The 288,358-nt window shown below is 40.8% G+C and overlaps 2 protein-coding genes and 1 non-coding gene across 5 annotated transcripts; 1 reads left to right on the top strand and 2 right to left on the bottom strand.

Moving 5' to 3' along the window:
* Positions 1-147,156: 147,156 nt before the first annotated feature.
* Positions 147,157-147,263, top strand: LOC114236322 (U6 spliceosomal RNA). The gene has a single exon (XR_003622294.1). It is a non-coding gene; the product is annotated as a U6 spliceosomal RNA (small nuclear RNA).
* Positions 147,264-163,271: 16,008 nt separating this feature from the next.
* Positions 163,272-193,260, bottom strand: IL20RB (interleukin 20 receptor subunit beta). Its single transcript, XM_007170352.2, has 7 exons — positions 193,059-193,260; positions 181,119-181,245; positions 179,337-179,527; positions 175,324-175,448; positions 173,075-173,225; positions 169,745-169,887; positions 163,272-164,169 (listed from the first exon to the last, which is right to left on the bottom strand). The coding sequence occupies exons 1-7, from the start codon at positions 193,129-193,131 to the stop codon at positions 164,062-164,064; spliced, it is 918 nt and encodes a 305-aa protein (XP_007170414.2). The 5' UTR covers positions 193,132-193,260; the 3' UTR covers positions 163,272-164,061.
* Positions 193,261-203,191: 9,931 nt separating this feature from the next.
* NCK1 (NCK adaptor protein 1) lies at positions 203,192-287,003 on the bottom strand. 3 transcript variants are annotated; one of them, XM_007170353.3, is made up of 4 exons: positions 286,894-287,003; positions 223,621-223,864; positions 205,933-206,645; positions 203,192-203,891 (listed from the first exon to the last, which is right to left on the bottom strand). In XM_007170353.3, the coding sequence occupies exons 2-4, from the start codon at positions 223,844-223,846 to the stop codon at positions 203,697-203,699; spliced, it is 1,134 nt and encodes a 377-aa protein (XP_007170415.2). In that variant the 5' UTR covers positions 223,847-223,864; positions 286,894-287,003; the 3' UTR covers positions 203,192-203,696. The 3 variants fall into 3 exon arrangements, with proteins under 3 accessions (XP_007170415.2, XP_007170416.2, XP_057401409.1); XM_007170354.3 differs by having other exon boundaries at positions 286,859-286,962; XM_057545426.1 differs by lacking the exon at positions 286,894-287,003 and adding an exon at positions 286,461-286,482.
* Positions 287,004-288,358: the final 1,355 nt, after the last annotated feature.

Below are 288,358 nucleotides of genomic sequence, written 5' to 3'. Positions count from 1 at the left end.
AATTTTTAAAAATAAATAATTCAGGAAAGCAGAAACTGCAGTACAAGGACAGGCAGTGAGCAGCAAATTCATTTGATTACAAATGTAAGACTAAACCATGATAATTATGGAATTATAGAATTATAAATGTAGAATATAAATGCTTTATACTCCAACATTTTTTTAAAATAATGTTGCTAAAAAACTCATAAGATGAGGGGAGTGGGAAATGAGGTGAGAGGAAGATTAAAAGTTTTAATTTCCTTATCTTTCATAGCAGAGAGTCAATCAATATTTCTAAAATTAAACATGGACCTTTTTTTAAAAAAACTAGCTTTCTTAATTTTTTTTATAATCTTTCTTTATAACCTTAGGGAGCACTTTTAGGATCTAATATCTCTGTGGTTAAAAAAAAAAACATTATCTGAAGTTCCATAATTCCTTTGGTTTTTCTTTGGTTTCTTTTTCATCTGTTAAATTCAAGAAAAATTCAATTTAATGCGTTTTTATTTTTCTGAAAATGCATAGTAAGACTCAATTTTTACAAAATTATTCTGCATTTTCATTCCATTTACACACTTAAAGAGCTACCTGGAATGATATCCACCTGAAGTTATTAGGTTACTTCTTGACAGAATTTGAGGCAATATTTTTGTTCTCCTCTTTTATTTTTTGCTTATTTTATAGTCAACATATATCACCTACATAAGAACAATAAAGTCACTGGTCTTCAGTACATACATACCAGATTGCAAAAACTGATCACAAAATCCTCCCATCTCTGTATGCATGCTCTTTTGCAGTATGACTTTGCAGCTGCACCATCAAAGGCTGGATTCAGTTTCCCCATCCCTTGAATCTGAACTGGCCTATGACTTGACTTCTTCTATCCAATAGAATGTGGCAGAAATAACACATGGCTTCTGAACATAGGCTTTAAAATGCTTTGCAGCAGCTTCTCTCACCTTATTGAAATATTTCCCTGAAACTGCCATGTGATAAAACCCTGGCTGACTTTCTGAAGGAGGCGAGGCCACATAGCAGAGTTGAGCAGTCAAAGCCCCACAGACTCACCATCTGACAACCAGCACCAACTACCACATGTGTGAATGAGGATGCCTTAGACCATGTAGCTTCAGTAGAGCTGCCAGATGACCAAGGCCACTAAGTGACCCCAGATGATACTAGCAGAAAAGCTGCCCAGCTGAGCCCAACTCAAATTGCTGCCTCACCAAATTGTGAGCAAATAAAACAGCCATTGTTTCAAGCTGCTAATTTTGAGGTGGCTTGTTACATGGCGATAGATATCAGATACATATTAACATAGGCTCCGTGTGTTAAAACATAATCAGGCATTTAATTTAAATGGAAGACTGAGCACATGTATTTGTCTCCCCAAGTCCATTGAGTTGACATTACAGAAATACAAAGGGAATAAAGTCATAAGAACAAATTCCAAAGGCCAAAACTGAGTCATATGTTCATGTCTAAACCACTCCCTGGCAGAGAATGAGACCACAGTGCCCGCTTCACCCCCTGGGTCTGGAAAGAGTCAAATTCCCTAAGCACAGGGCCTAGCAGATGCTAGGGGGTCTCCCAGAAGGGAAAAATGAGGGTCACTCGCATCTACCGATGAATATTATAAAAAACATATTCCAGCAAACCTTTTTGTAAAAAATAGATCAACCCCCTCAGTGAGATAAATACCTCACATAGAATCAAATATCAAATCGATATGTATAGGAGAAAGAAGTAGAAATGGAGCCAAGATAGGAGACAGATATGGAATAATCCTGGAAACAGAAGATACTAGCAGTGTATTCATTCCACCACAAATATTTATTGAGTGTCTACTATGTGCTGTACAGTATACTTACACCAGAAACCAAAGGAAAGCACTACAAGAAAGGGGGCAGGGAGTGTCAAATGCTGTAAAGAAGTCAAAGGGAATGAGTCTGACAAAGGGCCAGTGGCTGCAATGAAGGAAGGGAGTCCTTGACTGCCCTGGAGAGTGCAATTTTCGTAAAGAGCTAGAGGTAGATGCAGATAGTGAAATTTATAGATGGAGCAATGGGGAGAAAGTGAGTACAGAGGTTAGAAGACCACTTATTTAGAAAGTTTGGGGGTCATAAGTCAGAAAGGAATAGGACAGCACTCACAGGGAGCAGCTGAATCAAGTAAAGGCTTTATTAAGGTAGCAGGTTTGTTGAAGAGAGAGAACTTGAGTTTGAATAGCAGGAAGACAAGAAGATGTATATAAAGATTTTGATATCCTGAGGTGAAATGGAGAGAAAACAGGGCCATCCCATCAGATGGTCCAGATCTCTCTCAGCAAAGGAGGAATGAGCTTATTTCAGAAAATGAATTCCTCTATGTGACCAGTTCAGAGAATTTAAAGCCTAGAGGGTAGCTCTAGGATAGTATTCAACCTTCCTCATCCAAGGAGATGGAAATTCTGGCCCAGGCTAACAAGGGTGTGGCCACCTATGTGTTGTGTACTCAGAAGTACCACTTACCCCACAATCCCAGAGTAGGAGACAACATCTAAATTGTTTCAGTGATCTCCACCTCCTGGTATGCATGTCCTTGCCTAATGTCCTCCTCTTGAGTGCAGTCTGCAAACCTACAGACTCACTTCTTATGAATGAAATATGACAAAAGTGATGAGTTGTCACTTCCAAGATTAGATTACAAAAAGATTTTGGCTTCCTGTTAAGTTTGTCCTCTTGCTTGCTCTGATGAAGCCAGATGCCATATTGTGACCTGCCCTACGGGGACGTCCACATGGCAAGAAACTAAGGGAAGTTTCCAGTCAACAGCAAGCAAGGAACTGGGGTCCCTCAGTCCAACAACCCATGAGGAACTTAATCCTCCCAAAAGCCTCATGTGTGAGTTTAGAAAGTGAATCCTTCCCCAGTAGAGCCTTGAGATTACTACAGTCCTAGTCAGTGCTTTAATTGCAGCCTTGTAAGAGACACTGAAACTAGGAAAACTACACCTACATGACCCACATAAACTGTGAGAAAATAAATGTTTGTTGTTTTAAGTTGCTACGCTTTGGGGTCATTTGTAACATAGCTGTAGACAGCAATTACACCTGGAATCACAGTTCTGACAGGATCTAGCAAAGCACCTGGACAAAGGGTTTCACTGTACTCCCTGATGACAGCCTCTACTACTAGAGATAATCTCCAGAATACCATTTGTTCCCTCTTAAGAACACGTAATAGAGATACTTACCAAGAATAGAAATATATTTTGTTTTGGCTCTGTCTCTGTCATTCCCTATGCTTCTGAAATCTCAGAACTATCTTTTCTTATCCTCCAAAGATGAGCTCCTTCCACAGGGAAACTGCCTCTCATATGAGGACTCCTCCTTTTCCCGTGTCCATGGTCCTGCCCCACTGGAATACTGATCACCCTAGTCCCCAAAGCCCCCTTTTATCTTTAGTATTTTTCAGTATTAGTCACCTATTGCTGTGTAACAAACCATCCCAGAACTTAATGGCTAAAAACATCATGAGTGTATTATTTTTCATAATTTTGGGGGTTGGCTGAGCAGTTCTTTGCTGTTCTCACGTGGACTAATTCAGGGGTCTGCAGGGAAAGTTGACGTAAGCCGGGACAGTGAGGACAGCTAGGATTTCTGGACCTCTCTCTTCATGTATTCTTTCATCCTCAAGGGGACCATACCAAGCTGGGCTTGCACACAAGATGGAAGCTGCATTCTAAGAGGGCAAACCCTAATGCATGAGCACTTATCAAACTTCTGCTTGCTTTATGGATGTTGATGTCCCATTGGCCAAAGCAAGTCACATGACCAAACCCAGCATGAATGTGGGTGGGAACTACACAAGAGTGTGGGTAGTGGGAGGCTGATTCACTAGGAGTGAATCAGGAGGAGCAATCTACCACACCTCCTCATTCAGTCCTAACCATTATTCCTAGATTAATCTTCCCCAAATACCTGTTCCGTTATCCCAGATCTTTGCTCACTCATCTCTTGGATTCACTGAGATACAGTGAGGCATTTGACAATTTCTCTCATGTCCACGTTGTGGATGAAATGTGGGATAAATATTACATTTAGGGAGGAAGCAGTCCTGCTATGCTACATGCTACTGATTGATCACATCTGGGAATTACAACCAACCAGGCAAACAGAGAACAGTTAGCACAGGGAGGGATCTTGAAACCATCTCTCTTGTCTGAGTGCACAAACTGTGTCTTTCATCCTTTTAACCCTACAAAGTGTCTTTATCCCTTTATCCCAGTTTACAATGTTTTTAGTCTATAAATATTTGATGGATGAATGAATGGATGGATGAATGAGTGAGTGAATTAAAATGGGAGAGTTGAATGAACAAAGAATTCTTAGCCTTGAGCAGTGGTTCTCAAATTTGAGCCTTCATCAGAATCATCTGGAGGACTGTTGAACCTCAGATTACTGGGACCCATGCCCTACGTGGGGGAAGAGGAGCTGAGCATTTGCATTTCTAACAAGTTCTCCAGTGATGCTGATGCTCCAGATTGAGGACCACATTTTAAGAACCCCTGGCCCAAAGAAGAGAAGATCAAGGGAAGAAATGCTATCATTCAAATAGCTAAAGAACTGAAGTAGCTAGAGAAAGCTGATTTGTTCTGCATGGCTCCAGAGTACAGGATTTGGAAAGTTACCTGGTGATAGACTTTGATTCAACATTAAAACACATTTTCTAATAACTAGAGGTGTGTAACAATGGAATAGGCTGGTCCTCCCCCACCTTCTCCTGCCTCTTTTCCTGCCTTTCTTTAACTTCCCTCCTACCCCCATGCTCCTGTTCCAATAACAAGTTTACAGCCCTGGCTGAGAGTATAGATGTTGCATTTCCACAATCAGAAATGTCCCCCTCCTAGGAACCAAATGTCAGCAATTTTCTGAATACAGTCTTGGAAGAGAAAGAATCAGGCTCTCAAATGTCCATTTGTCTCATTCTGTGCTGTAATATTATGATGACTTTTGGCTCAGGTAAGCAAAGCAATCTACATTTGGTCTTTTCTGTATGTTTATCCCAGACCACTAATTTCTAATAAAAAATCAAATCCCATTTTAACGTGACACCACCTTGTTTCCCTGTGGAATTATACGAACATTTGTAACAATTTTGCTTTTGAACGTGGTGCCACACAGGAAATGCTGATAACACAATTTCTTAACATACACCAAGTACACAGGTTACACAAAAGCAGATTCTATTTTAGCTTTTTTGAGAGGCTATTTAAAAGTTAAGTTCCCCTTAATGAAACAGCAAGAAAAAGGGCTTTGCTTTTCTTCTCTCAGCATCCCAGCTTTCCCCTCTTTGTGGGCTTATGATGTTTTCCTTTTTCCTTGTGTTATCTGCATTTCCTGCTCATCTCAACTTGATGGCATGTTGCTGAGACAACTAAGACGCTAACCTTCTTAACTTGGATTTTGTTGTGTGCTCGCGTGTGTTTAGGCGGGATATTTTTATTTCTCTTAGAATGCTCTGTGTCTGCTCTGGGGAGGGCTATTAGACCTGAAGGTGGAGAACAAGGGAGTCTTTTTAAGTGCTTGCCATTCAAATCGCTTTTTTACTTCCTTTAAGCCCATTGTTTGTAATGTGGGAGGGAGCTGCTGGAAGCTTCCCCTGTCGCCTATGGTCAGGATTAATTTACTCAGTGATGTCGTGGGTGTTCCAGCCCAGACTCCTCTAGGGGAAGGGAAGGTCCAAGCAAAGAAGCACACAAATTGCCCATCACCCCCGTTCCTTTATTTTCTCTTTCATCCCCTTGCCAAAAGTGGGGAGCCAGCTTGACTACAAAATAATTACTCTGTGCAATCCTTTTATCTGTTTGGTTATCCAATAAAATAAGATTCAAACATAAAACCCACATTGGCCTCGCTCCACACTGAGCTGTCCAGGTACTGAAACAATCCTTTGTCTGTCTGCCTGTGCTCCTCCCTCCCCGCCACCCTGTGTTGAGCTCCCCTTGGGCTCTAGCCTCTGTCCTTCTATCTTTGCCCACCTCACAGAGTGACAGCAACAGAGTTCCTCCTGCTGCAGGAGTAATGGATATGAACGCAGATCCTAGAAAGTCGCTTCTTAAGACACAATTAATTAAAAGTAGCTTCCAAAGATAAACTTTACTCTGTCGATAGATACAAACTCACCTAACTAAATCTAAATTGAGATGGAGAAAGGATATTAAATTTAGAAGCAATTTTTAACCCATCTTTGGGTTACACGGCTAAATTTTTAATATCTTTCATGTCTAAATTTTCCACTTTTCAAGGAGATCGTTACTTTGGTTATTCATTTTACAATTATAACTCAGGTGTCATCTCCATAGGTGTCCCCAGATTTCCAACCTTCTGGGGTTGCTTTTCCCAAATCAGAAGGATGTCCTGCAGTGTCATCTAGATTCCCAGTAATTCCTAAAGACCTTGTTCTCATGGCCACCTCTGACTCCAGTTTCCTCCCCCGGCCTACTATCAATGTCTCCCTCTCTCATCTCCTGTGGTGTATCTCTTATCTAAGCTTCCAGTTGATTTAAAGGTGGAACACAGACCCTTTATCATTACCTCCCCAAGTCAAGCACTAACCAAGACTGACATATACAAGAGACTTATGGAAGTTTGGGCTTGGGGTCTGTTAGGTCACAACATGTACAACAAATACTTTTCACTCCTTTGCTTCCCAGGAACAAATACCTGCCCCACAATTGAGCACTGAGGCAGTTCCAGCCCTCTGTGGACACCCAGGGAAGGGCTGAAGAGAGAGACAGTTTGTCTTTTGAGCAACTAAAGAAGATCTTGAAGTTCCTAGAAAGAGCTGAACTTTCTGAGAAGGAAAAAGAATTGTGATTTCCGAGATCCAGAACCTAGAGTGCTTGAACACTATTTGTGAAATAAATTCACGTGGGGTAGAATGCAATCATCACATAAGCATTTTCCTGCCTGACAATAAGATTTTTTTTTTAATAAAAATTAAAACCTTCCTGGTCCTGGAGAAAAGAGCCTAGAGAAAGAAGGAACCCAGAAAGAAAAAAGAACCAGTGCCTCACTTTCCAGAGCAGAGCTTGGGAGAGAATGCCAGACTCAGAGAGAGGTCCTGAATCTTAAAGGCCGTTGCACGACCAGGGGAGCCAAGTTAGAAGGTGGAAACATGGCCACAGTGACCCCCTTAAAAGGGGGAGTTCAATATATATATATATATATATATATATATATATATATATATATATATATATATATATATATTTGATCCTCCTATGGTCCCAGAGAAATTGTGATCTTGGAGACTGGGCATGAAAACACTAAGAGTAATTTTTACTTATCAATACCCACTTGCTCTACTGAAACCTAATGTACTTTTCAAACATCCCTCTCCAAATATCCAGGATGATAAAGCTTTAGCTTCTCCAATGTCAACATCACACCAGAATACACATCTCTGGCCTGACTAGTCAACCACTCTTCTATTCACTATATTAGTCAGCTTTGCTATATAGTGCTGTGGTAACAAACATCCCCTAAATGCAGCAGTTCCCAACAACAAAGTTTTCTTTCAACATGTAAGACATTTCAGTTAATGGTGGTGATAAATGGAACTTAATCAGAAAATATGTGAAAAATGTACTACTATCTACCTGGTCCCTTTATTCTTCCATGTAGGTGAATCTAGATTTCAATACTAGATTTTAAGTTCTTTGAAGGCAGGGAATCAAATGTACCTAATACTCATGTTTCTCTCACTTCACCTGGTGTGTGATTAATTAAATATTTGTTGAATGAACCACTGAATAAATGCATCTATTGAAGAACTGTGAACAGGTATGTGAGTTAATGGCATGAGACTTTACATTAAGCTTTCTTGTTAAATAGCAATTAAATGCATTGACATTCATTATAGGCTGAATATATTGAGAATCTAATTGCTTACACGTTGCTCATGCAATCTCCAGTTATTTCAGTGACAACTTGATGTCTTTCTGACATACTTATTGTACCTGGATCAATGGCTATTTAACTGCTAATTGATCTTTTATTAACATATAATAACTCATTAAATCTAAATTATAGTCTTAATTGAGACACTTTATCTGCAGTGTTTCAACATACAATCCTCATAACATAATGGATAATCGACAGAAAAGCTGGTAACATATTATCTGTCACCTTTCTCATTGACCTGAGAACAGATTTTCAGCTGCAAGATTTTTTTCTCTTCATTAAGAAACCTGAGCATCAACTACACTCAGAAATGCATTAGCACAATTCAGTTTCTCTGTTTTCACACAGAAAACTAGTTCCCCAGCCTCTGCTTTCTTCCTCACACCTCAACTGGGGCCACATGACCACCAACAGCAATCGATGAGCACTATTACTTTAAACACAAATGTGGCAGCACAGCTACCAAAGAGGCTGTAGTAAGTAGTAACTACACCCTCCCCTGACCCCAGCGATTCTGTCTTGGCTCCCTGTCCTCTAGCACTTAACTTCCCTTTCCTTCATCCCAACCAACCCCTCCTCACCTGGCCTGCTCTTCTTACTGTGTGACTCTGCCCCCGTCAAGGGGATAGTCCTGCCCTGCCTTGCTCTGCCATTTGGGCAACAGCTCCCCTTGCTGGATCAGCCCAATTTCCTCCTCTTATTTCCTTTTTTCTAATCCATGCACTGATGTTCCCAAACTCTACTGGCCCACTCATGCCAGTCCTGTCCTCAGCCAACAGTTCACACTTGTGCTGAGCTGGAACCAACCTTGAGTCCCAGTTCTCCTATCTGGGTTTCTCGCTGATCACCCTGTCCATGGACCATAGTTTAGTATCTTGCCTCATTCCTGTTCCCTCAATAATGCCAGTCCTTATCTAGTGTCATCTGGTGCCTAGGACTTTACTAACTGCTCTCAATCTTCCCCGATGCTCACAACATATCCAAATTTCTGAGGGTCACCTCTTTCTGGATTCCCCATTGTTGTGGATACCAGATAACCTATGCTGCATCCATTCCCCGCCTCATCCCCCACAAAATACCCTCTCCCACAGAGGCCACCTTCCTCAGGGGAAGCTGACAGCTACCCGAACTCCAATAATAGGCCCAATGAATCCAAAGGAAATCTCTTCTTCTTCCTTGCTTGGTTTGAGAATGAGCCAATGAGGATTATAGGGGCTTCCGGAAGGGACACTCTCACACTCTTCTTCTGGACATGATCATATCCACACACAGTGCATGGGAATGGCTAGTTGCCCCATCACCCATCTCAAGATGATGCAGGAGAAACAAAATGAAAAAAAAATACAGAAATTCAGTCAAACCCATTGGATAAAATCAACCCTGAAGCCAGTCCTGCCTCTAGAGTTCCAGTTATATGACCAAATGAATTTCCTTTTTGTTTACAGCTATTGTGTTGGTGTTTTCTACTACTACAGCTGGAAGCATCCTGGCTGATACACATGCGTCTCAGAACTCGGAATCCTTTAGGTGGTTACGTCACTTAACCCTCCACTGCTTGACACTGGCCGTATTCTAATCAAGCTAGCATCCCACCACATCTGATATTCTCTGCTGTTCTCTTAACCAGTGCAGGTGGGTCTACACTCAGCATATGCTCTCCCTCGGGAGGCAGGTCTCACTCTAAGTTCCAGCCCTTCCCAGTTCTCTGAGCCTGGTACAGAACGTTCACATTTCAAGACTGAAGAAAACTCATGTAAAAGTACATATTCCAACTGCTGGAAATTCCAAATAAATATGAGGAACTGGGCAAATACTTTTAGAACATATGGAGTTACAAAAGGTGGCAATTTCTTAAAAACCAAAGTCTTACAAATATAATACTTAAAGTGAGAATAGTAAGCATAACATCAAAACATAAATGAGCAAATCTCTCTAACAAGTATGTCATTAAATACATATCTGATGAGATGGCCTCAGATATTACCAAAGAAAAAGTCTTCCTTGAAAGCAGCTATCAGAACATAATATCATTGAGATTGTGTATATTTGTTTGGTCCTTTTGTAAGTATTTTTTTTAATAATATTCATTGACCATTTTTCTCAGAATGATCAAAATGCATCTTATGTTTTGAAACACTATCTATGTTGAAAAAGCTACTTTTATTGACATTTTCCAGTTTTCATAAATGGGGTTAAGGGTCTCAAAGAACACTTAACCAGTGAGCAAATGTTTGTGACTCATTGGCTGAGGGCTCTGGCAGAAGCTCTTCCCACTCCCCCTGCCTTTCAGTCTACAGAGGTGTCCAGCTCTGATGAGTACGCATGGATCATCCTTGCCCAGGTCAGCCATGAACTACTTCCAGAAGTGGAATGGGTTTTCACAGCAAAATGAAGTTTGTTTTACAAATTAAAAATAAGCAGTACAATTTTCTGAGGGAAAATTTTTTTATTGTATCCAAAATTCAGGTGATTATAGAGATAAGCTCTATAATTATCTTACTTTGAACACAACTAGCTCACAAGCTCTTTGATGTGAAATAGTGATTTTAAAAAACCTAGTCTTTGAAATGACTTGGTTTCAAATCCTGACTCCTTATTTACCAGCTGAATGATCCCAGCTCAATGACTTAAGCTCCTAATCTCAGCATCACTGTAACCATGGGTGGTACTTTCTCTATGCCAAGCAATCTCCCACCTACTTTGAACAAGTTCTAGTTCACAAGCTCTTTGACAAATCTTTCCCCAGTTGAACCACCCTAGGCTGTGTTGGGTGGCTCGCTCTGGCTCCCACAGTGCCCTGTGTTTACCTATGTCACAACCCCTACCACACTAGGTTGTTATTTTCATTTTCAAGTCCATCTCTTCTCACTCAACTATGAGCTCCTCAAGAACAGGGGCCGTTGGTTGCTTGTTCTGTATGCCCAGAGCCCACCACAGTATCTAGCATGTAATAGCTCTTAATAAATCTGTGTTGAATGAACAGATAGGTAGTTGGACTTCTAGAGAGAAGTAGAATGGTTGGAGTGAAAGCACACATTTCCTAATTTACTAATTACTATCTTTGTTTGGCAAATATGACCCAGATATAGAAAAAAAGATTTTTGTTTATCATTACATCATTTGTGGTTGAGGTATAATTTGCACAAATTGTAATGCACAGATTTTAAGTTAACAGCCAATGGATATTGACAAATAAATCAATTGAATAGAATACAACATCCTTGTATAGGCCTTGTATATATGGTCAATTAATTTTTGATGAAGATGCCAAAGTAATTCAACAGGAAAAGAAAATCTTTTCAACAAATGATACTGGAAAAATTGAAGGTATAGGGGGGAAAAAACAATTCCTACGTCACACCAAACATAAAAATTATAGCAGAGACCTTCAAGATGGCTGAGGAGTAAGACATGGAGATCACCTTCTTTCCCACAAATACATCAGAAATACATCTACATGTGGAACAACTCCTACAGAACACCTACTGAACACTGGCAGAAGACCTCAGACTTCCCAAAAGGCAAGAAACTCCCCACATACCTGGGTAGGGCAAAAGAAAAAAGAAAAAACAGAGACAAAAGAATAGGGATGGGACCTGCCTCTCTGGGAGGGAGCTGTGAAGGAGGAAAAGTTTCCACACACTAGGAAGCCCCTTCACTGGCAGAGACAGTGGGTGGGCAGGGGGGAAACTTCGGAGCCACAGAGGAGAGTGCAGCAACAGGGGTGCAGAGGGCAAAGCAGAGAGATTCCTTCACAGAGGATCGGTGCCAACCAACACTCACCAGCCCAAGAGGCTTGTCTGCTCACCCGCCGACTGGGATGGGTAGGGGCTGGGACCTGAGGCTCAGGCTTCTTTGGAGGTCAGATCTCAGGGAGAGGACTGGGGTTGGCTGTGTGAACACAGCCTGAAGGGTGCTAGTGCTCCACAGCTAGTTGGGAGGGCATCCGGGCAAAAGTCTGGACCTGCCTAAGAGGCAAGAGACCATTGTTTTGGGGTGCGTGAGGAGAGGGGATTCCTTCCCCATGTGCCCACAGGAGGCAGAGCACCATCTAAATAGCTCCAGAGGCGGGCACGAGCCGTGGCTATCAATGTGGACACCAGAGACAGGCATGAAATGCTAAGGTTGATGCTGCAGCCACCAAGAAGCCTGTGTGCAAGCACAGATCACTATCCACACCTCCCTTCCTGGGAGCCTGTGCAGCCCGCCACTGCCAGGGTCCCTTGATCCATGGACAACTTCCCCGGGAGAACACACTGCACGCCTCAGGCTGTTGCAACATCATGCCGGCCTCTGCACCACAGGCTCGCCCCACATTCCAATTATAACTACCGTACCCCTCCCTCCCAGCCCCCCCACCCCCTGGCATGAATAAGCCAGAGTTCCCTAACCAGCCACTGCTTTAACCCCATCCTGTCTGGGCAGGAACAGAAGGCTGAGGGAACCTACCTGCACAGGTGAGGTCAAAAACCAAAGCTGAACCCCAGGAGCTGTTCAAACAAAGGAGAGAAAGGGAAATTTTTCTGTGCAGCCTCAGGAACAGCGGATTAAATCCCCACAATCAACTTGAGGTACCCTGCATCTGTGGAATACCTGAATAGACAACGAATCATCCCAAAATTGAGGCGGTGGACTTTGGGAGCAACTGTAGACTTGGAGTTTGCTGTCTGCTACTGACTTGTTTCTGATTTTTATGTTTATCTTAGTATACTTTTAGTACTTGTTATCATTGGTGGATTTGTTTATTGGTTTGGTTGCTCTTTTCTATTTTTTAATTACTTTTTAATTTTTTATATTTCAATAATTTTTTTTATATTTTAATTTTAATTTTTTTTTCTTTCTTTTTTTCCTCCCTTTTCTTCTGAGATGTGTGACTGACAGGGTCTTGGTGCTCCAGCCTGGTGTCAGGCCTTAGCCTCTGAGGTGGGAGAGCTGAGTTCAGAACATTGGACCACCAGAGACCTCCGAGCCCCATGTAATATCAATTGGCAAGAGCTCGTCCAGAGATCGCCGATTCAATGCTAAGACCCATCTCCACCCAACGGCCAGCAAGCTCCAGTGCTGGACACCCAATGCCAAACAACTAGCAAGACAGGAATGCAACCCCACCCATTAGCAGAGAGGCTGCCTAAAATCATACTAAGGTCACAGACACCCCAAAACACACCACCGGACATGGCCCTGCCCACCTGAAAGACAAGATCCTGCCCCACCCACCAGAACACAGGCACCAGTCCCCTCCACCAGGAAGCCTACACAAGCCATTGAACCAACCTTATCCACTGGGGACAGACAACAAAAAAAAAATGGGAACTACGAACGTGCAGACTGCAAAAAGGAGACCCCAAACACAGTAAGTTAAGTAAAATGGGAACACAGAGAGACACACAGCAGACGAAGGAGCAAGGTAAAAACCCACCACAGCAAACAAATGAAGAGGAAATAGGCAGTCTACCTGAAAAAGAATTCAGAATAATGATAGTAAAGATGATCCAAAATCTTGGAAATAGAATGGAGAAAATAAAAGAAACATTTAACAAGGACCTAGAAGAACTAATGAGCAAACAAACAATGATGAACAACACAATAAATGAAATTAAAATTTCTCTAGAAGGAATCAATAGCAGAATAACTGAGGCAGAAGAACGGATAAGTGACCTGGAAGATAAAATAGTGGAAATAACTACCACAGAGCAGAATAAAGAAAAAAGAATGAAAAGAATTGAGGACAGTCTCAGAGACCTCTGGGACAACATTAAATGTACCAACATTCGAATTATAGGGGTCCCAGAAGAAGAAGAGCAAAAGGGAAAAGGAAACACACTGAGAAAATATTTGGAGAGATTATAGTTGAAAACTTCCCTAACATGGGAAAGGAAATAGTCAATCAAGTCTAGGACCTGCAGAGAGTCCAATACAGGATAAATCCAAGGAGAAACACACAAAGACACATATTAATCGAACTATAAAAAATTAAATACAAAGAAAAAATATTAAAGACAGCCAGGGAAAAGCAACAAATAACATACAAGGGAATCCCCATAAGGTTAATAGCTGATCTTTCAGCAGAAACTGCAAGCCAGAAGGGACTGGCAGGACATATTTAAAGTGATTAAAGAGAAAAACCTACAACCAAGATTACTCTATCCAGCAAGGATCTCATTTAGATTCGACAGAGAAATTAAAACCTTTACAGACAAGCAAAAGCTAAGAGAATTCAGCACCAGCAAACCAGCTTTACAACAAATGATAAAGGAATTTCTCTAGGCAGGAAACACAAGAGAAGGAAAAGACCTACAAAAACAAACCCAAAACATTTAAGAAAATGGTAATAGGAACATACATTGATAATTACCTTAAATGTAAATGGATTAACTGTTCCAACCATAAGACATAGACTGGCTAAGTGGATACAAAAACAAGACCCGTATATATTCTGTTTGCAAGAGACCCACTTCAGACTTAAGGACACATACAGACTGGAAGGGAGGGGATGGAAAAACATTCTATGCAAATGGGAAGAAAAAGAAAGCTGGAGTAGCAATTCTCATATCTGACAAAATAGACTTTAAAATAAAGACTATTACAAGAGACAAAGAAGGACACTACATAATGATCAAGGGATCAATCCAAGAAGAAGATATAACAATTGTAAATAGTTTTGCACCCAACATAGGATCACCTCAATGCATAAGGCAAATGGTAACAGCCATAAAGGGGGAAATCAACAGTAATACAATCATACTAGGGGTAACACCCCACTTTCACCAATGGACAGATCATCCAAAATGAAAATAGACAAGGAAACACAAGCTTTAAATGGTACATTAAACAAGATGGACTTAATTGATATTTATAGGACATTCCATCCAAAAACAACAGAATACACTTTCTTCTCAAGTGTTCATGGAACATTCTCCAGGATAGATCATATCTTGGGTCACAAAACAAGCCTTGGTAAATTTCTGAAAATTGAAATCATATCAAATATTTTTTCCAACCACAACGCTATGAGACTAGATATCAATTACAGGAAAAAAACTGTAACAAGAAACAAATACATGGAGGCTGAACTATATGCCACTAAATAACCAAGAGATCACTGAATAAATCAAAGAGGAAATCAAAAAATACCTAGAAACAAATGACAATGAAAACATAACAACCCAAAACCAATGGGATGCAGCAAAAACAGTTCTAAGAGGGAAGTTTATAGCAATACAATCCTACCTCAAGAAACAAGAAAAATCTCAAATAAACAACCTAACCTTCACCTAAAGCAATTAGAGAAAGAAGAACAAAAAAATCCCCAAAATTAGCAGAAGGAAAGAAATCATAAAGATCAGACCAGAAATAAATGAAAAACAAATGAAGGAAACAATAGCAAAGATCAACAAAACTAAAAGCTGGTTCTTTGAGAAGATAAACACAACTGGTAAATCATTAACCACACTCATCAAGAAAAAAACGGAGAAGACTGAAATCCACAGAATTAAAAATGAAAAAGGAGAAGTAACAACTGATGTTGCAGAAATACAAAGGATCATGAGAGATTACTAAAAGCAACTATATGCCAATAAAATGAACAACCTGGAAGAAATAGACAAATTCTTAGAAAAGCACAACCTTCTGAGACTGAACCAGGAAGAAATAGAAAATATAAACAGACCCATCACAAACACTGAAATTGAAACTGTGATTAAAAGTCTTCCAAGAAACAAAAGCCCGGGACCAGATGGCTTCACAGGCAAATTCTATCAAACATTTAGAGAAGAGCTAACACCTATCCTTCTCAAACTCTTCCAAAATATAGCAGAGGGAGGAACACTCCCAAACTCATTCTACGAAGCCACCATCACCCTGATACCAAAACCAGACAAAGATGTCACAAAAAAAGAAAACTACACACCAATATCACTGATGAACAGAGGTGCAAAAATCCTCAACAAAGTACTAGCAAACAGAATCCAACAGCACATTAAAAGGATCATACACCATGACCTAGTGGGGTTTATCCTAGGAATGCAAGGATTCTTCAATACATGCAAATCAATCAATGTGATAAACCATACTAACAAACTGAAGGATAAAAACCATATGATCACCTAAATAGTTGCAGAAAAAGCTTTTGACAAAATTCAACACCAATTTATGATAAAACCTCTCCAGAAAGTAGGCATGGAGGGAACTTACCTCAACATAATAAAAGACATATATGACAAACCCACAGCCAACATCATTCTCAATGGTGAAAAACTGAAACCATTTCTTCTAAAATCAGGAACAAGACAAAGATGCCCACTCTCACCACTGTATTTCAACATAGTTTTGGAAGTTTTAGCCACAGCAATCAGAGAAGAAAAAGAAATTAAAGGAATCCAAATTAGAAAAGAAGAAGTACAAGTGTCACTGTTTGCAGATGACATGATACTATATATAGAGAATCCTAAAGATGCTACCAGAAAAGTCCTAGAGCTAATCAATGAATTTGGTACAGTAGCAGGATACAAAATTAATGCACAGAAATCTCTTGCATTCCTATACGCTAATGATGAAAAATCTGGAAGAGAAATTAAGGAAACACTCTCATTTACCACTGCAACAAAAACAATAAAATACCTAGGAATAAACCCACATAAGGAGACAAAAGACCTGTATGCAGAAAACTATAAGACACTGATGAAAGAAATTAAAGATGATAAAAACAGAGAGAGAGATATACCATGTTCTTGGGTTGGAAGAATCAACATTGTGAAAATGACTCTACTACCCAAAGCAATCTACAGATTCAATGCAATCCCTATCAAACTACCAACGGCATTTTTCACAGAACTAGAAAAAAAAATTCACAATTTGTATGGAAACACAAAAGGTCCTGAATAACCAAAGCAATCTTGAGACAGAAAAACGGAGCTGGAGGAATCAGGCTCCCTGACTTCAGACTATACTACAAAGCTACAGTAATCAAGACAGTATGCTACTGGCACAAAAACAGAAATACAGGTCAGTGAAACAGGATGGAAAGCCCAGAGATAAACCCACGCACATATGGTCACCTTATCTTTGATAAAGGAGGCAAGAATATACAATGGAGAAAAGACAGCCTCTTCAATAAGTGGTGCTGGGAAAACTGGACAGCTACAGGTAAAAGAATGAAATTAGAACACTTCCTAACACCATACACAAAAATAAACTAAAAATGGATTAAAGACCTAAATGTAAGGCCAGACACTATAAAACTCTTAGAGGAAAACATAGGCAGAACACTCCATGACATAAATCACAGCAAGATCCTTTTTGACCCACCTCTTAGAGAAATGGAAATAAAAACAAAAATAAACAAGTGGGACCTAATGAAACTTAAAAGCTTTTGCACCTTAAAGGAAACTATAAACAAGACGAAAAGACAACCCTCAGAATGGGAGAAAATATTTGCAAATGAAGCAACAGACAAAGGATTAATCTCCAAAATATACAAGCAGCTCAATATCAAAAAAACAAACCCAATCCAAAAATGGGCAGAAGACCTAAATAGACATTTCTCCAAGGAAGTTATACAAATGGGCAACAAACACATGAAAGGATGCTCAACATCACTAATCATTAGAGAAATGCAAATCAAAACTACAATGAGGTATCACCTCACACCAGTCAGAATGGCCATCATCAAAAATGTAGAATCAATAAATGCTGGAGAGGGTGTGGAGAAAAGGGAACCCTCTTGCACTGTTGGTGGGAATGTAAATTGATACAGCCACTATGGAGAACAGTATGGAGGTTCCTTAAGAAACTAAAAATAGAACTACCATATGACCCAGCAATCCCACTACTGGGCATATACCCTGAGAAAACCATAATTCAAAAAGAGTCATGTACCACAATATTCATTGGAGCACGATTTACAATAGCCAGGACATGGAAGCAACCTAAGTGTCCATCGACAGATGATTGGATAAAGAAGATGTGGCACATATATACAATGGAATATTACTCAGCCATAAAAAGAAACAAAATTGAGTTATTTGTAGTGAGGTGGATGGACCTAGAGACTGTCATACAGAGTGAAGTAAGTCAGAAAGAGAAAAACAAATACCGTATGCTAACACATATATATGGAATCTAAAAAAAAGAAAAGAAAAAATGGTTCTGATGAACCTAGGGCCAGGACAGGGATAAAGATGCAGATGTAGAAAATTGACTTGAGGACACGGGGAGGGAGAAGGGTAATCTGGGACAAAGTGAGAGAGTAGCACTGACATATATACACTACCAAATGTAAAATAGATAGCTAGTGGGAAGCAGCTGCATAGCACAGGAAGAGCAGCTCAGTGCTTTGTGAACACCTAGAGGGTGGGAGGGAGACGCAAGAGGGAGGGGGTATGGGGATATATGTATACGTATAGCTGATTCACTTTGTTATAGAGCAGAAACTAACACACCATTATAAAGCAATTATACTCCAATAAAGATGTTAAAAAATAATTTAGAGATGGATAACAGCTCTAAAAGTAAAAGTTTAAACTATAGAAGTTTTAAAAGAAAATGTAGGAAAAAATCTTCACAACCTTGGACAAGATACAAAAAACCTTAATCATAAAAGCAAAAAATTTATAAATTACACCTCCTCAAAACTTTTTAATTTACTAATCAAATACACTATTAAGAAAATCAAAAGGAGAGATTATTTTTAAAACTTGAAGAATGAAGTTTATTTCACAGATACTTTTCCTCAGTGAATTTCAGCTTTCACTCTCAGACCCAATAATTTTCACTCTAATTCCCTCTGCAAATAAGAAATCCAAGCCCCATGTCTTATGGGCTCACTCAAGACCCTTTTGGCTAAAGAACAACCATTTTGTTCCCTTATTTTGACTTCGGAGAGTTGAAATGAGAGCAGAGCAAAAAGATAATCTCTGCCATTCTCTCTGACTTCTTAAAACCTGTGTTTGTCTCTGTTCCAACCAAGTAACACTTGGCAACTATATTTTCATACTACTGCTTCCTCTAACTCATTTGACTGGTTCACATCCTTTGAAGATTCTGTATGAAAACAAAATGTATGAAAACATAAACAGCTCAAAATCATTTTTAATTAACTGTGCTCCACAAAATCTCTACATCTTAAGGAATGTGCATACTTCCTTTTGAATACTTAGGTAAAAACATTTTGAGCAGGCTTCCCTGGTGGCACAGTGGTTAAGAGTCCTCCTGTCAATGCAGGAGACGCGGGTTCGAGCCCTGGCCCAGGAGGATCCCACATGCCGTGGAGCAACTAAGCCCATGCACCACAACTACTGACCCTGCCCTCTAGAGCCCACGAGCCACAACTACTGAAGCCCTCGTGCCCAGAGCCTGTGCTCCACAACAAGAGAAGCCAGGACTATGAGAAGCCCACGCACTGCAGCGAAGAGTAGACCCCGCTCGCCACAACTAGAGAAAACCCGCACACAGCAACGAAGACCCAACGCAGCCATAAATGAATAAATAAATAAACATTTTGAGCATGAAAAAATTGTTTTTACAACCAGAATTTTCCCACACATATCTTTAAATTGATTTAAAGATATGGATGAAATTGAGTATTTTTATTTTAAAAGTTGTGAGGATCAAAATAGATATCGTATGGGAAAATTCATTGTAAACTGCAATGCATGAGAGATACATAAGGTTTTTCAGTTTTCAACTTCCAGAAATATGGCAGAATAGATATTCAGATGGGCTCTCATTCTAAAATACAAGTCGATCCTGGATAAACTTTAGCAAATACAATTTTAGTTAGTTGCTAGACTCTGCAGAAACTTAGGAAAATCTCAAAGAGTAGGGGGGAAAAAAAGACAGCAAGTTGAATCTAGTGTTGGGAACTTGGGCAATAAGTAAATACAAAAGATTTTCCCTGATCAAAAATGAAAACATTACTAACATCAAATCTGCTACTAGAAAACTGATCCTTGGTCCTCATTAAAGTGTTGAACCTGAAATTTCAGAATTATTCCAGGACATTCGAAGGGAGTTAAAGTGTTGCCAGTTCAGTAATTCTCCCTGGCTCCAAGCAAATACAAAGAAAATTTCTCTATGGGAAAACACTTTCCATACATTGGGCCCTCAGAAATCCCACAAACTAAAGACAATATTTGAGCTCAGACACAAAGAATTACAAGATCCACACAAGGAAACAAGTAAGTCTGAATAAGAATCAGCATAAACACAAAAACCTAGTTAACACACAAGCATCTTAAATATTCTCAAAAGCAGAATTTAAAATAGCTAATATGAATTGTTTAAAGAAAAAAAAAGATAGAATTTTAACAGTGAACAAGCAACTAGAAGGTATTAAACATGACCTAATAGGTTTTTTAAAGGGCCAAAAGAGCTTATAGAAATAGAAATATAAGAGTTGAAATTAAAATTTAATGGATGGGTTGAACAGCAGGTTAGTCACAGCTGAAAAAACAACTATGAACTGAAACATGGAGGTGAAGAAATTATCTCAGTTACAGCACAGAAACATGAAAAGACCAGAACATAAAAGGTTAAGAGATGTGGGCAAGAGAGTAACATGCATCCAATCAGAATACCAGAGGAAAGAACAGAGAGAATGGAGGACACATTATGGTGAAATGTGGACCACCAAAGACAATAAGAAGATCTTAAAGTCATTCAAAGAACAGAAAAACAGATCACTCACAAAGGAACAGCAAATAAACAAAGCTGATTTTCCAACAGCAACCATGGAACCTTGAAGTTAGTGAAAGGATATCTTCAAAGTACTGAGAGAAAATGACTGTCAACCTGGAAATGTACTGAGCAAAATTTCTCTCTCATCTAAACAAAATTTGACAGTGTTCCACCAGGAGGACTTCAGTAAAGAACTTTTAAAAAATGAACTTCAGATCTCAAATGGTCTTTTTTTTTTTTTTTTTTTTTTTTTTTTTTTGCTGCGTTGGGTCTTCATTGCTTTACACGGGCTTTCTCTAGCTGCAGCTGGCAGGGGCTACTCGTCGTTGCAGTGTGCGGTCTTCTCATTGCGGTGGCTTCTCTTGTTGAGGAGCACAGGCTCTAGGCACACAGGCTTCAGTAGTTGTGGCATGTGGGCTCAGTAGTTGTGGCTCGCGGGCTCTAGAGGGCAGGCTCAGTAGTTGTGGCACACAGGCTTAGCTGCTCAGCGGCATGTGGGATCTTCCCAGTCCAGGGCTCGAACCTGTGTCCCCTGCATTGGCAGGCAGATTCTTAACCACTGCGCCACCAGAAGCCACTCAAATGGTCTTTTATCTGAGACATGCATCCTTAGTGAGATGACATTTCCCCCTAAGGAGAGAAAGTTCATTCTTCATAGGCAAAAAGCAAAAAACAAAAACCTTACTATTTTTGTGTATCTTTTTAAGAAAGCTCCAAATCTTAACATTGTCAATTATCTCCAAAATGATCTATGAATTCACTGAAAATTCTAATCAGGATTTTCAAAGGAACCTGGCCAGCCAATTCCAAAATTTATATGTAAAAGCAAAGTGACCCAAGATACTCCTAAACACTGAATTTAAGGAAATTGTCCTAAGGAAATCGTGACATTTCATAAACTATAGTACTGAAGACAAAGTAGTATTGGCACAGGGATCAACAAACCAATTGATGGAATAGAGTAGAGAGCTCAGAAACAGCCCTTGCATATGTGTGGGTAGAGAATGCTCTGCCCCAGCATTGCCAGCAAGCGTGCCATTGCTTCTCTTCAGTTCTCCTGAACCAGTCACTGGCCTGCAGTATTTGGGGATATGATGGCTTAAGTATCATGGCACCACCCCTAGAGCCAGAAAAGAGACAGCCCTTATTAAACCACAAGGACAGACAATGGGGAAGGAGCGATACCCCCAAAGGAAACAGAGGCACCAAAAAACAAAAAAGAGAAATGGATGCCAAGAGGGAAAAAAAATATCCACCGCATGTGCTATAGGAGAGTTCTCATAAAAGTGATGTCTTTAGTGATGAGAGGAATGTGGATGTTGGTACAAAGTATTCACAAACATGGCCATGCAGGCACACAGTCACACATATGAGTAAGGGGGCTGTTCACGTCACTCTTGCCCTTACTTGATCACCATGTCTTCTGTTTTCAGGTGAGTTCTTTAGTCCCATTCTGGGTCCCTCAGTCAGCATTTTTGAAAGCATCTATTTCCTTCAACCCAGGCTTCTGTCTCATTGTCTCCGAACATTTTTCTCAAAACATGTTTTCTTCATACTGTTCTACTGAAACATTTCCCAAAGTACATTCTACAGAATCCAAATGCTTGGGATGTTGCTGGATAATTATATATTTTTTTAATCCATTATGAAATAAGTCAGAACAGTTCACTTAAGCACCATGTCTTATGCGCCATACTACTTGACCCTGGAGCCTTTAACATGACGATGGGCATTAGGAATCTTCCAGAATGGGATCCAATGCCTGAACTGCTGCTACTCATACTCCTTACACCCGTGACCCAGGGCACCCTCTCTTCTCCAGGTAGTGACAACCATCAAAAACAGACCTTTAAAGACTCTGGGGAGCAGTTTCCCCTCAGACTGCTCCCTTACGCTGGAGGCACTCCCAAACGTGGGCGCGTGGGAACGTAGTCAGCAACAGGTCACAGATTCTGTCCCATCCCATTTTCTGCCCATCTTGCTATCGCTCAAGCCTTGTCTCGCCCACCTAGAGCAACAGACCTGCTGAAGTACAACCAAAGGGCTAGCTTTTCTTCTTCTACTTCTTAATTTTCTCTGATGAGGTTGTATTAGTTTTATGATAAAATTTTTTAAGCAATTTTTAAACTTAATCTTAACTTAGTATTGAGTTAAGGGCTGTTACCCAAGTAGACCTCCATGTAAAATTTCACTAGTAGACCCCTCAAGGAGTGTTAGTTTAGAATAGAAAGAACACAGGATTAAATTGAAGGATCTGGGTTTCGGTCCTGGCTTCTCCACTCCTATCAGTGTGAGCTTGAGAAGGTTCATTAATTGCCAAACCTCAGTTTTCTCAGCTATAAATGGGGATAGTGTGATGTGCCTCAGACACGGTTGTAATTATGTTATCTGTATAAACACAGTCAATCCTCACGCCAACGCTAGGAAGTTGATACCATCTCCAGGTAATTATTATGACCTTTTTATGGAAGAGGCGCCTGAGGCACAGAGAGGGTACGTAACTTGCCCAAGGACACATACCTAAGTAGGTGACCCAGCCTGGATTTGAACATAGCTATTTGGAGCCTACACTCTTGACCACCATGCTGTGCTGCTTGCTAACTGGGATTGTACACTAATTAAATAAGACAACGTATGTCAAGGGTTTGCATTTCCCTGCCCAACTCTCAGACTATAGGTGTCAGGTAGAAAGGGACTCTACGTCACCATCCTGTGTCCTCTTCACTGGGCTTGGTCTCTGACAATACCCAGTTAAAATACGACGCTTCTGAAATACTTCCACATGGTTGGTAACAAGCCACTGCCTCAAGCCTCTTCCCCCAAATTTCCCCTGATCTCCTCATATCCAGCAACTGAAGAGTTAACCCCTGGCACAACAGGGTACCCTCCAGGGACACTGTAAGCAACAGTAAACATTTGGTGAGTGAGTAAGCACTCAGGAAACAAACCCAAAGGCATGTCCTTGGTAAATAGTAGAAATGGAATTTGGACCCAGGTCTGCCTGACTCCAAAGCCCATGGTCTGTGCTCCAGAGGACAGAGCACACACAAGCATCAGTGTCTGCGGCACTTAAGGCCTGAAATTCAGAACAGAGCTAACTGTTTACCACAGACTCTAGAACCTAGATGAAAATCTCTACTGCTTACCTGGTTTGCAAGGTCCCCCCCGTCATCCTGTCTCCCTGACCTCATGGCTACCTCTCTCCCACACTCCAGCTGCAATGGCTTCTATCTGCTCCTTGGCTGTACTTGGTTTCTATGGCTTGGAAAACTCTTCCAGCAGATTTGCACCTTCTGGCTCCTCATCATTCAGGTCACATCTGAAATGTCCCCCCCACCCTCAGAGAAGACTTCACAGACCACTAGACCTAAGGCCGCTGTTCTCCCAAACACCACACACTTGTCACAATCATCTAAAGTATTGTCTTTTGCTTTATGTTCTTTGTTTTTGCTTCACTCTCACTAGCATGTAAGTACCATGAAGGCAGTCTCTCTGTTTCACTCCTGTATCCACAGCTCTTAGCGCATTTCTGAATAAAAGAATGAGGAGCAAGTATACATATTCAGGAAGTGATACCCAAGCAGGCCAAGGCCTGACAGCATGAAATACAGCCGAAAACACCCAAGGAAGCCCGATTCTGGCAGAGATTCATTCTCCTGCCAACAATAAGTGAGCATCTTCTCTATGCCAGGCACCATCCTAGGTACTGGGGGTATACAGGAGAACATACAAAAATCCCTGCCTTCATGAGGTTTTTCTAGTAGGAGAATTCAGGCAATGCATATATACATGAGTAAAACATATCACATGGCAGATGGTGATAGTGCTAAGGACAAAAATGAAATATGAAGCAGTGTTAGGAGGTATAGGGGAGGGGGGAGTGTGCAGGTCTAAGGAGTCATTTAAAGACCTGGAGGCTGGGAGGCAGGGAGCCACATAGAAGGACCTGGAAACACAAAGGCCCTCGTGCAAACAGGCCTAGGAAAAGGCATCTTTCTAGGAAAAGCAAGGAGGCTCCAGTGGGAGTGTAGTAGAAGATAAGGATACAAGGGACCCCTGAGCAAGATGGGAGCCGCTGGAGGGATTTCAGGAGAGGACAGACATGCTCTGCTATTTGAGCACAGGCTGGAGGGTGCAGACGAGGGGAAGAAGACAGAGAGCAGCTCAGAGGCTGTCACATGGCAATCATACGAGCAAGAGATACTGGTGGCATGGACCAAAGTGACAAGGGTGGAGAATGAGAGAAGCAGTAGAATGCTGCGCGTCTGAAGTCAGATTCTGAAGTCAGAACAACAGATGTGGAGAGAAAGAGAGAAGGAATAAACAATTGGCAGAGACACCTTGGACCGTTGTGCCAATGATGATGCAGCCTGGGGGCAAGGAGAGGTGGGGGAAGGGAGCAGGTAAGCAGGAAGCTGACCTGGAGTTTGGGGCAGGAATGGCAGAGTTCAGGGGGAGACATGGCATCACCAGACAAGAGAAGAAAAGAAAAAGGAGGCGTGGAGAAAGTCTTTCCAGCTGCGGCTGCCTCTGCCTCAGAGAAGCTGTGTCCCTAAAGAAAGCAAACTTTCGAGAAGACAAACCCCCTGACAGTCAAAGCCGGCTTCACGGGCAGGTCGGTGATCTGTGCCGTCGCTCAGAAGGGGTCCTGCACTTGGTTTAATTCTCTGCTGTCACTGTCTTAAAACCCCAGTTTTAACAAGGGTCCCCACGCTTCCATTTTGCACTGGGCCCTACATATCATGAAACCAATGCTGCTGACAGTGATCTCCGCTCACCTGCTACCACATTTATAAAGAAAGTCTCCAGGTGGGACGTTTTGTGGGGAAGGCTGAGCTGATGACATTGGAAGAGCCCTTGGACTCTCCTGGGGAAGGAGATGCCATGGTTATCTGTGCTCTGAGCAGCACAGTGGTGACTCTGGGAACATTTAGCACACAGCCCTGCAGCAAAGGGACTCGTTGTCCTCTTTTATTTTAGTCGTTGGCCTCTTTAAAAGAGAAAAGGACAAGAACAACACAAACAATGTCTCTGGTGGAAAAATACAGCATTCCATCTTTCCATAGTTTATCTCTGCCCTCGAAAAACAAATGCATCAAGGAATGGTCCCGGCAACCAAGGTTGTCATTTTGATTGGTGCCAAAAATTGGGACCCAGCCACAGTCTTATGATTGATTCTGAGGCCCAGAATGGAAAACATTAATATTGATTTATCTGTTCATTCTCTTTATTCACTGTTCATCCATTTACCCAGACTAGGCGTAGCAACTAGACACTAGAAAATTAAATTTAAAACAACTCCTCTGTCCTAGGTAGACTCATTCTCCTTCTCCCGCTCCTAGGGCTGTGGTTCCAGCAAGCTAAAGCATCCATTATTTTATTTTTCAAATATCATGCAATTCGCTGAGGGGGGAAGGGGAGAGCTCACAAAAATAATGTTGCAATAATGTAAAGCAAAAACTGCCAGATTGACAGAATTTGTTCCTTTATGACTGTTTTGGTGCCATTGTGGAGCATCTCTGAAAATCAGAAAAGGGGGCAATAGCAGCTTATTAAGCAGGTACTCACATGTATATAGCATCAGAATAATAAGCATCCTTTCATCCTCACACAGCATCCTTCAGTGCAGCCCGGACACTCCACAGCACAAAAACATGAGCAGAACCTCTGCCAGCGACCTATAGTATGATACAGAACACTAGAGTGCTTACATTTCTATTGGGGCATCTTTAATATGGAGTCACTCAACTAATAACCAAATACATCTTGATCATCTACTAGGTACAAGCACTATAATCATATTATTGAAAAAGGAAGATTAGGGCTTGCTCTCAAAGGGCTGAATTGAATTTTGTAGAATTGTTCTGGTTTTACAGCTTCCATGATGGACAAGCCATAGCATGGTCCTCAGCAAACACTGTCTTGCTTAGCTCAGTGCCCCAGCCACCCAGGTCCAAAGCTCCAAATATGAGATCCTTCATCACATCACATCTCTAAACCTTACCATAAAATAATGCTATGACCTCCTCTCTCTCCATCCCTCCCTCTCTCTCTCGCTCTCTCTCTCTCTCTCACACACACACACACACACACACAATTGAAAAGTAGAAAAGTGAAAAAAAAAAAAAGCCAGACATTGAAAAGAGACTTAAGTAACTGGCAGATTATCAAGACTACTGAGTACTAAACAGTCATCCCTAATGGAAAGGATGCAGAATTATGTGCCTACAACAGAACATGAAAGCACATGGACACAGACTCCACCAACATGAGCTGGAAAAGCTAACCTTGTCCAAAGGGGGACACGGGAAGCTCTTGCAATGAACTGCAAATATCTCCTTGCTCTCCTTCACTCTGCATGAGATTTATAGTTACCTCTGAATGAGTCCGTCAGGATGGAAATAGCCATTTATCTGAACAGAAGGACATACATATCATTCTGGAAAAAAAGTGCTTTGGTTTGAGGCCACTTAGGCCTACCTAATATACACTAATGTAGTTCCCCCACTAGATTAGCCTCATGTCCTGGGAATCCATTTTGGGGTTTGGACAAAGCCCAGCTAATAGCAAAGTGTCATTTTTCCTGCTTTGCTGCTGTGCTGAGAATCTCACACAAGGTCAGATTCTTCCATTACTCCTGAAATAAGAGCCAAGAAACACAATCACATCATTTTAAGATTTTTTTAAAAAGACTGAGAATTAATTTATTTGCTTGTAAGAATTAGTTCTCCATGGGTTAAAATGACAAACTAAGAAAACTCCAGCTTTAGTTGGCAATTAACTAATGGGACTTAAAAAGGTGCCTTTCCTCCAGCAGGTGTTTTTGGCATACTGAATTAACAACAGGAGATAAAGTTTGTGTTTTTCTGACCCAATTTTCAGGGCATACCCTTGTTTTGAGATAAGACAATAGATATACTCAAAAAGACTTTCCTTCAGTCAGATCTATACCTATGTTTTTAAAATAAGAGGTTATATTAAAGGAAATTTATTTCCCATTGCCACTCCTTTATAATAAATACATTAAGTACTTTGAAAGTCATTACTTGTTTCTCTTCAAAAGAGAATTGAATTTAAGAAGGAAGCTTATCTAAGTTCTTTAAGATTTGGAAAGTAATTCCCTAGATAGGCCTGTATTCATTTCAAGTGAAAATTTTACTTAGAGGAAGCCACATGATTAAAAATGAAGGTTCTTTGAAATGTTTTAAATTTTACTTTGAAAAAAAAAAGATGATCTCAGAAAAATGTGGCTTCTCCTGAGATTATTTCCAAAAGCAACCCTCTTCCCAATACTGCCTTACATAATTGCAGCTCTGAGATCAACTCTGTTTGCAGGACAACAGAGTAATCTTCTCCCAAGATTACAAAGGACATTGGAGAGTGTTCCATTTTTCTTACCTTACAAGCTGTGAAACTATAGTTATCCAGATCATATACAGTGTTACTTTTTAAAATAATGCACATTTAAGTTAGAGAGCAAACCTAGCATCATTTGGGGTCTATTGTAAGTCATTGATATTATTAGTATCTTTTTCCCTCCCTTTTTTTACAGTAATACCAATTTTTTAGCATACTTGAAAAAGAAGGTGTATATGACAACCTCCAGGACTGCCCGGGGAAGAGCATCTTCCCTTTGGTACCTGAATACAGACCTGTTTCTAGTTAGTTTACTCAACTCAGATGGTAAACCAACTTCGGTAAATCACAAAGCAATCCTTTCAGAGTCTTGCCAGAAACTGGAAACGTGAAATGGAATCAGGGGTCAAATTTTTGGCCTACCAGAGCCATCAGAATCCTTTTTTTTTTTTTTTTTTTTTTCTGGAGCATCAAGTTTATTAACTAGAATTGGAAGAACCAAGGAGTTCTTGGAACAAGAACTATCCCCCTCCCCCACCAACACGGAAGACAGAAGAGTAAGGGAGGGGAGACGTGCCCCAGGAATGACAGTCCAGTCTCTCAAGTTTCACCCAGGTGGGGGTTGAGGGGCAGACCTGCAGCCACGGTGGCCTCGCTTTCGGTCGCCCGGGCTGCTCCGGACCGTCCTCTGAGCTGGCCAGGGTCTTGGATACGATGCTTCTGAAGGCCGCGCAGAGAACACACTCCTCTTCCCCTGCACCGGGCCCCAGGGAGCGCGGCGGCCTGACCTTCCTGCCTCGGTCATCCATGGGGTTCACATGGGCTCACTTTATTATGACGCCTCATGCTGGGCAGCTTGCAACAAAGATGTTTCAAAATAAAGTTCCAGATTCTCCCAGCCACCCCTTGCTTTTTCTGGCTCTGGCCAGAGACAGTGGATGAGGACACACTCTCAGGCTGCCCAGTGTGGGAGGACCTTCCAGTGTTGGACACACCCAGGGGGCAGCTGCTTCCCTCTGGGGCTCCAATCCTGCTGCTGCTGCTGGAGGTGGATGTCCCAGTGCCACACTGGGGGGCTGGGCTGGGGGTGGCAGTCCTCGCCTCCAGGCTGGGTGGGGGACAGGCAGACTCACCGGTCTTCTGCCCTGCCTGCTGGTCTTCCTGCAGCTGCACATTTTTTCTGTGGTAGAGCCACCTGGTTTGCAGGGAGGACACCACAGGGCTTGGAGAAGGCTCAAGTTCACTGCCACAGAGGTCCCCACAAGAGAAGGACTTCAGAGTTATGATGGAGACCTCCACCTTGGGTTTCTTGGAGCTCACACTGCCTGTCCCAGCGTCCTGGATCTGGTCGCAAGTCAAGCCTGGAGTCCTCACCATTGTCACCTCCAGGTCCTCTTCACAGGGTGGCTGGAGTGGCTCCTTCTGGCCCATGTTGACCCATGGATGCCTCATGAGGTCAGGTAAGGTGCCTCTGTCACTGGGGTTGAGGGCAATCATTTTTTGTAACAGATCCCTTATCTTCAAAGACAGATAAGGTGGGATGGAGTATTGCCCTTGTAGGATTTGCTTCCGCAGCTCCTGGAAGTCTTTTCCCACAAAGGGCTGGGACCCAGTTACCATGGTGTACAGCACTACTCCCAAGCTCCACACGTCCACCGCAGGGCCGCTGTAGCTCTGCCCCAGGAAGAGTTCCGGGGCAGCATAAGGGCGTGTGCCGCAGATCGTGTCCAGTTGGACAATGTCATCACACTTGTTGCTGAGGCCAAAGTCTGTAAGTTTGATATTCATGTTGGAATCAAAGAGGAGGCTCAGTGGCTTCAGGTCCCGGTGCACGATGCCCCTCCGGTGGCAGTGCTGCAGGGCGGAGACCAGCTGCTGGAACGGGCCTCGGGCCTCCGCCTCTGTCATACGGCCATGGGTCTTCAAATAGCGGTACATGTCCCCCCCACTGAGGTACTCCATCACCACGAAAAATGTCTCCTCTGTGTCAATCACCCCCAGCAGTTTTACAATATTGGGGTGATTCAGAGCCTTCAGACTGCACACTTCCCGGAAAAGTGCCTGGACACTTGAGAAGCTCTGACGCCTTTTCTTTATGACCTTCACAGCCACCTGTGTCCCGGTCAGAATGTGCCGGGCCAACTTCACTTTACCGAAGGTGCCTTCACCAATGGTGTGGAGGATCTTGAAGTCATCAATATGAGCCTCCTTGCCAGCAGATTTGGCTGTGAGGCCCTGCATCATGGTGATCTGCTAACTACACTGACTGACAGCACTACCTAGCAACGCTAACTACGCTAACTAACAACGCTAACTGTACTAACAGGGCTAAGTATGCTGTCTCTACTAACAACGCTAACTACGCTAACTGTACCAACAGCGCTAACTAGTACTAACTACACTAACTACGCTAATCAAGTATTAACTATACCAACAATACTCACTATGCTAACTGTAGAAAGAACAATGAGACAAATAAAAAAGAGTAGAGAAAAGAGAAACGAAAATCAACAAAATGGCAGATACAAGGAAAACACAAGCTAACTGTAAGTCCAAGGCCGTCAGGTCACCAAAAGCAGCTTCCTGGGCTCTAAGGACCAAAAACCTGGGCCCACCTTTCTCTTTCATAGGGCTTTGTGAAGTACATCACAATGGTGCACTCTGAGGTCAGAGCAAGAAATGGACCCATCACCGCTGGGGATACACCACAGTGGTTTTCTCACTTTTTGAGTTCAAGGCGCCTTTACACTTAGGAAAAAGGATCCCAAAGAAATTTTTCTTTACGTGTGTTATTAGATATTGGTATTCACTTTGTTATAAATAAAAATCTGCAGGATACTTCAGTGGCCTTTTTATTTCTAGTTTGAAAATGTGTAATAATTTTAGAGACCTCATAATGTCTACACTTGAAATGTTCAAATCCTTTTCCTTAAATTCTGGTCTCAAAATAACGTTACAACTTAACTGACTTCACGATACTATACAAAATGTTCTGTTGCATAAGACATGATACGGTACATTATGAAAGTCTATGAAGCTGAGAGAAGGTTTACCAGGAAGGTCATTGAGCAGATTTCTCATCAGGAGCCTCGGAGGCCAGATGGCATGACTCAATGTACTTGAAGTGTTGAAGGAAAGAAACCGTCAACCAAGAATCCTATATCTAGCAAAACTTTCCTTCGAAAATGAGGGAGAAATCAAGACATTCCCAGTTAATCAAGAGTTGAGAGAGTTCTTAACCACCAGACCCACCTGCCACCGGGAGTTCTTCAGGTTGGAGTCAAGGACCCTGGACAGTAGCTTAAAGCCTTATGAAGAAATAAAGACCTCTGGTAAAAGTAGACAGACGGGCGACGAGAAAAGCTAGTACTGTTGTAACTTTGGTTTGTAGCTCCACTTTTTGTCTTCTATTTGATTTAAGAGACTAATATATAATAAAACACACACATACAAATAAAAAAAAAAAAAGATCACCTCTTCACCTAGAAAAGTTACTTCACCCCCACTTTAGCCTAACTTTGGGAATTCCCATCAACAACATTCTTCTTTCCACTGTAGGAAGCAACGCTGCCAGAAGCTATGGCAAGCAGAGCCTCTTCTAAAATGCCTTTGATGACTGCAGCAACATGGATGCAACTAGAGATTATTAAGTGAAGTAAGTCAGAAAGAGAAAGACAAATACCATGTGATACCACTTACATGTGGAATCTAAAGTATGGCACAAATGAACCTATCTATGAAACAGCAACAGACTCACAGACATAGAGAACAGACTTGTGGTTGCCAAGGAGGAGGGGGGTGGGAGAGGGAAGGGCTGGGAGTGTGGCATTAGCAGATGTAAACTATTATATATAGGAGGGATAAACAACAAGGTCCTACTCTACAGCACAGGGAACTAGAGTCAATATCCTGTGATAAACTGTAATGGAAAAGAATATAAAAAAAGAATGTCTATATGTGTATAACTGAGTCACTTTGCCATACAGCAGATTGGCACAAGATTGTAAATCAACTATACGTCAATAAAAACAATAAAATAAAATTAAAAATGCCTCTGATGATGTACACAGCCCCTGCTCCTGCTGACTACCTCTCTGCAGCACCCAACACTGTGAAACCCCGCCCCCAGCTGAGGTCACTCCAGTCCTGTGTCTCCTTCCTTTGTCCTCTGTCTCCCACCAGTGTTTCTCTAACAGAAACACAAAGAACTGCTGTGTTTTCACTCAGTCTCACTGTTCACGTTCCCACGCTTGATTTGGGCATCAGACCTGCAAGAGTTCAAAACTTACTGGGTGGTAGAACTGCCATTTCTCTGCCTGTCTCTCATTATAAAGAACTTCTCTGAAATTCTGAATTCACTGGTCTGGTCATCCATTCACCAGCAAGTATCTAGGTACTGGGGTTAAGAGCTAGGAATGAGATAGAGTTGTTAGTAAAGAAACAACAAACCCCAAATGGAGTCACTTGTGCTAAGTCCCACGTCAGCAAATCAAGACTTAATAGCTAACCTAATTGCAGTTTCAGCCTCTCTCAGGAATGGGACCTTTCACCAATAGATCTGGAATTACCTGGTCAGCACTAGAGGGGTGACCCCCCACCTTCCCCCAAAAGGAAGGTGACCCTGCCTGAAACAATCCACTCTTAGCTAGAAACTTCCCTTTTCTGCCCCCTCCTGCCTGTAAAGTTCTTGCATTTTTTACAGCTCCGCAGAGCTCCTTTCTACTTGCTCAATGGGATGCTGCCCGATTCATAAATCATTGAATAAAGCCAATTCAACCTTCAAATTTACTCAGTTAGAATTTTATGTTTTTAATACAGTGATGAGCAAAACAAATAAAAAGAGAGGCATCAAACTCTTCGGAGAGTGTATCCCATTATCCCTCACACTCTTGGAAGCCTGGGTCAGCAGAAATGGAGGAGAGCCAGTGACAAGAAAAAGCCTCTTGAAAACCAAATCAGAGGTCCTGAAATACTACAGACTTACTTGTACAAGTGGGTGGGAACAAGCAGAGAGTAGCAGTTGTTTATTACTGTACACTGTAATCGAGGGAAACATTTGGAGTTCAAGAATAGAGATTTAAAGATGAGATGCTAGGGGCTTCCCTGGTGGCGCAGTGGTTGAGAGTCTGCCTGCTAATGCAGGGGACACGGGTTCGAGCCCTGGTCTGGGAGGATCCCACATGCCGCGGAGCGGCTGGGCCCGTGAGCCACAGCTGCTGAGCCTGCGCGTCTGGAGCCTGTGCCCCGCAACGGGAGGGGCCGCGATAGTGAAAGGCCCGCGCACCGCGATGAAGAGCGGTCCCCGCAACGCGATGAAGAGTGGCCCCCACTTGCCGCAGCTAGAGAAAGCCCTCGCACGAACCGAGGACCCAACACAGCCAAAAATAAATAAATAAATAAATAAAGTAGCTATACAATTAAAAAAAAAAAAAATTTAAAAAAAAAAAAAAAAAGATGAGATGCTAAAATTCATAACAACTTGTCCAAAACAGGCCAGAAAACCTTAAGTTTTAGCCTTGTTTAAAAGAAGTCCTAAGTAAAGGGAAAACCAAATATTATGAAAAATTTTGGAGACATCTCACACACCAACCTTCCCTTTATTTGAATTACTTCATTATCATTACTTTAGAGTTATGTACACTCATAAAAGTTCATTTATTCTGAGTTGAGAAGTCCATTTTATCATCATGTGTATTGTGCTTACATTTTAAAATCAGAAACAACTTCCCCAAGATAAAACTGATTCTTCATCTCTTTTGGTTTTACTATTCCAAAATAGATGAGGTGACTTGGGGTATTATTTTTACCCTATGTTGATTTGCCTACCTTGTAAAGGAGCAAGGAACTTTTCCTTCAACCCTTATTTTCCTAGTTATTTGTTTAAAATGAAAGGTAAATATGCGTTTGTGGGCATATAAGTGTGTGTGTGTACAATCATTTTTATATAGAGATTTATTATCTCTCAATTTATTTTGTACAAGAGGTTTGTCTCAGAAAATCAGTGTCTTCTTTTTTTTTTTTTCACGATTCATATCTTTAATACTCTCTGAGAGGCAAGTGAAAAGCAACAATGGATTTTTAAAAGGACCATGTCTGACACATGTCTGACAACACTGAGAGTGGGGGAGGAGGGAAGTTAACCAGCTAGCACAGTGCCTTGCATGTAGTAAGCACTGCAACATTTGTTAAATTGCAATGACTTGAAGTTGAAGATCATGATATATTTTTTTTTTAGATTTTTAGAAATTTCATGTAATGTCTGAAACATTTATATTAACATATTTCCATACAAATAACCCAATGAAAGTTTAGTATTAGTTGTTTTGTTTGTTTGTTTGTTTATACTGCAGGTTCTTATTAGGCATCAATTTTATACACATCAGTGTATACATGTCAATCCCAATCGCCCAATTCAGCACACCACCATCCCCACCCCACCACAGTTTTCCCCCCTTGGTGTCCATATGTCCATTCTCTACATATGTGTCTCAACTTCTGCCCTGCAAACTGGCTCATCTGTACCATTTTTCTAGGTTCCACATACGTGCATTAATATACGATATTTGTTTTTCTCTTTCTGACTTACTTCACTCTGTATGACAGTCTCTAGATCCATCCACTTCTAAACAAATGACTCAATTTCGTTCCTTTTTATGGCTGAGTAATATTCCATTGTATATATGTACCACATCTTCTTTATCCATTCGTCTGTTGATGGGCATTTAGGTTGCTTCCATGACCTGGCTATTGTAAATAGTGCTGCAATGAACATTCGGGTGCATGTGTCTTTTTGAGTTACGGTTTTCTCTGGGTGTATGCCCAGTAGTGGGATTGCAGGGTCATATGGTAATTCTATTTTTAGTTTTTTAAGGAACCTCCATATTGTTCTCCAGAGTGGCTGTATCAATTTACATTCCCACCAACAGTGCAAGAGGGTTCCCTTTTCTCCACACCCTCTCCAGCATTTGTTGTTTGTAGATTTTCTGATGATGCCCATTCTAACAGGAGTGAGGTGATACCTCATTGTAGTTTTGATTTGCATTTCTCTAATAATTAGTGATGTTGAGCATCTTTTCATGTGCTTCGTGGCCGTCTGTATGTCTTCTTTGGAGAAATGTCTATTTAGGTCTTCTGCCCATTTTTGGATTGGGGTGTTTGTTTCTTTAATATTGAGCTGAATGAGCTGTTTATATATTTTGGAGATTAATCCTTGTCCGTTGATTCATTTGCAAATATTTTCTCCCATTCTGAGGGTTGTCTTTTCGTCTTGTTTATGGTTTCCTTTGCTGTGCAAAAGCTTTGAAGTTTCATTAGGTCCCATTTGTTTATTTTTGTTTTTATTTCCATTACTCTAGGAGGTGGATCAAAAAAGATCTTGCTGTGATTTATGTCAAAGAGTGTTCTTCCTATGTTTTCCTCTAAGAGTTTTATAGTGTCCAGTTTTATATTTAGGTTTTGAATCCATTTTGAGTTTATTTTTGTGTATGGTGTTAGGGAGTATTCTAATTTCATTCTTTTACATGTAGCTGTCCAGTTTTCCCAGCACCACTTATTGAAGAGACTGTCTTTTCTCCATTGTATATCTTTGCCTCCTTTGTCATAGATTAGTTGACCATAGGTGCGTGGGTTAATCTCTGGGCTTTCTATCTTGTTCCATTGATCTATGTTTCTGTTTTGGTGCCAGTACCATATTGTCTTGATTGCTGTAGCTTTGTAGCATAGTCTGAAGTCAGGGAGTCTGATTCCTCCAGCTCCATTTTTTTGCCTCAAGACTGCTTTGGCTATTCGGGGTCTTTTGTGTCTCCATACAAATTTTAAGATGATTTGTTCTAGCTCTGTAAAAAATGCCATTGGTAATTTGATAGGGATTGCATTGAATCTGTAGATTGCTATGGGTAGCATACTCATTTTCACAATGTTGATTCTTCCAATCCAAGAACATGGTATATCTCTCCATCTGTTGGTATCATCTTTAATTTCTTTCATCAGTGTCTTATAGTTTTCTGCATACAGGTCTTTTGTCTCCCTAGGTAGGTTTATTCCTAGGTATTTTATTCTTTTTGTTGCAATGGTAAATGGGAGTGTTTCCATAATTTCTCTTTCAGATTTTTCATCATTAGTGTATAGGAATGCAAGAGATTTCTGTGCATTAATTTTGTATCCTGCAACGTTACCATATTCATTAATTAGCTCTAGCAGTTTTCTGGTGGCAGTTTTAGGATTCTCTACGTATAGTATCATGTCATCCGCAAACAGTGACAGTTTTACTACTTCTTTTCCAATTTGTATTCCTTTTATTTCTTTTTCTTCTCTGATTGCCGTGGCTAGGACTTCCAGAACTATGTTGAATAATAGTGGTGAGAGTGGACATCCTTGTCTCGTTCCTGATCTTAGAGGAAATGCTTTGTTTTTCACCATTGAGAATGATGTTTGCTGTGGGTTTGTCATATATGGCCTTTATTATGTTGAGGTAGGTTCCCTCTATGCCCACTTTCTGGAGAGTTTTTATCAGAAATGGGTGTTGAATTTTGTCAAAAGCTTTTTCTGCATCTATTGAGATGATCATGTGGTTTTTATTCTTCAATTTGTTAATATGGTGTATCACATAGATTGATTTGCGTATATTGAAGAATCCTTGCATCCCTGGGATAAATCCCACTTGACCATCATGTATGATCCTTTTAATGTGTTGTTGGATTCTGTTTGCTAGTATTTTGTTGAGGATTTTTGCACCTATATTCATCAGTGATATTGGTCTGTCATTTTCTTTTTTTGTGGTGTCTTTGTCTGGTTTTCGTATCAGGGTGATGGTGGCCTCATAGAATGAGTTTGGGAGTGTTCCTTCCTCTGCAATTTTTTGGAAGAGTTTGAGAAGGATAGGTGTTAGCTCTTCTCTAAATGTTTGATAGAATTCACCTGTGAAGCCATCTGGTCCTGGACTTTTGTTTGTTGGAAGATTTTTAATCACAGTTTCAATTTCATTACTTGTGATTGGTCTGTTCATATTTTCTGTTTCTTTCTGGTTCCGTCTTGGAAGGTTATACCTTTCTAAGAATTTGTCCATTTCTTCCAGGTTGTCCATTTTATTGGCATAAAGTTGCTTGTAGTAGTCTCTTAGGATGCTTTGTATTTCTGCGGTGTCTGTTGTAACTTCTCCTTTTTCATTTCTGATTTTATTGATTTGAGTCCTCTCCCTCTTTTTCTTGACGAGTCTGGCTAATGGCTTATCAATTTTGTTTATCTTCTCAAAGAACCAACTTTTAGTTTTATTGATCTTTGCTATTGTTTTCTTTGTTTCTATTTCATTTATTTCTGCTCTGATCTTTATGATTTCTTTCCTTCTGCTAACTTTGGGTTTTGTTTGTTCTTCTTTCTCTAGTTTCTATAGGTGTAAGGTTAGGTTGTTTATTTGAGATTTTTCTTGTTTCTTTAGGTAGGCTTGTATAGCTATAAACTTCCCTCTTAGAACTGCTTTCGCTGCATCCCATAGGTTTTGGGTTGTCGTGTTTTCATTGTCATTTGTCTCTAGGTATTTTTTTATTTCCTCTTTGACTTCTTCAGTGATCTCTTGGTTATTTAGTAACGTATTGTTTAGCCTCCATGTGTTTGTCTTTTTTACGTTTTTTTCCCTGTAATTCATTTCTAATCTCATAGCGTTGTGGTCAGAAAAGATGCTTGATATGATTTCAATTTTCTTAAATTTCCTGAGGCTTGATTTGTGACCCAAGATGTGATCTATCCTGGAGAATGTTCCATGCGCACTTGAGAAGAACGTGTAATCTGCTGTTTTTGGGTGGAATGTCCTATAAATATCAATTAAGTCCATCTTGTTTAATGTATCATTTAAAGCTTGTGTTTCCTTATTTATTTTCATTTTAGATGATCTGTCCATTGGTGTAAGTGAGGTGTTAAAGTCCCCCACTATGACTGTGTTACTGTCAATTTCCTCTTTTATAGCTGTTAGCAGTTGCCTTATGTATTGAGGTGCTCCTATGTTGAGAGCATATATATTTATAATTGTTATATATTCTTATATTGATCCCTTGGTCATTATGTAGTGTGCTTCTTTGTCTCTTGTAACATTCTTTATTTTAAAGTCTATTTTATCTGATATGATTATTGCTACTCCAGCTTTCTTTTGATTTCCATTTGCATGGAATATCTTTTTCTATCCCCTCACTTTCAGTCTGTATGTGTCCCTAGATCTGAAGTGGGTCTCTTATAGACAGCATATAGATGGGTCTTGTTTTTGTATCCATTCAGCAAGCCTGTGTCTTTTGGTTGGAGCATTTAATCCATTCACGTTGAAGGTAATTATCGATATACATGTTCCTATGTCCATTTTCTTAATTGTTTTGGGTTTGTTTTTGTAGGACCTTTTCTTTCTTGTGTTTCCCACTTAGAGAAGTTCCTTTAGCATTTGTTGTAGAGCTGGTTTGATGGTGCTGAATTCTCTTAGCTTTTGCTTGTCTGTAAAGCTTTTGATTTCTCCATCAAATCTGAATGAGATCCTTGCCGGGTAGAGTAATCTTGGTTGTAGGTTCTTCCCTTTCATCACTTTAAGTATATCATGCCACTCCCTTCTGGCTTGTAGAATTTCTACTGAGAAATCAGCTGTTAACCTTATGGGAGTTCCCTTGTATGTTATTTGTCATTTTTCCCTTGCTCCTTTCAATAATTTTTCTTGGTATTTAAATTTTGCCAATTTGATTACTATGTGTCTTGGTGTGTTTCTTCTTGGGTTTATCCTGTGTGGGACTTGCTGTGCTTCCTGGACTTGGGTGGCTATTTCCTTTCCCATGTTAGGGAAGTTTTCTACTATAATCACTTCAAATATTTTCTCTGGTCCTTTCTCTCTCTCTTCTCCCTCTGGCACCCCTATAATGTGCATGTTGTTGCGTTTACTGTTGTCCCAGAGGTCTCTTAGGCTGTCTTCATTTCTTTTCATTCTTTTTTCTTTAGTCTGTTCCGCAGCAGTGAATTCCACCCTTCTGTCTTCCAGGTCACTTATCCGTTCTTCTGCCTCAGTTATTCTGCTATTGATTCCTTCTAGTGTAGTTTTCATTTCAGTTATTTTATTGGTCATCTCTGTTTGTTTGTTCTTTAATTCTTCTAGGTCTTTGTTAATCATTTCTTGCATTTTCTCAATCTTTGCCTCCATTCTTATTCTGAGGTCCTGGATCATCTTCACTATCATTATTCTGAATTCTTTTTCTGGAAGGTTGCCTATCTCCACTTCATTTAGTTGTTTTCCTGGGGGTTTTTCTTGTTCCTTCATCTGGTACATAGCCCTCTGCCTTTTCATCTTGTCTATCTTTCTGTAACTGTGGTTTTTGGTCCACAGGCTGCAGGATTGTAGTTTTTCTTGCTTCTGCTGTCTGCCCTCTGGCGGTTGAGGCTATCTAAGAGGCTTGATGGGAGGCTCTGGTGGTGGGTAGAGCTGACTGTTGCTGTGGCGGTCAGAGCTCAGTAAAACTTTAATCCACTTGACTGTTGATGGGTGGGGCTGGGTTCCCTCCCTGTTGGTTGTTTTGCCTGAGGCAACCCAACACTGGAGCCTACCTGGGCACTTTGTGGGGTTAATGGCAGACTCTGGGAGGGCTCACGCCAAGGAGCACTTCCCAGAACCTCCGCTGCCAGAGTCCTTGTCCCCACAGTGAAACAGAGCCACCCCCTGCCTCTGCAGGAAACCCCCCAACACCAGCAGGTAGGTCTGGTTCAGTCTCCCCCAGGGTCACTGCTCCTTCCCCTGGGTCCCGATGCGCACACTACTTTGTGTGTGCCCTCCAAGAGTGGGGTCTCTGTTTCCCCCAGTCCTGTCGAAGTCCTGCAATCAATTCCCACTAGGCTTCAAAGTCTGATTCTCTAGGAATTCCTCCTCCTGTTGCCGGACCCCCACGTTGGGAAGCCTGACGTGGGGCTCAGAACCTTCACTCCAGTGGGTGGACTTCTGTGGTATAAGTGTTCGCCAGTCTGTGAGTCACCCACCCAGCAGTTATGGGATTAGATTTTACTCTGATTGTGCCCCTCCTACCGTCTCACTGTGGCTTCTCCTCTGTCCTTGGACGTGGGGTATCCTCCTTGGTGAAGTCCAGGGTCTTCCTGTCAATGATTGTCCAGCAGCCAGTTGTGATTCTGGTGCTCTCGCAAGAGGGAGCGAGAGCACGTCCTTCTACTCCGCCATCTTGGTTAATCCCCCTCAGAATCCATTTTGTATTATAAATTATTTTTAACAAAACATCAAGGAAGGAATACGCTTCATCCTACAGAAACTATTTCAAGGAGGAAAGAAAGGAAAGCCACCAACTAATTTTACTAAGTTAGTAACAAATTTAATAACAAAACTAGAGAAGTACAGAGATAGACAATTATAGACCGATCTTAATTATTAACACATGGAAGAGTCCTAAAATATTAACAAATCAAGCCCAGTAGTATATTTTTTAAACTACATCATAATCTTTTGCGGTTCAGTCTGAGATGCAAAGAAAATTCAACATCAGGATATATTAAAGTATAATTCATGTTAATGAAATAAAGAGGGAAAACCTCAGTAGGTGCTGAAAAGTCATTTGTTAAAATTAAACACTCATGTGTGGCTTTTAAAAATGCTTTTAGTGAGCTATGAGTAGGAGGGAATTTTCTTAATATGATAAAAAAAAAAACTATTCATCAAAAACCTACAACAAGGGCTTCCCTGGTGGCGCAGTGGTTGGGAATCTGCCTGCCAATGCAGGGGACACGGGTTCATGCTCTGGTCCGGGAAGATCCCACATGCCGCGGAGCGGCTAGGCCCGTGAGCCACAACTACTGAGCCTGCGCGTCTGGAGCCTGTGCTCTGCAACGGGAGAGGCCGCAGCGGTGAGAGGCCCGCGCACTGTGACGAAGAGTGACCCCTGCTCGCCGCAACTGGAGAAAGCTCTCACACAGAAACGAAGACCCAACACAGCCATAAATAAATAAATAAATAAATTTATTTAAAAAAAGAAAAAACCTACAGCAAACATAACACATAATGATGAAAATTTAGAAACATCACCATTAAAGTCAGAAATAAAGAGAGCTGCTCTCCCTGCATGAACATTGTTGTAGAAGTGTTAGACAACAGTAAGAAAAGGGGGAGAAAAGCAAGAAGTCTGCAAAGAAATACATTAAATTGTTACTATTTGCAATTATTATTTTCCACTTATAAATGCAAGATAATCTACAGACCAACTATTTGAAGCAACAAAAGAGTTTTTGCTAGTTACAAAATCAACATACTAAAATCAGTAACATTCCTGTACACTAGCAATAACTATTTTAAAATGCATTAGCGTATGTATGCACATGTAATTCACAGTAGCAGCAAAACTTTTTTAAAAAACTAGAAATAAATCTAACAAAAAGTTTTAAGAGAGAATTCTAAAATATTATGAAAGGACATAAAAGAAGTTTTGGGAAAATAAGATATACCTTGTTCATGGATGGGAAACTGAATAAAGATATAATTTTTTTCCAGTAAGATCAATGTGATTCTAATCTCAGTTGACAAAATGGATTTTAGCAAATTGATTCTGCAGTTCATACGAAAGAGTACAGTTCCAAGAAGAGTCAACATAATTCTGAAAAAGAACAAGGGATAGTAGCTTTGGTAGGTATTAAGATGTTATAAACTTTATAGTAATTAAAACAGTATGGTATTAGTGAAAAGATAAAAAGATTAATGAAACAGAATAGAAAGGCTGGAAATATGACATATGATAGAGATTGGCTTACATGGTAGAAGGGAAAGGATAAAGTATTGAGTTAATAATGTTGGAAAATTTGGCTTTCTACCTAGAAAATAAACAATAAGCTTATACTACATATAAAAATACATTCCAAATGAATTAAAGGTATAAGTGTGAAAATCAAAACTTTAAACTATGGGGAAAAATAAAGCAAAATTGGCTTCCATTTAAAGATAGAAATTCAAATGCACGTGTTAGTCTTCACTTTCTCTTTAAGTCCCAATAAAATAACAATCAATGGATTTCTAAGACGTTAAAATCACAGAAACAAAAGGAATGGAAAAACAAACAGCAGCAGCAAAATTTGCAATCTGACAGGCAGATGGATGAGCAGTAACTTAGTTAGCAGACCCCAGAAAGCCAAATTCTAAATTGGCAGTGAAAAAATCAAGCAGCAACCTGAGGCACTTCCCTGGGGGTCCACTGGTAAAAAATCCGTCTTCCAATGCAGGGGACGCGGGTTGGATCCCTGGTCAGGGAACTAAGATCCCACATGCCACGGGGCAACTAAACCCGCGCGCCACAACTACTGAGCCCACGTGCCGCAAACTACAGAGCCCATGTGCTCTGGAGCCCTTGCGCCACAACTAGAGAGAGAAAACCCACATGCCACAACTAGAGAGAAGCCTGCGCACCGCAAGGAAGAGCCCGCGCCACAACAAGAGATTCCCGCGTGCCGCAACTAAGACCTGACTCAACCAAAAAAAAAAAAAAAACCTGATATACAGAACAGAATCACCAAAAGATTTATCAATTGGCTTTACCAGTACCACTGGACATGAGGGTAAAGGTGAGTTATAAAGAAAATTGGTTAAAATATATTTAATAAGTGTTTAGACCCCCAAATCCCCATCCTCACTTTGCCCACTAGGGAAGCTACCCCTCCCTGACCCCGTAGTTTATTCTCTGTAGAGGGTAAAATAGAAGGTCTGTGGGTTGGGGGACACCAGCCTAGTTGAGGGCAAGGGTACCTTAGGGAAATAGGAAGATTAAAGTAAAAGGTTTAATTCTGGTTGACACTCCCATCTTGTTCTCTCCATTTGGTTCCCAAATTTCTGACAGACAGGCTTATGTATATTCCAATCAAGAGCATAAAAAGCCTTTTCTGGGGAAAAATCCCAAGAAAAAGATCTAAAGAAAATTACATGGGGAGTTTCTAAACCAAATGGCACAGCCAGATCTGCCTACATGAAGCCTCCAGTTAGCTTCATGTCCCAACTGGGTTTAGTTAACTTCATGTCCCAATTGGGTTTAGTGCCCTGCTCAAATACAACCGGACAACCAAGGATCCCCAGGCATTTGAAGAAGTCCTCTGCTTGAAAGATAGGAGCTATCAAGGCAACTTGAAGGAAAAGACTCCATGTGAGATGAATGAAAACTTTAAAAATATTAGTAGTATCATTACAGACATAAGAGAAGATATTATATTTCCATGAACTAATAACAAGAGACCATTTTAAAAAGAAGGAAAGGAAGATTTTTTTAAGACACTTAGAAGTTAAAAAGATAGCAAAAATGAAAAACTTCATTTTGAGGGTTAAAAGATAAAGTTGAAAGACTATCCCTTAAAGAAGGACAAAAAGCTAAAGAAACAGAAAACTTTTAAAAGAGGAACAATAAAAGTTGAGGATGAAATTATTAGAGAAATAATTCAAGAAATTTCCCAGAACTGAATAGCATGTGCTTTCAGACTGAATGGGTCCAGTTACTGCCCAGAACATGGGGGGCAATCAACCCCCCTCAGGACATGTCATCTTGAAATTTCAGAACACCAGAAGACCCTTTAAACTTCCAAAGAGGAAAAACAATAGCCAGAGGTGTCAAATAAAGAACAATTACAAGAATAACCTTCCAGCCCTAAATAATACTGTTCTGATGGTAGAAGACAGTGGAGAAATGCCTCTAAAATTTTTCTGAGGGACAATTATTTTCAACCTAAAATTACACATCCAATGGAAGTATTATAAGTGTGTGGGCAAAATAAGGCATTTTTAGACATTCAAGTTCTCAAAAAGTGTATCTCCTACACATTAGTTTTCAGGAGACTACTGTAACATGTCTTTGCCAAAACAAAGGAGTAAATCAAGAAAGAGGAAGATAGGGAATAGAGGAGAGAGGCAATCCAATACTCGAAATGCAAAAGGAAAAGTCTTAGGATAACAGGTGCACTGCCAGTGTAAGAGGCAACAGTTCTTACTGAGGAAGGATAGAGGGTCCCAGGGGACATTTCTTCAAGAGGATGACTGACAGCATATCGGACGTGTTTGACCATATCAAGAGGAAAGTTTTATATATTCATTCAATTAAATACTATACAGAAATTTAATGAGTCAACATACACACACACACACATCTCTCAACATCAAAAGATTTGGAAGATAAAATATTGAGTGAAAAAGCAATGAGAGTACTATGAACATTACAATACCATTAGAATTTGTTAAATTAATGGTACTAGCAATACTGTAGGCTTTTCATGGGGAGTTGGGGCAACTACGGTCATAAAGTTCCCTTTTCTGAGGAAAGAGGAACATGAATGGTACTGGGGAGGGGAAATCAAGGGGACTTCAATTTTATCTGTAAAGTTTCTTTTAAATGATTTTTAAAAACCTGAAGTAAAAATGACTAAGTGTAAATATTAGTTAATTCTGGGTGAGTATACAAGTATTAATCTTTCACTGATCTTTCTATTTTTCTGTATTTTTCTTTTCCAGGAAGGAAAGAAGGAAGGGAGAAAAAAGAAAGACAAAGGCAGCAATCACAGGCTTTCCCAGGGCCTGGGCAGCAGAGCCAGGAAAGCAGGGGCCAGGACAAGGGGGGTCCACTCCAGCTGCCCCCCTCCTGAACTAAGGCTTCTCTCCATCTTGTTCAGTCCATTGCTCACAATAAAACACATTCTGCAAGGTGCATGTTTCATTTTTCAAATAAAATCCCTTTTGAAATCTCAGTTTTTTGCTTTCTCAACACAGTCCACAGAATTTGTGCTTCAAGAGTCCGAAGTCTCAGAAAACTGAGACTCTGAAATGATGGTTTGGGAGAGGGCTTAGTAATTAAAATATTGTTAACCATTTGTATTATTGCTTAGTATAGCTATTACTTTAATAGAAAACATATAAGTAACAATTGACTCTCTCTCACTCACTCTCATTTACATCTGGCAAATCGTCGCCAAGCCTAAAGACCTCACCTGGTGACAGCTACCCCAAAGGCAGGTGAGTGCCTAGGATGAAGTCAACAGGACTTGGGGCTGCTCTGTCAATATCACCTAAGAAGTGATAGTAAACCTCATAATGATGGAAGGACTTGGAAGTAGATGATGCTGAGAAGGCATTTGTTCTGTTTAACATAGAGATTTGCCCTTGGCCATCAAAGGGCCTGCTAAATACTCAGCTTCAAGTGCATGGTCACAGCTTCTACAGAAAAGCCAAAAAGCTGAGCCTACAGATACCAATGCATATGGTCTCAGATAGACTCGAAATAGTTCATCATCAGACTCTTTCATTTGATTTGGAACTGGAAGAATTGCAAAGAAGACAAAATGAAAGGTACTGGACAGTTATCCTTTCTCTATTAAAAAAAAAAAAAACTCTGCAGTTTGGTGAGAATGTTGTGTGCTTGGGTTCAGGTCGGTGCTTATATTCTCTGACGCTTGATGGATTTCTGGCTTCAAATGTTTTATCAAGACAATCCACCTTGTAGCTATCTCCAAAGAAGACTGTGTGGCTCTATTAAGTCCACAATTTGCTTTTTAAAAGTGACTAAATATGCTTTTTCACAAAAACGACAAGTCATCTCCCTCCTGGAGCCAACAGAGTTTGTCACCCAGCTTCCCCGGCTTTTCAAAGCCAGCCATCAAAAAGCAAAGGAAATGTCATGACTTTGGAGCGGTCAGAAAGCTCTTAAGTCGCAGTGCAGGCTATTTCTCCTTTTGTGGCACAGAAAAGAGTGGACAGACAATGAATAAATAATCCCATTGTACTTACAAATGCGTAACAATCCTTCAAAATGAGGTGAGGAACAAAGATAGGAGATAGCAAAGCAGCCCCGGTCTTAACAGAAAAGCTTGCAATTCCAGGGCCTAAACTGCTTTTGCAAAGAAACACACACGCAGCGACCCTGAGAAAATAAAAATTAAAAATGGCATCCGATTCAGAATGCCAAGGGGCTCAGCCTAAATGGCTTTCTGCATAATTCACTTTGGACACCTTCAGCCTCTGTGGCTAAAAGGCAGCAGGTCTGGGCCAAGGTTAACACCTTAAACCATTCAAAATGACTGACTTTGAAATAATCATCAGGGTCACCAGTTGTTGCTAAAAGCACCTCTTCATCATTTTTACTTCGCCACGGCCCTTCCTTTCCCTTTAAAAAAGCTCATGGTTTTATGTTCTAGCGTTTGTCCAAGGCTTCCGTTTTTCATCTCCGGTGCCTGCAGCCGCCCCTTCCCCACCTTGAACTGCAGAATCCAGGGGCAAACAGTAAACGTCTGATCCCTGGAAGGCCCAGCGGAGGTCTGATGCTGGACGAAGCAACGGGGGCCCAAGACACGGATTTGTAAAGCTCAAGCTAGAGATTCAAGGGTTCACAGAAACACAGAGAACTCCAGGAACTCAGAACTTCAAATGGCCTTAGAGAATTAACAACTAAAAACTTTTAGTTATATTTTTAAAGAAAGTGGGTGAGGGGATACTGCTTGGCATATCAAAAAAAAAAAAAGCCTCTTCATCAAGATAGAGAGTAGATTTTGCACATATAAAAAAGAGTTTTACTTTCTCTTTACAAGACCAGTGTTTTCTTACTCTGTAGGCAAAGGAAAAGTAGAATTTGAAAACTGGAATTGTTAGGTGTGGGACCATGATTGCAAGTATTCGTCTCCATGACAGAAGGGGACATTGGACGGCCTCATTCCCTCCCTGCACAGCTTAGCGTTCTTCTTCTTTTTTTATTTATTCTTTATTTTTTAGCGTTCTTCTTAAACCATACCTGGGTACCAGATTTGATACCCACATCGATGTAAATGAGTATCTGTCCTAAGAAAACATAACACTGCGCTTAACACTTTTCTTCAATAAAGGAAGATCAAAAAATTGTATTTTGTACTGGATATGATATATTTTTCTTTCTTCCATTGATTATTTTATTGATTTTTAGATCAATAAATAAGTCCAGGCACTGTGTTGGGCATAATATAAAATAATACTTAATTTTTGGTGTCATATATTATTGTGAAGAAGACATGGTCTTTGCTTTCTCAGAGTTTACATCTCAGACTGCAGTAAGAGAGAGAGAGAATGTTGCATGTGACAATGTTAAAACCTTAGCAGCCAGTCAGGATAAGAGGCCTCTCAAAATTAGATACACAAATGGCTATTTGTCCCAGTGAAACTCTCTCACTGAGTCCAGGGTTCCTCCTTGGACTATTTTTGGCCTCTTCTTTGTCCAGTTTCATGAAGTTTTCATCCTGAGCTGCTGCCAGAGTCCTAATCACCTCAGGGAAAACAGAGAGCCTGAGCTTCAATAAGTCAATAGAGAAGATCATAAATACATCCTATAGTTGTGTTTCCCAAACTGTGTGCTGGGGCACCCCAGGGTGCTACAGTAAACACACATGGATATTTTAAATTTTCAAGGGAAACACAGGGACATATGTCAGACACTGTGAAAACTACTATTACTACAGTGTGTGTATAAACAGAGAGAACTTTTTTTCTATACCCATACAGTTGTGTGTTAACATTTTTCTTCTGAGCTACATTATCATTACAGTTATTATTACACAGTTATTTGAAGCAACATAAATATATTACACATTTTGATATATAATCATTAAACATACTGTATTTCTCTGAATATAATACATTATTGATTATAATACATATTCTTTTACTTACCTAGAGGGGGAAAATGTCCTGCCAATTAAACCATGATGCCAGACTTCCTTATCACATTAGGTTTTTTTAGATTTCTTAGAAGATCTTTTTTAGACTTTAGACATAGATTGTAATTATACACCATGCTTGAGCATTCATAAAAAGGCTAATATAAGTGAAATAAATTGGCTATGGTACTCCTACATCTTCACATTTTGAGTCCAGCTCTTCTGAATCACTTTTCAACTGAGACATTAATGACCACAGTTTTCTACCCAATATCATCCTCTGTGCCATCAAGAACATTGGAGAATCAACATTTCTTATGATGTTCCACTATTGTCTCTGGGATTTCCTTCCAAGCCGTGGATACCATCCTGTAAGTCTTCATTCTGGAGCTTTCTTACTTGAAATTATCAGGCAATAAAACCACTTCATGACTGAGACCTAACTGAAGGAATTATAAGATGCCATTGACTATGAGACACACCTTGACTTCAGACACCATTAATGCTCTCACAGACACAATAATTATGTTTTTAATGCTACCCTGGTGAAAAGGGAGGCACAAGTCAGGGACAAGGGACACACATCAATTCTGATGAAAGTGAAGAGTCAGAAACCAACCAAGTAACGAGAGGATTTTAAACCGCATCATCAGAGCCAGTCACTTTCTCAAGGCTGTGCCTTTTGTTTGTTGCCCCTGGGCGTTTATCTATCATGAGGCAAAGGACCACAGTCAGGAGGGAGGGATCAGAAGGGAGGTATGCCGGTGTCTTCTAAAGTGAGAGCGGGAGCGGAGATGAGAAAGGAGAATGTGCAGACCTCAGGCACGTTCCCAGGCAGACAAATATTAGGAAAGAAGACATGTGGAGCGTGAGCATCTAAACTAGCCACGTGCCCTCGTGCCACGTGGGAGGTCTCTGGGCATCCCCAGGGCTATGCATTCACCAGGCTGAAGACTACAACACCAGACTAACTTGACGTTGCACATACAGGGCAGTGAAATATTGTAGAGGTCTGGTCTTAAGAGAGGCCTCAATCCCCATAGACACCATGATCTGCCAAGCTGGATTGATGCCAGCTTCTTCCTCCATCCCATGGGCCAGGCAACCAAAACTGAGACAAGAGAAGAACTCCTCCTGGTTGTTTAGCAAGACAAATGTTGATGTTTTTCCCCCATGTACAGCCCCCTTGCTTCTGTCACAGGTTCTGTTCCAAAGACCCGTCACATAAACATCTAGCCAGAGAGCGTGCCTAGATGCTTATGAAAATGCATGATGTTTTAAAAATGTTCTTCTGTGCTTTAATCCCCCTTTAAAATTAATGTTCCTAATTCCTGGGGCTGCTGCGATAGGATCTCAGCCATCTGCCCCTGCTAATTCCTACCACATCTTCTGATTAAACAAAGGGAGGCGGCTGAAGGCACAGGGGTTTTCTTTCAGAGGGGCCCATATATTCTTTATAGGTCTTAATTAGGAATATGATTTTCTTCTCAAATTGATTTTTTTTTTAACTAAATGAACAAATTGTCTTCCTCATCTCTTCTTAATTAGAGAATGGGGAAAGAGTTCTGTTATTTCCCATCCTCACATTTCAGCCTCTACTTCTCCCCAGCAACGCCCTGCCGCTATCAAAATGGTACTTCTGTGTTTGCACAATCCTCTGTCTACTTCCTCGTCATTTTTCTGATACATTCTATACACACAGTGCTGACCCTGACCTTTCCACTTCTCTGAGAATTGAAACAATGGCACTGAAAACATGAAATAAATAAGAGCATCCTGTTGAATTCAGAAAGTGAATACTCTATTCCACGGACACCTCTGATCTAACTACTTTAACAGATTCAATTTTTCACAAGCCACAAGGTTTACCAAAAGAAATGTAACTTCTTTTTCTATATCTCCACTCAGTCTGAGCCCTCATTTCCATTTGACACAGCAGCAAATAATTTAGGCACATTACTGATCACTCAGACATTTTAAGTTTAGCTCAGTCAAATGGTGTGTGTCCCTCGTCCTCCACCCCACCCCCCATTCTATATCCCCTTTTCATTCAGGGTAGCAGCTGGGCTCCAGAGATAGCACCAGAGTCCAGGATGTGGGAGTGGGCATGGAGGGGGCCTCTGGGCCATAGTCATCCTCACCCCATGAGCTCTTCTCCCTTTATCAGCAATTTATGTACTTCTAGGGACATGGGGACTTTCTGACGCTCTCCCAATGGAAAGCTATTCCCATGCCTTTGTGGCCTGGGGAATATTGGCAAAGGTTCCACTTCCAAAGTCCCAGAGGATAGCAGGTTACAATTCATTACTATTCTTGGAAACCTACAATACATTTAAAGAGGTTTCTGGGTACTCCCTGGACCCACCTCAAGACAGTGCATGGGGAAGAACCCCACTCCCATTTCTAATCCTCTTGCTTCTTCCCCAGCTCAATCTCCATAACGCTGGATCTTTCACTTAGGACACTAGTTCTCAACAGGAGTGACACTGCCCCCATGGCAATTCTGAAAATGTATGAGGGCAGCTCCCCCAAAACATCTTCTCTTCAAAATTTTCAAATCTCTGGAAGAGTTGCAAGAATAGAACAACAATTTTCCAGATGAGCAAGAAATTTAGCATTAATACTATTATCTATTATACAATCTGTTAGTCAAATGTCCCTAAGTATCCCAATAATGGTCTTCACAGCTGGTTTTTAGTTCCATCCAGGATTCAATTAAGGATCATACATTGAATTTTCTTTTTTTTCATTTTATTGAAGTATAGTTGATTTACAGTGTTGTGTTAATTTCTGCTGCACAGCAAATTGACTCAATTATACATGTATATATTCTTTTTTGTATTCTTTTCCATTATGGTTTGTCACAGGATATTGAATAATATAGTTCCCTGTGCTACACAGTAGGACCTTGTTGTTTATCCATCCTGTATATAATAGTTTGCCTCTGCTAATCCCAGAATTGAGTTGCCTTTAATCTCCTTTAATCTAAATAGTTGTGGCACTTAGAGGGCAGGAGGCAAGAATAATAGTCATCTCGCAATGCATGGGATGGTCCCACCAATAAAGAATTGTTCTATGTCTCATGTGACTCTTGAATATTTCTCTAGACATCCATATCAGTTTAAAAAATTGTTTATATGATAGGAAGAAGCTTTTGGGGGTGGTAGATAGGTTTATGGCATAAATTTTGGTGATGGTTTTAGGGGTATCTACTTATCTCCAAACTCATCAGTTGTAGACATTAAATATGTTCAACTTTTCATATGTCAATCATACCTCAATAATGTTTTTTTAAAGCAAATAATAATAATATATACATTTAAAATTTTTAATAAATAAAATGAAAAATAGTCTATCTGCACAGAGAGCCTAACTCCATTTTACAACTAAAGTAATTTTTGCACACTTTGAATATACACTGAATTTTCAGGAACAGCAACAATGCTGTAAATTAAGGGACAGCTGTACCCTGCTTTGTCAGAAGTTTTTTCGAGGGTTTATTTCAAAAAGTATGTCACTAATGGCAATGCCATTTACAGTGATTGTCAACACATGACACCTCAATATCAGTCTGTGTTCAAAGCTGTCGCTTTCACAGTGATTCAAGTTCAAGCATAGACCTACTTCATTATATCCTCTAGTGCAGGGGTCCCCAGCCCCCAGGCCCACGGACCACTACCAGTCCACAGCCTGCAGCAGGAGGTGAGCGGCGGGCGAGCAAGCGAAGCTTCATCTGCTGCTCCCCATCGCTCCCCATGGCTCGCATTACTGCCTGAACCATCCCCCCAAACCTCCCAATCCCCCAACCCAGGTCCGTGGATAAACTGTCTTCCATGAAACCGGTCCCTGGTGCCAAAAATGTTGGGGACCGCTGCCCTAGTGTAGTAGTGTCCCAAGTACTTAAACGTTGAAATATATGTTTTATTTTAAGTTCCTTTCATTTTATTTCTCCTTTATATTCAGAGAAAGCATTATATTGGGGAGTTTTCTGTTGGTTTTTGTTTTTATGTAGGTTGGTTGTATGTATCTTTTTTTAAATAAATCTTTATTGGAGTATAATTGCTTCACAATACTGTGTTAATTTCTGTTATACAACAAAGTGAATCAGCCATATGCATACCTATATCCCCATATCCCCTCCTTCTTGAGCCTCCCTCCCATCCTCCCTATCCCACCCCTCTAGGTCATCGCAAAGCATCGAGCTGATCTCCCTGTGCTGTGCTGCTGCTTCCCACTAGCTATCTATTTTACATTCGGTAATATAATATGTCGATGCTACTCTCACTGGGCCCCAGCTTCGCCCTCCCCGTGTCCTCAAGTCCATTCTCTACGTCTGCGTCTTTATTTCTGTCCTGCCACTAGGTTCATCAGTACCATTTTTTTTTAGATTCCATATATATATGCGTTAGCATATGGTATTTGTTTTTCTCTGACTTACTTCACTCTGTATGACAGATTCTAGGTCCATCCACCTCACTACAAATAACTCAATTTCGTTTCTTTTTATGGCTGAGTAATATTCCATTGCATATATGTGCCACATCTTCTGTATCTTCTTTAATTTCAGGATAATAAGGGGGACTTTGCAAAGTAGCAGTTATAAAGAGCGGTTTCAAACAAATTGTTAGAAATGTATAAGTTAATCAGGGAAATGTGAACACAGTGATGAGGGAATTATCATTAATAACCTTTAGATGTAATATCGTATTGGCGTTATGTTTTCTAACAAGAGTCTTTTATTTTAAAAGATTGCATACAGAAGTATTTGCAGATAAAATGCTATGATTTGCTTTGAAATGATCAGGGTAGTGGAGTGAGTCAGGTAGAGATGAAACAAGATACACCATGGATCAATAATTGTTGAGGTTGAGTGATGGGTACATCAGGCTTATTTTAGTATTCTCTCAACTGCTGTAAATGTTTGAAATTTTTGGTAATAGAAAGGTTGAGTTAAAGGAAAAGGGAGCCTACTGGGTCCGATAAGATTGAACACCACTGGTTTATAGTGAATTGTATATTCAGTTTTCTTTAGGGCTTAGCCTTTCGAAGTTTAAAAAAAAAATTGATTCTTTTGTCTATGTTCTTTTGTATCTTCCTTCAATGAAAGTGGCAAACTGTGCAGGAAGGGGGAGAAAGGTCACTTGGAGAAGGGTGGGGACAGTGGGAATAGGGGAGACTGGGGAGAGCTTTGGGGGTGGGGAAGGAAACCTTGAAAAATATCCACTGTCCCACTATACCACCTCTCAGCATCTTAAATGCCCTCTCCTGTTGACTGAAGCAACCTCACTGAGTATGAAGTATTTCAGACCAACAGCTCTGTGGACAGGTGCAGAGGATCGGCCTCTGCCCCACTCCCAGCCAGACCTCCTTCTGGCCCCCAGATTTCTCTTCCTCTCCACTTGTTTCTAATTCTGATTCTCAAAGATGGAACCTACTCTGGGTGTGGGATTCATTAAGGAGCATGTCCTAGGTTCTAGGCTGCAAGCTGGAGGGGACAGGGAACAAGCCAGATGACACCTGCGAACCCCAGTCTGGTAGAGGCCATGTGTGTGCTAAGGAGCTGCTCATGATGGTACACAAAACAGAAACACTGTCTCCTCAGGTTCTGAGGCTCTGTAAAATTGTAAATATGATGCAAATTTTTTGTACAGAACAACCCTTGCCGGGAGCTCCTCCAGGTGCCCCACTTCCTCCAGAGCCAAAACTGAATTCAATTTAATTCAATGACTATTTACCGAATACCTACCCTGTAGGTAAGGCATTTTCTGGCACTGCCTTTTGGAAATATTCTTCCCAAGACTCACCTGTTTTAACTTCCTCCTGGCTCTCATTGCTCTGATCCTTCTCATTTGTGTTATTTGTGTTTCAGCATCTCCTATCCCAGTCAGATCAACATTTAGAGCTGTCTCCAGCCTAACAGAGCTGCCTGCCTTCCAGACAATGTCTGGTTCATTTCAAAGTAACATATTATAAAATAGATAGCTACTGGGAAGCAGCCGTATAGCACAGGGAGATCAGCTCGGTGCTTTGTGACCACCTAGAGGGGTGGGATAGGGAGGGTGGGAGGGAGATGCAAGAGGGAGGAGATATGGGGATATATGTATATGTATAACTGATTCACTTTGTTATACAGCAGAAACTAACACACCACTGTAAAGCAGTTATACTCCAATAAAGATGTTAAAAAAATTAAATTAAATTAAATCAGTCAAAAAAACAAAGTAACATTTTAAAAACACTTTCATTAAAACCAAATTTGCAAAACAAACAAAAAAACCAGAGCAATGTACAGAGCAGGGAGGAGAGGGTATGTCCCTCACACCCTCTCTGCCCCCTTCTTTGCCCACAGACTCATCCTCCCGAGGGCTCCGCAATGGCTCCAGAATCTCCATGCCTGGAGGGAAAAGTCCCAGCGGGCAACATGATACTGGGGCTTCTTCAGTTGCCCCTCTCAGGGATATTTGCATTTCGAAAGAGACCGACAGTACCTTGATCCCTCCGGCTTCTCCAGCTTATAACCCTCTCCTGGCCTCACTTTCTTCCCTCCCCAGGACAGAGGCCAGGGTCGGTTATAAGAACCATCTCCTCCTTTGTTTCCTGCCCTTCCAGCAAAACCCAGCCCCTAATCAGCCCCGCTATTTGCCTAAAGCCTGACCCCCTCCAAGTCAAGGTCTCCCCGTCCTGGTCTGCCCTTCTTCCCCTGCTCCGTTAGCAGCTTCCCTCAGCCGCTCCGCTCAGCCAAAAGCCTCACCTTCCTAGTGGGGAAGATGGAGCGAACCAGGAGCCAACGGGCTCAGAGCCTGGCCTCCCCACCGGCACAGCCAGCCAGACGTGAGGTTCCCTTCCTCCTGCACAAGGCCAGTCCCCTCCCAAACCTGGGTCTGAAGCCCTCGCCTCCAGGACCCTTCCCTGGATTCATCCTTCCCATCGCCAGCTTGCACTGAAGGTTCCAGGCCCTCCATGCCCTTCCCCGAGCTCCTCTCGTGTCCTCTCTCCTCAGCCTGACCTCCCATTGGCTTTCACTTCTTTGCTTCCATTTACGCTTAAACCTGGTTTCTGCCGTGTCACCTCGCAGAACTGCTTGCACAAAGCATGCCGTGGCCTCCACTGCCGCATCCCACAGGCGCCGTCCAGGCCTGATGGATAACAGAGCGGAACTTTTTCCACGTTTCCTGTTGCCCTTCCTGCAGGGCCCCCTCACATCTCCTTACCTGGCCACCTCTGACGCGTCCTCCCACACTCGACTAACATTGCCTTCTGGTAGCTTTCCCTGAACCCCAGGTTCGCCTGTGTGCCCCTCCTCTGGCCCTCACAGGACTGGCACTCACCCCCATCTTGACATTTATTATATGTTAAATGTATTTCCTGGAGGGCAAGGACCAGGTCTCCTTCACCTGCATTCCTCCAGGGCCCAGCCCAGGGTCTGGCACAAGGGAAGCCAGGCATCTGCTGCGCTGAGCCAAATGTCTGAAGGTGACGTATCCCCAAATGCCCTGGCTTGCTCTGGACACTTAATGGTGACACGGTCACAAGTTTCTGTCAAAGCTGGATATTCACACTTTGGAACAGGCACATGTGAGGGGTCACTACAGGCTTCAGGAACCACCTCAACCTGATCAATTCACCTAAGAGATTCTGGGGGAAAAAGAGGCCCCATCTGCGCTCAGGTGACATTCCAGACAGCTTGAGTCCCCACCTCCACATACACCTTCACCAAGGGTGTGCGTATGTGTTGAGGCAAGCTCACTTAGACCACATTTGAGAGAGCAGCAAAGACCTATCAATTCCCTCTGCTTGTACCTGAACAGTGCAGTTGAGAGTTGACAATCGCATGTTCTATTCCCTCCGCCACCATCAGGGGTCAAGGGGAGTGGGTAGAACCCATTCATGGATGGAAGAGCCTCTCCTCTTCCTCTCTGAACGCTCTTAGCACCTTGCTTACTAGCCTCTTGCTCAGAAGAGGCATTCAGTAAATAAAATGAAATTTTAAACCAAAACTATGAACATTCACACCTCATTTTTTTTCTAGCAGCTGGAATTTTCAGGGAATAAAATCATACATATCTTCTAATTAGTGATTAATGAGAGACAGTTCACGATTCTTTCCTGCATTAAAATTGTACTTTAAAATGCAAAATTAGTCAACTCTCTCACTTGGGGAGCAGAGGGGCTTTCTGGAATCCGATCAAGTCCGCCTTCCTCAGTACATTTCCCTGCTAGCAATGCTCTTAGGAATCAAATGTGGTTTATTTCATTTTAAGTCGCTTCTTTTTTCAATTCAGGAAAATGAATGTTGGAGCCAGATAAGAAACTATAGTCTGCTTTCAAGAAGGTTACAAGAAAACTGCATCTTGCATTACTAATCCTTTATCTTCATGTTAACAAAAAGATTACTGACACATTTTTGAATGAAAGAAAATAAAATAGCAAATGCATCTTAGGAAATGTGTAACTTTCATGCGACACACAAATCAGTTGTTAAATATTTTTTAAATGAGGGAAAATGCATAATAAAATTTTCCTTTAGAAGTAAAGAAACCAACTTTTGAGGATAGGAGAAAAAAAGAAAAGAAAACTAGCATTGGGAATCGTCCTTTCACAGAATGCAGAATATGAATTAAATGATTGGACCTATAACTTCTTAATAGATAACATGTTTCCTAAAAATGATTTCATTGGCCCAAGTAAGTGTTGTTCTGCGAGGGGAAACATTTCAAAGGCTGTCTCTGTGCTTCTCGCCTGCAAGGCCAGACTCCATTTCCCAGAGTCCCTGAAGAAGATTCTGGAAGACTGAAGCCAGCCAGACATATTTACCCAAGACCCTCAAAAATAATATACGAGACAGAGGGGCAACTCAGACCAATCAGCAGTGCTGACCGAACTCACCGCACAGCACGGGGTCAGGAGAGGACCACCGTTCTTGGCAGCACGGAGACCTGTCCTCACTCTCAGCCACAGACTGGGAGCCTTCAGCAAGTTTCCTAACCTCTCTGTGCTCAGTCTCCTCCTCATTTGGGGGGGCAGCAGGGGACCCGTGCTGCACGGCATGGGGGATCTTAGTTCCCCGACCAGGGATGGAACCCGTGCCCCCTGCATCGGAAGCGCAGAGTCTTAACCACTGGACCACCAAGGAAGTCCCATCCTCCTCTCTATAAAATGGAGATAACAATATACCTACCTCAGAGAATTAAATGGTATTTGATAGATTAAATAAATAAATAAATATTGAGGAAACATAACTGCACATGACAAAAGATCATTGCTATTTTTGAGCAAGGAAAAGAGAGCCTGAGAGGCACAGGTTACAGGATGGAGGGAGGATGGAGCAGATGATGACACAAAACATGACACATGCCACTGAAAGAACTCAGAAGATCTGGAGGGACATCTGGTTGAGTGTTTTTGTTTTTCTTTGGAAGTGATAAAAGATGCTTAGTTCCACTTTAAATGTCAGTTTTTCAGCAATGGCATGATAATAACCTGGTAATAAGAAGAAACACTCATTGATATCAGAGTTGTTCTAAGTACTTTATACATCATCTCACTGGATCCCATAACAGCTCTAGGAGCTAGGTATTAATATTATCCCCAACCAGGATCTTCCCTGGCTGTCCAGTAGCTAAGACTCCATATTTCCACTGCAGGGGGCATGGGTTTGATCCCTGGTTGGGGAACTAAGATCCCGCATGCCACAGGGCAAAACAAACAAATATTATCTCCAACCAGAGGGTAGAAAGAATTCCTAAGTTTTGATTCTTATTAGAGATGGGAGAACTTACTTAGATCTCAGCCCCATGCAATATACCCATCCTTTTCCAGAGAACTCTGCATGGAAATATCAACTGTTTGTGCTGTTCTGAGGGATGGAAGGGGGAGGGTTGATGGGGGGGAGGGGGGCAGTGGAAGTAACTACTCAAGGTTCTCCAGAGAAACAGAACCATCAGGATAACTCAAGCAGGCAGGAAGAAAGCAAAAAAAGGTTGGGGGGGACTAATCCTTCCTTCCTTTGCCCTTTTGTTCTGTTTAGGCCCTCCATGGATTAGATAATGCCCACCTACATTGGAGAGGGCCAACTGCTTTACTGAATCTACTGATTCAAACACTAATCCAAAAATACCCTCACATACACACCCAGAAGTAATGTTTAATCTGGGCACATTTTGCCCCAGTCAAATTGACACACCAAATTAACCATCACAGTGGGTGACTGGCAGAGCAGGACTGGGCATATCTAGGTCTCTAGTCATGCTATCAACATATAGCACAAAATCTGAGCCATACCAAAAATATGACCAGAGCCTCACCAGGTTTACATTATAGAATGGGATATATATATTATTGGTCCTCTTGCTAGGTTGCCAAGGCACAAGCCCATGTTCTTAAAGTCATGGCACCTGCCACAAGCTCCCCAGGAGCAGCAATGCTTATCTCCCTCACTACCTGTGTAAAGGCTGAAGCTTTAGCCAAAATACTTTTTCAACTCTGGAGAAAATGCTTAGGAAATGAGCAACTAATCATCCTAATACTTCAGATGATGTTATCGTCTTCAATTATTTCCTTACAAAGACGTTCCCAAGGAAACCCCTGAGTGTTCATCATTTGAACTTACATATTGGAGAAAGGTTAAGAGGCCCTTTAATTCTAATTAAATAATTGGTAAACTCCAAGTAGAAAACAACAGTGGAAGAAAATGTATTATGTGTGAGGGAGACACTTAATGAAAGGAGTCCTCTGGAGAAAAAAAAATAATAAAACAGGGCAAAGACTTGGGAAACTGAGAAGTTCTGCATAATAAATCACCTTATTTATTGGTCTTGCCAACCTCTTCCTCCGGAGACACCCCTTCCCTCGTTTAAGTGGACCTGGGGGTAAGGGGAGGGGCTGTCAATCACAAGACACTCCTTCCTTGTCCCCAATCACGTTAGTATAGGCTTGAAATCAAGTCTGATCACTCAGAATTTCCACCCATCCCCCAACCCACAACAATGATTGGGCATGCAACACAGATCAGACAATTAGATTCTTGACCAGGACTTTTCCGGTAGAGTCAGTAAGAAAGAATGTTTCTTGCCTTTTTGGTCATAGTGATAGGAGGAAGTTAGATTGGGGCCTCCAGCACCCATCTCCCTTGCCTGAAAAGAGTAAAGGGAAAAACATGTCTATGAAAGAAAAGAAGAAAGCCCAGAGATAAACCTACACACCTATGGTCACCTAATCTATGACAAAGGAGATCAGAATATGCAGTGGAGCAAAGATAGTCTCTTCAATAAGTGGTGTTGGGAAAACTGGACAGCTACATGTAAAAGAATGAAATTAGAACACTCCCTAACACCATACACAAAAATAAACTCAAAATGGATTAAAGACCTAAATGTAAGGCTATAAAACTCTTAGAGGAAGACATAGGCAGAACACTCTTTGACATAAATCACAGCAAGATCCTGTTTGACCCACCTCCTAGAGTAATGAGAATAAAAACAGAAATAAACAAATGGGACCTAATTAAACTTAAAAGCTTTTGCAGAGCAAAGGAAACCATAAACAAGACGAAAAGACAACCCTCAGAATGCGAGAAAATATTTGCAAACGAATCAATGGACAAAGGATTAATCTCCAAAATATACAAACAGCTCATGCAGCTCAATATCAAAAAAACAAACAACCCAATTAAAAAATGGGCAGAAGACCTAAATAGACATTTCTTCAAAGAAGATATACAGACTGCCAACAAACACATGAAAGGATGCTCAACATCACTAATCATTAGAGAAATGCAAATCAAAACTGCAATGAGGTATCACCTCACACTGGTCAGAATGGCCATCATCAAAAACTCTACAAACAATAAATGCTGGAGAGAGTGTGGAGAAAAGGGAACCCTCTTGCACTGTTGGTGGGAATGTAAATTGATATAGCCACTATGGAGATCAGTATGGAGGGTCCTTAGAAAACTAAAAATAGAACTACCATATGGCCCAGCAATCCCACTACTGGGCATATACCCTGAGAAAACCATAATTCAAAAAGACACATGCACCCCAATGTTCACTGCAACACTATTTACAATAACCAGGACATGGAAGCAACCTAAATGTCCATCAACAGAGGAATGGATAAAGAAGATGAGGTACATATATACAATGGAATATTACTCAGCCATAAAAAGGAACAAAATTGGGTCATTTGTCGAGACATGGATGGACCTAGAGACTGTCATACAGAGTGAAGAAAGTCAGAAAGAGAAAAACAAATATTGTATATTAACGCATATATGTGGAATCTGAAAAAATTGGTATAGATGATCTTATTTACAAAGCAGAAATAGAGACACAGACGTAGAGAACAAATGTATGGATACCAAGGGGGGAGGTAGGGCTAGGATGAATTGGGAGATTGGGATTGACATATATACACTATTGATACTAGGTATAAAATAGATAACTAATGAGAACCTACTGTACAACACAGGGAACTCTACTCAGTGCTCTTTGGTGACCTAAATGAGAAGGAAATCCAAAAAAGAGGGGACATATGTATACATATAGCTAATTCACTTTGCTGTACAGTATAAACTAACACAGTATTGTAAAGCAAATATACTCCAATAAAAAATTTTTAATAAAAAAAATAAATAAAAGAATGAGGTCAAGAGAAAAAAGAAGCAAAGCTAAGAAATTGCATCAGAGAAAGTTCTGTTGACAGCTATTGGTCACCTGGATCCAACTGAGCCTGGCTAGATCTATCTCTAGACTTCCCAGTTAAATGGACCAATAACTTCCCCGGTACCTTAAGCCAATTTGATTATGGTTTCCCTTGCTTATAACTGAAAGACTGCTAACTAATCAAGGATCTTTCTTCTACCATGCAAAGATGAACTTATCAGGACAAGAAAGGCCCTACACCCAGGAATTTTCTGAATGTAATGTCCTATTGAAATAGCAATAAACCACCTTTTACAGATGTCCAGTGCTATCCATCTAAGTATCTTTTTTTTAGAGATATAATTGATAGGTAACATTGTATTAGTTTTCGGTGTACAACATACTGATTTGATATATGTATATTTTGTGATCACCACAGTAAGTTAATATTCATCACCACCATAGCTAGAATTTTTTTTCTTGTGATGAGAACTTTTAAGATCTACTCTCTTACTAACTTTCAAATAGACAATACAGTATTGTTAACTATAGTCACCATGCAGTACATTACATCCCCAGGACTTATTTATAACTGGAAATTTGTACCTTTACCCCAGACTTGTTATTTCTTGTCCTTTGATAATAACCATGCCTAACAATTGTAAGGTGATAACTCGTTATGGTTTTGACTTGCATTTCCCTGATCAGGAGTGATGTTGAGTACCTTTTCATGTACCTGTTGGCCATCTGTATGTCTTACATGGAAAATGTCTATTCAGTTCCTCTGCCCATTTTTTAATCAGATTCCACCAAAATATCTTATAGTCATATATTACTCCTCACTAATGGGCTCAAGTGTGAGGTTTATGGCTGCTTAAATTTAGAGAAAAAATTTTTTAAAGATTCTATAGGATCCCCAAATGTCCTTCTAGAGGGAAATTGCAAGGATCAGGTGTTCTAGAGTGTCTCCTTCACAACCTGTCCGAGACTTTCACTCAGCGTCAAATCCTGCTTTCCCAAGTGAATGAGTTAAAGAAAAGGAGCTGGCCCTAACTGGCACCTGTACTGTGCCAGACACTGCTGGGTGTTTGACATGTGTCATCTAATCTCATAGCAAGCCTGTAAACATAATAATTACCCCCATTTTACAAATGAAGAAACCAAGACTCAGAAAGGTTTAGTAACCTTGAAAGATTTAGTAAGCTTGAAAGTGACTCCTATCACTCACAACTCTTTGTCCAGTACTAATCCAAAGCCCCATCCCGTCACACATGGCCCAAGAAATGAAGTTCTAACAGTTTCCCAGAAAGCAGAGAGCCAGTGATATTTATGAACAGCAGCAATGACTACCATACTTGATATAGATACTTGTGCATGAAGGGTCCATGTGAGGCAAAGACATGAGGAGAAGATAGATATGGAGAGAAAACAGAGTCTAGAAATCAGACCAGCAAACATGCATACATTGATTGCATGTTAAGCTTTGTGCTAAGCCCTGGGGCTTCAAAAATGAATAATATAGTGTCTCTGGCTTCAAGAAGTTCATGATCTGATGGCAGTAAGTGATGCATGTTATAAATTTGTATGTTGAAGCCCTAACTCCCAATGTGGCTGTTTTGGGACATAGGGCCTTTAAGGGAGTAATTAAAGTTAAGTTTAGGTCATAAGGGTGGGGCCCCAATTCAAATACCTGGTGCCAAGAGGAAGAAGAGCTACTTGAGCTCTCTTGCTCTCGGTGCATGCACACAGAGGAAAGGCCATGTAAGGATGCAGCAAGTTGGCAGCCATCTGCAGACCAAGGAGAGACATCTTACCAGAAACTAACCCTGGAACCTTGATCTTGGGCACCTAGCCTCCAGAACTGTGAGGAAATTCATTTCCTTTGCTTAAGCCACCCAGTCTCTGGTATTCTGTTATGGCAGCCAAGCAGACAATACAGTGCATAAGCAGATAATTATAATGTGATGTAGTAAGTACAATGATAGATATCTACACATGGGCACACAGGAGAAGAGGCTCCTTCAGTGATTAGAACATAATAGTGTTTCACCATAGCCGCAGGTCACCCCCAATTCTGTGTCCTAGTGCATAACCCAGGGGCAGGGCCCTGCCTCTACTTGGAGGAGAAAATTCAGGAGCATTGGGTAGCTTCAAGAATCAGTCATGGTCTAGTAGTTCCTCTCACGTGGCCCAAGGCAGGCCCCATGCAAGAAGGTTCTTAGAAAGATGCACAAAAGTCTACCTCCTTAAGGATGAGTGTGAAAGAGAATGTACTAAGGCTGATACTACTACCTACTGCCCCACTATCCTCTTTGGTCATCAGCCTCCTCTCACCAAAGCCCTAGGAAGCAATGATTTTCTGAGGTACCCAAGAATTCCACTTTATGTTAGATAAAAGCTATACACTGAATAATCACAATTCATGGAAGGTGATCAAAAAGAATTTCCATTTTGTCTTTCTATATCCCTTTAACATTTATTCAGCAGAGTTAAGTATTTCTACTCCTGTATAAAACTCACTGTTCCCATGACTTTTCTAATGACTTATAGGAAAAATCCTACAGACACAGTTTCAAAAAGGCAGTTAGAATGTCCAGTCCCACGTAATAGTCAAATCTTCTAACTTCATTCAAAGTTCAGCTGGTCTTTCTCTCCCCAGCAATGACTTGCTACCTGGGAAGAGGAGGTTGTTGACTTCCATCTTTCTTACTCACCTTCTCTCTCATTCTTCAGTTGCAGTTTCTGACACTGCAAGATTGGGGGCTCACGGAGGGAAGAGTGAGGGGAGCAGGAAAGCTGTTACTTGACTGGCTCTGTCCTGAGCTCCATAGTTATGACTTGATGGCGCTTGATTCTCTGACCCTACCCTGAATCTCTTGTGAAACACTTTCACAAATTATTCAGAGATCCCCACTGATTTCTCACCTACAGTTTCCTTGATCCAGGGAAACCCATTTCTAGTACAATTGGTCATTTCCTGTGTCCACAGCCCCTGGGCAGTCCACCTCCAGTTTTTGTCAGGTGGGTGCCATTGACCCTCCAGAAGTCCCTACTGGATGGGACTCAGCTCTTTCACACACACGCAGTCATCTAGCCCTTAGGAACACTCGTGCCCCTTTGCCCTGACACAGCGTGATCCCTCAGAATCATCCACCAGCAGTTAGCCAGCCCATCTCTCATCCATTCAAGATTTACTCGGTGGGAGTCAGACACCAGGCCACTATGTCCTCCATTCTGTGGAGGTCATGGAAACCTTCTGGGGAGTCCCATTAAGTGCCCCTCTCTAGGCTTGAGGCAAAGTCAGGTATGACTCACCCCTCCCATTGTGAGGACAGGAGCTACTCACAAAGCTCTCTCCAAAGAACTTCTCTTCACAAATTCTCTCTAATCTCCAAAAACCCAACTGTTTCCACTCCTGATGTGAATGTATGTTTAAGAGAGAGAAAACTAGTTTTTTTAATATTTTTCTCTGCAAATTAGCATCATGAACTGGCTCCCTGCTGTGGTATCTGTCACCCGTTGTCTTTGAGTGTCAGCTAAAATTTCCATTTTAATATTCAGTTAGACTGTGGTGGGCAGAATTGCCTGTGTTCCTAAACAGTCCCACCCAGGTAGCTGAGGATTTTAAACAAGACCCCCCATGGGACCCAAACCCATGCTCACTACTGAATTAGCATCACAGAAAGACCCCTCTTTCTCTGTTAAGTTTCATTCAAGGAGTTCATTCTGTCTGTTCTCTTCATTCTCTTTGATCTCATTCTTCCTAATTTCAAAGTGTTTGGATCCAAGAACCAAAGGCTGATGCCTGTGTCATTCAAACCAGCCAACTCAGAGCATGTGTTCTGACCACAATGTGATAAGATTGGAACTCATAAGAAAAGTATGACCCCACCCAAAAAAACCCATGACTTGGAAATTTATAAAAGACATTTCTAAATAACTCATGGAGCAAAGAAGTCACAACAAAGTATGGAACATTTAACAATAAAATTGAATGATGGAAAAGCTACATATTAAAATTTGTGAGATATACCTAAAGAGGTACTTAAAGGAAATTTTGTAGTCTTGAATGCATATTTTTAAAAAGAAAAAAATTGAAAGGTGACAAAGTGAGTATCCATCACAAGAAGTTAGGAAAAGAAACAAGTAAAATCAAAGAATAGAAGGACAGAAATAATAAATAAAATTAATAGTAATAAATAAAAGAAACATTATAAACAGCAATAAAATAAAGAAATCTCTGGCAAGACTGATCAAGGAAAAAAATAAAAAGGGAAAGCCCCCCACCAAAAAAATAAAAATTAAAAAGAAATTTTAAAGGACCCAACTACAGATTCAGTAGATATGTAAACAGCAAAAGGAAATGCTACAGAAAATGTTATGCCAGTCAATTTGAAATTTGAGATGAAATGAAAAAGACAAATTGCCAAAATTGTCTAAAGAAGAAACAGAATGCTGGATTAGAACCATAATTAGTGAAAGCATCAGACCCTGACAGTTCTATCATTGTTTTATCAAACTTTCAAGAAGTAGATAACTCCTACCTTATCAAAATGTCCCAAAAAGTAAAGAAAGAGTAAAGTTGCCCCAACTTATTTTACAAAGTTTGTATAACCTTGATAGCAAAACAGGATGAGATTATGAGAAGGAAAAATTATAGGTCAATCTCATTTATAAGCAAAGATGAAAAATATTAAATAATATATTAGCAAAGTGAATAAAGAAAAGTATGAAAAAATTGGCCATGACTGAGTAGAGTTTATTCCAATTCAAAAGGTTGTTCTAACAGTTAAAAATCTATTAAATGCTTCACAAAATAAGTTATCCAAATGGCCAATAAGCATATAAAAAAGTGCCTAATATCATTAGTCATCAGAGAAACGAAATGCAAATTAAAACCATGATGAGATATCACTTCATACTCATCAGGAAGGCTAAAATTAAAGACTAACAATACCAAGTGTTGACACGGATGTGGAGCAACTGGAATTCTCATACATTGCTGATAAAAAATGATAAAACTACTTTGGAAGGCTGTCTGGCAATTTCTTATAAAATTAAATATAAACCTATATTTTATTGACCAGAATTATGTCCCACATCACAATTACATAATGAATATAATGAACTATTATTATAAAATAATTAATCTTAATATTAATTTTCCACTCATACTGTACATGAATGTTTGAAGTATATATAACCAACAAATGAGTATTATCAGAATATGTAAAGAAAAATACAAGAATAGTCCAATAGAAATAGATAATCAATTCTCTAGGGAGGAAACTCAAATGGCTAATAAACATATGAAATGAAGCCCATGTTCATGATTAGGAAAGTGTAAATTAAAACAACAAAATTCACCAAATCATCAAACTGTCCGTCAAACAAGTGGGGATAAGGCCATTCCAGGTAGAAGGAACAGCATGTGCAAACACATCTAACTCTATGAGAACATTTATACCCCCATTTGTGTTTCTGTCTGAAGAGAGCAGCAAAAATTTTACATGCAAGTAAACATCAAATCTGGACACTGAAACACTTTTCTCTGCATCCCCTAGCACAAACCCACATGAAAGTCCAGTGGCTCAGCAAATAAAGGCTCTCCAATCCCAGGTATTCTTAGAATTCTGGTGGCTCTTTCTCCTGGGGTGTGGTTACCTCTTCCTACATTAACAAGTGAGTTCCAAGCCACTCATCCATTTGTCCTGCAGGATGAAAGCACTCCTTTAGATGTTCCTGAATCAGACAAAACCAGCAGTTGGGATTACTTCCTGCCTTCCTCTTGCAAAGGTCCCCCTTCCTAGACTAGCTCCAGGAGCATCTGACCTTTGGAGGATCCTTGCGCCATGTCCTGTGTGCTGACCTTTTCTGTCATAATAGCATATTGTAGCTGAGGCTATACCATCTCGGAAATCCAAAGCACTAACAAAAATAACTTGTAAAAAAAGTAGAAAACATCAATGGGAAAGTAAAATCATACACGGCTCAATGTGTGCCCAAACAGCCAAAAAATTCTTCCATTGTCTACTTTTTCCATTATTGTCCCTGTTTATTTGACAAATGCAGGTTTTCTAAACTTCAGTGAAATTTTCCTAGTTAAAAAAAACAAGTGCAGGTAAGCGTGGAAATGAAAATGTTTGCCTCAAGAAATGGAGATGGGGGGACGACGTGTGATTTGGGGAACCACTTACGTATAGTGAGATAAGAACAAAAACATTAGAGGCCTAAATAAAATCCTGAAGTGGAAGGAAGGGCAGCAGGATTGGTTCTGCCTGGCTGGGGGGAGGGGAGGAAGAGACAGCATCAGCCCCCAGAGAAGGTGACGAACTCCTTTGCCTGCAGAGCCCAGTCCTGTGTGGAGTTGGCTGTAAGAATGGAAAGAACAGCCCACAATGGGGATTAACACAGTAACTCACTCACCCACTGAACTAATTATATCTTGTTTGAACGTTAAGGGTCATAGGGTCAGGGGCAAAACTAAGATTCATGCATCAGTGAGACTCTCTCCCTCTCTCTCTCTCTCTCTCTCTCTCTCTCTCTCTCTCTCTCTCTCTCTCTCTCACTCTTCTTTTAGAAGTAAATAGCAACAGCAGGAAAAATACAAAAGGGATAGGTTTTGAAGGCCAAGTTGAAGAGCAGAAAGAAAATGAGGTAAGGTAGCTATTGTAAGCAAGCACATTAAGGTAATGTGTGTGCAGGAGTATGAAAGCTGCTGGAGGGTTTTCACTTCATGCCCCTCTAAGCAGAAGGTCTGGTTGGGGCGGGGCGGGGAGGTGAGCACATTCTAGGGGAATGTACCCCGGGGAAAGCTGAGAGTGACCATTCAGGTCTCACCAGTCCATCACTTCTCCCAAAATCAGAATTAGCGCAGATGAACCACATGAAGCAAGGCAGTGTTTCTCAGCCTCTTTCCGTTACCATCCCCCTACGGAATCATTTTAGGTATTTTTCCCTAATTGTCCCCCATTAGATTTCAATGCCAAAGATATGCTGTATATCTGTTTATGTAATGCATGCATCTCTGTGCTGTATACGTAAAAAGAGTCAGCCTTTTTTTGCCTCCCAAGAACATTTTTCAACCCCTTGCGGGTGATGTGTTCTTCAAGGATGCACAGCCAAGGCCCATTAACCCTTTTCCTCCAGCTTGCCTCGGATGGCTTCTTATAGCCACAATCAATAGAGTAAATTAAATTCTATTTCTATAGAACAAGTAGAACAGGCAAATTTTCCAGGAATAGATTTATTATCCTGAGCTAATGACTGCAGTCCACAATGGCATTGACATACATCCAGTGGCAAGTAACAGAATTGCAGGAATACAGGTGAAGTGGAGAACCAGCTCTAAAGTGGTTTTGTGTGTGTCACAAAAATCTCACACATGCAGGTCTCTCCCCTCCTTGAAAATCACTTCTAGAATCTATATTCCACATAGCCTTACCAGCCAAGACGATTGTGTCATACTTTCTGAGTCACAATTAGTGGTGTGAAATAAAAATACGTTTTACTTTTATAAAATTTTCCAAATTCAAACCATCACATAAAATTTAATGTATTTTTTTTCAGGCCGTATTGTCTCAAAATCCTGATATAGCATCCTAGAGGTGGGGGCAGAGTATTCGTTTGAAAATCACTCTTCTGGAAAAAAATTGACTTAATGATTGTGAGGCAAACATCTCAGAGTTAGCTTGAAAAAACTGGGTAAGGTCACCACACAGCCCATTGGTTCCCAAAGCATCCATCCACTTGCATGATTCAATGAAATCTTTCCAAATTGGTTTAGAGTGTAATAATAGTTGCCATCATAGTTACCATCATTCCAGTAACCTAGAGGTAAGTGTTGCTGTTGTTCCCATTTTCCAGCTGTGCAAAATGAGGCTCATGCAAAATGAGGCCCATACCTGGTCCAAGCCCACAAGGCTAACGAAAGAGGTGGAGTTGCAATTCAAATGCAGCTCTGTCTGACCCCAAAGCCCGCATTTAACCACGGCAGAGTCCCTCCCTTTGTGTAGGCAAAGCCTTGGTAGAGAGGATTGTTAAATGTCCAGCAGAAATAATTCTGCTAAACTAGGAGCTGTGTCACTCAACTTTGTGGGTTTTTGAAAAATTTAGACCACAGCGCCATCCTTCTAAAACCAAGCAGATTGGAAAAGCCACTGTGAAGATTTGTTTTCGAATTTGAGACCCGCTCCAAGAGGGTGTGCTCAGAGCTCAGCAGACAATGAAAAATCATCCCTCGCTCTACCCTTTGACAATCGGTGCGCGCAACTCCTGCTCTCTGTCAACTTCCCGGCTCCAGCCGGCTCACAGGGCTCTCTACTTTGCATGCGACTGCACAGAGGCAATTTATTTTCTCATTGGAAATGGTGAGGCCGAGAGAGCAGAGCCGTGTCACACACGGGGGAGCCACCACTATAGGGAACAGAAGCTCCTTCCAGCTTGGCTTAGCTGCCATCTTTTAGTGCCTTGAGAGCAGCGAGAATGGTGCATACCCAATCCCTGTCTCAAGCAGGATTGAGAGTGTCTCAAATCCCTGCCTTCTTAGAGAGAATAATGGCCAGGGTTCGTGGGGGAGAAAGGGAGGGGAACCTCTCTCTTTAAACTCTGACTATTGGGCTCCTTAAAGATGGATTAGCACTTCAGAGATTTATTCAGTTTCTTGGGTAGAGAAGCTGATTCACAGATACTATAAGTTTGGGCGTGATAGCTTAGAGCTAAATCTGTGTCCTTAAGCAGAATCTCAAACCAGTAATTTTGAGAAGGCATAATGGAGTGCTGTGATAACCCAAAACTCCATAAGTAATGAAGTCACACACCCCCTTATCCAAGAGTCAAGCATCAAACACCCTCAGCCATCCAGAGCATCTGAAAACACACAAGTGTCCCCTGCAGTTACCCCACACAGGCAGAAATTAAAAAACCAGGGAGAGCCTATGAGGGAAGATTACAGGAAGAATTACATGACTGGTGGGTTTGCAACGAAAGGAGCTCCTTCATAGGTAAGCACTGGCTCTAAAACTCAAGTGCCATTAAGAGCAAAAGGAAGGAATGGGGAGAAAATGAGAACACACAAAACCCAAATCCTAGAGAATCATACTAATAGTAGCACTGTCCAGTAGAAATACGTGAGCCTCAAATGCAAGCCACATGTGCAATTTTAAATTTCCTAATACCCACACTACAAATAAAAAGGAAGAGGTAAAATTAATTTCAATGATTCATTTTACTTAACCTAATATATCCAAGATATCCTTTCAACTTATAACCTACATTTTTTAATTATTGAGATTTTTACATTCTATTTTTTTATACTGTCTTCAAAATCCAATGTGTATTTTACACTCACAACACAGCCCAGTTTGGACTAGCCACACTTCAAGTGCTCAACGTCCAAATGTGGCTAGTGGCTAAAGTATAAGTAGAAAATTCTTAGCCATATACGCTCAAGGGAATCACAAAGAGTGATAAAGGACATTCGTTATAACTGGTGCAAAATTGTAAACAACTTACATGTCCATCAAAAAGTAACTAGATTGTTCAATTTTATTATATTAAATAATTAAATACAAAGCAGCAATTAAAATGAATAAATTGAATCTAAATATACCACCATGATAGCACTCCAAAACATAGTGCTGAATGACAAAAGCAATCTGCAGAATCATACCTACACTGTACATTTAGGGAAAGTTTTAGAAATACCCCCCCAAAAAAAGCCATATATTCCTTTTTTTTTTTTTTTTTTTTTTTTTTTTTTTTTAATTTTTATTTATTTATGGCTGTGTTGGGTCTTCGTTTCTGTGCGAGGGCTCTCTCTAGTTGCGGCAAGCGGGGGCCACTCTTCATCGCGGTGCGCGGGCCTCTCACTATCGCGGCCTCTCTTGTTGCGGAGCACAGGCTCCAGACGCGCAGGCTCAGCAATTGTGGCTCACGGGCCCAGCTGCTCCGCGGCACGTGGGATCTTCCCAGACCAGGGCTCGAACCCGTGTCCCCTGCATTGGCAGGCAGATTCTCAACCACTGCGCCACCAGGGAAGCCCCCCATATATTCCTTTTTGAAACAAACGTGTAATGCAGCAAAAAATTTAATATCGGAAGAAATACACACTAACGTTGAAAAAAGTAGTTAATTCTGGGAAAGGAGAAAAGAAGGAAGAAGAGAGAGAAAAAGGTCTGGGGAATGGTAGGAGGAGTCCTCCGTTGAATATATAGTGTTTTAGGTATTCACAACAAAATATGGCGCTAAAAACAAAGTGTTAATATTGTTAAATCTCAGAGGTGGGTACAAAAATTCTCATTAAATTATTCTCAGTTCTTTTCTGTATGTTTGATATATTTCATGCAAGGAGAGCGGGAGGGAGGCAAAAAGAAGAAGACATATCATCACAACAGAAGTAAAAGAGAAGAAATAGTTGGAACAACGCAGCACAGGATTGGGGGTCATGTTCTACCTCCCTCCTGTGGACAGGGGACCCATTTGACATTCACTAGTAAGGCAAGTATTTGTTGCATCGCTTCCAAATGCAAATGCTGCAGGGCGTTCAGAGATGTTCACAGCTGTGACCCTAGTGAAAAAAAAATATATGTATTCTTTTGTTTTCCATACAGTCTATGAAGGCAGAAGAGCATTTGATTTGATTTCAAAGAATCTATTTTAAAAGGTTTACACAGAACTTTTAGCACATAAAGGGTTACCCTTCAGCCCTCTGGAACCCAGGCTGAGCAGATCCCCTACTTGGCAGTAATGGATAACTGAGGAGTCATCACACAGCCCACACAGCCATGCCCTGGCTTTATCACGCCACACCGCATCGCCTCATACCTAACTTTGAACTTGGCACATCTACTCCTGGTCCACAGTCTCCCACCCTGCCATACAGGCCTACACACACACACACACACACACACACACACACACACACACACACACTACACTTGATTCTCCCTCTTCTCCTCTTTTCTAAGCATGTTTGACTTTCAGCCCAGGGACCATTTGTGCATTTGGTGTCCTCCACAAATCTGAAGATTTTTTGTCCTTCATCCTTTCTGGTCATTTATTACAGATGCATCAAAACACTGATCCCAAGAGGTCCCCACTTTTAGCACTTCTCTATCCACGCGGCACCCATTTATCCCTAACCTTGTTGATCGTCTCTGTGCCCGGTTCTTCTCTTGGATAAAAACGGCTTCCTCAGTTCCATGGAAACAGCTTTCAATGTTAAACGCTATCAGAGATCTATTGTTTCATGGGTTTTTTTTTTTAAGCTTAAGCAGTTACCTGCATCACATCCACACAACTTTTTTTGACACCCTCACCAAAAAGGAGCAAAAAAGAGAAAAAATATATATATATATATATTTATACGATTAGTGAGGCACAAGCTCTCATTCTAGAAACCAGTCTCCCTGTCTGACAAATTATTTTACACTCTCTGGTGAATCTATTTCAAGTTTTCTAGGTGTCCAAGGAACACAGATCAGCCTAAGGTTTTCAGCGTCTTTTGGACTTTCTGATGGACGATTATTTAGAAGCTGAATTCCTCTGCTTTCACTGGGAAATTTTGCACCACAGACAAAGAGCTCCATTTCCTTAGAGGAACAATTTCCTTAAAGGAACAATTCTTCTGGGTTAAAAAAATTTGCAAGATAAATTCCTGTGTTATTTAATAAAAATTCCAAATAGTCTGTCATGGATCACAGAATTCTTTGAAATTCATTTATTTTAATGGAGGTTAGCATTTTAGCTGTTCATAAACTATTGGGGAGGGAGAGGCAAAAAGATTGAATTTTTCACCATCCAAACAAGCATTTTTAAACAATTCAAAAGAGTCCTAAAATCACATGACTCTATTAAAGCTCTTTCAACTCATGGATATTATTTATACACATAGATATGTTAGCATTGCAGAAATAAAAGCAGAGAAGCTCTAGACATGCTTCAGTCATTTGAAAAACAAAAACCAAGTATTACCGTTTAAGTGGTTCTTGGACAATTTAAATATATTGAATAGAATTTCATCTTTTCCCTAGAAGCAACCCAGGATGAGACCACAGGAAGAACTGTTCTATTTCAGCCCTTCCTGACCTGTGCTCTGAGGAGTAGAAACTGAAGGGATTATCTTCACTTAAAGCCTGACATTGAAGACAGACATTGTCTTCAAAGAGAGGGGCCTCTTCACCCACAAAGCTTTAGGGTCCTGGAGGCAAAACACAACCTGTACTTCAGAGGTAAAATTTTAAGTCCCTTTCTAAAATCTTTTAAAACGGCTCTAGTTCAACAGTGGGTAGATTTTGTTTTGTTCTGTAATTTTCATACTTTGCTACCAAGACTATAAATGAATCTGTAACCCTCTGTCGGTGAGTTCATCCTTTCTTCTTTTCCTCCTTGCCCTCTTTAGATCTCTCTCCTTCCCTTTTATGCCCTATTTTCAGGTAGTATTCTGTTGAATTCATGCCTTGGGAAAGTAGCAGCATACTTTTGTCTTTGGCGCCCTCTTATGGTCACTTCATTTTTATAACAGCACCTTGGAGCATTTTGGTGAGGAGGAAAGGAACTTTGCAATTTTAAGACTGAAAAGCCATGAATACATTCACTTTAATATTTTTCCATGGAATGCCAATAAACCACTCATCCAACCAGTCAAGGACAACACCCCAAACCCAGACAGGCCTAAGGGATACCCCTTCTACCTTAGGTGATGCTTCTTCTCCCCCCGCTGTGCACAGGATGTGAAATTTCCATGTTGTTAGCTGTTATCCACGTCCCATAGACTAATCCTAGCTTCTTCACCCTTCCGTATTTCTCACTCAGCCCTGTCTCAGAAATTTTCATCCACAGGGGCCCAAAGCCTTTGCATTCACAGCAGTGATTCTCTTCCTGGTGAAACACACAAATCCTATGTAATGAACAAGTGTGCTGGTCCCACTGTGTCCAGCACAGTCCCTGGAGCACACTTACCCCCGTCTCACACTAATCCACCAGCAGACCGCACACCCCCTTCAAGCTGCAGCTGAAATCCTATCTCCTCTCACCTCCCAAGATGGGCATGACTGCACCTTATCTCACAGTCCCTCCATAATTCATACACATCTCCATAGTGGTAATTAGCGAGTCGCACACTTTCCAAAGTGAGTTCTGGAGAATTCACTTCCCATTCCATGAGCTGCTCCGTGGAAAATAGGGTTCTGTGAACAATACATCTGAGCAACGGAGCATACTATATTCCCTTCTTGAATAGTATGCACAGAACTATACTTGGGAAAACATTGCTTTTCTGTCACATTGGCAGAACTGAGTCACCTGTGAGGAGCCATATCTCTGCATTCCGAGGGCAGAACTGGCAGAACTTATGGGAGTCTTTACTTACCTGCTGTCACCTTTCCTCTCTGGGAGGCCAGCCCTCTGTGGGACATTCCTAGCCTCACCGAGAGCTCTGAGAACCCCGTTGTCAGACCCCTCAAGGCCACCTCATGTCTAGGTGGCCAGGAGCTGACTCTCTTGCCAACTCTCTGGCTTCCTGATGCTCTGTCCCCACCCCCTTGCTGTCTATGCAGACATCAGAAACTTGCTCGACCCTGGGTCTTTGCCACAGGATTTCCTGATTCCTCTGTTTGCCGGGGTGGACCCGCCCATGGGCCTCGGCTTCCAGGAACTGTGGGCCTCCTCGGACTCCTTCTGCCTGGTCACCGCCCCACCATCCCTGTCCTACCCTCATCCACGTGCCATAGCCACTCAGCCCCGTGGCAGGAAACACCTCTCTCTTTGGGGAGAACAAAATGGCATCTTAGTCAATTTCACCTCCCAGTATCTCCAGAATCTCCCCACTTTTTTCTGACCCCACATCACAAGTTTAGGCCACCTCATCTCTCCCCTGGGTGATGACAGCTGCTCCCTTGCCTCCATCCTTTCCCCCATCCATTCAAAGCATTCTTTTTAAAAGGCAAATCTGATCATGTCACTCCCCTTACAAAAACTTGCAATGCCTTCTTGTTGTTGTGTGGATTAAGACCAAATCCCTCCACAGCTGATGCTCTGACGAATCCTCCAGCTTTGTCTCCCCAACTCTCGTCCAAACATGGTACAGCCACATGGAAGTTCTTCAGGTTCTTAAAATACCACTTTTCTCCCTGCCCAGAAGACACTGTTCTCCCTGTCTGGAGCTCTCTTCCCTCTGTCCTTCACATAGCTCACTCCATCCATTCTTTCCTCTCATATAAACCTCACCTCCCCCAGAGGCCTGACTCACATGACCCCTTGGATTAGGGTCTGAACCCCCAGAGTCTCCCATTACCCCCTGCACACCGTCTGCTGTAAAACTCATCTCACTTTAAGTAAGTAACTGCTTCATGTATTCTAATTTGTTAATGTCCATCTCCCCCACTCAGGGCAGACATTAGGGCCACAGAGGCCAGGTCTATCTGGCTCACCTCTCCATCCCCAGTACCTAGCACTGGGCCTGGCACATGGCCGTGTTCAATGAACATTTGTTGAATGATGGGAATTCCTTGGCTGTCCAGTGGTTTAGACTCCGTGCTTCCACTGCAGGGGCCATGGGTTTGATCCCTGGTCAGGGAACTAAGATCCCACAAGCTACACAGCGTGACCAAGAAAAGATAATAATTAAATAAAACTTCAATTAAAAAAAATTTGTTGCATGAATTTTGGATCATGCAATTTCCATATACTCACAGAATATGCACTTTTCCCCCAACAATAATTTTATGGCCATTTCAGCATGAAGCCTCCTTAGATATCCTTAGATATCACACCAAATAGATATCACACCTTAGATATCACACCAAATCAGCCATTTCTCTGTGCTTCCTGAAGGTAACTGACTCCTCTGTCCCAAATTTGAATCAAGCCTGAAATGAACCGAATTGTACATCACTGGAAGGGTCTTTCTCTTCCACATTATCAAATACTCCTCCAACAGGGGGTAAAATTGTGGTAAGAATCTTTTTCATGACTAACACACCAGAGTTTCCTAAGTGCTCTTACATGTATCATTGCACAATGTAAAATCACATTATTCTTGCATTATTATATATATATATATAATTGCAAAGTACTGTTTTTAAGTGGAGTTTCCTTGGGATCTCAAAATTACTCCTCATTTGTACCAATACAGGTAATCAGATCATTAAAAAGCCCCTGGGGACCTGGCACTTTTCCCCCCTCCCGACTTCTCCCTTGTGCACCAACTATCACTTTTAATAAGAAGCTTTGCTTGCCTAAGGAAAAAAAAAGAGAGTGAAAGAAACACCCTGGGACTTTCAACACTGGGTGACAGAATATGGTAGACCAATAGCTTCAGAGTTCCGAGGGAAGATTTTTTCTCAATCTCGAATTATTTATACTTGACCAAACTATTGATCAAGTGTGAGGGTACAATAAAGATATTTTCAGATATTTAAGGATTTAAGATTTGACTTCCCATATATTGTTTTTAGAAAATCACTGGGAAGTTTGCTTTGGCAAAAGGAGGGAGTAAACCAAAAAGAGGATAACACAGGATTCAGGAAACAAGTGAAGCAGACAAAGAGAGTGGTGAAAACAAGTCCAAGGATGTCGCCGACGGTCTGGAGAACAAGTCATGCAGGTGACAGCAGGAGAACAGCAGGTGGGACATTAAGTGTGGTCGTCCAGGCTGTGTCCTGCCCATGGACATGCCACCCAGAAAATCCATGGGGCTGAAATCCAGCCCACGCGTGGCTCACCAAGTCAGGTATTCTGATGGAGGGCTGAGTGCCCCCAAGGTTCCATATTAGCTTATAGCATCCCTGAAAGAAGACTGTGGGACAGGAAGGTGGGAGGAGTGGACAGAATGTTTGGAACTCTTGAGAGTTTGGGAAAATTATCAATAAGATTATTGGACCATTTGGAAAAAAAAATTAGTCAATTGTATTAGTTTGCTAGGGCTGTCATAACAAATACCACCAACTAGGTGGTTCAAACAACAGAAATGTATTTTCTCACAGTTCTGGAGGCTAGAAGTCCAAGACCCAGGTGTCAGTAGGGTTGGTTTCTTCTGAGGCTTCTCTCTTTGGTTTGCAGACAGCCACCTTCCCACTGTGCCTTCATGTGGTCTTTCCTCTATGTGTCTGTGCCCTCATTTCCTAATTTCCCTTTATATGGGCACCAGTCATACTGGATTAGGGCCCACCATAATGGCCTCATTTAAACTTAATCACCTCTTTAAAGGCCCTATCTCCAAATACAGTCGCATTCTGAGGTACTGAGGGCTAAGACTTCAACATACAAATTTGGAGAGGACATAATTTAGCCCATAATGGTCACATAGTAAACTAAGCAAAGAAAGAAAGAAAGAGAGAAAGAGAGAAAGAGAGAAAGGGAGAAAGAGAGAAGGAAGGAAGGAAGGAAGGAAAGAAGGATGGAAGGAAGGAAGGAAGCGAGGGAGGGAGGGAGGGAGGGAGGAAGGAAGGAAGGAAGGGGCAAAAAGGGAGCAAAGAAGGAAAGAAAGAAAGAAAAATTATTAACGAAAGGAAAAGTAAAAGTTGTAGCAGAAATGATCACAGTAAACTATCTAGTCAAGGACTTCCCTGGTGGCTCAGTGGTAAAGAATCCGCCTGCCAATGCAGGAGACACAGGTTCCATCCCTGCTCAGGGAAGATCCCACATGCTGCAGAGCAGCTAAGTCCGTGTGCCACAACTACTGAGCCTGTGCTCCAGAGCCCCTGGCACAACTACTGAGCCTGCGGGCCACAGCTACTGAAGCCCGCGTGCCTATAGCCCGTGCTCCGCAAAGAGAAGCCACCGCAATGAGAAGCCCGAGCACCGCAATGAAGAGTAGCCCCCGCTCGCCACAAGTAGAGAAAGCCCACGCACAGCAACGAAGACCCAACACAGCCAAAAGTATAAATAAATAAATTTATTTTTTTAAAAAAGCTATCTGGTCAGCAGCAAACAATATTTACATTGTTATTATAATGTAACACTAAGTTTTAACCAAGCTTCGTACTATTGAGAGAATAAGGGTGGCAATAATGTAGATGAGAGAGAGTGAGGACTAACAGGGTAAAATCCTCAGCCACCATAAAGGAAAGATACGTAATAGATAATATTTGAAACACGTTACTCAAGAAACAGTAGAACAAGATTATTTAGAGATACAGAGGTAAACACTCAGAAAAACAGCCTAAAGTGGTTGAAAGTAGTTGTATTTGGTGAGAAGGAATTGGCATGGGGAGGGCTGGAGAAAGGAACTACTAAACTTTATTATAAGCTTTCTGTAATTTACTGTTTTAACTGTGACGATATTACTGTGGTTAAAAAATAATTTTTTAAATTTTAACTTTTAAATAACTCAAATTCTAACATTTAGGAGGCCACTGACACACAGACTCATGCTACTGTATTATTTTCTTTGTGTGCAAAATTCAGAATAATCTCCTCTAACCTGCATTTAATTGAGACACATTCCAACTTGCAAAAACAGCTATTTAAAGCCTTTTACCATTTGCAACTTCTTATTCGTGTGGATTGGAATTTTCTCAATATTTGCAGCCCAAACAAAATTCAGAAATGAACTGGATTCTGAGATTGTAAAATCACAGTGAGCATTGGAACCTGATCTCAAATGTATGTGTTCATGAAAACCAATTCATTGTTCTCAATAACTTTATATTAAGTAAATGTTTTATGTTTTCCCTAATAAAAATGTATTCTAATAAAATGCTGCTTTTTCACTTCCATTAATTTTTTTTTCAGATAATGGGAAGGAAGACATCTGTGAAGGCGGGTCTTACCTGGGAGCCCCCTTGCCCTTTGTCCACTTCGGATTCTCATCGTGGATTGAAACTTCCAAGACTTTCATCACTACAACAGGAACACCAGTAAATGGGGGTGGAGGGTAAGGACAGCCCCTGGAGTCCACAGCCTAAGCCAAGGGCATCCTGTAATTGTCCATCTCTCTTCCTAGTTTTGGTGCGTCATACAGCTTTGGAATTCCAAAGTTTGGTGTTGATTTTCACATAAGTGATACAATGCATGATCTTTCCAGCTCCTTTATGATACTCACATCCAAATGTAAAGACAAGATTCTGACCCAGGGTCAGCTGGATAAAAATTCTTGTTCTTTACAGAACTATGCTCAAACAGTTCTTAAAATCTTAGGAGCAAAACCAGGTAATAACTATATGCTGATGTGAAGAAAAGCATATTTGAAGAGTTCCTAATCAAAGCTCCTGTCCAACAGCAAGTTAATTTTTGAAGTTTCTTAGAGTTCAAGATGGTCACCAAGCTATTTGCTAAGTGTTTCTATAGTCACTTGCTTACGGAGAAAATAGGGTAGAGGATTACACGTATCTTTGATCCCTCTCTTCCCTGTAAGATGCGCAGGGACTTCAGCATTAAGTACCCAGAGGGGAGAATTTAATGTTAGACCCAAATTTTTTAGAAACAAACAGAGGCTCCACTAATGTGACATTTTGTTTGCATTAAAGAGCTAAGTTTTCAAGGCTAGAGAGGATTTGTAATATCTTCCGAGAGATCAATATTCACCTCTGGGTGTTTCCACCTGGTGATTAGGAGTGCCTTCATCATCATCATCATCATCATCGTCGTCGTCATCAATATTCCTTCTCGCTATGGCACACAAACAGTAGTAAATTGCTTCGTGCACAGATAAACTTTTCTCACATTTTTTATAAACTAAGAAACCTAAAACTTTATAAACGTGTAAACAAAAAATGTAATGGTATATTAAGACTGGCAGTGGCAAACTCAAATGCCCACAGAGACCAGGCACATAATATATGTGAGGAAGACACATACAAAGAACATACTGTCTGTCTAAATGGGGCAGCCACTATTCTCTTCCAGCTGACTGTTGGACTGAGATTCCAATTTTGCTAAATATTCTGACTTTTCAAGAGAAGCTGGAATCCTTGATTTTTATGTGAAATGCCATAATTTGCACTCATCAACCAATTAAAAATTTTTTTTATGTGTAAGTTTTGCAAAATAAGGCTGTGGTCTTGATTCATCCCAGGGGCTGCTAGTTTCAACCTCTATTATCAGACAATGATAATAGATTCTCTTTTCAGTCATTAAGTCATAAACCATATCATGCAGTGTTAACCAATAATTGTAAGTGAAATGGACACAATTCTTACCAACCTAAACTCTTATCAGTCCCTGCTTTGGACTGTGACTTGTTTTTTTCTCCCACCTACAGATGGCCTCAGGTCATGGCCCTGTTCTGACTGGATACTTGGCTGGTTATTTGCCTGTTGGCTCTCAGCTCCATGCCCGCCATCTATGTCCTGCTCTGTAAGTATCACAGTGGGCTGGACACCTGCTAGCTACAATTCCCACACTCATTTCCCGAGTAGATTCCAGTCATGTTCAGCCAATGAGAATCACTGGAAGAGACTCAGAGCAGGAAGAGGGCAGAAGCTATTGTCCATTCTCTCTCTCTCTCTCTGACTCAGGTCTCTTTCTGTCTCTGTCCCTTTCTCTCTCTCCCACCCAACCCCTTTCAGCAGTCCACCCCAACTGTGGCTAAGCCTCATTCACCTCCTGGTTCCAGATCATTCTATTTCCCCTTCAGTCCCTCCAGTCCTGGGGGGCTAGTGGTTTCCTGAAGTTACTACTCTTTGGATAACCTTGCCTCCCCCTGTTTTGTTTTTCCAACCCTTCCAATATCCTTATTACCAATTCCTGGATAAATTTTCTCTCTTGAACTGCCTACGTGTCAAACCTGACTATTTGAGTACTTATACATGTCTGCGTATGTTCACTTGTATAAATAACATTCGGTCATGAAAGTTGCTTGCATCTGCAAGGTGTACCTTGCACCCTGTCATTCTTACTACAACTCCAGAGACCTTCCTTTTCAAACTCAAGTGAGCTGCCACCCCATTGAAAGCTCTTGAAGTAGAGAGTAAGGCAGTGTTTCCCAGTTTTGTCTTATGATACAAACTGCTTGGGACACTTGTTTGAAGACAGTTTCCCAACCCCTCCCTAAACCTGATGACTCAAATCTCCTGGGGAGTGGCTTTGAAATCTGTACTTTTGACAAATACCTCAGGTGATTCTAACTCTCAAGCAAGCTTGAGAAAGAAACACTTGTGAGCACCACCCGTTCTATGGGCAACTCTTATGCCCATTAATAGTTGAGGTCCAATGTTAACTAAACTTACTGATGTAATCATTTCACAATATATGTAAGTCATTATGCTGTACATCTTAAACTTATACAGTGCTTTATGACAACTGTATCTCAAAACTGGAAAAAAGAAGAGAGGCAATAGTTGCACTGAATGTTAGAGTGAATGGTGGATAAATAAAATAATTAGCAGAAAGAAAAAAATTTTTAAATAAATGAATAAATAAAAATTAATAATCGAGATCCTCTGCCCCAGATAGTCATCTTGGCTTAAGTGGGCAATCCAAGCAATCATCTCCCCACTGACACTTTTGTATAGATAAAAGCTAATGGTCACTGACAGCTTTACTTTTCTAAGACAAAATTAATCTACCAAAGTGGTATAAATAGCAAAATCTGGGACTATTTCATTGAGATGAATGGGTTTGGGAATTGGAAAGACTTGGATTTAAATATCAATGATATCACTTAGTAACTATACGACATGCAACAAGCTGTTTAATCTCTTAGAGATTCAGCCTTCTGTAAAATGAGAATAATACCATCTACTTCACAGAGGTGTTCTGAGGGTTAAGTGAGAATATGTGTAAATCACCTAGCATGGTCCCTGGCCAAGGTATCCAATAAATATCTGTTCCTTTCCTAATCCATAAGAAGAATGCTGGATTTGTGGTAGATTTGTATTGCATCAACCTAACTGAGCTAGAACTACATTTCCCAAAACTCCCTTCCCTGCAGAATCCTGAGTTAGCAAAAGACATTTTGCTGGAGATTTGGAAGATGGGAGGGAAGCAGCAGCTATACTGCCTATACACAGTAAACAAGTAAATATAAATAAACAGGCTGTAGTAAGTGAAAGGGGGTGATCTGATAGGAAATAAATGGAGAGGAGGGAGCATGAAATTACCATCTTACACAGGATAGTCTAAGAAGGCTCCTCTGAGGAAGTAACATTTGACCCCTCATCCTGATGCCTCAAAGATAAGCTGACAGCCCAGCTAAGAGCTGGGAACAGACAGTCCAGGCAGATACAATAGCAAATGTAAAGGGTGCAAGACAGGTCAGAGCTTGGCTGGCTTGAGAAACAAAAAGGGCCCAGCATATCCCTGGTATTTGAAGTAAAACAGAGAATGAATGGCACAAGGGGTTGGTGGAAGTCTGGGCAGAAGCCAGACCATGTAGGGCTTTACTAGGCCACATCTTTTTTTTTAAATGTGGATTTTATTCTAAATGTAAGGACCCCACTGAAGGGTTGGGCTTAGGGGATGACATGATGTGACATCTCCTTTTCATGTTTTTCTAAAGATCACTTGTTTTATATCTTTTAGATTGCCAAATATTTTTAAGTCAGACAGTATCAAATGTTGAAGAATATAGGGAAACAAGAACATTCAGAGTGCTGGTGGCAATGTACTGCCATGTTGAAGAGCAATTTGACAGTTTCAGGTAAAATTGAAAATATATTACCATAGGATCCAGCACTTCCATTTATTCCTGGTATCTGCCAGAGAAATTCTGGAATGTTACATAAGAAGACATGTCCAAGACTGCACAGAGCAACACTCTTGGCAATAATAAGACAGTGAAGTATTGGTGGATGAATAAATAAAATGAGGTCTATCCATCTAATGCAATTCTATTTGGTAAGTAAAATAAATGAGCTTGATCTATATCAATATATATATAAATTTTCAAAAATTGTGAAATAATACTAGACAACAATGCCAGACATCAAATATAAATATGGGGGATAAAAGTATAAAATGTATATGTATAACAGATTCACTCTGCTGTACACCTGAGACTAACACAACATTGTTAATCAGCAATACTCCAATAAAAAAAATTTTTTAAGTATAAAATGTGGACAAGAAAGACATACACCAAGCTCATCATAGTGGTTTCATCAAGGAAAGACAGAAAGGGAGGATGAGTGACATTGGCAAGTTCGCCAAATAAGATAGCTCTCACTTGTATCCCCTCTTAACAACAATAACTTAATTTGGAAACCATCCACAGACAAAATGTCTTTGTGGGAGACCCAAATCAGAGAAGAACAAACTTGTCTCTGTTTGCAGATGACATGATATTATATATAGAAGACCCTAAAGACTCTACCAAAAGAACTGTTAGAACTAATCAACAAATTCAGTAAAGTTGCCAGATACAAAATTAATATACAGAAATCAGTTACATCTCTATACACGAACAACAAAATATTTGAAAGAGAAATAAAGAAAACAATCCTGTTTCCAATAGCATTTCTATACATAGAAAACTATAAGACTTTGATGAAATACATTGAAGAAGACACAAATAAATGGAGGATATACTGTTTGTGGATTGATAGAATTAATATTGTTAGAATATCCATACTACCCAAAGCCATCCATAGATTCAGTGTAATCCCTATCAAAATTCCAATGGCATTTTCCACAGAAATAGAAAAAACAATCCTAAAATTTGTATGGAGCCACGAAAGGCCCCAAATAGCCAAAAGCAATCTTGAGAGAGAATAAAGCTGGAGGTATATGTCCTGATTTTAAACTATATTACAAAGCTATATCAATCAAAACAGTATGGTACTAGCATTTAAAAAGACACATAGACCAATGGAACAATATCAAGAACCCAGAAATGAGCCCATGCAAATTTAGTCAATAATATTTGACAAGGGAGCCAAGAATACTCAATGGGGAAAGAATAATCTCTTCCATAAATGAAACTGGGAAAACTGGATAATAATCACATGCAGAAGAAAGAAGCAGGACCCTTATCTTATATCACTCACAAAAATTTTCTTGAAATGGATTAAATACTTGAAAGAAGAGTTGATTGGAAGACTTGAAATCATAAAACCTGTAGAAGAAAACATAGGGGGAAAGTTCCTTGACATTGGTTTTAGCAATGATTTTTTTTATGACATTAAAAAAGTGAAAGCAACAAAAGCAAAAGTAAATAAGTGGGACTATATCAAATTAAAAAGGTTTTATAAAGAAAAAGAAACAATCAACAAAATAAAAAGGCAATTTATGGAATGGGAGAAAATATTTGCAAACCATATACCAGATAATGGTATTATTTCCAAAATATATAAGGAATTCACACAACACTATAACAAAAAACTAAATAAATAATATGATTTCATAAATGGACAGAGGACCTGAATAAATATTTTTCCAAAGAAGACATGCAAATCGCCAATAGGTGACACCCAACATCACTTATCACCAGGGAAATGGAAATCAAAACCACTTGAGATATCACTTCACACTTGTTAAAATGGCTATTGTCAAAAAGGCAAGAGATAACAAGTGTTGACAAAAGGGAACACTTGTGTGCTGTTGGTGAGAATGCAAATTGGTACAGCCACTACGGGAAAACAACATGGGAGAAGGAAATCCAAAAAAGAGGGGATATATGTATATGTATAGCTGATTCACTTTGCTGTACAGTAGAAACTAACACAGCATTGTAAAGCACTATACCCCAATAAAAATTAAATAAATAAATAAAATTAAAAAAGAAAAGAAAACAGCATGGAATTTCCTCAAAATATTAGCAATAGAACTAATATTTGATCCAGAAATCCCACTCCTGGGTATATATCCAAGGGAAATAAAATGACTATCTCAAAGAGATATCTGCACTCCCGTGTTTATTGTAGCATTATTCACAGTAGCTAAGATATGGAAATAACCTAAGTGGCCATCAGTGGATGAATGGATAAAGAAAATATATAAATATATACAATGGAATATTTTTCAGCCATAAGAAAGAAGAAATCTCACCACTTGTGACATGGATGGACCTTGAGGGCATTATGCTAAATGAAGTCAGATAGAGAATAATATTTGAGCATGTGCTTGTAGACCTTCAGGAATAATCCAGTTGTGAGGGAGAGACTGAAGAGACAGCAGGAGGAAAAGAGTGATTGCAGGAACAGAGTCCTTAGGAAAGTTAGAGGAGGAAGAGATTCTAGTACACATTGAACGATGCTTCTTCCACTGTAACAAAAGACGAAGAATGTCAGTATAGGGGCAGATAGTCTTGAACATTTGACTGTGGAGAAACAAGAGTGTTCCTGAAGGATGCAATAAGGTCACTAACCAAGAGAGGAGGAAGGAAGATGTTACAGGAGATTTGATAAGAAAAGAAAAGTCATCTTTCTTCTCCTCTGGAATTTTCTAAATCATGACTGATGATTGAAGCAAAAATTATAGAATCACATGGTTCAAATATATGTAGAGGAAATATTTAAGACAATATATTATAAATGGGAGAGAGTAAAGGGAAAAAGTACATTTTCTATACTCCACTCAAACTGATAAAATAACAACACCAATAGACTGATAAGTTATGTGTATATAATGTAATACCTAGAGCAACCACTAAAAAGAAAACTATACAAAAAGATACTCTCAAAAACACTATACAAAAATCAAAATGGATTCTAAAAAATGTTCAAGCAACCCACAGGAAAAAGAAAACAGAGGGAACAAAGAGAAGACACAAAATAAAATGGCAGACATAAGCACTAATATATCAATGATTAGATTAGGCGTAAATTATTTAAACACACCAATTAAAGACCAAATTGGCAGAGTGGACTTAAAAACTTGACCCAATTATATGCCATCTACAAGAAATTGTTTTAAATGTAATGATATAGACATGTAAAATAATATAAACCTATGTATCATGCAAACAGTAATCAAGGAAAGCAGGAGTAGGCTTCAGAGAAAAGAAAATTACCAGAGAGGGGGAAGGACATTATATAACGATAAAAGGGTCAATTCACCAAGAAGACATAGCAATCCTAAATGTGTATGCACCAAACAACAGAGCTGAATAATATGTGAAACAAAAACTGAAAGGAGAAATAGACAAATCCACAGTTATGGTTGGAGACTTTAACACCCCTTGCTCAACAATTTATAGATAACTAGACAGAAAATAAGCTGTACAAAGAACTCAACCACACATTCAACCAACAAGATCTAATCAATATTTATAGAACATTCCACCCAGTAACAGCAGAATACACATGCTTTTTAAGTGCTCATGGAACATACACCAAGATAGACTATGTCTTGGGCTATAAAATAAATTTCAACAAACTTAAAAGAATTGATATCTTAAGAGTGTGTTCTACAACCACAATGGAATCAAACAAAAGTTCAGTAACAGAAAGATAATGTGGAAATCTTCAAACACTTGGAAACAAAACAACACACTTCCAAATAATCCATGGGTCAAATTAGAAGTCTCAAGCGAAATCAAAATATAAATTGACCTGAATGGAAATGAGAGCACAACCTATCAAAATGTGTGGGACACAGCTAGAGCAGTGCTTAGAGGAAATTTTATAGCACTAAATGCATACATTGGAAAAGAACAGTCTAAGATCAATAATCTAAGCTCTCAACTGAAGGACCAAAAAAAGAAAAGAAACCCAAAGCTAGCAGAAGGAAAGACTTAATAAAGAGCGGAAAACAATGACATTGAAAACAGAAGAACAATAGAGAAAAGTCAATGACACCAACAGCTCATCCTTATAAAAGATCAATAAAATTGACAAACTTCTAGCAAGGCTGAGAAGGATAAAAAAGAGAATACACAAGTTACCAATATCAGGAGTTAAATAGGGAATATCACTAAAAATCCTTAGATATCAAAAGAAAAATAAAGGAATACCATGAACAACTCTACACACATACATATGACAATAGATAAAATGGCCCACTTTCTCAAGAGACACAAATTACCACAACTCATTCAATATGAAACAAGTAATTTGAATAGCCTTATAGCTATTAAGACAATTTAATTCACAATTTTAAAACTACCAAAAAGAAAACTCCAGGCCCAGATAGTATCACTGGAGAATTTTACCAAATGTTTAATGAAGAATTAACACCAGTTGTACACAATCTCTTCTAGAAAATAGAAGAGGAGGGAACAGATCCCAATTCATTTTATTGATATGAAGCTAATATTACCCTGATGCTAAATCCAGACAAAAAAATACAAAAAAAAAATTGCCAACCTATATCTCTCATGAGTATGTAAAAGCCCTTAACATAATATTAGCAAATAGAACTCAACAGTATATAAAAAAGAATTATACACCATGATTAAGTGAGACTTTTTTCCTAGTGATGCAAGGCTGGTCCAATATTCAAAAATCAATCAGTTATCCACCACATTAGCAAGTTAAAGAGGAAAAATCATATGATCACTCAATGCAGAAAAAGCATTGGACAAAATCCAATACTCACTCATTATTGTTTTTAACTCTCAGAAAAATAGGAATAGAGGAAACTTTCCTCAACTTGATAAAGATTATATACCAAAAAACCTACAGCTAACATCATCATACGTAATAGTGAGAAGCTGAATGCTTTTCCTCTAAGATCAGTAACAAGGCAAGGATGTCTGCTCTCACCACTCTTATTCAACATAATGCTGTACATTCTATCCAGTGCAATAAGGCAAGAAAAGGCATACAGAGCAAAAAGGAAGAAATAAAACTGTCCCTATTTGCAGATGACATGATTACCTACATGGAAAATCCCGAGGAATCTAAAAACAAAAACAAAAAAACAAACAAAAAAAACCCTCTAAGAACTAATAAGTAAATTCAACAAGGTCACAGGATACAAGATAAACATAAAAATTTCTCTTGTATTTCTATACACTAGCCATGAACACATGGACATTGAATTTAAAAATACAATACCATTTGCAGTCTCTCAAAAAATGAAATACTTAGGTATAAATCTTATAAACATGTACAGGACTTGCTTACTGAAAACTACACAATGCAAAGAAAAACCACACAATGAAAGAAATCAAAGAAGATCTAAATAAATGGAGAGACGTACCATATTCATGGATTGGAAGACTTGGCATGATAAACATGTCATGATAAAGATTGTCAATCTCCCCAAACTGATATACAATTTAACACAATTCCTACCAAAATCTCAGCAAGATTTTTTTGCACATATAGACAAGAGTATTCTAAAACTTATATCGAAAGGCAAGGGAATTAAAATAAAACTATTTTGAAAAAAGAAGAAATTAGGAAAAATCAGTCTACCCAATTTCAAGACATATAACTACAACAATCAAACTCTGTGCTTTTATACAGAGAGAGTAAAAGTGGCATTGTCCTAGATAGGGTGGACCAAAAAAGAAAGATCATACATATGATATTCTACCTGACCTAGGCCAAAAGTTTGAAATGCTCTAAATGCAGAATCCCTGGAAATGTTTCAACGGTGTGATGTACATTGGGTGTCTATATAACATAATACACCTGAATAAAAATCAAAACATCAAGTCTCTCATTTGTCTTCAAAACTGAAAGACAACTATTTGGAGTTTTCATTTTACTCTTATTAAAATTGTTCATTAAGTTTGTTTTAAGAAAAAAAATAGAAAGAATTATATTCCATAGGAAGGGAAAACCTAGTTGTTCTGCAAAAATCCAGATGGATGAGTGTGCTGATAGAGAAGACAAATACAAATATATGTTGTGGGGAATTCGAAATTTTGATTAGATTTGGTGGATGTAAACTAAATTTCTACCTCTAATAAGATGATAAGGCACATATTAAGGGAGGAACTGAGAAGAAATTATACTATTTATATTTTACAGGGTTTTATTTCCCTGACAATACTGACAAAGATTTGCAGCCGAAGAAAATGCAAAGGTGCGTTCATGTTAACATCACTGCAAGTCTGAAGGTGAAAAAAACCTGACAGAATGTGTCTTCCAAAAATAGCCATCGTCTTCCTAAAAAACAAGTGAGGGTTGAAAAAAGCTGGTGATAGACAGCTCTGGCCTCCCTATTCCAGTGTTATACAAAGACCATAGGCATGGGGAGGGCCAATAAATAGGTCACCTGCATTTGCAGATTGCTGAGGGCACACTAAACAAGGAGGGGAGTTATCAAGGTAGTCAGTAACACCTGGCCCCTCTTTAAACACCTAAGCATGACATTTAAATCAGTGGTTCTTAAATTTCAGCATCCATCAGAAACACTTATTGGGCAAGTTAAAGCTCAGACTGCTGGGCCCCACCCCCCAGAGTATCTGATTTGTAGGTCTGGTGTGGAGCCTGAGAATCTGGATTTCTAACAAGTTCCATGATGATGGCCCAGGGACTGCACTCGGAGAGCCACTAATTTAGAGGAACTTAACACACTTTTTCACTTTACTTACACACTTTTTTGGCACTTACTTAGAGAAATTATCACAAGAAAAAGTTTTTCTCCAGATGTGCTTGTATGCCTCCCTTTATCAGATGCAGTGTGCTTCCCTTTCTTCTAGGAAGCTCAAAACTCTTATTTTTATCATCAATCATATTAAAATGTCAACTGAGGTTTGAGGTGCTTCTATATTGTTGTTCCTCAGCAGCTCCTCCTTTTATTGAAAAATGCTTTGTTTCTTTTAAGAGGAAGACAGGGTGAAATGAACAAATGAATAAATGAATAACTAAACTTTCATTGCACTTTATTTCTTGCCTAGAAATATCAGACTTGGAAGCTAGCAGCACTCACTAAGTATAAGCCCTAAAATTTGATACCTTTAACTTTGTAAAATACTAGCTTCCAAATGACTGCCCCACGTGTTACACCATTCCCCTCTGATAAGCTAGAGAAAGGGTCATTGAAAGATGGTGTCCGTGTGGGCTTTGATTTGGAGCCGGTTCACCGTGTTGACCCCACACCTGGCTGGCAAGGACGAGGCAGGAAGGTGCACTGCTGCACAGGTGGCACAGAGGTAGAGCTCTGGCCCAGCACTTAGCTCATGAGCCACAGAGCCTGCCTCCCACTGTCTCTTATGACACCGGCTGCTGCAAGGTTCTATTCAAAACCAGCTTCTGAATTCTCCATGTAGACATTTTCTCTGGGCCTACTCTGCCCTGCAGACAGCCCTAGCAAGAGCGGCCTCAAGTGGGACCCCAGCCCCTCAGTCATTCTCAGGTTCCAGTCATGGGTTTGGCAAGGATCCTATCACCTGCCAGGGCCCTCATCAGTCTCTGTTCCCAAATTCTTGGTCCCTTCAGCAACACCACTGTTTCTCTTGCTCACACAAAACACGTGTGCACACAACTACATACACACAATGTGCATGAACACCCTTTTAGGGACTGCTTTACAAACTCCTGGGTATAAGATTTTAGGATACCATCTATAACAGGAGTCTTTCCCAAACAGACTAGTTTGGGAAATAAAGAGATTGAATTCTACCTGGCATATGTTTTCTCTCATCATTATCAGGCTATTTTGGATCTGGCTAGTTATTAACTTGCTATCAGCTGAATTCCACTTATAGTTTTCAAAGTGCTCACTGTCAAATGATTTCAGCCAGGGTTTTTCTTTACTGGGGATCAGCTGAGTATAGGGTCAGGCAGAGCAGCCCGACAGGTAGTCTGAAATGATGCTGTGTGTGTTGCCTGAAGGCGGAAGGATCTTGCAGGGCTGATCTATGTAGCCATGAAACAGGCTCCTGATAACAATAGCTACCATTAGTCAGCACCTCCCATGTGCCAGACATCTTATCTTGCATTTAACCCTCACCGGCAACACAAGATGTCTATCACCATCTCCAATTACAGATTCTGATGCCTAAAGGCGTTAAATGACTCAAGCCAGTAGGTGATAGGACCAGATTCCACCCTTCCAACTTCAGGACACACCTTTCTGCTACACAGTGCTGGTTTGCGTCTAGGTTCATAGAGAACCTCATTTCCTCATGATCCTATGGTCCTCTAATCATGGTTTGCCACCATCTATATAAAACTCCAAAGTTATCTGGGTAGATGAAAAAAAGTAATGAAAACAGATTAAATGTGTATTGGCTTCTGAACTAATTTTTATTTAAATTAAAGGGTGCATTCGTGTCCGGACAATGGCTATGTTTTTTGGGGGTTTTTTTTCCATCTTGTCTAAGCTCCTCACTTCCTGGTGGCTAGAACTAATTAATGCATTTAAAGGCACATGCACACACAAACATGTGAGCACACACTGGTAGATGGCTAAATGTGTTTGTCTAGCATTTGCCCTTAATTTAATTCATGAAGTTGAGCAGGACTGGTCCCACCAATCCACCAAGTTCTAACAGCGTGGGGATTTGCTCAAGGACAGATCTCTAACTCAAGTTGGTCCATCCTCATTCCCAGGATTTTTGCCAGAGCTGCCAGAAGAAGACACTCCATGTCCATAGGATGTAAACCTAGAGAGAGCCTGCCTGACGACAACGCAGAGAAGAGTGGAGCAGAGACATGGGGAAGAAGTCCTGAGGACAGTGTCTGAGGCCCCCAAGCTAGCGTGCTTGAAGCTCACGACTGGGCTTTTCAGTTTGTGAGGCAGTACAATGCTATTTGGTCTTAAACCAAATTGAGTTGGGTTTTCTGTCATTTCAATAGAACAAGCTCTGATGGGGAATCTGTAAACTCCAGGTCTTAGCAAGCACCTGGATCTAGTCCCTGCTTCCCTCAACTAGAGTTCTTTTAGTTGAGAATAACTCAAATAAATTTGAATGGGGGGAAGGGGCATTTTTAAGGATATATGTGGAGCAGTGAGGAAGAAGAAAGGGCCTGAATTCCAGAACAGGGGACCTTCTGGTCACATCAGTCCCCACCTGCAGAAAAAGAAGACCCTCAGGATGAGTGGATTTCCACTTTGCCACCCCACACTGATAGAATTCAGCTGTCCTCAGGTATCTTCTCTCCCTGGGGCGTTTCTGTTGCAGCCTCCTCACTGCTTATTCTTTCAACCTGCCGTTTCTCTGCCTTGAGTCCCTGCTCCCTCATACCTTGGACCCTCCATCACGCCTCTCAGCTCCCACTCTTCCTCGAAGCTCCTCTTCACACAGCCCTTAAGCTCCAGCTCTAGCTCCTCACAGCCTCCTCCTCTTGGTATCTTCTAGCTCACGTTCCTGAAAGAGAAAGAAGATCTGATTGGCCCACCTCTTCTTTGTGTGCAGGGCAACTTCCTAGGTGGCTGACCAGCCTGAAAAGTGACTGCCCCTTGGGTCAGTAAACACTTCTGATCCCATCAGCTGTGGACAGGGGTGGAATCTTTTGCTTTTACTTAGAAGGGACTGTGGGCAAGGCAAGTGCCATGATTGCACACTCTAAGTGCACGCCCACTCTCCCCCAGCTCCGCCAGTGAGGGCTTTTTCTTCTGCTTACAGTACCGTTTCTTCTTTCTCCCTCAAAAGGCATCTCAAAGGTCACCTTTCCCAGAAAGAGGCTGTGTTAGATTTCCCCCTTCATAGCATCAACCATCTGCCATTGTGCAGATAATAGAATAATGTTTTAATATTTTAACTGATATCATTTTCTCCAAGATTTTCTGATGTCTGGAAGTACTCCTGTCTTTGAGGAGCTAGACTTTGGGAACCTAGGAAATCATAAGTGATGTATTCTTGGTTTTTTGTGCTTTAAAAACCATTTAGGGGACATAAACCTGGAGTTTATTCTGAGAAAGAATAGTATCAGTCTGGCCTTGGTTTTGGAACTGGTCTGGCACCCACAGATAGGCCTGGGTGTTTTGTTAAACATAAATAACTTCACAGAACATCAATATCAGACAAGGCTACTATGAAACCATAATGCATCAAGACAAAAACAAGACCACTCCGCAATCATGTCTGAACAGAGTCAAAACACAGAAATTCTTCAAGCCACAAAAATACCCAAGATCCCCCTCCCCCAGCTAATATGAATGACTGCTACTTCTTTATGTACTAGAGCTTTAGCCTCTGTCTAGTCTTCTCTCCTTCTAGATAAAATGTATTAGATACCCAATCATAGAATTACCCTACTTCCTGACAGCATCCAATCCAGAGCAAAATCCCATTTCCTTATAAACCGTTTCAAGTCTCTTAACACAAGCCCAATTCTATAATAAGTTCTTCCTAACACCCTCTTACTGACAACACCTCAGTTCTTTATGGCTTGTGCTTTCCCTCACCACACGGAGTAATAAACCAAATATTTTCTACTAAGGTGTGTTCTTACTGGTCTTGGCTGGAGGGCATTGACATTTTGAACCTTGAAGAAGTCAAGGGGCATAGCTTATACCATAAATTAAAAGATTTGAAAGAATGTGTGTGGTCATTCAAAGTTTTATCCAATCCACACCCATAGCAGACTGCGTAATATTCCATAATCTGGGGAGCTAAGGCAAAGGGGAGAGAAGATCAAAGGAAACACACTGACATCTGCTACTGAGAAATAAGCACACTCTATGGGAATATTGGGACATCAAAAACCAGTATTGCAGTCACTACACGGAAAGGAAGAAACCTGGACCCAGGTGAGTCCCTGAGAGGGGTACCCATGCCATTTACTCTCCCACCTCTCCCCATCTACCCCCACCAACCCACACTCACCAAGCCAAGTCTTTTGGAGGCAGTGTGCATAACAGAATTCCCAGATAGATTTGGGGATCCAAGAGTAAGGAGGATCTGTGCTCAGTTCCCAGGTGGAGCTCAGTACTTGCTAAAAGTCATGGAACTTCCTAAAGCCCAGCATCAGGACTCTGTGAACCCAGCCATTTCAGAATTTTTATGGAGGTTTAATTACATAGGTATGATTGGCTAAATCATTAGACTTGATGATTGAAATCCATCTCTAGGCTGGAGGTTGGGGTAATGGGTGACCCTAAAAATTCCAAGCTTCTAATCAAGACTTGGTCTTTCTGGTGACCAGCCCCATCCTAAAACTATCTATGGGCACACCAAGAGTCACTTCATTAGCTTAAACTCAGGTATGGTTGAAGGGGCTTCTTATGATTAACAAAAGTTGCTCCTATCACTTTTATCACTCAGGAAATTCCATAGGTCTTTGGAGATCTGTGTCAGGAATCAGGGACAAAGGCCAAATATGTATTTCTTATTATATCACACCAGCACAATGCATGGAACAGCCAACTGTGTGGGGACAACCAAGAGGGTTGTGGGAGCAGCTAAGACCCAGACCTGAAGAAGCCTTGTGGTTGGGATAAAGAGACACAGCTGTAATCTACACGGACCAGCCCTTATGAACCAGATGGAAATGAGATGCTCAGAAGATGCCAGTGTGGAAGATGACACTAGGATCCCCCCATCTCCCAATGTCTTGGCATTCTGATGCCCCCAGAACTCATTTCAACCCCATGGAAGGGGAGGGGACAGGAAATCCTGAACAGACCAAGATACTTACATCAGTGGAAACTAAGTGTCCATTTGTTGTCAGAATAAAAGCTCAAAATAGAAATTAAGTTCTGTTCTGAAAAAATTAAAACAGTTTCATATTGGGGGCACCGGACTTTGTTTAATGAGATCAGTCCACTACTTTTGTTGTCACCTGATCTAGGCTGCGGGTGTTTGGAGTCTATGGAGGTCATGTTCACAAGACCTGTCTGTCCCCCTCACTAAGTTCTAAGTTCCTGAAACACTGGAACCCCGTGTTATTTGTCATTGACCCACCAGTGCCTATCACAGTGCAGGTTTTTCATTTGCCCTGGATCAGCTGTTAACTAGCTATAAATCCTTAGGAAAGTTACTTAATTCCTTTGAGATTCCATTTTGTCACCTTAAAATTAGGTAATCTACTGGCAAAAATAAAGTATGTGTTTTCACCGATTGTAGCAAAGACTAGTATTACATTGGTAATGAGGATGAATTGCAGAATATATTAAGAAAATGTGTTTTTCTATTTTATAGCTATATACTAATCAGAACTAGGTTAACTAGATTCAACCACTCCTTTAATCCAAGGGATTCAGAGTAGTCCTTAGGGAACCTAATTTAATGACTAGATAAGACAAATTTGTAATTAGCGTATCAACTGCTTATATGGAATTAAGTCTTTCCAAAGTGCTTGAAGGTACTTGAAACAGTTTATCTTAAGTAGACCAACTGTTCCCAAACCTGGCTCATCATCAGAATCATATGTGGAACTTTTTAATCACAGAGATCCCTCAGCCTGCCACGGAGATTCTGATTCCATGGGTCCTAGTGGGCTGTGAAATCTACATGTTCAAAAAGCGTCGCAGAAAATTTCAGTGATCAGCCAGGTATGAGAATCACTGCTTTAGAAAAAATTAACTAGACAATGGAAACTCCAACCGTATCTGAATTATCATAGATTCCAAATTAATTTCTCTTTTATACTTTATATTAGAACATGCTTTTTTCTTTTATGAATCAATACATTACTAGTGAATGCTGTGCTGTCTGGGAGTTGCTTCAAAATAAGCTGGGGAGTTGAGGAATGGGCTGGGGGAATGAGATAAAATGAAACAAGATTGGCCATGACTTGATCATTGTTGAACCTGGGGCAGAGTACAAGTATTCTATTTTGTTTCTATTATTTTATTCTCTCTACTTTCGTATATATTTGAAACTTTCCATGACAAAAAGTGTTTAAAAACAAAACTGAGGTACGTGAATAATGAGTAAAGCCTCCTGCTTCTCTCTTCTCATAATCTCATTCCCCACTATTAACGGTTATTAGAAGTTGGTTGTATATGCTTTCAGATGTTTTTCTGTGTATTCTAAATGAATGTCCATTTTTTTTTATTCCACTTATGTGCCAACTTTGTGCCAGATCCTGTAATGAAATTGGTTTAGGAGATATGCCTGGAAAATTTTCACAGAGAAATCATTGCAATCCCCTCACCAACTTTCTTCCTGCTTCCTCACTCCCACCATCACGTGTGTCATTCCCATAGCAAACAGAAGAGCGCGCCTTAAATCCCAATCAATCTGCCTGGGAGCCATTATTGCATTTTCCTCACAGCCCAGTTCTCCCCTCCTTGGCACCTTCAAAGGCTTTGAAAGCAGCCTTCAAAGGCAACTCTGAGTTCAAATCCCAGCTCCATCACTTTCTGGTTGGATACTTAATCTCCCTGTGCCTCAGTATTCCCATCTGTTCATGACACTAAGAGTAAAACTAACTCTTGAGGATTATTAGGATGAGTAACACCTGTAAAGTTTAATTTTTTTTAATTTTTCTCCCCCCACCCCAAATCCTCTAATTAACATGTGCTCTTGTGTCACTGTGAGTTTTTGCCAAATTCATGTCCAAACCCAACTCTAACCTTATACACACACACACACACGCACACACCCCACAAATATGTTAATATTTCAGGTTTTGTTGCACTGAAATATAAGATAGTCAAACAAATCAAAAAATTATTTTCTTCAGCCTCCTTTCAATAAAAAGATGTCTTTCCACTAGGGGGATAAAAGAGGTTGACACACGTTCATATAGATATATATGTGTCCCAGACATGATCTCTAAAACCCCAAGTACTTAGCTGGCCACCTCTCAGGTTTTGTCTTGGTTTGTTTTTAAATCTCATTTCAGCCCTTTCTTTTCCAGCACAATGTACAATGGTACAATGATGCAGTATCTCCAACCATAGGTTTCCAAGATGGTCTTAACCCATCAAAACCCTTGCAACACATTTCCCAAAACCTGTCTAGGTTGGTGTTCCTTGACACTAAATTCCATTTTATCTATAGATGTATCAGCACAGAAGAGAGAGAGAGAAAGAGAGAGAGAGAAAGAGAAGGGGGGGTGTGAGAAAGAGAGAGAGAGAAAAGGTTAGAGAGAGAGGGAATGCTTCCAAATACCTGGGTCATCTCCTGAATTTCTTATTTATAATCCAAATATATTTAGGTCCATGTATTCACAGGCAGAAGAACATACACTTCTTGTTCACATCCTGCATGAGTGCACACACAAACACATGTATAAATCTCTTTTGACCCTATCATGTACATACTTTGAAAAGTTTGTTAGAAGAACCAGACTGGTAATAATTCACTGCACCTCATGTATAATAAGCAGAAATGCACTAGCCTTTATGATGAATTGCCGGGGTAACACAGGGACATCTTGTTTGCATTTCAATGCACCAAGTGTCAGATTCTTATTTCATTACTTGTCGGCACATTAGTGGACAGTTTTTAATTTCTTTTTTTTTTCCCCCTTTAGCAAAGCTCCACAGAGACCTCTCGCTTTTACCACTTGCATCGAGAGCAAGGTTGCATTATTTTTAAATGCTATAGTGTCTGGGTCTCACTCGAAATGTTGCTGAATTCACAAAATAAATCATAGCATACTACCAGCAGTTCTATCTGGCTTTTAAAAAAAAAAAACACACAAAATTTCTCTTGCTTTTATTGAACTCATTCTCTGAAAAGGAGTTTGGAGGATTTGTGTTATCTTCTTCATATTTTATATTGGAAGGTGCTCTTTGTTTTTAGTTATGTTTTGGAGGTTTTTTAATCCAGATTCATATTGTTCCCTACAGACAATGATATGAGAAGCTACAAGAAGCTGTCCTCAAGGAAAATGCAGTTCTGAATTACCTTGTAATCTGCTGGGAGCTGTTGGATGCTTGGACCTACCGTGAAGGCCCCTGGCCTGCCCCACACTTGAGGGATGGGATGTGGATGTCACATGGACTGAGCAGATTTTTTTTTTTTTCAAAATTCTCCAAAAAATAATCTGAAGTAGACTTTCTTCCTAACATTTTCCCAGGTACATAATCAGATATAATGAAACATTCTTTAGAGCAGTGATTCTCAAACTTAACAGGCATCACTATCACCCAGAAGGCTTGTTAAAACATAGATGGCTGGGTCCCACCCCCCCCCCCCCCAGAGATTCTGATTTAGTAGGTCTGGGAATTTGCATTTCTAACAAGATCGCAGGTGATGCCGATGCTACAGATGGAGGAATACACTTTGAGAACCACTCCAGGGTGGATTAGAAGCCCGGCTCTGCCATTTACCTTCCAAGTGGCCTTGGGAAAGTTGTCGCACATCTCTGAGGTTTAGAGTCCTCATCAATACAATGGAGATAGTAATAGCACTTTCCCCCTAAAGTGATTGTTAGGAAAAATGAACCAATAAATATAAAGCATCAACCATAATGCAGGATACATAGTCAGTGTTCAACAAATGTTAGTCCTTTTCCCTTTCTCTTCTTCTCATAGAAGGGAGATGAGAGGTCCAATACTCCAATACTCCACACAGGGCAGGAATCCCTCATCCATCCTGCTGCTATCGTCCTTCGGCTCCTGTCCAGTCACCTCCAGATGTGGGAAGCTCACTGCTCCAGGGAAGCCATTGCTTTGTGGCCAGCAATCACTGGCAGAAAGTCATGCTGGGCTGAAACCTATCTCCCTGAAATTACATGCCACTGCCCTCCTGAGTCACGGAGACTAAATCTTGCCTCTGAGCCTGTATGTGAGCAGGCTCAGGAAGTCCAGACTAAAAAGGTCTAGGCTTTATTCCTGGTTGGTGGGAAGATTTTGACTAGTTTTGTTTGGTTTTCTTTTAACATCTTTATTGGAGTATAGTTGCCTTACAATGTTGCGTTAGTTTCTGCTGTATAACAAAGTGAATCAGCTATATGTATACACATATCCCCATATCCCCTCCCTCCTGCGTCTCCCTCCCTATCCCACCCCTCTAGGTGGTCACAAAGCACCGAGCTGATCTCCCTGTGCTATGCAACTGTTTCCCACTATCTATTTTATATTGGGTCATGTATATATGTGAATGCTACTCTCTCACTTCATCCCAGCTTACCCTTCGCCCTTCCCGTGTCCTCAAGTCCATTCTCTACATCTGTGTCTTTATTCCTGTCCTGCCCCTAGGTTCATCACAACTTTTTTTGTTGTTTTTTTAGATTCCATATATATGTGATAGCATGCAGTATTTGCTTTTCTCTTTCTGACTTACTTCACTCTGTATGACAGACTCTAAGTCCAACCACCTCTCTACAAATAACTCAATTTCGTTTCTTTTTATGGCTAATATTCTACTGTATATATGTGCCACATCTTCTTTATCCATTCATCTGTCAATGGACACTTAGGTTGCTTCCATGTCCTGGCTATTGTAAATAGTGCTGCAATGAACACTGTGATACATGACTCTTTTAGAATTATGATTTTCTCAGGGTATATGCCCAGTAGTGGGATGGCTGGGTCATATGGTAGTTCTATTTTTCGTTTTTTAAGGACCTCCTTACTGTTTTCCATAGTGGCTGTATGAATTTACATTCCCACCAACAGTGCAAGAGGGTTCCCTTTTCTCCACACCCTCTCCAGCATTTATTGTTTGTAGATTTTTTGATGATGGTCATTCTGACCAGTGTGAGGTGATACCTCATTGTAGTTTTGATTTGCATTTCTCTAATGATTAGTGATGTTGAGCATCCTTTCATGTGTTTGTTGGCAACCTGTATATCTTCTTTGGAGAAATGTCTATTTAGGTCTTCTGCCCATTTTTGGATTGGGTTGTTTGTTTTTTTGATATTGAGCTGCATGAGCTGCTTGTATATTTTGGAGATTAAGCCTTTGTCAGTTACTTTGTTTGCAAATATTTTCTCGCATTCTGAGGGTTGTCTTTTCGTCTTGTTTATGGTTTCCTTTGCTGTGCAAAACTTTTCAGTTTCATTAGGTCCCACTTGTTTATTTTTGTTTTTATTTCCATTTCTCTAAGAGGTGGGTCAAACAGGATCTTGCTGTGGTTTATGTCATAGAGTGTTCTGCCTATGTATTCCTCTAAGAATTTGATAGTGACTGGCCTTACATTTAGTTCTTTAATCCATTTTGAGTTTATTTTTGTGTATGGTGTTAGGGAGTGTTCTAATTTCATTCTTTTACGTGTAGCTGTCCAATTTTCACAGCACCACTTATTGAAGAGGCTGTCTTTTCTCCATTGTATATTCTTGCCTGCTATGTCAAAGATAAGGTGACCACATGTGCGTGGGTTTACCTCTGGGCTTTCTATCCTGTTCCATTGATCTATATTTCTGTTTTTGTTCCAGTACCATACTGTCTTGATTACTGTAGCTTTGTAGTATAGTCTGATGTCAGGGAGCCTGATTCCTCCAGCTCCGTTTTTCCTTCTCAAGATTGCTTTGGCTATTCAGGGTCTTTTGTATTTCCATACAAATTGTGAAATTTTTTGTTCTAGTTTTGTGAAAAATGCCAGTGGTTAAAAAAAAAAAAAAAAATGCCAGTGGTAATTTGATAGGGATTGCATTGAGTCTGTAGATCGCTTTGGGTAGTAGAGTCATTTTCACAATGTTGACTCTTCCAATCCAAGAACATGGTATATCTCTCCATCTGTTTGTATCATCTTTAATTTCTTTCATCAGTGTCTTATAGTTTTCTGCATACAGGTCTTTTGTCTCCTTAGGTAGGTTTATTCTTAGGTATTTTATTCTTTTTGTTGCAATGGTAAATGGGAGTGTTTCCTTAATTTCTCTTTCAGATTTTTCATTGTTAGTGTACAGGGATGCAAGAGATTTCTGTGCATTAATTTTGTATCCTGCTACTTTACCAAATTCATTGATTAGCTCTAGGAGTTTTCTGGTAGCATCTTTAGGATTCTCTATATATAGTATCATGTCATCTGCAAACAGTGACAGCTTTACTTCTTCTTTTCCAATTTGGATTCCTTTTATTTCTTTTTCTTCTCTGATTGCTGTGGCTAACACTTCCAAAACTATGTTGAATAATAGCAGTGAGAGTGGGCAACCTTGTCTTGTTCCTGATCTTAGAGGAAATGGTTTCAGTTTTTCACCATTGAGGACGATGTTGGCAATGGGTTTGTCATATATGGCCTTTATTATGTTGAGGTAGGTTCCCTCTATGCACACTTTCTGGAGAGTTTTTATCATAAACTGGTTTTGAATTTTGTCAAAAGTTTTTTCTGCATCTATTGAGATGATCATATGGTTTTTATCCTTCAGTTTGTTAATATGGTGTATCACATAGATTGATTTGCGTATATGGAAGAATCCTTGCATTCCTGGGATAAACCCCACTTGATCATGGTGTATGATCCTTTTAATGTGCTGTTGGATTCTGTTTGCTAGTATTCTGTTGAGAATTTTTGCATCTATGTTCATCAGTGAAATTGGCCTGTAGTTTTCTTTTTTTGTGACATCTTTGTCTGGTTTTGGTATCAGGGTGATGGTGGCCTTGTAGAATGAGATTGGGAGTGTTCCTCCCTCTGCTATATTTTGGAAGAGTATGAGAAGGATAGGTGTTAACTCTTCTTTAAATGTTTGATAGAATTTGCCTGTGAAGCCATCTGGTCCTGGGCTTTTGTTTACTGGAAGATTTTTAATCATAGTCTCAATTTCAGTGCTTGTGATTGGTCTGTTCATATTTTCTATTTCTTCCTGTTTCAGTCTTAGAAGGTTGTACTTTTCTAAGAATTTGTCCATTTCTTCCAGGTTGTTCATTTTATTGGCATATAGTTGCTTGTAATAATCTCTCATGATCCTTTGTATTTCTGCAGTGTCAGTTGTTACCTCTCCTTTTTCATTTCTAATTCTACTGATTTGAGTTTTCTCCCTTTTTTTCTTGATGAGTCTGGCTAATGGTTTATCAATTTTGTTTATCTTCTCAAAGAACCAGCTTTTAGTTTTATTGATCTTTGCTATCATTTCCTTCATTTCTTTTTCATTTATTTCTGATCTGATCTTTCTGATTTCTTTCCTTCTGCTAACTTTGGGTTTTTTGTTCTTCTTTCTGTAATTGTTTTAGGTGTAAGGTTAGGTTGTTTATTTGAGATGTTTCTTGTTTCTTGAGGTAGGATTGTATTGTTATAAAGTTCCCTCTTACAACTGCTTTTGCTTCATCCCATAGGTTTTGGGTTGTCGTGTTTTCCTTGTCATTTTTTTCTAGGTTTTTTTTCATTTCCTCCTTGTTTTCTTCAGTGATCTTTTGGTTATTTAGTAGCGTATTGTTTAGCCTCCATTTGTTTATATTTTTTACAGTTTTTTTTTCCTGTAATTGATTTCTAGTCTCTTAGCATTGTGGTCGGGAAAGATACTTGATATGATTTCAGTTTTCTTAAACTTACCAAGGCTTTATTTCTGACACAAAATATGGTTTATCCTGGAGAATGTTCCATGAGCACTTGAGAAGAAAGTGTATTCTGTTGTTTTTGGATGGAAAGTCCTATAAATATCAATTAAGTCCATCTTGTTTAATGTGTCATTTAAAGCTTCCGTTTCTTTATTTATTTTCATTCTGGATGATCTGTCCATTGGTGAATGTGGGATGTTAAAGTCCCCTACTATTATTGTGTTACTGTCAATTTCTCCTGTTATGGCTGTTAGCATCTGCCTTATGTCTTGAGGTGTTCCTAGGTTGGGTGCATAAATATTTACAATTGTTGTATCTTCTTCTTGGATTAATCTCTTGATCATTATGTAGTGTCCTTCTTTGTCTCTTCTAACAGGCTTTATTTTAAAGTCTATTTTGTCTGATATGAGAATTGCTACTCCAGCTTTCTTTTGATTTCCATTTTCATGGAATAACTTTTTCCATCCCCTCACTTTCAGTCTACATGTGTCCCTAGGTCTGAAGTGGGTCTCTTGTAGACAGCATATATATGGGTCTTGTTTTTGTATCCATTCAGCCAGTCTGTGTCTTTTGGTTGGAGCATTTATTACATTTACATTTAAAGTAATTTTTGATATGTATGTTCCTATTACCATTTTCTTAATTGTTTGGAGTTTATTATTGTAGATCTTTTCTTTCTCTTGTGTTTCCTGCCTAGAGTAGTTCCTTTAGCATTTGTTGTGAAGCTGGTCTGGTGGTGCTGAATTCTCTTACCTTTTGCTTGGCTAGAAAGGTTTTAATTTCTCCATCAAATCTGAATGAACTCCTTACTGGGTAGAGTAATCTTGCTTGTAGGTTTTTCTCTTTCATCACTTTAACTATGTCCTGCCACTCCCTTCTGGCTTGCAGAGTTTCTGCTGAAAGATCAGCTGTTAACCTTACTGGGATTCCCTTATACGTTATTTGTCGTTTTTCCATTGCTGCTTTTAATATTTTTTCTTTGTATTTAACTTTTGGTATTTGATTAATATGTGTCTTGGCGTGTTTCTCCTTGGATTTATCCCGTATGGGACTCTCTGCACTTCCTCAACTTGATTGACTCTTTCCTTTCCCATGTTAGGGAAGTTTTCAACTATAATCACTTCAAATATTTTCTCAGACCCTTTCTTTTTCTCTTCTTCTTCTGGGACCCTTATAATTCGAATGTTGGTAAATTTAATGTTGCCCCAGAGGTCTCTGAGGCTGTCTTCAATTCTTTTCATTCCTTTTTCTTTATTCTGCTCTGCAGTAGTTACTTCCACTGTTTTATCTTCCAGGTCTTATCCGTTCTTCTGCCTCAGTTATTCTGCCATTGATTTCTTCTAGAGAATTTTTAATTTCATTGATTGTGTTGTTCATCTCTGTTTGTTTGTTCTTTAGTTCTTCTAGGTCCTTGTTAAATGTTTCTTGTATTTTCTCCATTCTATTTCCAAAATTTTCGATATCTTTACTATCATTACTCTGAATTCTTTTTCAGGTAGACTGTCTACTTCCTCTTCATTTGTTTGGCCTGGTGGGTTTTTAACCTTGCTCCGTGTGCTGCATATTTGTCTGTCTTTTCATTTTGTTTAACTTATTGTGTTTGGGGTCTCCTTTTTGCAGGCTGCAGGTTCGTAGTTCCTGTTGTTTTTGGTGTCTGCCCCCAGTGGGTAAGGTTTGTTCAGTGGGTTGTGTAGGCTTCCTGGTGGAGGGGACTGGTACCTGTGTTCTGGTGGGTGGGGCTGGATCTTGTCTTTCTGGTGGGCAGGGCCACATTCCGTGGTGTGTTTTGGGGTGTCTGTGAACTTAGTATGATTTTAGGCAGTCTCTCTGCTAATGGGTGGGGTTGTGTTCCTGTCTTGCTAGTTGTTTGGCATGGGACATCCAGCACTGGAGCTTGCTGGCCATTGGGCGGAGATGGGTCTTAGCGTTGAGACAGAGATCTCTGTGAGAGCTTTTGCCAATTGATATTACATGGGGCTGGAAGGTCTCTGGTGGTCCAATGTCCTGAACTCAGCTCTCCCACCTCAGAGGCTCAGGCCTGACACCAGGCCAGAGCACCAAGACCCTATGAGCCACATGGCTCAGAAGAAAAGGGGGAAAAAAAGAAAGAAAAATAAATTAAAATAAAAATTTAAAAATAATAATAAATAAAACAAAAATTTTGTAATTATTAACATTAAAAAATAATGATTAAAAAAAGAGAACAACCAAATGAATAAACAAATCCATCAATGATAAGAAGCACTAAAAACTAAAGTAATATAAACATAAATATCAGAAACAAATCAGTTGCAGACAGCAAACCCCAAGTCTATAGTTGCTCCTAAAGTCCACCACCTCAAATTTGGGATGATTCGTTGTCTGTTCAGTTATTCCACACATGCAGGGTATCTCAAGTTGATTGTGGGGAGTTAATCTGTTGCTCCTGAGGCTGCTGGGAGAGATTTCCCTTTCTCTTCTTTGTTTGCACAGCTCCTGGGGTTCAGCTTTGGATTTGGTCCCACCCCTGCATGTAGGTTGCCTTCAGGAGTCTCTTCCTGACCAGACAGGACGGGGTTAAAGCAGCGGCTGATTAGGGTGCTCTGACTCACTCATGCCGGGGGGGTGGGGGAGGGAAGGGTATGGTAGTTATAATTGGAATGTGGGGCTAGCCTGCGGCGGCAGCGGCCAGCAAGACATTGCAACAGCCTGAGGCACTCTGTGTTCTCCCGGGGAAGTTGTCCCTGGTTCACGGGACCCTGGCAGTGGCCGGCTGCACAGGCTCCCAGGATGGGAGGTGTGGATAGTGACCTGTGCTTGCACACAGGATTCTTGGTGGCAGTGGCAGCAGCCTTAGCGTTTCATGCCCATCTCTGGGGTGCGAGCTGATAGCCGTGGCTCATGCCCATCCTTGGAGCTTACTTAGGTGGTGCTCTGCCTCCTGTGGGCACATGTGGAAGGAATCCCCTCTCCTCACGCACCCCAAAACAATGGTCTCTTGCCTCTTAGGCAGGTCCAGACTTTTTCTTGGACACCCTCCCAACAGGCTGTGGCGCACTAGCCCCCTTCAGGCTGTGTTCATGCAGCCAACCCCAGTCCTCTCCCTCGGGGGTCTGACGTCCAAAGCCCGAGCCTCAGCTCCCAGGCCCCACCCATCCCAGAGGGTGAGCAGACAAGCCTCTCGGGCTGGTGAGTGCTGGTCAGAACCAATCCTCTGTGCAGGAATCTCTCTTCTTTGCCCTCTGCACCCCTGTTGCTGCTCTCTCCTCCATGGCTCCAAAGCTTCACCCCCATCCACCCCCCATCCCCACCAGTGAAGGGGCTTCCTAGTGTGTGGAAACTTTTGCTCCTTCACAGCTCCCTCCCAGCAAGGCAGGTCCTATCCCCATTATTTTGTCTCTGTTTTTTCTTTTTTCTTTTGCCCTACCCAGGTACATGGGGGTTCTCTTGCCTTTTGTGAAGTCTGAGGTCCTCTGCCAGTGTTCAGTAGGTGTTCTGTAGGAGCTGTTCCACTTGTAGAAGTATTTTTGATGTATTTGTGGGGAGGAAGTTGATCTCCACATCTTACTCCTCTGCCATGTTCAAGGTCCCCCCTGCCTTTGACTAGTTTTAAGCCAGAGAGTGAAATGGTCAGATTTGTATTTCATAAAGATCACAACGACAAGAGTTTGAAGAATACATTGTATATGGTGAGACTGGAGCCAAGGAGACTAATTAGAATATTACAGAGAAGAGGAAGTGAATAGGAGCGTATCAAGGGGGTAGAAAGAATAGGACTTGGTCATCAGTTGTGTGTGAGGTATGAAGGAGGGGGCATGTCTAGGATGATGGCCAAAGCCCTGGCAGCTGAATAAGGGCTAACATTTACTGATAAAGGTACTACTTGAAGAGCATCAGATTTTCTAGGAAATAATCAGTCCAACTTGGGGCACGTTAAGTCTGAAATACTTGTGGGATATCCTGTGGGCAGTTGAATACATAGATCTGAGATCTCAGAGTAAGATCTGAACTGTAGATGTAGATATGGGAGTCAATGACTTACATATCATAGTTGTTATAGGAGTGATTATAGGAATTAGAATTATAGGATAATAATTCCATAATTATAGGAAGGAAAAATACAGAGAGAGGAAAGAGGGGGACCAGGACACAACTTGGTGGAAGAGCAACATCTGAGGGGCATATGAACCAAAAAGGATGGACCCAGGACAGCCAGAGGGATGGGAGAAGACAATGGAGAAAGCAATAACACAGAAGCCCAAGGAGAACCCCAATGTTCACTGCAGCACTCTTTACAATTGCCAAGATGTGGAAGCAACCTAAGTGTCCATCAACAGATGAATGGATAAAGAAGATGTGGTATATATATATATATACAATGGAATACTACTCAGCCATAAAAAAGAATGAAATTTTGCCATGTGCAGCAACAGGGATGGATTTTGAGGGCATGACCCTGAGAGTGAGGGTCTCCTTAAATTGTATACCATAGGAGTCTCAGTCACCTCACCCCAGTCCTGGACATAGATTCTCTCAAGGATCTTCTTTGATATCCTAAAACAATACTATTTGAAGATGTATAAAATTATCTCATTTTTGGGGTGATGTCACCAACATGACTAAGACATCCCTTGTTCTTCCCCCTATAGACACCTCAACAATGACAATTTGGCATCCATCCACAGATATGGGAGCTGTGGGATCCAACACCCTTCACCAAGGGACCCAGGAGGGGTCATGCCCACCCATGTGGCAGATAATAGGCATATAGACCTCTGTCCCAGCTCTGGACCCTGCAGTGGTGGCCCATGAACCTGCTCCAGGCCCTCTCAGCCATAGTCTGGGAGCCCCTGGAAAACACTGTCTTAGACAATTACTCATGGACCAGAGAGCCTTTGTGGAAGTTCAGGTTTCCAGTGGAGAACTTCCAGCACACCACTGGAAGAAAAAATGAAAGTTTGAATGCATTGGAGAGGGTAAGAGGAACAATTTGGTTTTCACACATTACCCCTTCCCAAACCAGCACAGCGCAGGGCCAAGTGACATCTTCTCTTCTTGGCCTCTGATTACTCCCACAGGGGAAAGGGAGTGTTTGAGTGAGCACCTGACTTACCTACTTGATGCCAGATGCTGCCAAGGAGGCCCATTTCTCTCTCACTCCACCCAGAGTACTGAGTCATGAGCTGCATGACTGGGGGGCAGGAAGAGAATGGGAGAGCAGCACATAGGAATCTTGGAGAACATTAAAGGGATGTGAACCCACTAACTGTACCAAGGACCCCATCAAGCCCACCCACACCTGCTAGGGACATCTAGCCCACAGATCCCCCCAACTGGCCCACAGGCAACTGCAGTGCTCCATGTGCTTCAACCACACACACCCCGACCCAGCAGCCCGTTCTCAAGGTGTACTACCAATGGCAGTGAGAACAAGCTTTGGCAGACGGCTGGTGAGCAAGCACAGAAAGCCAGTCCAAATCTGCAGGCCAGGAAGAGACCACAACCTTGAACTTTAGTGCTTCCTCCAGAAAAACAAAAAAGAGGCTGTCAGCACATGATCTGGTGTGTTGCAGGATCAAGAGAAAGCATACAAGCTTAAGAATTCTGCCACAAGAGGAAGGAAGAAGTATGGAGCTGGTGTGTCCATAGCGGGTCTGAGAAAGCCTCAGAATCCCTAGCTGGGCTAATGGAAGATATTCCTCTCCTGAAGTCAGTAAAGACAGGAGGAGGTGACTACTTGAAATGCAAAGATAGCAACTCAAGACTTCAAGAATGTGAAAAATCAAGGAAAATGACACCACCAAAGAGTTACAATAATCTTCCAGTAGTTGACCCCAAAGACATGGAGATCTGCAATTTATCCAATAAAGAATTCAAAATAACTGGTTTAAGGAAGTTCAATAAGCTATAAGAAAACACGGAAAAATAATTCAATGAAATCAGGAAGAAAATACTCAGCGGGGAAAGAATAGTAGCTTCCATAAATGGAGTTGGGAAAACTGGATAATCACATGCAGAAGAATGAAATTGGACCTCTGTCTTACATCACAAAAATTAACTCAAAATGAATTCAGATTTAAACATAAAACCTGAAACCATAGAACTCCTAGAAGAAAATGTAAGGAAAAGGCTCTTTCACATTGGTCTTGGAAACAGTTTTTTTAGATATGACACCAAAAGCATAAGCAACAAAAGCAAAAGTAAATAAGTGGGACTACCTCAAACTAAAACACTTCTGCACAGCAAAGGAGCAATCAACAAGATGAAGAGGCAACCCAGATATATTTGTAAATCATATATCTGATAAGGGGGTTAAGATCAAAAATACATAAGGAATTAATGTAACTCAACAGCAAAATTAATTAATTAATTAATCCAAATAAAATGGGCAGAGGATTTGAAGAGAGATTTTTCCATGGAAGATTACAAACGGCCAACAGGTACATTAAAAGGTGCTCTACATCACTAATTATCAAGGAAATAGTAATTAAAACCACAGGGAAACATCAACTCACACCTGTTAGAATGGCTGTCATCAAAAAGACAAGAGACATACAAGAGACAACAAGTGTAGCAAGGAGAAAAGGGAACTTTTGTGCACTGTTGGTGAGAATGTAAACTGGTACAGCCACTATGGAAACAGTATGGAGCTTCCTTACAACATTAAAAATAGAACTAACATATGATTCAGAAATCCAACTTCTGGGTATATATCCAAAAGAAATGATCAATATCACAAAGAGATATCTGCACTCCCATGTTCATTGCAGCATTATTTCCAATAAGCAAGATATGGAAACAACCTAACTATACATCTACAGATGAATGGATAAAGAGTTGGTATGTATATATAAATGTGTATATATATATTAATATATATGAATATTATTTGGCCATGAGAAAGAAGGATATTCTGCCACTTGTTACAACATGGGTGGACCTTGAGGGCACTATGCTAAGTGAAATAAGTCAGAGAGAGAATGACAAATACCACATGATATCACTTATATGTGGAATCTAAAAAAGCCAAACTCACAGAAACAGAATAGAATGGTGGTTGCCAGGGACTGGAGGATGGGGGAAATGGTGAGTTTGGTCAATGGCACAAATTTCCAGTTATAAGATAAATAAGTTCTGGGGATCTAGTGTACAGCATGGTGGCTATAGTTAACAGTACTGTATTATATACTTGAAATTTGTTAAGAGAGTAGATCTGAAATATTCTCACCACAAAAAAGAAATATTAATTATGGAGGTAGTGGAGGTATTAACTAACACTACTGTGGTTATCATTTCACAGTATTCAAGCTTATCAAATCATCATGTCATACACCTTAAACTTACACAATGTTATATGTCAACTATACCTCAGTAAAGCTGGAAAAAATTACCTTATTTCTATAAACTTATTTCCACTTTCTGCTAGTCTTGTGTATGTGCAGAGATATTCTGGAATGGATTTGTATTGAGAATGACTATGTTGGGATTGAGTGTTTGAAGGTGTATCTTAGCCTAAATTCCCAGAGACAAGGGTTGGTACCACCAACCTCTAGTAGCTAAAAGCCAGAAATCTGAGAGTCAGTCCTGAAATGCCTCTTGCTCCTTCCCACATCTAACCTATAACCAAGTCCTGCTGCAGCAGTCTACAAAACACATCTCAATCTGTCCGTTTCTCTCTACCTCCATGGCCACCATCTGGCTCAAGCCACCAGAGCTATTGACAGGAACCATATCAACAGCCTGATGACTAGGCATGGTTCTGATCAGTCACCTCCAGCACTGAAAATGGACTCTGGTGGAAACTTGTAATCGCCTAAAACTGGCTCAACAGGGTAGGGGTGGGGAAGAGGTGAGGGTCGCGACTCCTGACCCGTCTGGTGCCAACAGCTGAGTGGGCCTCCAGCTTCTGCAGGAGGCCTATTCTCATCTATTTAGGCTTATTCTGACCCTCAGTATTGACCTCACAGTACAGACTTCAGATCCAGGGCCCTCAAGGCCAGTGAACACATCAGTTCTTCCTTGCCCATCTACCCACCTGGCTGTCCGCTACTGTCCTGCTCCTGCTCAGACCCTCAGCACTTGAAGGTGTCCAGCACCCCTGCTGCCAGCCCTTCAGTTCTCCCTCTACCCCCAGATTTTTCCCAGGGCTTCTGGGCCTGAGCTTCATCCCTCGGGCTGCTCCTCAGGCTCAGCCCCTCCATCCATGAAAGTTATGCCCTTATTTTGACAGTTCCCCCACACCTACAGGACAAGGGCCAGTCCCCTCCTTTGCAACATGGTACACAACTGCCCAGGCCCTGCTTACCTCTCCAGCCCTGTTTTATATATTCCCCCTCCTCTCTTGAACACTCTAGCAATCTACTTGTCTCCCAGATAGGCCTCTCGGTTTCACACTTCCACATTTTGTTCATGCTGTTCCCTCTGCCTCAAAGGCTTTTCCCTCACTTCTACTACTGACTACTCCTGTTCATTCTTTGAGACTCAGGTCAGATAACCACCTCCCCCCATATTCCATCCCTCATCTTTCCACACCTACCAGTTCTAGATGCCCCTGCTTCCTGCTCCTGAATTTCCTTCTCACTCTGCACTGTACCTGTTACATATTAATTATTTGTTTATTTTTCCATCTCTATCATTGAACTATGAGCTCTTTGAAGTCATAGACCACCTCTTATTGACCTCTGTCCCCTGGGCCTTGCATAATCGCTCACACACAGTAGGTGTCAAATAAGTGCCTGTTGAGCTAAGCTGGCCTGACTCCCAGACCCCCTGCGCCCTGTGTCCCAGGTGCCAGCCCCCAGCAGGGTGACACGCTTCTCCCTCTCCACAGCAGGGACTCCGGCTGCTGCCTTTCCTGAACTGAGTCACATGGCGGCCGCTCTAAATGAAGTGCACAGGTAGTGAGGCCTGGATGGCTTTTTAAAGTTTCTCAAGGAAAAAGAAATTGTGAAATGCCCCACTGGGGCTGCAAAGCAATCTCTCCTAGTCCAGACTTGCGCCCAAAGCCAGCTGCTTGGGCCGGGAGATAACGGGGCCCCATGCTGAGCTGCCACCAGCAGACTCAGAAAAGTAACAAATTGACAACATTCAGGAAGAAGATTCCTCATTTCCAATAGTATCATCTATACCCTGTGGCATAAAGCACCTCCTGCCTTATTAACGTCTTTTACATTTTTTAGTGCTGAATCCAAGGTGAAAGGGAGGAGGGGGAGAGGGTACGTCTGTACCAGAGTCCTTTAGGAACTAGGAAAATGCCGTGGCAGAGATGAATTGTAGACCCAGAAATAGCATTTTGGGGATGAAATGTATAATGTTCACTCTTTTTCAAAAAAAAATGTTTAATACAGCCCAAATGACATCATATCAGGTCAGATAGAACAGAAGGAAGGAAGAAAAATATTGAGCATTAGAAGAAATTAATCCAGACAGGCGCTTTCTAAAATGGATTCCACACTGCACACACTGAAGACCAGGGAGAAAAATCTTCATCAAAAAAGGTGTCTCCCCTTACTTGCCACAGTTAAATACCAGCTGGACTTACTTAGGTTTTAAACTATCCACTGCACTTCAAAGACCAACATCAAAACTTGAAGGAAAATAATATTTAGCTAGTCTAGTCGGTCTCTCTCCGAGGTATGCCTGTGAAGTGCGGGGGAGTTCCTTATCATATTCACTAAGCCCAGTAAATTTCACTCAGGCAGAACCCCTGCCAGCCCCCACCTTGGCTTCCCCACTGCCCAGGACCCACGTTCCCATGCTCCCCATCCTTGAAAGCTTAAGCTGTCCTGTGTATCACTGAATTATAGAGTTCTAGAAATTAACGTGTTGCCACTAGTATTCTCGTGGTGGCAGATCACTGAAGCCCACTCGATCTAGTTTCAGCAAAGAAAGGGGCGAATTTTGTTTATTCTAAGGCCACCAATCTGTCTTACAGAATCCAAGAGGAAGAATGCAGCTTTTCTCAGGAAAGAACTAGAACTCGGAGTCATCATGATTTCAAGTCCCTCTCTCATTTCTGATTCTCTCTGCACATGTGCTTCACTGCCCTGGCTCTGCAGGCTGGCATTTCCTGATCCTCAGCCCACGGACAGATTGCATAACCCACAGCCCCTGAGAAACCCACGGCTCCTGCCATTCCACAAAGAAACAAAATAACTGGCTGTCTCTCCAGTTCAAGTCCAAATTCCTGGAGAAGGGAATCTGATTGGGTAAAGTATTGTCTCTGACCCAATCAGCCCTGACAAAGAGGATACATCCTATAGTGCATATGGTTGCCTTGGGCTCACCCAGAGCATCTGGGAGCAGTTCCCAGGGTAGGTGTGTTTGTGTTCTGTCCAGGGTCCAGAACCAGCACTGGACAGTGGGCCACTGTGTCTCTCCTGACCCTAGCACAGTCTGAGTCCTGTCCAATCTCTCTCAGGAAATCTGGACCAAGTCAGGAAAGAGAAAGCTTCTGGAGAAAGGGATTAAAGAGAGAGAGAGATACTAATTATAGGCATCAAGAGAAGCCAACAGATGAACAAGCAGTACAAGTGTTTTACCATGGTTTTCAAATAATCATTTATCAAGAAAGAAACCAGGGAGATGCAACACTGTCATGAAAGCACAATTCATACACAGACATGAAGAACACTAGAAGGGCAGAGGTGATATAATTGAAGAGTTATCTCATCCACTGAGTTATACAAAAGTGCTCATAATTTGTTTTCCATTTTCTATCTTTATGAAAAATTCTTTTTATAATGCTATAGAACTAACAAATCTTGATACATATAGCACTGTTTTAATGATTCTTTCACACTTATGTTATAATTTAATTTTTACTAAGTATGACCATGTGAAACTGCCATTTTCATAGGTCAAAAATGACAAACATCAGCAATTTCAAAATAATATATATGCATCCTTTTAAATACAACTACAGACTTAAATGAAAACATCAGTCCTTGGGATGACTCCCACTACGTCCCTGATTCCTGCTGCCCAGAGACAACCATTTTTAGCTTTTTAGACTATTTTTTCTGATTGCTTATTTCTAAATAATATATTCTTATCTCTTGATCTTTCTATTTTATACTTTATATGTCAACTTCCTCCTGTGGAAGATACGTACCATCTCAATGCCATCAAACCTATCAGGTAACCTACAAGTTCCAGGGGATTTCTTGAGAACATTCCTCCTGAGAACTTCCATCCTTCTCCTCAAATCTCAGCTGGTGCTCTCTGGATCTACAGATTAGCTGCAATACTGGAACTTCTCCTCCCATCATCCTGGGAATTCCCTTTGCCTTTGCCACTCTCCTGTGTTGCTTTTCCCCACATTAACTTGATGTTCTCCTCTTTCTTGGTTTGCAATCTCATTCTGTGGAGCACACACCCAGTAGCTTTCTGAACATCTGAACAAAGCAGATACATTTGTAAGAACTTACATGTCTGCAAATATCATTCTGCCTTCAATCTTGATTGATGGTTTGGCGGAATATGGAATTCTAGATTGAAATGTATATCTTTCCTCGAATTTTGAAAGCATGACTCATTGTCTTCCATCTTCCAGAGTTTCCATGATAAATCCTATGCCATTCTGATTCCTGATATGTATGCATAGCCTGCTTATTCTCCTTAGAAGATTTTAGACCCGTGTCTATATCCCAGGTATTCTGAAATTACATGAAGATGTATTTTGTAATCAAACTCTGTTCATTCATTTAGATGGGCCTTTAAATCCAGAAGTTCTTGTCCTGGAAATCATCTTGTATTATTACTATAAATTTCTCCTGCATTATTTCTTGGATAGTTTCCTCTCCTCCACTTTCTCTCTTCTCTCTTTGGGGCTCCTTTTCATCAGATATTGACAGCTTGACCTGATTCTCCAGCTTTATCTTTTCTTTCCTATTTTCCAGCTCTTTTATTTTGTTATTCTATTTCTGAGGGATTATCTTCCACACCATCTTACTCAATGTTATCTTCCAACTTATTTATTAAATATATCACTTTTATCACATTTTAAATTCCCATGAGCTCTTCCATATTACATCACCTCATTTCTCTAAGGACACCTCATATAATATTACCTCTTATCTCTCTGAGGATATTCAATTATAGGGAGCTTTTTTAAAGATTTTTCTTCCCTTCTTATTTGTGGTTCTTCAGAGTTACTTTTTCCTGTTTGCTTGTTTTGGTCACTATCTTTTCTACACGAGACTTGTCACAAATGTCTGATGATCAGTGGTTGCCCATCTAAAAGTGAAGTCCTGGGACTTCCCTGGCAGTCCAGTGGTTGGGACATCACCTTCCAGTGCGGGGGTGGTGCCGGCTCGAACCCTGGTCAGGCAGCTGGGATCCCACATGTCTAGCGGCCAAAAAACTGAAACATAAAACAGAAGCAGGGGTGGGATAGGGAGGGTGGGAGGGAGGGAGATGCAAGAGGGAAGAGATATGGGAACATATGTATATGTATAACTGATTCACTTTGTTTTAAAGCAGAAACTAACACACCATTGTAAAGCAATTATACTTCAATAAAGATGTTAAAAAAAAAAAAAAAGTTACCAGACAAAGAGCTAAAAAAAAAAAAAAAAAAGAAGCAATATTGTAACAAATTCAATAAAAACTTTTTAAATGGTCCACATCAAAAAAAAATCTTTAAAACAAAAAAAAAAAAGTGAAAGTGAAGTCCTAAAAAAGCTGACCAGAAGCTCTTTGTGCTTGGGTGCAACAGGAGATCAGGTGGTGACCCAGCCATTTTTGTGGGGATTTCTAAATATTAATGTCTGGAGATTTGTTCTCTCTTGTATTCTTTGTTCTTGTGGGTTTATTCTCTTTTTATTCCTTCTGTCTCTTCAGTGAGATTTGAGCAGGGAAAAGAAGTGATTGTATGGATTCAACCCTCGAGTTGAGAGTGCTCTACATTTCTGAGAGTTAACATTACATTACATTTCTGAGAGTTAACGTTTCTTTCTGGGGAGCTGGGAGTTCACATGTCTCCTGTGTGTCCCCAATACTGTGTTTCTGCCTGCTGGTGAATCAGCCCTCAGAAGTCAAGAATGTGTCCTTATCTTTTGCTCCTTTGTTTCTGCGGTCCTCTCACAGGATACAACCCACTCGGGGGTTCTCATTGGTTTCTCTGATCCCTTGAATGCAGAGAGCAGTCCGCATACTTGGGGATTTACTTACCCCCTCTTCCGTTTTCCTGCTTTAGCTGAAGCAACAGGGACCTGTTTGCTAGAATCTGCCTATTGCTTGTGCACTTAACGTGGTTCTTACCACCCCACCTAGCACAGCCCATCTTCCAGTGATGACTCTTATCTCTGTTGCACCTTAAGACCAACAATTCCTTCTTTGTAAGACCTTCCTTTGCACCCACTCAGAAACTGGCAAAGAACATGGGCTTCCTCTGGGAAGTAGTATGATTGGTGCAGTCGGGGGGAGCATCTGCTTTAAGACAACTCTGGGTTTTGTACCAGCTTGGTCAAATACTGAACCTCTTTGAGACAATTTCCTCATTGTGAAATGGAGATAACATTAGTATAGTGAAATAACGTTTCAAAGAATTAGTTATGATACTGTATAGCCACTGTCCCACTCACACTCTGCAATTAAAGGGAAGGAAGGACACCCATTGAGGTAGCAACAGTTACTTTTGGGAACAAATGTGCTGCATTCTTTATCTTTTATGGTCGAAGGACACTTTCTGGTTATGAAACGTGAAGATTTTTAAATGGGGATGCGAATAGAGAACGCAGATTTGTCCTGTACTCCACAGCAAATGGAAGAGCTCCAAGATGGAGGAGAAGGAAGAGAGTTCTGAGAGAAAGAAGAAGGAGACACATTGTAGGAACCCAGCTCCCTGCCTCTCATGCCCGGGCCAGACTCAGGCTAGGCAGAGAGCATCTGAGAGCGGAGAGGGCTGTACCCTGCCCACCAGAGAGCTCTGAGAGTCAGCCAGCAAGCAGCCTTGCAGAGCTGACGTTGGGAGGTGATGGGCCGGCTGCAGGAGCCCAAGGAGTGTCCATGGGCATGAATGGAAAGCAGAAGTTCACTGTGAAAGCAGAATGAACACCGTGAGCCAGCCTGGAAGTAAGCACAGCACAAGGCAAGTGGACCCCATCGCTGAGGCTGGGGAGGACGGCCCAGACAGATCAGAGGAATCTCTCTGCAACTGAGATCAGGGTGACAGCAGCAACGCAAGGGCAGAAGTGGGGACAAATCAACAGAGGAAGATACCCCTGCTCCTGGCCTAAGCACAAACTGAGGTGGAAAAAGAGGCAAAGAGGGGCACCTGCAGCAGATACCTCATCAGTGAGGCAACCACAGGCCAGAAGCCCACCATCCCAATGCCACTGGGTCCTGAAGGCTCCCTTGAACAAGATATATGAGTATGGGGCGAGCAGGGGCAGGGGGGAGTCACAGACCTTGAAACGGTTACATTTTAAACAGAAGGGACAAAGAAATTAGTATCTTGTGTCGAAAGGGCTTGAAACATGGCTAGGTTACATATCTTCTAGCAGTAAGAATAGGAATTTGCCTCTGAGTTCAATATTAGAGAAATTTTTAAAGTTTCATTTCTTCTCATCTGAGGCTTTGAGGCTATTGTGACTATAAAAGCCACGGTCATTATACTTGCTTCATAGAATTTTTATTGTGATTAAATAAAGTTCTATCCATAAAGTCCCTAACACCAGGTAAGAACTCAAAAATGTTAACAACATCCATCTGCCTTTGGCCCTCTGGAGTTAAAACCTGTGGGCCTAGAAAAGTAACACAGGGAGCAAACACTCATTGCCTTGGAGCAGTGCTTAACCCTGCTCGCTGTATCCCCCAGGCAGGGGGTGCCTCCCCGACACTGGTTCCCCGTCCCTGTATCTCTTTTCTGCAGAGCAGGTTAAGCTGGGCTTCTGGCTCTGAGCCCGATGGACTAATGCTTTCCCTTTGCCAATCACACTCAGTTCTCACTTTGCCCAAAATACCACCATTTAAGATCACTGAATCACCCTCTCTTTTTCCCCACGTCAATGTGAAGCCAGAGGTACACACACAGTCACCCTGCTAAGAATGTTAGATAAATAATGCAGTTTGCCCAGACACTGCATGTTCAATTCAGCTGGCTTTAAAGACAGACGATGTGGAAAGCCCCAACCAGGAGATAGAGATCTTTAGATCAACTACAGAAGGACAAATTTAAAACATCCGTGGACTGAATGAGACAGTCCCGTGGGGAAGATTCTTCCACCATCAGGAGGGTCCAAATTTCATACCCAGGTAACAGGTTGCTTTTCTCACTTTATAGACCTCCAGCTGGATCTGCAATTTGACATATCAATTTCTTTCTTCTAGTAAAAGATGAGCTATGAGGCAGCAGAAGATGTTATGTTCAGGAGAAAGTTAGAGGAATTTTATAGCCTATTTATGTTGTCCATACCATCCGATGGCAGTTGGCCTCTATAAATAATTATTAAAATTAATATTGTTTGAGCAAGTCCAGAAAGAAGAAAGCACTTCTGCAAACCTCTACGTAACATAACTCTCCCTCACAGAGCCTGGGACCATAGCAACTGCATGACACGGTAGGTCATAACGCCGTGGTGATGGAAAGAACATTGTGCAGGGAATGAATAAACTCTGCCTGAGCGGCATTTTGGAATCACACTCCCAGCTTAGGAATAGCACTGTTGAGTCACTCCACCTCTGTCATTTCCCGGGAGCATCCACACACCTAATACTACCCTCTAGTTACGGTGACACTGATTAGGTAAAACCTCAAGACAAAGCAGGCCTTGCCCAAGTCACAGCTACAAGCCTGCGGTCAGCATCTGCTCTTACACATCAAGCCTACATTAAAGGCTGCGGCCCTGTCTCCAGAACGACAAAGAAGCCATGTCAAAATTGAGCATTGCCTACAATCAGAGTGGCCTCTTGTGCACTTGTGCAACGATAATGGGAATGCACACGTATACGGTACTTTATAGTTTACAGAGGAGTTTTTACCAACTTTATTCCAATTAATCCTCAGAACATGATAAGAATAGGTATCATTATCCTTATTTTATAGGGGAGGAAACTGAGGTTCATAGAAAATAAGTGACTTGCCCAAGGCCACAAATCGAGTAAGCAGTAGAGCAAGTGTTCGCATCCAGGTCCCTGACATTGTGTTGCTTTCATTCCTGCAACTCGCGCATACGGTAGCAGGGCACAGGGATGGGATTCCCCACCATTCACTCTTGCCCATCATTTTTCTGCACTTTTGGGGCAGCAGGTAGGGTACTTTGGGTTTATTACATTGAAAAGGAAGGGCATAAAAAGCAAAGAACAAAGAAGTGAGTTTTCAGCTTTTGAGAATAAAATAGAATTTTGGAACTTCTGACAGCAAACTGCTTGAGATCTCAAAATCCTGGCTTCTGAGTACACAAAGGCAACATTCTGTAAAAGTAGAATTCTGAAGACACGCCTGAGTTGGGTCAGCTCCCCCACCCAAGTCTCCACAGGGCAGAAAGAGACAGAGAGGTAGGGGGGAGTCAGAGATTAATTCAGGAGTAGGGGGTCCTGCACCCCCCAGGTGGGTGTTCTAGACCCAGGAGCTGGACCCTGCAGGGGGCAGACTCCGAGCTGGCCCTCCATGATCCATCTATCTCTACCTCCTGGTACTCGTGCCCTTGCAAATCCCCTCCCCTTGAGTGTGGGCAGAACCTGTGACTTGCTTCCGACCAACAGATATGGCAAAGGTGACAGGATGTCTGCGATCATGGGTACATGATTACACTACATACAGTTTTAGTGCCTGCCTTGCAAGGAGACACCCTCCTTTGCTCACCATGAGAAACCAGCTGCTGTGCTGGGAACATCCCCGTGGCTAGGACCACATGCCAAGGAGCTGAGAGCATCCTCCAACCAACAGCAGCGAGAAACTGAGGCCCTCAGCCCGTGGCTGAGGAATGAATGCTGCCAACCGCCATGCAAGCCTGGAGCAGATCTTTCCCCAATTGGGTTTCAGGGCAGAACTCAGCCCTGGCAGCACCTTGACTGTGGCCTTGCAAGGAACCCAGCTAGGCCGTGGCCAGACTCCCAACCCGCAGAAACCATGAGATAATACACGTGTCTTGTTTTAAGTCTCTACATGTGTGGTAATATTGTTTTGCAGCAACAGAAAACTAGTACAGATAAGTTCAGGGATCTGTGGGAGAAGGGATGCGTGTCACTCCCAGGCAAGGCCCAGCAAGGTAAGTGAGGTCCTTGAGAGTTTCACAGCCCCAATACGGTAGCAGGGTACACAACATGGTAACAGGGAACTCTACCCAATATTCTGTAATAACCTAAATGGGAAAAGAATTTGAAAAAGAATAGATATATGTATATGTATAACTGAATCACTGTACTGACACCTGAAACGAATACAACATTGTAAATCAACTATACTCCAATATAAAATCAAAATTAAAAAAAAAAAAGAAAGGGCTTCCCTGGTGGCACCGTGGTTGAGAATTTGCCTGCTAACGCAGGGGACACGGGTTCGAGCCCTGGTCTGGGAAGATCCCACATGCCACAGAGCAACTAGGCCCGTGAGCCACAACTACTGAGCCTGGGCGTCTGGAGCCTGTGCTCCGCAACAAGAGAGGCCGCGATAGTGAGAGGCCCGCACACCACAATGAAGAGTGGCCCCCACTTGCCACAACTAGAGAAAGCCCTCACACAGAAATGAAGACCCAACACAACCATAAATAAATAAAAATAAATAAATTAAAAAAAAAAAAAAAGACACAATGGGGTAAAATGCTGGCAAGACACATCTGAGCAAATAGGACCTGGCAGAGCCTCCCCTGAGTCTTCCCCACACTGTAGAAGCTCAGGAGTTTCATCCAAGGGGCTCAAGGATATGGCTGAGGAGGGACAGCAGACAAGGAGGGGCCTTGTGGGCAAGACCGGGAAGACACGGACCAATGACACGGACATCTCAGGAGGTGTCAGTGGTTCAGGATGCCAAAAACCAAACCAGAGGGGTAAGTGACGCATCCCAGATGCCAGCATGGCCTCTTGCCACGACCAGAGACCAGGAGCTGTCCATGATGCTGAGGCGTCTCCAGCTCCCTGGACTGGGTATCACTCCAGGGAGACGGTGGGAGCTGGGGCAGGAATCCTGGACAATTGTGTTCAAAGTAGAAATGACCGAGTTTACCTGGAAATGATTAAGGATCCATGTTCTGCCATCAGTGTAGGAGGGCGGCCAGTAAACAACCTGATTCTACAGGTTGATGAGTGCTGGGGTAGCAGGAAAGGCAGGGATCTTGGGGCTGTGGGAAAGGGATCACTCAGTAAAGGGTTCCTGGAGGAGGTGAGAGCTGAGCTGAGTTTTAGAGGATGAACTAAAATGAGATTCTATGAATATGAGATTCCAAACTTTCATGGTTCCATGCATTTAAGTTTTCAAGGTTCTAAGATGCTTTTTTTCCCAAGTCTACAGATCAAAGTCTCCCCGCTGGCACTGTTATCAATTGGGGCCCTGCTTGGGAGTGGGGAGGACGCAAACTATCTGAAATGTATCTGAATCAGACTCTTATTTCTCATCATTTCCCACGTCTCTGTCATCTCTGCCTGTCGGGATTTACTCCTTTTTTAATTTACTCTTTTATTTTTAAGAAAAGTTTCACAGGCACACAGTTTCAAGAATCAAATCGTTGTACAAGACTTGTATGAAAAAATAGCAATTGCACACACTGCCCCATTCCACCCCCATTTCTCACCATGCAGAGGAAACACATTCAACTTTTAGAAGATTGTTCTAGATGTTTTCCTCCCTATCTCTAAGTAACATGCTGATCCTGCTACTTCTTGATCTTTCAGTTGCACTATCCACTGGCTTCCCAGTATGGAAGATGAGACTTTTTTGCCACTGTCTCTAACCCTACCACATACACCTTCTTCTTGTCCCCATTCTCCCAATGGAGTTGATTTATAATTCTAGTTAAATTCAATACATTCAGCGTTTATATTATTATGATCATGTAAATGCTATTCACAACTAAGTCATGAGGCTTATGAACTATTATTAATATCTAATTTTGTTTTCCCTGGAGTTTATGATTGCTTTGGTATTTCATTTGCTAAGTTTTCTATATTCTTATCAGTAATCTAGGTGTGAACTCTTCCTCATATATGTAAATGTCTTCTCAATATGTTCAAACTCATTAGGCATTTTATCACTTGTATCTTTTTGAATAGCTCTCTCCCAGGCTTCAGATCCACTCCAGCAATCTGAATGGCTTTGTTTCTCTCCTAAGTTGGAGTCTATGTTTCCCATGTCCCTGTTTCACCATTTCACCATTTTTCATGTACAAACACACACACACACATGATTCCTGGTTTCAGTGTGTTTTTGTTTCCAACAGCTAGTGCTTGCAGCTCTTCTTAGGAGGACTGTCCTTGGGCAGCTGAAGTCTATTTGCCTGAAGCTGAAGATCCAAGGGCCTTGGAATTTTCATCCCCCACCTGCCACCCCCCAGAGCAACTCTTAACTAATGGACTAGTGTGGGAGCGTGCAAGCCAGCTCCTTTGTCTCAGGTTGGGACAACTCTAAAGTAACTTACCCTCCAGCATTTTCCTGGAGGATCAGACTGAACTCTGCCTGGAATCACCCCTTGTTTGGCTTTCTCTATTTCCTTGTCCTGCTTCCTCTACTTCCTTAGAGGTCTCCTTAATAAATCACTTGCACAAGAATCCATGTCTCAGAGTCTTCAAGGGAGCCCAACATAAGACACATGTCTTCCTTTTGCTTGGTTTAATCCCTTGGTTTGTTGGAGCACATCCTTCAGTAGCTCCCTGAGAAAGAATGTATGGAATATAAACATTTTAAGACTTTGTATGCCTGAAAATGTCTTATTCTCTTGGCATCCTTAATTGATAGTTTGGCCGGTGTGATGGTTAGCTTTATGTGTCAACTTGGCTAGGCCACAGTTACTTAATCAAACACTAATCTAGACATTGCTGTGAAAGGATTTTATAGATGTGGTTAACATCTACAATCAGTTGATTTTAAGTAAAAGAAATTACCCTTGATAATGTGGGTAGGCCTCAACCAATGAGTTGAAAGAAATTAAGGGTAAAAACTGAGGTTTCCTAAAGAAAAAGAAATTCTGCCTCAAGACTGCAACATTCATTCCTGCCTGCATCTCCAGCCTGCCCTACAGATTTCAGACTCACCAGCTCCCCCACTCACATGAACCAATTCCTTGAAAAAATTTATTTCATATATTTATATAAATGTATGCCATTATACATTTATATATCCCATAGAATATATGTAGTCTATTGGTTCTGTTTCTCTGGCAAACTCTTACTGATACAACTGGGCATCAGAGTCACTCCATCCGAATATTCTGATGTTGTTACTCTTTCGTCCTATGCTAGCTCCCAGTGTTTAGAAGTCCAATACTATTTGATTCCTGATCCTCACTATATAACTTGGCTTTTCCTTCTGAAGGCTTTTAAACTCTACTTCATCCCCAGTGTTCTGAAATTTCTTGATATGTCTTAGAGTCAGCTGATTTTCTCTCATTGTGTCTGACACTCAGTGGGACCTCTCAATTTTGATATGCATGGTTTTAATTTTTCAAAGTTCTCTTGAGTTGTTTTTTAATGACGTATTCTTTTTTGTTGTCATAATGATGTATTCTTTTTTGTTGTCCCTGAAAGAGGATCCCCTCTTTCAGGGACATCCATTATTCGGATGGTGGCAAACACCTTGGTTCTCTAACTCTCACATCGTCCCTCTTATTTTCTATCACTAGACTTTTTCTTCTACATTTTGAGGATGTTATCTATTTTTTTTCTAACTCTTCTATTGAGTTTATCATTTTACCCTTTCATATTTTTAATTTCTAATAGTTCTTTACTCAGTAGTATTTTTTTCTTATTTTGTAAATGAAATATCTTCTTTGAGCTCTCTGAGGATATCAATGGTAGTTGTTTTTCACTTTTTCCTCCTGCAGACTATTTACTCGGAAATGCTTATAACTATTTGTTTTTGTCTCTCTCTTACATGTAAGATTTCTTCATAGTATTGTTATCCTAAATATCTACTCCTAAGAGTATAACTTTAAAAAGGTGACTGGAAGTCCCAAGTGTATGGGAGAGTTCATGAACCATCATCTCCACAACCGAGTGATCTGGCTGAGCTGTTTGTCTGGGGACCCTGGTGTCAGTGTCTTTAAGTCTTTCCTCTTAGCCTGCCAAGCTTACGTCCTGAGGTTTGTGTGTCCCTAACACACACTGTTTTGTAGATACCTTATTTGAGACAGCCCTAATTGAATGCAGAGTGTTGGGATTAATGACCTGTGATGCTCTCTCCCTCCTATTTCTCTGTAGGAATGTGTTATCCAATCAATGGCAAATCCCGAAGAGGTGACAAGGGACGTAGAGGTTCATCTCATCTTTTAAGTCATACCACATGGCAGCATGAGCCTAGAGAAAGGGAAGATAGAACCTCCAAGGCAGCTGTGATGAGGAATCAAGCCTGATTTGATCTCTCGTTCATGCAAGTTCCCCTCCAGAGGCAGAGTGGTGTAGTGGAGAAAATACGGGCTTTGGCCCCACAGACCAAAGATGATTCGTATTTCTAACGCTTCCCCGGTATGTTAGGAAGCTAGGAGAAATTACTTAGCTTCTACAAGCATTAACTCTTCCTTTAGAAATCTAGATCAGGAGTCAATCTAATTGTCCCCCAGGACCCTAGATTTCCTCCGCCATTAGCCTAACCTACACTATGACTGTCTGCCTGCTTGCCTCTCACCTCCTCCCGACCATCATCTCCCGGATGAGAGGGGCTGGGTCGTTTATCACTGAGCGGCATAGGCAGCCTGGGGACCTGGGATTCAGTGAATTTTGGATCAGTATTCATTCTCTTTCTCCTCATTTCCCCTATGAACTAGGGACCAGAATCTTTTTGGCAGAATGGCTATTTTCAGTTTGCTTATAGATACAGAAGGTCCACAGAGCACAGGGAGAGAAACAAGAAGAAAGAGGGAGAGTTGGTGGTGGATTGAGAGGAAGAAGCAACCAACTGAAAGAAACTTGAGAAGAGAGGGAAAAAAATTATAGAACATATCCAAAACAGGATTATTTTGTAATGAAGGAAGACTGGGGGAAAGGAAGGCCAGAGGATACAGGTAAATTTGGATTCTGGAGAAGAAAAATAGAACTTAATAGTAGAACCATGTGATTAAAAGGCTATAATATCTTAGCCTGGGTGAGAATGAGGTTCCCTTTTATGCTGACTGTTGTACTGGTTTTGACCAAAACCCTTCCCTTCAGGGAAGCTGCTACCCTCCGCTTCATCCGTGCATTTTCCTCAGTTGCCGCCACTTTCTTCCATGAGTCTACCTTCCAACCCCTGCCACAGCTGACTGAGCTAGTGGTGGGCGTCCAATACTGTCTGGACCAATCAGAGACATTCTTCAGAACTTTCTTCATTTGTGTAGACTTAAAGGAAAAAACACAGGTGCTCTCAGAAGCTGTTTCTCACCATGTGGAGAAAGTCCATCTGCAGAGAGCAGCAGATAAGGAGCACTGGCCATGCTCAAGACCATGGATCAGATTGCTGCTGAAGCCCTGCTGTCACCCCTCCCTTTTCACAGCATGATAGTTCATTCTTCATTGATATCCATGAACCAGTAATTTCCTTCTTTTGCCCAAGTCTGCTCAAGATAAGTTCCTGTCACTTGCAACCAAAATGGTCCTAGCTAATATGATATATGTGAAGAAAGTCTGTGATAAAAGAATATACTGTTCACATGCTTAGAAACATTTATATATGTGCACATTATCTTTAATCTTGCCAAATCATTAAAGCAGGCCTAGGAAGAGGATGTTACCTGCGTTTGTTACCAGTGGTGCTTGAGACATTTAACATAGCAAAATCCTTTTTCTAAAAGTCCCTGGCTCCAATTTCAGACCACCCTTCCTTCCCATGAATTCCCACTTTGGTCTCCTGTACTATTAATGCAAACTTTAGAGAGATATTGTTTCTTGCCTCTTCTTTGACATCATGTCCAAAATATCATCATCACTTCTACACTCTATAAATTTTGAAAGACTCTTCCTTCCCATAAACTGGTAACTTCCAAATATTGGAAATTGATAAAAGATAAATTTCCAATTTCAGTCAAGATAGAGTAAGCACCCTCCAACTTCTCTCTCCCATTGAACACAATTAAAAATCCTGGACAGAATGCATGGAGCAATCCTCTGAGGACTCTGAAAAGTAAATGTTGACAAGTAGATTGGGAAAGGAAACCAGAACTCAAAGAACCACCCAAAGAAATGGTGAGTTTCCAGGTTTTATTCTTCAGTATCTCTGAGCCTAGATTCGAAGGCAGTCTGAAGCCTGGAATTGTGCACCAAATGAGGACAGAAAGAACTCCAAGAAAAACCATCTATCTCTGATCTGAGGCATTGGAAAGAAAGTCCCTACAGGTCTGAGAGAGTGAAAGAATTCCCCTGGGTGGCTTGGTTGCTTGTTTTTTCCATTCTCTCACTGCCCCCAGGCAAGTTCTTGGCAATTCCTGCAGTACCTGGCTAGACCCCTAAAATTCCAAGAGAGGGGAACCCTTCTCTGACCAGAGAAACTGGGGTTTCTATAATGTGGAGATAATCCACATTGTTATATTTTCTCTACATACTCACTCACCTCATCATGGCTCTGGATGCAGACACAGATGAGAAAGTAGATGGCAGAGTGGAGAAACTAAAGACCCAGTTTCCTAGCCAGAGGACCAGGAGGGGAGGACCTTGGGAGCCAGGAAGTGTCAGAGGAAGTGAAACCCAATCCCCAGCTACAGGGACAAGTCCTGCTAGGTCTAACCTTAGCAGATCATTGTGGTTTCATTCCTCTTGACAGCAAGTGGTTTAAGCATGACATGGAATGCAATTCTGGCCAACGAGAAATGAAAGAAGTGCTGGAGATGGGAGGGGTGGGGGCAGGGGGCAGATTTTGGTAAAGGTTTCAGAGAGAAAAAGACAGTGCTGATATTAGGTGTTATATTTGTGGACTAGGGCCACAGCAACTGTGCTGGAACCACAAGCAGAGGTGGCAGAAGACAAAGCTGACATTCTGCAACTGGCAGAATGGAAAAATGGAAAGATCCTGGAGCTGGGGAATTAACCACTCTGGAGCTGCCCTACCCCTGGGCTTCTTGTTATAAGGGATATTATTTTTTCATGTTTTCTGAGTGAACTGAGGCAGGATTTTCTAGAATTTGCAGTCAAGTTACCTAAGAGTCATACCTGATAAGGTACACACAATGCAAAAAGATTGCTAGACCGTGGGTGAAGGGTCAGATCCTCACCCACCCAATGCTGCTCTCACTCTATGCTTTAGGTCCTTTGTTTGAACCCTGGAGCAGAGCATTACTTAAATCTTCCTCAAGGTTCAGAGGATGTATTAACTTCAGGGAAAAGTAAGAAGACTGTATCTGGAACAGGAAGGGAAGAGGGACTCCCCTTCCTCCAGGCCGTCCACAGAGACTTGCAGCATCCTCGTAATGGCTTCCTGGGCAGGCAGCAGGCCCCAGGTGATCACCCAACCACAGCAATAGTCATAGTACATGACTAGAGGTCAGCTCTCCAAAGGAAGCTAGAAACACCCTACATGTTAGAAAAGAACTGACTGCATGGATTACCCATATAATGAAGTTTTAACTACCATCTCATTGTTTTGTCAAATAGTAGATGTTTGACAAATATTTAAATAAATAATTTTATAGGAAAAATACCACAGAAATTGAAAACTTCCAGCTATTTACATCTACCTACATTTTTTCCCAGACTCATCAGAACACAGACACCATTTATGTGAAGCTATAAGAGTGGCTATTCTATTTTGCATTCTGCTTTGCTTGCACTTAGCTTTGTGATGTGTGCACATTTCCACAGGTCACATACTTTTCAGTTTCAGTGGTCACAGGGAATTCTGATACACCATGGTTCTCTTAACCATTCCCACTCACTGGGCATTTGGGTCACTTTCTATTTTCCCCTGTTATGAACATGCTGCCATAAATATCTTCGTAAAAATGGCTTTTTTCCATTTGGATTATTACCTTAGGATATTTTCCCAAAAGTGGGATTACCAAGTCAAAGGATATGAATGCTTCATAGTTCTTATTATAAATTGCCAACTTGCACTTGAGAAAAATAGGTACAAATTACAGAGTAGCCAACTGTGTGTGGGTTTTCCATGCAGAACCTAACTTAACAGGTTTTCTCGATCTTATTTATTTTTATTACTTTAATGTTGGCATTCCTTAGCTGTTCAAATCTGTATTTCTTTAGTTATTACTCAGGCTGAACATTTTTTCATGTTAGTTTACCATCTGTAAGAAACAAAAACAATACATCTTTGTTAGAGAAAATCTATTCCCTATGATGATGTGGTGACATTATAAATTGTAAGGGTGATATTAATTAAAGATATTACCTGTCATTCTTTATATGTAAACAATATCCTCATATCTTTTGATAAATCCTCAAGTGGAGTGCAGGTCTTAACCATAAATTTGCATAATTCTGTATCTGTTTTGGACCTTAAGACTTATCCATAATAATTAAAATAATTTTCTAATTTTTTCATTTCATTTAGTATTTTTTCTCTACCAAAAAGTTGAAATTATTTTATAATTGATTCAATTCACCTTGTTTCTGTTGATATCTTCTATTGCTTTAAATATCGCAAATATATTTCTCTTCCATTGTAGAAATAAATATGCTATTTCATCCTCTTTTGATTTTTTTATGGCTTGTTTCATGGTCATTTGCAAGGTGCAAACCTGAGGTAAATTTCATTACGTATGCCTGGACTTCTGGCATACGTGGCTGAATTCTTCCCTTATAACACTAACAGAGGATAAGAACACACAGTCTTTTAGTTCTGTGTGTGGTGGGTTGGTATGGACCAACTCAGAGTTCAGGATGCTACTCTACCATAGGCCTCACCCTCCGCAGGATTCCTTACTAACCAGACAGAGCAAGTAGAAGGATGTTCATAAGCATCACGAGTGGAAGAAAATGCACACACACACACACAAATACAAATTTTAATGCATGTCTCTGTATTATTTCTTACACATGCATGTGCATCTATAATTATCTCAAAATAAAAAGTCTAATTAGAAAAAAACTTTTTAATTGCATGGAAATTTAATAAGATATTTTCTTTGAAGTATTCACACCCTGACTCTCAGCAGAAGTCCAAAAGCTTAGCACATGGTATTCTGCATCGTCAATTCTGGTACTCAGGGCAGGGGCCGCCAAGAGGTGGAGTCTTCATCCTCAACCTCCCATTATTTGAGGAATCAGCTTTCAAACACTGCCATATTAAGGCCAAAGGCAGGTTTAGAAGTTCTGGTTTTTAGCCAAATTGCCAAATATTTATTAAGGGCCGTAAGCAATCTTGCTTGAAGGTGGGGCACCAGCTGTCAAGTAAACAACTTGTAGCGGGGAAAATATTTTAAAGCTGCCAACAGCCTCTTCCCATTGCTACAGGTGAGGTTTAATTTTTGAAGCTGGGAAACTGTTATTTTGGTACCTGATTGAATTTTGCATCCTAGAATTTAAGTGGGAATTGGTCCTCAGGCTGGCCTTCCTTTTCCTTTGCAAGGGCCTCTAAGGTGACCCTTTTAGTCATACAGACAGAGATAAAGCAATTTCTTACCCCTTTTTCTTCAGACAGCCCAGAACCAGTCAGGGCTTTGGATGTTAAGTATTCTATTCACTAATGAAAATTTGGTTTGTATTTTAGCAGGACTGCACCTTTGCAAATAAATTATTTTAAAATGTGAATTTAAACTGTTCAGTCCCTGAAAAATATTTCTTGATTATGAGAGATATTTCTATTTTCTCTACCTCCAGTGTTTATTCCCAGGAGATTGCCAGACCAGCTCGTGCCAGGAGCATCATCAGGCCTGGTGATCTCCTCACACTGAAGAAAGAGGATCTGGACTGGGCTTGGCAGGTGCCCCTTGGCCTGGCCAGTTGTGACCCCACACTTGGGGCTCTGCCTCTGCTGCTATTACTGCCTCTAGCCCAGCAGCCCCAGACTCTGAAACAATCTAGCCACTAGGAGCACAGATTGGAGTTTGAACCCCAATTCTATCACTATATCCCTGTATGACCTTGAGCAACTCACTTTACCTCTCCTGACTCAGTTTCCTCATTTGCAAAATGGGGAAAGTATTACCTACTAGAGGGGTGCTAAGAAAATGTTAGTTTTGCCCCCAATCTGCACCCTGGGTTGGGGGGCTTTGCCATCCTGTAACATGCAAATTGACATCCAGTCAGCCAAAGGAGCTGATAAGCAAGAGAGACAGCCTGTCACCCCCACCCCATCCCACTGGATATGCCAGCAGAACCAGATCTCTGCAGCAGCCACCTGGGAGCTGCTAAGTATGTGGAGGGCATAGGAATACTCCCCGGGACCTCAGTTTATCCATCTTATCACAGACAATTTGGGAGATCTTCCCTGAGATCCGCCTCTCCCTCAGGTGCACAGAATTGCAGCTGACACCAAGGCTGACCTTGGTCTTCCTCACATCCTGGCCAAGGACATACAAAGACCCCTGGAGGGGCGAATAGTCTCTGCCCAGTGGGTCACCTCACTGAGTGGGCCCTTGACCCCCTAGTAGGAGAGCTAGACACAAGCATGCGTGCCCGTGCACACACACCCACCACTTCTTGTATGCACACAGATTAGCACACATGCATTTTTCACCTACATCCACATTCACAAACAGAAACACACACACACCTATTTGGACACACGTACAAATACAGGCAAACACACTTGTCCCCCAGAATATGCACGTATTCATTCTCAAGCAACATACCTGTACGCTTACATGCTTACACACCACCATGCCTGTTCTCACACTCCCTTCCACATGAATGTGCACATGTGTGTGCGCGCACACACACACACCTGAGGACACACACAAGGTGAAGCGGGCTCAGACCAATGGCCCTGCATCTCATCAGAGTGTGTGACAAGCTAGTGTGTGTCTTAAGTCCGGTTGCCCAGAATCAGATCCTGAGATGAGGTTGCGCAGAATCAGATCCTGAGATGAGAGGGAGTGTACAAGTGATTGATTAGGGAAGTGCTCCCGGGGGAGTTCAGTAAGTCAGACAGCAGGATAGGGAAGAGGAGGAAGCTAGATGAAGCGACTGTACTGAAGTTGCACCTCGCCCTGATCCTTGGTGTTGTTCTGAAGCACAGATCACCCCTCATGGTGTCTCTCAAGAGGCAAGGAAACTGTCATCCTGCACCGGTAACTCAGAAGCATCCTGCAGCAGTAACTCGAAGCACCTGAATGTCTCCAGAGCCAGCAGAGCCCACATCCTTCTGACAGCCCAGCAAACAGCTGGGTCCTGGGCCCCGGTGAAATGTTCATAAAAATAGCCTCATTTCTCCGTTACGCAAATATCAGATCCACTTCTACACAAACTGACACATAAATGAAAGATTTGGGGAAGAGGGAAATCCTGTGGTAAATGAAACCCTGGCCACCAGGACCAAAGACACCCACCCCACTCGACAACTCTCAGCACATTTTGGTGCCTGCGAAGCTAGAACCACCCCAACTCCCTCCCAAAGGGCTTGGCATCCAACCTTCCACTTAGTTTTATGAACTTAGGTAAGTTTCCCATCCTTTCTGTGCCTCAGCTTCCTCATCTGAAAATGAGGATAATAATAGTATCATTAGATAATAATAGTATACTTACTAGAGTGGGCTCTCCATGTCCGCTGGTCCTGAATCCAACAGCACTACATCATTTTATACAAGGGCCTTGAGCATTCAGCAGATTTTGGTACCTGTGGGGGGGTCCTGGACACAGAACAATGTACCACAGGTTGGGTAGTTTAAACAACAGAAGCCTATCTTAGAGTTCTGGTGGCTGGAAGTCTGAAATCAAGGTGTTGGCAAGGCTGGTTCCTTCTGAGGTTTCTCTCCTTGTTTGTAGATGGTCATCTTCTCCCTGTGTGTTGGCAGTCTTCCCTGTATGTGTATCTGTGTGTCCAAATTTTCCCTTTTCATCTGGACACCCGTCCTACTGGATTAGTGCCCACCCTACTGACCTCAATTAACTTGATTATCTCCATAAAGACCCTATCTCCTAATAAGGGCACATTCTGAGGTATTGGGATAGAATTGAAGACACAATCCGACCCCTAACACCTTATAGGGTTGTCATGAGGATTAAAATGAGTTAGGTTTTGTAAAGTGCTTAGATCAGTGCCTCGCAGACAGTAAGCCCTATACACATTTTGCAATGATGATGATGATGATGATGATGATGATGAAGAAGAAGAAGAAAAATTATATCAACTTGAGAACTTTTGTGCTGTGTAATAGTAAGATGTATAAGTGGTTGCAAAATGATTGTAACACAAAATATAAAAAGTTCTATAACACACAAAATGTGTAAGAAAAGACAAAACCTGTCCAAAAGTGTTTACTCCCTGGTTGCTCTAAGACCAATTTCCACCAGCATGTGGGGTGTTTGAGCTTAGCTTGTGTGCCACAAAACTGAGCCCACCAGGTGGGCAAAATTAACCCACTGTTAGACAACTCTTAGTTACACTTTCCCACTGCCGCTCACGATAAACAAGCAAAACTCACCTCAGACTGAAAATCAACAGTAAAGGGACAGAAAAAGAGGCGTTGCCTCAAGGAATCTTTTTTTTTTTTTTTCATTAACTCATGGCCCTGAGATCACAGAACCCAGGAGAAAGGTGAGAAAATCTTTGAGTACATTGTTGAGTTCCAGGCTCAGGGTAGCTTCCAGGATAAATACTATAAATGCACATTTATATTGTGTGGGCCAATCAGGAAGCCCTGCGTCTTTGCTTGCCCTAAGAAATGGAAATTACTTCCTCCAGGAGCCCTGGCAGGTGCGCGGAGGCTGAGCTCATTGAATGAACCACACAATAGTGGTGACTGGTGGGAGACCCTGGAACTCAATCCCAGCGTGCTTCACCCACAGCTCTGCTTCCATCACTGACTGGCACCTCCAATTTGCCCCTGCGGGCCTGGAGGGGCAACTGCACCCACAGGCCAGGCCTGGAGGTCACTGTGGCCTCACCCAGGCAGCTATCGCTTCAAAGGGCTCATTGAATATAAATGCAGTTATTGCATTTAATGTAATGCAATTATTAACACAGATTATTTTGAATTGGATGAATATTACATCAGATGTATTCAGCTATGAATAACAGAAAATCTAACAGATTCAAACAAATACAGGCATTCATTACTTGCTAACAAGAAAATGAGAAGAGGGTGATCCTAGGGTTGGTTTGACAGCATAATGAGGCCATCGAGGAACCAAGAGTGTCTATCTTTCCATGTTCCCATCTTTGGCTTGTTGGCTTTTGCTGCCCTGGTACCACTACCTTCTTGCTTCATCTCTCCCATGCAAGGAGGGAGCAGCCCCCTGCTACTGCTAGTTTCTGGGTTGTTTTATCCATCCACTCTTTGTCTTCTCAGCAACTCTACCACCTGCTTAAACAATTTCCTACATTAAAATCCTTCTGTCACAATAACTAAAATGACTTTGTTTTCTCAATTAAAACCTGACCGGGGGCTTCCCTGGTGGCGCAGTGGTTGAGAATCTGCCTGCTAATGCAGGGGACACGGGTTCGAGCCCTGGTCTGGGAAGATCCCACATGCCACGGAGCAGCTGGGCCCGTGAGCCACAATTGCTGAGCCTGCGCGTCTGGAGCCTGTGCCCCGCGACGGGAGGGGCCGCGATAGAGAAAGGCCCGCGCACCGTGATGAAGAGCGGTCCCCGCACCGCGATGAAGGGTGGCCCCCGCTTGCCGCAACTGGAGAAAGCCCTCGCACGAACCGAAGACCCAACACAGCCAAAAATAAATAAATAAATAAATAAATAAATAAGAAAATCCTTAAAAAAAAAAAAAAAAAAACCTGACCGGCCACACAGCTAACACAGTAACAAACTCAAATCCTCAGGGAGCAACACTTTAAGAGTGCATACATGCTTAAGGAGAACACGAAGATAATTTTTGGTAGAAATCAACAAAACTCAAAGTAGGCAATAAGAAAACGATACTAAAAATGAAGCATGTGATACACGATGATGGTAGCACCCTTGACAAGTGAGAAGGTGAAAGAGGCCAGCCCCCTTTCTAGTATGTTCTGTACAGGGCACCCGGACAAGGAGGTGAGTAGGGGCTCAAATTCAGCCTGTGATTCGGTCAGCGCACTATGCACCCTGCATGGGGCTAGTCTCCCAAGGAAAGGGCACTTTTTTATCATTTGCACAAAGGTTTCTCTAATTCTCATTGGTTGGCCTTGGCCCTGTCCAGAGTTGCCAAAACTCATGGCAGGCAGAAGAATGAAGAGGAGCAGGAAGAAATATCAACAGAGCATAAAATGAGGCCCACCTGAACCCTCAAGAGCTTCGTGTAAGGTTTATAATGTTCCGAGAACACAAGGGGAAGGGAGTTTTAAGAAGGAGGCTCCCTGTCCAGAGGCAAGGCTGGGGTATAAAGTGGAGAGAGTCCATCCTCCAGAGGAGCAGAGAGAGGCAGTGCCCACAGCAGCCCTGCTGGAAGGCACCTCATTAGAAGGAAACCCATACCTGCAGCTATTGAGGCCCGCTCCCTATAGCTGCAGCCTTTTTTTTCCTTTCCTTTTCTTTTCTTTTTTCTTTTCTTTTCTCTTTCATTTGGGAAGGGGGCCCAAATTAGAAATTTAGAACTTAGAAAGTCAACTTTGACCTCGAGTGTGGGCTTAATAGTCCCTCTTGCAAAATAGCAGGACTCCCAGACAGACCTGGAACACACCGTTATTTCTGGAAGTCCTCAAAGGGGAGCCTGCCGTATATGCACAGCTGATCTGTGCAGCTGTCACCAGGCATCAGCCCTCCCTTCCTCTGGACCCCACATCTTATTTGTCCGTATCCCCCGCCCTTAAAGCTGCTTGCAGGAGCCTCAGCTCCACCAGCCCATGGGGGGATGCCTCCATCTGTGCCACGTGTGCTGTGACGGATGCTCCCAAAGCCACCGTCCTCAGGTGCCCTCACGGTGCTAGACCCTATGCAGAAGTGGGGAAGTGGTCTCCCCAGCTCTGTGCTTCACCTCATCACCTGGGTCCCAAAGCAGCTCTGCCAGCACCCAGAGTCTCACCAGGTGGCCCTATCAACTCCTAGAACACTCCACTCCCGGGCCTGGGCAACCTGAGAAACCTGGGTGCTAGCAGGGACCTCTGTGTCCTCCAGGGATTCAGCCCACCAAGCTGAACCTCAAGCAGACACCATACCACCCACCTCACTTCCTCCTCTTCCTTTTTACCCTCTCCGGCCACCAAAAAGTCCTCTGTGAAGCAAAAACTCACACATACTGATGTGTCTGAGAGAAACACAAAGTACCACCTGCATCAGCGGCCAATAAAAGACCCTCTGGTACACTTGGCAGAAGGGGTGGAGGTCTCTCCTCGCCGGGGGAAGGCATTAGGTAGGGGCTGTGCAGAGTTCAAAGAAATATGGGCGGAGACATTTCCTGCCTCTGTTTGACCGCCAGGCCTGTGGGTGGCGCAGCAGCAATGCCCTGGAACCGTGGAAGCTCCCTGACAGAATGGGGTTTGGACGGTGGCCCTCCAGCTCCCTCCCCTCCACTCTCATCTCTGGGCTTCTTCTCCCTCTTCCATTCCTTTCTCTTCATGCTCACCTCCCTCCCTCCCTCCTGTTCCTTAGCCTCCCATCATTGTTCTTCCTCTACCTCCCTCCTCATTCCACTTTCCCTCCGGTACCGCTTGTGGACAGAACACTTTTCTACAGGCTGTTGGAGGTAAAAAAAGGATTGGGAGACACTGACTCACCCTTAGGGGTTAGCAAGATATATAGATAGATAGATAGATAGATAGATAGACAGATATAGATAGATAGATAGATAGATTTGCTTGCAGAGCCAAGCAAAAGGGTAGGACTGAGTCAAAGATGGCTTGACCCTCTAACCCTTGTGCATTCACCTGTTAAGGCAGCCTTGGGGGAAGACATGGCCAGAAAAGATAACCCAATGGGACCCTACTGTATCAGTTCAGGAGACAAGGGAAGGGTTTGAGAACCCTTGCTGATGTCTGCTCAGTGACACAACTGAATTTTTCTAATGAAAAATGAGAAAGCAAAAAAATTTTCTGAGGGACTCAACTATTTCTTTTTTTTAAATATAATGTTCTGCTTGAATATGTTTTTACAGTCTTTTTAAAAGCCTCACACACATTGTCAGGAGTCCTGTTAGATATAAGACCCCCAAACAGTAAGGAGGACCATAAATACTATAAATAGGAGTTTAAAAATTTATTCAACAAACTTGATAAACTCAAGTTTTGTATTCAGATAGGAGGAGCTAGACATATGAAAATTCCTCCTTTCCAGTTGGGAAAGGTTCATCCTAAGGATTTCTGGGCTTGACATACAGGAATTCTTCCCTTTTGTGCCAGGAAAGACAGACTCAGGCCTACAGAGCATAGAGGTGGGGAAGCAGGCTCTTAGGGGAAGCTAAGTGCTGGCTGAGAGCGTGAAACTTCCCTAGTTGTCTAAATGCATGTCCCAGACAAGGCAAGCAAGAGTCAATATCATCTATTCCAATCTGGGAGGAGGAACCAGGGATGGGTAAACAGAAGCTGATTCTTCCTATGTTTTTATATTTCTTTAAATCTTATCCCAAACATAGTAGTCTATCTAACAGATATATATTGTATTAATAAGAGTTAACTCTGTAGTGTTTTTGGTTTTTATAGAGCTTTAGAAAAGGAAGCTATATGGTCTTCCAGTCTCCCAGGACTATGGGAAGCCCAGATATGGACCCTGATGACCCATAGCAGGTACCCGGACTGAAAGCACCCTGCTTAGCAGGATGCCTAGAATCACCCAGCTAACCCAAGAGGTAACAACAAATAGCACAACTCCTACCTAATCGAGGCATGGGGTGAGGGTCCAGAAAACAGCTACCTAATCACACCAGTAACTTAGACAAAGCAAAGGGGAAATAGATAAGAGCACACGTTTTCCTGTTGATGTCCCACAGCTGCTTCCACCCACACCTTTGGATTAAGAATGATGGACAGGAGAACTACCTTCTGCCAATTAATTGCAGAGTGTAATTTGTAACCTGGGCCCATCCTGGAAGATCCTGGGCTGCTAACAAACCATGACACTGCTTTAATTTCTCCTTTGCCCCCACAGTTTATTAAAACCTGGAGTGGGTTCCATCAAATATCCCTTCAAGGGAAAAACAGAGAGAGGGAGAGAAATGGAGCAACATTTGTCTCAATGCAATATGAAAGATTAGAGTTTGCTGGATAAAGAGGGAGAGGGGAGGGGGTAGAAATTCTTGTGGAACACACGCATGAACAGGGACACACACACACACACAATTTCTCTTTTGCAATGACCTCCTTATGCCCCATCCATCAGCCTGGGGTTGGCTTATTCTAACTAGCAGATTCCTTTATTCAGTATAACAGGCCCATCAGACACAATCTGCATGCCAATTACTGGCACAGACCCCTTGATACCAAAAAATGTAAATTAGCTGTCAAGGAAAAGCTTCAGCTGGCCAGGTCTCTTTCTTGCTCTCCATTTCCAGCTCATATACACACTCACTCTGCTCAGCACCTAGCTCTCACCAGTGAGTCCCCAGTGGAAAAAGTCATCTAAGAAATACAAACATATTTTATTATTATTAGTATTAGTTGCTGACTTTCTCAGTACAATGTGAAATTCACCAGTGGGCGAAAGCTGCTTAAGGCAGAAATGGGTGAGAGAGGTTGATTTCTGATAATTGCATTTCTCTGGGAGCAGATCAAGGCGTCCCATGAAAGGACATTCAAAGAAATGTGAGGATAAGGGCAAAGAAAACAGACAAGGAATGGGATTCTGTAACCAAGATAACAATCAGAACTTTCACACTTAGGAATGGGCCTAGGCAGAGTTGAGGGGACAGAGGTGAGACATGCTCCAGGAACAAGCCTGCAAGACTGCTTTGCATTCTAATCAGCGATCACAAAGCCAGGCTGCAGCCAACCTAGAGGGCTTCTTATGGACACAGAAACACTCCAGTGTGTTTTCAACCCAACCTAAGCATGCTACCCACAAGGTTTCTGTCCTGCTGCTCCCAGAATCTCCAAAAGAGCACATTTGATTATACAGTTCCTATTTTCTTTTTCCCAAAATGAGTCACAGAGGTAGGAATTTATTTTCTACTGCCAAGGGTCCATGTTGAATTTCATTTGATGGGACAAAGGACACCACATGGATCACTGTGGCTTCAGAGTGATACACCAGGAGATTCAGGGCATCCCCTTCACTCAGGGGCATGTCCAGCCCAATGTCGGGGAGGCCCTTATCCTTAAAATTTTCAGTGAGGAGTATCTCTGTATTAACAATTTTAGTTGCATGGATCCATCCATGCAAACAACAAATTTTTTTTCATTAAATATTTTCATTATCACACAATTCAATACTTACTCAAAATCTGGATTCCTTCCATGGCAAGTGGAAAATATCTTTACTTCTAAACAAACTGTGTTTTCTTCCCATGCATTCTGGCAGCTAAAATTGTCAGCTAGGAAAGTCTGGAGTTTTTTAGATGCACAATTTTCAGAACATGATGTAAAAAGAGCTTAATTTGTCCAACTGAATGCCTACTATGTTCCTGAGACCTAAATGTGTGACAAAAATTGTAGCAAGAATGAACGAATGCCAGGAGCTAAGCCAGGTACTGCAAATAGGTTGGTGAATAAGACACATGCCTTGACCTTGAGGAGCTCAAGGTCAGATCTAGTTGAAATCCTCATCACTCACTTCTTGTCCCTGTATTTTGCAGCTGGCATTAATAAACGACTTGCCCATTTCACGCTAGGAACTCGTATGAATTGCTGGGAAGAAGGCCACCGCATGCAGTACCCTATGAGCAAGTGAAACTAGACTAAGCACAAAGGCAAAAAGTGCCAGGCATGTGTGCTGTCTACTGATTAATTTTAAAAGATAAAAGTGAATACACACACCTTGAGTTGAGTGTGCTGTGAGGAGCTTCAGCGTACATCCCGAGGTGAGGTGTCGGCTCAGCCGTTTCACGAGGAACTCTGGTCTGAAGGGCCGGGGGCAAGGCCTCTGCACAGGGGTCGGTATGAGCAAGTGAAAAAGACTAAGCACAAAAGGAAAAAAGGTGGATGGGCTAGGCCTGAAGTGAGATTGCCAGATTTACATTCTTTCCAGATGAAATGTGGATCCTCTAGCAACAGGAGTAATGGAAGATTTCCCTAAATCTGCCCTCAAGCTTTTCCTTGATTGATCTGTGAGTATGGAACACTTCAAAACTGAATAGTGTGAAGAGAGAGCACCTTCAAGATGGCAGAGGAATAAGACGTGGAGATCACCTTCCTCCACACAAATACATAAAAAATGCATCTACATGTGGAACAACTCCTACAGAACACCTACTGAAAACTAGCAGAAGACCTCAGATTTCCACAAAAGCCGTGTGGCTGACAGGGTCTTGGTGCTCCAGCCAGCTGTCAGGCCTGAGCCTCTGAGGTGGGAGAGCTGAGTTCAGGACATTGGTCCACCAGAGACCTCCCGGCCCCATGTGCTATCAATCAGCAAGAGCTCTGCCAGAGATCTCCATTTCAACGTTAAGACCCAGCTCCACTCAACGACCAGCAAGCTCCCGTGCTGAACACCCCATACCAAAAAACTAGGAAGACAGGAATACAACCCCACCCATTAACAGAGAGGCTGCCTAAAATCATACTAAGTTCACAGACACCCCAAAACACAATAACAGATGTGGTACTGCCCACCAGAAAGACAAGATCCAGCCTCATCCACCAGAACACAGGCACCAGTCCCCTCCACCAGGAAGCCTACACAACCCACTGAACAAACCTTACCCACTGGGGGCAGACACCAAAAACAACAGGAACTATGAACCTGCAGCCTGAGAAAAGGAGACCCGAAACACAGTAAGTTAAGCAAAATGGGAAGACAGAGAAATACACAGCAGATAAAGGAGCAAGGTGAAAACCCACCAGACCAAATAAATGAAGAGGAAATAGGCAGTCTACCTGAAAAAGAATTCAGAGTAATGATAGTAAAGATAATCCAAAATCTTGGAAATAGAGTGGAGAAAATACAAGAAAGGATTAATAGGGACCTAGAATAACTAAACAGCAAACAAACAATGATGAATAACAGTAAATGAAATTAAACTTCTCTAGAAGGAATCAGTAGAAGAATAACTGAGGCAGAAGAACGGATATGTTACCTGGAAGATAAAATAGTGGAAATAACTACTGCAGAGCAGAATAAAGAAAAAAGAATGAAGAGAATTGAGACAGTCTCACAGACCTCTGGGGCAACAGTAAATGCACCAACATTCGAATTATGGGGGTCCCAGAAGAAGAAGAGAAAAAGAAAGGGACTAAGAAAATATTAGAAGAGATTATAGTTGAAAACTTCCTTAATATGGGAAAGGAAATAGTCAATCAAGTCTAGGAAGGGCAGAGAGTCCCATACAGGATAAATCCAAGGAGAAACACACCAAGACACATATTAATCAAACTATCAAAAACTAAATACAAAGAAAAAATATTGAAAGCAGCAAGGGAAAAGCAACAAATAACACACAAGGGAATCCCCATAAGGTTAACAGCTGATCTTTCAGCAGAAACTCTGCAAGCCAGAAGGGTGTGGCAGGACATATTTAAAGTGATGAAAGGGAAAAACCTACAACCAAGATTACTCTACCCAGCAAGGATCTCATTCAGATTTGATGGAGAAATTAAAACCTTTCCAGACAAGCAAAAGGTAAGAGAGCTCAGCACCACCAGACCAGCTTTACAACAAATGTTAAAGGAACTTCTCTAGGCAGGAAACACAAGAAAAGGAAAAGACCTACAATTACAAACCCAAAACAATTAAGAAAATGGTAATAGGAACATACATATCAATAATTACCTTAAGTGTAAATGGATTAAATGCTCCAACCAAAAGACACAGACTGGCTGAATGGATACAAAAACAAGACCCATATATATGCTGTCTACAAGAGACCCGCTTCAGACCTAGGGACACATGCAGACTGAAAGTGAGAGGATGGAAAAAAATATTCCATGCAAATGGAAATCAAAAGAAAGCTGGAGCAGCAATTCTCATATCAGACAAAATGGACTTTAAAATAAAGACAATTACAAGAGACAAAGAAGGACACTACATAATGATCAAGGGATCAATCCAAGAAGAAGATATGACAATTGTAAATATATATGCACCCAGCATAAGAACACCTCAATACATAAGGCAAACGCTAACAGTCATAAAAGGGGAAATCGACAGTAACACAATAATAGTAGGGGATTTTAACACCTCACTTTCACCAATGGACAGATCATCCAAAATGAAAATAAATAAGGAAACACAAGCTTTAAATAACACATTAAACAAGATGGATTTAATTGATATTTATAGGATATTCCATCCAAAAACAAGAGAATACACTTTCTTCTCAAGTGCTCATGGAACATTCTCCAGGATACATCAAATCTTGGCTCACAAATCAAGCCTTGGTAAATTTAAGAAAATTGAAATCATATCAAGTATCTTTTCCAACAACAAAGCTATGAGACTAGATATCAATTACAGGGGAAAAAACTGTAAAAAATACAAACACATGGAGGCTAAACAATACGTTACTACATAACCAAGAGATCACTGAAGAAATCAAAGAGGAAATCAAAAAGGACCTACAAACAAATGGCAATGAAAACACGACAACCCAAAACCTATAGGATGCAGCAAAAGCAGATCTAAGAGGGAAGTCTATAGTAATACAATCCTACCTCAAGAAACAAGAAACATCTCAAATAAACAACCTAACCTTACACCTAAAACAATTACAGAAAGAAGAACAAAAAAACCCCAAAGTTAGCAGAGGAAAGAAATCATAAAAATCAGATCAGAAATAAATGAAAAAGAAATGAAGGAAATGATAGGAAAGATCAATAAATCTAAGAGCTGGTTCTTTGAGAAGATAAACAAAATTGATAAACCATTAGACAGACTCATCAAGAAAAAAAGGGAGAAGACTCAAATCAACAGAATTAGAAATAAAAAAGGAGAATTAACAACTGACACTGCAGAAATACAAAGGATCATGAGACATTACTACAAGCAACTATATGCCAATAAAATGGACAACCTGGAAGAAATGGACAAATTCTTAGAAAAGTACAACCTTCCAAGACTGAATCAGGAAGAAAGAGAAAATATGAACAGACCAATCCAAGCACTGAAATTGAGACTGTGATTAAAAACCTTCCAACAAACAAAAGCCCAGGACCAGATGGCTTCACAGGAGAATTCTATCATTTACAGAAGAGCTAACACCTATCCTTCTCAAATTCTTCCAAAATATAGCAGAGGGAGGAACACTCCCAAACTCACTCTACGAGGCCACCATCACCCTGATACCAAAACCAGACAAAGATGGCACAAAAAAAGAAAAATACAGGCCAATATCACTGACGAACATATATGCAAAAATCCTCAACAAAATACTAGTAAACAGACTCCAACAGCACATTAAAAGGATCATACACCATGATCAAGTGGGGTTTATCCCAGGAATGCAAGGATTCTTCAATATACGCAAATCAGTCTATGTGATACACCATATTAACAAACTGAAGAATAAAAACCATATGATCATCTCAATAGATGCAGAAAAATCTTTCAACAAAATTCAACACCCATTTATGATAAAAACCCTCCAGAAAGTATGCATAGAGGGAACTTACCTCAACATAATATAGGCCATATATGACAAACCCACAGCCAACATCGTCCTCAATGGTGAAAAACTGAAACCATTTCCACTAAGATCAGGAACAAGACAAGGTTGCCCACTCTCACCACCATTATTCAACATTGTTTTGGAAGTTTTAGCCACAACAATGAGAGAAGAAAAAGAAATAAAAGGAATCCAAATCGGAAAAGAAGAAGTAAAGCTGTCACTGTTTGCAGATGACATGATACTATATATAGAGAATCCTAAAGATGCTACCAAAAAACTACTAGAACTAATCAATGAATTTGGTAAAGTAGCAGGATACAAAATTAATGCACAGAAATCTCTTGCATTCCTATACACTAATGATGAAAAATCTGAAAGCGAAATTAAGGAAACACTCCCATTTACCATTGCAACAAAAAGAATAAAATACCTAGGAATAAACCTACCTAAGGAGACAAAAGACCTGTATGCAGAAAACTATAAGACACTGATGAAAGAAATTAAAGAAGATACAAACAGATGGAGAGATATAACATGTTCTTGGATTGGAAGAATCAACATTGTGAAAATGACTCTACTACCCAAAGCAATCTACAGACTCAATGCAATCCCTATCAAACTACCACTGGCGTTTTTCACAGAACTAGAATAAAAAAATTCACAATTTGTATGGAAACACAAAAGACCCCGAATAGCCAAAGCAATCTTGAGAAAGAAAAACGGAGCTGGAGGAATCAGGTTCCCTGGCTTCAGACTATACTACAAAGCTACAGTAATCAAGACAGTATGGTAATGGTACAAAAACAGAAATATAGATCAATGGAACAGGAGAGAAAGCCCAGAGATAAACCCACGCACATATGGTCACCTTATTTTTGATAAAGGAGGCAAGATTATACAATGGAGAAAAGACAGCCTCTTCAATAAGTGGTGCTGGGAAAACTGGACAGGTACATGTAAAAGTATGAACTTAGAACACTCCCTAACACCATACACAAAAATAAACTCAAAATGGATTAAAGACCTAAATGTAAGGCCAGACACTATAAAACTCTTAGAGGAAAACATAGGCAGAACACTCTATGACATAAATCACAGCAAGATCCTTTTTGACCCAACTCCCAGAGAAATGGAAATAAAAACAAAAATAAACAAATGGGACCTAATGAAACTTAAAAGCTTTTGCACAGCAAAGGAAACCATAAACAAGACCAAAAGACAACCCTCAGAATGCGAGAAAATATTTGCAAATGAAGCAACTGACAAAGGATTAATCTCCAAGATTTACAAGCAGCTCATGCAGCTCAATATCAAAAAAACAAACAACCCAATCCAAAAATGGGCAGAAGACCTAAATAGACATTTCTCCAAAGAAGATATACAGATTGCCAACAAACACATGAAAGAATGCTCAACATCATTAATCATTACAGAAATGCAAATCAAAACTACAATGAGATATCACCTCACACCAATCAGAAAGGACTTCATCAAAAAATCTACAAACATTAAATGCTGGAGAGGGTGTGGAAAAAAGGGAACCCTCTTGCACTGTTGGTGGAAATGTAAATTGATACAGCCACTATGGAGAACAGTATGGAGGTTCCTTAAAAAACTAAAAATTTAACTACCATATGACCCAGCAATCCCACTACTGGGCATATACCCTGAGAAAACCATAATTCAAAAAGAGACATGTACCACAATGTTCATTGCAGCACTATTTACAATAGCCAGGACATGGAAGCAACCTAAGTGTCCATCAACAGCTGAATGGATAAAGAAGATGTGGCACATATATACAATGGAATATTACTCAGCTGTAAAAAGAAATGAAATTGAGTTATTTGTAGTGAGGTGGATGGACCTAGAGACTGTCATACAGAGTGAAGTAAGTCAGAAAGCGAAAAACAAATATCATATGCTAACACATATATATGGAATCTAAAAAAAAAAAAAAAAAAGGTTCTGAGGAACCCAGGGGCAGGATAGGAATAAAGACACAGACATAAAGAGTGGACTTAAGGACACAGGGAGGGGGAAGGGTAAGCTGGGACGAATTGAGAGAGTGGCATTGACATATATACACTACCAAATGTAAAATAGATAGCTAGTGGGAAGCAGCTGCATAGCACAGGGAGATCAGCTCAGTGCTTTGTGACCACCTAGAAGGGTGAGATAGGGAGGGTGGGAGGGTGACTCAAGAGGTTGGGGATATGGGGGTATATGTATACATATAGCTGATTCACTTTGTTATACAGCAGCAACTAACACAAAAATGTAAAGCAAGTATACTCCAATAAAGATGTTAAAAATAATAATAAAAAATAAAATTTAAAAATAAATAAACGACTTGCCTTGGCTTCCACTGGAGGATGGCTTATGTGTTATGTGTTCCCTCACCCAAATGCTCTTCCCCCAACTCCCAGTTTTAAGATACTGGATTTCAAAAAAGTTGTTTACTTTTTATCACCCATCAAAACAAAAACAAGTTGATTTAAGATCTGATGACATTTAGTGCTTCTACCCACTCCCTCCGTTCACTTCTGGATGCTTCAGGAGGCATTCCTAGTTTTCCTTCCATTTCTCTGACTGCTCCTTCTCCTCCTCCATTGAAGATTCTTCTTTCACTCCTTAAATGTTGGTATTTCTCAGGGTCTGCCCCAGGTTCTCCTCCTTCTCGTATATTCAGGCTCCAGGACAACAAAGAAGACAAGGAGAGTCCAAGGTGAGCCCCAGGTTTCCTGACTTGAGCACCTGGACAAACATAGATCATTCTAATCAGAGAATCTTTTATTGTAAGGAACAGAAATCCACTCAAACTAGCTCAAGTCAAAAAGGAGTCCTGGGACTTCCCTGGTGGTGCAGTGGTTAAGAATCCACCTGCAGGGGACACGGGTTCGAGCCCTCGTCCAGGAAGGTTCCACATGCTGCAGAGCAGCTAAGACCACGCGCCACAACTACTCAGCCTGCGTGCCACAACTACTGAAGCCCACGTGCGACGAAGCCTGCTTGCCCGGAGACCGAGCTCCACAGAAAAAGAAGCCACCACAATTAGAAGACGGCGCACCGTAACGAAGAGTAACCCCCCGCTCGCCACGACTAGAGACAGCCCGTGCGCAGCAACGAAGACCCAACGCAGCCAAAAATAAATAAATAAATAAATTTATTTTAAAAACTGGAAAAAAAATGTATTAAAGCTACTTGAATGTACTCTTAAAAAAAAAAAGAATCCTGTGAGGACACAAAGTGTCTCAGAGAAACACGAAAAACTCCCAGGCCGTGGGAAAGGCAAAACCAAAGCCACTTCGAGATAGAGACACTCTCTCCTCCCCGTAGAGTGGCTCCTCAGCTTCTCTGACTACCTCCACCCCCTTCCCATCCTCCAATCAGCCACCTCTGAGTTTCCTCTCTTCCTAAACTTCATCTAGCCCTTTATTGCCACCCCAGACACAAATCAGCCAGTCTTTGAGCTCCAGTGCCTACCGTGAACTGAAACTTGGTATCACTTAGATTCCCCAGAGAGGGCATCTGATCAGCCCAGCTCTCCTTTTCTGCACCAGGCCAGCTGGCCAGTGAGCTCCCCTTAGATGAGGTGCACAGTCCTGTGCCAATCAGCTATAACTGGGGGGGTGGTCAGGGGCCTGCTGTCCACCCAGCAGGGGCTGTGGGTGGAGGAAGATTCTGTAAGAAGGGAGGTATCCCCAGATGTGCCGAATACAGTGGTGTTATTCAACAGACTAATTCTACAAATACTCATTGTGAAAATGCTAAATGCACAGCAAGAGAAGAGGACTGAGGCTTAAAACGCTCCCATTTTGGAGGAAACAGGTTGACAAGGACCAGCAGAAGAAGCAGAAGTTTCCTTCACTTTGGATTTGACAATCAGGGAGAAGAGAATTTTGAGAAGGGTATTCATTTCTTATTGCTGCTGTAACAAATTTCCACAAACTTAGTGGCTTAAAGCAATACAAATTTATTCTCTTAAAGTCCTAGAGGGCAGGAAAATGAAATGGGCTTTATGAGGCTAAAATTAAGTATTGGCGGAGCTGTGTTACTTTTGAAGGCTCTAAGGGATAATCCATTCCTTGCCTTTTCTAGCTACTAGAGGCTGCCAGCATTCCTTGACTCGTGGCCCGGCATCACTCTGCTTCCATCATTACAGCTCCTCCCAGAATTAGACTCTCCTGTCTCCTCCCTCTTCTCCTTATAAAGACCCTTGTGATGACATTGGGTCCACCCAGATAATCCAGAATAATCTTCCCATCTCAAGATCCTTAACTTGGTCACATCTACAAAGTCCTTTTTGCCATATAAGGTAACATATTCACAGGTTCCAGGAGTTAGAACATGGATATCCTTGGAGGGTCATTATTCTGTCTCCCACAAGAAGGATATGTTGGTCACACAAGACAAACCCCGCCACTAGCCTAAGGAACAGCCACTGAATCTCACGCAGCCTCATCTGAGTCCTTCAAAAATATCATTTTCACAAAATGGAAGAAATGGAAACGGAATGTCAAAAGATTAGAGGCATGCAGGTGGTGAAAATGAGGAGGGAGAAATGCTGATCATTCCTAGGAAAAGTCCAGCAAAGGAAGATGAGAACTATAATCTGAGAGGACAAGGAGCGACAGAGTCATTGAGGTATGAAAGTTGGTGGGGGGGGGGGGGGGGGGAAGACCCCTCGAGACATGGGGAGGCAGAAATAGACCAAGCCTTGAGGGTCCAGGCTTGAAGGCACCTTTGGGGAAATGCCATGGAGGGGCCCCAAGAGGAAGAGAAGTTCAGCACGACTCAGAGTCTCCAGCTGAGGCTGGATGTTGACTCCACCTCTATGACTTTCCCGAGCAGCCCCAAGGCCTGGATAAAGAGCAAAAGGCAAACAGAGGAGACGGTTGGATTGGATGGTTTCAGGGAGGCGCTGAGAAGTGAGCGATGCTGTGCTGCTGGAGAGAGCAACGGTAGAACAGCTGAGAAGGCAGAGAAGCCAGGCAAGGCCGGGGAGTGGAGAACTGAAGTGGGAGGCGGAGCCAGACAGCAGCCTAGGGAAGGGCCCCATCAGCACCTGCGGAGGGACAGCACACACGGAAGAATAAACAGCCAATCCCTAGCCACAGTGCTGCTGGTCAGCTGGGTGTGATGTAGGCTCTGGGGCCGCAGAGGAGGGGTTGCGATTGGATGGGGGGCGGGGCTGCAGATGAACAGCGTCACATCCCTAACCAGGCCTCACCCAAGGCTCACAGAGCTACAGAGATGAGGGTGCCCGGCTTTCTTGGAGGATCCATTTGGTCACCACAGTCGAAGGAGCCCCTGGCCGCCCAGAAGGAGGGAATCAAGGTTATCTCATCAGCTTCCACCAAGTGGTCTATCATTATTTAGCTCTATATCTTTTTTGCTGGGGTCGGGCAGGGGGGACAGTTTTATACACTGTCTCCACCTGCCATGCAAATGTTTATCCAGGTTTGTCAGATGGACGCTGGCAGAAAGCACATTTCTCCTCCCAGGGAAAAGAAAGATGTCACTGAAATTATCTTGGGTTCCATAGGTGACATTAGTACAGCCAGACTGCAAAACATCAAGTGCCAATTTTCATGTTAGTTTCTGTTGTGTTAAACAGAAATCCTACCCTTGTTGTGTCGATTATATTGGTGAGAAAATTCCCCCAGCCGCTGGCCCGGCGCGGGGCTGCACCTGGGCCCAGGGGCCACTTATCTGCCGTGTAGGTGAATTCTGTGCTGCTTGGCTCTAGAGGAAAATGCATCTTACATAAGGTTCTGCTCCACAGATAAGTCTGTTGTTAATATGCCTCAGACTGCCTTGGCTTCGGCTATTATCACAGATACATGCAACGTACATCGTTTTTATCAGTATGCATTGTACTTGGGGTTAAAAAAAATAAAAATAAAAAAGGAAGAGAGACCACAGGATGTCATTTGTTATTTTTTAAAAAAGAAAAAAAAATGTTTGCTACAGATTCCACCCATACCACGTATTATTCCCGATGAATAAATTGGAACACCGTGCTCGCTTCGGCAGCACATATACCAAAACTGGAGCGACACAGAGAAGATTAGCACGGCCCCTGTGCAAGGATGACATGCAAATTCATGAAGCATTCCATATCTTTTTTTAAAAAAAACTGGAACATCAAACACGCATTAGTCAAATGTGTGGGTTTTTCAGAATGGACTTTTCCATAGTTCAATGTGATTGAGTAGTACGTATAGGGCATCATGCCTGAGCTAAATGCTGCCTGCCACGACTCTGTCCCATCTTTTAAATGTATGGGATATTTTTTCCCAAAAATGAAAGAAGAGGATTTGGTAATGAATTCTTTTAGCTGAGGGAATGGAGAAAATGTGGGGCCCTAGTGTGAATCTGGGCCATTTCTGCTTTCATATCCAGGAATTGATCAATCTGGGGAAACTGAGGCAGCTCAATCAGATGTTTGTTCTAATAGAAGCCAGCTTTGCAGCACAGTGAGTCCCAGCTGCACTGCTGGCAGAACTCCTGTCCCTCCTTGGAAGACCCTCCCCTGCATGGGGCATTCAAACAGTGCGACACTGTTTGGGGGTGTTCGGGTAGTGATCGGACAGTAATATATTTCCCCATTTCCTGGACCCAGGAAGGCAGAAACTTGAATGATGACCAGTGATGAAACCACCAGCACAGCCAGGCCAGGCCCAGGAGCCCATGAGCTGAAGAAGCCCCAGTGAATTGATTGCATCCATGTCTCTAGGTCTCGTGTTCCCATGTGTGAGACGCCCTGAGGGGACTAAATGACCCATGACGTCCTTCGCACCAACCATGTGTACAATGCCTAATGGATGGATTTCACCCTCACTCTAGTCTGGCCTCTCCACATGTTTCTGGGCTTCCTGCTCGTCAGGGGGCAGCTGAGGTGCTGGCTGAGGATCCCACCTGAGCTCTGGCTGAACCCCATCCCCAAGAAAAGCCCAGATCCCAGACTAGAGTTGGTACTGAGAGGAAGGGATCCCAAAAATGTGGATCTGAGCACATGGATGGAGACTGGAGAGTCCAGCTCCCACAGGGAACGAGAATCTTCTGACAAGGCTGGCCAAGAGCTTTGTGCATCACTTGCCCCAAGAGGGCGCGCTGACAGCTCCAATCGCAAACAACGTGCACAAGGGCTGATGCGGGACATGCGGAAGAGACCCTCTCAATGCCCCATCCAGATCCTCTTGGGTCCCTTCCACCATTTCTGTGCATCTCCCTCCTGGCTTCACTATGCTTTTCCCTAATGGCCACCATCCCACTTCTGGGATTCAGACCCTTCAAACAGAGATTAGTTTATGAGTCCTGGACAGGACTGAATGCTAGGCCAGAGTCTTAGATGTTTTCCAGAGCTTGATCCAGACCACCAGAATTCTCTCCAGCCCGTAACTCATGTATCCCCAGCATGCGCTAATCCCCCTCACCTCTTTGCTCATCCCGTGTCCCGACTGTCTGCCTGCCAACCACTGAACCATATTTATGGTTGTCTTCTACGTGACTTGGAGCATAACATGGTTAAATCAAGAACCCCAGTACTCCTCTGTCTTACCCTCAGCTGCAGGAGCCTGGAGGCATATTTAACAGTGTCACACGGAAAGTGCCACGGTGCCTGTGCTTTGTCCCAAATCCAAGAGGAAGGCTCTTCTGTCCAATGTGGTTTAAAACGCCCCTCCCACTGTAGATCGTAGCAGCGAAGAATGCTGAGCAGGGCAGAAAACACAACATCCAGACCCCAGAAACAGGCTGAATGCCCAGGTTTAGGGAGGAGAGAGCAAGAGAGTGTGAGAGCCGCCCAGCGCTCACAATGCCCCCATCTCCCCATCCTGGCAGTCTGGCAGCCAGTCACTCCTCACAGGCCTGAAGCCAGAGCCCAGTGCTTACTCATTCGATAATAGACAGTAATTGCGTATGTGCCTGTCCATAGAAGTCAGTGAATAAAGAGTCAGTATTTACAGATTTACTTTTCATATCTGTTGGTACAAAGATGAAGAGCTTTCTGTCAACAGTAAAAGTAACTCAGTCCAAAGTGAGTCCAGAATTTAACAAATTACACTCTCTGCCTCTTAGTCCATTGGGTAAGGATAGCAAGTCACCTTGGGGCCATTGGGAGTGCCTTCTTAGTTATGCACATTAAGGCCTTACCTATATTTGGGGAGAGGATGCTAAGGCCCCATGGGGATGTAGGTATATCACTCCCTATTGCTGATGCCCTGGAGGGGTGTAACAGGTTATATGGTGCTGTGAAGCCACGCCCCTGCCTGACACCCCACCATCTGCAGAGCTCAGGAGAAAGGTGGACAGTCTGTAGTAGGATCTGGGATCTTCTGAGAATAAAGCGTCTAAGATCCAGACTTGTGGCTAAGAAAGCTGTCGGGGTGGACAGGTCTATGGGAAATCTGGAACGGGGACCCAGGCCCTAACCAGAGGCCTGAGGCCTGGGGTCAGGGCTTGTGAGGCGAAACTAGAGCTGGCAGGGCACCTGGCTGGGGCCTGTGCTGGGCCCTGAGGGTAACAGCCGAGCAGGTGAGCAAAACCTGAGTAAATAACTTGGATGCCAGGGGTGAGAGTTCACTCTGCAGAGGACAAGCATCCATCCATCTAGGACCAGACTTTGGCAGGGATGCCCTGTGGCAGTGACCACAGTTCTGATCCAGGGGTTAAACCATCTGGGGTTCTGGAACAGCATGGAGGTGAGATATGGAGGCCTTGAGAGGTGGTTCTCATCACCCCTAGTTAGAGCCTGTGGGGACTCCCCAGGGTAGGTAGAAACAGTAAAGCAAGAGGATAGAATTTTTGTTTCGAGCCGGTGGTGTGGCTCAAACATAAAAATCTTAAAACAAAACAAAAAACACACAACACTCCAGTCTAAACAGGTGGGCTGTGGAAGAGGATTGCGCAAGCTGGAGGATGAGAATAAAGACTATTTTATTGACAACCCTCTCTAGGGGTCTACCAGCCCTGCTGCCATTCTCACTGGAGGTCAGCTGGGGAAGGACCTCTACTGAGACCTCATTCCAGAGTGCCAGCTCACTCCTCCTTTTACTCCTGTCACCTTCATAAAGGCCTGGATTGAAGAGCTCCCCTGCATAAATTTAATATTGATTCGGTCAACATTCTAGAGTCCAGAGTAGCAACCACTTGGTAGCCCCTCTGGCCATCTCCCCAAGGCAATGCTCTCTGCCTTCCACCACTGGCCCGGGGAGAGATGCTCACCACATCTGGCCCCCCTCGCACCCCGGGGGAGAGGCCCAGTCTGTTGCAGCTGAGAACAAACTGAGAGAGTAGTGCCTGGCCCTCCACGGCGGTCCCCATTGCACCTCTCTCCCCCCTACCCTGTGAAGCGACCATCTCGGCTGCGCCAGGCCTCACAATTCACAAAGGGGTCCACATGCACAGCCCACCGAACAGCATCACTTGGCCTGCATTACCTCTCCATAATAATCTCATACATCAAAGCGGGGAGAGACCTGGCTGTGCCTGTAAGCGACTCCGTTAGACATTGAATATCATTATCAGAAGCCCCTCGCTCCCTCGGCTTCGTATGCAAACTCCTGAGCTCCCTGGAGTCCTTCCTGAAGAAAGTGCCCTGCACGACGGACATTTGTTATTTTGCAGGAGAGGACGCTGAGGCTCCACGGGGACCGAACCAAATTAACTGCAGCCAAGAATTGGCGCCAATCAAGACCTACATTGACACCTAGTGGCGTCTCTCGGAACTGCAGCTGGCTCAGGCGGGTTCCTCTGGAAGCCACCCTCAGAAAAGCAAGAAACAAAGCCACTGATCCAAATATTTACAAATATCCGAGAAGAAGACAGAGTGGGAAACAAATTCACTTTTCAGCACCTCTTTGGTGATAGGCAAACCCACGCTTCATGTTTAAATATCTTAACTTGTCATGAGAGGGAGAAATTGAAACCATTACTCTTTCATCTCATCTCGGGATAAAATTCATTGAGAAAGAGAAAGGGAGGAATAGAGTCAAAAGCCTAAGTGGAATCCAACTTTACATTGCACATCCCTCTAATCTACGAATCCGACCTACATACAGTCACACAAGTGTGCAAAGATAGTCATTGCAGCAGTGTTGGGAATTTTTTTTAAGTGGAAATAACCTAAAAAGGCCAACTATTATATATAATATTATATATTATTGTATATAATATATTATATATAAATATGTTATAGTTATATCTAATATAGAAAAAATATAGATATCTAATAAAAGTCATAAATAGTGATATATACATAGATCACCTGGTGTACGTGTCATGACTTTCGTTATTGTTACATAATGCGATTTTACCTTTATTTGGAGTCTCCATTCCTCCTGACGCAGAAAAAGTAACCATGGTCAATCCTGGATAAAGTCAGGCATTTTATATTTAAACTTAGTCAATGCAGAAGTTTTCTTTCCTTACCTTGGCCTATAGATTTAGGGGTTTACTTCATATCACATGTTCAGAGGGGGGGTGTCTGCTCCCCAAAGCTCCAAATGGAGGTTTATCACTGACCCTTCAGCTCCTGAGTCCCCAAACTCTATCCTGAGCGTTCTATAACACCCTCATATGTTATGTCTAACCCCCCAGGGGAGGGCACAGGAGATGCCCTTTTGACATCCTGACTGTTTTTTTCTTACTTCTTCCTCATCTTCCCTCTTCCTCATCCACAGCTTGATCTAGCCTGAGTTTGGGAAGAGGGGGAAAAACTGCCAAAACATAACCTTCTCTGCTCAACCTTTTGTATTTCATAGTTGGGATGAACATTTTAGACTAAAATCCAAGAACTGGCATATTTCATCTCTGATTCCACTGTGACAGCTTCCTTGCAGAGATGAGTATCTCCCACCTACCTTCCCAAATCGGGAGTGGAGGAGGGCCCCAGAGAAGAGGGAGTGTGGGATGGGAGACCAGATCTGGTGATACTTCCCATATTGTCCCATCTCTGAGAGAGAAGGGTCTGGAAGGAGGCACAGCAAACAGTCACAGAGTTCACACCTAGGATGAAGGAGGAAGGAAGGAAAGGAGGAGCTTTTTGATTTATGTCCTTCTATGTTGCTCAAACTTTTTACAATAAGCAGGTATTCCTTTTGGAGATAAATTTAGTCGGCCTAAAGATTAAAAATCAAGAGGCTAGCCAGATCTTAAGTTTGTTCCCTTCCTCTTCCTTCCATCCTTGGAAAGCAGTGCCTGTGACAGCTCTACAATAGGACAGCAGTTAGAATATGTCACAGGAGACAGGCACTGCTGTTTCCTCGCTTGCCCGCCCTGTCTCCATCACTGAATCAGCCAGGTCCCAATCGCAGAGCCGAGTGTCAACACTGAGGAAAACCCCTGGCATAAGCTCCTACTGTGTGTGGTACTGTGTGTCTGAGCCCTAAACGACGAGTGCCTTGAGCTCATCATAAACTACATGTGGACCAGAAGTAACAGAAAAGTCTTTTTTTTTTTTTAACGCAAAAAAAAAGCCTGTTAGTCTATGGAGAGAGAAAGGAGTAGTAGAAAGTTGTGGTGACGACAGTCACACGCCCCCTGTGCTCCCTCCCTGGGCAGAAGAAGGCAGGACACACTTCTGACACAGATGTTTCCTGTGATGGAAATGTGATCGCACTGATGCCGGCTCTCCTTGCTCTGTTCCCAGTGAGGCATGCCGGTGGTGGTGCTCGGGAGGGATTGTTTGGGTTTTTTAATTACTTTGCCCTCACCATAATCAGTGCACTTTTCTGAACTGGAATTTTTTTCAATTATGGAAATTTTTCAGCCATTCCCTCTCCTGCGATCTCACCAGTTTTCTCATTCAGAACGCCTCTCGGATTAGAATTTCTGTCTATCTTCCATGACTCTCAACTTCATAGTTTTCATTTCTCCATCTTTTGGTTCTGTATTATATGTAATTTCCTTCTCTCCTTTGATTGACTCGTCTCTCATCAGCTGTTCTAGCCTCTTATTTATCCTACTTATTGGAGTCTTTTTTATTTCCAAGAGCAGTATTTTTCATAACTGCCTGTTCACATTTAGTCATCTCCTGGTCTCCTTGCAAAGATGCTATTCCCTCCTTACCTCTTCAATATGTAACATGATATTAAACTTTAAGGGAATATCCCAATATTGTACCTAACACCCATAGAGAGGACATAAAAAGGATTGAGTTGTTGGACATTTCAAAGGATTTGTGAAGAGGATGTCTTTGGAGAGAGTGTTGGAATGCTCTGAGTTTCACTGACCCCAGGCTAAGGATGGAATGAGGGGCAGTTTATCTCTTAACCCCAACCTTAGGGTCCCATGCAGAGAGCCTGATGTGTGTTCCCTGCTGTTGGGGAAAGAGGAGGCTGGGTGCCTGGCTCACTTGGAGGAGGCCAAAGGGCCTATGAATACAGAGCAGGTGGTAGTGTCTGAGGAAACCAGAGGCTAAGGAGGAAAGCTGCAGCTGTGGACTAGTCTGGGTTCTCCAGGGAAACCCTAAGGGCCTGACTTGTGATTCACCGACAAGGGCTGCCAAAGGCTCCAAGCAGCATCCTTACCTGCCATGAGAGTCTAAGCCCCATTGGATCTGCTGGATCCTGTGGCCCAAATGGCAGAGCAGCTTGCACGGAAGCCTGGACCGATGCAGAGCCTTCTCTTGTTCTGGGCCCCACTCAAAACTAGCATCTTTTGGGACTTCCCTGGTGGTCCAGTGGTTAAGACTCTGAGCTCCCAACGCAGGCGACCCAGGTTCGATCCCTGGTCAGGGAACTAGATCCCTCATGCCACAACTAAGAGCCCACAAGCCCCAACTAAAGATCCCGCACAAGGCAACAAAGATCCTGCATGCCACAACTAAGACCTGGTGCAGCCAAATAAATAAATATTAAAAAAAAAAAAAAAAAACTAGCGTCTTTTCAGATCATTCAGTAAATGGGCTGGAGGAACACATCACATGAGGAATTTGTTGCATCCAAAGTCCAAAGAGGTACACTGGGTGCTGTGCCAAATTTTGGCTGTAGGAGGGTCCAAGCAACAACTTATCCTTTACCTTAGAAGGGCTATCTGAACAGAAGTAAAGGGCTGAGTAAGAAAGAATTCTCTCTCCTTCCCTCTCTCTCTGCCTGTCTTCAAGCTGGGACATCACTCTTCTCCCCCCTTGAGACTGGGACGCAGACTAGAACTTACACCACTGGCTTTCCTGGGTCTCAAGTTTGCCAACTGCAGATCTTGGGACTTCTTAGTCTCTATAGCCATGTAAACCAAAACCTTAGAAGGGAGATCTTGACATGCCCCACACCACGGTGCCCCTAGAAGTTTCACTGAGGTAGAAGGCCCCTGAATTTTAGTCAGGTTTACTTCCCATCCTCTAACATGAAAGTGTCTTACCGATAAGTCTAGAGTAGTTGCTACTTCTTGCTCAGTAGATCCAATCAGCATAATGTCATTAATGTAATGGACCAGTGTGGTATCTTATAGGAGAGAAAGGTGATCAAGATAGCTGTGAACTAAATGATGACATAGAGCTAGACAGCTGATATGCCCCTGAGGTAGAGCAGGGATCGTGTATTGCTGGCCTTGCCAACGAAAAGAAAGCTGTTTCTGGTGGCCTTTACTAACAGGTAATGAGAAAAAAAGCAATAGCTAGGTCAATAGCTGCATACCAGGTACCAGGGGATGTGTCGATTTGCTCAAGCAATGAAACCGTATCTGGTACAGCAGCTGCAATTAAAAACACCACCTGCCTAAGCTTATAATATTCCATGATGCACTGTCATTCTCCAGGATCCATCCTTCTTCTGCAGAGGTCAAATAGGTGAGGTGAATGGGGGTGGGGTAGGAATCACCACCCCTGCATCTTTCAAGTCCCTGATGGTGGCACTAGTCTCTGCCACCCCCCAGGAATGTAGTATTGCCTTTGAGTTACTAGTTTCCTAGGTAGAGGCAGCTTTAGTGGCTTCCACCTGGCCTTTCCCACCTCACTCTACAGGTCAGAGAAGCAGTATGGGAATTCTGCCAGCTAATGAGTATATCTATTCCAATTATGCATTCCAGAACCAGGGAAATAGCCACAGGGTGTGTTCAGGGACCCACTGGGCCCACTCTGACATGGACCTGAATTAAACCCCGTTGATCACCTGACTTCCGTAAGTCGCTGCTCTGACTGGTGGACCACAGTGACGTGTTGGGTCTCCCAAAATCACTGTCAGTTCAGAATCAGTGTCCAGTAGTCCCCAAAAGGCCTGATTATTTCCTTTTCCCCAATGCAGTTACCCTGATAAAAGGCTATAAGTCCCTTTGGGGAAATCTGGGAGGAAGAATAACAGTACAAATGTTTGGTAATGTTCCAGTGTCCTTCCTAAAGGGCATTAGCACCCCCTTCATTCAAGGGTCTCTGGGTCTATAAACTGGCTCAGGTCTGGGAATTGATTGAGAGGACACAGTTCTGTTTTTTTTTTTAATTTTATTGGCGTACAGCTGATTTACAGTGTTGTGTTAGTTTCAGGTGTATAGCATAGTGATTGTTATACATATACATATATTCATTTTTTTTCAGATTATGTTCCCATATAGGTTATTACAGAATATTGAGTAAAGTTTCCTGTGCTACACAGTAGGTCCTTGTTGGTTATCTATTCTATATGATTCAGGTTAGACTTTTGTTCCCTTGACCTAGAACTTTTCTGTTTCTACAGATCAAGTAGAAATGTAGTAGGCTTCCTATTAGCTTCACTTCTAGGAACACCATGATGAAGTAGCCAACGCCCTAAGCCTGTATGAGTCAGACTTTCCCAATGGCTGCCTTGACTCTGCTGTCCATTACACTAACCACGTCCACCTTGCCTTTGGCGGTTGATTGCCACCACTTGGCTCCTGCCACCCCGGATCTAATTACTCACATTGCATTTAGGCCTCGATGACTGCAGCTCCCACTGTGAGATCTGACCTGCAGAGAAAGGTGATCACAGAGCTCTTCAAGGATGTCAGGGCTCCCCTCACAACTTATTTCTCACAGGGATGGTGAAAGGTCTTCTGCAGAGAAAGACAAATACTGCATGATTTCACTTGTATGTGAAATCTAAAAACTAAAACTAACAAATGAATATAACAAAACAGAAGCAGACTCACAGATACAGAGAACAAACTAGTGGTTCCCAGTGGGGAGAGGGGTGGGAGGAGGGGCAAGACAGGACAGGGGAAGGAGGTTAAGAGGCACAAACTAGTAGGTATAAAATAAATAACATACAAGGATGCAATGTGCAGCACAGGGAATATAGCTCATATTTTATAACAACTTTAAATGGAGTATAATCTATAAAAATATTGAATTACTATGCTGTACACCTAAAACTAATATATTATAAATCAACTATAATTCAATTTTTAGAATAAAATAAAATAAAAAGAAAGGTATGTCTTCTGGACCCTCCCAGTGGGGGAGACAGAGAGATTGAGATTTATTATAAGGAATTGGCTCACGTGATTTGGGGGCTGACAGGTCCCAAGATCCGCAGTTGGCAAACTGGAGACCCAGGGGAGCCAAAGGTATAGTTGCTGTCTGAGTCTGAAGACCTGAGAACAAAGAAAGCCAATGGTGTAAATTCCAGTCCAAGCTTGGGTCTGAAGACAGAAGTTTGATGTCCCGGCTTGAAAACAGTTGGGCAGAGAGAGGGAATTCTCTCTTACGCAGCCTTGTAATTCTACTCAGGCCTTCGTCGGATTGGATGACGCCCACCCACCTTGGGGAGGGCAGTCTGCTTTACCCAGTCTACCAACTCAAACATTAATCTCATCCAGAAACACCCTCACAAACACACCCAGAATCATGTTCAACCAAATATCTGGGCAGCCCATGGCCCAGCCAAGTTGACACATAAAGTTAACCATCACAAGCTGGAAAAACAAAATTCATTACCTACGTGGGAGTTAACAATCTGAGAGTTTCAGCAGGAAAGCTTACGAAGAACTCACAAAAGTATTCATAGGAGAAAGAATCAGCTTTAAACCTCAGCGGGTCCCAGGAAGCCCAAACCCAGCTTTCCACTGTTCCAATCAAGTAAGACCCTTCCTGATCCCCCTCTTCCTTCTTCCCTTCTTGAACTCCAATCTCAGAGGGGTCCACAATGGCTGCGGGTGAAGGAGGAGGATGTAAAAAAAGAGAGATAGAAACTGACCACACCCTTCCCTGAAGTAAGGAAGCCACCTGCTAAAGACAAAAGAAGCTTTATATCTCATGAGAGTTCAAAGTTTTTATTACTATCTGGGAATAGGCAATTTTAATTATGAATGCAAACTCCTAGTTAAAGTGGCTATAGAGCTTTCTATTACCCAGAAGTATCCAAAATAGTCTCAACTGGCAGGGAAAAAAAGCTGCCACCACTAAATTTTAAGGAAGGGTGGGACACATTCCATGAGTTTTTAGATTTTCAAATTATCTATTATTTCCATCTCTTCTGTTATGAATTCTTCTGTCTGTTGAGTCTGTAAAATGAGCCTCAAGATGAATTTCGTGATGTCCTTTGTCATTTTTGTTCCAAAGCTCATTCTGCCTGGGAGTGTTTTCTGTGAACAAGTCCTTGCATGGTAAGTACTTTTGCAGCTGACTTAGCCCATTCTTCCTGATCTGCACACCCAGGGCGGGATCTTAAGTTATGGACTTTCAGGTGCTGGCTCTCAGCCAACAAAATTTCTGGTGCTGCACCCCTGGTGCAGGACCAGCCCAGCTCCCATCTTTAGCGAAGATGCCCTTTTTCCTTCCTGCACCATGGGCAAGCAGCACATTTCTGGAGTGTTTTCAGCCCCTATTCGCTGGATAGGCAAGACAACCAGCCCCAACCCCAGCTTCATGAAGCAAGCACGGGTCCACTCTCCTGCCAAACACAGGGTACACTCATCTCCATTCCCACATGAGCTTTGAAGCCCAATCTATGTATATACGCAGTTCCTTCTACCCTTGGGCTACATTTCACCAGCCTACTCTGTAGGTTTATTCTTCATTATTGGTCCACAAAGATTGATTGATTTTTTGATTCATTCATTCATTCATTCATTCATTGGCTCGTGTGTGTGTGTGTGTGTGTGTGTGTGTGTGTGCATGCACATTTCATCAATCACTCCTCTGTGGCTGGAGGAGGTTACAGAGAGGGCTTGATGTGTGCTCACTCCACCATCTTGATCAATGTCTTCCAGGCATGTCTCAGACGCTACTGAGCTAGACAAGCAAGAATCATGTCCAGACCCGGTCATCTCAGTCTTCACAGAGTGGACAAGCCCATTTCCAAAGTGGCAACACTCTCCCTCGGTGATGGGAGGAGTTTGCTTATCAGTAGCTAAAGCAGAAATCCTTTCCTCTCCTGTCCTGTCCTATCCAGAAGAGTGGTCATGAGAGCTGACACAGGGCAGGCTGGTTGAACACCCTGGAGAGGCACAATACCAGAGGTTCAGTGATACCAAGTTTCAGTTCATGGTAGGCACTGGAGCACAAAGACTGGCTGATTTGTGTCTGGGGTGGCAATAAAGGGCTAGATGAAGTTTAGGAAGGGAGGAAACTCAGAGGTGGCTGATTGGAGGATGGGAAGGGGGTGGAGGTAGTCCACCCCCTTGGCTCAGACCCAAGCTTCTTATAAGTTCTTCAACCTGAGGCTTGTCTTTGCCAATGCCAAATTAAATTTCTCCTTCAGAGTTTAAAACTTTGTTAGAAAAGAAAAGAAAGATAAAAGGAAGGAAGGAAGGGGGAGGGAGGGAGGGAGGAAGGAAGGGAGGGAGGGAGGGAGGGAGGGCGGGAGGAAGCCCTTCAGCGAGGTTAACGTAGGCAGGATGGCATCAGAGGGCCCTAGTTCTGAGGTGTGATCTCCTAACCCAAAATAACATCTGTAGGCTTACACCAAGGCAGTTTGATAGAAGACTTACTGGCATCTCCAGGAAATTTGGAGATGTGTGGCCACCTCGTAGATGAGTCATTTTAAAGCACAGGAGCAAACGTAGAAGTTACTGAGGTTTACACAGGCACTTATTTTTCCAACAGCCAGGTTTTTTAAAGTCGTTTTTTAAAATTTCCCCAGTGGGGTCCAGTGGAGGACCTTTTTTGCAGGTACCTGAGAAGGCTCGTCAAATTTTCCTCCAAGGTCCTTAATGGGGTTTTACAACCTCTCCTTGGCTGGCAGCCCGCTCCACTGAAGGAGGCAGAAGGGGCCGTGTCCTCCCTTTGTGAACCTCCTGCTCCCACCTGTGTGGGTTTTCCAGGCTTTTTTGTTAGATGCTTGAGGACCTGAGAATCCCTTGAGCCAGAAAGAGAAAACTGTAATTTGGGGTCAACTCTTGTGTGCCAGTTCCAAACGTCACAGTCTGGGCGCCAAAATGGTTTAACATGACTCTCCCGTCATGGGAACAAGAAAGTCAGTCAAATCCAGGGATAGGCTAGAAATAGAACACATGAGAAAAAATACCAAAAACTCCTTTTTTAAGAGGTAGGGGGGACTTCCCTGGTGGCGCAGTAGTTGAGAATCTGCCTGCTAATGCAGGGGACACGGGTTCGAGCCTTGGTCTGGGAAGATCCCACATGCCGCGGAGCAGGTGGGCCCGTGAGCCACAACTGCTGAGCCTGCGCGTCTGGAGCCTGTGCTCCGCAACAAGAGAGGCCGCGATAGTGAGAGGCCCGCGCACCGCGATGAAGAGTGGCCCCCGCTTACCGCAACTAGAGAAAGCCCTCGCACAGAAACGAAGACCCAACACAGCCATAAATAAATAAATAAAATTTTTTTAAAAAAGGTAGGGAAGGGCAGCACAGAGGAAAGACCGACAGACAGGGGAGGAGGGAGACCCACGTGGGCACAGAGTGGAGCCCTTAATCATGTGCTGGGGACAGACAGAACACGAGCGAGGAGATGATGGCCTTTGCTAAACTCTAAATCTACTGACGACATTGGAGGTTTGCTAGGGACCAAGCCCGTGGAAGTTTGCTGTTGAGTTCTCATTCTAGGAAACTTGCCTGGGTTTTCCTTTTCTCCATCCAGGAAGCCCAGGGCGCTTCGAGGCGAGTGGGAACAAAAGAAGGAATTTCCCGCACTCAACACTAGGTGGCGCCAGACAGCTGTGGACGTAATGAGGTTCCCCCCTCCAGGTGGGCTCAGAAGCTGGGGAAGTTCCCTGAAGGGACCGAGTCAGGCCAGATTCCAAGGAAAATGAGAATTCTAAGCACCCACAGGAAGTTAGCCAAAGGATAAAATGGGCACACAGAAAAATAAGAAGAAAAAAAAAATCTAAGAGATGGGGAAATGTAGCACAGAGGCTAGACAGTCTACAGCCTGTAAAAGGAACTTAAAAGAACTTTGCCGCGGAATCCTTGGCAGGAAAAGAGATGTGCAAGTGCAGAAAGATTGGAAGGGGAGGCTTCGCAGGCGTTCATGGTGGGGAGGGTCATGGCCTGGGCCAGGTAATGCTGGTGGTGACCGCCTTCTGACTGCTGTACCTACATTTACTAGTCTACATTTACTAGTATGATTCTTTGATACAGTGAGTCAATAAGCCCAACAGGATTCAATAACAAGAATCGGTAGAAATACATTCTATTCATCCTCTCTGAGCATTTGCTTTTTGTGTTTACAGTTATGGACCCATGACTTTTCAAATTTATTGTGTCCACTGATGTAAGCCAGAATTCTCCTTTTGATGCTCACATTGTCCCAACTTTGGCTTGGGCAAATTTACGCCTTTTAGATTGATTCTTGCATAATTTTGAATGACCCAACTATTGAAAGCTTTGCTTCTGGCCCAACAAGGTGTAGCTGTCCTGGGATTGCCTTGCACCCTTCCACCCCAGACCAGGCATGGAATCAGACATTGCTCCAAGATACCATGGCTTCTTTTTTTTTTTTTTTTTTTTTTTAAAGATTTATTTTTTTATTGATTAATTGATTGATTGATTGATTGCTATGTTGGGTCTTCGTTTCTGTGCTAGGGCTTTCTCTAGCTGTGGCAAGCGGGGGCCACTCTTCATCACGGTGCACGGGCCTCTCACTATCATGGCCTCTCTTGTTGCGGAGCACAGGCTCCAGACACGCAGGCTCAGTAATTGTGGCTCACGGGCCCAGCCGCTCTGCGGCATGTGGGATCTTCCCAGACCAGGGCTCGAACCCGTGTCCCCTGCATTAGCAGGCAGATTCTCAACCACTGCGCCACCAGGGAAGCCCACACCATGGCTTCTTTTGGGAGAAAAATAGCATTAGAAACCAAAATCTGGGGTACACTGCAACTGGGCCATTTCAGTGGCAAAAAGCCAAAAAGGAAATATATTTTTCATTTAATGTTTTATAAAGACATGACTTCATATTGCTATATTCAGTTCAGTTCCAGCAGTACACTGCTCCTCCTCAAATGTTTGAGTCTACCATTGGCCTTCCCTTTCACTAATCTTGAAATCTAGGTTCCCATCAAAATAAACACAATTATATACTTGCTCTGACAACTTAAGGGAATAGCTTAAAAAAAAATACACTGTCAATACAAACAGTATAAATACTGAATATAGTTTTTGTTTTAGACTGCACACTCCTGAGGCTTTGTTGCCAAACCATTTTATTCTAAAGTCATGCTTAATCTCCCACACTGTGTAAGGACTTATTTGACAGTTGTGGTTCTGCTGTTGCCATTTACTTTCATTCAAAGGAGGCTGCAACCTGCCCTTACCCCATCCCTCCATTTTCACCCCACCTTGTCATTTTCCCATAGGACTTACAAACTCCCAATATACTAGATAATTCACTTAATAATGATAATTGCTAGTATTATTTTATTATTTTATTATTATGTCTCCTTTCCCCCCACATTCGAATGTAAGCCTCATGGAGCAGGGGTTTTGTTCCTTGGACTCTGGCAGCATCTGAAGGCAGGACTAAGAAAGCTGGGCTTGATTCTGGGGTCACAGGTGTCAACTCAGTTGAGCAGCACGAGACTGTGAGAGATGGTCAGTCTCCCTGCCATCCTGTTGTAGTTATTAATCACACCCATTTTCATTCATTAAAGTGTCCCAGCTTAGAGGGCCGGGTGATTGGAGGGGAGGAGGGGAGGCCGGGGAGGTAGAATACAAGTACTCCAGGCCAGAGGGAATGGCCAGCTACAGGGGAGGCAGCCCCTCTACTTTCAGGAACTAGCTCAATGTCTGGTGCATGGCTGGGCTTCAATAAGTGATTCTGGGGACATGGGACGACACTAGAATAACAGAGAAATTCCTGTATACCTGTAAATGCCTGCAAGGTGGATGGGCAGTGAGACTAGCTGTGAGAGGGACACAAGCAGAGGGAAGTCAGGGGTCATTTCTGGGTTCGGGGCCTGGACAGGTGACAGGGGAGAGGGAGGAGGGGGTTGGTGACTGGTGAACTAGTATCGTCTTTATTTCTGCAAACTAAAAATATGTTTCCAGCTTAGGCCAAAGGTAAAACGAACACATACTCTTCATACAAGAGTCAGACAACACAGAGGCCTACAAAATGGTACAGAGGAAATGATCTTCAGTGATCTCATCTTAAAGAGAGCCCATCCTCTGGCTCCTCGAAACCCCACCAGATGGAGAGAGGGCTGTGGGCCTCTATCTTGTAGGGGAAACACCTGGCTGAAGCAGTTAGACTGTCTCCACCTCTGGGGTGGCTGGAAGGGGCCCAGGAAGTGGGGGTGGAGACAAACCAGTTCAGAGGCTCCAGAACTGGGAGGGCTGGGGTCTAAAAGGGAGGCACAGGCCTTGCCCAGCAATCGTTTCCATCCCTTCTCTGACCCTGACTCTTCCTCACCTGGTGGGGGAGAGGGTCAGGAAGAGGCTTCAGTCGCGTGCCCCAGATGAACGTGCTAGGAGAGTTAAGGACACCCGAGGAGCTGTCTTAAGGAAAAGAGGTCCCCAAGGGAGTTCCTGTATCATGATGCCTCCAGGAAGACCCAGGAGCATCCTGGCCGGATGAGGCTTTGGCCAACTGCTTCAGTCACATTTCCCATTCAGCCAGATGCTGCCCCTCGCTGGTTCCCTGCCCCAGCCCTTACCTGGGGCTACTCCCACATCTCCTGACCAAAGGTGGTCTTCAGGTGACCTGCACTCAAGGCTGATGATATAACTGGAACCCTAAAGTTTTCTTTTTTGGAAGAAACCACAATGATTACCCAAGGTGACACCTTTTTATTTTTCATTCAATACTGTAACAACTCTACAGGAAAAAGGAACACAGCAAACATCGCACTTATGATCGACATCCTTCTGCGGTCTCATCTCATCATGCACATGCATTTTAGCTGCTGTCCTCAGTGTGAACACACGATTTACCCTGTACAGCATTTCACGTGTCTGCAGCATCTGTGCGCGGCCCATTTTCAGGGGACTGTGGCCTCCCTCCGGGTCATGGTTTGGAGAGCTGGCTGAGCCATTCAGTCACCTCTGCGCAGGCATTTGGCTTGAAGTGAAATCAACCCCATTGCACCGATCCTTCCTTTCCTCTTTAAGGTTCCTCTAGCAAAGCAGGATCTCCAGGCCAGCAGGTGTATAGAGCCTGGGATTATTCTTGTTACACGTGTATCTACTGCTCTTCAGAAAAGCGGAACCAGTCCCAATGCACAGTGTTGCCAATTTCCCTACAGCTCTGCAAGTGGTGGAGAGATGATATGGATATATATACATATGGTTTAACGGTTGGGTACTTAATCCCCTCATTGTATAGTTGAGAAAACTGAGAGACTAAGCACTTTCCGCTGGGTCATCCCCCTAGACGACAGCAGAGAGATCCAGTGCTGGAGGTCGCATCCCCTGACCCCCCTCAGTGCTCCGTCGGCCACACCACTCCGCCTCTGACAGTTGCTTCTAACACAGACACAGCAGACTCTTCTTCTCTTGTCCTTTGTCCTTGGAGGAAAGCCGAAGCACAGCCCTTCCCCTCGCCCTCCTGTGTACTGCAGACCAGGTTTCTAGACTTCATCTGCTAGATCCAGGCCCTGAGAAGCTCCTCAGAAGACAGCCCGGCCGCCACACAGGCTTCTACCTCTTCCCTTCTGCAGCTGATTAGCTTCTGGGGTGAATTGGTTATTTTCTGAAAAACAATTTTCATTCATATTCATTAGGTGAATAGTCATAGTAATAGTAATCGTGGAGAATATCACCAAAAACCCCAGCTATCTGATTCATTAACTTTCCAGCAGCAGAAAAGCCCAAAGACAATTCTAAGCCCTAGAGCAAGGGCTTCCCACCTTCACTGAGATCGTCTCCCAGGTCACCGACCAGCAGATGTCTTGGGGCCCTGCCTCCTCAGCACTCCTCCCTCGGGGACCCTGCCCCACAGAAGCCCAGAATGTAGTTCTGGTCCAAAAAATCTAACCTTCTTCCACCAGAGAGCTCTGAAAATAGTGACCTGGTCTGAGGTGCTCCACGTACAGCACTAGCAGGGTGTCCGGTCCAGGGATGGTGCTGCATAAACAGGAGTCCCTTCCTACTCATACCTCACATTCCTGCTATCTTCTCCCAGAGACCCCAGTACATCATCGTAACTGGTTGTAAAAATGCAGGTATCAACCTTTCAGGGTGACTTTCCCCAGTGTCGCCGCTAGCCCACTCGCCTCCAACAAACTCACTTGGGTCTTGCACAGCTTCTCCCACAGCCCTTCCCATCATCACTTTTTTTTTTCTTTTTTCTTTTTCTTTTTTTTTTTTTTGGCTGCGCCACAGGGCATGTGGTATCTTAGTTCCCCGACCAGGGATCAAACCCGTGTCCCCTGCAGTGGAAGCGCAGAGTCTTAACCACTGGACCGCCAGGGAAGTCCCTCCCTGTCATCACTTTAAAGAGTGGCACGTGGGCACAGACAGGTGGGCACAATCGTTTCCTCCACCCCCATCCCCAGAGACATTAGCTTCATCCAGTCGGTTGCCCTTGATCTTGTTTGTAAAGAGGTGGCTACAGGGCTCACTCCTGGTGTCCACAGGCAAATAATGGCAAAGCAAGGCTCACTGAATGGGATGTCAATGTGGAGCCCACCACCAATTCGCTGATGCTGGTCTGGTCAGATTCTCAGGATGCTGGCTACCTACATCTGCAGTGCTTATACCTGATTGCTTTTTAAACTCTAGAGGAGTGCCGTGCAATGGAAATGTAATGTGAGCTACATATGCCATTAAAAATTCTCCAGTAGCACATTTTATAAAGTAAAAAGAAATAGGTAAAGTTAATTTTAATAATATATTTTATTTTAAAAATAAATATTATTTCAACATGTAATCAACATAAAAATATTAATAAACTATTTTACACTCTTCTTGTACTGTCTTCAAAATCTGTCATGTATTTCATAGTTACAGCACATCTCAATTTGGACTAGTCACATTTCAAGTGCTTAATCATCACATATGGCTAGCAGCTACCATACTGGATGGTGTCGTTCTAGAACATTAAAGTGAAACAGGGTATCTCAGAATTTCAGAGGGTACAAAACTGTTGTCCCATAGTTTAGAACAAACTTTCAAGCAAGGTTCAGCTGATATATTTTTTTTTAATTTGAATTTGTTCTTAACATTTGAAAATCAGGAGATTTATTATAAAGTCTGGATTTCTGGATTCTCATTTCAAATTTAGGAAGCACTGGCTCACATCCCCTCTTGGCAGCAACCTGCATGAACTGAGAAGAAGCTGCTTTCTTTAGCTGGGCCATGTTTGCCATGGTCCTCATATCTATCTCTCCCTATTAAATCACATTTATTGCACTGTACACTCTTTTTTTTTTTATCTGTCTGGGCCCCAGAGGCATCTGGGCTCACAAACTCCACTTTCTATGAAGCACACAAAGTCAGACTTGGGATGGTCCACTGGAGCACATCTCAATTTGGAGATGACTAACTTGAGGCCATCTTGATGTTTGCTACCCACATTACAGTGGAATGTGACAGCAAGAAGAGAAAGAATAAAGCGAGTCACAGAAAGGAAACAAAGAACCTTTAGCACCAAAGCCTCCATCCCCATGAAGCAATTATGGATAAAAGACAAGGAAAATACATTACATTTTAAAATAGGGAACACACACCAAGCAATCTTAATATAATTTTCCTTGCATATATATTTTTGCCATAGACTGTTACTTGGTGATAAAAACTTGAATGGAAAGGCATTCTTAATGGTATATTTCAGAGTGCAACCATCACCAGCTGTAAAATTATAGATGAAGACATGAAATGTTTAATCCAAACAGACAAATGAAACATTTACAAACTCAATAGGACTTTTTGAAGTCCTGTCGAGGATTTCCACTTGGTAATTTTCCATGGTTTAATTGGAAAGATGCATGGACTTTGCAAGGTTGGCTGGAAGTTGCTTTTTAATAGTTTGGAGGACTATCTATGACCAGTGCAAATGTTGAAGTGCAGCTAGGCTGTACTAAAGTAAAGGCTGAGAGGGGGGAGATGGTGGTGGTGATGTGCAGCTCCAGAGCTTATTAGGGATGTGATGGACACTAGCTATCTACTTCTCACACAGCACTGTGGGAAATGCATACACTCAGAGAAACTGTCCATGTTAAAATCTGGGGAGAAACAGAATAGAAATTAAAAGCCTTATGGAAAAGAATGCATGTAGGAACAGACACTAGAACAAAGTAGGAAAGATGGTAAGGGGAACAGAGAAGCAAAAGGTCGTCAAGGGTCGTGGCATTTATCTTCCATGGACAAAAGTGGTCATTCTCTCATAGAATCTCCTTGTCTCGGGACTTCCCTGGTGGTCCAGTGGGTAAGACTCTGTACTCCCAATTCAGGGGGCCCAGGTTCGATCCCTGATCAGGGAACTAGATCCTGCATGCATGCCGCAGCTAAGAGTCCCATGCCGCAACTAAGAAGCCCACATGCTGAAACGAAGATCCTGCATGCCACAACTAAGACCCAGTGCAGCCTAAATAAATGAATAAATAAATAAATAAATAAATAAACAAATAAATAATTTTTTTAAAAAAAGAACTTTTAGTAGGGAATCCAGATAATAGTTTAAAAAAATTTTTAAAATAAAAAAGAATTTCCTTGTCTCTGGTCTCATCTCAGTTGCTTGGTTTTCTCCAAAAGCTATTTTTAGGGTATGGCTCATAATGCATTAGGACTCCTAGGAGCTCTTGCCATTGGAGGGCTTTCCTTGTGCACCTGAAATTCTACAGGGAACGGACCCTTTACCTTGTTCTTTCCCGGGCCCTTTACTCTGTGGCTCTCTAACAACACACTGGGTCCTGGGAGGGAACTCTGCTAGGTCATTGAATGTAGGACCAGAAGAGGGAAACTGAAGGAGGGTATTAGGAATGGAAGAGCTCGTGAGTAGAGGGTAAGCATGGGAACAGAGTTGAGAGGAAAGCCGTAAAGGCTGACTACTCGGTGGAGTTCAGCCGAGGAGGCCGAGCTTTTCACGTGTGTGGAAAAGAAGAGCTAGTGACCTGCTGAGCCAGGAATGCTCCCCTCCCATCATCATCGTTTTGGGTTCATTCAGGGGTTCTTCCTTTACTGCAGGGCTCCGCTTCTACTAACGGCAGAGGAGCACCAATCAGACCAATCCTCCTGCAGATAGCAACTTCAAAAACGGATCAAAATATGAAACCAACTTCCTTAAGTCACAGGAGAGCAACCAAAAGTTGACACTTGGAAGAAGGGAATGTCTCTGGGTGAGTTTCCCATTTTTTACAGTTCCCTGAGGAACAGAGGGCAGTTCTCCCTTGGTGCCATGAACAGAAGAACCAGAAAACAGATATGGGTGCAAACAGAAAAGTTAGGAAGTGAGAGGACTAGAGTTAAGTGTTAATGGATTAAACATTCCAATTAAATGGCAGAGACTGTTGGAACAGATTCACTTAAAAAACAAAACAAAACAAAAAAACCTCTATGCTGCTTCAAGAGACACCATTTAAATTTGAGAACACGCATAAGTTTAAGATAAAAATATGGAAGAAGATACACCCTACAAACAGTAAATAAAAAAGGGCTATATTGATATCAGGATAAGAATACTGCCAGAGATAAAGAGGGACATTTCATGAGGATAAAAGACTCAATTATTCAGGAAGACCTATCAATCACAAATATGTATGCACCTAAAACAGAGTTCAAAACACATGAAGGAAAAATTGACATGAAAGGAGAAACAGACACATCTACACTCATAGTGAGAGATTTTGTTGTCTCTCTCTCAATAACTAATAGAACTATACCAACAAAATCAGTGAGGACAAAGATGATCTGAACAGTATTAAACATTTTGGTCCAACTGATATTTATAAAACACCACCCAACAACAGCAGAATACACATAGTTCTGTGCTTCAGGGAACTCTGAGCCCCTCAAGTTCTTGCTGAAGGGGATGCAGGCCAGCCCTGTCCCCTGTGTTTGATACATCCCACTGCCTTTATGTTTAGCAGTAAACCCTTTAGTCATCCAAAGGGGCTGGAGGGGGAACCAATGTAAAGAACACTGGTTGGTAAGCATTATGAAAAGGGGGAAATGCAATGAGCAAATATCCGTAAAGCTTTAGAACGGTGCCTGGTGCTTAATTCCGGACCAGTGTCCCCTGGAGTCATGACTCCCTAAACTCCTGGAAAGAAAGAGAGCTGACACTAGGTTCATATGGTGGGGCGTGCGGGGTGCCCTGAGGACTGGACTGCAGGGAGGGTTAGTCCTGCTGTGAAGGGGGAGCATGGCCTGTGCTCTCAGGGCCCTGTGATGTCACAAGAGGGACTCCTTCCAGGGTGACTCCTGGCTGATAAGGAACTACAGGAATGTATAGCTTGCAGGCAGTTCTGGCTCTAGTTGCTTCTGAGAAGCTGACCGCTAACCCCGTCCTCCCAGGACAGAAGGGTGAGAAATCCCTGAGGGGACAGGGAGGGGTTTGCTTTTGTTTGTTATTATTTTGTTGTGTTCTGCTGCACTGCTCGGTGGGTTGAGGTCTGGGGCGGAGGTGGGGGGCTAGGGTGCACAGCAAGCAGACAGGTGCAACGTGGGGGGAGCTCTGGAGGCCTGCTTTCGCTTTCCCCCGACCCTGGCACAGCACACAGGGCCTGTCCCCACGGGGGACACTCAGATCTATGGCCCAGTGACCTCAGGAGTAAGATCAGAACCCTGGCTCGTGAGGAGCTGGGATCCCTCACCTTGGGTAGTCACAGGTCCAGGTGGTCCCCCTGCCCCCAGCCAAAGGCAAAGCAGATGCCACGCGCCCTACTTTCACACGTGCGCTTCACCCTGAGGACCCATGAGGCTCTTGGCGTATGAACCGACTATGCTGTGTTGAAACATATTTCTGGATGCAGCTGCTGTTACAATGATGGGAGGGAGGTAAGAAGGCTTGGCAGGCCGGTCCTCAGGGTAAGACTATGCATGACGCCTGGAATGCAGAGCCTCCTGGGCTGGGCTACACACCTGCTGCCTTGGCCGTGCCAGGACCTGGGGGCAAGGAGCAGAGGCCTGATGGGAGTCTGGGGAAGGCCACCACCCCCTGGTGAAGGGAGGTCTCCCAGCCCCTCTGACTAGGAGGGAAGTCCTATAAGTACTCTTCTCCCCTCTTTGAGCAAATGCTTGTAAACCCACGAAACGTGTGTCCCTGCCCCGCTAAGGCCCAGACTACATGGGGTCAGCGTCATGCTGAAAGGAAAAAGAGCAGTTACCAAGGTGTCGGGGAGCATCACCACGGGGCAACAGAAGCGCCGGAGCAGCCGGCCCATTTTCCAGACGGAGAGCGGCACAGCCACGAGGATCAGCATGAAGCCCACAAATGAGAACAGAGCCAGTGCCAGCGGCAGGGTCTCTCCTGGAAACGGAAAGACAGGAACCGGCTTAGGAGACAATCCCGGGCCTCCCTCACTTTCCTGGATCTGGCTCTGCACGCTGGCCAAGAGAGCAGATGCCCACACCCTGACATCTGATGTGTGCCCTAGTGACCAAAATGACCACCATTAAAACCATTTTTCTAGAATCCAGATTGGTTTCCAGAAAGCCAAGGAAGATTACGATCTTGTTCTTGGGAAGGGAAAGGGAGGCGTATCATCTGTTAAGCCACTAGCTGTGTTTGCACGTACCTCTGAGCCACTGCCAGGAAGAAGGCAGAGGGCCAGGCCCCGGGCAGGATGAGGGGGAAGCACCAAAAGAGAACAGCCCAGAAGGGAGCTGGGCAGTAACTGAAAACAAAGTGTATTTCACAATTTACTCTTGGCATTGATTCGTATGATGGAGGAAAATGCTGAATTCAGAGCACAGTCACATAATAACTCATATATCAAGCCCCTGCAAGGGTTAAGTGACTTACCCCAGGTCACACAGGTAGGGCTGGCTCCAAATTCTACTAAGTGATGTATCAGAAAGTGCCAAGTCTGAACGTCTGGAGATGCGGAAGGGGGGACGGGTTACTTTCCCATCTCTCTGTGCTATTCGTTTAGCCCCTCTGGGCTGGACTGCTCACCCAGGATGTGAAGGGTGCCACAGCCGACACAGCTGCAGGGAAGCTGGTGGGCTCTTCCAGATGGCTGGGGTCCCCACAGTTTGTATCAATGATTTTGGAAAATGTGTTGGCAGTACACATCAGGAGATACACAAATGTTCATACTCTTTCATCCACTCCTGTGAGTGGATTCCAAAGAATAATTCCAAGGAAGGAAACATATGCAGAAAGCAGTTCACAGCAATATCTTTATTAGAGCAACAGCCTCGCATAACCAGCCCCCCTCTCTGCCCAAAGCAGCACCCCTGCACCTTCCGCCACCCCAGCACGCTCTGCTGTGCCTTCTCATAGCATGTACCACCAAGGGAAACCATCTCATTTGTTTACTGCCTTGTAGCCTGTCTCCCCAACTAGAAGGTAAGCTCGGTGAGGGCAGGGACTTCCCTGCTGTATCCCAGTGATGGGGCCAGCAGGTGGCACATAGTGCTCAATAATTATTCACTGAATGAATGAATGAATCAGTGAATGAACATCATCTTCAAAAGCAGATGGCAGTGATCTAAATACCCCAAATGGAGGATGATTTAATACATCATGGGATATCATCATGGCAGGTCAGGAGTTCAGCTATTAAAATGAGAATTAGGATATATACAAACTTGTTCCCTGCATCACGGGTTGTAGTGGCAAAAGACTGGAAAGCACAGAATATACCTATTTATGGGGAATGGTTACATATACTTTGGCACACCCATATATTGGCTTGTTATGCATGTTCTTTAACAACGAGGTAGATCCATATGTACTGACATGAACAGGTGTTCACAGTAGCAACACCCAGTGAAGGTGAGCGAGGTACAAAGCAGTAAGCACAGTACAGTCCCAGCTGTGACTCTGAGTACTGGCATCACACGATGACTGGAAGATTAAATGCCAGACTTGCCAAAGGAAACCTCCTGAGTGGTGTGGGGAGAATGGAGAACGTGTACTTCTTACTTTATATACTTCTGTGTTGTTCAAATTTTTTAACAAGCTTGACTTACATGGTTTTAAAACGTAGTATAAAATGAGGGTCTGAGGGAGGGATAAATTAGGAGTTTGGGATTAACATATACACACTACTATATATAAAACAGATAACCAACAAGGACCTACTGTATAGCACAAGGAACTATACTCAGTATCTTGTAATAACCTATAATGGAAAAGAATCTGAAAAAGAATAGATTTATATACATATATATATATGTATAACTGAATCGCTTTGCTGAACACCTGAAACTAACACAACATTGTAAAGCAACTATACTTCAATTAAAAAATAAATAAAGACCCAAAAAAAGTAGTATAAAATGGTAATCAGAAAATCTACATGGAAAATGTTGTGGACGTGATATTTGTGAAAAAGCAGACTCAAAGTGTATATATAATTCAACAACAACATGTGTCTACACAAAGGCTAACAGCCCTTTAGAGGGCAATTTGGAAACAGCAGTCAAAATTCAAATGTGTATGCCTTTGACCCAGCAACTCTACTTCCAGGAATTTATCCTTCAAATATACCAGCAAATGATCTATGCCCAAGGTAATTAATGAAAGCATTGGCTGTAATAGCAAAATATTGGGAGAAAAAACTAAATACCCATCAATAGGGAGCTAGTTGAATTAGTTATATATACATACAGTGGAATACTATGTAGCTACAAAGAAGGATGAAAAAGTTCTTTTTAGATATGGAAAAATCTACAAGATATGTAAAGTGAAAAAGACAAGATCCAGAACCATGCATGGAGTGCACTAACATTTGTGCTAAAAGGAAGGGAAATATATAAAAGTATATTCCCATTTACTTGTAAATGTAGTGAGAAGTCTTTAGAAGGATATACAAAAAGCTAATACCTCTGGGGGAGGGGTGGGAATTACATGGATGAGGAAGAGGAGGAGGAAGGCGGTTTCACAGGTACCTTATCATATTTTTTGAACTATATAAATGTACCAAATATTCAAAATGATAATTTTTTAAAAACTAAAAAGTTATACACAAATGTCACTCGTGGTGTTTGTGTGGCAGAATCATGGGATGTGGGGTTTTGTTTTATTTCTTTACACTGCAGGCTTTTAAACCATAAAAAATTCAAGGGAAAAAATTAAGTCAAACAAGAGGATTCTACAGACTTTCCATAAGGCCCTTCCCGGCTGAGCGCGGCCGTGCTACACGGTGGGCTATGTCCACACGAGGTCCGACGCTCAGGCCCCAGCTGCCTCACCTGCACCCCCCTCCGATACACAGGCAGCTGCCACCGGGTCAACCAGCCTTGCAACGTCTGGCCTCAGGCCTCGGGAGCTTTCAGGGAAAAGTGTTCTAGACAGCTGCCAAGTGACCCCTGCCCAGCCCCAGGGTGGACTCTCTTCGGGGGGGATTAGAACGCAGAACAATTTCACCACAGGATCCACCCAGCCTGGGGGAGCAGGTCGGGGAAACCGAGGGGATACTCAGAACCAGAGGAAGCAAGCAGCAAGCAACAAGCATCCCCCAGGAGGGGCAGACAGGCGGCCTTACCTTGCACCTTGATACATTCTGTCTGGCTGAAGGCGCTGTGCCTCCCGATGGCCTTCACGAACGTCCGGACCTTCACGCAGTGTGCAGCCCCTGGCTCCACGGTTTCCAGGTGCACCGGAATGCCCCCATGCCTCACCATCTTGACGTGTTCCTTTAGGAACACAGAAAACAGTTACACTCTGGGGGGAGCAGGACACAAAAGAGGGAGAAGGAGGGAAGGGAAGCTGTAAATATTTCCTTTCCAGGATGCGTACAGAATGTTCCTCTCATTCGTTCATTTATTCATTCATCCATTCTTAAATATTTATTTATTTATTTACTTATTTAGCACCTACTGTGTGCCAGGCACTGGTGTAAGCACTGAACAAAACAGGGACACAGCATTGAACAAAACAAAGTTCCTGCTCTCGTGGAGCTTATGGGGGGTAAGATAGACCATATATAACACACATCAGGTGGTGATGAGGGTTATGAAGAAAAATGAAGCAAGGCAAAGAGGTAGAGAGTGATGAGGAAGCACCAGAACAGTGATTAGGGAAGACCTCTCTGATAAGGTAATATTTGGACAGAGACCTGAAGGTCAGAAATCTGACTGGGGGCTTGGCCTGGCCACTGCTGCCAGGGGGATCAGTGCACAGGAACACTGGAGCCTGCGGGCAGTGCCTCCTCACACTTCCATCCATCCACTGTCTGTCCATCCATCTGCACAGCCCTCCACCCCCACTTACCCCCTGAGGGCTGTGCTCCGCGTCTGAACCTGCGGGGACGTGTCTGGGCCAGGCCCAGGTGGCTCAGGGCACGTGCTCCTCTCCCACCACCGGCTCTGCACCTCCCGAAGAACCCTAGGGACCTGCGTGCCCCCGGCCAGCCCAGGCCCTGATCAGTCCCCCACACGACTCCCTCCGCCTGGCAATGCCACCCCCTACCACTGGGCCCTGACCCAGCAGGAATAAATGCTGGAAACCATGGCTATTGCCTGTTCCACCTACACATACCACCTTCCTGGGGGAAGCTACCCAGCCCACAGTCCCCGTTGAGTGGGTGGTAGGGCACATGACCTGTCCCTCAGACACTGGCATTATTAGTTCAGGGGTACCCTTGGCCTGAAAAGGGTCTATCAGAGGCCAGCCAGCAACCGGCGACCCCTAAGCTTGGCCTGATAAGACAAGCAGGACCAGTCAGATTTCCTCTGCTAGGAACTGATCTTGGGGAACTGATACCTGCAGCTAGAAGCAGGGACCAAGGGGAGAGGACATGGTGAGGAGGAGTCAGGCCTGGTAAGGCACAGCCATAGGCATGTGCAGGAAGGAGTGGTGAGGGATCAGGGCCTGCGAGCAAGCTGGGGAGAGGGCCACGGAAAGAGTGCAATAGAGAGGACCCACTGGAGGGAACCAGGGACTCCACAGACGGGGGCCCCTGGGCAAGTGAGTCTGTGCTGCAGCCTGGCTCTGGGCCTGCTCTGATCATGGAGTCTGTGAGAGCCCCTTAGAGCACCATATTATCCCTGCGGCAGAGCCTATTTTTCCTTGTGCTGACTCGAGTGGGCCTTGTCACCATTTCCGCTTGGACAGGCCTCCACAGGTCTGCCCAAGCTCCATCCTTTCTGCTGTTGTGGCTGCAGGATGCTTGGCCACTCCCTCTGGGAGAGCTGACCTCTCACCCAGCCCAGCCCGCAGCACCCAGCCCACAGGGTAGGGCAGCGCCCCAACCAGGCATTCCGGGTGGCCCATTGGCTCAGAATCAGGGTTGTTTATCAGCCAGCTCCTGACTCTCTGCCCCGACTTCTGCACCCTGCCCAGATACACACCCTCGAGAGCCTTGTGCCAGCCTCATATGCTTTTGAAATCATCCAGCTGATCTGGAACACCCTGGTCTGCCGCCTGTAAACAGCAGGGAGAATGGCTGAGAAGGCATGCTGATGAGGGAGAAGAAATGCATTGTAAAGGTATCATGGATCCAACTATGGCAGAGTTTAGTGCAAGGGGGCAGCCCTCATACTTTAGCAAATGTGGCCTGAGACAGCTCCCAGCCACGGTCTGGGTTGGACCAAGGCAGTCCTTTGAGGAAGAGGCTGCCGGGATTGTCAACCTACGCCCATCTCTCCTTTCCCACACTTCACCCAGGCCCGCTCATCCTCAGGCCACCCCAGACAGCAAGCACTGCAGGGGCTGGCTTTCCTCATCCAGTTCTCGGAGGTCTGTGACTGCTTCTCCAAAGTCTAACTCAAAGGCCAAGGGTGAAAGTCTCACCTTGGCACCAGGCTCTCTCTTCCAGTAGGCCACGAAGAACTCAAACTGTGGCCCCAGGTCTTCCAGCTTAATAACCAGGTGGAAACCATCCTTGGTGATCTCCATCCCAGGTGGGGTGAGGATGGCTGTCGGCAAGACAAGGAGAGAATCAAAGCCAGCCCCAGACAGGACTGAGTTTTGTCCAGGGAGACCATGACCAAGCCATCAGTAGAAACATGTCAGGCTCATGGGAGGGGAGGGGTTTGGATCGCAAACCTTCGCAGTGTGCAGAGGCGTGTACACTGATCCTCTCCTGTACTCAGCAGGTGCTCAATAGATACTTTTTGAATGATGAGTGAATGAAAAAAACAAACGACAACAACTTACTACAATTCGCATAGATCAGTTATATATACCAGCTGCTGCTGACTCTCAAACATCAGCAAATCAGCAGCCTGTGGATGGGTTGGCCTCTCTATTCTCAGTCCAAGGATTCTTCAATCTCATATCCTTAATGGGAGATATTGGAAAGTCAGAGGGTTTTACAAATTCCAATAATCAGCTCTAGAAATTTACAGCATAAGCACAAGCACCATCCTTCATATTACTGGATCCCAAACAGAGAGGCCAGCAGCCCCCATGGATACTTTCCTATCAGGAGACCAAGAACAGAAGGGCCCACACAGACAGTCTTTAGTCCCTGGTTACTGATGATGGATCCAGACTTGCCTCTCGGATCCAGACGCTGCAGGACCAGAGGGGCCACCGCAATTGCTGGCCTTGGCTTGGCAAGTTTAGCAGAGTGTGTTCTGGGCTACATCCTCCTGCACTGGGGTCAGTGGACACTCAAAAGAAAGGCAGTTCCTGCAGGGAGTTTTCAGAGAACAAAGTATTTCCTGGCATTTGAAGAGCTGCCTGGAAAAGGAACATGAGGACTTGGAAAGTCAGGGACCAACTGTACAAAACCTACCCAGTTCAGAGGCTTCATATGAGCACACAGCACCACTAGAACTGCGTCTGAAACACCTCCAGTAGGGAAAGAGATGTTTGACTCCTCCAGTTTTAAGTTAAACATGATTAGAATTGGATCCCCTGATCTCCATCTATGTTGAGAATAGAATTAGACAAAATGACCTAATGTCATTTCAGTTCAGAGAATTTTTTGACAAAGTTGGAACAGGAACTTCTGTCCTATGTACTCTACAAACCTATCTCATTTAATCCATCCAGCAAGCTTAAGAAGGTAAATACTGTTCCTATCGTACAGATAATGTAACAGCCTCAGAGAGGTTGAGTGACTTTCCCAGAATCACACAATTAATGGCCAGAATTTGAGTCCATGTCTTTCCACGTTTCTAGACTCTGCTGTGGGGTGTTTTTTAACTCCCAATGAACAGGATGCACATAGATCATTTAAATCAGAATCTAGGCTTGGGACCTGGAGATAAGTGGTTCTAAAGCTCCCCTGTGACATGAATTCATATAACTGAGGTTAAGAACCTCTGCTCTCAACAGGCTTCCCTTTAAGAGTAGGAGATCCTTTTCAAGAGAGCCTTAAAATAAGATTTTTCATGTGTCTGGGGAGAAGTCAGCGTGGCCTTCTTCAAAGGCCAAAGAACAGACGTAATGCCCTTGAGAGTCTCGATTCCATCCCAACTCTGCAGCTAACTTCACCTGCACGGGGACCACACAGGAGCAGCTTCTGGGGCAGGTACAGAGACTCCCTTCTGCAGCTCCTCCTGCAGTGGCCCTTTTCCTGTTTATATTGGCCTTCTCAAGCACAAGTTGCTACTGCACACACCCACCCCCATAGCTTTGTAGGCACTCCCTCAATCTCTAAATGCCCCGTGCCTTCCTTTCCAACAGCTGCCAGCCCCCAGCAATGACCTTGGCTGGAGCCCATGCTTCCAGGAGCCAGAGGGAGGTGGTTCTGGGTGCTGCCCAGGCACGGTAGGCAGACGCAAAGCTGCACTACCCTCCAGCGCCCCTCAGGCTTCCCCAGGGCCTGCAATGGGATCCCACTGCCTCCACCGTATCCTCCCAGTGCCTAGAGAAAGAGACTGGGAAGAGGAGCCCACATTCTGCACCAAAATTCCTATTGGTATCCATTCCAATGGTCCCACTGCTGCCCCCAGCTCTTCCCTCCTTCCTCTGCTCTCTGGCTCTCAGCTCTGGGCATCCCTAAGGTAATTAATATTAATATTTACTAATAGCTGAGTGCTATGATAAGACAGCACCGCCCTGAGACTTTGCACTTTTCATCTCGCCCACAACTACCCAGTGAGGCAAACTGTTGCCCTTCTTACAGATGAGGACTCAAGGGGTTGAGGTGGAATTTCAACCCCCCCTGCCTGACTCTAGAAGGCCAATTTCCCCTTCAAATTCACCTTCCTCAGCCCCTTCCAGCGTGGGCTCCTTCACCTTCTAACCGTCCTAATTTCTACCCAATCTCATATACTCCTCAGTAACCTTTGACTCATTCCATTACTGTAGATGCTGCCCCAAACCTCCCTTTGTCCTCACTCCCAGCAGAGGGTCACCTGCCACACCAAGAAAACAGGTCACTGAAGGCCTTTCCCTTGCCTCTCCTGCATGTCCCAACTGGTCACGTTATCATCCACACCTGCTCTGCCCCTTCCCGCCTCCATTCAACCCTCCCGCTGGCAGCCTCTCCACCATCACCACGGCGCCATGAAGCCACTTTCTCAAGGACCCATTTAGGGGCCTCCTTCAGGCCCAGCAGCAGCTCATCCGCTCTCCCCTCCATGACCCTCTCCCCGCCCAGCACCTCCTAGTGCCTTTCCCTCCATCCTCTTTTTAAACCTAAGGTTTTCCAGGAGCCTATCCTGGCTTCTCTTTGTCCTCATGTCTTGTCCCTGGACATCTCACCTGCTCTCAAGCCACTAGCTATTAATTTTGTGTTGTGTGTCTGACACTGACCTGTCTGAGCCCCAGGGCCTGATTTCCAACTGCCAATCAGACATCCGTGGCATGATATCCTATAGGAATCTCAATCTCAAAGAGCCCAAATCCAGCAGCAACTCTTATTCCTCAGACCAGTAGCTCCTCCTGGGTTCTCTTCCTTGGGTGACACGCCCACTAACCCCATCTGGAAGATGGATGCCACCATTATCTCCCCCCACTCTGTCTCCCAGTAACTGGTCCCCAAGCGCTGTCCTTTCTAACTCAGCAATGTCTCTAGAATTTGTCCTCTTCTTCCCATCCCTTCCCCACTTCTGGGACCAGGACCCACCTTGGCTCAGCTGGAGTGTTACAACGCCGTCCTCACTGTTCACCTGCCCTGAAGGCTTGTCCTACTCCAGTTCACTTTTCACACCGCAGCCAGTGATTGTTCTGTAAGACAGACCTGGCCTAGACCCTCTCTTCTTCTGTGACCCTCCTCTACCGATTTGATCAAGCTTTATGCCAAAGCCCTTCACCATGTGACCAGCTGCTTCCTCACCCCCGGCATCCAGACCCTGCTCCTGCTGTTCCCCACACACACCCTTCTACACACTGGTCATTATTTGCACTCTGCCATATTTGGTCACCAATCTGGATTCTTCCCTTACTTCTTTCTCAATTATTTTCCAGGTTCTATTGCTATAGAAAAGTTATTTATTTCCAAAGGACTGTTTCTGGTCCCTCTGATCATGTATAGAGCCTATTGCACGAAGAAGATGCTCACACAGCAACAAAGATGGGGTTAGTGAGGCCCCAGATGGGAGGCAGTGTAAGATTTATGAGGCACTACCAGGGTAGGGAGAGGCCGTCCTAGCCCCATCTCCCCACTTCCAGAGCAGTGTTCCTTCCAGAGACAGGACTGGTTTCCAAAGTCTCTCTCAAAATGAGAGAGAGGGCCTGTGGGAAGCAGCTGGCCTTTTAAAATGGACCGGTTAGGGTTGTTGACGTCCACAGTACTCTGGCTTTGCAAGACTAACCTGATGCTGAAAAGAATCCCGACAGTCTCAGTGAGCACGGTTCCTGAAGGGGAGGTTGCTGGGGGCAGGGGAGAGAGGAGAGAAGAGCCTTACTTGAGTTTCGATTAAAGGGGTGCTTCAGCGTGCTCCAGGCTGAGGTCAGGGAGCCCAGGGTGGCCCTGACCCGGAGGCTGTACGGTACAGTGGCAGTGATGTCATCAGTGATGTCACACTCGGGCCCTTGGGTGGGCGAGCACCAGCTGCTGGGGATCCAGATGTGGCTCATGTACAGGCTCTCGTACTCTCTGGCCAAAGACAGGAGGGGACAGCGTCACACCAGCCCCTTCTACCCAGGCTCAATGATGGTTTCAAGTAACTGTCGCATCCACTGACTTTTTATGGGTCAGGAAAACAAGCATTTGCTCCATACTCCAGTTTCTCCCCTCTCCTCCCTCACCAACCATCCTTTCCTCCTTACTCCTTCTCACCAGACAAGGGAGGCCCAAGCATAAACCCCACTCTGTCCCAGTCTCTCCATCTGAACGCTCACCACCCCAGTCTCAGCCACTGTCATCCCTTGCCTTGCTGTGTGTCTCCTGACTGATTTTCCTGCTTCCCTTCCTGCCAGTCTTCAAACCATTCATCACTCAGTAGAGCGTAACATTTGTCTCCTTAGTGGCTTCCAAAGAGTCTAGAATGGAATCCAAACTCTCTCCCATGGCCTACAAGACTCTCTGGCCTTCTCACTACACCCCTAAACGTGATGCTCCCTCCACACAGGCCTGCTCGCCCCCCCTCCGACAGGCTGTCACGTTCGCTGTGCCTCAAGTGTTCTGCCCCTGCATTCCCATTGGCTGCCTGCTCCTGTCCTTCAGGTATTGGCTAAAATATCACATCCTCAGACAGACCTTCCCCGACCATCTGATAAAAAGCTGCCACAGAGTCAACTCTCTGTTGCATCAGGCTTTTAGCTTCCTCCTAGAGATGATTTCTATCTGAACTTACCTACAGCAATGCTGCCCGATAGAACTTTCCGTGTTGGTGGAAATGTTCTCTATCCATGTTGTTCTATATGGTAACTACTAGCCGCATGTGGCTATTAAGAACTTGAAATGTGGCTCGTATGACTGGGAAAGAGACATTTTAATTTAATTTAACTTTGATTAATTTAAATTTAAATAGCTGTCTGTGTCTAGTGGCTACCACACTGGACAGTGCAGACCTCGTGTACTTATTTCTTTACCTTTTTACTGTCTCCTCCTCTAAATGTAAGCTCCCTCTGTCCAGAAGCTTTGTCGACTGTACCCGTGAGCCTAAGAGAATGTCTGCACATGTAGCTGTTCAGTTTGTATAAATTGTTAATGAAATATATTGAGCACCTTCTGTGTCCCTGTCACTCCTTGACAGCTCCAAGGGCCTGGACACCTGGAGAAGGGCCAGCTGACCTATAGGATCACAATTTGTTTTGGCTTCTAGGGGCAAGCACACAGTCAGGAAAACTGAGGTCTCCCCCACCCCCAAAGGATCTGAGTCCCCAGTGATTTCTCCACCTCAAGTCAGAGGCAAACTCGTTTCTTCTTAAAATTTTCTTCAGCATTAGACAATTGACTCACTGTTGGAAAGAAGCTTCACCAAAAAGTGTTTATACATGTTTGTGTTCCCGGGGAGTTCACTGTCAAATCCATGGGACAATATCCCTGTTGCTTCAACTCTCTCAGTGCCCATGCAGACAGAGGATGCAGATCATGGGCAATAACCTCTCCCTGGGCTCACAAAGCTTCCTTGAGCTCCGGAATGAAGGTTGTGATTCCTGGAGAGGAATCAACTAATGTCTAAAAGAGAAAAACTGAAGAAAAAAAAAAAAAAAACACCAAAAAACGAAAAAACAAAACTCACCCTTGGTACTCGACAGAATAGTGTATTATTTCTCCAGGCACAATCACTGGGCTCCACGTCAAGACATGCTTCATGTTGGTTGATTGTACAGAGAGGTTCTGAGGGGCAGGCAGAACAGCCACTCCATCTGGGACCAAGGCAGATAGACAGGCTGACAGGTAAGCTCAGGGGGCTGGCATCGGGGGAAATGCCACAGCTTCAAGTTAGTTTCTAATGAAAAGCCAAACATGCTTAGGAACTAGAAACAACTCTAATGTCACCATACTTGTGTTCATGCTAAATTTTTGCTATCATCATTGTAATTCTGCCTTTGGTGATTGAATGGCATGTTAATATTAATAATAATAATGGCTAATATTATTGAGCACTTACCATGCTCTATCTAGGCCGTGTGCTAGGTTGTCACACGATTATCTCATTTAATCCTCATGACCATACTGGGAGGTAAGGACCATTAGTTTCTCTGTTGTACAAATGAGAAAACTGAAGCACGTTATGTACAACCCTTATGTCATGTTGATCTAGATGCAGGCCTTGACTCTGCCACTTATTACGTGACCTAAAGCAAGTTGCGTAAACCTGAGCCCCCCACCCCTATATGGCAAACCCATACCGGCTCCTGCCACCTTCTCATCACCACCCTCTCCTGCTACTGCCATCCTCAGGTACCAAAGCAATTCGTTTGTGTCCCCAAGAAGGCCAAACAGGGCGCAGCTGCCATCTGGGAAGTGCAGGCTCAGGTCTGCCGTGGAAGGAGTCCAGTGCAGAAAGGCACCAAGCCAGCTCGGAGGCTCCGCCCCAGGCAGCCTGCAGCCCTCTGAGCCAGCCGGGATTCAAGCACCTGCTCACACAGCTGTGTGCTCAGAGTGTGCACACAGTGGGTCTACAGTTTGCACACAGAATCAAAGAGGCCTGTGAAGCTGAACCTGCCCTCTTAAGGACTTTGCAGCCCCAGGGCTCATCCTTGCATGTAACCCAGGGTGCAGTCTGGATCTTCCGCTATGGTCTTCCCCTCCGACTTTCACACACTCTTCTTTCAATGCCCAGCACCTGCCTCCCTTTGCTGTTACAGTTGCAGTGATAATATCGACAGCATGGTGTGTGTGAGGCTGGGACCCTCGCCTGGGACTTCTCATCTGTGTGCCTGTCTCCAGATTGGCACCTGCTGTTCGTTATCCAGCGCTGTAACCACGAGAGGATGGGTGCTGCCAGGGACACCCCACCTGGTGCCCTTGCTTCTTCTCTAATGTAGGACCCTGGTGATGCATCCCGATCTCACTCTCAGCATCCACGGCCTGCCCTGTGAAGAAACACCTAGGGTACCCACAAGGGAGGCTTCCTGCCCTCCCCACCTTTAAACTTGTAATCACCCAAGGGATGAAAAGGAAAAGAGCCAGCTGCAGTGAGGTCACATGGGAGGGTGGAGTGTGGTCCTCTCTGACATCCTTCCTCTGGTAAAGTAGACAAAACATTTCCCTAGTCAGATATGTGAAGATTATAAAGCTATGTAAATATAAAGCTCTAATTCATAATTCTAAAACTCTCAAAAATGAAATCTCCTGGCCCAGATGATTACACTGGAGAATACTATGAAATAGTTAAAGAGAAATTAACACCAATTTTATACAATCTCTTCAAAAAAATAGAAGAGGAAAAAGCACTTTCCAACTAATTTATGAGGCCAGTATTACCCTGATACCAAGATCAGGTAAAGGTAGCATGTATTTAAAAAAACAAAAGACTACAGATCAATATATCTCATGCACTTAAATGCCAAAATCTTCAACAAAATACTAGCAATCCAAATTCAATAATGTATAAAAAGGATTATGCACCATGATCAAGTGGAATTTATTCCAGGTGTGCAAGGCTGGTTCAATATTTGAAAATCAATTAATGTAATCCACTGCATGAACAAATTAAAGAAGAAAAATCATACAATCATATCAGTTGACACTGAAAAAGCATTTACAAAATTCAACATCCATTCATGATTTAAAAACAGAAAACAACAACAACAAAAAACCTCTCTTTGAGTCAAGAACATTAGGGAGTTACCTCAATTTGATAATGACCATCTATAAAAAACCTACAGTTAACATCTTATTCAATGGTGAAAGACTGAATTCTTTCCCCCTAAAATCAAGAACAAGGCAAGGGTGCTCACCCTCATCACTTTTACTCGACATTGTACTAGAAGTTCTAGCAGCTGTAATAAGGCAAACAAAGGAAGTAAAAGGCATTACAGATTGGAAAAGAAGTAATTAATCTCCCCCTATTTGCACGCTACGTAGGAAATCCCACAGAATCTACCAAAAAACCTCCTAAAACTAATAGTGAGTTCAGCAAGTTCATAGGATACAAGATAAACATTAAAAATTAGTTGTACTTTTAAATACTAGAGATGAAAACTTATACACAGAAATTTAAAACATTATTTACAATCATTCCCTCCCTCAAAAGAAAAACTCAGGTGTAAATCTAACGAAACATATCTAGGATTTGTATGGGGAAAACTCCACAATGCTGGTGAAAGATTTCAAAGAAAATATAAATAGATGGAGAGACATACTGTGCTCATGAATCGGACAATTTGACATAGTTAAAATGGTAATTCTCCCCAAATTGATATACAGGATTAACGTGATTCCTATCAAAATCCCAGCAAGGTTTTTTGTAGATATATACCAGCTTTTTTATTTATTTATTTTTATTTTTTTTGGTTGCGTTGAGTCTTCGTTTCTGTGCAAGGGCTTTCTCTAGTTGTGGCAAGCGGGGGCCACTCTTCATCGCGGTGCGCGGGCCTCTCTCTCGTTGCGGAGCACAGGCTCCAGACGCGCAGGCTCAGTAATTGTGGCTCACGGGCCCAGTTGCTCCGCGGCATGTGGGATCCTCCCAGACCAGGGCTCGAACCCGTGTCCCCTGCACCGGCAGGCAGACTCTCAACCACTGCGCCACCAGGGAAGCCCTATACCAGCTTTTTCCAAAATTTATAAGCAAAGGCAAAGGAACGAGAATAACTGAAACAACTGTGAAAAAGAATAAAGTGAGAGAAATCAATCTACCCAATTTTAAGACTTACAGTAATGAAGATTGTGCGGTATTGACAAAGAAATAGACATATAGATTGATGAAACAATATAGACATCCCAGAAATAGACCCACACAATGCTCAACTGATTTTTGGCAAAGGTACAAAAGCAATTCAATGAAGGAAGGATAGCCTTTTCAACGAATAATATTAGAGCAATTGGATATTTGCAGGCAAATAAAAAACCTCAACCTAAATCTCACACCTTATGCAAAAATTAACTCAAAGTGGACCATAGACTTAAGAATGCAAAATATGAAACTCTGAACTTTTAGGGAAAAACATAGGAGAAAATCTTCAGAGCTAGACCGAGATTTCTTAGACTTGACACCAAAAGCAAGATCCATAAAAGGAAACATTTATAAATGGGCATCATCAAACTTAAAATATCTTGCTCTGCAAAAGACCCTGTTAAGAGGATGAAAATACAAGATACAGACTGGGAGAAAGTATTTGCAAACTATATATCGCACAAAGGATTCATATCTAGAATATACATACAAAGAATACTCAAAACCCTACAGTAGAAAAGCAAACAATTCAATTAGAAAATGGGCAAAAGACATGAAGAGTCATTTCACCAAAAAGCACATACAGATGGCAAATGAGCACATGAAAAGATGTTCAATATCATTAGCTATTAGGGAAATGCAAATTAAAACTTCCGTGAGATAGCACCACACAGCCATCAGAATGACTAGAAATTTTTAAAGTAACAATACCAGACCCTGGTGAGGATGCAGGGAAAGTCATTCATACATCGCTGGTGGGAATATAAAGTGGTACAGCCACTCTGGAAGATAGTTCAGCAGTTTCTTGTGAAACTAAACTTGTAATTACTATACAGCCCACCAAGTTGCACTCTTGGGCATTTATCCCAAAGTAGTTAAAATTTATATCACACAAGATCTGCACAACAATGTCTATAAACAAACTGGAATCAGCCCAGATGCCCACAGGTGAATGGTTAAACAAATTATGGTATATCCAATAAAAAGGAACAAATTATCACTACATAAAACAATCTGGATGAATCTCTAGGAAATTATGCCAAGTGAAAAAACCCAACCCCCCAAAAGTTACATACTGTATGATTCTATTTTTATAACATTTTGAAATGGCAAAATTTTAGAAATGGAGAACAGATTAATGGTTGCCAGGGGTTAGGAACAGTGGGGAAAGGCACAGTAGGCGGAGGTTCTAAAAAGGCAACAGGAGTATCGTTGTGATACTGGAACTGTTCAGTATCTTGACTGTGGCGATAAATACACAAACCTATTACACACACACACACACACACACACACTCGAACGAGTGCAAGTAAAGCTGGGGAAATCTGAATAAGACAGGTGGATTGTATCAATGATGTCAATATCCTGGTGGTGATATTATACTATTGTTTTGCGAAATACCATTGGGGAAACTGGGCTTTCTGTATTATTTCTTATAACTGCATATAAATCTAGAATTACCTCAACAAAATTTCAGTTAAAAAATACAAAATAGTGTCATCACACCTAAAAAATTAGCATTAATTCTGATTATCTGCATGACAAGACACATTTTAAAAGACCATGATAGGATAAATTCAAACAGGATGAAATGCACCTAGGAGAAAAGTAAAGTTGTAGAATAAGGTGCAGTCAATTAAATCAGTGAGGGACACCTGTTTAGGGTGGGAGACCTAACAATTAGGTGTCCTAATGACCAGGGCACTCATCAAGGCTTCAAGCAACATACTCTGAGGTTGAGTTTCTGGGTATATCTTTCTTTATGAGAGGCACACAGGCAGGACAACAGCAAGAGATGTCCCAAAATTTAGGTGACTCCATTATGTTATGCAGCAGTTTGCACTTGTGTAACTGTCTTCTCCTACCTGTGAAGTTCCAAATCTAACTCCACTATGGGCAAAATACTCAGTTTCATTCCTGTCTTAAAATGAAAACTACTGCTTCTTTCTGAGCCCTGTAGGCAACATCTTCAATATCTTTATGCCATTTGTATCGTATATTCCAAGTTCCTTCTTTGTCTTGTTGTTGTTTATGTAGCACACATACACATTGGGAATGAGATGGAAAATCAGTAATGCCCATGAACTACTGATGCCAGGGGATGTTTAATTGGGTTACATAGAAAGCATGGTGGCCCTACATGAGGAAAGATCCATTTTATGCTAGGACACTAAATAGGGAAGTCTATTTTCAGCTCAGACTCCAAGCTGAAAGTGACTCCTTTCACCTAGGAAGTGTTTCATAGGTGAAACCCCTCCAGCTGTTAGACAAGGCTCACTGTGGTCCTGAGAACACAATTCAGTGGAGAAAAAGGAAACTTCGTTATCCACCCACCATTCTCATTAACAAGAAGTGTCGTCTACCAGCCTTCCTTCAAGTCTCTGAAGAAACCAGTTAATAGAGACTCTTCCTGATGTGAATGAGCAAATGCAAAAACAAAGAATGCACGCAAGGCGGGAGGGGAGAGTAAGCTTACAGTGTGAACAGGAAAGACATATTGGCCACAGCGAGAAGGGTGCAAAATTGGGAATAATTATTTCCTCAGCCACACTGGATGAGAATTCTCAACGGAGCTAGACCAAGATATTGGAATATCTTCTGTATAACTGTTTGGCTCCTTGTGAATAGTTATGCTCCCGTTACTGTAGAGAATTGTTCTTGTTCTAGCAGTCTGACTCCAGTATCTCAAGAAGGCCCACTGGGTGGAGCCTCTTGGGTGTTTCCAACAGAGACCTGAGCCAGGTGACTGTGACTATTTAAGATTCTGCTGCTCAGTGTGGCAGAAAGTAGCTAAGCAACATTTTTTGCATAGAGCTGCATTCACAAAGCTGATCCCTCTTTCTTGCGGCCTGTTAGTATTCTATTGCTGCTGTAACAAATTCCCACAAATGTAGTATCTGAAAACAACACGGATTTATTATTTTCCAGTTCCATAGGTCAGAAATCTGATACAGGTCTAACTGGGCTAAAATCAAGGTGTTGGCAGGACCGCAGGCTCCAGGGGAGACTGTTTTCTTGCCATTCCCAGCTGCTGGTGGCCACCCACCTTCTTGCGCATGGCTCCTCCTTCCTCCGTCTTTAAAGCCAACAATGGCTGGTTGAGTCCCTTTCATGCTTCAAATTTCTCCTGCCTCTTTTTCTGTCCTCCCATCTCTCTCTCAGTGCATCCAGGAAAGGTTCTCAGCTTTGAAGGACTCATGTGATTAGATTGGGCCCACACTGATAATCCAGGATAATCTCCTAATCTCAAAATCCCATAACATTAATCATATCTTTAAAATCCCTCTTTCCATAAGAGGTAACGTATCCACAGGTTCCAGGAATTAGAACGTGGATGTCTTTGGGGGACCATCATTCTGACTACCTCATGGGGCTTGCACTTCAGGGGATACTGATACCATGAACTGACGCGATACCCTAAAATGTCTCCCTCGAATACAGTAAATTATTTCAAAGAGAATCCCCTTGTATGTGACCAGAAGAAGAAAAGAGCAAGGCTGAGCTAGGACATGGCTGCTAAGCAGGTTGCTGGCATCACTCGCTGCCTAAGTAACTAGTGCCCACACCCCAGCTTCAAAAGGTATGCAAACCAATTCATGCCTCAGGAAAGTGATCTACTGCTTCAGGATCTTAAAGTATGGCCTTTGGATCAGCAGCATCACAATACCCAGGAGCTTATTAGAAATGCAGACTCTCAGGCTGCAACCTGTGCCCTACAGAACCAGAATGTGCATTTTAACAAGATCCCCCAGGTAATTCATAAGCATATTAAAGTTTGAGAAGCACTGGTGTATAGAGTTCTAATTGTTTTCAACCTTGGCTGCCCATGAGAATCACTGGGGAGGTGGCTTTTTGTGGGTTTTTTTTTTTAAGTTTTATTTTGAAATAATTTCAGACTTACAGAAGAGTTGCAAAAATAGTACAGAGAGCTTCCATATACCCTTCATTCAGCCTTCCAGATGTACATGACCATAGTACAAATATGAAAAGGAAGATATTAACATTGGCCCAATATCAATAATGAAGCCTCAGTATTTATTCGAATTTCACCGATTTTTTCCCCTAAAGTCTTCCTTCCTTCCTTCCTGCCTTCCTTCCTTCCTTCCTTTTTTTTCAGGAACCAATCCAGGATCCCACATTTAGTTGTCATATCTATACTTAGTCTTCTTCAGTCTGTCCTCAATCTTTCCTTGACATTTTTTACGGGTACTGGTCAGTTGTTTTCTAGACTATTTCTCAGTTTTGGTTTGTCTAATGTTTTTTCATGATTTGATTAAGGTTGTGCATTTTTGGCACATACTCACAGGGAATACATGATGTTGCTATGTCTTATTACTGGTGGTGTTAACTTTGACCCCTTGGCTAAGGTGGTGTCTTCACTATAAAATGACCATTTTCCCCTTTATAATTAATAAATAACTTAGGGGAGATACTGTGACACTATGCAAATATTCTTTCTCCCCCAACTTTCATCCATTAATTTTTGTGTTTATTGGTGGATGTTACTTGCAACAATCATTGCTGTGATGTTTTAATTGTGATTTTCTATGTGTTAACTGGAATTCTGTAAGAAAGAGCTCTTCCTTCTCCACCATTTGTAATGGAAATTTATTTTATTCTATCGTTATTTATTTTGTTACTCAAATTGTTCCAGCTTTGGCCATTGGGAGCTTTCTTGGGTTTTGTGTCCTTTTGACTTACTCCCATCTCTCACTCTCTTTTTTCATGTTATTTTTATTAATAGACTTTTAATTTTTAGAATAATTTTAGATTTATAGGGAAAAAATGCAGACAGTAAGTACACAGAGTTCCTGTACACCCTTCACTCAGCTTCCCCTAATGCTAACATCTTATATAGTCATGATATATTTGTCAAAACTAAGAAACTAACATTGTACATTACTATTAACTAAACTCCAAACTTTGTATGGATTTTGCCAAATTTTCCACTAATGTCCTTTTCTCATTCCAGGATCTAATCCAGGATACTTGTTGCATTTTGGCCCCCATCCTTTTTTGAGCACTTCCTTCCTTACCACAAGATTCTGCTCCCAGTTATGGAATAAACCACTTCTCTAAGGAGCCCCACCCAGGAAGTTTTGAAAAATCCCAAAGACCAGGCAACACCCTAGATTAGTTAAATCAGACCTCTGGCTGTGAAATCCTGGCATTTGTACTTTTAAAAGCTCTCCAGTTAATTCCAATGTGCACTTGAGATTGAGAACCACTGATCTAGACCTTACTTCAGGTAGCTGAAAAATAGTTAAAACTATGAACGATATATGATATCACTTATATGTGGAATCTAAAATATGACACAAATGAACCTATCTATGAAACAGAAATGGAATCATGCACATAGAGAACAGACTGATGGTTGCCAAGGGGGAGGGGGTTGGGAGAAGGGATGGAGTGGGAGGCTGGGGTTAGCAGATGTAAGCTTTTATGTATAGAATGGATAAACAACAGGTCCTACTGTGTAGCTCAGAGAACTGTATTCAATATCATGGGATAAACCATAATGGAAAAGAATATAAAAAAGAATGTATATATATGTATAACTGAATCACTCTGCCATACAGCAGTAATTAACACATTATAAATCAACTATACTTCAATAAAAAAAAAACTATGAATGATAAATCCCTAAAGACTTAGATGTATTTCCCAGCAGGTTCTTATGTTTCCTGAAGACAGGAAACACTGTTTTGTTCATATCTAACCAGCACCTAACCCAGAACGCAGCACACAGCAGGCGCTCAGAAATACAGAATGAATGAAAACGAAACAGGTGAACCAAGTCTTGGCTCCTTAGTGAAATTAGCCTCGGCCTGATTTTTTCCCCCGAATTCCTATCTCACATTAGACCTTTGTGCCATTCTGAGGTTTATGCCCACCACAAAGTCCCTGGGCACATTTCCCAGGCAGAACCCCTTGCATCTCCTCCCTGGAATCGCCATTCTGGCTTCCCCTCACTGGGTCTGCTGTCAGCTCCCCTCGTTTGGGTTCTGTTCTGCCACCTTTATCTCCAACAGCCCTTATAGCAAATGTGTCAGAAAACATAGCAACATCTTCTTTATTCCTTTTGCTTTGTCCCTCTAAACTTTTTCTGACCTGCTTCAATGTCTCAGCTTCTTCTGCAGAGAAGTACAAAGGGCACAGGCTCTGTAGGCAGCAGAACCAGAGTCAAATCCCAGTTCTCCCACTTATTAGATATATACACTTGGGCAAATAGCTGAACCTCTCTGAGTCTCTATTTCCTATTGTATAAAATGGGGGTTATATCACCTACCTTGCAGGATTGATGTGAGATGTCAAGAGAATATTTTTGCTAATCCAGAGCATGGTGTGCGGTCATAAATGGCAGTTGCGATGGTCATTGTCGCTGTTATTATTGCTGTTATTATTACTATTATTATTATTATTACTGGTAGTGGGAATCAGTTTCCTGAATTACACACTATTATTTGAAAGGGACAGGGCAAGGCAAATAAATTCTGTAAAAGAGAGCAAGACCTCTACCCATCTGTCCCAAGGATCTAGAGTAAGTAGTAGAAGTTCATTTAGGCATTGCAGAAATCACTGCAGGCTCCTACACCGTCCAGAGTAAATGGTCAAAATTGCATAAAGGCAACCTCAGCTAAAGCAAATAACTGCTGACACCACCATCGGTTTGCATAACCAACAGATGAAAAGTAACATGGGGGTGGGCACACTTACATCTTCAGAGTGCCTTTGTTTGCATAATCTCGTTTGACACCTCCCAACTGAAAGGTAGCTATTTTGACCATTTTGCAGATGAGGAAACTGAAGTGATAGCAATATATTCACTGAACGAGCAAGTGATAAAAGTCAAAACTCACACACAGGTCTTTCTCACTCTGACATCCTTGTGGCTTCTACCACTGGTGGGTTTCTTTGGTTTTTTTGGGGGGGGGTGGGTGGTGGAGGGGGACAGGGATGGTGGTTGTAGTTTTTTGTTTGTTTTTGTTTTTATTTCTGTGTAAGTTTACAGGTGTCTGAAGAGTACTCACCTCCAGGTCTACTTGAAATAGGAGTTTTCAGGAAAAGGCTTAAAAGACTAGACTACCTGATTGAAGAAAATATCAAATTAAAAAATGATAAAAAAAAAAAATGGGTGAAGGGGATCATAAAAGTATAAATTTCCAGTTATAAAATAAATAAATCATGGGGATGTAATATATAGCATGGTGACTATAGTTACTGTACTGCATATTTGAAAGTTGCTAAGAAAGTAGATCTTAAAAGTCTTCATCACAAGAAGAAAAAATTTGTATGGTGACAGCTGTTAACTAGACTTATTACAGTGACCATTTCACAATACATACAAATATCAAATCATTATGTGGTACACCTGAAACTAATATAATGTCATATGTCAGTTATACCTCAATTAAAAAAAAAAAATCAGGAAAAATATGCTGGCCTTTCCCCTTCTCATTTGGCCACCCCGTCTTCTCCCTTTAGCTTAGTGGAGGAGCGTTTTCCTAGCAACTTGTTTGTGCCACCAACTAATCAATCAATCAAGTAACTAACCAATCAACTAACATGCTGAGCCTAGCTAGGGGCTGTGGGGACGCCAGGAACGATGCCTTAGGCCCTGCCTTCAGGCCAGTGCCGGAAACAGAAATAACCCACTGAAACAGAGTACATGGGGTCAAGGATCAAAGGAGAGAGGTCTGGGAAGGGGCTGCAGGAGCAGGGACCCATCTGGCATGATGATGGGAGGACGGGTTTGGGATGGGGTAAGGACTGGAGAGGGAGCTTCTGAGGGAAAGAACAACAGTAAAGACCAGGAGGAGGAAATGAGGGGGTGATGCGCCAGCTGTGAAGACAGCAGCCGCCTGTGGCCCGTACTTGTTTTCAAGGAGTAGTGAGAAATAGGATTGGGGCCTAAATATGGTGTGTCGTGAAACAAACAGCAAATTTGCTCATCAGGCGCTGAGACATAGAGTTGTGAAGGGTTTTGAGCTACACAGGCATAAATTCGATGTTTAAGTCAGCTCTAAACATTTGCTGATCACCTCGGCACTGATGTGTTACCTGATTTAAACTAACTAGAATAATTAGTTCTCAGTGTTAAAAAAAAAAAAAGAAAGTGCTCAAGACACCCACAGACACTGCAAAGTGCCTAGTACTTTGGTGTATTCAAATTAGAAATTTCTCTTAAATGTTATTTGACAGGAAGAAACATCAAAAGCGAAAGCTGCGATTTCAGAACGATAACGTGTAGGTGCAAGCAGCCAGAAATGGAGCAGAGAAAATTATGTAATCTTACAGGCAGGCAAAATGTCCCAAACCAAATACTTTTAAAAATGGTATGGAGTAGCTGACTGCTACCTTTTCTGAAGTGACCAGGAGAGAATTCCAATTCTCATAAGTCTTGTACCCAATATTAAGGTTGCAAATTATGTCTTTTTATTCATGTGTATTTTGTTAGAATCTTTACTTAAACCTGTCCGTACAGTGAACATCTCTGAGGCACACACAGAAAGACTGAGATAATAACTATGTTGTGGCTTTTAAAACTAAATAGTAAGATAAATAACAAAATGCATGGATCTCTGCTAACCTTTAAACTATTTGTTCTGATGCTTTATCTTCCTAGATTGTTCTGTGGACATTAAGAGATTTCTAAACAGAATGCAGGCCTTTTCTTTGTGGGGACGGAGGATTAGGAGGTGAGAAACCTTTTCAAAAACAGACATAAGATGTTCTATGCATATATTGCAACCCCAAACCCTGGGAAAGTATTTTTCACCTTCTTAACCTATATTTGAGCCCCAGACTGTAGGCGGTATTCTGATTCATACTTACCCACGAGCAAACAAGGAATCAAGGCGTAGGAAAACCACATGATAAGACTTGTCTCGATTTCTTCTAGAACCATTGTGAGGGTCTCTGTTTGGCAGGCTCAGTTTCACCTGGAACATTGTTTCCTTCCAGAATGAAGCACTCTTTCCATATCAGCCATCCTTGCTTCAGAACGCAGAAGTTGGAGCTGAGTCTGAGTCGCTGTAAAGCCTGAATTGTTCTGGAAAGAGGAGCCAGCCCAGACAGCTCAGGAGAAGCGGGCTGGGCAGCACCCTCCTTTCTGCCCAAACCCAGATGTTGCATCAGGGGGTGTGGCCTAGGAGAGTTCCAGAGAAAAGATAACTCTGGGAAGCTTAAGAATCTGCATGGGGGAGATACCTGGATCATAGGCTCTGCCCTGGGGGACCCTGGTGGTCTCCAGAGGCACCCCTGGCAGTAGCAGGCAAGATTATCTAAACTTCTCATCAAATAGCTGTTCTCTTCCAAGTCTCTCTCCTGTGAGTTCATGCAAGCTAGGTACTGATTAGCTCTTTTTCTACATCTCCACTTCAAAAAAAGTAGAGAAGTTTAAAAAATTTTTTCTAAATATCTTTTATAGAGTCAGGAGGTGAAGAATATATAGCTTCATATTTGCTTGCATATGCAAAAAGAAAACCTGGAAGGAGATAGAGAAACTACCAAGATTGTTTACCTTGGGGCAAAGGGAGTGGGAATTGGGAAGACAGAGGAGAAAAATGGGAACGAGACTCTTTCCACTACATTTTGTTTGTTTGGGGATTTTTAAAAAATTGTTTTTATTGTGGTAAAATACACATAACATAAATTTACCATCTTAACCATTTTTAAGTATACAGTTCAGTGGTATCAAATGCATCCAAATTGTTGTACAATCATTACCAACATCTGTCCACGTAACTCTTTTCATCTTGTAAAACTGAAACTCTATATCCATTAAACAGTAACTCTGCCTTCTCCCCTCTCCTGGAAACCACCATTGTACTTCTGTCTTTATGGGTTTTACTACTCTAAGTACCTCATATAAGTGGAATCATGCAGTACTTGTCTTTCTGTGACTTGCTTATTTCACTTAGCATAATGTCCTCAAGTTTTGCCCATTTTGTAGTATATGGCAGAATTCCCTTCCTTTCTAGGGCTGAAAAATAGTCCATATACCACATTTTGCTTATCCATTCATCCATTGATGGACACTTGATTTGCTTCCACGTTTTAGCTATCGTGAATATAATGCTGCTCTGAACACAGATGTACTAATATCTCAAGACCCTGCTTTCAATTCTTGTGGGTGCTGTGTTATTTTTTATATTTTTTGATTACTGAACCATGTGAATGTATTATTGAAAACTTTATTTAAATGTTTTAAATTGGAAGGAAAATCTTATGATAGGGTTTGGCCTCTTAAAATGTCAGATTTTTAAAGACTCTAAACACTCCACATGTGCAAACGCTTCAGTGGAAAGAACATGAATTTTAGAGTGCAACACATTTTGATTCCAGTGTCAGAATTTATTTGCAATATAACCTTGGGAAAGTTACTTATTTATTCATTCAACAGACATTCACTAAGGGCTTATTATGTACTAGATCCTGGGAATTCGATAGTTCCTGCCCTCAACCAAAACCTAGTGGAGAAAATGGACATGAGAATAATCACAAATCAATACTGAAAATGAAGTGACAGAAATATTCACAAGGGAACAAAGGAGCATTAAAGAGAAACACCTAACCCAGCCTGGGTGATCAGAAAAGACTTCCTGGAGGTGAATTTGGGCTGAGTATTAAATGCTGAAAACGATCAGCCAGCCATAGCATGTTTAGGAAACCACGAGAAGTTTGATGCAACTGGAGAGCAAGGTTGGAGTTGCAAGAAATGGGGCTCAAATGCAGACAAAAACAGGACTCAAGAGGGAGCTTTGAATGCCTTGTTGAGGAGCTTAGAGTTTATCCTGAGTCAATGAGGGTCAAAGGAAGGGTCAAAAGCTCAAATATAATCTGTCATTCCCTGCATTTGAGCTTTAAAAAATTTATGACTAGGGTAGAGAAAATCGTGGAAGCGGCCAGACTGGAGGCAGGTGGGCCAGGAGGGAGGGATGTCGGTCAGCCAGTTGAGAGATGTTGGCTTCCACTAGGTTTTCCCATGTCTGTAGAGAAGTGACTAAATTCAAATGATGGAGGTAGAATTGACAGCTCCTAGATGTTGAGTGGATTGGAGGAGGAGGAGGCAAACATTATTTTCAGGTTCTAGGTTTGAATAACTAGGTGGATGACAGCACCTCAACCTAAATAATGTTAAGGAGGGTGGGGTGGGAGCAGGGCAGGCAGGGTTGGGGATGGTACAGAAAAAGGCTGCATGTGTTCAGCTCGATACACTTGACTTTGAGGTGCTCATATGGGCAGGGGGAGTCTCCAATATTCAAATGATCTTTGTCTCAGTTTATGAGTGTCAGGGTAAGGCACCACTTCCCCTATGTTCAGCATTTCAGTGGTAGCTAAGACCAGGAAGTGGGTGAGAACATTCAGGGAGAGTATGTAGATTAAAGAGATGGGTGGATACGCTCCAGGAGAAGACCTGCATTTAAAGGACCAGCACAAGCAAAATGACATAGGAAGATATAGGGGGAATAAATAGGCCAGAGAGGTGGTCCTGGAGCAAACTATGGTCTTGGAAATGATGAGGGATGGAGTGATCACCAAGGGGGGTGCAGAAGAGAGTCACTGAGTAAATTATCAAAAAATGTCTCCTGGATTTACATCACCTAGAAGGTCATTTGTAATCTCAGTAAGAGGAGTTTCAGTGGAGAACTTGGATCAGAAGCTAGATAGTTGTAGGCTGAGGACTGGGTGGGAAAAGTAGCACTCTTTTAATGTGAAGGGGAAGAAAGCAACTCTATGAGCGTCGTTTTTATAAAACAATGATGCCTTGCATAATATTTGTGGGAATTAAAGAATGTAGACAAAGCACATTAGCACAGTGCCAGGAACACAGTAGGTCTTCACAAATGCTGTATTAACCATTTGTTATATTAATAATATTAACAATAAATACATTAGGGTTTATTTGCTCTGACTGGCTGGCCCTTTGTGGGCTGCCCATCTTTCACTTTGGCCCCTGGATCAGCAAAGAAAAGCTTCCAGTTGGTGACACCTATTAGAGGGTGGTCATTAAAAGCATGGGCTCTGGAGCCAGACTGGGTTGGCATTGGGGCTCTGCCACTTACTAGTTGTGTTTTTTTCGCCAAGTCTTTTAAACAATGTTTTAATGTCCTCCTCTGTAAATTGGAGACAATTATAATAGTACCTAATTCGTAGGGCTGTTGTGAGGATTATATGAGATGGTACACTTAGAACAGAATCTGGCAAAGTAAGTATACAATAAGTATTTGCTGTTTATCTTTTAACTACATCAAGGTCAAGGACACTTGCTGCATCCTCTCCTTGATCCCTGCACTCTATACACATTTCCATATATTATACGACAGACTTTCAAGGTATTGATAAAATTTGATTCCCAACTTTTCAGATGAGGACACATCTGAAATTTATTTACTGTAGATCCCAGAGCCAGTCAGGGATGGAGACAGGAATTCCAACAGAGATCTACCTAACTCCAAGTTCTTTTCACTCACCTTACTGCCTCCCAATTAGTATCAAAGGAGGGCTCACAATGTGTCTGAGGGACATAGAAGAGTTAGTGATCTAGGAGATTAGCAAAGGCTTTAGAGAATGGACAATCCTCCATAAGGAATTCCAAGGATGTACCTATTTAGATTTGGATAGGAAAGATGTACTTGCAGTTAAGCATTCCAACTGGGAGAATGGCATGGGAAAGCCCAAGGATGGCAAAGTTGAGGGGAAAACAGACTGAGGATGAAAAGGAAAAGGAAAAGGAAAGTAAACAGAAAATAGGAGAAAGAACAAGACTCATTTAGTTATGCGATGGGGGAGGAAGGAGAGTTGTTCACCAAACCTTGAGGTCTTAAGATAGCTCAACCTGGGCATGGGTCCCTGTCAAGATGCCCCTGCCCAGCACTGCCATGTTGACAAGGCAGTACTGCCTGCCAATCCTTTACCAGCCACTGCAAAGAGAGTCTCTGACCTGGGCTCAGCACACCTCTAGGGGCACTGAGGGGTAATGCTACCTGCCTGCCACAAGCTTTTGAATGGCAGTTCCTCTCAGGACTGGTCCATGAACAAGGAACTCAGACCATCCACCTTTGCATGGGCCATGCCACTGTGTGAGAAGCTCTGGAGGGCCGTGCCTCACTTGCTAGCCCCTACCCTTGCCTGGATCCCCGACTCTGATCTTGCCTTTCTCTTCTGGCTTTGAGGAACTTCTCTTTCTACACTTTCTCATCAGCTGGTTGTGATATTTTGTCAATGCAGCATGCCAAAACCAAACTATCCTCTAACCTGTTGCTGCACTTCTCAGATTAATTTCTGCTGCACTTCTCAGATTAATTTCCACAGCCTTCCAGAGTTGAAGATGATCAGTCACCTATGCCTGAAGATGAACCGCTGGAAGAACAAAGCTATTTCCTATCATAAGCAAGTATAGTCTAGAAATAGGAATTTTTTTTCCTATTACACTATTTGCTGCTTGAATATTTAACTACAGAAGGAAAAGCAAGGAGTTAAAGGTTTTTGTGGAAAAGAGTGGGGAAGGAAAATGAGATTGATGGTCAAGGAAGAGAATCCTAAGCCCTCTGAGCCCCATAGGGCTGGGACTAGAATGAAGCAAGGGAGGCACCAGCGTGCAAAATTTCAGGCACTCACTCTTAGGGTGGTGCAAATGCAGGGTAGGTCCTGGTGCCCTGGCACAGACCACGTGGTCAATTAATTGCAATAACCCTTCCTTGCTCTACTTAGCACAAAATAGTTCTCTTCCCTTTACCAAGATTCCTAAATATCAATGTCCTGTGTTTTAGCACATCTGACATTTAATTGTAATCCACTGTCTCAATTATTACTTTTTTTTTTTTTTCTGGAAGTAACACAGTGTATTTAAACAGTGGAATTCTCCTTGTCATAGATTTTTCTAACTCCCGCTTCCACTGAGTCTGCTCCAGATGTAACTTTCACACACTTTCAAGCTCTGGTTTTCAGGGTTCTTACAGCCCTTTTTCAACCTCCTCTGAACAGATTTTCTTCTTCAATTTCCTGCCTCGTTTATTGTCTGGCACCAGCGCAGAACATCAGGAATTTAACCTCCCTTAACCTCAATTCTTTCCTTAGGGTGTGATGAATTAAAACCCTTAAGTCTGTCAAACTGCCCTCCTTCCTGTAGTTATAACTGATTCTTTTCTATGTGACATTCCCCAACAACTCCTCCTAAGATGTAGAATCAGGCCTTATTCAGAATAGTCCTTTGTAGTTAAAAGTTCCATGTTTAAATAAAATACCATTTTATTCAATTCTAAAATTTGAAAACCAGAAACAATGCCCTGTAAGTGAAGATCTTAATAATTTTCAAATGATTTTGATTGCTATATTTTCAGTCATTCACTGGTTTAATCCTAGTCATCAGTGATTCTATTGAGTGAAGCACACAATATGCTCAAAGTCCGTTTTATGAGGCCTCCTTTGACCATCCTATATAAATTAACACCCCACTCTCACTCTCCGAGCTCATCTTGCTCTGTTTTTCCTTCATAGCACTTCTCCATTAGGCATTACATCACTAGAAATGAAAGTTTTAGGACAGCTTTTGGACAAATTTGTCCATTTTCTTCACTATCATTTTGCTAGGTTAGAAGAGTCTGGCACCTATGCAATCAAACATTTGAGGTGAGGTGGTTGGATGGGTGGTTGAAGGATAAATATCTCCAAAAGCAAAACAAAGACACAAAATCATACACATAGATATAACCGTTCAAAAGGTATTTTTCTCATCTTGACGCCAAGTGATTAGCATACGTGCTGATGAAATCAGTACTTGTTTTCTACAACATCCCCCTTATCTATAGTCTAGAAACCATATCAAAACAAGTATATGTTTGGCATTACTTGTTCCAAGAAAAGACATGCTTATTCAGGGATCACTAATTTCTTCTACAAATGCTCAAAAAAAAAACATAAATTTAATAACCATTCCGGTATTTAACCTAAAACAGACACTTTAGTCTCATTCTGGACTCCACCTGTCTCCATAATTTCCCGAAAGCTATCTGCAAATAAATGTTCTACATAATTTCTGAGTCTAGAGATTTAAAGCAACTAAATACCTTAACTACCTTAGATGTCTATTCTTGTCTATTTATGTTTGTTTTCCTGTTCCAGAGTCATTATCATTCCATGAGGTACAAGAAAACATGGAGAGGAAATTGAGTACTCTTTGTCTTGTCTTCTTTGTAGTTATAACTACAAATAAAATTTGCAACATTATTTCAAAATACTGAGACCAGCTTTCCCTGGAGCTTTAAAAACAGCTTAAAAAAGTAATTTGAGTGGAAACATTTAGAAAATCAGCCAGTCCAATAGGTAAATTAAATGTTTGTGTGAACCTTTGTAGGCATCAGGCCTATTCTGAAGTATTTGAGATAATGAAAGTGCACCGGCCAACAAACATACCCTCAAAAAGACACTGTGGTTTAAAACATTTACCTTCGTGAACACTGCCAATAATAACAAAAACTCCTCCTCCTGCTCTTCAAAACCTCACCAAGCCCAGTTTATGTTCTACTCATTAAACAAGTCTCAGCAAACTGTATACTTTCAAATCAAAAGAACCCCTCATTAGTAAACAAAAAAAATATATTTCTTTGGTCATTTGGTTTTAGGTCATGTAACAGCAAAAAACTAGGGTGTGGAGTATGCACAGTATGCTGGTCTGTAAGAGTTCAGAAGATGACAGTTGAGTCATATAAACTTGCTAAACCAATAGAACCAGTTTATCAGAAGAGAGGAGCTTCCTACTTTGCCTTGCAATAGAATAAAATACAGGTTTTCCCCAGAAGCAGTAATATGGCATTTTCTAAAAGTTCATTGGATGCTGTTCAAAACATAAAATGAGGATGTCATCTATCCTACATCAAATGTACTTTAAGTTAGAAGCAACCTCAGTTGTGAAGCCATTCGAAAACAGTTAAAGGATGTATATAAATACAGGATTACAAAGGATCTCCTTTTCTTCTAGCAAAATATTAAAGTGGAAAAGTTAAAGCATGCTGTAATGCTACATCCCTAATTTATTGATTTGGACATTGCACCTCAAGTATTTCTGCAAAATGGTAAGTTTCCAGATAACTCCAAGTTACAGGAAAAACAGCGAGTTAACAGTAACTGCATTTGGAGACTTGGAACTAGGGGGATAAAAGCTGGGAAAGAGCCTCTTTTACACTTTTTTAAAAACCGTATGTATTGGTTAAAAAAAGGGAAGCATCCATACCATCTGATGCCTTCCGGGAATTCAAATTTAGTATTATCAGCTTCTCATTTTTCAGGGGAAACCAGAACTCTGAATTTTATGTGAAATCCCCCAATTTTAAAATGTTAACAATTATTTTAAGCATTGTGGGTTGAACTGTATTGGTTGTATCCTGAACAGGGCACCTTGCAAGATGGGAGAAGGGTAGTGGTGGTGAGTTTGGGACTTCTCAACAGCAAAAAAAGTGGCTGGGCTTGCCCAGAGAAGAGGTGCCTTTTCCTAATTCTCACAATGTACCTACACAGACAGTAGTGGCCCTGCTTCTTGCCATCTCTGGATTAGATGATAGAATTAAAGCATTAAAGCTGGAGATAACTTATGTGCCACTGATCTATCCACATATCTGAGGATAACATCATTCTAACAACCCAAGTTGCTCATCTGCTAGGCTTTTTATTCTTCCAGCAATGGCAGTGGATTGCACTTAGGCCTTCTGATTTTAAGTGATATGTCTGCGACACACCATCTTTAATAGTGCCAGGTGCCTGTGTTACTGTGTATAGTCCAAGATGTGTAATATATTTTTGTGAATATGTATTCAGCTGAACTTAAGGACTTATGACCAAATAACAGATACAGCAGCAATAGCTTTTTGTCATTGAGTTTATATAAAGTTCTGAAAATTTTTCTTACAAGATTTTGGAGAAGTTATTTGTAGAAGTGGGTTGGGCAGGGTTATGTGTATTATGAATATTTAAATTGATAGCTAAGCATCTCCTCACAGGTGGAAGAAAACTACTGTAATACTGCTCTTCCCAGGACTTTCCTCCTTATCTAAAAACAAGCACACAGAAGCCAATGTGTCACAATATAGAGTGTATCAGGCTGGGAATAAGGAAACCTGGCTTCCAATACAAGTCCTGCTACTAGCTAGCTATGTAGATGTTTTCTAAGATGGTTCTAGTTCTTAAGAAAATTAATTCATGCTTTTAAAAAACAGCCATTGATGTAAAGATGGGTTTTAAGACTTTTTAAAAATTGATAAAATGTTGAAGTAGAAAATTAAGTAGTTCCCAGTGAGGTTTCATCACATAACAGGAGGAGCACACAATAACTATTATTGGCACACATGGACTATCTAGGAATTCCCTAGTTATTATAAATCTAATTATGGCACAGAAATATGCATTCTGCTTCCAGTGCTACTCCATTCCTAGCTACTTTCCCAAAATGCTTAACATCAGCTCTGCAGGGTTTGCTATAAATAGCTCATGTCTGTGATACAAAGTAGTAACTGAATTGCTCCCCTCCTTTTTTTTTAAAACAAATATCCATTTTTTAAATAAGGAAGACTGGTGGGTGGGGACCACAAAGAGGTGGAGAATAAAAAGAAAGCATCATCAAATGGTTTGTTTAAAATTTAAAAATGTTTGCTACATAGTCATTTTACAACTACTTTAAAACTATTTTCCTCAATTTATATTCAAGTGATTTTACAGCAAAAAAGGTAAGAATACATGACTTTTGTTTCCATTAAACTTGCCTACTAATAATCATCTTAACAAACAAAGGGGGGCTGAGGAAGATAATGAAATATGAACTAAAAGGCTTTAAAAGCAGATGTAATGAAGATAGAAAATTGTACGATGTCTATATCTGCTAACTCCTATTGCTTAGTGGGAGAAGTCAGGGCTGCCACCCAGTGGCAATGTAAGTCTTTAAATGACTTGAAGATTTCGAGAATTAAAAAAACATTTAAAATAAAACAAATTAAAAAAAAACAAAATCAAAAACCTCATGAATTAGACAACTTCAATTTTAGAATCAGTAATTCTGGTGCCTTAAATGTCTGTTCATAACATATTAAAGAATGGAAACATTCATTTGCTTAGGCAGCATTGGGGAAATTTTTTTAAATCTCATGACTTTCTACTATTTACTAAGTTATGTGGTTTTAGTAAGTATTTTCTATTAAAATATTGAAGGTACTTTGCTTAAATTAAATCTCCAGAATTTATAGTGGGGGGAAAAGCTGTGACCATAAAATATAACTGGTTTTCTTCTGTGATGTACAGAAATAGATTAAATACGCTACAGTAGCCTCTCATCCATACACCCAAACTTCTGCTTGATGAACAAAAACTTAATAGAAGCATCTGCAAAAATAAGATTCTAAAAATAATTTTCTCTAACCATTAGCACATCACATCTTTTCCTCAGGTATACATCAATTTTAGTGTCCCACTCAATAAAATTCAAAGCTGAAAGAAGAAAATGAGAATAGTAGAAATACTATTCCTGATAATTACTGATTTTTTTTTTTTGGAGGGGTTGGGGAGAACCAAGTATCTCATTGCCTCTTACTTCTTCAAAATTTGGCCATAGCTTTTTTCACACTGACACAGATATAACATATTCAAAAACAAGATGCTTTGGTAAAATAACACTAGGGGAAAAAAATAACACTAGAGCATCCATTTACAGTTTGAAAAGCTAAATATCTCAGAGACTGTTTTGTTCTCTTGAATAATTAGATGAGAGAGAAGCACCAAAGGGGGGGGGAAAAAAAATCTTAGGAATTTAGAGATTTTTGTTTCCAACAGTTGTAAATTTAAATTGTACAAGATATGTTTTCTAACCTATGTCCCGTATGTTTTGCTTTACACTGAAGACAACAAATGAATTTTGAAAAATAATGACAGACACAACATACTTGATATTTACAATGGCTTGTGACGAATATAATACCTGAAAATAATTTCTAATTTTCCATTTATTATTGCTATTTAGTCACAGAAAAGATTAACAACTCTCCACGAAATTTATTTTAGCATATGCCATATATTGATATAATTGATATAATAATTTTATATGAAGAGAACCATTGCAGAAGTAACTAAGGTGGTGCCCTTACAAGGAAATAAAGGAAAGGCAATAAAGAAATTCTTCCATATAAAGGCTTTCGATCTGCATCATTTTTTCAAAATATAAAACCTTAATATTAGAAGCAAAGAGAAAAAGAGCAAAAAAAACAATAAAACAAAAGACCAAGGATAAGGAATTGCTCTATGCAGATGTTTGGCATATGTAGTATATATGTATGGACTGAGTTATAATAAAAATACTTATGTATTATAGTCAATTTTCATATAGAGTTAGAAACAGCAATTTCCAATCAAGCATGACTGGACTGATATTTTCTCAGTCTTTAATTACATGACGAATTACAACTGTATAGCAGTCACTTCTGGTCAGCAGTATCATGATAAATGCTTGATAAGATACAATTTTTCTCCTTGTTCACTTGTAAAAATTGGTGCCTTTTTGTAATGTTCTACAAGTTCTTCCATGGTGCTGAATTTACGCTGCCCAATGCAGTAGACAGTCTCTTTTAGTTGGACTTTAAAATGCTTGTTTTTCCCTTGTGCTTTTAGTGATACTGAAAAATCATTTGGCTAAAAGAGAAAAAAATTTTGAAAGACATCTATTAGCATTTTTATATGAAACTGATAACAGCTAAAATGTGAGCACTTTAAGTACTAGGCACAATACTCAATTATTTACATGAATTATCTCCTTTATGCCTCAAAACAAACCCATTTTACAGATGAAAAAAAAAAAATCAAGGCTGAAGAGAAGCTAAGTTGCCTAAGATCATCCATCTAGTTAACAAAAGAGCCAGGATTCAAATCGAAGCAGCCAGACTCTGAAGTCTCTTAACTAATATGCTCTACCTAACACCAGGGCAAATCCTTTAGTTTAACATCTGAAGCATAAAAACTATCTTCTCTCCATTCAAACTACTGGAGAGACATAGGAGAAAATCCAAGACATCCACCCCTTTTCAATTAGTAGCTAACAGTAGCTGTCTTACAGAGTAGCTGATGTAATACTCTGCAATCTCAAAGATGAAGGACACAAAAATGAGAACTAATTTAAACTCTAATAAGAGGTCATAAACTCAAATGCCTATAAGGGGCAAAAAAGAAATGTAAACAATGGCCAGGGTGGCTATATAGGGGGAACAACAGTACATGGCCAATCTAAAAGAGGTGGCCACTTAGCTGCAATTGTTGCCTTGTAGGAATACGGCTCAACATTGACAGGCCTTCCAATTTTAAAAGGGAAATCTGATGTCTAAATTCTTATACTAAATCTCCCAATATTTAAAAACTGACAATGAATTCAAATGTTTAAAAACACTGTGCAGGTCAAATGAAATATGCCTATTTGAGACCTGTATTTTAAAAATTCTACTACTAAAATTAATGGTATATTTTGGATAATATCTATGCTCAATTACCCACAAGAAAATATACAGTATTTTGCAGTCAAGCTACTTTCTTAGGTTTTTTTTTTTTTTTAACCTAACACTCTTTTGAATAGTCTATATCAACCTCTTATACAGTTACTGCCAAAGTTTCAAACAGTGGGTTTCTTGGAAACATCTTATGGTTATTTACCACCCACTCCAAGGTCACTCCCTTCTAACCCTTCTGCCCACTGCTTGTCCTAGAAAGTAGGGCCCGGTCAGGCATCTAACAGAAAACAAATCCCACCACTCTTCCCTATCATCAATCACCTTCTCTTTCCGAGGGGTTACGTACAGGCCCCCATTTCCTGAACTTCACATCAGGCAGTTCAATTAATTTCAATCTCGCCCTCTCATCTTTCCCACCCCCCACCCCTTAAACACACACACACACACCACTCACACAGATAGGTTTTCTTCTTTCTTTCAACCTTCTGTACAATCATACGTTAACTTTTGTACAAATACATATATACAAAAAAACGCCAATACTAGTCATGAAAAGTAGTGATATCCTTTATCAAGGAAAAATAAAGGGCATTTTTAAGGGAAATGAGTATTGCCAAATTCTAAAATCCTACATAGTACCCAAAAGAGCCCACATAACTATTTTCTTAGCAATTTTTACGGTTTTACAGTTTTATTGGTTTACTAGTATTGGAACAGAATTTATCTTTTATTGCAAATGCACTTCAAATACAGTGCATGTTCAAATGTGTTTCTGAGGTACATAAGAGTGTATTCCAACTTCCAAACAAGCAATTTATAAAAAAAAGCAAATATCAATTTTTTAAATTCAGGGATTTCCTTTATTGTAAGGATGACAGTTTATCCATTATGCAATTTAAGAAATGTTTTCCCAGTTTAGTCTACTGCATTGTTCTACTCTCAGTGAAGAAACCAGTGTTCAATTTGCTCCATTTTTCAGTTTGATGCAAAAGAAAATATTTCAGGAAGGCAATACCAACAGAACTAGACAAAGCTAAATAATCCAGTGTAGGGCTATATATTACTAAAAATAAATACACTTGGAAAGAACACTGACTTTCACTAAGAAACTTTACATATTTTAACAAATATACTACCTGGTTAATTTTAGGGAAGCCACTTAACTTCTCTAATCTTCTATTTATTTTTTTAATACTCAGAGTTCTATTTCCATTTACCTTTGAAAACCAACTTACCGAAGATTCACTATCACGAATGAGGAAATCACCTTCATGCCCTCTTTCATTTAATGCCATTTCTGCTTGGTGCCTGGTGACTTTCCCATAATACCATGGATTGCCAGCAAACTTTCCAGTGAGTGAAGGCCTAATGTAATCACACTGTGGAGGCGATGGTTCCAAACCTGAGGTTAATGGATTATTCTGCATAATGGTAACATAGTTTTTCGGCACCAGACCAACCATTCCATTGATCTTCCTGCATTTCCACCACTCAGGGTCATTTTCAGGTTTTTCAATAACATCCATTACATCGCCTTTCTCAAAATTAAGTTCTTCATCATTGGATGAGCTGAATGGGTAAAGAGCCTGTACCACATGTAACACTTGCCCAGTATTTAGGTTACTGACGACTGCTGCTAATTTCTCTGACAAAGAACCCACATGGTCACCCAAAGGGCTGTCGCCTTCCTCAGTCACATAGTTTGAAGGGAACCATCCAACATGTCCATTGTAGCTACCCCGCCACCACCCATCACTGCATTTCTCCATGACGATCACCTTTGTCCCTTTTATCAATGACAATTCATCCTCTCTCTCTGCCATGTAGTTAAATTTTACATAAGCAGGCATGTTGAGGTCATACAGACGTTCCCCTGGGTCAACAAAGCTATCATCAGCAGGAGATGCAGAATCTGGCACACTAGGTTTTCTTTTCACTTTTCCAATGCCTGTTTAAATAAAAAAGGGTAATGAGAATATAAAACAATGATAATCAAAAACACCAATTTATTCATTATTAAGAAAGGATCTTCAATTCTGTAATTCTTTCAAGCCTTTTAACTAAGATAACAAATTCCATCCTTCCTTCCTTCCTCCCTCCCTCTCACTCTTTCTCTTTACATCCTCACGACTTATACATAAAGGCTCCAGCAAACCCGTATTCTTCTTGTTTTACTTTATTAACTGAGATTCTATTAACTTGCTGTATAGAAATAAAACAGTAACTTAAATTACAATTTGATATGAAATATAAAATTGTAGTTATGTCTAGGTAATCCTCCCATTTGCTTTCTTACTTTTCAAGACCCAGGTTGCTCTATTTACCTCATGTTTATTTTAAAATAATATACTATTTACTTGCTTGTCTGCCTTCACCCATTTCACACATAGCCACCACAACAGCAGAAACTTTTGCTGACTTTGTTCATGGATATAATCCCAAGGATCTCATACAGTGCTTAGTACACAGGAGATGCTGAATATATATTTGTTAAAAGAATGAAAAAAATAACCAAATGGTACTATCATCACAAATGTATGCTACAGCAACTTTAGTCAGGCATTTTCACCGCTGCTCACTTCTTAGCACATGATTTTGTGTTCTACTTTTACTGAGAAAACTAAGGCATTCCTAGGTAAAATTTCTCAAATACTTTCTCACTATCTCAAAATTCTTTCTCATTATCCTTACTCTTTTTCTTCTCCCAAGTTCCCAACCTCTGATCCTTCTGGGTTCTTAATACCTACCATCTTTCTTGCCTCTTTTTCGGACTCTTTGGCCATCCTTGTTTCCCTCCCACTCACTCCCTTCTATTGTCTAAAAACACATTTAGATCGCTTTTATTCCAAAATAAAGTTACTTCAACTCTGCTATTGTTTTTTAACTACATCATTCTTTATAAAACTGTCTTCCCTTTTTCCTTCAACTTTTTCACCACTCACTCACTCCTAACGCCTTATAATCTGGTTCTCTATCTCCACCAAAACTACTCAATTAAAACTGTCATCTCTTCACTGCCAAATCATTCCCTTTTAGAGCCCTCGGTCTTTTCAAACTCTCTATACAGAAACGAAGATCACAGATAACTCTGTACAACATTTTCTCCTTCTTTAATTTCCCCAGGAGTCTCCTGTTTTCCCTACTGACCTGTTTAAATATTCTTGTGTTCTTCTGTCTGGGCTCCTCTAAACCTTGTTATAAAATTGCATTGTACTTGGTTACTTGTCCATCTAATAAAGGAGTGAGTTTCCTGGGGACAGTAACCTAGATCTTATTACCTTGTATCTCCAGCACTTAGCAGTAACTATACTAGTAGCAGGAACAAAGTGAATGTTTGCTGAAAGAACAAGTGAATGATTCCTTTGTTGAAAGTGTTTCCCAAGATGCCATGCTTGGACTTAGCCTCTGCTTCAAGGAAATCATACACTTTCACTTTCTATAACTTCTGTATAGAAGGTTCCAAGGTCTCTTTGTAGCTCTAAGCTGGAATTCAAGCATTACAATTCCAACTGTCACTAGACATCTACAGAATGAATGTACCATCAGCACCTCAAATACAACCTCCATGTCCAAATAAAAATAACCTCTCCAAGATCCATAAATCAACTAACTCCCTCCCTCCCAATTTCCTTCCTTCTGGTTAATGCTGTATCATCATCATGAAAAATTCATACATCAGGGATTTCTGGCACAGCAGGGAACTCTAGGGTTCCATCCCTCCAAAAGAGTAATTAATGAGCTGGCGAATACTGTCAAAATCAAGTTTTGCGGAATTCCAGAATCTAGTAAAAAACTTATAAAAACTAGCTAGGCTTAGTGAATAAAGAAGCTGCTGCTTTGTAGTAGGAGAGCACTGTAGCATTTTAAGCTGCCTGCCTAATATCTCTTAAATCCCAAATCAGTGGTAGCTGTGAGGATAGCAAACTGAACTCCTAATGCCAGACAGAACAATATAGATATTATTCACAAAGAACTGTAATTGTGCATTTCAACCTATCTGGAAGCTACCTGAAGGACCGGCACAATGGCTTGCCTTGGTTTCACCTGACTTGGAGCATTCCCAGGGCTAGGATGTTTTCTGATGAAATCATTTAATTGATGCAGCAGACTGGTATAAGAAACAACAACTAGGATAAGAAACAGATAAAAAACCCTAGGAAGGAAAAGTTTGAGTAAGGATGCACATGGGGTAATAAGGGCTTTGAAAAGCCCCTGTGTATACCAGAAAATCAAGAAAGCCACACACACAGCCAGAACTGGCACTTGTTCAGCAAAGGCCTGAGAAGACCCCGAGCTTTCACCTATTGCTGACCTTCAAGCTCTGAAGAAGCAGTAAGTAAAGGCTAAGGAAGAGTTGCAAATGGCCTGGCTAAGTGTTGAAAGAGGTTTTTTTTTCTTTTTCTTTTGGTTTCACGTGTTTAAGAAAACTCTTTCAAAACACTAGCTGACAACTAAGCAAAAGAACACATTTCAGTGGTCATACAATGACACAGACTTTATAAAAATAGTTTAGAAAAGTCACTAAACAAGCAAACAAAACAACCACAATAAGGAGCAACAACAAACCCTAGGGACAAGGTAGAATCTGATGCTGAAAGAAAAAAGTATCAATCAAGAATTCCATGTCCATATATACACTATCAAACGTAAAATAGATAGCTAGTGGGAAGCAGCCGCATAGCAGAGGGAGATCAGCTCAGTGCTTTGTGACCACCTAGAGGGGTGGGATAGGGAGAGTGGGAGGGAGGGACATGCAAGAGGGAAGAGATATGGGGACATATGTATATGTATAACTGATTCACTTTGTTATAGAGCAGAAACTAACACACCATTGTAAAGCAATTATACTCTAATAAAGATGTTAAAAAAGAATTCCATGTCCAGCAAAACTGTCCTTTAAAACTGAAGAAGTTAAGATACTCCCAAGGTAAACAAAAACTGAAGGAATTTGTCACACTACACGTGTGCTACAAAAAACGCTAAAGAGAGTCCTCCAGGCAGAGATGAAAGGACACTGAAGTCATATGAAGAACAGTGGTAAAGGTAGCTACACTGTAAATATAAAAACCAGTTACGCTTTTAGCTTGTAAGTCCTCTTTTATTCCTATATGATTTAAGATGCAAATATATAAAACGGTAATTTCAAATCTAGGTTAATGGGCACACAATGTATAAAGACAAAACTATAAAAGAGCAGATTTTTGTATACTATTGAAGCTAAATTTGCGTTACTTCAAACTTGACTGTTAAAGTTAAGATGCTAATTGTAATCCACAGGATAATCACTAAGAAAAAAACTAAACACATTGAAAAAGAAATGAGAAGGGAAACAAAATGTACATCATAAAAAAATCAATTATATGCAAACGAAGCAACTGACAAAGGAGTAATCTCCAAAATATACAAGCAGTTAATGCAGCTCAATATCAAAAAAACAAACAACCCAATCCAAAAATGGGCAGAAGACCTAAATAGACATTTCTCCAAAGAAGACATACAGATTGCCAACAAACACACAAAAAGATGCTCAACACCACTAATCACTAGAGAAATGCAAATCAAAACCACAATGAGGTATCACCTCACACCAGTCAGAAAGGCCATCATCAAAAAAAATCTGCAAACAATAAATGCTGAAGAGGGTGTGGAGAAAAGGGAATCCTACTGCACTGTTGGTAGGAATGTAAATTGATACAGCCACTATGGAAAACAGTATGGAGGTTCCTTAAAAAATTAAAAATAGAACTACCATATGACCCAGCCATCCCACTGCTGGGCATATACCCTGAGAAAACCATAACTCAAAAAGATACATGTACCACAATGTTCACTGCAGCACTATTTACCATAGCTAGGACATGGAAGCAACCTAAATGTCCATCAACAGATGAATGGATAAAGATGATGTCACTCATATATACAATGGAATATTACTCAGCCATAAAAAGGAACAAAATTGAGTTATTTGTAATGAGGTGGATGGACCCAGAGTCTGTCATACAGAGTGAAGTAAGTCAGAAAGAGAAAAACAAATACCGTATGCTAATGCACTTATATGGAATCTAAAAAAAATGGTGCTGATGAACCTAGTGGCAGGCAGGGCAGGAATAAAGATGCAGATGTAGAGAATGGACTTGAGGACACAGCAGGGGAAGGGGAAGCTGGGATAAAGTGAGAGAGTAGCACTGACATATATACACTACCAAATGTAAAATGGATGGCTAGTGAGAAGCTGCTGCATAGCACAGGGAGATCAGCTTGATGCTTTGTGATGACCTAAGGGGTGGGTTAGGGAGGGTGGGAGGGAGGCTGAAGAGGGAGGGGATATGAGGATATATGTATACATACAGCTGATTCACTTTGTTGTACAGCAGAAACTAACACAACGTTGTAAAGCAGTTATACTCCAATTAAGATATGAAAAAAAATCAATTATAAAAGGCAGTAATAAAAGAATTGAGGGGAAAAAAGGTATAAAACATATAGAAAAACAAACAGCAAAGTATCAGAAGGCCTTCCTTACCAGTAATTTCTTGAAATGTTGGATTAAAAGGTAAAGGTTGGCAGAATGGATTAAAAAAAATATGATCCAACACTATGCTATCTGTAAGACACTAACTTCCGATCCAAAGATGCAAACAGGCTTGAAAGTGAAAGGATGCAAAAAGACATTCCATGAAAACGGTAACAAAAGAGAGCACAGACTTTAAGACAAAAATTGTTACAGGAGACAAAGGACATTATATGTTGATAAGAAGTCAATCCATGAGGAAGATTTAACAATTATAGATATATACAACACCTAACAACAGAGCCACAAGACATATAATAAAGCAAAAACTAACAGAATTAAAGGGAGAAATTGACAGTTCTACAATATAGTTGGAGATTTCAATACCTCACTTTCAGTAATGGATAGAACAAAAGACCATGAAACTGAAATCATATAAAATATCTTCTCTGACCACAGTGGAATGAAATTCAGAATCAATAACAGAAAGGAAAACTGGAAAATTTACAAATATATGGAAATTAATCAACACACCCAAACAACTAGTAGGTCAAAGAAAAAATTACAGGTGAGACTAGAAAATACATTGAGATAAATGAAAATGAAAACACAATATACTAAAACCTATAGGCTAGAGCAAAAGCAGTGCTCACAGGGAAATTTATAGCTCTACCAGATTACATTAAAAAAGAAAATCAATCTCAAATCAATAACCTAACTTTACTGCTTAAAGAACTAAAAAAAGATCAAGCAGAAGCTAGCAGAAGGAAGGAAATAATAAAGATTAGAGCACAGGTAAACACAAAGAGTACAGAAAAACAACAAAGAAACAATGAAACCTTTGAAAACATCAAAACTGACAAATCTTTAGTGAGACTGACCAAGAAAAAAAAGAGAAAAGACTTAAATTACTAAAATCAGAACTGAAGTGGGGACATTACTAGAAACCTTACAGAAATAAAAGAATACTACAAACAACTATATGCCGATAAATTAGAAAAACTACATGAAAAGAAAAAATTGCTAGAAACACACAAACTACCAAAAATGACTCAAGAAGAAACAGAAAATGTGGATAGACTTATAAGAAGTAAAAGACTGAATCAGTAATCAACACTTCTCAACAAGGAAAGGCCCAGAACCAGATAACTTGACTTGTGAATTCTACCAAACATTTTTTTCTCAAACTTCTACCAAAAGAGAAGGAAACATTTCATAACTCATTCCATGAGGCCAGCATTACCTAGATACCAAAGACATAAAGATATCACAAGAAAACTACTGACCAATATCCTTTCCTTTATGAATATAGATATAAATATCCTCAACAAACAGTCAATTTTTGTTATTCATGGTGGTTCTGTTCTATAAAGTGACCATGAATACTTAAGTAGCATACTGAACCACTGCTCCTAGGGGATACTCTGTTCACAACATTTTTGTTATGTGTGTTTCTCTTTAAAGACACTTTATTTAATATAAATTTTTGACTCACTGACACTGAACTCATGGCCAACAACACTATAAACTCATGCCTGAAGGAAGCTTACCTAGCACACATATTTTTTCCATAAAGCAAATCAAAGCTTTCTTACACTTAGGAACACTAGACAATACTTTAGCACTATGCTTGGGCACCATTTTAAACAGTAAAATCACACACACACACACACACACACACACGTGGCATTAAACTTCAAAAAGGGCACTTATTTGCAGTATGAGAGCTGAAATGAGAGGTCACCTTGTTTGACCTCTGCTAGCAACTCGAATTTTTTGCCCTTGGCAAATGTCCACAAAAGTACTGCAAGTACCAATTTGGGATTTTCATGATAAAAGTGATAAAACACCCTTTCATGGTAAAAATGGTCAGCAAACTAGGAATAGAAGGGAATTTCCTCAACACAATAAAGGGCATTTATGAAAAAAACATGGTTATCATCACACTCAGTAGAGAAAGACAGAAAGCTTTTCCCCTAAGATCAAGAACAAGACATAAATGCCCTCTTTCACCACTTCTATTTAACACTGTATGAGAGGTGCTAGCCAGAGCAATTAGGCAAGATAAAGAAATAAGAGACAGCCAAACTGGAAAGGAAGAAGTAAAATAATCTTTATTCACAGATGACATGATCTTATATAGAAAATCCTAAAGAATTCACACACAAAAAAGCTAGAACCAATAACTTAGCAAAGTTGAAAGATACAAAGACACAAAAAAGTCAGTGTATTTCTATATACTAGCAATGAACAATCTGAAGAGGAAATTTTTTTTTTCCTGTGCTCTTAAACCCCCCAAACCTTACTGGGCTCCTTCCTTATCTTTTACTTATTTACTTATTTATTTATTTAGGCTGCGTTGGGTCTTCGTTGCTGCGCACAGGCTTTCTCTAGTTGTGGCAAGTGGGGCTACTCTTCGTTGTGCATGGGCTTCTCATTGCGGTGGCTTCTCTTTGTTGCAGAGCACAGGCTCTAGGCACACACGCTTCAGCAGTCGTGGCACGCAGGCTCAGGAGTTGTGGCTCATGGGCTCTAGAGCGTACGCTCAGTAGCGATGACACACAGGCTCAGCTGCTCTGCAGCATGTGGGATCTTCCCGGACCAGGGCTCGAACCCATGTCCCCTGCATTGGCAGGCAGATTCTTAGCCACTGTGCCCCCAGGGAAGTCCCAGGAAATTTTTAAAATTCAAGTTTTAATAGCATTAAGAATAAAATATACAGAAATAAATTTAATCCAAGAGGTCCAAGACTTGTACACTAAACACTATAAAATATTGCTGAAAGAAATTAAAGAAGACCTAAATAAATGGAAAGACATTCTGTGTTTATGCATTTGAAAACTTAGTATTTTTAGATGGCAATACAGGTGGCTCTCAGTATCCATGGGTTCGTATCTGTGGATTCAAACAACCTCAGATCAAAAATATTTGGGAAAAAAAACTCCAGAAAGTTCCAAAAAGGAAAACGTAAACGTGCCATGCACCAGAAACTATTTACACAGAATTTACATTGTATTAGGTATTATAAGTAAGCGAGAGATGATTTAAAGTATATAGGAGGATGTGTGTAGGTTAATGCAAATACTATGCCGTTTTATACAAAAAACTTGAGCATCCTTGAGTTTTGGTTATCTGCAGGGGGTACTGGAACCAAACCCCTGCAGATACCAAGGGATGACTAAACTATCCAAAGTGATCCACAGATTCAATGTAATCCTTATCAAAGTACCAACATCCTTTTTTTTTGCAGAAATGGAAAAAGCTGATCCTAAAATTCATATGGAATCGCAAGTTATCCCAAATAGCCAAAACAATCTTGAAAATGGAAAACAAAGTTGACGGACTCACACTTCCCAACTTCAAAACTTACTACAAAGCCACAGTACTCAAAACAGTGTAGCACTGGCATAAAAGGAATGATGACTAGACCAATGGAAAAGAATTGAGAGTTCTGAAATAACTCTCAATTCTGTTCCAGTTGCTCCATATTTTTTGACTTTGACCTTGAGAAGGGTGCCAAGACCATTTAATGGAGGAAAGAATGGTCTCTTCAACAAATGATGCTGGGACAGCTGGGACAACTGCATATCCACAGGCAAAAGAACGAAGTTGGATTCCTACTTCATATCACATACAAATATTAACTCAAAATGGAGAGTTAAAACACTCAGAAGATAACATAGGGAAAAGTCTCATGACCTTGGATTTAGCAACAGATTCTTAGATTTGACACCAAAAAAAAAAAAAAAAAGATAAACTGTACTTCATTAAAATAAAAAACACTTGTGCAAAGGACACTACCAAGAAAGTGAAAAGACAACCTACAGAATTAGAGAAGAATATTTGCAAATCATAATGCTGATAAGGGTCTCTATCCAGAACATATATAAAGAACTCTTAGAACCCACGAACAAAACGAAAAACAACCTATCTCAAAAATGGACAAAGGACTTGAATAAATAATTCTCCAAGGAGATTGTACAAATACCCAAAAGCACACGAAAAGATGCTCAACATCATGAGTCATTAGGGAAATGCAAGTCAAAACCACATGAATTTTTTTTTTTTAAGGAATCAATTTTATTTATTTTTGGTTGCGCTGGGTCTTCGTTGCTGCATGAGGGGCTTTCTCTAGTTGCGGCAAGCAGGGGCTACTCTTCATTGCGGTGCATAGGCTTCTCATGCTGTGGAGCACGGGCTCCAGACGCACAGGCTTCAGTAGTTCTGCCACACAGGCTCAGTAGTTGTGGCTCGCGGGCTCTAGAGCACAGGCTCAGTAGCTGTGGCGCACGGGCTTAGTTGCTCCATGGCATGTGGGATTTTCCCGGACCAGAGCTCGAACCCGTGTCCCCTGCATTGGCAGGCGGATTCTTAACCACTGTGGCACCAGGGAACTCCGACAATGAAATACTGATACCACTTCACATCCTACTAGGATGGCTATAATAAAACCAAATTAAACCAAACCAAAAAAAAAAGGAAAATAAGTGTTGATGAGGATATGGAGAAACTGGAACCCCTCTGGTCAAAATGTAAAACGGTGCTACTGCTGTGGGAAACAGCTCATGATTCCTCAAAATGTTGAACACAGAACTACCATAATTCCACCCCTAGGTATATACCCAAAAGAACTGAAAACAGGTATTCAAATAAATACTTGTACACAAGTGTTCATAGCTTCACTATCCACAATAACCAAAAGATGGAAATGACCCAAATGTCCATCCACAGATGAATGGACAAACAAAATGTGGTATATCCATATAATTCAATATTATTCAGCCATAAAAGGGATGAAGTAGTGATACATGCTACAACATGAATGAACCTCAACAACAGTATGCTGAGTGAAAGAAACTAGACACAAAAGGTTACATATTGTATGATTCCATTTATATGACATAGCCGGAATAGGTAAATCCATATAGACAGAAAGCAGATTAGTGGTTGCCAGGAGCTAAAGGGAAGGGGTAATGGGAGCAACTGTTTAATGGGAATGGGGTTTCCTTTTGGGTGATGAAAATAGTTTGGAATTAGACAGATGTGATGGTTGCACAACACTGTTAATGTACTAAATACCACTGAACTGTACACTTTAAAACAGTTAACTTCATGAATTTTACATCATAAAAATTATTTTCTTAGAAGATTCACACATCAAATCCTTAAAGTCATCATATGTCCTTTCTGCCAACACTTTCCATTTCCACTATTCATGTGCTAGTTCAGGCTTATGTTGTTGTGCTTGAGCCTTCACTACCCACTAACTAGTTTTTTTTTTACTAATCCAATCTATCCCACTTCAGCCCATCATCCACATCATCCAGTCTAATCTTATATTACAGCTACAATCACATGACCCTATTGCTCAAAAGCCAACAGTGGCTCTCCTGCCTAACAGATTAAGAGAAATACTCTGCCTGGAATCCACAGCCCTCTGTAGAATGTCCTCAAGCCTTCCTTTCCAGGCTTATGGTATAGACCAGTGGCCCCCAACCTTTTTGGCATCAGGGACCAGTTTCGAGGAAGACAATTTTATTTTTCCAAGGACGGGGTGGGGTGTGGATGGGATGATGATGGTTCAGGCAATGGGGAGCGGCAGATGAAGCTTCGCTCACTGGCCCGCCACTCATCTCCTGCTGTGCTGCCAGGTTCCTAACAGGCTGCGGATCGGTATCGGTCCACAGCCCAGGGGTTGGGCACCCCTGGTATAGACTACAGAAAACAGTGTAGACCTTGAAACAGCCTTTGAGTTCAAATCCCAGGTATGCTTCTTACTAACTGTGGAAACTTGAGCAAGCTACTTCACTTTTCTGAGCTCAGAAATGGAGGAAACAGCACTTACCATGAGTGTTGTGAGAACTGAATAAAATAATGTAAAGTAATAGTACAGTACACAGAGTAAATGTTAAACAAAAGCATCTTTCTATAACGCCCTGCACTAAAACTACCCTAAATTTTAATAAGAATGGGCCACTTAAATCCCCTGAATTAGATGTTTCTACCGTCATGACTTAGTTTACCTTGTTAGTTTCTTAGCAAAACCTTATTAAAACTTCTGCCTTTCAAAAATCTACCCATTCAAGAAGTGTCATTTCAAATAACAACTTTATTATTTTATTTATCTTTCTGCTTCATGTTTTTCAACATCCTTCATTCCCCATCGTCACCCTCAATGATATGTAAGCTCTCCTTTTTTAAGTACCCCAGCACCTTGTACTTCTGAGGCACTTGTATACTAGCATTTCCTGTGTTTGTCTTTTAAGCCCATCTACTAGAGCATAAGCTTCCAGAGAGGAGCATTTTTAATGTCTCACTGATCTTTTGCATTTCCTATACTATGTAGAACTGTATATACAGCAGATGATCAATGTGTTTATTAAACTGATTAAACTGAATACTGATATAAGCAAATATAAAATTCTAAACCTGAAAATAAAGGCTAGTTCTAAAATATTTTTCTTTTGATTCTGAAAAATATAATGTCTAAGACTAATCAACCTTGTCCAAAAAAACTGTGAAGAATCTTTGGACAGACCCAACAATTAAAGCCCTAAGTGGGAAAACACCAAAACAACCTATTTTAATCTTAGAGGCCAGAAATAGTTCAGAGAAAGACTATAAGCTTAGAATATTTGTTTTCTGTGCAACACAAAGTCCTGTTTATCTTGTGAATGACTGACAAATGCATGCATAATCAATCATAATCTTCCCCTGCTTACAAATCTTCCAGAAGGGCCTGTTTATTGCCCTTTGTTTCCACTGCTTAAAAATAGTCCTTCCAATCTCATGCTATCAATGAGAGAGTAGATGCAAAAGTACTTTACAAAATTATATAAATGTAAAGTATCAGTATCTCTTAATTTCTCAAGTATGTTATCATCAGCAACAATTAGATCATTCCACAACAAGCAGGCTCCCTCAGATCAATGTATTATCTTTTCTAAATTTTTCCCAGCTTCACAGTTAGTTCACCACAATCCTAATTTTAATCAGTCCCTTTTGCATCAAATCTTTTCAATCCATTACTTACCTGACTCTAATCTTTTCCCTACTCTATAGTCATAATGTGTGCACTAGGGAAACTCTTAACAAAAGAGACCCTAAGTTTACACTTTAGTGCTATTACTTACTGGTTAATCTGATCCTGGTCAAGTTATTTAATCTTTTTTAAACTCCAGTGTCCTTGTTTGTGAAATGGTGGTGTGCAGTAAGTACCTATCTCAGAAAATTTTTGTAAAGAATTTTTTAAAGTTTATATGTAAAGCACTCAGCACAGTGCATAGCACCTAGCAGGCACTCAATCAATGGTGGTTATTACTTTCCTACCTCCTAGTGCTTCTGGATTTACTTTTTCAGAGTTGGGAGGGAAACACTCAGGTATATGCACTGAGGATGTGCATAACTCTGAGGCAGTCACTTTTATCATTAGCTTAGTTTAAAAAAACAAAAGCATTAGTATAGCTTTCAATCTTCCCCTCACTACAATCCACTAGTCTTGCTTCTTTCTTCCTATAGCACTGTTTCTTGACCAAAACAATGTACTATTAACTCCTCAAAAGTTTTTAAGAATCTGGTTAAGCACTGTAAACATTCCATCTTCACACAATAGTTGTCCTCTCCCTAAGGCAAATCTTTGTACCCATAACTATTCTTTATGTAACCTGGTTTCCAAATCCTTTTATATACTTCATGCTAGTATTTGGAAGCATCTGAGTTTCTCAATATCACTGTTAAAGTATATTTATCCAAAGTGAATAGACGATGTCATGTTTTATTTGGCCAGCACACACACAAGGGAACTACTGCATCCCTTCACCTGAGTGCCTCGTAGATTTGAATCAATGCCATCACACAGTGTGTTGAGATTTTTTTTTAGCACCTACATTATCACAGCAGCTCCTACTAAGTCTTGCACTCATGTAAATTGCAGCCAGGACAGATTCTCAGCAACTTTTTCCAATTCCTTTTAAAAACTTAATGTAGAATTTTACATTAATGTCTGTTTCTATTCATCTTGTTTATTTCTCAGTTTTTAGCTTTCAAATAAATTTCTGAACTCAATGTACTAGTTATACTTCCATCATTAGGTCTTTACCTTAAGCATGTCATTTCCCTTCCATCTAAATCACAGAGTAAACAAGTGTTCAATAGAATGAGGCCTAAGAAAGTATTACTGATTCTTGCTAATTCTTTAGGGAACTATAATTCTGTTATGTTCCTCCTTCTTCAAAACCAGTTTCTCCCTTATGGACTTTACCCTGATTTCTATACCACATGTAAGACTGATCAGTTGTTTACCAGGACTAAAGACTTTCAGAGTCAGAAGGGACTTTCCAGGATCATCTGGACTTGCCCAACTCTCTCCTTTACAAATAAGGAACAGGAAATCAGGAAAGTTATATACCCTTGGCCACATGGCCAATAAGTGATATATCTGGGAGCAGAACAAAGGAATTCTAAATACATATAAATAATGTTCTTTCCAGTACAGGTTTTCATTTAATTTTTTTGTATTTTTATCTGTTCATTTGATTTATATGAAGTAAGATAAATTACTGCTTTTTATTATTCTCTGCTTTATCTAAAACAATGTGCCCTTTTTGTTCTCAAGGGTATTCTGGCTACCACACAAGGAGCACATATATTGTTTCCTCTTACTTTTCAAGTCTATTCAGGGAAAAGGTGGGTGAACAGCTACAAAGCTAAATAAATATAAATTTTGGCTTACTGCAGGCAGTGAGGAAAGGAATATTTTGGTTATAAATCTCAAATCCTGACTCTCAGTCTACACATGTATTTAAGAATAACTATCAACTTTCTAAGACTCTATAGAGAGTAAGATAATTTTATACTGTATTGATGGTATATATTAAATCACTGTATCAATGATACAGCATATTCTTTTTATACCACTTCTAGTTGATTTATGGTCAACATCACTTAGATATCAAACTCAGATATGAAATATTAATAATAAATAACAACCACCACCTGCCTCCTCACCAGAATGTAAGTTCTGTGACAGTTAGTGTTAGTTTTTCATTCTATAATTTTTGTGTGGCTTGCAGTGGGTAGGCTCTCAATAAAAATGTTGATCAACCAATGAATGAATAAGTAAGCTATTTAAAAGGAAAACTAACCCCCAAAAATGGATCTAAAATTTTAACAACTCCCCAAAAAGTAAACAAAAGAGATATATTCTAAAAGGATTTACTTGGCCACCAGAGTTAATTAAAGAAATGAATGTCTTAATATTACAATTACAACTTTTTTTTCAACAAAGTGCTTTTATACTCCCTTTCCATTTTGCCCTTTGCCCCAAAATCTTTTGACAGGTTACTCTTTGTTTCCTTAGACTCCTTACACATAAGAGACTTCTACAACAATCCCTCTGTTCATTTTCCTAGAACCACCGAGCAACTGTTCAAAGAGACCAAATCAAGTTCACCATCATAAATAGTATAAAAAGGCTATCAGCAGATACACAGATGAGGTTCTTGTTAGTATTAGAATTACTTTATGACCTGAACTCAAAAACAATCTAAGAATTCACTATTTTCTGTCAATGTTTTCATATTCTTTGTATGCAGCTGCTCTCACAATTCATTTCAAAATATCAAGTCTCACATTAACCAAAACAGCAATTTTCTAGCAATTGCTATAGCAATTGCAATAGCTATAGCAATAGCAATAGCTATAGCAATAGCAATCCAACATTAAGTCAAAACATTCTCTTTACTGATGCTTTTATTAAACATTATCTTCTACATCGGTCCTCTGAAATCTAAGTAAAAAGCACCAGAACAATATCATGTTACTTCAAATGCTGAGGATGAAGGAACTTGCTCACTTAAAGCCTTTTTCTCCTCCTGTTTTTAATATGTTTACAATTGATTTAATTCACTTCAAATGTCTATGCTAAGTTCAAAGAACTAACTGCATCAAACTCAAATAACTTATATCCTTTTCCTGTTTGTTAAACATTGATATTAAAAAAATTTTAATTACTTATCAAGTCAAAGCTATTAATATTTGATGTATCACACCACTTAGCTTATGTTTCATAAACAATATAAAGCACCAGCCTATATAAACCCACCATGTTCTCTCCATAGTTTTCCTTTAAATTCACAAAGTGAAAACTCTATTTCAAAAACTACAAGAAAACTACAGATTTAATAAACAGATTAACTTACTGAAAAAATCTTTAAAGACCTTTAACCAATCCATTCTGAAAAAAAATCCCCTGTTCTCTTCGTCAGTTTGTTAACACAGCTCAGGATAATTCTCGGTGAACTTCCTGGTTCTGCAACACTGAAACTCCCCACACCCAATCCATGTGACTTGGCCCACACCCAGGCAATAGAAAGGTTTCCTGAGGCTTCTCTCTTCCCAAAACATTTTTCCCCTGAACTCTAACAGAACCTATAAAACAAGTATATCGTGATGGCCACAAATATGACCTTACTATTCATATTTATTTTGGAAGAAGCTTTAAAGCGTGTATTTTTTTTTCAACAGTTGAAAATATATTCATGTATTCATTCTTTCCTTTGTTTTCTCCTTTTCTTTCTTAACCTTCAAACAATGTCTCCATCAGCACAATCAATCATTTGTGAAAAAAATCCATTAGTTATATGGGACATTTAAGTTACCAAAAAGGGATTCAGAAATTCTGAGAAAGGAAAGAAGGCTGTCGGATGCAAAAGCTGGACTTACATCATTATACAGGCTAACTATAGATCACTAGTCCTCTGGAATAGACAGCAATAACTGTAATATACTAATAAAGTTAACAGCAATAGCCTAGAACTTAAATAGATATAGTCTTGCTAAAACTGTCTCAATAATATCAGAAAATAGTATGGAATGTTTCCCAGGAGTATTAATAATAAAAACTGTATCTAATAAGGCTTTTAAAATTCATATGCAGTCACATCTAAAACTGGGGTGTTTTTCCTCTTTGCTCTATATTAGTTTTTTCACTATCTTTTGTTAATTACTGTCACATCTGCTATACTTCTCAGGATACCACTATCCTTTTAAAAAGGAACATAAAAGTTTATCTAGGTGTGGCCCTAGTCCTTTCTGTGCCTTCATCACTATGAGGCATACCTTCTTGATAGAAGTTACCTTAATTTTCCCTAATACACCTAATCAACATGCTTTAAATAAATGTCCAGTATTCACAAAATCACAAGTATTCCTGGTTCTAACTTTGGTCTCTTCAGCTATTCAAGGACAATCTCTTTCCAACTGTCTTCCATTCATATGTGAATTGTCTTCTATTCAAAAACTACTATTAAAAACTAATAATAATGGCCTTATTTGCAAAACCTTAAAATCTCAAAAAAAAGTAAACCTAGTTAAAGCAGTTAAGTATCATGGTGAAAATTCAGATTAGTAACTCCATTTATTAAATGACCTTTAGAATAGAATAACAATAGAATAACAATAATGCTGAATAAGAAATAAAAACTAATATAAAGCAGTTAGTCAATAATATTCCATATTCATCAATCATGCCACATTACTCTCAAACTATCTTTTTTCAAGGAGAAATTTTACTTTTTCTCCTACATATATACCAAAAACTATTAAGTAACAGCATGCTTGCCTGAATATGAGGGAAATTCTGTCCCTCCCAATTCCTTCCTGTCAGCCAAGGAGAATTAAGAGAGAGAGAGAGACAGAGTAGGCCTCATTTGCACGTATTTCCTTCCTATCACAGCTTGGCCAAGCCCAATGTGAAGTAGGTTCCCCTATCTCTGGCCCTAACGGAAGGCCAGTAAAAACAAACTAACTTTACAGTTAGGGGAAGAAAGAAGAGGAAAAAAGAGAAACAAAATAAGAGAGAAGCTTTGTAGATGCTAATATACAGTAATGCACAATTTATAACTCTTTTATCAAATATAAGAAAAAAATGATGGTTTGTTTTTAAAAGCACAGTTCAAACTATAAGCCATTAGATGTAAAATGAAGCAATGTATCCTGTAAAATAAGTTGCCTTGATGACAAGGAGGATATTCTGCATCTCACTCATTTTATCCCTATCTCAATTAGATGTAGAATCTGTCTAAACTCCAACAGGCACTCATGGTTCAAGGAGCCCCTGATAGAAGATCAGAGTTAAGTTCCACGGTCAGAATCACTCTGGCTTGACTCTTGAACTCTGGCCAGATCCACCAGCTAGATTTACAGAAACTGACCTTCACTGGTCTCCTTGAACACACCTGACTTGAATACCCCTGCTATGAGCCAAATTTACCTTGCCTAGCTGAAATCCCAGCCCTGGGACGTTCTAGTCGATTCTGCTCACTGCTGCCAAAATTCAGGACAAAGAACCAAGCTCTAGCATTCATTTAAAACAAAGTATTGTCATTCTTGTTTTAATACAAAAATAACTTACCTAACGTATCCTTTAGGTTTTTTACAATCGATGCTTTCCGAGCACTGTTTTTCCTTTCCACATAGTTAGAAGGCACAAAACCCGTTTTATTCATGGAATTTCGAACTCGCCACCAGGACTTAGAATCATCCAGAAGCCACAATCTCTCATTCTTCTTGATGTCCAGCTCTTGTTCTTGTTGGGCCACATAATCAAATTTGGCTACTACCACCACTTCTTCTGCCATTTTTCAGCAGCTTCTGCACTGTAACCACACAGAAAATATTTTACATAAGGTTTAACTAGTAGTAGTCTACATGCTTTTCAAAAAAACACACCTAAGAACCAAAGAGCACTGAATGATTGAAAATAAAAATATGAAAAAAATTAAAATACCAGGCATATACTAATCAATACAAAACTGGTATAGCTATATTAATAACTTTAAGGCAAAACTATTACTAGTGATAAGGAAATTAACTACATCATGATAAAAGGTTTCATTCAATATATGTAACAGCTAAACTTATATGTACCTATTAATATAGCTCCAAAATAGAACCACAAGGAAAAATTGACAAATCCATTGTCATAGAGGACAACTTTTAACATGTTTACCTCAGTAATAAATTAAGGAGACAAAAAAATAGTAAGGCTAAAGAAGAACTGACATCATAACCGCTAAGTTTGATGTAATAAACATATACAAATATAACTTCCAAACAGAAGAATATAAACAGAACATATACAAAAATCGATCAAATGCTAGGCCATAAAAAAGTCTGTACATTTTTCATGTACTTGGCACCCTACAACCATATTCTCTGACAATTATAATAAAAAGACAGCTTTTCAAAAACGTTATATATTAATATTTAGAAACTTCTAAAAACTCATGAGTCAAAGAAGAAATCATAATATAATTTGGAAAATACTTAAAAGTAAAATTAAAGACTATACGGCTAACTTTGTGGGATGCAGCAAAAGGACTATATAAAAAGGAGATTCGGGGCTTCCCTGGTGGCGCAGTGGTTGAGAATCTGCCTGCTAATGCAGGGGACACGGGTTCGAGCCCTGGTCTGGGAAGATCCCACATGCCACGGAGCAGCTGGGCCCGTGAGCCACAATTGCTGAGCCTGCGCGTCTGGAGCCTGTGCCCCGCAACGGGAGGGGCCGCGATGGAGAAAGGCCCGCGCACCGCGATGAAGAGCGGTCCCCGCACCGCGATGAAGAGTGGCCCCCGCTTGCCGCAACTGGAGAAAGCCCTCGCACGAACCGAAGACCCAATACAGACAAAAATAAATTAATTAATTAATTAAAAAGAAAATCCTTAAAAAAAAAAAAAAAAAAGGAGATTCGTAGTTGTAAATAGTTACATCAGAAAAATAAGAAAAGTTAAAAATAAATTAATGAACTGATCATCTGTCTTCAGTTAGAAAAGAAGAACATAAAAACAAGTAGATAAAAAGAAATAATACAAATAAAAGCAGAATTTAATGAAACAGAAAACAAAGATATAGAAGAAAGGCTCAACAAAACAAAAGGTAGTTCTTTGTCATGACAAAAAAATGGACAGTCTGGCAAGACTAATCAATGAAAAAAGGAAAAGAGAGCCCAGAAATAAACCCCCACACATATGGTCAATTAATCTTCAACAAAAGAGCCAAGAAAATACAATGGAGAAAAGACAGTCTCTTCAGCAAGTGGTGTTGGGAAAGCTGGACAGCCACGTGTAAATCAATGAAGTTAGAACACACCCTCACACCATACACAAAAATAAACTTAAAATGGCTTAAAGACTTAAATATAAGACATGACACCATAAAACTCTTAGAATATACGCAAGACATTCTCTGACATAAATCGTACCAAGGCAACAGAAATAAAAGTAAATATAAACGAATAGGACCTAAGCAAACTTAAAAGCTTTCGTACAGCAAAGGAAACCACAAACAAAACGTAAAGACAAACTATGGACTGGGAGAAAATATTTGCAAAAGATGTGACCGACAAAGGCTTAATTTCCAAAATATACAACCAGCTCATACAACTCAATAACAAAAAAACAAACAACCCAATCAAAAAATGGGCAGAAGACCTAAATAGACATTTCTCCAAAGAAGACATATAGATGGCCAACAGGCACATAAAAAGATGCTTAACACTGCTAACTATTAGAGATATGCAAATCAAAGCTACAATGAGGTACCACTTCACACTGGTCAGAATGGCAATCATTAAAAAGTCTACAAATAACAAATGCTGGAAAGGGTGTGGAGAAAAGGAAACCCTCTTATACTGTTGGTGGGGATGTAAACTGGTGCAGTCACTATGAAAACCAGTATGGAGGTCCCTCAAAAAACTAAAAATAGAGTTGCCATATGATCCTGCAATTCCACTCCTGGGCATATCTCCAGACAAAACTATAATTTGAAAAGATACATGTACCCCACTGTTCATTGCAGCACTATTTACAATAGCCAAGACATGGAACAACCTAAATGCCCATCAACAGAGGAATGGATAAAGAAGATGTGGTATATATATACAACGGAATACTACTCAGCCATAAAAAAGAATGAAATAATGCCATTTGCAGCAACATGGATGGACCTAGAGATTATCATAGTAAGTGAAGTAAGTCAGAAAGAGAAAGACAAATACAATATGGTATCACTTATTAAAATATGACACAAATAAACTTATCTACAAAACAGACTCACAGACATAGAGAACAGACTTTTGGTTGCCGAGGGCAGGGGGTGTGGGAGGGATGGACTGGAGTTTGGGATTAGCAGATGCAAACTATTACATATAGCATGGATAAACAAGGTCCTACTGTTTAGCACAGGGAACTATATTCAATATCCTGTGATAAACCATAATGGAAAAGAATATGAAAAAGAACATATATATAGGTATAATTGAATCTCCTTTTTATATACTCCTTTTGCTGCATCCCACAAAGTTAGCCGTATAGTCTTTAATTTTACTTTTAAGTAAAAAATACTTTGCTGTACAGTAGAAATTAACACATTGTAAATCAACTATACTTCAATAAATTTTTTTTTAAATGAAAAAAAGCACACCAAATTACCAGGAATAAAAAGGGACTCATAATTATAGATGCTACAGACATTCAAAAGACATGGCAATATTAAAAACTTGATCAATAAATATGAGAAAAAATAAAATGTACAAATTTACAGAAAAATTAAAATGACAAAAGTAATAAAATTGAATTAGTCATTAAGAAATCTTCCCATAATGAAAACATCAGGGCCAGATGATTTCACAGGCAAGTTCTATTAAAATTCAAAGAATAAATAATTCCAATTTATGCAAACTCTTTTAGAACAAAGAAAGGAAATGTTACAAACCTAAGTCACTCCTGAAACTAGAATAGCTCTTTGCTTTCTTCAGAGAGACTATTTTACATAAATAGCTATCCCAGTTTAGCAAGCAAATAAAATCAGCTTCTGATTTTGGATACTGAATATCCAAAATACTGATTCTGTTTTCTCAACGATGAAGCAAGTTCTTCAATGTACTCAGGGAAATGCATTTTAATCTAGAATTCAACAAGCCCTAGCATTCAAGGGTAAATACTTTTACATCTACAAGGTAGATACTTTTGGGGGGTTATTGCAACATCTCAAAACCTACCACACAGTCTTCTAAAATAATGACTCAAGTATATACAGCACCAAAATTAATAATGTTAAAAAAAAGAGGATGATGTTATATTCAAGAAATGACGAACAGGGAGAAACCAGAAAAATTAATTTGTATTCTTGCAATTTTTCTGTTTGAAATTACTTGCAAATAAAAACTTACAACCGGGACTTCCCTGGTGGTCCAGTGGCTAAGACTCTGCGCTCCCAATGCAGGCGGCCCAGGTTCCATCCCTGGTCAGGGAACTAGATTCCACATGCCTCAACTAAAAGTTCGCATGCCACAACTAAAGATCACGCATGCCGCAACAAAAAACTGGCGTCCTACAACTAAGACCAGGCGCGGCCAAATTGAAAAAAAAAAAAAAAAACGTTACAACCAAGCCTAAATAATAACTGGTGCATGATGTAAAAAATCACAAGTGATAGACTTTTTGAGACACTGAAAAGCAGAGAGATTTTGTCAGGGATACTTGGGCACCAACTGTGATTCCTTCCTGTGGGAACCTGTCCCCCCACCCCCATATTAATCTATACATTTAATAAAATTTAATTCTAGGTCCCAGTGGAATTTATTCTGAAACTTGACAAACTGATTTTTAAATTTATCTAGAAAAGAAAACATAAAACTGGCAAATATTTTGGTAAAAAAAAGAGTATAATGATAAGAGTTGGTTAAAAAAAACAAAAACAATAAGAGTTGGTATAATAGTTGGTAGGGGGCTTCCCTGGTGGCGCAGTGGTTGAGAGTCTGCCTGCTAATGCAGGGGACACGGGTTCGAGCCCTGGCCTGGGAAGATCCCACATGCCGCGGAGCGGCTGGGCCCGTGAGCCACAACTGCTGAGCCTGCGCGTCTGGAGCCTGTGCTCCGCGGCGAGAGAGGCCGCGGCGGTGAGAGGCCCGCGCATCGCGATGAAGAGTGGCCCCCGCTTGCCACAACTGGAGAAAGCCCTCGCACAGAAACGAAGACCCAACACAGCCAAAATCAATCAATCAATCAATCAATCAAAACATACGCATCTGATTCAAGATCCTCATTAAAAAAAAAAAAAAAAAAATCCATAGCAAAACAAATCACTGTTTAAAAAAAAAAAAAAAAATAGTTGGTAGGTTGTATATCCAGCATTCATTTTCTCTTTTCCTAACAATATCCCAATTATCCTCATAGTTGCCACCTCATTATTATTATTTTAGCCATGCAACTTGGGGGAATGACTCTAGCTTCAAAGGTGTATTTGGGTTAATGAAAGCTTTCCCTCCATATTAGAATCACCTACAGAGCTTTTAAAAAAATACAGGAGCTTGGGCCCCTACTTCAGAGATTCTAATCAGTGTGGATTGTCACTTAGGCATTACTATTTTTAAAAGCCATCCAAGAGATTCTAATGTACATGCAGGACTGAGAACTCATCTAAGCCAATCATGACAATCTCTCCCTTGCTAGTTTTGTCCACATTAACCCACTTAAGGCCAATGGGATGCAAGGAAAACTATGCTAGTAACTTCAGGGTAATGATGACTGGCTCTTGAGAAACATAGTAAAAGACTGTCTCTGTATTTTGTCATGGACAGATGTGAGGCCTGCAGCCACCTTGTCACCAGCTGGAGAACGAAGCTGACAAGTGAAAGGAGAGCTTCTGGGAAATAGAGCCAGAGCTGCTAAAATAGGTACTAAAAACTGCCCCCTAAACCTCCAGTTCCTTGAGCTAATGTCTTTATTACGTTAAGACAGCTTTAGTTGGGTTTTGTTCTTTTCAGCTGAAATTCCCACTATAGGCAAACATACCCTATCAGATATCAAAATGCACTAAAATATTAAGGCAATTTAAAAGAATATGATATTGGTATAGAATATCAAATAGACGAGTAGAATATAGATTAAGGTCCAGAAACAGATACACCTACATACAGGCGGCTTTAGAAGCCCTTTTCTCTAATATACTAGCTATGAGTTCTTCTAATTTAGGTCTTTTTGAAAGAGATGGAGTACTTCAAACCACTTAATACAAAATGAATTTTTGTATATATTTTCCCCCTAAACATTTACAGTGGTCTCACCCAGGCCTAATTCACAAGCAAGTAATTTTTTTAAGTGACTTCTTTGATAAGTCTTTCCAAAGCAATCAACTTCATTTTCACAAAAGCAATTTTCTTTCAGCACTATTTTTGTTAATTTATATAATATAACAAGATTATAGTAAGAAGCACACCTGAAAGATACAACACCTCTAATTCTTGGTAAGTAGATTCAACTCAATTGGTGAGAGCAGAAATATGTCAAGGGTATCAGGTTATATGTTTCATAATGGAAATAAAGGGGTTTAGTCAGTTAATTAGGCAAGTCAGCTAACTTCTACTATGTGTCTTTAAATATGCAAATATATGAGAATTTCATATATAACAGGGGTGACACTTCAAATCATTGGAGAAGAATGAGTTATTCAATAACTGATACTAGGACTACTAACTATCTATTTGGGAAAAAACAGTGTCCTACCTCACACTATATACAAAAGTAAATTAGACAGACGACCTTGACTTCCAGGAAGACAGAGTAGTTGTACTTTTCTCTATTTCTCCAGTTAAGTAGAACTAAAAACCCTGGATATTATATATGAAGCAAACAAACGAAAACTCTGAAAGGTAAAGAGAAGTCAAATCAGCTAGGGAACTCAGGACCCAAGTAACAACATAGTGGTGAATTCCCTAGGTTTTCTTTTTGCCTGGTATATTCTAGACTTGAAGATGAAGATTGGCAAGCTAAACACACCAACAGGCACAGAAAAAACAACAAAAACAACAAAACCCAGTGCTCTCCAGACAATGGATCAAAAAAGGGACAGCTTAGCAATACAGAAAACTTTTAGACGATAAAAACTCTATTCCAGTCAAACACTGCAGGAAAAACTGGCCCCACCCATACCAGCAAAGACCAAGAAGGAAACCTAGATTTTCTACCCTTGAGAGGCTGTAACGGGGCACCCCAACATCTGTGCCTGGTGGTGTAAGTAAAGACCAACTAAGGAGCCAGGACTTTTATTACCCATCAGCCAGACAATCAGCAAAGATGTAAAAGAAATCAGTAACACATTCAACCAACAGGATCTAACCAACATTTATATAATATTCCAATGAACAACAGCAAAATATACATGCTTTTCAAGTGGCCCTGAACAAATACCAAGATAGACCATATCCTGGGCCATAAAATAAACCTCAACAAATTTAAAATAACTGAAATTATAAAGTGTATTCTCTGACTACAACAGGATCAAACTAGAAATCAATAATAGAAAGATAACAGAAAAACCTCCAAATATTTGGAACATACTTCTAAATAATCCATGGGTCAAACAGTCTCAAGGAAAGTTCATTTACACTGAAGTGAAAATGAAAATAAAATCTATCCAAATTTGTGTGACACAAGATCAACCTGCAAAAAGCAACTGTATTTCTATATACTAGAAATGAACACATGGACACCAAAATTAAAAGCAATACCATTTATAATAAAAGGAAAAAAATGAAAGAAGTGCTAATCTAACAAAACATCAAGAGGACTATATGTTGAAAACTACAAATGCAGATGAAAGAAATCTAAGAAGATCTAAATAAAAGTGTTTATGGAATGGAAGATTCAACACAGTTAAAGGTGTCAATTTTTTCCAAACTGATATACAGGTGATGTAATTCTTATTAAAATCCCAGCAAAAACTTTTGTATATATAGAATTATTATTCTATAATTTTTATGGAAAGGCAAAATAACTAGAATAGGAAAAACAATTTTTAAAAGTTAGAATAATGTAGGGAAATACTTACTATGTAGCTACAGTAAGCCAAGACTTATTGTATTTGCAAAGGGATAGACACATATATCAATGGAACAGAACAGAAAACCCAGAAATAGAGCCACACAAATATGCCAGACTGAATTTTGACAAAGGTGCAAAAAGTAATTCAATGGAGGAAAAACAGCTTTCTCAACAAATGTTTCAAGAGCTAATGGACACCAAAATAGGCAAGCAAAAAAATATACATTAACCTAACCTCACACCTTATACAAACACTAACTCAAACTGGATGACAATCTTAAATATAAAACTTGAAACTTTTAGAAAAATATACGGAATAAAATCTTCAGACTACAGAGCTAGGCAAAGAGTTCTTAAACTTGACACTGAAAGTAAGATCCATAAAAGGAAAAACTCAACAGTAGAAAAATAACTCCAATTAGAAAACAAGCAAAAGACATAAAGAGACATAAACTGAAGAAGATGTATAGATGGCAAACATGCACATGAAAAGATGCTCATCATCATTAGCTACTGAGAAAATGCAAATTAAAACCACACTGAGACATCACTACACACCTATCAGAATGGCTAAAATAGAAGAGTAACAATAACAAATATTGACAAGGATATGTTGAAACTGAATCACTCGTACTTTGCTGATGAGAACTTTAAATGGTACAGACCCCTGGAAAACAGTTTGGCAGTTTCTTGTAAAACTAAACATGCAACCACCATACAAGTCAGCAGTTGTACTCCTGGGCTTTTATCCCAGAGACATGAAGATTTATATTCATGCAAAAACTTTTACATGAATGTTTACAGCAACTTTGTGAAGTCAAAAAATGTAAACCACCCAGATGTCCTTCAACAGGCAAATGGTTAAACAAACTGTGGTATATCCATACCATGGAATACTACCTAGCAATAAAAAGGAAAAAATGATCGATACATGCAATAACCTGGATGTATCTCCAGGGAATTATGCTGAATTGGGGGGGGGGACAACCCCAAAACTTACACACTATATAATTCCATTTATCTGACATTCTTGAAATGACAAAATTATAGAAATGGTGAGCAGATTAATGGCTTCCTGGGGTTGGGAGTGGAAGGAAATGCGTGGTTATAAAAGGGCAGCAAGAGGGATCCTTGTGGTAATGGAAATGTTCTGTATCTTGACTATCAACATTAATACCCTGTTTGTTATACTGTACTACACTTCTGCCCTATGTTACCATAGTACTTCATCATTATACACATATGACAGTTTCCTCAACTATACTTTACTGACGGACAATGGGTTGTTTCCTGTCTTCTGGTATTAAATAGTGCTGCAATGAACAGTCTCATATACATGTCACTTTGTTTTCCTGTTTTCTCTGGGTTCTCTGGGTTCGAGTCATAGAAGAATTCTGAGATGAAGCTTAAGGTTTACATAATTTTGTGAATATTGCCAAATTTCCTATCTATTGGCTCTTTATCTTTTTGTATTCTCAACAATATATTAGAGTGATTATTTCCTCACAGCCTTGCCAAGAAACTATGTTGTCAATTTTTTGGATTTTTGCCAATTGGATAGATAAGAAATGCTACTTCAGAGCAGTTTTTATTTGTGTTTCTCTATTACAGTGAGATTGAGCACCTTTCCCAAAATTTAAAGGACATTTGTATTTGTTTTTCTGTGTGGACTACCTGTTCCTATCTTTTGACCATTTTCCTATGGTGTGGCTTCTTTCAGTTTTTAGAAGCTCTTTGTATAGTAGGAGTATATGCCCTTTGTCTTTGGTATAAATTTTTCCATTTCGTCATTATCTTTTTAACTTGGTTATCGTACTTTTTGAGAAGAAAATTTTTGAAGAACAGCTCAAAATTGTAAATGCACATTTCTTTGAACCAGCAATCTACATACTATGGGCAAAAATGATTCAAGTACCCAAAGCCATTTATGTAAAAATGTTTGCTGCAGCACTGCTTATGTGAAAAATCAGGAGTGAAACGTACACCAAGAGTGCCTAAATTATAAATACTGGTATGGTAAAATGTCCAAGAAATATTAAGCAAAAAATGAAAATTCAAAATAATATGCTTATTATGATTGTATTTTGAAAACATTCTACTACATATGCTTGTATATGCATTAAAAAGTTCAGGGAGGATACACATCAAATTGCACAGTGGTAGCCTCAGTGAGTGGTTAGACTGGTAAGACTTTCATTCCCTACTCCATAGATATGTGTGGTTTGAATATTTTTCAATAGGTACGTATTACTTGATTTTTTTAAATATACTATAAAAAGAGAAAACCAACTGAAAGCTAGCTAATAGGAACTGGCATCCAGAACACAAAGTATGGGTGAGGAAACATGGGGCATGCAAGAGAAAAAAAGAAATGTAAGAGTAGTAAGTTGTCATAGAACTAAATCTGCTTTACAGTAGAATTACACAGAATTTAAACAACTGGAATCTAAAATGAAAACAAAAAACAAACAAAAAAAACCCCACTTATAATTCAGCTTTCCTTTGATGACCATTTCTTCAGTTAAGTACCAGATAAAAGAGCTAATCTTAGAGTTCAGATAGTAGGGAAAACTATGCATCTTTAAAAACAAGTAACAAAGTAAAATAACATGTTAACACTACAAGAGGGACAGCAATTGAGGCCAACCGAGAAAACAAAGTAAATGCTTCCCATCTCATGCTTACCCTGGAACAGATGCTCAGAGTAGAATTACGGGTAGTAACATTTGCACTATTTTAATAGCCATTTCTCTCTTGCTCTCTTTTGGTTAGAGACTAAAAGCTTAGTTCAAAACACAGAAATTAAATATGAAGTGACTCCATTGCACTTTGATTCAGCCCAGAGGCCTGGCTGTAAAGCTTGTCAATTAATATTCCATACTCTCCTACAAAAGCTTCAGCTCCATGTTTCCAACTACACTAACAATATTTGCACTGGGATGCTCTTGGCCCCACTCTTCTTCCAGGAATTGGATTCCTATCCTTTTGTCTCTCTGTCCTTGTACCTAGCACCTGAACCCAGGAGCCTCATCAACCAGTGTCCATTTCCTCCCTGACATCAAGTGTTGGATTTCCTTTATAAAATCTGAACTACCTATTTTGATCCTCACTGACTACCTGCCCTCCTCTGATACTATGAACGTCATGGACCTCAGACTTGACATCAGTCCCACTTTATAGTACTCACATCCTGCTTGCCTTTTTCTCCTGGGCTTATTTCCTGATCTCAGTTTGTTTTTCAAATTCACTTCCAATCTCATTCCCAAACTGGACCTACACATGGTCGCTGATCATACTTCTGGCCCTTTCTGATCTGGTTACCACAAGAACAGAACCAAGTTGGAATTAAAGAACTCAATCATTTCAACATGTCACTAAAGACAAACAACATGAAATTTACTGTTCTAGGGATCTTCATAAATTACACCACTCTTTCTTATTGGAAAGGGATCAACAGAATAAGTTGGAGACCACCTACTGGCTTAAGATGAGAGGTTTTTACACCATCACAAAGGCTGAGAGTTGCTAAAAATATGTAACTCTATACCAAGGAACGTTTACTAAATGTCTGTAATTCAGGTATATCCTAGCATTTCCCTCACAACAATCATTTAAAGTATTGTCCTCACTTTACAAGTATAACACAGATACTAAGAAGTTAAATGGCCTTTCAACCTTGGAAAATAAGTGGTTGAAACTGGGAGTCAAATGCATGTTCTTTTCACTCCCCCCAGAGTTCATGTATTTTTGATTACTGCTGACTCTTAAGGAACAGAAGAGGAATACACAAGTTATAAATACATGGGAACCAATTACCTAGTAAATCAGCAATTCTCAAACTATTTGGTTTCAAAACCCCTTTACATACTTAAACACTGAAGAGCTTTTTTGTTTATGTTGGGTCTATCAATATTTACATTAAGAGTTAAAAGTGAGAAAATGTTAGGATATTTTTAATTCAATTAAATATAATCACATTTAATCCAATACATTTCAACATATTTTTATGAAAATTGTATTTTCTAAAACAAAATATTAATGAAAAGAATAGAATTATTTTACATTTTTGCAAATCTTTTTAATGTCTGACTTAATAGAAGACAAGTGGATTCGCATATCTGTTTCTGCATTTAATGTATTACAACATCGTTTTGGCTGAAAAGAAAACCTGGTCTCACACAAATGTATGGTTGGAAAAGGGGAAGAGTATTTTAAGAGTATTTTCAGATAACTGTGGATTCTTTTTTGGTACTACACCAAAACTTGACAAGCAGTAGAGTTTCTTAAATACTAGTTTCTAACGTGGAATCTAAAACTTTATCAGTGAACTTTTCCATACTGTTTTAAATATTAAAACTCATTGGCCTAAGTATTTTATTTTTTTTGTTTATCCATTCACCTTTTGTTTATTTTTGTTTATTTATTAAATTTATTTTTTATAAATTTATTTATTTTTGGCTGCGTTGGGTCTTCGTTGCTGCATGCATGCTTTCCCTAGTTGCAGTGCGTGGGCTCCTCATTGCGGTGGCCTCTCTTGTTGCGGAGCACAGGCTCTAGGCAAGCAGGCTTCAGTAGTTGTGGCACGTGGGCTCAGCAGTTGTGGTTCGTGGGCTCTAGAGCGCAGGCTCAGTAGTTGTGGCGCACAGGCTAAGTTGCTCCACGGCATGTGGGATCTTCCCAGACCAAGGCTCAAACCTGCGTCCCCTGCATTGGCAGGTGGATTCTTAACCACTGCACCACCAGGGAAGTCCTGGCCTAAGTATTTTAAATTCCAGGAATGATGAGTGTAAGCCTGCTGCAAACTTTCTCTCCAACTGATTACAACTAAAATCTCCAGAAAAAAAATGCGAAGCATCAGCTACCTAAGGACCCTGAAAAGTATACAATAGGTAGACTGGAGAGGGAAATCAGCTTGAAAACAGACCAATACATAAATATCCTGTTGAATACACAAATTTCCTTTGAAATTTGACCAAACAATAAATTTCCTTTTGGTCACCCCACCACACACACACTTTATTTCCTAGCTATGACCCAAAGCCAAGAAGAATGGGAAATTGTGTGGAAGGTGCAGTAAGGAAAAACCTCATTTGGAAGAGAAGTTCATTTGGCCAAAAGACAAGGGGAAAAGGCCAGAGTGGGTGGGTTAAGTCCCTGAGGTTTTTTCCTTCTTTTCCCCCTCTCCCAGCCCTGTCCCAAGGCCAGCCTCAGTGCAGATCTGCACTGCTGCCACAATGGTGGAGATAGCATATACGTTAAGACCCCAAGAGGGGACTTCCCTGATGGTCCAAGGGTTAAGACTCCAGGCTTCCAATGCAGGGGACGCGGGTTTGATCCCTGGATGGGGAACTAGGATCCCACATGCCGTGTGGTGCGGCCAAAAAATAAAAAATAATAATTAAAAAAAAAAAAAGACCCCAAGAGGACACCTATGCTTTCTGTATAACCTCTTCACCCTGAAGTCTGGCACAGTCAGGCCCAGAACTGAGCAACAACATGCGAGACTGAAACTCTAATAAGAGAACTCAATTTTTCTGGCCAAAGGAAGCAAGGGGTCACTGGGAGCTGGAGAATATTGGAAAACTCCCATGAAAGAAGAGCAGAAGAATGTAATCTATGACAAAGACTCTCTCCTTGACCAAACTCTAGCCAGGCTCCTCTGAACCCTCTTCTTAACTAGGCCTCAATCCTGACCTATAAAAACTGCAGACTCTCAGCATAAATGACTTGTCATAAATGATTACTCACACTAACAGACTTGAACAAACACTAGGATAGTTTCTAATAGCTTAAGGCTCTCTCCCTAAGATGACCCCTCCAGCCCCCTTAAGTTCCTGCCTGAGAAAGCTCAATGCTGCCAGAATTTACTGTTTGTTCCAGCTAAATCTTGGTGATAGACAAATAGGCCCCTGAACTCCCTCTTAGAGCAGTTACTTTAGAAAGCTTGCAATTATAAACACTTCCTCTGCTCCCTTGAGATATAAATTGTCTACCACCTAAAACTGTCTTCTCAAGAACCCAAGAGCCATCAGTTTAAAATGCAAACATTCAAGGAGATAACTCTCACTCTTGTTCCCAGACCCTGTAGGAAGATAAGGGCCCAACTTTGGTGGGCGCCTTGCTCTAACTTGCACCACTGCCTCTGTTATAAAGAGAAGTTTACTTCTCCTCTGGATAAGTACCAATGACAAACCCTGCTGCCCTAGCCATATGGACCAATCCCCTTCAACACCGCTCTGTGCCCTTCCCTTAGCACATTCCAACCTCTTAAAAGTCTGCTGCCTTTTGTTTTGGCAAAGTTGAATTCAGTTCCCGATGGACTCTCTTCCCTATCATAATATTTATTGAATAAAATCTATCCTTACCACTTCAACTAGTATCGAGCTTGTGAATCTTTTATATCTATAATTCTAGTTATGAACAAACTTAAGTACTAAACTCCCCTCCCCCAAGTTGGACATGCATGGAATTTCCAAAGAAGCATGACAAAGGCACTGAGAACTGAAATACAAAATAAACACCACCCAAGCCCAGACCAGCCTGACTGGTGCATATAGCAAACAGACTCAAAGAGTACAGCAAGGGTTTAGAAAATGAAACTGATATTGGAACTATTGCCCATAAAAACCAAGTAAAAGCTGGTTTGAACCTAATCAGATTGATGCCTACTAAAACAACAGCAAATTCTCCAAAGGATTTTAACAGGATCCCAATTCTCACAACTTAATACTAGAAATGTCCACTATATAATTCTAATTTACCCAACATACCAAGAAGTAGGAAAATTTGGGCAAGAATTGGAAGAAAAAAAAAAAACAACCAACAGAATGATGCCAACCAATAAATAACCCAGATATTGGAATTATCAAAAGTCTTAAAGCGGCTAATATAACCGTGCTCCATGAGGTAAAGGTGAACACTCTTAAATGGAAAGATAAATCTCATCTGAGAAGGAGAAGCTATTAAATAGGATCAAATGGAAATTTCAGAGTTGAAAATCCTAATATTTGAAATAAAAACTTCACTGGAGAGGCTGAATAGCAGAATCAAGATGGCAGATGTATTAATTTTCTATGGCTGCTATAACAAATTACCACAAACTGGATGGTTTAAAATAACAGAAATTTATTCTGTCAGAGATCTGAAGGTCTCAATCAAGGATACAATCAAGAAGTCTGAAATCGAGGTGTTGACAGGGCTGTACTACCTCTGAAGGCTCTAGGGAACAACCTGTACTTTGCCCCTTCCAGCTTTTGGTGGCTGTCAGCACTCCTTGTGAGTGCATCTCTCTAACTCTGCCCCTGTGTTTACACTGCCTCCTCCTCTTCTGTCTAGCAAATCTCCCTCTGCCTCACTCTTATAAGGATACTTGCCATTGGAATTAGAGCTTACCAGATAATCTAGGAATTTATCCTCCTCTCAAAATCCTCAAATTAATTAATCACACCTTTTGTCACATAAGGTAATATTCACAAATTGCAGGGATTAGGAAATGGACATATCTTTTTAAAGTGTGCCATCCAACAAACTACAACAGAGGAAACACTGTGTAAACCTGAAGACAGATCAATAAAAATTATCCAATCTGCAGAACAGAGAGGGGAAAATATTTTTGAAAAAGAAAGAACAGGGCTTCAGGTACCATTGGGACAATATCAAAAGAGCTACTATTCATGTCTTTGGAATCACTAAAGAAAAGATACCGGTGCAGAAAAAACACTTGGAAGAAACAGTGGTTGAAACTTTCCAAAAGTTTGCAAAAGGCATAAATTTACAGATTCAAGAAACTAAGCAAACCCCAAATAGGATAAGTGCAAATCATGTCCAAGTACATCATAATCTAACTGCTAAAAACCATAAGTAAAAGAAAAATCTTGAAAGCAGCCAGAGAAACACAACATATTACATACAGGCCAGTGGTTCTCAACTGGGGGTTATTTCACATCCACAGGGATATGTGACAATGTCTGGAGTCATTTTTTATTGTCACTGCTAGGGAGGAGGAAGGTGCTAATGGGGATACTGCTAAACATCCTATAATGAATAGAATAGGCCTCCACAACAAGAAATTATCCAGTCCAAAGTGCTAAGGTTGAGAAATCCTGATATAGGGGGCAATCTGAACGACAAGACTTTTCATCAGAAACCATGAACCATATCTTTAAAATGTTGGAAGAAAACAACTGACAACCCAGAATTCTATATTCAGTGAAAACATCCTTCAGGAATGAAATGAAGTAAAGATATTCTCAGATGAATCAAAACTAAGTCATTTTGTTGCCAACAGGCTGGCTCTAAAAGAAATGTAAAGGAAGTTTTAAGGCTAAAAGAAAAATGGTATCAGAGGGAAACTTGAAACTTCAGGAATGAAGGAGGAGCAACAAAAATGGGAAATAACCTGGGTGAATATAAGATCAATTTTCATCTCTTAACTTCTTTAAAATATACATAGCTGTTGAAACAGAATATTATATTTTCATGGGGGGGGCTTTCAACCTGTATGTATAATTCATATGACAATTATCATATAAGTGGGGAGGGCAATGGGACCTATATACAGTTGTAAGGCTTTATGTTCTATTTGAGGTGGTAAAATATAAACTCTAGATATACTAGGAAAATTAAGAATATATAGTATATTATAATCTTTAGAGCAATTACTAAAAAGAAGGACAAAGAAATACAACTGTGGAAACCAATATATACATTAAAATGGATACTAAAAAAACAATCCAAAAGAAGAAGGTAAAGGGAAAACAGGAACAAAAACCAAGAAACAAACAGGAACAAATAATAAAACTCAAACATATCAATAATTACATAAAATAAATGACCTAAACATGCTAATTAAAAGATATACTATCAGGGGACTTCCCTGGCAGTGCAATGGTTAAGAATCCGCCTGCCAATGCAGGGGACACGGATTCAAGCCCTGGTCTGGGAAGATCCCACATGCCGCGGAGCAACTAAGCCTGTGCGCCACAACTACTGAGCCTGCGCTCTAGAGCCTACAGCCACAACTACTGAGCCCGCATGCCGACTACTGAAGCCCGTGCCTAGAGCCCATGCTCCGCAACAAGAGAAGCCACCACAATGAGAACCCGACGCACCGCAACGAAGAGTAGCCCCTGCTCACCACTAGAGAAAGCACGCGCACAGTGAAGACCCAACACAGCCTAAAATAAATAAATAAATAATTTTTAAAAAGATAAGACTATCAGATTAAATTAACAAATAAGACCCAACTGTTATCAAAAACCCATTTTAAATATAATGCTATATAGATTAAAAGTAAAAGGATCATTCATGCACACACTAGTCAAAAGAAAGCTGGAGTGGCTATATTAATATCTGAGAAAGTATATTTCAGAACAAGGAAAATTACCAGGTATAAAGACCTGAGTTAATGAGAAAAAGGTAAATTCATCAAGACAACCCAACAATCCTAAGTATGTATGTAATTAACAAGAGTTCCAAAATACATGAAGCAAAAACTACTAGAACTGAAAGAAGTAAAGAAATCCACAATTATTCTGAACTGTAACCACTCTCAGTAATACATAGAACAAGTAGACAGAAAAGCAGGAAAGATACAGAAGATCTAAACATCAGCCAACTGAATCTAACTGAACATTATACTCAACAACAGCAACAATATGTACACATCTTTGCTAGTACACACAGAATATTCACCAAGATAGACCATATTCTGGACCATAAAACCAACCTTAATAAATGTACAAGAACTAAAATTACACAGCATATGTTCTCTGACCATGAAGAATTAAACTAGAAGTCAATAACAGAAAAATAACTGAAAAATCTCTAAATATTTGGAAATTAAACAACACACTTCTAAACAATTCATGTGCCAAAGAGTCTTCTCAAGGGAAATTTGAAAATATTTTGAACTGAATGAAAACACAACATATGAAAATTTGCTGGATGAAGCTAAAACACTGCTTAGAAGGAGATTTGTAGCATTAAAATGCTACTAACAAAATGTTAGAAAAGAAAAAAGATCTCAAATCAATAATGTAAGCGTCCACCTTAAGAAACTAGAAAAGGAAGAGCACATTAAACCCAAAGGAAACAGAAGGACTTAATAAAGATCAGAAATCACTGAGATTGAAACAGAACATAAAAGAAAAATTACTGAAACCAAAAGGATTTTTTTTCCCTAAATATATATTTTTTAAATATTTATTTATTTATTGGGCTGTGCCAGGTCTTAGTTGCTGCACGCCGGATCTTTTAGTTGTGGCATGCAGGAACTTTAGCTGCAACATGCGAACTCTTAGTTGCAGCATGTGGGATCTAGTTCCCTGACCAGGGATCGAACCCAGGCCCCCCTGCATTGGGAGCATGGAGTCTTAGCCACTGGACCACAAGGGAAGTCCCCAAAAGGATGCTCTTTGAAAAGATCAAGAAAATTGATAACTCTCTAGTAAGAATGACCAAGAACACAAATTGTTCGTGTCTTAAGTGTTCAGTGGAAGGTAGAACTTTTGAGGATGAAATCAGACTATTTGCTTGAAACTATTTCTAAACAAAGTATAGAAGGTGCAGTTTGGCTTCTCTTGAATGCTTATACTAAAACGCAAGTAGAAAAATAAAGATGGAATTGTTAATCAAGACGGAAGCAGAAATTTAAATACTAAGTTGGAAAATTCTCTGCCTACCCATATTTTAAAAAATGAGAGGAGCTTCAAGATGGCTGAAGAGTAAGACGTGGAGATCACCTTCCTCCCCAGAAATACGTAAGAAATACATCTACATGTGGAACAGCTCCTACAGAACACCTACTGAATGCTGGCAGAAGACCTCAGACCTCCCAAAAGGCAAGAAACTCCCCACCACCTGGGCAGTGTAAAAGAAAAAAAAAAAAAAAAAACAGAGACAAAGAATAGGGACGGGACCTGCACCAGTGGGAGGGAGCTGTGAAGGAGGAAAGGTTTCCACACACTAGGAAGCCTCTTCCCAGACTGCGGGGGGGTGGAGGGAGGAGCTTCAGAGCCACGGAGGAGAGCGCAGCAACAGGGCAAAGCGGAGAGACTCCCGCACAGAGGATTGGTGCCGACCAGCACTCACCAGCCCAAGAGGCTTGTCTGCTCAACGGCCGGGACGGGCCGGGTCTGGGAGCTGAGGCTTCGGTCGGATCCCAGGGAGAGGACTGGGGTTGGCTGTGTGAACACAGCCTGAAGGGGCTAGTGCGGCACGGCTAGGCAAGAGGGAGTCTGGGAAAAAGTATGGAGCTGCCGAAGAGACAAGAGACTTTTTCTTGCCTCTTCGTTTCCTGGTGCTCGAGGAGAGGGGATTAAGAGCGCCGCTTAAAGGAGCTCCAGAGACTGGGCGAGCCGCAGCTATCAGCGTGGACCCCAGAGACGGGCATGAGACGTTAAGGCTGCTGCTGCAGCCACCAAGAAGCCTGTGTGCAAGCACAAGTCACTCTCCACACTTCCCCTCCCTGGAGCCTGTGCAGCCAGCCACTGCCAGGGTCCCATGATCCAGGGACAACTTCCCCAGGAGAACGCACGGTGCGCCTCAGGCTGGTGCAACGTCCCGCCGGCCTCTGCCTCCCAGCCTCGCCCCGCAGCCGTACCCTTCCCTCCCCCCCGGCCTGAGTGAGCCAGAGCCCCCGAATCAGCTGCTCCTTTAACCCCGTCCTGTCTGAGCCAAGAACAGATGCCCTCAAGCAACCTACACGCAGAGGCGGGTCCAAATCCAAAGCTGAACCCCTGGAGCTGTGAGAACAAAGAAGAGAAAGGGAAATCTCTCCCAGCAGCCTCAGAAGCAGCAGATTAAATCTCCACAATCAACTTGATGTACCCTGCATCTGTGTAATACCTGAAGAGACAACGAATCATCCGAAAGTAAGGAGGTGGACTTTGAGAGCAACGATATATATATTTTTTTCCCTTTTTCTCTTTTTGTGAGTGTGTATGTGTATGCTTCTGTGTGTCATTTTGTCTGTATAGCTTTGCTTTTACTATTTGTCCTAGAATTCTGTCTGTCCATTTTTTTTATTACTTAAAAAAATTATTTTTTCTTAATTATTTATTTTAATAACTTTATTTTATTTTACTTTATTTTATCTTCTTCTTTCTTTCTTTTTTTTCCTCCCATTTATTCTGAGCCGTGTGGAGGACAGGTTCTTAGTGCTCCAGCCAGGCGTCAGGGCTGTGCCACTGAGGTGGGAGAGCCAAGTTCAGGACACTGGTCCACAAGAGACCTCCCAGCTCCACGTAATATCAAACAGTGAAAATCTCCCAGAGATCTCCATCTCAACGCCAAGACCCAGATCCACTCAATGACCAGCAAGCTACAGTGCAAGACACCCTATGCCAAACAACTAGCAAGACAGGAACACAACCCCATCCATTAGCACAGAGGCTGCCTAAAATCATAATAAGGCAACAGACACCCCAAAACACACCAGCAGACGTGGACCTGCCCACCAGAAAGACAAGATCCAGCCTCATCCACCAGAACACAGGCACTAGTCCCCTCCACCAGGAAGCCTGCACAACCCACTGAACCAACCTTAGCCACTGGGGACAGACACCAAAAACAACGAAAACTACGAACATGCAGCCTGCGAAAAGGAGACCCCAAACACAGTAAGTTAAGCAATATGAGACGACAGAAAAACACACAGCAGATGTAGGAACAAGGCAAAAACCCACCAGACCTAAAAAATGAAGAGGAAATAGGCAGTCTACCTGAAAAAGAATTCAGAATAATGATAGTAAAGATGATCCAAAATCTTGGAAATAGAACAGAGAAAATACAAGAAATGTTTAACAAGGACCTAGAAGAACTAAAGAGCAAACAAACAGAGATGAACAACACAATAAATGAAATTTAAAATTCTCTAGAAGGGATCAATACCAGAATAACTGAGGCAGAAGAACGGATAAGTGACCTGGAAGATAAAATAGTGGAAATAACTACTGCAGAGAAGAATAAAGAAAAAAGAATGAAAAGAACTGAGGACAGTCTCAGAGACCTCTGGGACAACATTAAACGCACCAACATTCGAATTATAGGGGTCCCAAAAGAAGAAGAGAAAAAGGGACTGAGAAAATATTTGAAGAGATTGTAGTTGAAAACTTCCCTAATATGGGAAAGGAAATAGTTCATCAACTCCAGGAAGCACACAGAGTCTCATACAGGATAAAACCAAGGAGAAACACGCCAAGACACATATTAATCAAACTGTCAAAAATTAAATACAAAGAACAAACAATAAAAGCAGCAAGGGAAAAACAACAAGTAACACATAAGGGAATCCACATAAGGTTAACAGCTGATCTTAAAACAGAAACTCTGCAAGTCAGAAGGGAGTGGCAGGACATATTTAAAGTGATGAAAGAGAAAAACCTACAACCAAGATTACTCTACCCAGCAAGGATCTCATTCAGATTTGACAGAGAAATTAAAAGCTTTACAGACAAGCAAAAGCTAAGAGAATTCAGCACCACCAAACCAGCTTTACAACAAATGCTAACAGAACTTCTCTAGGCAGGAAACACAAGAGAAGGGAAAGACCTACAATAATAAACCCAAAACAATTAAGAAAATGGTCATAGGAACATACATATCGATAATTACCTTAAATGTAAATGGATTAAATGCTCCAACCAAAAGACATACACTGGCTGAATGGATACAAAAACAAGACCCATATATATGCTATCTACAAGAGACCCACTAGGGACACATACAGACTGAAAGTGAGGGGATAGAAAAAGATATTCCATGCAAATGGAAATCAAAAGAAAGCTGGAGTAGCAATTCTCGTATCAGACAAAACAGACTTTAAAATAAAGACTATTACAAGAGACAAAGAAGGACACTACATAATGATCAAGGGATCAAACCAAGGAGAAGATGTAACAACTGTAAATATTTATGGACCCAACATAGGAGCACCTCAATACATAAGGCAAATACTAACAGCCATAAAAGGGGGAATCGACAGTAACACAATCATAGTAGGGGACTTTAACACCCCACTTTCACCAATGGACAGATCATCCAAAATGAAAATAAATAAGGAAACACAAGCTTTAAATGACCTATTAAACAAGATGGACTTAATTGACATTTATAGGACAGTCCATGCAAAAACAACACAATAAATACACTATCTGCTCAAGTGCTCATGGAACATTCTCCAGGATAGATTATATCTTGGGTCACAAATCAAGCCATGGTATATTTAAGAAAATTGAAATCGTATCAAGTATCTTTTCCAACCACAACGCTATGAGACTAGATATCAATTATGGGGAAAAATCTGTAAGAAATACAAATACATGGAGGCTAAACAACACACTACTTAATAACCAAGAGATCACTGAAGAAATCAAAGACGAAATCAAAAAATACCTAGAAACAAATGAGAATGAAAACACAACAACCCAAAACCTATGGGGTGCACAAAAGCAATTCTAAGAAGGAAATTTATAGCTATACAATACTACCTTAAAAAGCAAGAAACATCTCAAATAAACAACCTAACCTTACACCTAAAACAATCAGAAAAAGAACAAAAAAACACCAAAGTTAGCAGAAGGAAAGAAATCATAAAGATCAGATCAGAAATAAATGAAAAAGAAACGAAGGAAACGACAGCAAAGATCAATAAAACCAAAAGCTGGTTCTTTGAGAAGATAAACAAAATTGATAAATTACTAGCCAGACCCATCAAGAAAAAAAGGGAGAAAACTCAAAGCAACAGAATTAGAAATGAAAAAGAAGTAACAACTGACACTGCAGAAATACAAAGGATCATGAGAGATTACTACAAGCAACTATATGCCAATAAAATAGACAACCTGGAAGAAACGGACAAATTCTTAGAAATGCACAACCTTCCGAGACTGAACCAGGAAGAAACAGAAAATATGAACAGACCAATCACAAGCACTGAAATTGAAACTGTGATTAAAAATCTTCCAACAAACAAAAGCCCAGGACCAGATGGCTGCACAGGCGAATTCCATCAAACATTTAGAGAAGAGGTAACACCTATCTTTCTCAAACTCTTCCAAAATGTAGCAGAGGGAGGAACACTCCCAAACTCATTCTACGAGGCCACCATCACTCTGATACCAAAACCAGACAAAGATGTCACAAAGAAAGAAAACTACAGGCCAATATCACTGATGAACATAGATACAAAAATCCTCAACAAAATACTAGCAAACAGAATCCAGCAGCACATTAAGAGGATCATACACCATGATCAAGTGGGGTTTATCCCAGGAATGCAAGGATTCTTCAATATACGCAAATCAATCAACGTGATACACCATATTAACAAATTGAAGAAGAAAAACCATATGATCATCTCAATAGATGCAGAGAAAGCTTTCGACAAAATTCAACACCCATTTATGATAAAAACCCTGCAGAAAGTAGGCACAGAGGAAACTTTCCTCAACATAATAAAGGCCATATATGACAAACCCACAGCCAACATCATCCTCAATGGTGAAAAACTGAAACACATCCCACTAAGATCAGGAACAAGACAGGGTTGCCCACTCTCACCACTACTATTCAACATAGTTTTGGAAGTGTTAGCCACAGCAATCAGAGAGGAAAAAGAAATAAAAGGAATCCAAATCGGAAAAGAAGAAGTAAAGCTGTCACTGTTTGCAGATGACATGATACTATACATAGAGAATCCTAAAGATGCTACCAGAAATCTACTAGAGCTAATCAATGAATTTGGTAAAGTAGCAGGATACAAAATTAATGCACAGAAATCTCTTGCATTTCTATACACTAATGACGAAAAATCTGAAAGTGAAATTAAGAAAACACTCCCATTTACCATTGCAACAAAAAGAATAAAATATCTAGGAATAAACCTACCTAAGGAGACAAAAGACCTGTATGCAGAAAATTATAAGACACTGATGAAAGAAATTAAAGATGATACAAATAGATGGAGAGATATACCATGTTCTTGGATTGGAAGAATCAACATTCTGAAAATGACTATACTACCCAAAGCAATCTACAGATTCAATGCAATCCCTATCAAACTACCACTGGCATTTTTCACAGAACTAGAACAAAAAATTTCACAAGTTGTATGGAAACACAAAAGATCCCGAATAGCCAAAGCAATCTTGAGAAAGAAAAACGGAGCTGGAGGAATCAGGCTCCCTGACTTCAGACTACACTACAAAGCTACAGTAATCAAGACAGTATGGTACTGGCACAGAAACAGAAATACAGATCAATGGAACAGGAGAGAAAGCCCAGAGATAAACCCACGCACATATGGTCACCTTATCTTTGATAAAGGAGGCAAGAATATATAGTGGAGAAAAGACAGCCTCTTCAATAAGTGGTGCTGGGAAAGTGGACAGCTACATGTAAAAGAATGAAATTAGAACACTCCCTAACACCATACACAAAAATAAACTCAAAATGGATTAAAGACATAAATGTAAGGCCAGACACTATCAAACTCTTAGAGGAAAACATAGGCAGAATACTCTATGACATAAATCACAGCAAGATCCTTTTTGACCCACCTCCTAGAGAAACGGAAGTAAAAACAAAAATAAACAAATGGGACGTAATGAAACTTAAAAGCTTTTGCACAGCAAAGGAAACCATAAACAAGACCAAAAGACAACCCTCAGAATGGGAGAAAATATTTGCAAATGAAGCAACAGACAAAGGATTAATCTCCAAGATTTACAAGCAGCTCATGCAGCTCAATAACAAAAAAACAAACAACCCAATCCAAAAATGGGCAGAAGACGTAAATAGACATTTCTCCAAAGAAGATATACAGATTGCCAACAAACACATGAAAGAATGCTCAACATCATGAATCATTAGAGAAATACAAATCAAAACTACAATGAGATATCATCTCACACCAGTCAGAATGGCCATCATCAAAAAATCTAGAAACAATAAATGGTGGAGAGGGTGCAGAGAAAAGGAACCCTCTTGCACTGTTGGTGGGAATGTAAATTGATATAGCCACTATGGAGAACAGTGTAAAGGTTCCTTAAAAAACTAAAACTAGAACTACCACATGACCCAGCAATCCCACTACTGGGCATATACCCTAAGAAAACCTTAATTCAAAAAGAGTCAGTCATGTACCAAAATGTTCATTGCAGCTGTATTTACAATAGCCAGGACACGGAAACAACCTAAGTGTCCATCAACAGGTGAATGGATAAAGAAGATGTGGCACATATATACAATGGAATATTATTCAGCCTTAAAAAGGAATGAAACTGAGTTATTTGTAGTGAGGTGGATGGACCCAGAGTCTGTCATACAGAGTGTAGTAAGTAAGAAAGAGAAAAACAAATACCGTATGCTAACACATATATATGGAATCTAAAAAAAAAAAAGAAAAAGAAAGAAAAAAAAATGATCAGAAGAACCTAGGGGCAAGACGGGAATAAAGATGCAGACCTACTAGAGAACAGACTTGAGGATACGGGGAGGGGGAAGGGTAAGCTGGGACAAAGTGAGACTGTGGCATGGACATATATACACTACCAAACGTAAAATAGATAGCTAGTGGGAAGCAGCCACATAGCACAGGGAGATCAGCTCGGTGCTTTGTGACCACCTAGAGGGGTGGGATAGGGAGGGTGGGAGGGAGGGAGATGCAAGAGGGAAGAGATATGGGGATGTATGTATACGTATAGCTGATTCACTTTGTTATAAAGCAGAAACTAACACACCATTGTAAAGCAATTATACTCCAATAAAGATGTTAAAAAAAAAAAAAAAGGAAAAGAAAAAAAAAATGACACATGCACCCCAATGTTCACTGCAGCACTATTTACAATAGCCAGGTCATGGAAGCAACCTAAATGCCCATCGACAGACGAATAGATAAAGAAGTTGTGGCACATATATACAATGGAATATTACTCAGCCATAAAAAGGAACGAAATTGAGTCATTTGTTGAGACGTGGATGGATCTAGAGACTGTCATACAGAGTGAAGTAAGTCAGAAAGAGAAAAACAAATATCGTGTATTAACGCATGTATGTGGAACCTAGAAAAATGGTACAGATGAGCCGGTTTACAGGGCAGAAGTTGAGACACAGATGTAGAGAACAGACATATGGTCACCAAGCGGGGAAAACTGCGGTGGGGTGGGGATGGTGGTGTGCTGAATTGGGCGATTGGGACTGACATGTATACACTGATGTGTATAAAATTGATGACTAATAAGAACCTGCAGTATAAAAAAACAAACAAACAACTAATACTAAACTTTCATTGGGTTATTTGTATGGAAATATGTTAATATAAATGTTTCAGACATTACATGAAAGTTCTAAAAATCTTATATGTTCTGGTATAATGTTGTAAGTCATAATTCTAGTTATTACTTTAAAATGTATATCTCAGAAATAACTAAATTTCCTTGTCAATTGCATTATTATGAACTTTAATCAAATCTTTAACCGTGGTCATTTTTAAGTCTTTTGTCATTTACAGACAGTTCTGGGTGTACTCTGATACTTTTGCAAACAGTTCCTATAAAAGGGTTTCATCTTCAAGGAATTCATGGAAAAGACTCTGACAAGTACAGGTTTCTGGTAACTGTACTGCTGAACTGAATGAATAAGCATTTTCAGAACTCTAATGAAAAACTGATGAACTAATAAAAGTGCTAACAAAAAATCAAAATGAAAAAAAAATTAATTACATGGGACTGAGTGAACTGATGAGGATGATTATAATTTTTGTGACTTTCTGTTTGAATTAAAAAAAAAAATCCCACAAGGACTGAGAGGCAAAGAATATACAAATCAATTTTCACTGCAAAGTAAAGGAGCTGTTACAGTGGAGGATTACTGGACTGAATGTCAATATTATGACATGGTATGAGTGTGTTTCGTGTTTGGTAATTGCAATCATTGTTGCTTTTGTTGTGGTCATCCATGTACAATACTTGGTGTCAGTCTATTTATCTCTTGTAAAAATAAAATACAGTGTGTGTTAAAAAAAAAAAAAAAGAAAAGACAGTGAGTAAAACTTACCTCTTCATACTATCTTCTTGGGAAAAAATAAAAATAAAAATGAGAAAGCACTATGTTCAGAACACTAAGGTTGTGGCCAAGGACCCCTTGATAAAGAGATTAGTATGGGTGTGAACATCAGACTTAATCAGCCACCCCAGCAGGAAACAGCCAGTCAGAACTGGAAGGAGACAGGAAGGAAGGAATGAAGATTGTCAGCCTTCTTAGGTTTTACAGGATGGGACCACAAAGCTATTCAGTTGGGAACATGGGATATTCTTCAAGACAAGAGAAGAAGCACCCCAAAGGCTATTCTGAAATCATGAAGGCTGCCTCCCCAGTGTCCAAAGAGGAGGCTATCACCTGGGTTTCAACAGGCCAAACAAAGACTCCCAGCCCAAAGCCATGGGGGTCAGGCCAGTAGAGCCACTACTATGTGAGATTCCACACACTAAATTATTATTTAATAATAAATAAGTTATTATTAATTAATAAATTATTTAATTAAATATTAAAATATTTAATATTTTTAAGTGGACAAAATATTTGAATAGATACTTCACCAAAGAAGATATATGGATGTCATATAAGCATATGGAAAGATCTTTAATATCCTTAGTCATTACAGAAATGCAAATTAAAACCACAAAATGTTATCACTACACAGCTATTAAATGGATTAAAAAGAGAAGGGAGGTGAAGAAAGGAAGGAAGAACAGAAGGAAGGAAAGAAAGAAAGGGGAGGGAGGGGGCAAAGAAAGCAAGAGCGAGTGAGTGAAATAGGAAGAGAGAAAGAAGGAAACACACAAACAAACTGACACTATTAGGTGTGAACAAGGCTGCAGAGCAGCTGGAATCCATACACTACTTGTTGGAATGCAAAACAGTACAGCCACTATGGAAAACAGTCTGGCAGCTTCTTATAAACATAACTTACCATGCAACCCAGCAATCTCACTGAGCCAGATTCAAAAGGCTACATGTGACATTCTGGAAAAGGCAAAATTATAGGGAAAGAGAATAGATCAGTGGTTTTCACAGGTTAATGGTGGCAAGAGAGTCTGACTACAAAGCAAGAGGAAATTTTTTTTTGAGAGCAAGATGAAGGAACTGTTCTGTACTTATATTGTGGTAGTGATTACATAACTCCAAGAATGTGTCAAATCCCATTTATACTCCAAAAAGTGTGAATCCTGTTGCATGTAAACCAAAATAAATATATAGCAGAAAACATTCATTGTTCAGCCTTAAATGGAACAATTTTTACTCATATATGGTTTTGTATCATCACCCAATATACAGTCACTGAGTTTTTGCATATCTTCCATATGTTGACATCTTTATATCATTGTGTTTTATGCAGTATCTGGAAACACCAGAGTAGAAATGAAAACTGAACATCCCAGTCTAATGAAAACAGTTTGGGTCTTATAAACTCCCTAAAAGGTCTACTATAGGAACCTTCAGAGAATTACTAATCTAAATATGGGAATAACATCAGACCAAACAGCTAAAAACATGTTCTTCCCAACCTACTTTTACAAATTCATTTGGTGTATCTATATATTAATGACACTAAGTCACTTTATCAATCATCTTATCAAATCATTTTACCATATTGTGTATGATATGTAAACAATGAGGAAGGGCACTGATTACTAGGTAAATATATAGATCATGATAAATATGACCATTTTGGGGAAGCCAGTTGTTATATTCCGAGGAAAAAGTAAAGAACCAGCTAGTGATAGAAAATAATTCTACAGGGTAATCTCCCATGCTAATACAAATGCAATTTTAGAATCTGCTGTACTTTAACACATAACTTGACAACTTCCTGTTTCTGATAAAAATCAGCAGAGTGACAATACCCAAGTGATGAGCTCCGGAAGTTTGGCTGGGCTACAGCTCTCTCAGTAAACAATGAAGGGGTGAAAATCCCCAAATAACTAATTTCAGTATGCTGTAATGCAAAAAGACAAGGCAATTCATAAGATTATTTTATTCTATTCAATGTTTTAAAACCTACTATCTCATCAAGTAATTTTAATTGCTAGACACTCTTACTAATAAAACAACATGAATAAGAATCCTACCATGAGGAAAACAAAAAACTACAGGCTAGTCTAAAATAAAGACTACTTACCTGTTTCTTTTAAAAGGACAGGTCAAATAAAATGCCATCTTATCCTATCCACTTTTGAAAATATCACTTTGAAAACATCCCCAATATGAGAAAGCACAAGATGACAAGAGCTAAAGTCCCGTGCATATCAAAATTCATTCACTTATTCATTCAACAAACGTTTATAGAGTAGTTATTACAGAGTAGGAGGACACTGAGCTAAAGCCTGAGAGTAAAGAAAGGCATATCAAGCAAAAATCCTGCTCTCAGAAAATAGACTATAACTTTATCTCTTCAACAACTTGTTTAATTAATGCCTTTTATATACAAGGCATTATTCCCTATATGATTATTTTGTCAGGTATCACAAAATTTTACTTATTACTCTCTGAATTACAATAAGCTGTACCAAGATCACAATAAGAATGTATCGCCATTTTATAATCTGAAAAATACTGCATTTAATATAAATCAAAGAAGTCATTACATGTTACTGCTAAAGTAAAAGCAATATGATAATCTTGCTAAGATTGCTAAATTATGAGCAATTATGGTATAAACCACCATCTATAACAAAAGTGTAACATAACGAAGAATTTAATGTCATAATTAATACAACAAATGTAAACACATTAACTGATCTAATCCTTATTGTGCTTCACAACTAAACATAAATGGGTAAAAAACTGACTGTAATCATATTTTTATATGTATTTTTTAACTTGTGGTAAAATACATGTTTTGGGTTGAACTCTCACCCTTCCTCCAAATTCAGATGCTGAAGTCCTAACCTCTAGTACCTCAGAATGTAACTACATTTGGAGATAGGGTCTTTAACAAAGTAATTAAGGTAAAATGAGGTCATTAGGGTGGGCTCTAATCCAGTATGATTAGTGTCATTTTAAGAGCTGATTAGTACACAAACACACTCAGTGGGAAAACTATATGAAGACAGTGGGAGAAGACAACCATCAACCAAGCCAGAAACCAACCCTGCTGACAACTGATCTCAGATCAGACTCTACCTCCGGAATTTTGAGACAATAAATTTCTGTTGTTTAAGTCACCTAGTTTGTGATACTTTGTATTGGCAGCCCTAGCAAACTAATACAATACACATAAAATTTATCACTGAACCATTTTTAAAACTACAGCTCCACAGCATTAAGTATTCACAGTGTTATGCAATCATTACCACCATCCATCTCCAGAACAATTTTCATCTTGCAAAACTGAAACTCTATACCCATTAAATGATGACTCTCCTATATACAGCCAAACTACCAATTAAGTATGAGAGAAGAATAAAGTAATTTTCAGACATGCATTCTCAAAATATTTAATTCCAATGTACCCTTATTCAGGAAACAACTGGAAAACATGCTACAGCAAAACAAAGGAATAAAGCAAGAAAAAAGACGACACTGGACCTAGGAAACAGGGGGACCAATGAAGAAAGGCAAAGAGACTTCCAGAATGCCAACAAAAGCAAATTAAGCTCTGAAACAGGTCTAGAATAAATAGTCCAAATTGGAGTAGAATTACAGGAAAAAGAGGGAAAAAAACTGATAGATTATCTGACAGGTATGACTATGTGAAAAATTATCCAAGTATGAATTTTACAGAACTGTTGTAGGGTGTGGGAAGGTTTGGCTATAAATTCAAAGAAAACAAAGAAAATTTTAAATGAGAATCTTACAAATTTCTTACAAATTTCAAGAAAAAAATATGAAGTTACACAAGAAAGGAAATTTAAACATAGGAGGTGGGTCAGCTGTAAGCAATACATACATGGTTTATGTGGTCATGATAATGAAAACACTGAATCTGATTATATTTTATCAAGACAATGGGGCCAAGAAAGATAGGTTAAGAAAATGAATATCCTCATTTATCTTAACAGAAAATCAGTAGATGTCTAAATTTAATGAATAAGAGATAATACAGACATTAAATAGTTTTTACTTATCAAACTAATATATGAACATGGTTTAAAAAGGTTATATAGTGCTAAGACACCTATAACAAAAGTAACAGTTGTTTGCTCTCCTGCTCCTTTTTCCTCCCCCTTGCCTCAAGAGGTAATCACTTTCAACTTTTTTAGCTGTTTCTTCTTGCTTCATCTGGTATCATTAGAAACAGCTACTAAAGTTGAAAGAGATTACTTCTTGAGTAAAAGGGGCGGGAAAAGTAAAGGGAGAGCAAAGGACTGCTATTTTTATTACAGGTCTCTTAGCACTACTTGACATTTTAAACTATGTTCATATACTTTTTTTTTTTAATTTATTTTTGGCTGCATTGGGTCTTCGTTGCTGTGCACGGGCTTTCTCTAGTTGAGGTGAGCGGGGGCTACACTTCACTGCAGTGCATGGGCTTCTCATTGTGGTGGCTTCTCGTCGCGGAGCACCGGCTCTAAGCGTGCGGGCATCAGTAGTTGTGGCTCCTGGGCTCAGTAGCTGTGGCTCGCGGACTCTAGAGCACAGGCTCAGTAGTTGTGGCGCACGGGCTTAGTTGCTCCGTGGAACGCGGGATCTTCCCGGACCAGGGCTCGAACCCGTGTCCCCTGCATTGGCAGGCGGATTCTTAACCACTGTGCCACCAAGGAAGCCCTCATATACTATTTTGATGATTAAAAAATTTAGAAAGCCTCACTGATCCCTTAAAAATCGAAAATTAAGTCAATCAAAATATTGAATAGCTAACTTTTAAGCTGTACCAGCATCCATTCTCTCTTCTTTTTGTGATAGTATCTCAACTTCTTTCTGAGAAACTACCCTCTCCATCCCCACCCCCCCCACCCCCCAATTCTATTTCACCATTTTTTAGGTGGAGTTCCATCAACTGTGATATAGTATCTGCAATTCTTGCACGGCCAATCAGAATATTAAATTCCCTTAATTCTTGTGACCAGTTGGGGAATGGGCCTAAAACTCAAGTTGTTCATTCAGAAAGACTCCTGGGATATCTATGGGGGTTACTGGGATGACACCCTTTTCCCAACAGACTTAAACCTGAGAACATGTACCCTCAGAGTAAACATCACCATGTAGAACCTGGCAATGAAGCTGAGAGGCAAATAAAGATTAGATTTCATTTTTTGAGCCCCTAATCATTCCTCAATCTAGAACCTATCTCTGAATTTTTCATTTCAGAGATAGCAAAAAATTACCTTTCTGTTAAAAATAAACTAATAGGGCCAACATGTGTGTACGATGATAATAGGGAACCGAACTGACTGAAAAAAAGAGTATCAAATTTAAAAGAGAAAAGAACAGTCTAAGAAAGAAGACTTCAGATGGAAGAGAAATGAACAAAAACAAGAATATAAAAAGCTAGATGGGGATTAAGGAAACTCTAATACCAGCAAGTACAGATACTTCCAAACTTAATAACTCTGTGTGTGTGTGCGTGTACATGTATGTACACTTTGGAAAGGGTTTAATAAGTTAACACTGAACACTATGTGGGTCTTATAAACAACCAAATCACTGATTTTACCAAGTTTTCCCTTGTAAACGTTTACCAGGTTTTTTTTGAGGTCCTTCTATGTTCCAGGCACAGTGTGAGTGAACCAGCTTACAAAGCTAAAGCTGTCCTGGAAGAGCTTACAGGTTAGTGGGAAAAGTTCTATTTCTTGTTAATATTATTTTACCTGTAATGCTGACTTATTTTAAACATATTTTGCTCCCAATTAACATCACAAACTATGCCAGTTGCATCTGTAAATTAGGTCCAGTGTGTTGCTGTTTATACATTTAGCTACCTCTGACTGGACCAATAAAACTACTTGTCTTTTCACTTTATAAACTCTTAGCTGCCAGAACACACCTATTTTAAAATATAATATAAAAACATATGGTCTCACAATTACTGAGCCTGCGTGTCTGGAGCCTGTGCTCCGCAACAAGAGAGGCCGCGATAGTGAGAGGCCCGCGCACCGCGATGAAGAGTGGCCCCCGCTTGCCACAACTGGAGAAAGCCCTCGCACAGAAACGAAGACCCAACACAGCCATAAATAAATAAAAATTTAAAAATAAATAAATAAAATTTTAAAAAAAGAACAAAAAATATAATGGTCCTAAGAAGGCAAGCTTGGTATCAGGTTAAAAAAGGACAGATCCAGAGGAGCAGCATAACAAGTTTATACTCACTAGTTCTAAGACAGAGGTTGTACATTCTGGTTTCATTCTCCTCACACAGGGTAATGCCAAAAAGGAAACTACTAATAGTTGGAGAAGAGCTTTTCTACTCCATGTGTCATCCATCCTGGAGTTTCTGGGAAATACAAATTATCTTCCTAAGACATGGAAGGAGGGATTTTATTCAGCCTAGACTGCCTCTAACCCCTAAGTGCTGGGGAAAAGGACCCTCATAAAGAAACATGTCCTTTTCCTAAGGAGAATGGAACTAAACTAGGTGACTCCACTCTCAAAAACAAAACAGCTGTCAGAAACTAGAGACCAGTTTTACTGGACTATGACAGTAGAACACCTGGGTTATCTCATGTCTTTATTACTGTTATCTCTACATTGCCTCCATATTTGGGTATGTGGACTGTTAAGGTAGAGGAAATGAGAGGACTGTCTAGATTCTCTAACTTTTCAGCCAAGCTTGAGAGAACCCCCAGGTGGTTGTGTAGGGTGAACACAGCTTTAAAAGCACAAAGGAGGGACTTCCCTGGTGGCACAGTGGTTAAGAATCCACCTGTCAATGCATGGGACACGGGCGCAGCAGCAAAGACCCAATGCAGCCAAACATATATAAATAAATAAAATTTAAAAAAAAAAAAGGCACAAAGGAAAATCTACATTCTGTGAAATCTGATTCAAGGGAAAAAGGAGAATAGGAACCAGTCCAGGCCTGAAGACAATACACCCTACACTGTTCTCACATAAAGTGAAGCAATGCTCCACAGGTGTTTGCAAACTGTTAGCACACAGAGGGCTAGGTCTTACAGGATAATGCTCTTCTACCATCACCTCATCTAGCTTCCTCAGGCTATCCCTAATCTGTAAGGCTAGGAGGTATCTTTTACCCTATTTGACATTTAAACCATGTTCATATATTACGCTGATAAATAAGGATCTTGCAAGTGCAGGATCTGCACCTAAGAGTGAGTACCTCCTTCAATTCTGTACCCTAGGCAACTTAGATGCTTGTCTCACCCTAGTCCCAGCCCTGCTTCATTGCCCCTGTGAATAAAATATGCTTATGATACATTCAATTTCCTTTTTAACCACATCCTTGGGTTCTAGACACTGCTCTGTCATTTGCTATGACTCAGAGAATGTCACATCAACCTCCCTGAAACTCCATTTTCTTATAAGGGAACTGAATAAGATAATATCGAAAAATCTTTTTTTGAGCACCAAAACTATGATCTAAGTTTCCCCTTAAATTTTCTGGGCTAAAGAAGACCAGATTTGTATTGTGTTTTTTTGTTTATTTTTTATAAATTTATTTATTTTATTTATTTATTTTTTGGCTGCTTTGGGTCTTCGTTGCTGCGTGCAGGCTTTCTCTAGTTGCGGCGAGCAGGTATTCTTCGTTGCAGTGCGCGGGCTTCTCATTGCAGTGGCTTCTCTTGTTGCGGAGCACGGGCTCTAGGCACACGGGCTTCAGTAGTTGTAGCATGTGGGCTCAGTAGTTGTGGCTCAAGGGCTCTAGAGCTCAGGCTCAGTAGTTGTGGCACATGGGCTTAGTTGCTCCATGGCATGTGGGATCTTCCTGGACCAGGGCTCAAACCCATGTCCCCTGCACTGGCAGGCAGATTCCTAACCACTGAGCCACCAGGGAAGTCCCTGTATTGTGTTTTTAAATTTTTTCATTATATTAACTGCTCACTATTCCACTCTTCTTTAGTACACTCTAATTACTGTATGCCCTAAAAGTGTCACTCCAAGTTGTACACGTTTCCAAAAGAGTACACACAGCCCAGGGGACAGCGGAACTAACATTTCCCCATGATGCAGAGGATAAATAAGGTTTAGGTTGCATCATCACTTTTACAAACCATATTTTCCTGACATACACCAAACTTGTGGTCACCTGAAATCCCAGACTTATTTAACATGCAATTAATCATAACATTTGAGCATCTTTCACATTAACTGCTGCACTTAATTCTACTTCTCCCTCATGCCCTCCATGTGTAATTTTTATTCAAACATAGATTCAGGACTTTACTCAGAAATCACCTCACAGCTATCAGAATGGCTATTATCAAAAAGACAACAAATAAGTATTGGTGAGGATGTGGAGGAAAGGGAACTTTCATGTACTGTTGGGAGAAATGTAAATTGGTGCACCCACTATGGAAAACAGTATGGAGGTTCCGCAAAAACCTACAAATAGAACTACTATATGACACAGCATTTCGACTTCTGGGTATTTATCTGAAGAAAATCAAAACACTAATTCAAAAAGACATATGCACCCCTATGTTCACTGTAGCATTATTTATTTACAAGTGCCAAGATATGGAAGCAAACTAAGTGACCACCCACAGGTGAATGGATAAAGAAGATATGGTATATATAAATGTACACACACACACACACACACACACACACACACAGGAATACTACTCAGCCATATAAAAGATAAAATCTTGCACTTGCAACAACGTGGATGGACCTAGAGGGTACTATGCTAAGTGAAATAAGTCAGACAGAGAAAAAGAAATACTGTATGATTTCACTTATATGTGGAATCTAAAAAACAAATGAACAAACATAACTAAACAGAAACAGAGTCATAGATACAGAGAGCAAACAGGTGGTTGCCAGAGGGGAGGGGTGGGGGGAAGAGAAGTAGGTGAGGGAGATTAAGAGGTACAAACTCTCAGTGACAAAATAAATGAGTCACAGGTATGAAATATGCAGTGTGGGGTATATGTCAATAATTATGTAATATCTTTGTATGGTGACAGATGACCAGACTTATCATGATCATTTTGAAATGTACAGAAATATGAATCACTATGCTATATACCAGGAACATAGTGTTATAGGTCAATTATACTTCAAAAACAAACAACAAACAACAAACAAACTCAGAAAAAAAAGATCACATTTGTAGCTACCAGAGGGGTCAGGGGAGGGAGAATTGGATAAAGGTAGTCAAAAGGTACAAACTTCCAGTTATAAGATAAATAAGTACTAGGGTTGTAATGTACAACATGATAAATATTATTAACACTGCTGTATGTTATATATGAATGTAGTTAAGAGAGTAAATCTAAGAGTTCTCATCACAAGGAAAAAAATTTTTTTTCTATTTCTTTAATGTTGTATCCATATGAGATGACGGATATTCACTAAACCTACTGTGCTAATCATTTCATGATGTATGTAAGTCAGATCATTATGCTGTATACCTTAAATTTATACAGTGCTGTATGTCATTATATCTCAATAAAACTGAGGGAACAGTTTAGGATGGTAAATTTTGTATTATATGTATTTTGCCACAATTTTAAAAATCAGGGGGAAAAGTTATATACATTTAAACTTTCTAGGTCTAATGTTTCCCTTTTTATCATTTTCTGTTTAATTATTAAATTCTAAATAACCTAGTCTCCACACTAAAACCAAGAGTAATCTGAGCTTTTAACTCCCCTACTCAAAATCCCTCAATGGTTCCTACTAGCCCTCAGGATAAAAACACCTTCATACAGTCATATCTTTCCATATTCTCCACCTATGCTCTACCCATACATAAACATCCATGTTCTGCTCCCTAAATTTGGCATCCTTTAAGGATGTTTACCTCTGTATTGCTCCTTCTTTGGAACCTAAATTCAAGAGTCATTTCTCTTATCATCAGATAAGGCTGACTTAGGTGCCTCTCCACTGTGCTCTTAAACCACCTTTTATTTATTTTATTAAGGCACTCAGTGTCCTGTCACTGAAACAGGCTGCTTAAATAATGTCTCCCTACACAGCAAGTTCTTAGATGAACTAGACAAAGTTTCATTTCATTTTGTATCCTTGGCACCTTAATACATGCATGTACTAATTAAATTTACAGAATCAACATCATAACTTTCAGCTCCCTTCACATGGTGTTCCAGTCCTCAATATAGCATGCCCTTCCTCACTCAGCAAACTCCTGAATATCCTTTATGATCTCATTCATGTTTGTTATTTTTTTTCATGTTTGTTTTCTTTGCATCACTTCCCCAGACATCTCTGAGCAGAGTTAGTCAATCCCTTCTCTACGCATCTACCTCTTGTACAGTTCTTATAATTTCCGTACCTCCATATGGCAGAATCCATTAGTTGTCTACCCCTTTATTTGTTCCCTTCTTCCTAAGTAACAGAACTCCCCAACTGGGCTCACCACATGCCAACCACAATAAAAAATTATATTTTAAGCCTCCTTTGGAGTTAGATGTGACCATGTAAGTCTTATTCTCAAGTAGTAGTCAGTTGCAGCTTGCCTCCTATAACAAGTAAGGCAACCCACCCCTACATCTGGTTTTACCCAGTGTCCTTAACTCTGGTCTCCAGTATCACGTGTGACTCTGTCAGCCTCTATGATCTTACAAGACATGAATTAAGGATCACCTCAACTATTTCCATATCTAAACCTGGCAAAGCCAAGCCTTCAACCCCACTTTGCAAGCTGTACTTCTAGTCCACTACTTCCAGATAAATTTATCTCATTTTTTAACAAGGCTTTTTTTAAAAATTCTATTTTATCTATCATTGCTTTTATACAGCAGGTATATATTACCCATTCTAATATTTTTTAAAATTAGTTTAAAAATTTGTTAATTCAACTAATTATTAAAATTATATGGGTCCCTGAAGATATTGGTGAAGAAAGGTTAATATGACAAAGCCAAAAGACTGTATAGGATATATATGTACTTATTTTGCTATTAAAAAGAAACACATGCTTTTTTTCCCCCTGAAAATCGTACCTATCATCTCATCAACTATTTTCTTTTTCTTTTCTTTTCCCTTCCTTCCTTTTCTTCCTCCCTCCCTCCCCCTCCCTCCCTCTCTCTCTCCCTCTCTCTCTCCCCCTCCCTCCCTTCCTTCCTTTCTTTCATACTTTTGCAGTGTAAAAGTTTCCAAATCTACTTTCAGAATACCATCACTACTACTAAGATAGAAACAATATTTATCACTGTATCACCAGTTCCTAGCATATCAGGCACACAAGGATCTAGTGACTGAGGCTGATGCCACATAAGGATATGTTACCTGTGGCGATGAGGTCAATAGGTAAGATTCTACATTCCCACTTTGTTAACAAACTGAGTTACGGGCAGTACTCAATTATCAATTCATCAAAAGACAGAAAGAGAAGCAAAAAAAAAAAGTGGTAACCAAAACAAGTAAAAATAAGTCTATTTATAAACTAGATGTAAATGAGTTTAGTTCATTTATAAGAGATTATAATAAGAGGTTATCAGATTTGATATAAAAATAAAATACACAATCAACTAAATCTCCTTATAGGAGAGAAAAGCTGAAAATAAATGAAAAAATATTTTGGTGAACACCAACACAAAAAAAGATGATGTAGCAATCTTAATATCAGACAAAACAATATTATGGCAACATTAATAGGTATGGAGAGGTATTTCAAGTACACATGGAACGTTTTAAAAAACTAATCATGGAGTCACAAAGAAAGACAAAAAAATTTCAAAGAACTTATATCCAAGACCACCTTCTCTGACCACAATATAATGTTGAAATCATCAATAAAACATCTTTTAAATGTTTAGAAACTTAAAAATGGACTCCTAGGCAAAAAATTTTAAAGAAAATCATAATAGAAATGATAAAATAAGAACCAAGCAACAATAAAAGTATTATGCTATCAAAATGTGGATCTCAGCTTATAGCTTTAATGCATTTTTAACAAAAATATAGATGAAATATGCTTAACTAATATTTTTTCAATCAAAAACTGAAAAAAGATGAGAGTAAACATAAAGAAAGCATACGTATAGTAATCATGTTTTTTAATTTTCTATATTTTGTAATGCTCTGATATGGCAGGGCCTTTCAGACCCAGGGAAGGACTGTCCCTCCCAGGATTACCTAATCCCTAGAGATAGCAAACAGTAAGCCCAAGAGCACATCTTTGATGTACAACCAATGAATCCACAGCCCATATCCCCAACCATCTCCATCAAAAAAAACTCTCACATACCAAGCCAATATTCTCCCTGCCCTAAATCATGCCAGGGCCACTACTAGAAACAACTAAAGACCACCCCTATCACCCAGAGCTATAAATTATTCAAACTAGCCAACCCCAGACTTGCTCAAGCTTGCCTACCCTGACTCATCCTTCTCACAGAAACCACAATAAAGGCTCCATACTTTCCCCTTGACTCCTTTTGCCTCCTTGGTGTAGCGTGGCTTCTGTTTCTAAGGAACTGTGAGTAAAAACGTCTTCTTTCATGACAGTCATTTCCATGTCTGTGTGTCTTACTCTACCTGATTAAATCAAATCCTGTGTGCATTTCAAGACATTAAAGGAAATAAAGAGAAATTAAGAAAATGGAAAATCAGAAAAAAATATCCCAGAGAAGGGAAGAGTTTCTCAAACTTAATCAAAAAGCATAATATATAAAGGAAAAAAAATAAATAAATATGGAAAAGATTGACAAGTGAGTACATTAAATCCTCTGCTTTCCTTAAAATCAGTTGTGAGATAGAATTCACATACAAACTTCACTGATTTTAAGTGTAGAGTTTAATAAGTCTTGACAAATGTATAAAATTGTGAAACCCGCACCACAATCAAGATCTAAAACATTTTCATCACCACTTTCTGGTACCCTTGTGCCCCTTTACAGTCAATCCTCTCCCCTTTAGCAACTACTAATGTGCTGTCACTATAGTTTACCTTTTCTTAAATTCCTCATAAATGAATCATACAGTTGATTACATAAAACTTAGAAGTTCTGTTCATCAGATTCCCTATTATAAAAAAAATCATTAACATACTTTCAGAAAATGTTATAAAAAAGCCTTACTAAAAATGACGAAATTCTAGCAAGATTAGGATCACCGCAGAATGCAAACAGCAACTTATCAGACCTAGAGCTAAAGAGGTGGCATAATGGGGTTGGGACCCTTGCATTCTGGGAGGGAGCAGAACTGACACACACTCTAGAAATGGAATTGCCTTCCCTGCCAAAAGTGTTCCTCACATTTACAGTACAATACCTCTGCCCAGCACCACCATCCAATGGTTTTAAAATGTTTGCTTTACCAAAATGAGACCCATCTTAACCTCACCTCAAACCAAAGGACCCGTCTAATGGGGAAGGAGAAATAATAATAAGCATCTGACCATGGCATACACTGGTCCTACCACATATCACATCACCAGGAAACTGCCAAACTAACAAAATAATGGAATGGCATATTAAAGGCTCAACTGAACAGTCGCCCTGCTGGTCTTCCAGGATGACCCAACAACTATGGTGCTATAACCCTATTATCTAGAATGCACGAGTCCAGAAACCAAGAAGTAAAAGCTGGACTAACTAACTCTTTTCATCATCAATCCCAGTAACTCACTTGTGGAATATGGATTTCCCATACCCACAATTTAAAAGCTCTCCTGTATTAGAGGTCCTGAGGGTAATGCTTCTACCAGAAGATACAATAAGGGTTCTACTAAAAGCTACAACCATGGAAGATAATGGAAGAAAGGGTTCCAGAGGAGGAAGGCATCAAGCACCTCCTTGATGCAGGATGTGTTCTTTGCTGGAATGTTCTTCCCCACTTCTTTATCTGCTTAATTTCAACTCATCCATCCAGTCTCTAAGTAAGTGGAATTCCCTCAGAGAAACCTTTCCCAATTCCTGAATGCTAGGCCTAGACTAGTCTCTCTCTCCTTTTACATTTCTCATGGTCCTGAAAGTTTCCTACATAATGGTTATCACAAATGTGTTGGTTGAAATATAACTAATGCAAACGTAACTGTACTAACTGAAATGTACTTAAATGAATGGGCACTAAAAAATGCTACAACCACTACCTGGGCACTTTGGCTTCCTCATGCTGATAGACCAGCAGACAAAGAAAGAAATAAATATACTAGGAATGATTACTGACTCTCATTATCATTAGGAGTTGTTGTACACAGTGTAGGTAGGAAGCAGTCTGCCTCAGACTCAGGTTGTTTTACAAGCTTGGTACTAATAAAGGAAACAGGAAATTGCAGCAACCATGGCCCAAAAAGGGCAATACAACTAAGGGCTCAAGTCCCTCCGGTTTGGAAGTCTAGAGGTCACAAGCAATCTAGAGCAGCTGAACTGCCGGCCCAGCATAAGGGAAATCTAGAATGGGTGGTGAAAGAGGAAAATGATGAATATTAATCCCTGCTTCAAGACCAGTTGCAGCAGCAGGTAGCACCAGCTTGTACCAACAACCCTTTTTAAATTTCTGTTGAGGCTGCAGTGACTCGGTGAAGGATTAGAATCAATGCAGGGTCCAAACAGATCAGAGCAGAGCAAGAGGTACATTTGTGGTAACTTGTTACACAGCAAAAACCTAAAACAGCTAGAATCAAAGGAGAGGCTGGCAACAAGACACAGATTCTATCAGAAAAATCTTCATCTTCATGCAGTCCAACTCTCCTTTGATTCTAGCTGTATTAGTTTCCTAATGCTATGTAACAAACTGCCATAAATTTAGTGACTTAAAACAATACAAATTTGTTATCTTAAAGTTCTGGAGATAAGTTCAAAACAGGTTATACAGAGCTAAAATCAAAGCCTGCATTCCTTCAGGAGGCTCTAGGGGGATATCCAGTCCAGCTTTTAGAGGCTGCCCACATTCCCTGGCTCCTAGCCAGGTCATCATGACCTCTGCTTCCACTGTCACATTTCTTTCCTTCTTTTCTTAAATGAAACAGAGCCAATTTCATTCAAATTCTCCAAAATTTATACGCAACATATTGTTTCTAAAATGTTTCACCTTTATATAATAGTTTTATTATTCCACCTTTCTTTTATATTTTATAGTTTTTCCATTTTTTCTCTTTCTAAAACTGACGCTCCTGCCTTCCTCTTATAAGGCTCCTTGTGGTTACACTGGGCGCACCCAGATAATCCAGAAAAAAATCAACCTATCTCCAGAGTTCCTTCTGCTATGCAAGGTAACATATTCACAGGTTTAGAAGATTAGGATGTATATATCTTTAGGAGACCATTATTCTGCCTACCACACTAGTCATAAGCCAAGGTTAATAGTTACAGGTAGATTCTGACTTACTTCCCCCACAGTATTCACTGTGATTCATTTTCTTTCTGCCCTAAGCCTTCTTTAAAGCCATGAAGTGAGACACCACTTGGCAGGCTCTTGTGTGCAGCCCTAAAATGGGGGAGGGAAGGAGAAAGAATTTATCCTGCACTGAGGCAACCGTCAACTGATGGAGAACAAGAACAGATGGTACAGTTTACTCCTGTCCATCCCTGAACAGACAAACTGAGAAGCATCTAGATCCTCAAAAGTTCCCACTGGGATTGAGCCCTGATTGCCACAGCACTGAATAACTCAATAACACACTCTTGTATTGGCTTTTCTTCTTTTATTTCATTCACGCTGGCCTCTTGCTCTTGTTCTCTAGGATCATCTGCCAAATAAATTACCTGCACGCAACTCCTCGCTTTTAGATTGTTCTTTAGGGGAGAGGATGAGGAGGAGACCTGGTTAAGACAGTCAGGTAAAGAGTTTTAGACACAGAAAAAGGAAACATGATTTAATAAAATGAAAGCTATGCACATAGGAGGTTGTCTAGTGTTGACACTATCACTGTATAACTTTGAGTCAAATCTCTTAACTTCTCTGTTTTAGCAACTGTAAATGAATGGTTTGACTTCCATGATTCTCTATAGTTCCTTTCAGCTCTAAACTTTTACGATACAACAAACAGCACTGTGGATTGCTGAAAGGGGACAGCAGAAAGGCAGAGTTGTGAGATTATCACCAAAGAGGTCAGCCAAGGAAATTGTTGAAATCAGCCAGTCAGAAGGTAATATAGTGTGGAGAAATTAGAACCAAAAAGCCATGGAGAAATCAGAACCCTCATACACTGCTGGTGGAAATGTAAAATGGTATAGTCACTTTGGAAAATAGTTTGGCAGTTCCTCAAAAGGCCAAACATAGTTACCATATAACCCAGGAATTCCATTCCTAGTTATACACCCAAAAGAAATATACATATTCACATAAAAATTTATAAAGTGAAGTTGAACCCTTACCTTACACCATATACTGAAAGAACTCAAAATGGATCAAAGACATAAACGGAAGAACTACAACCATAAAATCCTTAGAAGAAAACACGGCAAAAGCTTCACAACATTAGACTTGGCAATAATTTCCTAGATCTAACACCAAAAGTACAGGCAACAAAAGAAAAAATAGATAAACTGGACTTCATCAAAATTAAACTCTTTTGTGCGTCAAAGGATACTATCACAGAATGGGAGATATTATTTGCAAGTCACATATCTGATAAAGAATTGATATCCCAAATATATAAAGAACTCTTACAACTCAACAACAACAAAAAACCAACCCAATTAAAAAATGGGCAAAGAATTTGAATAGACATTTCTCCAAAGAAGATATACAAATGCCCAACAAGCACAAGATGCTCAACATCACTAATCATTAGGAAAATGCAAATCAAAACCATAATGAAATACCACCTCACACTCATTAAGATGGCTAATCCTATCAAAAAACAGAAAATAACAAGTATTGGTGAAGACATGGATAAATTAGAACCCTTGTGTATTACTGGTAGGAATGTGAAACGGTACAGCCACTGTGGAAAAGTTTGGAGTTCCTCAAAAATTAAAAATATAATCAAGCAATTCAACTTTTGGGTATATACCCAAAAGAAATGAAAGCAGAGTCTTGAATAGATATTTGCACACCCATATTCACTGCAGCATTATTCACAATAACCAAAAAGCAGAAGCAACCAGTGTCCATCAACAGATGAATGGGTAAATAAAATGATATATACAATCAATGGAATATTACCAGCCTTGAAAAGGACGTGCTACAATGTGAAGACATTATGCTATGTGAAATAAGCCAATCACAACAGGACAAATATTGTATGATTCTACTTAAATAAGGTTCCTCGAGAGGTCAACTACATAGAGACTGAAAGTATGGTGGTTACCAGGGGCAGAGGAGATGGGAGAATGAGAATTTAGTATTTAATTAATACAGAGTTTCAGTTGAGGAAGATGAAAAAGTTCTGGAAACAGGTGGTGGTGATGGTTGCACAACAATGTGAATACACTTAAAGCCACAGAACTATACACTTAAAAACAGTTAAAATGGTACATTGTTATGTATATTTTACCACAATAAAAAAATTTATACATGAATGTTCGTAACAGTATTAATCATAATAGTCAAAAGGGAGAAACAACCCAAATGTCCATCAACTGATGAAAGGATAAATTTGGTATGTCCATACAACGGAATATTATTCAGCAATAATAATACAGTACTAATGAGTTATAAAGTACTAATACATGCAATAATAAGGTACTAACACATGCTATAACATGGATGAACCTTAAAAACATTATGCTAAGTGCAAGAAGCCAGCCACAAAGGACCACATATTATATGATTCCATTTATATGAAATGCCCAGAATGAACAAATCTAGAGACACGAAGTAGATTAATGGTTGTCTAGAAGGACTAGGGGTAGGGGAGGTCAGAGGGTGACAACAGGAGTGGGGTTTCTTTTGAGGAGTGGTGTAAATGTTCTATGTGGTGATGGTTGCAAAACTCTGCAAGTACTAAAAGCTACTGAATTGTCTACTTTATTTCAAGGTATTGTTTAATTTCCTCTTTGATTTCATTGTTGACCCACTGGTTTTTTAGTAGCATGTTGTTAAGTCTCCGTGTAATCCTTGTTTTCTCGTTTCTCTTTCTGTGGTTGATTTCAGAATTGTATACTTTAAATGGGTGAACTGTATGTATGTGAATTATATCTCAATAAAAGTTTTTTTTTTTTAAGCCAACAGGACCCAGTGACTGAATGAAACTGTAAATGAAGCAAAGGGATGAATAAAAGATTAACTACAAGAGAACAGAAACATCACAGTTTGAATTCTTGCTCTGACATTTATTATGTGTGTGACCTTGAGCAAGTTACTTAACCTCTCTGTGCTTTGGTAACATCTACTTACAGGGTTGTTGTGAAGATTAAACAAAGTCATACATAAAACACTTAGTACAGTGCATTCTACATAATCCTCTTTCCCTGCCCTATCCTCCCACCTAATGCTAAAAATTCCACGACCAATTGTAAGAAAGTATAAATTTAATGATAGTTATATCTGAATTTTAAGAAATTATGTCCGTTCCAGGTAGCAAATAACCTTAAAGCCACCAATTATATGCTACTGGCAAAGCAATTTTCAACGGCTAATTCACTGCAAGTTGAAACCCCAAGGCAAACGGAAAGATAAACTTTAAAAGCTCTATTCACCAACTGTCTCTCAGCTTCTTTTTCCCTTCCCCTCCTTCATTTTTAAATACTTCTTTCCTTGCCTACCAGCCTTTTTGCCTTACCCTTTATTCCAAACTACTACTCTTACTTATAGACCGCTATTGATCATGAAAAGACAACAATAAGTTACTTTTTTCCATAATAATACATATTAAGATGGGAAGAAAAAAAAAAAAAAAAAGACTGGTCATGCAAGCTATGGAACAACCAAACTCTGCCCAGCTAACCTGCCAAAGTTCCCTAAACAAAAAGATAATGAAAAGGAATGCAGGGAAGCTCCCACTTCCCCTTGGGTAAATGGCTCTCTTATTTGATTATCTGGAGACAGAATCCTGTGGCAGCTGCAAAAAGGAACTCGAATTTCTCCACACTACCTATGACCAAGTTCCACTACCAAAAGTCAAATGCTCTAAGAAGTTAGTACAATTTGACATATAAAACTATATTTCCATTTTAAATATACCTTCATTTCATTTCAGTGTTAAATAAGAATTTAATCTCAACCCATTTTAAAGGACAATGCCTTTCAAAGGATCACCTGCATTATAAATGCTTCCGGAATAAGATTCAGTAAAAGGATGTGGTTAAGAAGCATAAACAGATGAACCGCCATTGTACTCCTATGATTCTGTATATTTTCAGATCAGAAAATTCCTACTAAAAACTCTTCAAAATAAATTCGTAAATGTTATCTCTATATAGGCTTTTAGTACAATTCTAACTTACTGGAACATTTAAAAAGAATATATCTCTAAAGAAAAGATGCTACAGCAAGCCCAGAAGCCTTTTTTTCCTCTACAAACTCCTTAATGCCTTCTTGATGCTTAACAGTATGGTCTTCTTGTATTGTATTTCACTTCAAAACGTTTAATGGACACGTACTAAAAAGAGCAACTACACTAACTGCTTTTAGTATAGTACGTTAATAATCCTCACAGTGACCTTATGAAGCAGATATTAATATCACCATTTTATAACCTTCAGGAAAGATGACATTTCAGAAGCTTCAAATGCGTATCACAAAGAATAGCCACACTAGCAGCAGTCAAGCTAAACTTTCTTCTTTCTGAAACTTCCTGGTTTCCTTAACGCTGTATTAAATTGGTTCTCCTCCCTCTCTACCTACTCCTGGTTTCCATATCTGGCTTCTCTTTTTTTCCCCCTTGCTCTTATCAATATATACCCTCTCTCTCAGTAGATCATCCATTTTTATGGCTTCATCTTATCACCTGGGCCAAATGATTCCCAAATCTGTAATTTCAATTGTGTGCTCTAATCCAAGCTACTGTTCCCCAACATTTCTACATGAAAGTCTTGCTATCACCACAAACTCAACACACATCAATCCCAACTCATCATTATCTCCAAAACACCAACTCTTCTATCCTCTTTACTCATCTGTTAATTACAAATCACTATCATCCCCTTCACCCAGACTCCCCACTTTAGTCACACAGCAATTTGTGTTGGTTTTTCCTTTGATTCCTGTTCATCCTTTTCTGTTCCATTGGCACTGCCGCCACTAAAACCCAAGCCCTCAGCAATTCACCTAAATTACCATTAGAAGTCTTGGTTATAATTCACTCCAGTCTCTCCACTTCAGTCTGTGCTGTGTAACAGTCATTCATTCATACAACACATTTACTGAATGACTAGAGCATGCTAAGCATTGGCTGGGTGCTGCATGGATACAACAGTGAGAAAGACATCTCTTTCTAGCAGAGGACACAAGTAAAGCAAACAAAATTTTTTTTCAAATAAAATAGTTATACATTGTGATAAATGCTGTGATAGATGTAAACACAGTGCTATCATAAAGGACAAAGAATAGGAGAGCTATTTTTGTTTGGGATTTTAGTTAGAGATGGATTTTAAGCTGATATTGAAGATGAAAAGGAGGGAGTCATCTAAATATTTAGAGTGCTCCAAGCAAAGGAAACTACAAAACACATAGTTTCCAGGAGGAAAAAATGTTTGGCATGTTATGGGAAATGACCTAGTCTAATGTAACTTGAGAATAATAAGGGGGAAATGGTACAAAATAAGGTTGGAACAGACATAGGCTAATTTTATTTATGGGTAATAAGAAGTCATTAAAGGGTTTTAAGCAAGGGAGTTCTAATCTAATACACACTGTGACAGAGACTGCTAGTGCTCATTACTATCTGTGTTCTCTCTTTCATTAGCACACTGCTATACTGCATTTCCCAGCCGCCTCTGTAGTTAGATAGAGTCATGGGACTCAGTTCTGACCAATGGAATGTGGGTGAAAATGATATATGTCACTTTTTAGTGGGCCCTAAAATCTTCCTCCATACTTGCTTCCCTTTTCAAGACAGCCTCAAAAGTCATATTGTGATGATAGTGATAATTTTAAAAGATAGAGTAGCCTGTGCCCCTGAATTACTGCGTGGAGCAGAGGTATCCCCACTCCTACTCCATCACACATATACACTAGACTGACATGAAAAAGTAATTTAAACTTCCACTGTGTTAAGCCACTAACTAAGATTTGTGCTTATTAAAGCTGTTAGCATATCACGATTAATACAGAAATCTTAACCTTTGACTACCATGTAAAGAATTAGTTAAAAGGAAAAAAACCCAGTAGAAATACAAAGACTAGTTAAGACTCAACAACAATAACAACAAAAGTTTTAAATACAGGACTTCAATAGACATTTCCTTAAAGATATACAAATGACCAAAAAGCATATGAAAGGATAGCTACTATCAAGAAAGGAGGGAAGGAAGGAAGGGAGGGAGGGAAGGAAGGAAGGAGAGAGGGAGGGAGGGAGGGACGGTAGTTCCTCAAAAGAAAGTACTGCAGTTCCTCAAAAAATTAAATAGAGAATCACCATATGGTCCAGAAATTTCTGAAAAGAGACTTGAACAGATATTTGTACATTCATGTTCACAGCAGCATTATTCATAATAGCTGAAAGTGGAAGCAACCTAAATATCCATCAATAGATGAATGGATAAACAAAATGCGGTATATATAGTCTATGGAATATTACCAGCCTTAAAAAGGAAGGAAATTTTGCACATGTGACAACATGGATGAACCTTGAAGACATTATGCTAAGTGAAATAAAGCAGTCATAAAAAGACAAATGCCAATGATTCCGCTTAAATGAGATAACTGGAGCAAACAAACTCATAGAAACAGAAAGTAGAATGGTGGTTGCCAGGGGTTGGGGGAATGGGGAGTTGTTTAATGAATGCAAAGTTTCGTTTTTGCAAGATGAAAAAGTTCTGGAGATTGGTTGCACAACAATGTGAATATACTTAACAATACTGAACTATATACACTTAAAAACGGTTAGAACCGTAAATTTCATGTTATGTGTATTTTACCACAATTTTTTAGAAGAGCAGTTAATACAAATGTGAATCATTACACTGTATACATAAAACTAATAAAACGTCAATTATATCTCAAATAAATAACGACAGGAGTCCAAGTAAAAAGATGATGGTAGCTTGGTAGCCTGGACTTGAGAGGTATGGTGACTATGTAGACAGAGAACAGAAGAATTCAAGATGTATTTGGAGTTCGAAGAGACAAGATGGATTAGAAGTGTGGGAAGTAAGGGAATCAGGTATGACACCTGGGTTTTAGCTACTAGGTGAGTGGCAATACCACTGAATGAAATGAGAAAGATTGAAGAATGAACTAATGGAGGCAGCAGGGAAAGGGTACAGTTTAAGAGTAAGGAAATCAAGAATTTGTTTTGATTGTTTTAAGTTCAAAATACCTATGGGATATATATACAAGTGGCAAAATCAAGGAAACAGCTTGATGTATTTGCCATATTGTATTTTCCAAAGATGGCTGAGACAATATCTTCAATGCTTCTCTTACTATGTAATTTAGACACCACCTCTTAATGGGGAGGACAATTTCCCTCCCCTTGAATATTGGCAGGCTTATTACTATGCAGAAGTAAAGCTATGCAACTTCCAAGGCTGTCATAAAAGGTGTTACAGCTTCTACTGGATACCCTCAAGATGCTTGTTCTTGGAGCCTAGCCATCATGCTATGATGAACCCCAAGCAGCCTACGTAGAGATCTACATGGAGAGGAACCAAGGCCCCTTACCCAGGGGTCCCCAACCCCTGGGCCACGGACCAGTACCGGTCCACAGCCTGTTAGGAACCGGGCCACACAGCAGGAGGTGAGTGGCGAGCAATCAAAGTTTCATCTGCTGCTCCCCATCACTCGTATTACCGCCTGAACCATCCCCGCCACCCCCACCCCGGCCCATGGAAAAACTGTCTTACACGAAACCAGTCCTTGGTGCCAAAAAGGCTGGGGACTGCTGCCCTAGCCCACAGCCAGCCAAGGAGCTCACAGTCAACTGTTAACAACAATTTGTCAGCATTATGAGCAAGCAACCCTAGATGATACCACATGGAACAGAGACAAGGCATCTCCACCCAAGTCCTGCCTAAATGTAGATCTATGAGCAGAAGAAAAATGATTATTGTTTTAAACCACTCAGTTTTGGAGTGGTTTTTACACAGTAGTAGATAATGGATACAATATATGACTCTGGAGCTCAGAGCAGAGGTCTTGCCTGAGCAAGAGAGGTCAGCCACATATCAATACTATTTAAAATCATAGGCTTAAACAAGATCACCTAAGGGAGAGTACAAGAGAGAAGTAATTCCAGAATGAAGCTCTAAACTCCAATATAAAAAGCTAAGAAAACAAAAGACATCACTAATTCAACTTCAAACTCTTTGCCAATTGCCTAATTAAGAGATACAGACATCAGGTATTTTATTAGTTTCACTGTCATAAAACTACCAGGGCCTTCTCACCTGTTCAAATCCAGACTTACTGCTCTTTCATCTGATAATCAGTTAGCATTAAGGGAATTCTCTTTATAACCTTAGGAATCCCCTTTGTCCCTCTAGAATTTGATTTCCTGTCCCCTATATTGCTCACCTTCCTCTTTCACTGAAGTTTACTCCTTCCTTTTGGTGGGTGGAGCAAATCACACAATAGCTTTCTGAGAAGGAAGTGAGGAAGAGAAATTTTTGGAGACCTTGCACGTCTTAAAATGCCTACATTCTATACTTGTACTTAATAATTTGGCTGGGTAAAGAAATCTAGCTTGGAAATCATTTTCCCTCAGAATTTAAGGGCCTTGCTCACTGTCTTCTGGCTTGTGAGGTTGCAGTTGAGAATACTCAATCTCTGCAGTTGAGGGACCCATTTCTTCCCCTCCAGGAGCTTATAGATCTTTCTCCCCCTCCGGAAGCTTAGAGTCCCATGTATTCCAAAATTTCACAATGAAATACCTCAGTGTCTGTGTGTACTGGTTATTAAGCTATTGTCCTAGACTTCAAACCTACTCTTCTCTACTCTGCTTTGTAATGCTGAGGGGCTGGAACACTGCAAATCACAGTTCTTTGCTAGCTGGCTTCCTGTTAAGACTCTGCCTAAAAGGGACACTAGAAAGACACCGGAAGATTGAAGGAGGGAACAGGGAGATACTCCTTCAACTCAGTATCAACTGTCAACCTTCACTCTGGAAACAGCAATGGTTCCAGTATCAGCAATTGGTTCCAGTTAGCAACTTTTTGCTTTTGTGTTTTTCCTGCCATTCCCAGACCAGCCTTATCAAGTCTCCTAAAATACTTATACTTCCTGAGCAGGCAGCAACTCCTCAGAAGTTTGAGTTCCAGTTCCTCAGGGCCACTCTTCAAGCTTCTAAATTCCAATAATTCCAATCTCTTCTCTTTGTTTTCCCAACCCTAGGGGCTAGTAATTACTTCCTACAGTTAATTATCTTTGTGATACCTGAAAGTTCCCTTATTGCCTTTTCAGTTCTCCAATTACCTAGTCTATTATAGTTTCTGGGGGCTGCTATAACAAAGTAACACAAACTGGGTTGGCTTAGAACAGAAATCCATCTCACAGTTCTAGAGGCCACAAATCTGAAATCAAAGTATTGGCCATGCTCTGTCTGAAGGTATTAGTTAGGATCTGCTCCAGGCCTCTCTCCTAGCTTCTGGTAGTCTCAGGCATTCGTGGCTTGTAGATGGCCATCTTCCCTCTGTGCATGCCTGTGTCCAAACTTATGTCTAAATTTCCCCACTGTTTTTAAAGAACACCAGTCATATTGGCTTAAGGGACACTCTAATGACCTTACTTTAACTTGATTACCTCTGAAAAGACTCTATTTCCAAACAAGGTCACATTCTGAGGTACCGCAGGTTAGGGCTTCAACATATCTTTTTGCGGGGACACAACTCAACCCATAACATCTGGCTAAACAATTCTTTATATTACACAATTCTGTTATAAGTAGTATGGTCTCCATTTTCCTGACTAGACCCTAATTCAAAGTACATTTATCTGTTTTCATCCATTTTCCTTGAGAACCCAGAAGGCTTCTCAATATGCAAAATGATATTCCTCAACTTTGGGTATTTTTCTTGAATATTTCACTGTTATTTCTTTTCCACTCTTTTCTCTGTTCTGTCTTACCAAGCACTTCTGTTGCTTGGAAGTTGATCTCCTGGACTGACCTTTGAATTACATATATTTTTTTTTACCTGTTTTCCATCTTTTCCTCTACTTTATGCAAGGTCTCCTCTACTTTAACTTCCATTCTTTTAGAGTATTTTCTTCTTACTATTACCCTCTAATTTTCAAGAGCTCTTTTTTTAGTTCTTATTGCTCCAAATTCTTTTTTTCTATTTGTTTTGGTCTCTTATATTAAAAGCTTTCCTCGGGCTTCCCTGGTGGCGCAGTGGTTGAGAATCTGCCTGCCGATGCAGGGGACACGGGTTCGAGCCCTGGTCTGGGAAGATCCCACATGCCGCGGAGCAACTAAGCCCGTGAGCCACAACTACTGAGCCTGCGCGTCTGGAGCCTGTGCTCCGCAACAAGAGAGGCCGCAATAGTGAGAGGCCCGCGCACCGCGATGAAGAGTGGCCCCCGCTCGCCACAACTAGAGAAAGCCCTCGCACAGAAACGAAGACCCAACACACCCAAAAATCAATCAATTAATAAATAAATTTATAAAAAAAAAAAAAAAAAAAAAAAAGCTTTCCTCATGAACCTGGTGATCCTTGATTGTCTCGTTCATATTTAAAACTAGGGCCCTAAAAACTGATTGTGAATAACTTCAGAGTTTTTCTCCTTGGTTCTACTAAGAGAATCATCCTCTAAGTTCCTACTTGATTGTCAGGATTCTGGGACCCCAAGAGGAGAAGGGACCTCAATAAGGGTTCTAACATTGAGCACATTCACTTAATCCAGGTGTTTACTGTAGGATACCTGGTCTTCAATTACATTAGTATCTACCCCTCTCTCAGAGACACTGTATTTTATCCACTGCAGAGGATAAATCTTCAGTCTTCTGCTGCCACAGTAAAGAGGGCAGTCACTTAGCTATACATATTGACAAAGAGATCTAGGCTCATGCTGCCTTTTTGTTGTTGTTTTTTTGTAATAGCTTACTGAGATATAACTCAAATTCTACACAAGTGATCAATTTAAAGCATACGATTCAATGATTTTTAGTATATTCAGTCGTGCAACCATCATCACAATCAATTTTAGAACATTTTCATCACACCAAAAAAAGAAACCTGTACCCTTGAGCAGTCATTTCCCATTTCCCTCTAATCTCCCCTATTCCCAGCCCTAGGCAACCACTAATTTACTCCCTACTCTATAGATTTGTATTTTCTGGACATTTCATACAAATAAAATCATACAGTATGTGGTCTTTTGTGACTGGCTTCTTTCACATAAGCATATTGTCAAGGTTCATTCATGTTATAACATGTATGAGTACTTCATTGCTGTTTATCACAATATGCATTTTATTTACCCATTATCAGTTGATGGGCATTTGGCCCGTTTCTACTTTTTGGCTATTATGATTAACTGAGCTGGCTTCTTAAACAGACTTTCAAGGAATCCTTCAATTTTTAGCACCACTCTCAGCCCCTCTTCCACAAGAATACCTGATGCTGCCAATTCCTGAGCGTGAAGATTCTTTTCCATTTTTCCTACTGCCAGTTTAGGATTGAATATTTTTAAATCTACTAAAATGTTTCTATCAGGCTGTTGCTTTCCAGTTTCCAAATTTCATTGCTTCTTCCATTCTCTTTACCTATGCAGTTCCAACCTTTAAAAAATATCCTATATGATCAATCGCCTTGGTAGGCTTTGGAGGGGAGTAAAAGTAAATGCATCTTTCACTCATCCATCTTTACACAGTAATCTTTTCAATTATTTTTAGCCTTTATTCCAACATATGCATTATAAGGCTATAAACGTTCCTTTAAGCATGGATTACCTGTATCCCTTAAGTTATGTCATATTTTCATCATTCAGTTCAGAAGAGTTTAATGTTATTTCTTCTTTAATCCCTGGGTTACTTAGGAGTATACTGTTTAATTTCCAGACAGTTGACATGTCATTTTCTAATTATTTTTTGTAATTGATTTCTGGCTTAATTCCAACATGTCAGAGCACATATTCTAGAACTGATTATTTCCATGTTTTTTATGGTCCAGCATATGTCAATTTGCAGGGAAATTTCCATAGGCACTAGAAAAAAATCTGTATTCTTCAGGTGCTGGGTGAAATGTTCTATGCATGTAATTAGACTCATTTGTTAATTATGTTGTTCAAATCTTTTGACTTTTTTGTCTTGTTGTTCTACTAATTACTCAGAGTTATACTAAAATATCCCAAATTATACTTATGAATTTGTCTAATTCTCCTTTTAGTTCTGCCAGTTTTTTACCTACCAGGTTGTCAAAAATTAGAATAATTATGCAAAGTAAAGGAACACTATTTGTTGGTGAAGATATAAATTCGTATGTTTTTTCTGAATAGTAGTTTGGCAACAGTTACCAACATTTACAACATCTATACTTTTGAACCCTGTTATTTTACATCTAAAATTGATTCTAAAGCTCTTAATGTACACCAAACACTGCTTAGCAGTTAAGTGGATTCAAGAATTCTCATATAAACCTTATAATAATCCTTTGATTAAGTATTATCCCCATATTACAGATGAGAAGAATGAGGCTTACAGACGCCTAAGCCCAAACAAAGTGATGAAGCCTATACTGGAATTCAAGTTGTCTGACTCTAGAATCTTTAAACTTATATATACTGACTCGAAAGGATGTTTATAAAAGCCAAGTTAGAAAACAAAATGTAGCATGTGATCCTATTTTAAGTGAGCACGAGTTTGTATACTCATAGAAACAAGTCTGGAATATACATGTTAAAAAATAACAGAGAGGACCTCCCTGGTGGTGCAATAGTTAAGAATCCGCCTGCCAATGCAGGGGACATGGGTTCGAGCCCTGGTCCAGGAAGATCCCACATGCCGCAGACAACTAAGCCTGTGGGAGACAACTTCTGAGCCTGCGCTCTAGAGCCCGCAAGCCACAACTACTGAAGCCCGTGCACCTAGAGGCCGTGCTCTGCAACAAGAGAAGCCCCCACTCGCCGCAACTAGAGAAAGCCCGCGCGCAGCAACGAAGACCCAACGCAGCCAAAAATAAATTAATTAATTAAATAAATTTGTAAAAAATAATAATAATAACAGAGATAGGGACTTCCCTGGTGGTCCAGTGGTTAAGAGTCTGCACTCCCAATGCAAGGGGCACAGGTTAGATCCCTGGTCGGGGAACTAAGATCCCGCATGCCACATGCAGCCAAAAAAAAAAAAAAAAACCGGAGATAAATACTAAAGACAAGACACCATTTAAAGGAAAGAAAGTATTATACAAGAAACCTGTGATGAGACTGCTCACACAATTAAGACTAAACATAACAGTTTTTCAGCAGCTAGCACTTACAGGAAAAGACATTTTACTTTATTTCCTGTAACAATGCAATTCCTGTTTCTCCCACCCTGCCACGTGGCTTACATTAATTCTCTCTTTCGTTTCTGACTGATATCAGGTGGACAAATACAACCACACACACACACATACATATATACGCACACTTACACATATATATGTATATGTATATTACTGCCTGGAACAGCTTCTTGTCTGGAGCCAATTTATTCTGCCAGTTATGATTTACCAACTACAGAGAGAGCTGATGAAAATTGCTAATTTAAAACATGACTTGGGCCTGTTCTCAATGCCCCTTTCCCCATTCTTCAAAGTATACGCACTTATGTTCTGCACTTAGATGACAAGAAAAAGAACAATGCACACGTACACTCATTATGCGTTGTGATTTATTTCTTCAGTATTTTGCTTTTCTTACTTCTTGAGATTTTACATTAAAAAATCTCATATCTCTGATAACAGAGTATATCCTACCAATTCTTAGTCATAACTTCCATGATATGCACTAGACTAAATTAAAACAAATAGTTTCAGGAAGTTCCAAGATTGTAAACTGAAGCTTCAGTGGGAGTAAAAGTAGTAGTAGTCTAGAAGCTTTATTAAAGGAAATCAGAGCCATTACAACCAGAACAAGGTAGGCAAACCTTTTCTGTAAAGGGCCAGATAGTAAATGGTTTAGTCTTTACGGGCCACACAGTCTCTGCCACATATTCTTCTTTTTTTACAACCCTTTAAAAATGTAAAATCATTCTGATTGGTTGGTTACTCCACTCTGAACTAGGGCTCACCAGATATAATTAAAGATCTGCATACCCTACCAAAAGTAGGGGAATGAGAAATCCAATCCCTCAAACCAAAAAAATTGGTGGCCAGACTTTCAGACCTCAAGCAGATTTGAGTTTTCCTTCATGAACCTGACCCAAAAGGAAAACACCTCCTGCACATCAATTAGGGTTTTCTCAAAAAATGGCTCACTTGGGCCACCATGCAATGAAATTCAAAGTCTTCAAGTCCCCATCAATTCAGACTTTCACTCACTAGATAACATCCAAGGATTGATTACTGACACCTGAAGTAATAAGCCTCCAACATAAAAGCTGGAGACCAATTTAGAAGGAACAGAGGCTGCAAAAAAAAAAAGTTTTAAAAAAAGCTATTTATAGCCTCAGAAATTAGAGAAGACAATGCGTCCGTGACAGAAGCACAAGATGCTCTCTATAAAAGAGAATCTTTAAGAGAACAAAAAGAACTCTTGGGAAATCAAAATCTTCACAGCAAAAAATGAAAAATTCAACAGACGGCTTAGGAAATAAAGTTAAGAAAGCCTCCCATATAAAATAGAGCCAAAAGACTAGGAGGTGAAAAGTAAGAGAAAAAGGGAGTATCAGAGGACTAGTCTAAGAAATCCAAACAAAGAACAGAAGTTTCCCAGAGAGAGATACAAAAGGGAGAAGAGTAAACCACTGTAATGGACTGAACTGTGTCCCCTCAAAATTTATATGTTGAAGCCCTAGCCCCCAGTGTGATGGTATTTGGAGATACGGCCTTCAGGAGGTAGTTATGGTTAAATGAGGTCATAAGGGTGGGGCCCTAATCCAACAGGATTGGTATCCTCAAAATAAGAGGAAAGATACAGTTCTCTCCATGGAAGGCCTTGTAAGGACACACTGAGAAGGCAGCTGTCTACAAGCCAAGAAGAGAACTCATCACAAACCAACCCTGACGGTACCCTGATCTTGGACTTCTGGCCTCCAAAACTGTTAGAAAATTAGTATCTGTTCTTTAAACCACACAGTCTACGGTATTTTGTTATGGCAGCCTTAGCAGATTAATCCAACCATCAATGAAAAAATTCAAGAAAATTTCCCAGAACTGATGAACATAATTTGGCAGATTTGGAGGGCACAATGAATAATATCTAAGGAAACACACAAAAATAGATGTATGCCAAGTCACACCCTCATGAAATTTACAAAATTCCAGAAAGGCAAAAAACAGGATCAGGAATCAGAATGTCTTCAGAATTTTTAAATGGGTCACAAGCTAGAAAACAATGGAGAGATGCCTTCAGAATTCAGAAGGGAAATTATTTCCAACCTACAACTCCTTACCCAACCAACCAAATCAGTGGGAAGACCAAATATAAATAAATAAATAAATAAAGGGGGTTTTATTAACACAGATCTCAACTTCTCACAGGAATCTACTGTGGGATATACCCCATCAAAAGAAGGAGTCAAAACAATTAAAAAAAAAAAAAAAGGAATTACATGATTCACAGGAAATAAGAGATTTAAGGCAAAGGGAATCACTAGTTTTATGGTAAAGAGAGAAATCCCAGGAAACTACTATGGACGAGCCAGAGAACTAGTTCAATCAGGTTCAAAAACTGGTAGAAAGGGACTTCCCTGGTAGTGCAGTGGTTAAGAATCCGCCTGCCAACGCAGGGGACATGGGTTCGAGCCCTGGTCCGGGAAGATCCCACATGCCGCAGAGCAACTAAGCCCGTGCACCACAACTACTGAGCCTGCGCTCTAGAGCCCGTGTGCCACAACTACTGAGTCCACATGCTGCAACTACTGAAGCCCACGTACCTAGAGCCAGTGCTCTGCAACGAGAAGCCACCACAATGAGAAGCCCGCGCACGGCAATGAAGAGTAGCCCCCGCTTGCTGCAACTAGAGAAAGCCTGCACGCAGCAATGAAGACCCAATGCAGCCAAAAAACTGAAAAAATTAAAAATTAAAAAAAAAAACTGGTAGACAAAAACAGAGCAATTCTACTCCCACATATACTCAAAAGAAATGAGGGTGTATGTCCACTAAAAGACTTGTAAGTAAATGTTCATAGCTGCTTTACTCACAACAGCTAAAAAAAAAACGAAGTATGTCAAACATCCATTAATGGTGATTTTTTTTTTTGAATTTTTTTTTAAATGTATATATTCATCCAACAAAATACTGCCATCAGTGAAAAAGACCAACTACTGCTGTACCCAACATCATGGGTGAGTCTCACAAACACAATGTTAAGTAAAAGCAGCCATTCACAAAAGTATATACTGCATGGTTCCACTTATATTAAGTTCAAGAACAGGCAAAAATAACCTATGGTGATATAGGTCAAAATGGTGATTCCTTTGCGGGGGGTGGGGGGGCAGGGAGGAGATACAGATTGGGAGGACCCATGAGAGAGCCTTCTGGAGCACTAGGAACGTTCTATACCTTGATCTGGGTAATGGGCCTATGCCTAAAATTGGGAAAATTCATTAGGGATACACTGAAATTTGGGCACTTTGCAATTTTAAAAAACATAATGATACTTTCTCTAAACAAGTTTTTAAAGAAATTAATGGAACTTTCAATTGGATCCCACAACAGGAATTAATCAAAAGGAAAATTTTCTAAGGTCTTATACACAAAGATCTTTATTTCAAAGTTATTTATAATAGGAAAAAAACTGGAAATAACACTTAATAAATGAGTGTCATGTAAATTCTGGATTTCTCTGGTGTGGGACAGAAATTATTATTCGGTGTCTTTCTGTTACTAGCAACCAAATTTAATACTTATTAACCCAAAGAAGCCATCTGCCAGAGGGAAGAGCATGTTCACAGGCTCCAAGGCAAAAAAGAGCTTGGCTATTCAAGGCCCAAAGAGCAGCCTAAAGGAAAAAGATAATGGCAAGAAATGCAGCTAGAAGCTGGCAAAAGCCAAATCATGGAAGGCTTTATAGGGCTTTCTAAGAACATGTGAAAGAAATGTAAAAAAAACATAGAAAAACTAAAGTATTTGGGTTGGCCACAAAGTTCATTCGGGTTTTTCCAAACAAACTTTTTGGCCAACCCAAAATCTGACTTCCTAGGGCAGCAAAAATTCGGGGTTGGGGGGGTGGGGGTGGGGGAGGTTGTACAGGAAGTATTCTAAATGTTTCTAAAAATAAAAATGTTGCTTAAAAACATATAGTATCTGGAAGTGATCAAGCATTTCCAAAAACCTTTCCAGTGCCTTAATTAATAAAATGTTTTTACAATATAGCTGGAATACTCAAAAAATACAAGGAACATTAAATTCTTTGTTATATTTATTATTTGAATTGATCTAAATGCAACTTGATTTTGAAGCATGCATGTACTGAAAGTTTGGGAAGGCTGATTCATTAAAAAAAAAAAAAAAAAAAATCTTTTTCAATGCACCCATTTTTTAAAAGATCTCTCCAAGCCATACTCTCACTGCTTTATTCAACTGGTCTGTTTGAACAAAAGCAGAAATTATTCATACCATACGTATCCAATTCAGCACTCCTTAGGTACAATTTCAGGAAAAAAGAACAAGAGAATCAGTGTTTCCACAGTTTATTTTAGCAGATAATTTATTTAAACAAATAAGAATAAGCCATTATAAACAACCAAACAATAAAAGAAAAATAGCTTCTAATTTGTTGCAGGCCAAAAAAGTAAAGCATACCCTCCAGAGATATTTCACCTAATAGTTTTCTGTGCTTATACCATTCAACTCTTGCTACATCAATGTAACAAAAATACCAAGGAAACCCTATGCTGCTGGTATTAACAGAAACTTTAAAGAGGGAAAAAAACGTGAAGAACAAATATATAAAAGCTCTCTAACTCCCCAAATGGAACAAATGGTTTACAGAATGTTTTGCTCAATAAGCAGATTGCTCAATAACCTGGTTCTTGACAGATGAACAAAATGACAAAATAGCAAAATGTAAAAGTGTTACTGTTCCATCAAAAAGAGAAAAAGAGGGCTTCCCTGGTGGCGCAGTGGTTGAGAGTCTGCCTGCCAATGCAGGGGACACGGGTTCGAGCCCTGGTCTGGGAAGATCCCACATGCCGCGGAGCAACTGGGCCCGTGAGCCACAACTACTGAGCCTGCGCATCTGGAGCCTGTGCTCCGCAACAAGAGAGGCCGCGATAGTGAGAGGCCCGCGCACCGCGATGAAGAGTGGCCCCCGCTTGCTGCAACTAGAGAAAGCCCTCGCACAGAAACGAAGACCCAACACAGCCATAAATAAATAAATAAATAAATAATAAATAAATTTAAAAAAAAAAAAGAAAAAGAACATTTAGTTAGGTCAATAAACTTAGTCACCTAATAAGTCATTGTTCACATCTACTTTCACGGCTCCCAAAGAGTCAGTCTCTTTTATCAAGAGAGTCAAACAAACTAAAATCCAACAGTGAAACTTCTAAGAGATTCATTTTTAGTGAGTCATAGGACTCAACAGTGGACATGACAATATTATTTTTGTTAAAGCTGTTAATACATCCAACAAGCTAGAAGTCTCTATGTAGACTTTAAATCACTGTTTCAATGATTCAAACAATGCAAGTCATGAAGGTTCCCCTGCCCTCATACAGAAGTTTTGAATCTATATGAGAAGGCATTAATACACAAAATGCAAAGTAACGTGAAGCAAACAATACAAAATGACATTGCAAGAGATGAAAAGAAGTATAGTTGCATACAGAATACACAATCTTTTTTTTTTTTTAATATACACAACTTGAGTTAGGAAGTCAAGCAGGAAATCAAGGTTTGAGTCTCAGCTCTGCCACCATCACTAGCTGAATTTTAGTGCAGTTAGTCTGTATGGATTACATTTTCCCTATCTATAAAACAGAAGGTTGAATTCCAACGTTCCCACAATATTGTTCCATAGTATTATGATACAAGTCCACCTAAGATTAAAAACCAAAGGAATGATAAAACAGTAAGGGCAGTGCGTTCAAAGGAAAGCAACGATACAAGGAACAGAAAGATCTGGAAGGCTGCACTAAAGGACCAAAAATGAAACTTCAACAAAATTTGCCTTCATTTGCCACTTAATTTAAGGAGGAAAATTTCTTTTAAAGAACGCAGGCTATACACAGGCAAAGCCTCAACAGATACCAAGGTAGAAAAATACAAAGTCTAAATGAGAACAAGAGATTGGGTTGGTTAGGGTGGACAGCTCCTATAGAGAATTAGTGCCATCATTAGAAAACACAGGTTTTGAGTAGATTGTTAGAAGGCTGGGAATTCTGAACTATACTCTGTAAATAACAGGGAACTATTGCTGGTTTAACAGTGAGGGCGTTGGAAGCATTATTTTAAGAACAGGCAGAAGGCAGGACATACTGAGCAGGGAGAAAAGACAGGCAGAAAACCCAGTTAAAAGCTAGTGGGAAGGAACAGATATCTGAAAGAAATGTCAGAAAATGGTTGACAAAAATTGGCCAATGTTAAGTTATGTGGATAGAGGAAGTCAAAGATAAAACCAAGGTTTATGTCTGGGTAATTTAAGGCATGACAAAATCACCAAAACAAAGTCAGCATATGGAATCAGTTTTGAAGGGAAGACTATAAATTCTATCTTTCAAATAAAGTGAGCATCCAAACAGAATTGTTGCCTTATTAAATAATCTTTAAATGTCATTTGTGGCCCTGTCAGCTGTCTTCCTAAAACAGCACAGCAAAGTATTCACGGAGAATTTGTTAAATGCTTAGTAATTTCAAGAGTTTCCTCCAATTCTACTTATTGACTAAATAACTAAATAATCATTTAGTCTTCTGGTGTAGGTAGACAACATTTGGTACTTTTCCATATTATAAAGGTGAGTAAATTGTAAAAATTATTAATTAAACTATAAGAGAAAAAAATGGACTGCAACTGTATTTATTAATTCTTCCTGACAAGTGATTTATAACAATAATCACATCAAATCTACCTTGAGTTTTGGCAGGAAAGTTCTCAAAGGTTCAAAAGAAAAATGAACCCAGTGGCATAAAGCATCATTCAATATCTAACAAAATGTTCGAAGCTTTATTTACATGGACTTGAAAGCACTGGTAAAATCTGGACTAAAGATAATACTTAGAAAAATAGAGCAAACAATTTAAAATTTAATACATGAACAAACACAGCTGAGAAATGTTGAACATTCTGCAAACTGTTCACAGATCACAATTTTCCAAAGAAGAAAATCCCAAAGTTTGTGATCAAGATGAAATAAAACTAATATTAATCAACCAATGCATAGTTCTTGAGTTTCTATCAAACTTTGAATGGGATGCCTGTTTAAGAGCCGAACCTTATTGACAATTACCAAACAAAACCTTCTTGGATTATATTTCCCCAATGACTCTGTGAACTCGCTGAAGGTTGAGACTTTAGGCACAGTGCTTTCCAAGTGCTTAATAAATTGTATAGTTGGTCTTTCATAAATCTACCAAAGTAAGATTTTTAACAATGAATACCTCTTGCAACACTTACCCGTTCTGACCGGACACTGAGTGAGCTTCTTTGCTCACCACCCAAGATGGGGTTAGAAATTTCTCCTTAACCTTATTCTTTCATAACTCCCATGGTTTCTCACCAAATCTAACGGGTAGAATTATTTTTAGGTGACTAGTTCATTCGTTCGACACTAATTGGGCGTCTATAATGTCAGAGTTCTCAGCCCCGAACAAAATCCAGCTTCCCGAGCTTCTTACGGCAAATTTAACTTTCATGGACACACTTAAGAAAGGTTACAAAACAACTATCGAGATACATTTTCTTTTTTTTACCGGATATATTACAACTCAAGTCAAAAGCTCACAGCCCAAGCAACTCGCGTACGAATCTACAGCAGGTCCATAAGATTAAAATAACCCAGCTTTCCCGAGGAGGAGGAAAACGGCTGGGGGTGGGAGGAGGGGCGGGAGGCGCATCCCGAGGACGTCCACCCTCCGCACGGGGAACGGCTCCCTCCCCCTCCTCTCGGGCTGGAGGTGAGCGCCCCCCTTCCCTCCACTACCACGTCCCTACCTTCGCGGCCTCAGATTGCGCCACAACAGCCGACAAGATTTTTGGGGAGGAAAAGAAACGGGGAAGGGCGCGCGCCTCACACTCGACCTCCCAGCCTCGCGGGGGCGGCCGGCCGCGGCGCTCACCCCGACCCGACGTTCCGGGGATGGACCGGGAGGCCGCGGGGCCGCGCCGCCCGGGGCAGTGGCCGGAGGGTCGCACGGAGCTCCGAGGCAAACGCCCAGGCCCGGCCGAGCGGCCTCCCCGCCCCTCCGGCTCAGCTCCGGGCCGGCAGACGGCGCCCCGGGGGCTAACTTCGCCGTGGAAGAGGAAGCACCGCGGCAAGTAACAGGCTGTGTGGATTCCCGGGGCAAGGAAAGGCTGTTCTGTGCGTCTGCCTGCCGGCACGACCGTCTCACCTCCCTTCTGCCGAGCCCGGGTGGCCCCAGCTCACCTGAGGAGGGCACCGGGACGCCGCCGCGGCCGCCGCGATGGCCGTTACGGCACGAGGCCTCCGCTCAGCCGCCGCGTAGCTCTGAAGAGAGGGGCGGGGCGCGCGTGGCGGGAGGGCGGGGCTGCAGCACCGACTGGTCGCGAGGCCGTGGGCGTATCCGCGCGGGCAGGAAACCCCCTCCCTGCCCAATCTGATAGGCTCAGTCTCCCCTTCCACTGACGCGAAAGCTGTCTGCGCTGCGCTGGGATTGGGCGGGCCCCCCTGTCAATCAAGCGCTGTGCTGGGTGTGGAGCGAGCTGAGGCGGCTTCGCGGAGAGGGAGTGAGAACGCAAGAAGCTCCCTGCTTGACCATGAGTCTTGTTGCTTTTGTCTTCCCGGCTGTTCTGGCTTATTACTTTGGGCCTTCCTCCTCAGCGCCACAGGAGACTCTACAGCAGAAATGACTGCTTCTCGAGTTCAGCCCCGACTGCTCTGGGAGCTTCCTTCTGGTTTCTGCACCAGAAGGTCTTGCCAGCGGAATGTTCTTAGGGGCGGGGAGCGAAAAAGAAAAAACAAACAAAAAGGCCTGGAAATGGGGACCTGAGAGAAAAATGTAAGACATATGCTTAATTTGAGCCGCAAACCGAAATAAGCTGAGTCTGAGGGCCTTCAAAGTACCCTGGTGCGTGGGTAGCTTCCCGTCTTGGCTGCGGTAGCCTTGCTGTGAGGGGGGACAGTGACCTTGGGTGCCGGGTCTGCCCATTCTTATCGGCCCAGCCCCAGCCACCAGCCGTCAGAAAGTTGGTTCTCCTCAGACCCGCGCTGCAGCTCCCCATCACCTGCCTGGTTCCTCCCCAGACATCTCTGGGGCTCTGCTTAGGCGATGCCCTCTCAGGGAAGCCTGCTGGGGTGCACAAGTATTTTCCCCATCCTGCTGTTGAAAGGGCCTGTCCATACCTCTACCTGATTGTAAACTCAATTAAGTCAGAAACCATGTCAGTATTCAGTTCTTCCCCAGTGCCTAGCACATGGTAGCTCGTCAGCAAATATTGTTTAAAGCATTAATACATCTTCCATTCCCATTTTAAATCCTGGTCCTGACTGTAAATTCCAAGAGTTTACGCTTTTCTGTATTTAACTTCAAAATTATTCGTTTGGGTCCTGATAGAGGAATGCGGTTATCTTGCCATATATAGGATCACAAGGTCAAGCACAAATCACCCATGGTCCCTTCCTGGCCTCAAGCTGACTGGGGCAAATGGACCACGAAATTCTGGGCAGCTACTCTGTCTATATCCCATAATTAGCATCTAACGTCAATAATGTTAAGTGAATTTTGGATTTATTCTGAGGGTCTAAATACCTGTGTATATTTTATCATGGCTGATGTGGACTGAATTGTGTTCCCTCTCAAAATTCATACGTTGAAGCCCTAACCCCCCAATGTGACTGTATTTGGAGATAGGGCCTTTGAAAGGTAATTAAG

Source organism: Balaenoptera acutorostrata, chromosome 4 (assembly GCF_949987535.1).
Source record: "Balaenoptera acutorostrata chromosome 4, mBalAcu1.1, whole genome shotgun sequence".
Taxonomy (NCBI): Eukaryota; Metazoa; Chordata; class Mammalia; order Artiodactyla; family Balaenopteridae; genus Balaenoptera; species Balaenoptera acutorostrata.
Note: the sequence above shows the minus strand (reverse complement) of the source record. Positions and strands in the feature narration are given on the sequence as shown.

Excerpts from the sequence above, each read along its gene's own strand:
- NCK1 (XM_007170353.3), bottom strand. The coding sequence starts at position 223,846 with ATGGCAGAAGAAGTGGTGGTAGTAGCCAAATTTGATTATGTGGCCCAA. Across the intron at positions 206,646-223,620 it reads AAACCTAAAGGATACGTTAG|GCATTGGAAAAGTGAAAAGA; the intron begins GTAAGTTATTTT and ends TTATTTAAACAG. Across the intron at positions 203,892-205,932 it reads TTCGTGATAGTGAATCTTCG|CCAAATGATTTTTCAGTATC; the intron begins GTAAGTTGGTTT and ends TTTCTCTTTTAG.
- IL20RB (XM_007170352.2), bottom strand. The coding sequence starts at position 193,131 with ATGGTTCTAGAAGAAATCGAGACAAGTCTTATCATGTGGTTTTCCTAC. Across the intron at positions 179,528-181,118 it reads TATTCTGTCGAGTACCAAGG|AGAGTACGAGAGCCTGTACA; the intron begins GTGAGTTTTGTT and ends GTCTTTGGCCAG. Across the intron at positions 175,449-179,336 it reads CCCCTTTAATCGAAACTCAA|CCATCCTCACCCCACCTGGG; the intron begins GTAAGGCTCTTC and ends TCTTGCCGACAG.